The sequence below is a fragment of the Elephas maximus genome, chromosome 4, assembly GCF_024166365.1.
Source record: "Elephas maximus indicus isolate mEleMax1 chromosome 4, mEleMax1 primary haplotype, whole genome shotgun sequence".
Lineage (NCBI taxonomy): Eukaryota > Metazoa > Chordata > Mammalia > Proboscidea > Elephantidae > Elephas > Elephas maximus.
In genome coordinates, this window is record NC_064822.1 from 97,111,704 (window position 1) to 97,400,061 (window position 288,358).

General features: G+C 40.3%; 3 protein-coding genes across 14 annotated transcripts; 1 reads left to right on the top strand and 2 right to left on the bottom strand.

The window, feature by feature from the left end:
• Nucleotides 1–446: 446 nt before the first annotated feature.
• PRICKLE1 (prickle planar cell polarity protein 1) lies at nt 447–117,918 on the bottom strand. Of its 8 annotated transcripts, none has more exons than XM_049882861.1 (8): nt 117,620–117,918; nt 13,242–13,427; nt 11,069–11,182; nt 10,308–10,445; nt 9,484–9,687; nt 7,649–7,835; nt 5,962–6,825; nt 447–3,830 (listed from the first exon to the last, which is right to left on the bottom strand). In XM_049882861.1, exons 2-8 carry the CDS (start codon nt 13,371–13,373, stop codon nt 2,971–2,973), a joined length of 2,499 nt encoding a protein of 832 aa, XP_049738818.1. In that variant the 5' UTR covers nt 13,374–13,427; nt 117,620–117,918; the 3' UTR covers nt 447–2,970. The 8 variants fall into 8 exon arrangements, with proteins under 8 accessions (XP_049738818.1, XP_049738822.1, XP_049738823.1 ...); XM_049882865.1 differs by lacking the exon at nt 117,620–117,918 and adding an exon at nt 78,992–81,628; XM_049882866.1 differs by lacking the exon at nt 117,620–117,918 and adding an exon at nt 23,524–23,570.
• LOC126076293 (basic salivary proline-rich protein 4-like) lies at nt 22,044–23,011 on the top strand. Its single transcript, XM_049884852.1, has 2 exons — nt 22,044–22,408; nt 22,504–23,011. Exons 1-2 carry the CDS (start codon nt 22,044–22,046, stop codon nt 23,009–23,011), a joined length of 873 nt encoding a protein of 290 aa, XP_049740809.1.
• On the bottom strand, nt 107,372–111,265 carry LOC126075322 (probable serine/threonine-protein kinase kinX). Of its 5 annotated transcripts, none has more exons than XM_049882872.1 (2): nt 109,120–111,265; nt 107,372–108,930 (listed from the first exon to the last, which is right to left on the bottom strand). In XM_049882872.1, exons 1-2 carry the CDS (start codon nt 109,231–109,233, stop codon nt 108,400–108,402), a joined length of 645 nt encoding a protein of 214 aa, XP_049738829.1. In that variant the 5' UTR covers nt 109,234–111,265; the 3' UTR covers nt 107,372–108,399. The 5 variants fall into 5 exon arrangements, with proteins under 5 accessions (XP_049738829.1, XP_049738827.1, XP_049738828.1 ...); XM_049882870.1 differs by having other exon boundaries at nt 107,372–109,056; XM_049882871.1 differs by having other exon boundaries at nt 109,057–111,265.
• Nucleotides 117,919–288,358: the final 170,440 nt, after the last annotated feature.

Genomic DNA, 288,358 nt, shown 5'->3' on the forward strand with positions numbered 1-288,358 from the left:
TTCTAAATGGCTGCCTACTATTTGCAGCATAGGTTCTGAAAGGGTCTTCAAAAGCAAGAAGTTTGCTAACACATTATGTGGAGTTGTGATGGTGCCAACACTCATACATCGTTAGTGTAAGTGTAAAGCAGCAGAATTTCTTTTGGAGGAAAACTGGCAACATCCATCACAGTTTAAATGCATAACCTTTGTCCTTGCAATTCTGCTGCTAAAAATTTAGGTGCATATGCGCCAGCGTAGGGTAAGGATAAGGGGATTCAAGTCACACTAGGGGACTGGTTAAATAAATGATGATATATCCAAATAGTGGGGTATTATGCAGTCAATGAAAGAATGAGGTAGACCGATAGGTAATCACGTGGTGTATCTATATATAAAGTCAAAACAAGTCACAGTGCATACAGTTTGCTAACCACTTCTAAGAGAGACATTTATATAAATATACTTTCAACATCTCATGCGATGATACACTAAAAAATGGATAACTGTAGGTCTGAGGAAGGGAACTGGAGGATTGGGAATTAAAGAGTGGAAAGGAGACGCTTCACCGCTTACCTTTTGTCTTGTTTGAACTTTTTACCATGTGCTTCATTACCAATGTTTTTTAAATGCACCAGACCAGAACACGATGATGTAATTATTGAGTACAGAGCTTTTCCACTATTGGTGCATTTTAGACAGGGTCTGTCTAGCCCAGATACAAAGCCTTACTCTTACCTGGTGCTGGGGAGGGGAGGGGTGCTGAACTACTGGTTTCCCTATTGAATTGATGGAATTGATGTCCTTCCACCTCAAGGCCTAGCAGGTTTTCCCTGACTCCAGTAAGTAAGAACAAATTTGCTCAGTTGCAAGTCCTATAGGAAACTGTGGGTGATACAATCGGTTGACATGCTCGGCTGCTAACCAAAAGTTTGACAGTCAAGTCTACCCAGAGGAACCTCCAAAGGAAGGCCTGGTGGACTGCTCCTGAAAACTCAGCCACTGAAAACCCTATGGAGCACAGTTCTACTGTGACACACACTGGGGTTGCCATGAGTTGGAACTGACTCGATAGCAACTGGTTTGGTTATTTTTGGTTTTCAAGTTTTCGGTTTTTGTTTTTCAAGTTCTACTTAAGGAGCCCTGGTGGCGCAGTGGTTAAGCGCTTGCCTGCTATCTAAAAGGTTGGCAGTTCGAGCCCACCAGCTCCTCCACGGGTGAAAGATGTGGCAGTCTGCTTCCATAAAGATTACAGCCTTGGAAACCCCAGGGGGCAGTTCCACTCTGCCTTATAAGATCACTATGAGTCAGAACTGACGCCAGAGCAGTGGGTTCAGTTTTTGGGCTTTATGTCCTACCTAGTAGTTGGGATGACTGGACACACAGGAGTCAAATGGTGTTTGGTTAATGACAGAAAGACTGCAAAATAAATCATGCATGAACAGATGAGCAAAATGGAAGTTATCTGGACACATTTGCAAAGATTTGTATTCAGAAATGTAGTTTGTTATTTATTAAGCATTTATTAAATACCTCCCTAAAGGTCCTGAGATGCCGCTAGGACCTTTAGTTAGAACTGAAACATATGTGCAAGAATGGCACATATCAAAATATAAACTCATTAGTTCAAATCCAACATAATTTTCCCTTGAACTAGAACCTCATACTTAACTTGAATAGCAGTGGCACACCATCCTCTAATTTAAAGATTTTAAAAGAAAAACATAACCAGAAGAGTCAGTTTTCAGAATTGCTGTTAAAGGCCAACAAATTAGCTAGAAGGGAGGGATAAAAAAGAATAACCTCTCCTCACATAATACATCTACAAAGTCATCTGCTACAAATAGCAGGTCCTTGTAGTTTTGGTCTCTTCCCTCACCCCAGGAGATAATCACCACCTTGCGGAAAGTGAAAGGCACCCCTCACTCCCAAAGGGGAGGGGGAGCTACTCTCCCAAACAGCTTCTACTTGTTTTACCATATATTCCAGGGGTATGTGTGGGTTTTTTTGTTTTTACATTTATACAGTTTACATTGCTTGACCCATAAATAACACTCGTAAGATTAATAGGGCCATAGGTTTTAAAGAGTATTTACATAGCCCCACCATGCATACAGAGCCTTTTTAATATTGGGGAAAAAAAAAAAACCAAACAAACCTGAACTTTCCATCACTAGGCAATATAAATTTGACCGTCTAAGCTTATAACTCCTGACTAAAATACAAGCCATCATTTCATCCATAAATGCTGTTTCTGGGTCCCTAACAAATCTAGTACTGCAGTGTAACAAACATCTTGCAATTCAGGGATATAAAAATATCAGCTTTAAAATCTGGACTGTACAATATGTACACTACTATTTGCACCGTTAAATTAGGAATACACTTAAGTCTATGAAATACTACATTATAAATAGCAATGATTTTTTTTTTTTTTAATCTGTAGCTGGAGCTAATACTTCTTAGGGGAGTGTTCCTTAGCTGGCTAATGAGGGCTGAAAGGGGACAAGTTGGCCTCGCACAATACGGCGCACAGTGTTAGCTAGGTCAGTGTAACTATGTGCATGCCTCACAACAAGACAAACTGATCAGGACCCAAGCCAACAGGGCTAACAGGAATGACAAACACTATTGCTTTACAAAGGTGGCCGAAGTTCTCCATCTTCTAAAATCAACATCTCCATCTGTTCACCTTGAGACAGTTTCTTGAATATTCTCTCAGGGATCAGAGACCAAAGCAGCTCTATAAAACTGTAATGTACCCGAGAGGCACAAGATGTCACGTAAACCTGGCAACATCCGAGGAGGATAAGCTGGAGAAATTTCATCTTCCAAATGTTAATCTGACAGTGTAAACAGCAGCTGGGTTCTCATTTACATGGGCAAAGCACTTTCAACTATTTTAGCAACTTTCCTATGGAAGAGAAAAAAGGTACGATGTTCAGATGGTTAATGGCTAAATTTAAACAAATCATCTCCACAGCTACTAGGTTACGAAATAATACAGTTTTTGCCCTTGTGTCCCTTTTTCTTCTTGGATTTAGTTGTCCTCTGACCAAACTGAGGGGTGGGGAGTGCAGAAGTTGGACTAGAAAGGTCATCTGTATAGTAGGCGTATCTCTGTGGCCGTGGCTGAGGGATTGGTTGTCCAAGAAAATAACCTTCTTCTTCTGAGTCGGAAGAGGAGGAGGAAGAACACCAGGAATCATCATCCTCACCATAGAGTCCCAGGAACCGGTTCATTCCCGGGGTCTGTAGTGCGTAGTCGGAAGTGGCATGGGCATACTGCCCATAGAGATCAGCATTCTGTATGTACGCTTGGATCTCCCGGGCACTTTTATTCTGTATGAATTTCTCATAGTTATCTGGGGTGTAAAGCCGCAGCCTGTCCTTAGGGGAGTATTTTCTCTCTGTAACAAGATTCAGAGCGTTGTCAGAGCGAGACTTCCTACTTCTTCTGCGGCGATGATGATGATGAGACCTGGATCCCCTCTCTTCGAAGTGGTAGACCCGTCTCCGAGTCCTTTCACTCATTGGAGGCTGCCGAATTTCAATGTTGTCATAATTTCCATTGTCAATGACGTCATCCGAAAACTTGACCTGCTGTGGTCTGGACTGGGACTTGGATCTTCTGAGCACTGGCAGATGCACTGGTTTCTCTTCAGGCATGATTTTTTCTGGACACAGCTCTGAACTTAGACTCTTCAAGGACTCTGCACTCCTGTGAAGCATGGAGGAGTTCAGAGTTCCCATATTGCTCATTTTTTCACAATCCTCTGCCTCCATTTCCTCAAAGTTTTGCAGAGAATATAATGATGGCCTTGGCTTACTTTCCCCGTCCACTGAAGCCCCTAGAAGAGAAGACGTGGCAAGATGTGAGTCCCAATAATCTTAATAGTCTAACAATTATCATAAACAAGCTACTGAAATCAAATTTTTAATATCTGATTAACACCCTCTGGGGAAACCAACTTGCACATATACTAACTGAGAAGAGTTAAGAATTTTATTATCAATACAAGGGGCACGGTCTCTTGTATAAGCTCAGCTGTTTTGGAGCCAAAGACTAGTTACAGCACATGGCAAGAGCAGCAAAAATTTAAAGCTCTTCATAGAAGCCAATTCATTAGTTTCTTAACCTAAGGTGTAGAAGCTTTGCCCCTCAATCCATTAAAGCCAGATTGCTTCATCTGGGAATCTCTCAAATCCACCCCTTCTTTTGTATCCACATGAATACCATTTATAACGAGGTGTAAGACGGGGAGGACTTGGCCAAATCCAGGGCCAAATCTAGCCTGTAGTCAGTTTTGTAAAAATATTATTGGAACACAGCCATACCCATTTGTTTATGTATTGTGTATTTTTGCCTGCTACAATGGTAGAGTTGAGTAATTGCAACAGAGATTGTATGGCCCACATAGTACTATGTGACCCTTTAAGAGAAGAAGTTTGCCAACCCTTGATCTTCATCCAGTCTTCTCCCCCTTCAATCCATAAAATAATATACCACTACCAGATTAGCCTTATTCTAAATTTTTTTCTCAAAGCTGATATTGCTCTCCTTTGCTTATACCAGGGCCCAGGTAAGGTAAGATATCCCAACAGACTGTAAGACACAATAGGGAGGGCTGTGAAGTACTGTCAGTATTTTCTAAAGGGAGCCTGTTTTTCAGCCTAATATTGTTAAAGAATATCAACCCTAACACTTAAACTTCTACCTAATGATGTCTATTTTTGATATCAGTTGTTAAGACACCTAGCATAGTGTCTGGCACAAAGGAGGTGGTCAGTAACTTAGTTTCACCCACCATTCCTCCTCAAGTTCCCTCTGTTATCTTTGACAAGTCTGTAGAAGCCGGGAGGGTAGCATTATCTTATCCCTCCTTGTAGCTGCAGCACCTGGCACAGGGTCACTTTTGGTAGTGGGCAGCCACTAAGGCCCTTCCTGTCTGTTGTAGTTAACAAAACCTTTATGAAAGGACTGGACGCTGTAAGTTTAACTACAAGACCAGCCAGGTAACAGCAACATTTCTGTACCCAAAGGCTTACTGCAAATATGAGATTTAGGAAAGCTGGGTTCTAGGCCCAATCTTGCCTTTAAAACCTATGTAATGTTGGGCATATTTGACCTCCTGGTAATTCAAGTTTCTTCATCTATGAGATGCAATATATCATTTACTCTATACAGCTGAGGGTTGTTTTAAGGACAAAACGTGGATTTGTCCTTTTGTTTTAAGGACAAAATGTGGATCTGGATGTGTTTTGAAAACATTAGAGTGAAATTATTTTATACTTCAAGTAAAATCTGTGTAGCTATTTTTTAAGCTATCCATGGCCACAGGGCAATTCAGGAAAATGTAAAAATGTTAGGAGCATATAAAGTGTGCAGGCCAATTTCAGTATCTTCAAATTCATATAGCGAAATCCAAAGAGTACAGCATCTGTCAACACAATCCAGCTGCATACTCTATTATTCAAAAACATTAATTAGGGTGTACACATTACCTTCTTGCCCAAGAGACCACTGCACAGGTTAACTTGGTAGTGGTCACAGACTTATGTAAGTTTACTTTATAACCATAAAAATACCGACGCTAGTTAAACATAGCTAAAATGTCTTATTTCTATAATCTGTAGGAGAAAATCTTGGGAATCAGAGAGGCCTGGGTTCAAATCCCTGCTCCACCATTTATTAACTCTGATTTCAATCAAGTTTTTAATCTAATTCTTCCTCTTTAAAACATGGGTAATACCTATCCCAGAGGGTTGTGCTGAAAATGTAGCTTACACATGCCACACACGTATGCACGCATGCATATGTACATATGGGACTGCTGTAGTGTCTGACATTTAACTGCAACTCCTTCCTTCCCTTGGTTTATGGTTTTAAGTAACATTCCCACTGGTGCTGAACTGTAACTTTTTAAGTACACTTTTTAGTGCCTACTCCTTCAAATACCCCCTAGTCCCTAGATTACATACCCGTGATATTAGACAAAGCCAAGGAATCCATAGAATCCCGAACACTTTGTTCTGGTTTCAAGTCTGACAGACACTCCAGGGAATCTTCATACCACTGTGTTTGATCATGATTATATCCCGAAGCCCCATGGTCCAGATCCAGTTCCTGGAGCCTTCTACTGCTTGCAGGGCCTGGGTGGCTGCCATAAGCAGAATCACCCAGTCCATCCTGTGACTGTGCCCAATACATGTCAGACTGGTATTTTTTACTTGCAAGGCTCTGGTTATTTTGCTTTAACTCGGTCTTATTTTTAACCATGTTATCAGATATCCAATGCTCACTGGCTCGAATATCCATCTCATTGGGCTGTTGCTGAAAGAGGCTTTTATCACCAAACTTGAGGAGGAGCTGGGTCATATAATCTTCATGCTCAGCCCATTCTTCAGGGTCTTCTGGGGCTTCATGCTCTACTCTGCCTTTCCAAAATTCTTCATTGACAAAACTTGCTCCTTGCCTGGTAAGACTCAAATCATCCAATTTCCGAGAAAGAGTATCATCTGCATTGCCTGAAAGTCCAGGAAACTTGTAGTTCAGAGCAGGGGACAAGAGCAGAGACTGTCTGCACTGATCTGCTGAGCGACTGCTCTTCCCCATTCGGACACTTCTTCTGGAGTCTCTGGAGCGAGCTGACTGGAATGCAGAGTCGGAGGAATCAGAGGCGTGGACGTCCTCACCAAGGCTGCACGTTTTTGAGCAGTAAATCTGACCTTGTTTCGGAAGGAAGGGACATCCCAACAAAGAGGCTTTACACTGGGCACAAGAAAAGCAGGCTTCTGTCGCGTGCCAGTGCTGCCCATCATAGGTCATCTGGGCGTGATCGACACCTGTTTTGACAAAGGATAGGACAGGTTATATATAGTTCAGCTTGACACGAAGAAGAGAGACACAGACAGGAAATAAGGACTGTGGACATGCAGGAACTCTCTGGGGTGATGAAAATGACTGAATGTTGATGGGGTGTGGGTTATACAGGTACAGTCGACCCTCGTTATTCGCAGGATTCTGTATTTACAAATTTGCCTACTCACTAAAATTTATCTGTGACTCCAAAGTCAACACTCATGGTGCTTTCGCAGTCATTCACAGACATGTGCAGCGCTGTGTGTGTGTTCCCAGCTGAGGTCAAACAAGGCTGGCTCCGTACTCCCTCCTAGGACATGCTGCTGTTAAGTTGGTCCCCAACTCATGGCGACCCCGTGCACAATGGGATTAGACCATGACGATACAGATGGTTTTCACTGGCTGATTTTCAGACGTAGATTGCCAGGCCTTTCTGACTAGCCTGTCTCAGTCTGGACACTCTGCTGAAGCCTGCTCAGCATCAGAGCAATATGAAAGGCTCCACTGACAGACAGGTAGTGGCTATGCTTGAGGTGCACTGGCTAGGAATCAAACCTGGGCCTCCTGCCTGGAAGGTGAGAATTTTAACCATTGTGCCTCCACTGCCCCAGTAGAACAAAACTGCCGCAAATAATGAGAATCGACTATATATCCATTTGTCAAAAACTCACCAAACATTTCAGAAACGTACACCTCAACACTGTACGTAAATTATGCCTCAATAGAAGAATTCAAGAAAAAAAGAGGACGGTGGATGATCAGAGACAGACTAATGGATATGTGACGAGATGGAAAGGCTGCACTCACCAATGTGCTCCCCGCAGGTTTCACAGTATTCTGCATAGAGAGACTCAAAACAGCCACAGCAGAAAGGGCGGCCATCCTTCATGATGTATCTCTGGCCTCCTAGGACCGTTTCACACTCAAGGCAGCAAAAGTGTTTCATGTGCCAGTGGCGGCCCTCAGCTTCTGTGCACTCATCAGCAAAGATGATCTTTAAAAACATGAAAGAAAATCATTTGTGAGCTATTGTTGAAGGCCTGGTAACTGCATGTTTTCTGGGCAACGAACAGACACACTGGATCTTAAAAGAATCACGTCTACAGCTAACTTGGTTTCTTATACAGCCACAAGCTGAAATCTAATTTCATTTTGTTAAAAAACAAGAGCAGAAATTGATAATGTTAAAAAAAAAGAATCTAACTGCCCACTTAAACTTTAAAAAATAAAACATATTTCTACATTGGAGCTAATTCATTTGGTCATATTTTTGACCCCCCAATAGCACTCTGTTGGTACAGTCTGACAAAGAACACTCTGATATGATCTGTGTGTGTTGTAATAGAAAAAAAATGTATAAAAATTGTCTGTGGAGGCAACACAATCACAGCCATATGGATGCCATGTTATGTGACCAGCATTTGTGTGCTTTGTTTGACCTAGTGGCCATCTCTAGTTCAAAGACTTCAAGTTTTTTATATTTTTGGTTTCGAAAAAATTTTGAAACAGCACCTTGTTGAAAAAATATTTAAAAATCAAGAAATCTATTAGTAGAAACTGAAAGTTCACTGCTGCAGATTGAAGACGACTAAGGAGATAAGGGAGAGGGGAGGGGGGAGGGGGAGGGACAGACAGAGACGGGGAGAAGGGGGAGAGGCGGAGAGAGGGGGAGAGAGGAGAGAGAGAGGAGAGAGAGAGGAGAGAGAGAGGGAGACGGGGGGGGGGGGGGGGGGAGAAAGGGAGAGAGAGGGAGGGCCTGGTCGACCTGGAGTCCGCGGAGAGGAGGGAGGATGACGGGGCCGCGGTGGCCGAGGAGGTGGGGGGAAGCAAGAAAAAAAAAAGAGAGAAAAAGGAGCTATGGGGGGAGAACAAACAAACAAAAATCCAACGCCGCCCCGTCGCCGCCGCGCCCGCTCGTCCCCGGTTCCGCGGCCGTGGGGCCCGAGGGTCCGAGACCGGCGGGAGGCGTGGGCCCGAGATAGGACGAATAAATTCAAGGAGGTAGCCTGGACTGGATCTTGGAATAGAGAGAGGTCACTAGTGGAAAATCTAAATAAGTTTATAGTTTAGTTAATGGCATTCTACCAATATTAATGTCTTGGTTTTGATAAATGTACCATCGTTATGTAAGATGTTGACATTAGGGGAAGCTGGGAGAAGAATATACAGGAAATCTCTGTAATCTCTTTGCAACTCTTCTGTAAATCTAAAATTATTTTAAAATAAAAAGCTTAAAGAAAAAAAAAAGTTTCCTTTCACACCACCATCCTGTTCCACAGGCCCTGCGGGTTAACAACTGTTAGCCTAGCATGTGTCTTTCCATCTTTCTTCTGCACTTATATAAATATGGGTACTATGTTGTTTTTCTTTATTTAATAAAAATAAGATCATCTGCTACATATTCTTCTGTAACGTATTTTTCCTTGCAATACATCAAGGATATCAAACTTATCAATGCACAAAGACACTTGCCTTTTATTAGCTAAATATTATTCCATTATATGAATGTACAAGGATTATCTTTAAAATCTACACATAGAGCAAAAACCAGGAGATGTTTATATTTTGCTTAGATATGACCAGTGGAATACTGGCTTGCTGGAAGCTCATTTTTTCCAGTGTTAAGGGATGAACTCTTTTACCTCGTCACATGCTGAGCACCGTGGTTTGAGCAGTTCAGCATGGTGCCTGCCACAGTGAATTTTTCCATCCTGATAAAAATAGATGAGGTCGACCAGCAGCTCATTACACGTGAAGCAGACAAAACAGGATGGGTGCCAGCATACTCCAGGGCCCGCGCGAGAGGCAAACACGGCAATTTCACCTCCATTTATCTTCAACCCACACTAAAAACAAAAGAATTCAAATTGAAAATGATCCTTTTTAAACGTTGGGGTGCTCAGCCTTTCCCACGTTACACAAAACGCCACACTGGACATGAAAGCTTTTGTTTTGTCCCCCTCCTGTTGGTGATTAAATGGCTCTTTAATGCTGCCTTACTGTGGCTCTCAGCTGCAGTGAACATGCTCAGGTATACTATGAGGCTCCACTGTCTCTAAGCGCCATTTAATGGGATTCACATTAACAGTGGTTTTCCGGAGCCGGCCTCCTGTTGGATACATTTCCTACTCAGAGCTGCCAGGAAGGGTCTGAATGTCTTCATTATGTCTCTGCATTTTTTAAAAATCAGGTGTGCCCTAGCACCCCCCTCCCTGCCAGGATCCCACAAAAGGCAGGCCTTTATCCTGTGTTTACCTTATATAAGGCGGAGTGGCTCCCACTGCCATACACTGAGGTGGAGTCAGTTGTTAAGATTAATCCATATGTAATAAACAATAGGCTGTCATTCTTTCTCTCACTTTTTGGAGACTCTTGAGGCCCGTGTCTGTGCCAGCCCTGCCACCTACACTCCCAACTTATTCCATCCAGGCCACTGCCACGGGCTACCGATCCTACAAAGGGTTACCTGCTCACAGACGGCGTGCATAACTGCTCTGGACAAAAGTTTGATCGTTCCTCTTCCGAGGGCTTCTTTCTTCCGCTGTGCGCTGAACACCTGCAGCTCCTTCTTCTCTTCTTCACTCAAAGACTGGCAATACCGCACCTGCACCGAGAGGAAAGCAGAAACACCACACTGGAGTGGCCTTCCTCACCAATTCTTCATTTCCAGAGTTAGATTTCCATGCCATAAAACAGCAAGTTTAGCTGGCCTGCCTCATGAATCCCCAGTTTCAATGTGACACCATGCCTACATCGCTCAGCCTCTCTAGCAAAAGGGAAGTGCAATTGGAAGGAACAATTTTTTTTAATAAATATTTAAACCCATATCGGCAGAGACATTAAAAACCATGTAAAACATTAACCTGTCTACAAAAGGGTTAAACTTGGTAACTGCCACTTGCACTTGAAATTCTACAGGCAGTCACTTCATCCTCAGGCCTCAACTACCATAAAGCATTCACCCTGTGGCAGGGGCAGTGAAATCTCAGGAATTTGTTGGCTCCTGATAATTGGTGGGTGGCTGCAAACACTATAAAAACCGACTTGTGTTAAGTTTATTGCACTAACACCCTCTTCTCTGAAAGAATGGAAAGCTGTATACTCTAGCCAAATTTTAACTGAAGAAAGGCGAGGAGAGCCCTAACCAATGTGGTTAACGAATGGCATCTCAACGCTTATCGTGTATTTTCTCTTTTTTCTAATTTCGCCTCCGTCTTGTTATTTTACCTCATTATCATGCGGTGGCAACTGGTACAAAAGCTGTTTAATCCGATGTTTCTCTCCAGGACTGTTAACATAAGGAACCTTTTCCTCTGGTAAGCAAGCAAAATAAAGCTGGATCTGGGTAAGAGATGTAGAGAGTGACATCAGTGTATGGAAACGGAACACCTTGGCTTATTCAGGCTTTTAAAAAGTGACTTTTCCCTTTAGGTCCAAGGATTTGGCCTCTGACACGATTTGGCCTCTTGTAGCTAATGAGAAGACCAGCTGAGCTAACTCAGCAGAACTGCGAACCTTCAGATAACTAGCACCCAGCTGCTAAATTGCTCTTCAGGAATGTAATTTGTAGTGACAATTAGGGACATCATAAATTATGCACCATAAAATATGCACATTTAATGCTATTACTCCTCAGCCAATCTTCCAAGGGTCAGCCAACAGATCAGCTGAATGTCCTGGGTGAATTCTGCAAATGACCACACAGGCTGGGTCACACCGTCCAAAATCAGCCACTACATAAACACCTTCAATTTGCTCTCTGAATCTTACACGTTACGAAGACAAAAGCTGTTTTGTTAAACTCTGTAAACTCTCCCTTATCAGGTTCTCTCAAGCATCACCTTTCCTTGCTTCTGTTTTCTAAATACCTGGAGTCCGTTCCCAAAGGACACTAGAAAGGAGCCATATGGAGCTGTACTTAGTTCAGCTTGAAAGGAGAACTCAAAAAAATTTTTTTCTTTTCTGTTGTATTTAAAGGAACATCCCTCAATGAGCACTGCAAAGAATATTGCAAGGCTGAGAAAGAAAGAGTGAAAGTGATTCAAGGAAAACTGATAAGAGATTAGGGAATGTGGGGCCTGTCTGCTTCAAGATCTTAGTATCACACAAAACCTACCCACTCTAGAGCTTCAAGAAAAACTTCTCTCTTAGTAAATAGTTTGCCAAAATATTGCTTTTCCAACTGCTGCACCAGGACTCTCTGCCCCCCATTCTGTCAGCTATAGAAACTTTTTGCAGTTATGAACACTTCCTGAATACTGGTTTTTCGTGCACCAGGTACTGTGCTAGGCCCTGGGTGGGTAAGGACACCCTATGCTCAAAGGAGCCTGGGGGGCAATGGCAGTTCAGTAGTAGAATTCACCTTCCACACAGGAGACTCGAGTTTAATTCTTGGCCAAAGCACCTTGAACACAGCCACCACCTGTCTGTCAGTAAAAAAAAAAAAAATTGGAAGCCTGCATATTGCTATGTTGACCAGATTTCAGCAGTGCTTCTAGACTGAGACAGACTAGGAAGAAAGGCCTGGTGATCTACTTCCAAACATCAGCCAGTGAAAACCCTACAGATCACAATGGTCCATTTTACTACCAAGCATGGGAATGGCACCGCACTACACAGCATTTTGTTCTGTTGTGCATGGGTCACCGTGAGCTGGGGACAGACTTGATGGCAGCTAACAACAATTCTCAAAGTAGTTCCCACCAAATGGAAATCATCAGCAAAACTCAGAAGCAACCACACACCCAGTTGTCACCTTTTATTTCAAACCTTGCCTTTGCCCTTGTATAATATCTGGCACCAGCAATTTTAAACAATTTCATCATCATAAGGATTTCTGAAAATAAAAATAGGCATGTAGATATGGTCTCATCTTCCCTAAAATAACAATACAACCAAAACACAAAATTATTTCTCTTTTTCTCAATAAACATTGTGTAGTGACAGTACTCTTCTATATGCAAAGTGATCAAAGGTCAAATTTCTCAGCAGTTAACACTTCAGATTACTTCTTGTAGCTCTGCAGACCTGCTCTTCCAAAGCAAATCCACTCCTGGGAACTGGCATGGAACTTTCCTCTTCCCTTTTTATTACCTTTTTGTTGTTGTTATTGAAGTTTTAAAAAGGTTAAATTCCTCTCACACCCTCCAAAGCTACTCTTCAGAAATACACCTAACAAATGCATGTAGTACTCTGGGTTTTATACATTAGGACAAAGACAGCATCATTATCAGCCTTCTGGCTCCATGAGTGCAAAAGAAATGGAAAGCTTTCATCTAGAAACCAAGTATGACCTTAAAAAGCAAAAAGAGAGTTGCAGTTTGTTCTGTAAATTAAAAAAAAAAAAAAAAATTAAATCATTTAAAAACCAGTAGAAAGCCTAAGGTGATGAGGTCCCTACCTGTTCCGGTCTGAGGCCCGGAGGGACCCAGGCATACTCCTCCAGCGCACAGCCGGAGTCATCATCCGAAGTGGAACTTCTCTGACACCCAAAGGCGAGTTTGCTCATTTTCGGTTCCATCTCCAATGGCATAATAATAAAGTTAAAACGCTAATTCCTCAATCCCAGGACATCAAGCAATGGCTGCTGTAGACAACGTAAGAAAAAAAGAAAGACATTGAAAACCTAAGCTCATTACTCTTTCCCTCCAGTTTTTATTGAGCGCCCATTTACACACAACTGGGGTCACAGTAAGTAACCAAATGACTGGTGTCACCACTCCTTTCCCCCAAGCCCACTGAAACTTAAACTCTAACTTAAACTCTAGGGCTATACAATTAGGAAATGGCATCCTTATCAGCTCAGTGTTCCAGAAAATGCCACCAAATCTAGCTCATGTCCAGGTGCCTTTAGTGGGTGCCTCTCTACACACTATTCATTAGAAACGTTTTCAAGAAAATAGCTTTGTTGACTTTCTAACTTCCCACAAATGAAATCGCTGTGCAGCCCTGAAGTGTAGAAGGAAAAGCACCACTAGCCTTGCCCACTACTCGACCCCATGAAAAATGGCTCCAGACCCCACATACCTAAGTGATTTTCCTGACAAGACAGTGCGGCCGGCACAGGCTGCAGAGTGGTCCACTAGGCCAAACAGCTTAGGCTTCAGACTTCTGATAAAGTTTTGTTAAGACACTAAACTTAGTCGACTCACTAAAACAGAAATTAAGTGTTTTTATGGCATTAAATTCTCAAGTGTTTACTATCTAGGGGCTAAAGTCTGCTAGAAGCTCTAGGTTAAAATAAAATCCAGCTTGGTGACTATCAATGTTTGCATTATAAACAAACATCAGTTGAAAAATTACGCAGTAGCTAAAAAACAAAACAAAAAAACACCATTGCCATCAAGTCCACTCTGACTCGTAGCGACCCTATAGGTATCCTATGCAATACCTGTGATGTGTGAAATACGCTGGCAGTCAGCGAATGGGCAAAGTAAGATGTAAATCCTTCTCTGAACAAAAACCTCCTCAGATCAAGGGGCTACGAGGGCATCAAGACAACATCCCCTGTCTTACCATCCAGGAACTTTGTTTATCTTCCCTCCAGCCCTCTGCCCCTCCTCCCAAGACACTAAGAAGGTAATAAAAAAAAAAAAGGATGCAGAACTTTCAGAACCAGATGTAGCTTTTTATATCTACTCCTTTCCAAAAAAAAGATTTAAAGAAAATCATAAATATCCAACCCAATCATTTTAGAGAAACACGGTTCAGGGAAGTGAACTTGCTTGACGTCACAGAGCTAAGAAACTTTTAATCTAGTCAGACTAGATGCCTGACATGTCAGACTTCCGAAAACACTTCTGCTTTAATAAATTCTCTCACTTGCTTAAATACGGGAGAAAAGAAGTGAAAATCTAAACACTTGCAGGCCAGGACTATGTCATTTTTCAGCGACTTTCTCAATACAACTAGAGTTGTCATCGTTAGGTACTGTCAACTTCAATTTTTAGTAAGAGTTAGGAAATATTAACTATTAAAACCAATGGTTACTGAAATTTATGGTTTATATATGGAAATCAAAGGGCATTAAAAAAAAAAAAGACAAACTTCAAAAATGACGGCCAAACCTCCAATTTCTACAACCTTTACTAGAAGTAGAAGCCACGCCACACAGTAGATATTCCAACTAGTAAATTTAACTTTCATTCACCCTGAACAAAAAGTAAAGATGACCTCATTTCCTTTGCTACCACTAGGAGGTTATGACCTTTTAAACAAGTCATTTTCACACAGGTGCAATTCATTCATGTCTTGACTTAGAAAAAGCTTTCTAAACATAAGCACGTTCCTCAATAAAAAAGGATGTGTTAATCAAAGTCAGAAATTTTCTTGGATCTGGTCTTTCCCTTTGTTTTGAAAAAAACAACTCCCACATGTCAAAGGCAGAGAATTGGAGGTTAAGAATTTAATCAGGAACTCAAAAACCTTCACCAGGAAAACAGGTGCCTTCAGTGCGATTTAACCTGGAACATGAAATAGGACCACTTGTCCCTTGCCAAATCTGGCTGGGGAGGGAGACACCAAGGTATTCACACTCAAGAAACTTACCAAGGACAGAAATATTAAACAGAAACTAAAAACTAAATGTCACAATGTTATAAAAGAAAACATCACAAATTAAAACAAACTACAGATATTCCAAGCCAGCACAAAGCTGCAGATTGCCAAAGACCTGAATTATGTTTCTAGCTGTACTCCTTGATTAGCCTTTTGTGGAAAATGTACAGTAAATTACTACCCTAATCAAGGTAAATCAACTTGCCATGATCCCCCTTCCCCCAATCCTCTGGATGTGCTGGTCCCCTCTCAAACCTACAACTCCCACAAGATCATCCCAGCCTTTCAGCAAACGACACTGAGGACTGATTTTTCCATCTGCTCTTTACATATTGACAGCGTGAAGAGTACAACTGAAGGGGCATTAGTGACAAAGTCATTTTTACCAGGCATGGCTTCCAGTTTCATTTGTTCCCACTCTAACAGCTGATTTACTCTTCTGTATGCAGCCTGGCGCTACCAGTGTTATGGTATTTAATTCCTGTATTAACCAACCGGATGAGGCAGGTATCTCACTTAACAGATGGGGAAACTGAGCCTCAGAGTCATTTATCTGCCTTAGGTCAATTGTCCGAGGTCAATAAGTTGGCAAGAGTGAGACCCTTAAGACCCAAGCTGTCTGATTTCAGTCTGTGATCTTCAACCCCTATAGCACTACACTGCCTCCTAGGGGTGGGACTTGACTGGGCCAATTTTCTTTTCTTTGGTGAACTACCTATGCTACTGTACTGCAGACCTGCAATGACATAAGTGGATGGCACACAGTCCACTCTTCCCACAGGAGGCATTTTAAGTAGAATATACATCTAAAAGGAGCCCTGGTGGTGCAGTGGTTAAAGTGATCAACTGCTAACTGAAAGGTTGGTGGTTTGAAACCACCAGTGTCTCCTGCAGGAGAGAGATACGGTGTTGGCTTCCATAGAGATTTACAGCATTGGAAACCCTATGGGGTCACTATGAGCTGGAATCGACTCGATGGCAGTGGGTTTTGGTTTTCTACATCTAAAACAAGCAAAAAAAAACCATTTATACCAGCCTTCCAACAAACTACACTGAAGTCATGTGTCAGTAGAACTGTGCTCTATAGGGTTTTCTTTTCTTTCTTTTTTTAAGTAATATTTGATTGTATGTTTGGTAAAAGTTTACATAGTGAATTAGGTTCCCATTTGACAATTTCTACACCAATTGTTCAGTGACATTACATTTCTCACAATGTGTCAACATTCTCGTTAATCACATTCTGATTGTTCCATCTCCAGTATCTAGTTTCCCTGCCCCCTTGTTTTCTCATCTTTGCTTTAGAGTAATTGTTGACCTTTTGGTCTCATACAGATGATTTTTTTAATGGAGCCCCATACTCATGCGGGATACCCTTTAATTTTGTGTGCCAATCTTTATTTCACTAAAAGTTGGGATAGTTTCAGAGTTTAAAGAGTATTTCAGGGCAACAGTCTCAGGGAATCCTCCAGTCTCAACTGGTCCAGTAAGTCTGGACTTTTTAAAAATTTGAGTCTGTTCTGCGTTTTTATCCCATTCTATCCAGGTCCATCTACCGTGGCCTTTATCAGAACAATTGGCAGTAGTAGGCAAGCATCATCTAGTTCTTCTGGTCTCAGGGTAGATGAGGCTATGGCTTGTGTAGGCTATCAGCCCTGTAGACTAGTTTCTTCTCTGAGACTTCGATTTCCTCCACAGGGTTTTCAATGGCTGATTTTCTGGAAGTAGACCACAAAGCCTTTCTTTAGAGGTGCCTCTAGGTGGACTAGAGCCTCAAACCTTTCTCATTTGCACCATCCAGGGAATGTCTAGCTTTATGCATCTGAATTACTGCAACATAGTTGCTTTGACAGCACAAAAGGAAGAGAGGACCCTTGCCATTGCTAAGCTTTCAGTCATGAAGAAGGGTCTTCTTAATGACATCTAAATGTGGATATGTTTGGTCCGCCAAAATGCCATCTTTTAGACCAAACATGAGACCATGGGTAATTGAGATCAAATAGAAAAATTCTATTAACTTCATTTTCAGGTGTTGCCTCTTAAGGTTAATCATGTGAAATAGGGACACAAATCAGGTTTACAAATAAGTTGAATTATAATGAATTTCTCCTCCGTCAACGAGAACTAGAAGTCCAAATTCGGGTTATGATACTGAGTGAAATGTATTTTCTTCAGGATGCCTTTTTTTTTTTCCTCTCTTTTGCAGAACTGCCCTTAGATGGACAATAGTTGCCCTGCCCTGTCCAACACTTTTATTTTTTTGGTAAATTTTATTTTGATATAATTTCAAACTTCGGATAAGTTGCCAGAATAGTAAAAGAAACTCCTGCATATATCCATTACTCAGATTCACCAATTGTGGACATTTTGCTCCATTTGCTTTATCCAGGGCTTTGAACCAGTTCATTCTGGTTGGAACCCCAGTGGAAAATTTACATTTCTACCCCAGATAAACTGAACCAGAATCTACAGTTTAAAAAGATCCACAGGTGAATATTACGTACAATAAATTTTAAGAATTAGTGCCCCATGGAGCCTTGGTGGCACAGTGGTTTAGGGCTAAGGCATGTACCAAAAGGTCAGCTGTTTGAATCCAACAGCCGCTCCTTGGAAACCCTATGGGGCAGTTCTATTCTGTTCTGTAAAGTTGCCATGAATTGGAATTGACTCTACCACGACGGCTCTGGTTTTGGTTTGATATGGTCACTGTGAGTCAGAATCCACTTGATGGCACAGGGTAACTGCTCTACTAGTGCTTCTCAGAATTGGTCCCTAAGCAGCATCATTAGCATAGCCTGGGAACTTGTTGGAAATGCAGATTCTCAGCCGGGGTTCAAACAGGAACTAACCGGTTCAAAACCCTGGCTTTACCATATTCTCTCTCACACACACACTTTTGTGAGAACCATTTGAGAGTGAATATTTTTTAAACATTTTCTTACATATCCACAATTAAATGAAACATGACGTCTTTTTAAAAATGTTTATTTAAAAAAACTACATGCATGGCATCATGTTGATGTTGGACAGAAACAGAATAACAAATCAAGATAGCTCAAACCATTGGTATTCTTTATTACTGTCTTAGTCTTGAAATGCTGTAATAAATGGATTGAGCTTAATCCTAAATGAATGACAACTATTCACTGACCAATCCTGTACTAGCCTTGCCCCTGTTAAGGAAATGAATCCGTAGGGCCACATCTCTTCAATGTCTCTTTATTATTACAGATGTAAATAGGTCTCATCTCATGGGGAAAAGAACGTAAAATCGTTTTTATTATGTCAAGGATGAGTTTGTTCATGTTCCAAACACAGAGTCTGACCATTCAGAAAATATGTAGAGATAGCAAAACCTTTAATAACCAACAACACCGTCCAAGGTGGCCCTGTAGTCAAGCAAAGAAAATGGGTATCTAAACTAAATTCTAGAAGGTTGTGAGGTCTTTGTAGATAATATTTTGAAGAGAAGACTAAAAGAGTCAAGAAGAGAAATGAATGACACACAGAAGGGGTTGGACACAAGGAAGGTGAGAATGAGGCCTGAGGTTAGGAAGAGAGAGCTGGGATACTTCTTTCCTAGAAAGACAGGAAACAGGCATGGGGGTATCCTGTTCAAGCCATGCAACCAATACTGGAACAGTTCCCTTTCTCTCCTTTGTCCTTTCTCTCCCCTCTTCCTTCAAAATAGTTAAATAGCTACTTCTTGCCCTGCAAAAAAAAAACAAAAAACCTCAAGAGACGAACAGCTTAGTAGATATATGACTTCTCAATCATCGTATAATTGTCAAGAGAACATCTGACTCAAGGGATAGGGGCAATACATAGGAAATAGAATCTAGTGCTCTCAGCATTCAGTAAACTCAGCCCTTAAGATGTCATACCTTTGACAAGTCACCAAATATCTTGGGACCTAGTTCTTCAAAAGTGACAACTCTATTTACCAAAGATGCTCTAAGGACTGGAAAGAGTTTTAAGGAAGAAAAGAATTATATGACTACAAAGAATTACCCAGTACCATTGGAACGCACCAACTGGCATTCTTACTTCCACTATGGCTACATAGATTTTCTTGAGGTTGACTAGCAAAGTCCAGAGTAGGAACATGTTAATAATAAACAAAAATCGAATGTTGACACCTGGACTTCATCTTCTTTTTGCGTTCAGGAGGGTTCCAGCCTCCTGAAGAGCTGTGTCTTATTCTGCTAAATTGTTGGCTGCCATTTCCAGTTGCCCTGGAGGCAGCTTCTAACCAGTATCTACGTAACATCCCACACCAGCACACATAGACACACACACACAGCATGTATAATGGTCTATGGGGCATGGCAGGGCCTTTCCAATTGCCTTAGGTAGAGTGACAATTGTGAGCACTTTTTTTTAGTAGATGCTTGGCTGTGAGGTGCCACTTGTTACCCAAATTAGAGTACAATCCCATTCATCCAAAACTGAGATGTAATAAGGGGTTCCTCATAAAATTTACTTTCCAATTCACTCACTCCATTCATTCATTCATCCTCATATTTAAAGGTCATTATTGAGCAGTTCTGGGGAATACCAAAAAGAAGATAACTGACAATCCTTAAAAATCCAGAACTTTAAAAATAAACAAAGATACTGTGATAAGAATATTTCCAAAACTGTAATATACGTTTCCTTGCTTTGTTTAATGCTGGTATGTGTGTGAATTTGGAGTTCGTGGGTGGCACAAATGGTTACGTGCTGAACTACTAGCTGAAAGACTGGTGGTTCAGATCCCACCCAGAGGTGTTCAGAACGTAAAAGGAACCAATAGGAAAGAGGAGAACTAAGTCAAAGACATAGTTTTGAGTACTAGAGACTGAAATGTGATTTACCAATGCAGAAATACTATATAGGCAAATCAGAAAGCAAGTGAGGATTTGAGGCATTGGGGAGAATGAGTTCAATCTGACACATAGTGAGGTTATAACTGTATATCAGTTCTGGTAAGGTTCCTATTAATTTATCATTTACTTGGACCAAATCACCAAATCAAATCAGAATCATGCAAATTGAAAAGGGAATAATTAATTTTTGGTGCCTGCTTTTGAACATGAAGTCTAAGACCATATTCCTTATTACAAATGCTTTTCCCAATAAAATTCCAATCCAGCTCCTATGTCGAAATTACCACAGCATTGGAAGATCCCAATGAAAACGCATTTCATGTGTGAAGGGAAGTTAGAAATTCTTGGATCACCAAAAACCAGGAGAGATACAGATTTGTAAACTCAGTTGAGCTAACATCCCCTAGTTGTCCCCTGCTGCTAAGTGCCATCCTGTGGGCCACAAACTGTTTAACAACTTCTTTGTTAACATGCTTGTTAACAAGTGCATAGAGGATGCAGATTACACAGACCCATTCAAAAGCTACTCTAATTCTTCCGGACTAAATGTGCAGATAAATTAAATGTAACCACAAAACAAATTTGGTATTACAGAAACCTGTAACATTTTCTTTCTTTCCAATACACAAAATATACAATTCTTATGGATATACACACTTCCTCATTTATGATGTCCTTAACTTAAATGTTAAATCAAGAGACCTTGTAAAGCCACAGGTATCAAAACTATTACAACCAAGATTTGAATTTCATAGGAAAGAGACACTGAACTGTAGCCTCTTTAAAATTTTCACACCCCCAAAGAGCTCTCAGTACCTACTGTCTGCTAAAGACAAGCCACTGCCAAGAGAGCCCAATTCAATTTCACTTATATTGAAATGAACTATAAAGATAAATGTAAAATAAAAGCATAATAAAGTTATCTACTCAAAGATACTACTTATGAAACATTCCTTTACTGAAAGTACTTCATATTAGCAATTAGTGACATAAGGCCATGTGCCCTTTGGTATTTTCTGCGTTTTCCAGGTAAACCTCCACCAAACTTACATTTACCAACAGCTGAGTGGCCTGTCATGTACCACCCAACTGCCAAGAAGCTATCCATTTATCCAAGAGGAAATGGGGGACTCTGCAGGATTTCAAAACATTCTGATTTCTTGCACAAATACATTCCACGACAGTAAGACAGACAGCTTAACAAAAGCAGGAAACATGATGACAAAGCATGATCCTTTGCCAGAGCGACGCTTTTGGGGTCAGGTTATTTGGCAGTCAGCTGGTATATAAAGACAAAATCCGAACCGCACGCTAAGGCGTGAGGCTCCCCATGGGAGGCACTATTCTAATGAGATCACTATTTCCCATAATGGGGGGTGCAGGTTTTGTTCTCAAAATCGTGTTCCAGTCACTCTCCTATTGATTTTCTGAATTTCTATTTTAAACAGCGGCCCAAGGAAACAGCAGCCAGATTTGACTCCAATGTACACACAGACTCAGGTTTCACCCTGTCACCTGTTGGCTCCTGAACAACACTCCTCTTTGTGAAACTTACAGCACTCATTTGAAACAAGTTTCCAGAGAAAAACACTTCAACAAAGTGTTTGAGAAGTCACAAGACTCGAGTTGTAAAAACAAATTCTACACATAGCCTGGTTTACACTGACGCAGATTAATGTGAAAAATCGAGCTCTTAAAACTGGGGCGGGAGGGACCCGGAGGGGGAGGATGTCGACCTTCTTCGGGAAAGTTCAGGGGGAGAATTCATAAGGCTGCCAAGAATGGCCATTAGAGCTTCACTGGCTCAACTTGCCCCGCATCAGGAATGGACACCTTACAGCAGGCGTCAGCGCCCCCTGCGCCCAGCAAAACATTCCTTCTCTCCGCACCGCAGCGAGGGCTTGGGCCGCGCGGGGGCGCCCCGGGCCGCCGGGCTGCCAGAAGCAGCGGACGGTCCCCTCCGGCGGGCCCCCAGAACAGACTGGCTCCGGCCCACTGCTCTTCCCTTGCACTCTGGCCCCACTACCTCTTCCCTTCCGCTCCGGCCCGGGTTACCAAGGATTGCCCTCGAAGACCCAGCGGCAGGGAGCGAACCCGTCCTTGGCCACGACGCGGGCCCCGCAGTGTCCCGAGAAAAATCCCCCTTGTCCCAGAGATAGGACACTCGCCTTAGAGCCCCCTTACCAACCTCCAGAAGAAAGCTTCGCACTGCCTCTCAGCACAGCGTCACCTCCCTGGTAGGGGACTCGCCCCCGACTCTTGGCGGCGGTTTCAAGCGCGCGCTGGTCCCCACGTCTATCCTCTAACTTCTGGCGAGAAGCCCCCTCCCCACGGGCGCGCGCACAGCCGCAGTCCTTCCGCGTTCAGTCCCCACCGCCCAGCTGCCATCAAGCCCCGGGACCCAGAGCGTGCCTCCTCCACCTGCGGCCGCGGGGAAGAGCACGGCCTGCAGCCTCCGGGTCCCGGCGTCCGCGGCAACCAGGAATCCGCGGAGCCCCTCGGCGCGCGCTCGCTGCCACCAGCTCTGAGACCTGCCGAAGCTGGCGGCCCGGCAGGGGTGCCGGTGGTTTCCTGGAGGAAAAGACTGCTGAGTGCCCTCCAGGTCACCCTCGCCCCCCCCATTTCCGGAAACCCTAGCAGGGCGGGGGCAGAGGGGGCGGGGGCAGCGAACGCAGGGCCCCCACTAAATCGCTGCGGGCGGCGCCCCCCACTGCGCCCGGAGCAGTGCCAAGTCGGCGCGGCGGGCTAGGGGTCGCTATCGCCCCCACCCGCAGTGACGCACTTTCCTTCAGCCCAGTCCTCGTCGAACCTCCTTGCAGTGCAACGCTGTAATTCTCACCCGCAGCAGCCCCCTAACCAGCCCTGGGGGACCAGCAAAAGGTCCTCTAGCTCGCCGGAGACCTTCTGTCCCCTCCGGCGTCGCAGACGCTGCGTCTCCGTTTCAAGTTCCCTCGTCCAGGCCTCCGCATCGCCACAGCCCGGCTCTGCGGCTGTCCTGGATCATCTACCACAGAGAGAAAAAATCCCGTCTCCGTTCAGCGCCGCGAGCCCGCCCGGGGCCGGCGATCTCCAGAAAGTAACCAGAGCCCGCATTTAAAAAGTAACCATTTCGCTTCCTGACCGTCCCACCCTCCATGGAGCCTCGCAGGCCGGCCGCCAGGCTTGCTAGCCCAAGCCAGATGAGCGCTCTGCTCCCGTCCGCACAAGCCTGCCCAGCCTGATCTCGCCGCCGCCCGCTTTCCAGGAACTGTCACTGCTGACCTTGCCACTGGCAGGTCTCCACGAGGTCCCGCGAGCGCGCGCACGTCATTCCTCGAAAAGTTACCCATCCGCCTGGCTAGCCTCGCGACGCGAGCACCTACCTCCGTCTGGCCGCTCCAATCCCGGGAGCCCTACTGAGTGGAGTCGCTGAGATCCAAGTACCCCAGGACGCTTATGTAAACTTCCCCCTTTCGCAGGTGCACGCGCTGGCCACACAGCCCTAGCAGAATATGCAAGGCCGTCTCTTAAAGAATTCATCTCCACTGTGTCCATAACAATGATGTCAGCAAATGGCACATTTAACCAAGTTCTCACTTGGAAGCGCTCATTAGCATATGAATTCTCCCATTAAGACTTTTCTTGCATTTCCCAGTGATTGCTATGCTTAGCTCTGGAGATGTATTTTTATCAGTAAATAACAGCAAAAGAAAAAGAGTCGGGTCACCGGATGTACTTAAGTGCATTAATAAGAGTTGTTAAAAATAAGAAAAACTCACAGAAATTGGAACATAAGGTTTATCGTGAGGGGTTACTGAGACCACTTTGATTTCGGTAAAAACAAATGGCTGGAAGAAACTGGGTACAACTGGGGCTTATAAAGAGAAGAGGAGGGAGAAATCTAGAAGATCAACCATTGGGTAATCTTCACATGATTGACTGAACCCTGCCCTTCCCTTTTGACTGAGAGCAACAGATCACAGTTCACAAGATCGTCTCTGCGGCTTCACCAGGCATATCTTTGGGATTCAAATTAATAAGCCTGGCCTCTAATAGGAAAGAAAGGATTTGGAACTCTGGGTGAAAGAAAATCGGTTGGTGGATCGATTTTGGCCAGGGATTTCTTCAAAGTATTTGGTTTCGTGGGTAAGAAAACCCCAAAATCAAAGCAAGATAACTGCTATCAATTTCTTGCTTTGACAGAAGTTTTTACAAGTAGGTTATGTGAATATCATTATTCAAACACAAGAAAGCACCCACATAAAGGCTAATCGTGTTTCTGAGCTATTTCTAGGTACACTAAGAAACTGAAGCTTGTCATTAGTTGCCTACAGAGAGGATCACTGGTCGATCCCTGATCATTTGCAAATTCTAGTTACCATTCATTGAGTCTGTAGCACCCCCAGGGAAGGGCCCCATGGCAAATATCAAGCTCTTCCTAGAGTTAACAGGCATTATGGAGTTTTATAATAGGTTGCAGTTTCTCTAAGTCTCCAATTACTTCCTTTCCCCTTTGATTATATTTAAAGCAATGTGATTAGAGAGTAGTGATTCTTCAACATTTTCTACACCCAATCCCTTTGTAGATTTACTACTAATCCTCCCAGCCATCTGTCCCTGCCCCCAACTCCTACCTTGTTCTTGGTTTTAGTTGCCATCAAAGTCAATTGCAACTCATGGCCACCCCATGTGTGAAAATAAATAAATAAGAGATATCTTACTTTGATTTGAAGGGGTTTCTCTTACCCACAAGCCCAAAACTGAGGGTAAAAGCCTGACCCAAACTACAAAACTATTGGTTTTTTTTTTTTAACTAGGAAATACTAAGAACTCAGCAACATTGTCAATTTGCCTTTTCCAGCTCAAAAATGGTAGTCAATAACCCATTACCCCATGATTTAATGAAAAAGACTGTGTGCTTCCTTAATTTTAATTTCAAGAGGTCTCATAGCTACTGATCTGTGAAAGGCCAAATTTTCAGGAGTTACTTTTTTTTAATGCTAACTCAATAACCACTGAATACCTTGTCACCATGGAAACTTTATTCACTAAGCAAAACATGTCTTAAAGCTTTTGTAAAATCTCCAATCCTCAGAAGCATTTTCTTTTTTTGCAGGGAGATGGAAACCTCCCTAATCTGCAAATTGTTTATTAAATCATGGAACAAATATTGTTTTATTGTTTTGTGCTAACTCAAAGGTTTGTTTTTGTAATAATTGTAACTAGCTGACTTGAGCCACTTGTTTTTAGAAACAAAATGATCTTCTTGCATACATACAGATTAATTGTTCAAAATAAACCCTATGTTTTGATTTCTTTGTGTTTTAATTATTTTTAACATGTGTCCAGAGTAGAATTGCTCCACAGGGTTTTCAAGGCTGTGACTTTTTAGAAGCATATCCCCAGACCAATCTTCCAAGCCATCTCTGGGTGGATTTGAAGCACCAACCTTTTGGCTAGTATTCATGCACTTAACTGTTTGCACCACCCTAAAAAACCCAAGCTCATTGCCATAGAGTCATTTCGACTCATGGAGAACCCATGTGGTACACAGTAGAACTATACCACGGGGCTTGCTTGGCTGTAATCTTTATGGAAGCTGATCACCAGGCCTTTTCTTCTGTGTTGCCACTGGGTAGGTTAGTAGTCAAGTGCAAACCAGAATCCTCCTTTCCAAGTACCTGATGCACTGGATTTGGAGTTGTTCTGTGCTACCAAGTCAATTCCGAATCATAGTGACCCTATATGACAAAGTAGAGCTTCCTAGACTGTGATCTTTATGGTAGCAGATCACCAGGTCTTTTCTCTTTCGGAGCAACTGGTGGGTTCAGACCATCGACCTTTCCTTTAGCAGCTGAGCACTTAACCACTGCGCCACCAGGGCTCCTGTCTCTTCTGTCAATTGCTAGGTCTGTGCCATAGGGATAAATCACTTCTCTCAGGTATTAGTTTTTTAATCTCTAAAATGCTAGAGTTTGGGCTAAGTCAATTGTTAGAACTTTTAAAGAGAAGGGAACACAATCCATTTCCAACTAAAATAACCAAAAAGCCCATTGCCGTTGAATCAATTCCAACTCATAGCGACTCTATAGGGCAGAGTAGAACTGCCCCATACAGTTTCCAAGGAGGGCCTGGTGGATGTGAACTGCCGAACTTTTGGTTACCATCCGTAGCGCTTACCCACTACGCCACCAGGGTTTCCACCAACTAAAATAGGAATCTCAATATAGAAACAGATGAAAGTGAGGCCACTCTTTTGAAACTCTGGGTTGGCTTCTTCCCAAACCTCTTCCGCAACTACCCTCCCCAGTCTTCCAAAGCAGCCCTCAGGCTCCTCCACCTCAAACTAGCTGGTCCCAGAAGCTCTGCCAGCGTTAATATTTTCTCAGTCTCTTAAAACTTGATAGCTACTTATGACACTAATACCAGCTGTAAAGGTGTTTACAGCTCTGCTGTCTTGAATCTACAGCTCAAGTGAAGTGGGAGGGGGTATACAAGATCAGGTCCTTTCATCTGACACTTGTTCAGGGTTATAACTGCTAGGAAAAACAGCTATCTCTGCCCATCCTACTCCAACTATTCTGAAATAACCTCCTCCCACCCTCCCAGGTCGTTTTGTTACTTTTCATGGGCAGATAATTAAACTAGCATTCAAGTACCCTGACCTTAGGTTCTGCAGCTTTCTCAACTCCTGTACATCTGTGGTTTAATGCAAATATTATGAAGACTTCACTACTGAAAACTGCCAAAATGTTAAGAAATGTCTTCCAATGAACACTGAGAGATTTATATCGTGGAAAGTTATCCAAGATACATTAAAAGTTGCAAAACATAATACACAATGTGATCGCAGTGTTATAACTAATAATAGACAGGTTAGCATATGCATAGCAAAGTTATTTAGAGGACTATAAAGGCCAAACCGTTACTGTAGTTTCTGGAAGAGGGCAATGATGTGAAGCTATCACTTTTTAATTATATATTTATGAAATAAGTATATATATTTTTTCACAGTATTTTTCCTTTTTACAATGATCATGTAAAACTTCTGTAGGCAGAGGAAGAAACAGTTTAAGGAATCATTTAAAAAATATACTACAATATAGGGTCGCTAAGAGTCAGAACCGACCCAACAGCAATGGGTTTGTTTTTTTTTTTTTTTGGTTTTACCACAATATCGATATAAGGAAGAAACATTCGGAAGCAGAAACTTAAGTTTCCAATGTTTAAATATTAGTTGATTTGAGTAATTATATGAAAATATGCTCCCTCTCCCTACTATTTTCCTCCCAATTACAAACTTTTCAAGAGTGGAATCCCTGCTGTGTTTATTTATAATACTTTGGGAAGGGGATATCACCAGTCCCAAATTTCCATAAAGCCAGACATACTGGGGCAGGCGCTGCTTCAATTAATGCTTCATTTATCTATCTACCCATTGATTCACTGATAGACTCTTTGATTGAGTCAAAAGATATTTGTTGAAGGGCAGCACTATTAGACCTAGACCCTCTTCTTAACTGAATGACTTCATATGCTAAACTTCATATTCTATTTATATCTTGATTTATTCCAAAAAGAAGGCATAGGAAAATATACAAGTGGGAAAAATCAATGGTTAGTCTAGTTTTCCTAACTACACAACAAATCATAATACATTGTAATTAGGCTACAGCTTAAAAAAAAACAGCTTAGTTGTGGTTAAAGGTCCAATACAGGACAAAAGGAAATGTTGAGAAATCAATTCTGTTTGGAAGGCGAGGATCTACGAAATGTGAAGATGGTGTAATATTGAGTTGGGCCTTTAAGGATGAAAAGTTGTTGATCAGGGTAACTAATAGGGTGTGAATGGAATGGAATTGAGGTGGGACCTGAGGCCAGAGTCCAGGCTGAGCCAATCAAAGCCTGAGGGCCAAAAGAACAAGGCACTCTTAGTAAACTCATGGCAATCTGATGGGGAACTGATCACAGGAGTTTTGCAGAAGGAAGGGGCCAGAGATCGTGCCAAAAGGTAGGCAGGCCCAGGCTGTGAACAGCTTTGTGTGCCATGATAATGACTGCCAAGTTATTCTAGGGGGTTGGGGAGCCACAGGAACTTAAGCAGAGAAGAGTGATCATATCTGTGACTTAACTGGAGACACGGAGGAGAGGGCAATGCTGGGAAACCCAGTGAGAACTGAAAGTGCCCCAGTCAAGGCCAGCAAGGGCAACTCACTGTGTCTGGAGGCAAATAAATAGGATTTGGATTTGTGGAGGGCTCCAGGTGCGTGAGTGTGTGTGTGTTTGGGTGAGGGGGGTGGGGGCGAAGGAAGGTGGCAGATGGATGCTGACATTCCTAAATAAGTCATCATTCCCACAGTTTACTTGAAGACAACCAACAGCTTGGCCCTGACGTGAGCTCTAACCTGCAACTGCAAGGTAACCTCGAGGATGTACATTACAAAGCTCAGATTGTCTTCCTGCTGATAGTTACTTTTAAAGTATAGTATTTACATACTACAGTGTTAGAGCCCAGGGTCCATCATTAGGAAAGAAACAGGCACATGATTTTCAGGTTGCAAGATTATCTATGCAGAACTACCCAACTAACTTCTGTGGAGATCAAAAGGGCACTGGAAGGTCAGCAGTGTAAGTGGATGCTGGCAAATCCAGCCCTTAGTGCTTTACAGCCAAATAACAGAAACTGCTCCATTTTAAAATGAGAAATTATACAATGTTTACAGTTTAATTTCATGAACTGCATGCTCAAAGCTATTCTGCTAACCTGTGTATTTTCTTAAGCTCTCTACTACTAAGATGGTTGATTTTCCACAAGGGAAAATCTAGGCCAACACAGGCATGGCAGCTTTTAACACTGTTACCGTGCGCTGTAACTAACCAAGGCACTCGTAAGGAGGTGTCAGCAAAGACTTATTTCAAGCAGCCAGAAGCCTCTTGCCAAAAAGAAAAAGGTCAGCAAAGCTTTCCATAACATTCCTTTATCTTATCTAAGATCCCAAATCCCTTTCTGCAACTGTGGGAATTTAAACAAGGTGATTTTGTAGTGGAGGCTGGTTTACAAGCTTTAATTAGATTGTGCCAGGGCCAGGATTTGGAATGAAAATTTTTCTATTGGTCTGGAGTCATACAGTTATAGATGAGTAACTATGTTTTGATCCAACTTACTTTTAACATTTTCTTTATCCTTTTTGCTTGAAATTTTAATCTCAATATTTGTTTGCATTGAATTATAGACGGGCTAAGGGCAGAGGTCTGCTGTGTTTAGAGATGTATGGAAAGTGCTCAGATACACTTGCCTAGTGCATTATGGTTTTCAATAAATATTTGTTGGATGGTGAACTGGAGAGGTGTCTTGTTCACATTTTTATTCTCCACAGAACCTGACCCAGGACCTTACACGTATGAAGTACTTCTATTTATGTCTTGGAGCCCTGGTGGTACAGTGGTTAAGCTAACGAAAAAAGTGAGCAGTTCAAATTCACCAGCCACTCCTCGGAAACCCTACGGGGCACTTCCACTCTGTCCTATAGGGTCGGTATGAGTCGAAATCGACTCGATAGAAATGGGTTTGGTTGGTTTTATTTATACCTCATAAGCTCTGGTAGCACAGGGATTAAGTGCTCTGCTTCAAAAGGTCAGTGGTTTGAATCTACCAACTGCTCTATGGGAGAAAGATGTGGCAATCTGCTTCTGTAAAGATTGACAGCCTTGGAAACTCTATGAGGCAGTTCTATTCTGTCCTACAGGGTCGTTATGAGTCAGAATTGACTTGATGGCAATGGTTTGGTTTTTTTAATTTCAATTTTCAATCCATTGATTTATTTTCTTTTCAGATAAAGAAAAATTTTATTTGGATAAAGAAAAGTGAGTCAACTAATTTGAAGTTCAATTTCCCAGTTTGAAGATTTAAAGGACTCTCATTAAATTTATCATTTAGGTCAATATTTTCTTTTTGGTTTCTAAGATCTGATATGAACTCAAACTACTTGGCTAAATTGAAATCGTTTCAGAAAGCTTGAGTTTCTAAATTATGTACTCCACCCGCCTCCAAACCAACATCCTTCTTTCTCCCCTATTCCCAGTTTTTATGGTACCACTTGTGGAGCCCTGGTGGCGCAGTGGTTAAGAGCTATGGTAAGCTATGGCTGCTAACCAAAAGGTCAGCAGTTCAAATTCACCATCCGCTCCTTGGAAACTCTATGGGGCAGTTCAACTGGACTGCAAAAGGTTCTGGTTTTCACATGTCCAGTAAGCCAGGAGCCTGGTCATTGCACACATCAACTTAACTCTTAAAAACAAAAACAAAAACAAAAAAACCTGTTGCTGTCAACTTGATTCCAACTCATAGCTACTGTACAGGACAGAGTAGAGCTGCCCCATAGGGTTTCCAAGGCTGGAATCTTTATGGAAACAGACTGCCATACACTTTTCCCATGGTGTGCCTGGTAGGTTCAAACTGTCTACCTTTTGGTTAGCAGCCAAGCACTTAACCACTGCACCAGCAGGGCTCCATACTTATTCTTAGCACCCCCCTTTGCCTACTCTCATTCAGTAACTTAACAGATCTGGGTACTTTAAAAATTTCTTAACTCTGTATGCCCTTCTTCTTTTCCCTATGACAGCTGCCCACCCCATCTTTTCCACCCTGGTACATTATAATAGCCTAACTCATTTTCTCAGCTCTTCTCATCTCTACGTCCATTCTCCACTCGGCCCCCACAAATCTATGTTATTTTCCTATTTTAAAAGCCCTCCTTCAAAGTTTTCCCATCACCTCCAAAGCATAAAATTAAGGGTTCTTTGCATGACAAACAGGCCTTACATTTCCAGCCTCCTGTCGATCTCTCTAGCTCTCTCTCCTCACACCTCACTTTTGGCTCTAAAACTGCTGGTGGTTTCCAACCATATCCTGCTGTTTTGTGACTCTGCCTATTTCTGTTGTTTCCTCTACTTGGAATCAACTAGCTACTCACTTTTATTTGCCTAGATTACTCTTACCTTAAGACTTAGTTCAGGATGGGTCCAGGAAATCCCCCCTGAGGGTCCAGGTTAGAACAAGTGCTTCCACATGGTGTCCCTGCTGTTCCAGGCCCCTCCAGTAGTCCCAAGTCTATCACCTTATTCCAGCCAGTCCCTCCTCCAAAATTACTGCTCATTTTCTCTTTCAAGAGAAATTCTATTAACAAGAGTGATATGATTCTCTTCCTATGTATACATACCTGTGGGATAACCCAGAAGCCCAACGTTTCTAGTCAGCATCTGCATCCATAAGGATGGGCGATAGCCATGCTTTATGGTTAATATTAATGTATGGAAGAGATATATTTTTTGAGCAATAGATGTTGTGGTGTTTCTAGCTCCTTCAGAGAGCTTTCCTAGCATCTTCCATTCTCCCTCTGCCAAACCTGGCCCAAATACTTAAGTGTCTCAGTGAAAACATCATGTTGGATTGCTGGATTGACACAGACCATAACAAACATGATACCCCTTCCTGAGCTGTCAAATCCTAATTTTGGGTACATTAATCTCTTGTCTTTATCTGGATTAGATGTTCCTTGAAAGCAGTATCTGTTGGTTCACAGTGCTGAGTGTAAAAAGATGACTTGATGGAGTGGGCTTTGGTAAAATATGAGCTAGTGCCAAAGCCAGGACTACAGGAATGGACTCTTCTCCTGTCAGTTGTGGAAGAGCCAACCCTGAAGTGGCAAGTCATACAGTTGCATATGCAAAGCTGTCTGATTCAACACCCAGTACCCTGCTTCAAATCCAAACCAGTAAGGCATGTTAACAAGGCATTAGCAGCCTGTGATGGACCACACAGGATAATTTTCAAGACACAAAAATAAAAACATAAACTGACAGGAGATCTGTGGCATCAGCCTCAGAGCACATGTGATAGTAAATGGGAAGTTTGGCCAGTCACAGACAAACACAATCCCTAGGCTAAGGGTAGAAGGAGGCTGGTGTAGAAAGAGAAGGAGCCAAGAATTTTCAAAAGAAAAGCTGAGTGTCCCCCAGAGTAGTATGTAAAAGATGATCATGGGGAAGAGGCTTTTTGTTGAGCATTGCAGTGTAATAGGGTTTCTCTTTATATATGGCCTTTCTGGCCCTGAGTTTATAGCTCTGCCAAGGTGATGTATGTCTTAGTCATCTAGTGCTGCTATAACAGAAATATCACAAGTGGATGGCTTTAACAAAGAGAAATTTATTTTCTCACAGACTAGTCGGTTAGAAGTCCAAATTCAGGGTGTCACCTCCAAGAGAAGGCTTTCTCTGTCAGCTCTGGAGGAAAGTCCCTGTCATCAATCTTTCCCTGGACTAGGAGCTTCTCTGCGCAGGAACCCTGGGTCCAAAGGACATGCTCTGCTCTCGGTGCTCCTTTCTTGGTGATATGAGATCCCCCTGTCTCTCTGCTCGCTTCTCTCTTTTATATCTCAAGAGATTGCCTCAAGACACAATTCAATCTTGTAGGTTGAGTCCTGCCTCACTAACACAACCACCGTCCATCCTCCCTCATTAACATCATAGAGGCAGGATTTACAACATACAGGAAAATCACACAATACTGGCAATTATGGCCCAGCCAAATTGATGCACACATTCTTGGCGGGACATAATTCAATCCATGACAATGTGCTAGGACCCAATCTTGCAAAAGGATTGGACAGTTTGCTATGCAAATAAGGTATGCAAAACCCTTATAAGGATTGGATGGTTTATTATGCAAATATGGTGACTGTGGCCTACCTAGGGGATTGGTCAGTTTGTAGTCTTGGTGGGAGGAGTAGGCTTATAAAAGAGCCAATCTCAGAGGTTGAGGGGGGACCTCACTACCATCAAGAAGAACTTGGAGCACAGCACGTCCTTTGGACCTGGGGTCCCTACGTTGAGAATCTTCTAGACCCCAGGTGACAGAGAGAGCTGTAATACCAGAGATAGCATGAGACAGCAAAAGATGGCACAAGATGGCACAAGATAATACAAGCTGTGAGAACCAGGAGATCAGCCTGAGACACCTGCGGTGGGCTTCCCTCCATACTGAGCGAAGCAGCTACATTGGGCTTGCCCACCCACGGAGTAAGACAGCAAAGTGCCTCCAGGCAGACTTGATAGCAGAGTTGGGTACCTTCGGGCACTTGATGGTAGAGTCAAAAGAACTGTAATGCTTTCCTGAGCGGGGCCCAGCAACCGAGTCCAGGCCTGTGCAAGGTCTGGAGGCAGAGGCTCAAGAGTGGCCTGCTGGCTAGCATAGCCGAGAAGGAGCTGAGAGCTGTATTTGTTGAAAGCTGTCCTGATTGATGAATTGTGTCCTTAGTTGTTCCCGTTACTTCCAAGTGGATCCTGATCCCAAGTTGTAGCATGTTACTTCCCTAATAAGCCACATAATAGTGAGTATGGTCTATGAGTTCTGTATGGCCACAACAACAAATTATCAGACCCAGCAGAGAAGTAAAGAGTGCCATGGGGAGGCCGGCTGGTGTCAGAATTGGTAAAAAGTTTAGAGAATGGAGGTATGTCTGAGCTCCACCTCATATGAATCAGCTTTGTGCTGAGGTGTTTCTCATTATCACCCCTGAAGTCAGAAGACTTCTGATGACCCTAACTATCAAGCATGGAAGTGGGGTCTGCATGGATCTGGAGGCCATGAACATCCTTAGCATCCTTTAGGGAGAGGGAGCATGGCCTTACCACAACCTGTTAAATACCTAGTACAGAGCCTTCCTTTCAGTGAATATTCAGTGACTTAAAAACAATGGTGGAAGATAACTGGGAGCTCCTAAAAATCAAACACCTATACTCATCTAAAGACTTCACAAAAAGAGTAAAAAGACCACCTACAGATTGGGAAAGAATTTTCAGCTATGACATCTCTGACCAGTGCCTGATCTCTAAAATCTATACAATTCTGTTAAAACTCAACCACAAAAAGACAAACAACCCAATCAAAAAGTGGGCAAAGGATACAAACACGCACTTCACTAAAGAAGATATTCAGGCGGCTAACAGACACATGAGAAAATGCTCTCGATCATTAGCCATTAGAGAAATGCAAATTAAAACTATGATGAGATTCCATCTCACTCCAACAAGGCTGGCATTAATCCAAAAAACTCAAAATAATAAGTGTTGGAGGGGCTGCGGAGAGATTGGAACTCTTATACACTGCTGGTGGGAATGTAAAAATGGTACAACCACTTTGGAAATCTATCTGGCGTTTTCTTAAAAAGTTAGAAATAGAACTACCATACAACCCAGCAATCCCACTCCTTGGAATATACCCTAGAGAAATAAGAGCCTTTACATGAACAGATACATGCACACCCTTGTTTATTGCAGCACTGTTTACAACAGCAAAAAGCTGGAAGCAACCAAGGTGTCCATCAATAGATGAATGGTTAAATAAATTATGGTACATTCACACAATGGAATACTATGCATCAATAAAGAACAGTGACGAATCTGTGAAACATTTCATAACATGGAGGAACCTGGAAGGCATTATGCTGAATGAAATTAGTCAGATGCGAAAGGACAAATACTGTATAAGACCACTATTATAAGTTCTTGAGAAATAGTGTAAACTGAGAAGAACACATTCTTTTGTGGTTACGAGAGGGGGCAGGGGGAGAGGGTGGGAGAGGGTTATTTACTGATTAGTTAGTAGATAAGAACTACTTTAGGTGAAGGGAAGGACAATACTCAATACAGGGAAGGTCAGCTCAACTGGACTGGACCAAAAGCAAAGAAGTTTCCGGGATAAACTGAATGCTTTGAAGGTCAGCGGAGCAAGGGTGGGGGTTTGGGGACTATGGCTTAAGGGGACATCTAAGTCAATTGGCATAATAAACTCTATTATGATAACATTCTGCATCCTACTTAGAAGTGTGGCGTCTGGGGTCTTATATGCTAACAAGTGGCCATCTAAGATGCATCAATTGGTCTCAACCCATCTGGATCAAAGGAGAATGAAGAACACCAAGGTCACATGATAACTATGAGCCCGAGACAGAAAGGGCCACATGAACTAGAGACTTACATCATCCTGAGACCAGAAGAACTAGATGGTGCCTGGCCACAACTGGTGACTGCCCTGACAGGGAACACAACAGAGATCTCCTGAGGGAGCAGGAGAACAGTGGGATGCAGACCCCAAATTCTCATAAAAAGACCAGACTTAATGGTCTGACCGAGACTAGAGGAATTCCGGCAGTCATGGTCCCCAAACCTTCTGTTGGCCCAGGACAGGAACCATTCCCAAAGACTACTCATCAGACATGGAAGGGACTGGACAATGGGCTGGAGAGAGATGCTGATGAAGAGTGAGCTACTTGTATCAGGTGGACACTTGAGACTGTATTGGCATCTCCTGTCTGGAGGGGAGATGGGAGGGTAGAGAGGGTTAGAAACTGGCAAAAGGGTCACAAAAGGAGACACTGGAAAAAGGGAGCGGGCTGACTCATTAGGGGGAGAGTAAATGGGAGTATGTAGTAAGGTGTATATAAGCTTACATGTGACAGACTGACTTGATTTGTAAACTTTCACTTAAAGCACAATAAAAATTATTAAAAAAAAACAATGGTGGAATCAGTATAGAATGAAGAGTCAGATACGTCTTAGAATCTTGCGTCGTTTTAGACATGTAATGGATGTTACTAATTCTTTGGTGATACATTGAGTAAGAGCAAAATAGAACCAAATGAACATCTCATTATTATCACAGCATCAGTGACTTAAGGAATACATGCATGCTAGGTATTGTGCTAAATCTTGTACATATATTTAAAATTCTGATAACCTCATGATGAGATGCATCTTACTCTCCCTGTTTTACAAATGAGAAAAGTAAGGTAAATTGCTCAAAGTCATCAGCTAGTTAGTTAGTAGAAGAGTCTGAATTCAAAACCTGGTGGGACACCAAAGCCTGTACTCTTCAACCAGAGTTACATATAAATAGCAAGACAATTCTTTGCTTTTCCTTTAGCAGCACCACCAGCAAGTGGGAAGACTAATTCTAGAAGTTTTTAATACCATATGATTTTAGCTAAAAATGAAGCAATTATTGTCAGTCTCACTCAGTGGGGGTCAATAACAATGTATTGGCTGCCTTTGCTGGCTTCTAGGACAAGAGAGTTGTGCAGCTGAAAAGCAAAAACAGAGGGGTCCCCCACATACAAATAAGAACTTGGGCTTTTTTGAAGCTATTTATTATATCATCTTAATTTCTATTGACACAAAATCATTTTATTGTTCAAATACAACAAAACTGGCCTATATTTGAATATCTTTTATATAATAGTTACTCTGTTGCTGATTAGTCATTATGAGTATCAGTGTGTACTAAGCTCTTACTCAAAAAAGGGTATCTCTCACTGATGGATTCAGCAGCCCAACCATCACCTCTTCAATTTAAAGCCAGATTATACTGAACAAAGGGCAGCCCACGAGACTGGCTCAGTTTATGGTTTCTGTGTAACACATTCTACTGAATGCCTCTCACATGACATCCTGAAGGCAAAAGGCACTGAAATAATGTAGCCATTAATAAACTTGTCAGACAAAATTGATTACAGCTCAGCTTACTGGACCATAATACATATATATATTTTTTTTTACTAAGCTCCTTCGGTTCAGTTGCAACAAATGAAAAAAGAAGGCAACAGAATTAATAATGTCTGGCAGCATTTCTGGGCAATTCTACCAACATGTCCCCCAACAAAAATGTCTTGCAGATGAGCTCAAATAATGGGGGACTATTAGGACTCATATTATACCATGCTGACTCGTAAACACAATCTGCTTCCTGCTGAAAAGCAAAATTTTTATTTAACACAAGTTCTACTTCCAATTTAAGACTGCTGACTACATGCTGTGGTTAACATAATAGACTAGGCCTCGTTTCCATTATTAGCCATATCTGAAGTTTTTAGCTTCTCTTTCAATAGATTCCAACATGATTCCAGGAATCTGTCAAATGTTTCTTCTCCTTACCTTGTGGGAAAATCACGTTTAGGAGGAGAAAGCAAATTAGTGAAGACTGAAAGTATCATTTAAAAATTCATTTTATCACATATCATGTTTTAGGATTTGAAGAGTCAAAAGTTTTTCTTGAAATAATCAAATGACATGGTTAGGCAATTCCTTGAAATAGATTCACCACTCAAAAGATAAAAGAGGAAGGCAAATTTCTATACAAGCAACACTTGGGATCATTTTTTTGGCTTCCCAAAAATCTTTAAAATTACATTCCTGACATGCAACCGTCTGATTCCTAAGAATATCTTTCACAAAGTGCAGCATTATTTTTAACAGGCAAATTAAAATCTACTACAGAAAATGCTATCACTGTGTTTCTCATGCCTACTTACGAGAGTTCATAGGGAGAATAAATACAATGATAACATATGTAAATATTTGCTTCCTTGAAAGGCTGTAATGGGAACATCTAGGCATTATGATGCTGATGGGCATAGAAAAACAAATGTAATATGTAGTGGGATTATAAGGGAAAAAAGAATGCAATATGACCACTAGCATGCTATCTGCATCGCAAATTTTCTGTGCATTGTGGGGAAAATATTCACCTTTACCATCAACAGCACTAGGAGAAAGCAGAGTTGTTGGTGGGGCCTCTGCCATGCTACCACTGGAAGCCTGCCAACAAGTATGGCAGCTATGACCCTCATTGGGCAGATTCCTGTTGACGGTTTTTGTTTTGAATAGGTGAGGAACTGACATTTAGATTCTGGAATGCCCTGGGAGTGAGTGGACATTTATAATTTTTTAATGGTTTAGTATTTCAGTTAGTTCCTAAAGAGCACAAATAGGTCTACTTAACAGGGGCACTTAACAATAGGTAAGACTTTTTAAACATTACTTGCTTCTCTGTGGCATAGTGGTTAAGTGCTACAGCTGCTAACCAAAGGGTCTGCAGTTCAAATCCACCAGGTGCTCCTGGGAAACTCTATGGGGCAGTTCTACTCTGTCCTATAGGGTCGCTATGAGTCAGAGTCGACTCGACGGCGCTGGGTTTTTTTGGTGGGCTAGGTACTTGCTTCTCTGCTCCTTCCTACTTCCAACTACCAAGGATCCACATTTTACACTACAATGTATGTTTAAAACAGTGAGGAAAAGGGGCCCTGTCCGGGGTTTTGAACCAGTTTGGTCTGGTTCAAGCCCCCCTCCCACCCCTGCTGAGAATTTGCATTTCTACCCCCCAGATATACTGAACCAGAATCAGTTTAACAAGAGCCCCAGGTGATTCTCATGTGTAATAAATTTTGAGAACCCCTGCTCTACTAGTGGTTCTCAGAACTGGTACCTAACCAGCAGCATCAGCATCACCTGACAACTTGTTAGAAATGCAAATTCTCAGCAAGGGTTTGAACCCAAACAAACTGGTTCGAATCCCTGGCCCAGTTCCAGATGTCTCTTTTTTCTATTTCCCTTGCTGTAAGGTTTCCTTTATAGGGCTTTCAGTTTTAGGTTTCCATAACCTCCTAATGCAAAACAGGCTATAAAGTACAATGAATGTAACAAACCATATCCTGCTTTGCTTTTTCTGAGGAGGAAAAACCTAGCTTACAAGAGAGTATGCAAATTTAACAGTTAACTGAAATTAAAGTCCTGGCCATCTTGTTATATTCTAAAATATCAACCAAAACATATGAGTATGATGAATTCTGCTTTTACTTAAAAGCAAACAGAAGATGATAAGTCCATCGGTAATAGTTTACGAAATTAATTTGACTTATGGGGCAATCTGAATATTTTCACCTATTACCTAAAGGCCAAAGATAAGAGACACAATGAAAAACCTAATTTTATGCATTTCGTTGTGAATCAACACTAGTGCATTCTGAACCCTGGATTAACAATCTCTGTCTTGGCTCCTACGGACTTGCATAAATTATTCAAAAGTTTTATGGCTCAATGCAGCTGTCAAAGGGAAGAGCTTGTTGACAACACTTCACACCTGTTACTTATCTAGTAAAGTCCTGGGCTTAGTTACTCCCACCTGGGAGGAGCATGTCCAGACTTCCCTCACACTCATCATTTTACTCGAGGGGATGGATTCTTTGGAGAGCTGGGTAGTAAAGAAATTAAGATACACTAAAATCCCTGGAATTTTCCGAAAATAGACTATCACAATAAAGTAACCACTGAGAAAAGAGCACAAACCTTATATAAATGTTATAAGAGATCAATGATGTCTTTGTCCATTTTGAGCTCTTTAATGTAATACGCACACAACAATTAAGTAAGATCCACTGGATTCAACATCTGTTTTCAGAAAAGCACCAAAATAAATAATAAAAAAAAAAAAAATAGGTAGATAGAATTTACGAAAGCTAATTTTTTTTTTTTTAATGGTTCTTCTGGGTCTTACAGTCATAGAAAATGTGAATGCATGAAAATCAATATACTTCAGAATATTCCCAGCTGTTGGGGTACTTCTCAGCTATGGGAATCCCTGAGTTACTAACAAACCTTCTTCAATCCCCAACTCAACTCACTTAATAAAGGGATAAGGGCTAGGTCAACCTAGAGGTTCCTACCGAGAAAAACAAACAAACAAAAAAAAACAGTTGCCATGGAATCAATTTTGACTAATGGTAACCCCAAGTGTTTCAAAGTAGAACATAACCGTAGAAATTCCCCTTTGTGGTCCTCCCATCATGAATCTGCATACAATTCAAAAGGGGCTCTGGTTATTTCATTATATGACCAAGGAGATTCTTGGAAAGAAGTTCGAAACAAACACCTATAGTTTAAATTCTGGGTCTGTGGCAAAAAAAAAAAAGGGAAAGAAACAAAAACCTACTTCCTTACAAAAATCATATGTGGACATAGCGATCCTATAGGACAGAGCAGAACTGCCCCATAGGGTTTCCAAGGAGTGGCTGGTATTGGAACTGCTGACCTTTTCGTTAGCCGGGGAATGCTTAACTACTGCGCCACCTGGGATCCAAATAATAATGACAATAGAATATCAACTGTGCTGATGGTTTGGAAAAGGGGGGAAGGGGATGTAAAGAAAACTGGGGCCCTAGGAAAAGTCTAATCATAAAATATGAGCACACTGAAAAAGCAGGGATGTTAAAAGTTGAACACAGATTTCTGAAAACAGGCTGAATAATCTCAAAGGAGCCTCTCCTGGGCATGGTGCCAGGAAAGGAAACTTCTTGTTCAGGGAAATTCAGTGAACAGGGTACAGGGAAAATTGTTCAGTTATAATTCAAGAGACCTTAAGGAGAACTTTCTGACTGAAAACCAAAGGGTCCCCTCTTCACAAAAACCACATTTAGTGAGCAGAGGCCTGAATGGAACTAGGGTGACGCTGAAACCGAGTCAGCAGAGAGGTTGCCTCTCTGTTTTTATGGCATTCAAGCATGGCAGGTATGTTAGGAAGCTACTCTGATGCAAATTGAGCTCTGTTGAAAATACTAAATGAGGCTTGTATTAGTTAGGACCCTATGATTACAGGTAAAAGAAACCAATTGAATTTAAAAGGAAAAGGGTGTGTGTGAGATAATTTATTAGAAGGATAGAGAGGTATCTGATGCAACATAAATGCTGGGCTTTGGAAGTGATTAAATTCAGAAATGGGAAATCCTTAGAAATGTACACAGTGTTCTTCCATTCTTCTGTCTCTGCTTCTAACACTTTATTCTTCTTTCCTTGCAGACAGGATTGTATGGCGTCTCAGTCTATGAGTTAAAAAGTGGCTACCTCACAGTTTTGGGGTTAGAATCCAGCATGGCTCCCAAGAACCCACCCCTTGACCCTGTATGTGGATAGATGGATTTAGCTGTGTGTACGTGTGTTTTGTCGAGTGGAGGCAGGGAATTGTCAGGGAAAGTGGAATTGTTTTGTCCTGCATGGATAGTCCAAAAAAATATCTTTAAGCGCATTAAAAAATTACATTTGTAGAAGAGGCAAACTGAGTTCTTGCTATTACATATTACGGATAAGAATTAGATCGTGTATATTAGTGGTGCTCAAATAGCGGTTGATATTCAGTTGGCTGGAAACATAAGAATCACCTTAGTCAAGGAATCTTTCTTAAGTGAAAGTTAACATCTCTTCTATTATATTGGGTGAAATTATTCTTTTAGTGTAGCTTATGGTGTTGGTTTTAGTCCACAAAACCTTTGAAAACTACAGTTTCCCATAAATGTTTGTAAACCCATTGCTATTGAGCTGATTCCGACTCATAGCGACCCTGTAAGGCAGAGTAAAACTGCCCCATCGGGGTTCTAAGGAGCAGCTGGTGGATTCGAACTACCGATCTTTTGGTTAGCTGCTGAACGCTTAACCGCTGCAGCACCAGGGCACCAAATGTTTGTAGAAGGGGTTAAAAAATATGGAACGAGAAGTTCAGAAGTTAAAACCACTTCGTCTAATACTTAAATTCATTATTTTGGGGACATGCAATGCTTAATTTTAATTATGCACAGTTTCTGCAATTTCAACACATTTTCTCTGCAAAGGCATCATTTTCACGAGGGTTTTGAGGTCAGTCCTGCTCCCACTGATGAAAATTAACTGCTGTCCTGCTGGGTAGGGCTGTTGAAACTTGTAGGCTGCTGGGCAGCTGTTGTCTCCCTGAGTTCTGAGTGTTCATTAGCGTCCCAGCACACAGACGCACTGCAGGCAGATCACATGTCATTTAGGGGGCAGGGGATATTTACTAAAAATACTAAGCAGATCAAGTTGTGCAGACAAGGCAGAAAAACAATGAAACTAGTGACCATTAGAGACAAAAGCTGGGAAGCTGTTTGAGCCCTTTTGAACTAAACATACTCAAGTCACTGAGATTGTACTGTTTTGTCAGAGGACAGAAAAGGTTCCCCCTGTCCCACAACTTGCCATTTGCCCCAGAGTGATAATCAACAGATGATTCAGTCTGTTCACAATGTATCACTTGCTCCTCTCTGCTATCATATGCTTGCTTTCTTCTTTCACCACTTCTGCTGCTCTTCTCTTGCTCAGTCTTCTAATTTGTTTTACTGCATGGGAGACTTTTCCATGAGCTGTTATTATCATATTACTGTGAGGAAGAACTTTACTGGAGAGACTTACCTCCAATCCCCATTGCACCATCACTGAAGCCTGCACTGCACTGAGCAGGCTGCAGAGCCTAAGTGATGCCGACACATCTACAAAGCCAAAGCATCCCTGTTGATTTAATTCAAAGAAATAGAAGATGATCAGGGCTGTAATAGAGTATGCACAAGTTTATCACTGGCTTCAATCACTGTATTGACAGTATTAATTTTTCTTCATTAGCCAGCGAATAAGGTAAGTACATATCTGAGGATACACAGGGGGGTAAGATTATAACTCCTGTTCCTGTTTGATTTTTATCAGGAATCTAAAATGCAATTATGTCAATCTCATTTGAATTAATACATCAATTTGTCATTTTTGAGTTTTACATAGATTAACAGTACAGAAAAGTGTAAGTGAAAATATATCTTAATGATGATTGAGAAGCCTGCTTTTATATTATTTAAAAGATCATGAAAAATTCATAATCTCTCTTTGATAATGGTTATGGTGGAAAATGAGAAGTATGGGGAATGTGACTTTCAGAAGGAGGAGGGAACAGGAAAAGGGAAAGGGGTGGAATGTTGGCTGGAGACGAAGTATTTTATAAAGGATTCTCCATCCTCTTACTGCTTAAGGGCACTATGAACTTTATTATATAGCAATAATTTTAGCACAACATATTTTTCTGTTAGAATATCCCATACCATTACCTTGAACTTTTTTGGCTCAAAACTGAGATATGCCTGAGCATGATGTGTAATATAATTCCTACAAATGAGCTACTGTTCAGAAAAAAAAAAATGTACATGGTAATAAATCTGTAAATCCTTGCTACAGTTTTCAGGATAACCTTTATTGGTCCGGGCTCAACAGTTTTATATATACATATAAAAAAAAAAAACCCAAAAACCAAACCCATTGCCATCGAGTTGAGTCTGACTATACTGACCCTACAGGACAGAGTAGAACTGCCCCACAGGGTTTCCAAGGAGCGCCTGGTGGATTCAAACTGCCAACATTTTGGTTAGCAGCCATACCACTTAACCACTACGCCACAGGATTTCCATATATATATATAGAACACACACACACACGACAAATTAGAAATGTAAAACTCATCAGTGGAAATCATTGATACAGAATTACTTCATGAACAGCTTTATTCTTCAGAGGTGTGTTTAAAGGAAAAACAATATGGAGAGAAATTCTCTTTCAGTCACACATGTAGCAAACATCTAAAACTGCTTGGCTTCAAAGACTGTGTTAGTCTAGGATGGGCAGAGAAAAACCAGAGCAGTGAAAAGGAAAAGATTTGTACAGAGGTGGAGTGGGGTGGGCTTGGGGGCTTCAGGAAATGATGCCATTCTGAGTCCAGGATGGAGGTGAAGCACAGGGCTTGTAACTACTGTTCTGGTTCTGAGAGTAAATATCCTCCTCTCCCTGCCTCAGTTTCTCATCCACAAAGTGGCAGATAATCTCTAAGCCTGTTTGGCTCTGATTTCTTCAGTCTAGAAAACCTAAGAAGAGAGGTCAGCTGTGTACACAGAGGCCACTTTAAACCAAAAGGCTATTTTAGAATTTGTAACTGCACCCCGAGTGGTGAAATAGAAACCACTGCATGTATTCTCTTCGAGAACAACAGCCTGCCTGGTCTGCAAGGCCCTGCTCTCACCACAGAGAGTTGTGGGCCTGAAAGTCTCCGCAGCCACATGAACCCTTTTGTTGCATTGGTGCTTAGACAGTATAAGACTTCAAATGAGAGTTCCAAGACATTTACCCTAAATTTTTAACTCATCTGGAGCTCTTCAGTCTGAAATGGAAAATTCTATTTTAGGAAACTGTCTACAGATGCATTTAGGCTAGCATGAAGGAAAAATTGGAAAGCAAACTCGAACATAAAACATGGAACCTCTCAAAGAACTGCTGAATAAGGGCAATGAAATTTTCCATTTAAAGCACACTCCAAAAGAAAGTTCCAGAGGGCTTTCAGTATCAAAAGGAATGTCCCCCCAGTGCTCGTCACTGCCCCACCATATTCTCTTCACATGGTATCTTAATTGCTTCATGTCTGTGGTCTCTGTTGGAATGGAAGACTTAGGAAGGCAGATAACAAGTCTGTTTTGCTCAGCACTGCACCAGAGAACTAGCCTGGAGAGCTGGATAAAGGTTTGTTGAGTGACTGGAGGATAAATGATGAATGCACTATTTTATGAGAATATTCAAGAAATGGAACACTTAGCGTTTTTGAAATTAACAAAAAGTTTCAATGAGTATAATTCATATTTTCCAACTCCAGAGAGTGAACACTTGAGATTTTAAAAGTTAAAAATGGCTACCATTTATCTCATTTTTCTACGTCCTGTTCTACCACTAGCCTTTACTAAGGAATAAACCAAAAAAGAAACCTGTTGCTTTCGGGTCAATTCTGACTCAAAGGACTCTATAGGACAGAGTAGAACTGCCCTGTAGGGTTTCCGGGCTGTCATCGTTATGGAAGCAGACTGCCATACCTTTATCCTGAAGAGCAGCTAGTGGGTTCCACGCTTCGACCTTTTGATTAGCAGCCAGGCGCTTAACCACTGCGCCACAAGGGCTCCTTTACTAAGGAAAAGCTCATGCCACTTACTGTGAAAAATAATCAAGATCATTTCCAAGATGCAAAGCATGATATTTTCTTGAAAAATCTTTAATTGGGTTTCATTTGTATTTTATTCCTGGTGTAACTAATCTTTTTTTACGAGTAAACAAATGCATTTCTCAAATCAATGCTAATTTCTCGAAGCCCTTCATGAAGATGGGCAAGTGGATGTTTGCATCTTTGTAAGCCGAAGTCCAATGCCCATATTATTACAGAAAAGCCTGAAAAACCTTTATTTACACACCTAGCAATGACACTAACCTGCTCCATTAACGGCTCTAATAAAAAGTTATATGTGATAAAAATGCCAAGGCTTGCTTATCTGACAGGATTCTTCCTAGTTCAAAGGGTCAGTTTCACACCAGGGTCCCGGGCCTTATCAGCTGGCTCTACAGAGCCTTCCTATTGTAAAACAAAGGACTCATCCAACTGGCATGACAATGGTCCAATCACCAGACACTTCAAAAGAAGCAGGCACAGCACTGGGGATGCCCCCAGTTTGCCCCTCACTGGGATGTTTACACACGAGTTCCAACAGCTCATCCTACAACAAAAGCCGGGCAGGATAGTCAGGGGTGTTGCACTGCGGAGTAGTCAAGGACGCTCTGTCCTTACCAATAAAGCTGGGGGGTGAGGTGGGGAGGACTTCAGTTTAAACACCATTTACTCTAAACACTGTATTCTCAGAAAACAGGGTCTCATTATTCTACTAGGGCGAGAAGTCTGCTGCTGGGGAATTGAAGCTGAGCTTCAGGGGCTGCGTCCTTAGCACATAATTAGGGAGAGAGAGGGACAGAGAGCAAGATAACCCAGAGTAATCTCCAGGTGTCCATATGAATTTTGCAGATGTGGATAAAAATAAGAATAAAAGACTCTGACTGGCTTGCAGGATGCAAAGAGAAAGCCTACAGGTATGTGGTGAACAGAAAGAAGTATTTATTGAATTGCCTTGGAGGGTCTGGCCTTGGAGTGGGCTCTGATCTGTTGGTCTTGCTTGTTTAACATACCTGAAAATCAAAAACAAAAACCTACTTGCCCCAATCAAGTTCCACAGGAGAAGGGGTATGACAACCCAATTTATCTATGAAAATGATTGAAAGGCTTACATTTGTGGTTCCCCAGCCCTTTCTACAGGGTCGCTACAGGTCAGAATCGATTCAGCGGCAATGGCTTTGTTTTTTTTTTCCTTGGAGAAGTGTACCAGAGACACGCAAAAATAGTATTATTTCAAAGAAATCCAGGCATCCATATGTTGGAAGCAGGAAGCCAAAAATAGGGAACAGCTCGATCTTTTCTAGATCTAGGAGTAAAGGTTAACCACTAAGGTTTTCTTTATATCTCAAAGCTAGGGCCTGTACTTTGTACATTCTAGGATGGCAAACGTGCTTTAAAAAGCAAGCAAACAACATTCTACTATGAAAGGAAATCCTTTGTACTTGTCAAAGAGCTTGGCCTAAGGATCAACAAGACTGTGAAGTTGGTGAGGCTAGGATCTGTATCTGATTCTCCTTTACACCCTCACTGGTTGTGCTATTCAGTTGGCCTTGCCCTAGTTCTTTTTAGGTTCCTGTCTTTGCTTCAACTTCAATGATGTACTTGACTGCCCAATAGGATGGTCCTATTTCTAAAGCCAAATAAAGAGTTCAAAGTTCCCAGGGAGATGGGCAGATTTGTTTTTGTCAAGAAATAATTTTAACAAGCATTTTAGAGAGCCCAAAGTTCCTGGACAAACAGTAAATGCTTGACTGCTAGCTGAAAGGTTGGAGGTTCCAGTGTACCCAGAGGCACCTTGGAAGAAAGGCCTGGTGATCTCCTTCTAAAAAAATTGTCCATTGAAAACCCTATGGAGCACAGTTCTACCCTATGGAGCCAGAATTGACTCGACAGCAACGAGATGCTTTCCTCATTTTTATGTCTCTCATTCTCTCTTTTCAAAAGCTCTAGTGTGTCTCCTTTTAAAAATTACTATACAATAAAACATGGATACGATCTCATTATATATTGGCAAAGCTATTCAATTTTAGTATATACAGTAGCCCCAAGACTATAACCATTCCCAAACTTATTTGGTGCTTTTCAAAATCCTTTGAAAATAGTAGGAACATAACAGTTCAAGAGGGAAAATACAGGTTTTACGTAAAGGGGGGGAGGGGTGTGGAATCAGAATGGCAATGCTGGAAGCTAGAAGAAGCAATGCCTTCAAAATTCTGAGGAGAAATCCTTTTTGGCTTAGGATTCAGTGGCTCGCCAATGTGTCATCACTGCAATAAAACACTCCAACAGTTGTACAGTAGACAAATACATCCACAAATCAGAAAACATTAATGATCTAACAAAAGCAGTCAGTTGCAGGTTGCAGCGACTGAAACCATGTCTCCTATTCTGGGATTTAAAAAGCTCTTATTTTCTGCATTTCATCTTTTCCTTTGTGTGTGCTTGTGTTCTGGGAAATCATTAAATCCTCCACCAGTTAGTTCTGCTATCTCATGGTCTTTGGTGGAAGAAGAAAGATCATCATCTTTTTTTTCCTGAATCTCTTGTCACTGTTCCCATGAGAAACTGTTATCCAAATATCTTAATTATTGTTAGGAAAGAATGATTTCACTAATTCACACAGACCAACAAACGCCTTGGGAAACTCAAGAGCTGGTGACCTAAAATTAAATCGGAACAAATCATCTATTACATACCGTCAATGGGCTTGTCAAATGTGAAAGATCTACATTAACAAACAAAAACGAGAACAAAATTCATTTGCCCATCCTGGCCTATCCCACATTTTTTTTTTTAATTTACTTTCATCATAATTATACAAGCCTATTTTTTTTTACTGTTTAAAAGTCAAACAGTTCTAAAAGGTTTGTTCTGAAATAGCGGATCCTTGTTATTTCCCCTTTTTCTGCTTACCAAAGGCAAACATGTTCACCTCTGTTAGCTGATTCTGTTGGTATTTACTTCCACCTCTGTAAGTAGCGGAAACCCTGGTGGTGTAGTGGTTAAGTGCTATGGTTGCTAACCAAGAAGTTGGCAGTTTGAATCCACCAGGTGCTCTTTGGAAACCCTATGGGCCAGTTCTACTCTGTCCTATAGGGTCGCTATGAGTTGGAATCGACTTGACAGCAGTGGGTTTGGTTTTTGGTCTCTAGATCCCCCCCAAAAACCCAGTGCGGTCTCTAAATAGCATGCTGATATTACTTTAAAAAAATTTTTTTAAAGACATTCTCTATTAACTTCTACCTGCAGTCTACCCCCTGTACCCTTTCATGGAAGGTAAACTTTTTGAGACTTCTCATATCTGAAAATACCTTTTTCTACCTTTACTCTCAAACAACACATTGGCGAGCCACTGAATCCTAAGCCAAAAAGGATTTCTCCTCAGAATTTTGAAGGCATTGCTTCTTCTAGCTTCCAGCATTGCCATTCTGATTCCACACCCCTCCCCCGCTTTACGTAAAACCTGTATTTTCCCTCTTGAACTGTTATGTTCCTATTATTCTAAAATTTCAGTGATGTACCTTAATGTGAGTCTGTTTTCAAACATGCATGGGGTACCTTCTAGGCCATTTTAACTCAGAAATTCATGTCCTTCAGTTGGGGAAGTTTTTTGAATTATTTCTTCAATGATATTCTTCCCTCCATTTTTTTCTACTATTTAGATATTGGATCTCTGGGGGCTTCCCATTTTCTCATCTTTTTTCTCCATTTTGGCATATCTTTGTGTTTTACTTTACTTTCTAGATTTCCTCTACTGTAGCTCCCAAGACTTCTAGTGAATAATTTACCATTTCTTCTCTTACATTTTTAATTTCTAAGAGCTCTTTTGTCCATGAAGTTTCCTTTTTTATAGCATCCTGTTCTTATTTAATAGGTACACTAACTTCTATCTCAGGCAATATTAATGATATATTTTTTAAAGTTTTATTCTTCCTAGATAGTATCTGTTCTCTGTTCTCTCTTTCTATACTCATTTCATATTAGATACTTTCTTCCAATGCCTGGTGATCCTTGACTATCTGTTCATATTTAAGAGTTAGACACAAAAAAGTCAATTGGAAGCTTCTGTGTTTGGGAAAGCAGAGGGAGAAAAGGGAGCTTTTTGGCTGTTTTCAATCTAGGCTAGGATGATCTGGGTTGGGCAATTTCCTTGATGAACCCCCAAAGTTAGTATTTTTATTTAGCCAGATTCTTCAGAAAAGAGTCTTCCCATCTCCTGCCTAAAGATTCTATACCTTGCTGAACGATCTGGAAGCCATGTTAAGGGTTGTTACCTGATTTCCATGGTTTCAGTTAGGTACCTTTTCCTCAGCTGTGGCTGGCATCTCACAGTCTAAAGACCCTCTGTTTTACTCTCTCCAAAGACTAAACCTTCTTGAGCTTTCTGGAGTTTCGATGGTATAAGCCAGGTTGCCTCCCAACCTTCTCCAGTTCCAAATTATTATCTGCCTCATTGGTCTCCTGAGTCAGCTTCCAGTTATTCTGTTCCCAGCCTCCAAAATATGTTACTTTCTTCATGAGTCTCTCCATCTTCGTGGGTTATCTTTTTTAAGTAATTTATTTACTGTCATTTCAATAAAATTTTGAAAGGGGACAGAGTTAAATGTGTTTATTTAATCTGTCATCTCTAACCAGAAGTTCCTAATTTATTTTTCCCACAGGCTAGTTTTTAAGGTCATCCCCAAATACCAGCACCATTGGCTCCTCCCAGCTCAAGAACCTCCTCCCCAGCCTTTTTTTTTTATCCCCTTCCCCCAAACACACACAAACCTTGAGGTCCTAGTTGGAAGGGATAGAAGAAGAATTTCAATTGATAAAAGGCGAAGTGTGCCATTAAATACTTAACAGGAAGAGTGGTGTATTTTCTTGGTAATCTGAAAGATGTTTTTTCTACACACTAGATAGATATCGTTCTGTACACCACATAGGCATGAATTTCTGGAATTTGAAAGGGGAGTTAAAGGTCTCAATGTCTCTTTTAGACTCAAGAGTTTAAAATTCTAAACATAACAGAATTTAAAACCTAGCCTAATACAATGCCTTCATTCCATTAGCAAGAAGACTAGTTTTACTGTACAGGTTGGCTAAATTAAAAGCATCAAAAGATTTCAAGGACAGGTATCTTGATAATGCTATGATCATCTGCCTGCTAACACGGACAATTTTTTATACCTTGGAGAACTTCTCCTTTTTTCAGCTGAAGTACTTTTCCCTAATAAGTACAAACAATAAATATACAACACACTGAAATCCATATGCCGTGGGTTTATTTATTTATTTATTTAACTTTTATTGAGCATCAAGTGAACGTTTACAAATCAAGTCAGACTGTCACATATAAGTTTATATACACCTTACTCCGTACTCCCACTTGCTCTCCTCCTAATGAGTCAGCCCTTCCAGTCTCTCCTTTCGTGACAATTTTGCCAGCTTCCAACTCTCTCTATCCTCCCACCCCCTCTCCAGACAGGAGATGCCAACACAGTCCCAAGTGTCCACCTGAGGGTTTATTTTTTAATAAAACAAAGTTATTTAAGTTCTGACACTAACAACAGCTGCCAACTTAATTTGAAGTTGTTAAAAAGACTCTGTGGTCCTTGATTTTCCTATAGCTGTCCTTTGCATCTGTATTCCAATTTTAAAATTAAGACACTGTGGCGTTCATCTGTATAAAATTATAATATTTTAATCTCATTTTTTATTTAAAGCTGAATTGTATTCAGTATTGATGTCCAGTTAAACGACCTTGAAATTTATTTGGCAGAATCTACCGATTGAGGATTGAGGCCGGAGCAATACACCTTGTATTTCTCAAAAAACTAGCAATACTATCCCTATAATCTTCTGATAAGCTGTACATTGCACTTATTAATCAAATAATTTTTAAAATGCAAATATTATAACATATAGTGTTAATTTCTGGTGAGTTTTACAAATTATGAGAAGACATAAGAATGAATGGCACTATGGCCTGATGATTGATAATTCTTTGCTTTACTTAGGAGAGTCAGACCAGAAATGTTTCTCTCTTGATACATAACCCTTAAGTAGTAAGCATGACCATATTTAATATTTAGAAATGTCTTGAACATGAGGAATTCTTAGCATTATCCAAGAGACTAAACTGTGCCCTCACTGTGTCGCTCATAGGTATTTATTGAATTTTCAGCTCAAGGTTTAGATACTTACCAAATAGATGAGATAACACAGTCCTTTTCAGCTCAACAGTACTTGATCAACTCTGAGCCCCTCCTCTGATCTTGGAAAATGAATTCTGAACAGTGGTGGTAATGGTAACAAATTGGCATTCCTAGACATTGGTAAAATGCCTTATTCTTTTGATCAACTGGATGAACACTTACAGAAGACTGTACTCCATAAGGAGTCCCTGGGTAGTGCAAAGAGTTAAGGTGCTAGGCTACTAACTGAAAGTTTGGAAGTTTGAGTACACCCAGAGGTGGCACTGAAAACCCTAATGGTTGTGTGCTGTAGAGATGACTCTAACTCACAGCACCCCTATATGACAGAGTAAAACTGCACCTAGATTATTTCATCTAAAATTCTGTTATAAAACATTAACGCTAACGTTAACCGGTTGCCGTCAAGTCAATTCCAACTCATGGTGACCCCATGTGTTACAGAGTACAACAGGGTTTTCTTGGCCGTCATCTTTAAGGAAGCAAATCCCTAGGCCTTCCTCCCACAGGGCTTCTGGTGGGTTCTAACTGCCCTCCTTTCAATTAGCAGCCGAGCTTGTAACCATTGTATCACTCTGACACACATGAGGTTGCCATGAGTTGGAGTCAACTCAACGGCAACTGTTTTTTGTTTTTTGCACTCCACAGTTCTAGACTAATGATGGAGTAGGGTGAGAAAACATCGCCAGAAAAAGTGGGTAAAAAGGGTGGGATGAAGTTGGGTAGTCTGAATACAAAGCAGAACTCTGACATGTGGCTTTGAGTGTTTATATCCAACATTTACTTTATTTAGCAATTCAAATATGTTTTGAAAACATAGGCACATGCTTTCAAAAAAGTATAGAAGGACTGATCTAAAGTAGATTTTTTTCAATCTTTCTTTTACCTGTCATTAACTGTAGCAGTACGGTGTATTTCAATTCCCATCCTTCATCTCCCCACCCTGAAAGCTCTGATTTGGCACGCCCTTTGGTTCCCACTGTTTTATGTAGGGTATCATAGTTCTAATTTGCTTAGGAAAATCCTAGTTTGTGCCCCTTTTCCAGGTAAAATTATTGACAGGACCCTTCTCCACCCTCAAAAGTGTCCAGGTTTGGACAATCATTGTAAAGTCACCATATCTATCATAGATCTGAAGTCATGAAATCTCCACCGGAAAAACAGATGAGTCCCCAGGCAATACACACTGGTGACTAAAACTCTCTCCATGTTTTTCCAACATAACCTAAAATGTGAAAAATAAAGATGTAGGGTCTTGGTAGTCAATGTATTACCAGATGGTGGACTTTGGAGTCAGACAGACCTGAGTCAGAATACTGATTTTCTCTTTTGCTAAGTTTGCAATTTGGGTTTTCATTTCTTTCTCTCCCAGCCTCATTTTCCTCAATGATGCAACTGAAATGTAAAATTTACCTCACTGTGCTGTGATGAGGATTAAATAACATTATGCATGGAAAGTGCTCAGCATATCACAAAGATGCTTTGAACAAGATCAATGCCAAATAGTCTATTATATTGTTTTAATTTGAGGCTTCACTTTCATTTATGTTACATAGATTATCCTAAAAATGCAGATTCAATTCAAAAGGTTTTTAACTTTAAAAGGCTCTTTAATTTAGGCAGAGCATTAAACTGTTGATTGATTTTCACTAGTCAACAATACAGTGAGGTCTTACAAATGCTCCAATCTGAATGCAAGCTTCAAAGAAATTTCAAGATGTGCAAAATTCGAATCAGAAGTGATGTCATGATGTGGTAGTCTGTGTTTACAGCTATTGACAGAGTAATAAATGAGTTAAAGACACACCTTATAATCTATGTAGGTAATTGTATTAATATAAATATCGATTATGTAATTGAAAGTCAAAAGAATGATGGCAAAGAAACTTTAACTCAATTTCAAAATGTTTATGAGTGGAATATAGTTAAAAACCCTAAGAGCAGAAATTAATTGACCAGTTAAAATCCAGAAGAAATGGTCTTCCAATCTGTCACATTTCTCCCAGCATTGAGAATGTCTCATATGAAGATCAGGTCTACCTATATAAACCAGCAATGAAGAGGGAGACAATTAATCTTAACATGACCTATAGTTTGGCTTTAGTTATCTAAATATTTCAAATAAAAACAAAGGTTTTTAGGGCTGCTGTTTTCTACTTTGCTTATGCCATTCATGAAAACCAAAAAACCAAACCCAGTGCTGTTGAGTCGATTCCGACTCATAGCGACCCTATAGGACAGAGTAGAACTGCCCCATAGAGTTTCCAAGGAGCACCTGGCGGATTCAAACTGCCAACCCTTTGGTTAGCAGTCATAGCACTTAACCACTACACCACCAGGGTTTCCTGCCATTCATGATGTGGAATTAAATGACTATAGTCCATTTGCAAACAGGACCAGATCAAAGCAGGGCGAGTTTTACTGATTTTTTTCTCAGATAATTCAGGCTACATTTTAGCCTTGAAATCTACAAGTCTGGTATTGTAAATCTCGTTTCTAAATTGTATCAAAATATAGACCATCAAATTGTCACCAATGTTCCAAGAGAAAGAATATCTGCAACTGTATCTTATTTTAATAAATATAACATATACTCTAAAAATAGGAAAATGAGATCTGCAGATACCCAGCTGTGCTTGGGCACTGGTCATATTAATACTCCTTTCCTTGGCACTCATTGTGGCATTCTGCCACCGGAAACCCACCACTGTATTAAGTAAGTTTTATCGCTCAGTGACTGGAAAAAGTTTTGCTTTTTTCCATTAGCAAATAAATTCTTTCTTTAAAGCAAGAAATTGGCAAAGCTATTTCTAAAGTGAATATGTTACATAAATTTGATCTTAAGGGATCTTCAGTGAACTCTCATGAAGAAAGCAAGCTTTGTGCTACTCCAACCATTTTATCCTTAGCTACTTTCATTATAAAAGACTACTCATGTCCCAGAGCAGTTCGTGTTAGTTGAAAGGTGATTCTAAAAGAAGTTCTTGTGTATTTTTAAAATCCCCTTTAAACTTGAAATAGGCATTTAAAGTTTAACCTAGATGCTCATTTTCTGAGTTTCCCTCTAGCCCAATTTACAGAGGCAACTCTTGGATTTTTGAACAAGACACAGGGGACTAGGTCTTTTCATGGCTACTTAACAAAGAGGCCATCCGGTAAGTATTTCAGCAAACTATTTTTCACACTATTTTGTCTCCAAGCTTGTTGTTTGAAACAACTGGTTTATATTAGCCACTTCTCTTCCATCTTCAAACAAGAAAGAATGGAAAGAAAGGAGACAGGTGGGAGCCATGGATTTTCACATACCCGCATACTCAGTATTTCATATGCTTCAAGGGATGTCCAGTCACAAAGTTGAGCCCTCTTGGTGCATTAAAGAGTAATAATCTGGGATCACATTATGCAGTACAGGTGGAAATACATCTATAAATACAGAACAGATGACTTGGATAAACCTGCAACCTTTATCTATATGCAAAATTATCCCTTCAGACTCTCTTATCCCATATTTAAATGAAATTGAACCTTGTCAAACACAAAGTTTAGGACAGAGATCTTTGATGTCAAACACAGCATACTAAAGCAAGTTTTTAGTAGCTTGGCACTTTGTAAATAACACTTCTCTTCAAAGGACCAAGTACAATACCTGTTCTCAGGTAAATAGTGTTTGGAAACAACTGTGTTGCATTAATTTATAGCCCTACATATTCCCTCCTCTGAAATATATTTTAACATTTTCATTGAATTGACCATGGCTTCATTCAGCTAATCAAAGATACTCCCCATACTTCTGCTAATTTTATTTCCATTGAAATGTCATATACGACCCAAGTAATTTGAAACAGCAAATATGACTACAACACAGCAGCTTTACACAATTGTCTTGTCCATAAGATTTGATTCGGAAAATTAAGGCTATCCTATTCTGAAACAGTGCTTAATATAGAAAAGCAAAGGAAGCCCAAGCACCAGAATTTTTCCCCTACTAATCCAATAGTAAATTTAAGGTTTTCCTGAAATAAAAAATTAAGGACCAAAGTTAAACCATAAAGTAAAAACTGTTAGTAATAATCATTGTTTAAATTTTTAGATTTTTCTTTAAAATCTTCTACACTTCCTGAAAGTATCTACATCTGATCCTTTTTAGAATAGACATTTGCTTGGAAGATAATGAGGCATAGTGGTTAAGAATATGGGTTCTGAAGTCATCTAGCCTCAGTTCATTTGATTGCTTTGCCACTTACTAGCCTTGTCATCTCCCTGTGCCTCTGTTTCCTACTCTTTAAAATGGGGATAATAATAGCATCTACATCATAATGTTTTTGATATGAGTGATAAAACTGGAAATACATATAAAGCATGGTGACTGCTACATAAACCAAAACCAAACCAAACCCATTGCCATCGAGTTGGTTCCAAATCATAGTGATCCTGCTACATCCAAAAACCAAACGCAGTGCCGTCGAGTCAATTCTGACTCATAGCGACCCTACAGGACACAGTAGAACTGCCCCATAGAGTTTCCAAGGAGCAGCCATAGCACTTAACCACTACGCCACCAGGGTTTCCCTGCTTCAGAGTAGATGTTAAATGCAATTATTTTCAATGGACAAAAATCCAATAAAAAGGACAAGGATATGATAAATATCTCTTGCCAAAAGATGATTACAAATATAGGGTATTTTAGCCGTCTTCTGTTCAAAACAGAATTACTGGATCTTAAGTGTTTGCAAACCAAGGAGAGTACTCTAGATTTAAAAATGCCAATGTACATATTGTGAAGCTAAGATGGCCACACCTTAATGAAACATCTGACCCAGATTGAGCTCAGCTGGAAGGATGTGTGGGCAAAAACTCAGGCAAAAAACACTTAAACCATGTTAAGGAGGGATGCATTCGCTGGTATTTCTTGGCACTTTTCTAGATCCCAGAGTGCAAAAGGTAATTTTAAAAAGTTTTGTATTTGAACTGTTCTCAATCTGGTAGGGGAGAGGCAAAATTATAAGCTGATGCAGTGAGTATACAATGGACATACGAATGAAGTTTGAAGAAAGTGCTGAGAATCAGGGGGTGGTCTGGGTGGAATGACAGCAAGAATACCCTGTCTGGGAGAATTAGGGGCAGCTCCACAGAATGTATCTGAACTGGAACTAGAAAGATGAGTAGCAATATATAGGGCAAAAAATTGGTGGAAATATCATTAGGAACAGGGAGGACAAATTCTGGAGCTCTCATGCCTACAGATTAGTGATAGTGACAAGTTTCATGTAGATGAAAAGCATAGAGTGCAAGCAGAAAATAGTGGCTAGAGAGGCCTGGGGGGCAGGCTGGGAACAGCCTGTGAGGGGCTTTGCTGTGAACTCTGGTGAAGAGTAGTGACCCACCGTTATATTTCAGCAGGGCCAACCCATGACCAGAATTGTGTTTTAGAACATTTCGCCATGGTCACTGTGTAGAAAATGGTTCAAAGGAGTGGCTGAGGCAGAAAGACCAATTAGGAAGCTGTTAAATAATTACAGTAGGCTAAATTAAGCATGGCAATGAGGATGAGAGGGAGGGCTTGGATTTCAGGGAGAGTTTCCGGGTAAAATCATTAGCCTATGGTGCTCGAATGGATATCAGAGATGATGGTGAAAATGCCTTGTCAAGGATGATGTGTCCGACGTCAAAACGTGGACTAGCACCGTTTGTACACACTCAGGTAACTGAAGCAGTTCAGAAGGAAAAAAACAAGTCACATGAGGTAGATGGAAAAGGGTAGAATTGAAGGGCGTGTTTCTTACAGATAACTTTCTTTCTCTCATGAGGGAAGTCAAGATGCAACTCAAGATCCATTTATCAGGCAACAAATTTAAGCCCTGCTAGAAGCTCATTTTAGAAGCTCATTTTATAACTAGGACAACTATTCAGACTTTACTGTGAGCCCATGAAGACGTGGCATGTGCCTGACACGTACTGGGCATTTAACCGTTGTTCATTGAATTTGTTAATCAAAAAGCAAATAAAACAGTGGGCTAGGTCTCAAAATTATTTGAATCTTCTGATCCCTTCTGTGCCTTGATTTCTTTATTTATAAAATAGAGATGATACTGTTAAGAGTAAAAGCAAAAATTCTTAAAATAAGACATGAGTAAGAAGTCATGATGTTGGGAAAAATAGGTAACTCTGTGAGATCTGTATCTAATGATAAGTGATCTATTAAAGAGAGGCTACCGACAGGATTTTATATGTAATGTCTGCACTATTCTATGTCTATCTAAAGATTTACCTTTTATCTTGTTTGCAGTAGGATAATTAATAAGATGAAGTGCAAAGCTTCTGCACATTTATGTGTGGGAGCTAAATTTTTACTGAAGTTTTACTGTGGTAAGGAAAAAATTCTGTTTAATGAGGGCTCTTCTTAATTTTGATAAAAATGGAAGATTTGCAAGAAGCCTTCATATTTAAAGGAAATAGAATACTTATAGCCTGGTTTTATAACTGCCCTCAAATCTTATTTCATAGCAAAATATTATTCTTTTAAAAAAATCTTATTTTGAAAAAGTTAAATGTTTGTATTAAAAATTTGAATCATGAGAAATTTTTATGTTTTATCAATCAGGTAGAAACCCTGGTGGCGTAGTGGCTAAGTGCTATGGCTGCTAACCAAAGGGTCGGCAGTTTGAATCCGCCAGGCGCTCCTTGGAAACTCTATGGGGCAGTTTTACTCTGTCCTATAGGGTCGCTATGAGTCAAAACCAACTCAATAGCAACGGGTGTGGTTTTGAGCTTTATCAATCAGGTAGAATTTTATTTAACCAGGAATAGTTGGAGTATATCAGTCAGTGAGACTCCATTTGATATCCTCATAGCAAATACTCAAAAAATATCCATTGAATGTGTGAATAAATCAAGAATATAATTGCATACCTACATGTATGTATAAGCTGTAAGACGAACATGTGATTAAGCTGTGTTATTTCATTTTAAAGGACTGCATTCTTCATTACAATTAGAAAGAAGTCCTTGTAGCATCTCAAATAACTTTTCATGTGAAAACCACCACTAGGAGAAGTCTCTCTGGAAAACAGTTCCACTCTTTCTACCTTTTTTAAAAATGAATGGATGTATCAGATTTAGACTTTTTGCTCAGTGGCATCACACACGGAAACATTTATAAAACTACACTAAAATAAATTGCAGGTTTTAATTTTTGTTGTTGTTTTAATCAGGAAGATACCCAGGCCTTCAAAACTAGGTATTTTATTTTGAATTTTATTTGTAGTCAAAATATTCCTCAGGAAGCATTTTCTGTAGTCTTAATTACTCAATTAAGGAGCCCTGGTGCATTCAGCCGCTAACCAAAAGGACAGCAGTTTGAATCCACCAGGTGCTCCTTGGAAACTATGGGGCAGTTCTACTCTGTCCTATAGGGTTGCTGTGAGTCAGAATTGACTTGACGGCAACTGGTTTGGTTTTATTTTTTGGTGGTACAACAGGAAACCTGGTGGTGCAGTGGTTAAAGCGCTCAGTTGCCAACCGAAAGGTTGCCAGTTCAAATCTACCTGTAGCTCTGAGGGAAAAAGATGTGGCAGTCTGCTTCTGTAAAGATCTACAGCCTTGGAAACCTATGGGGCAGTTCTGTTCTGTCTTATAGGGTTGCTATGAGTCAGAAATGACGTCAGTGGGTTTTTTTGGTTGGTGGCACAACGCTTAAGAGCTCAGCTGCTAACTGAAAGGCTGGCAGTTGGCAATACAAACCTACCAGGTGGCTCCAAAGAAGAAAGACCTGGAAATCTGCTTCTGTAAAGATTACACTAAGAAAACCCTATGGGGCAGTTCTATTCTGTCACACTGGGTCACTACGAGTAGGAATCAACTTGATGAGACCCAACAACAACAATTACATAACTAAATATGTTCCTGTGGACTTTTAGATCACATTATATGACAATCCTGCAGATGGCAAATATTTAATATGGAATTAAACTAAGCAATTAATTATAAATACAAATTAAAAGAAATCTAAATTAATGGCCTTCTATAAAAATTATTTCATACTTCTAACTGACAAAATGGCAGCTGCTTGTCTACTTACACAGGAGACCTAAAAGTCAAGGTAAGGTCCAAGTAATGATGAAGTGTTTGTACTTTGCTATTTGTTTATATGAAGTAAAATATTAATTCTCTTGTTTAAAATGCCACCAAAGGATGAAATGTAATTCTTATAGAAGCTAGGTCATCCCAAATCTACTGCTAGCTATATCTGATCTAGAAAATGAAAAAGACCTAATGCTAGTTCAGTCTGTTGGGCTTTCATACATATTATCTGAAAGGCAGACTCTAAAGTGTATAAAAGGTGGTGCTCTCTCTCTCTCTTTTTTAAAATATCTTTTATTGACTAATGGAGAAACTCGTCTGTGCAATTAGATGGCAAAGATGAAAAAAGTTTAATGCAAATTAGATTGTAAATACCTTTATTTTGTATGATTACCTATCACGGAAGAAAGATGAAGCAAAGCAATTAAATAATAATCCAAAATGTACAGATGGTACAGTCTTACTAACATTATGTTCAAAACCATGCCAAACAAAAAGTCTTTTTTACAGTTCCAAACACTACTTCTACTGAAAATTAGTCTATCTTTCTTCTCGTAAGGAGAAAAATCTAGTTTGGAGCTTGTGCTTAGTGGAGACAGGGATGACTCTTCAAATTCTTTAGATTCAAAGTTAGGAAAAAGGAAAAATTTGCTTAGTTGGATTTAAAATGATAAATTTTTATTTATCCTGCTATTGGTAGACAATTATTTTAAATGAAACACAGTAGACCAGAAACTCTTCATCTCATACTTTAGAAATGCCATAAATCATTCCCCCTAAGTTATATTCATGTATTTATGTTGGCGAAGTGGTTAAGTGCTTGGCTGCTAACCAAAAGATTGGCACTTTGAACCCACCAGCCACTCTGTGGGAGAAAGATGTGGAAGTCTGCTTCCATATAGATTTACAGCCTTGGAAACCTTACGGGGTAGTGCTACTCTGTCCTATAGGGTCACTATGAGTTGGAATCCACTCGATGGCAACGGGTTACTTTATATTCGAGGAGCCCTGCTGATGCAATGATTAACTGCTTGACTGTTAACCAAAAAGGTTGGTGGTTTCAATCCACCCAGACGATCAGCAGGAAAAAGACATGGCCATCTGCTTCCAAAAAGACTATGGCCTAGAAAACCCTATGCTGCAGTTCTATTCTGTCACATGGGGTCACTAGGAGTCAAATTGACTTGACCACTTCTAATAACAACTTATTATATTCAAGTCACTGTTTAGTCCACTAAATCCTTAATAATATTAAATTGCCTAGCTAAACATAAACTCTATTTCTTGAATCAGCAGTTTCTTTAATACTACCCAGGGGATAGGAGAGTGTTCAGCAACTCCTGAAGGTTCCTAACATTTTCCCAAAGAAACTCTGAGATACTAGGGAAAACAGGCTACGTAAGTACAAAACACAAAAATTTCAAGCAATGAAGGAAGTTTTTTTCAGTGTATTTTATTTAATTAATATGATAAGTAAGGCCTCATTTATCTGGAACATGCCCTATCTCTAAATATTCTAAGGCTTTATTTCTATTTACAACAATAAATGCTTCTGAAATAATATTAAATTGTATCTTTAGACAAGTAGGAGATACAATACTCTAAACCTCTGATAAATGATCTTTTAATTTTACAACCTCCTCCTACTGTGGTACGATGCCTTATAATATTACAAAGATAAATCAGAAAGGTTTAAACTATACAATTGTTAATCTTTTCCATTTTATGATTGTCTACAATCAACCAACCTAAAATGTATGTGCTTTATTTGAGAAGGAGGAATAATGCTGAGATGCAGCCCTTAAGGCCGTGTAATTCTCATAAATTGTGAAAACTTAGAGCTGACTTCAAAAACAACTGAGTAGTAGCTAATTTTAATTTATTTTAATATAATTGATACATTGTTTTTGGTTCAATGTAAAATGAGTAATTGGTAATGATAAAATATCTTTCTCTAGAAGGAGAAAGATAGCTAATAATAAGCAAAAGCATTCTTTTTTATTTTTTCATTTATTTAATCACATCATTGCTCAGTTAAAAATTTCCATTCTCCCATCAATTCTGCTTCTAGCAGTAAATCCTAAAGAAACAGATTTGTAAGAAGATTTATGCACAGGGTGTTCAAGAGTTATTTATAATACTAAATAATAAGTGCCTTGAAGATTCGACAAGATGGTATTGGTTAAGAATTAGTTAAAAATTATGTTCATATAATAAAAAATTACGCAGCTATTAAAATCATACTAGAGATCGGCACTATTCACCAGAAACAGAATGCGAGTAGCATACATAATTTTAAATTTTCTAGTAGATACATTAAAAAAGTAAAAAGAAACAGGTAAAATTAATTTCAGTAATATATTCTATTTAACCTAACCTATTTTAACATGCAATCAATATTTAAAAAATCACATAAATATAAAAATTATTTCATTTTTTATATTGTCTTTGAAATCCAAGGTGTTTTTTATGCACATCTCAATACAGACTGAGCATAATCCAAGTGCTCAATAGCCTATGTTGTTAGTGGCTACAGTACAGAGTGTAGCTAAAACAATGTTTAAGTCTAGAAAATCATCGATAATATGTTAAAATTTAAAATCAGATTATGTGACATACATACACTATAATTCTAATTGTATGATAGGGAGAAGAAAAACATAAACCCATTGACTCCAGTCGATTACGACTCACAGTGACCCTATCGGACAGAGTAGAACTGCTCCATAGAGTTTCCAAGGCTGTAAATCTTCATGGAAGCAGACTGCTACGTCTGTCTCCTGCGGAGTGGCTGGTGTGTTCCAACCACCAACCTTTTGGTTAGCGGCCAAGAGCTTAACCACTGTGCCATCAGAGCTCCTCCAAAAAAACACAGAAGGGTGGATGAAATGTTGATAGTGTTAAATTCTGGGTAGTAGGAGTATGTCTCTTTTTCTTATTTTTTTTTTAGTCTTTATTTTTTTTAAATGTTCGAAAATAAGCCTGTATTATTTTAAAGTTAATGTATGACTATGTTATTTAATATTCCCCAATTAGTCTTGATTAGACTTAGGATAACCTCAGACATTCAACTCTTTCTAAGAATTTGATCCCTGAATAGTGACTGCACTGGATTTTGTTCTGTATTTCATAAGAAAAAACCAAACCTATTGCCATCGAGTCACTTTCGACTCACAGCAACCCTGTAGGACAGAGTAGAACTGCCTCACAGGGTTTCCAAGGCTGTAATCTTTACAGAAGCAGACTGCCACATCTTTCTTTCGTGGAGTGGCTAGTGGGTTGAATTGCTGACCTTTCAGTTAGTAGCCAAGGCTTAAACACTGAACCACCAGGGCTCTTGTATTTCATACTAAAAAAATATATATATACCCATTGCAATCGAGTTGATTCCGACTCATAGTGACCTATAGAAACCACAGGGTTTCCAAGGAGCAGCTGGTGGATTTGAACTGCTGACCTTTTGGTTAGCAGCTGAGCTCTTAACCATTGTGCCACCAGGCCTCCATATTTCATACTAGTGAATATTAATTTCGTTGTCCATAGAGAATAATTCACCACTATGAACAAGACATATTTTCAGCATGAGCCCTAACGTTTGCCCCTTAAATGTGGCATGCATAATTATAGTATAAAGACTGTAGGTAAATTATTTCATGGCCTGTTAAATAACCATTTGGTAAGTCTAGACAACGATCATAAATAGTCATTTTTTATGAAGGTTTTCATTCAAAGTACTTATAGAACTGTATAACAAATAGGCCACTTTGTATCCCCTCCTCAAAAAAAGGAGACAGAATACATAAAATAGACAAAGATGCTAAATGTAGACAAAAGCCACTTTAAAAAAGTGAGACTAAATTGAAATGAATTTAACATTCATGGCTGAGGTATTATTTTGCTGACCTACTTCACTGTTGTACCCACCCAACATCACACACACACAAAAGTTCTTAGAACAAAATCAGCGCCACCTCTCCTCTTCAATTTTCTTTCTCACTACTAATCTCCATCACTAGCTCTGCACTGTCTAGCTGCTCTGACATTCCTCATTGGATTCTCAAGAACACTCCTACTGATGACTCTTAAGTAGTCCAGAAAATTAATTTATTTTATTGAGAAATACTTACTGAGCTCCTACTTACTGCATGCCAGGAACTGTGTGGCGTTTTAGGGATAAAGTAAGGTTTACAGTTAGTAAGAGAAACAGACACAAAATACATAAGGTAATTGTATATAGTGATAAGTACAATAAAGGAAGAAAAAAGTGGGCTATGAAAGAGAGCAACAGACCAAGGAGGGTGGAGCGCAAAGAAAGGCCTCTGGATGGACAATGGACAAACTCCACTGACGATGAGATCTGGTGGATGAGAGGTGTGGGAAGAAGAGCCTTCCTGGCCATGTGTATGTACCAGCCCCAGGGAGTTGGGAGCTCAGGTGAATTCAGGAGCTGAAGTCAGTGCTGGCTGGGCTATGCAAAGAAAGCGAGGAATGCTGGATCCATTTCAGCCAGTAGGGGTGCAGATGGGCCATAGACAGTCTGAATGTGAGCCAAGGCTTTTATGATTATTATTAACAACAACAGAAATAGATGAAATGTATTTAGCACTTCCTATTGGCCGGCCATGAGCTTTACACAGAGTAATGGTTCGTTCCTTACAGCAGTCCTTTTAGGTAGGTATCAGTAACCACTTCAGAAGTTAGTCACTTGTCTAAAATGGCAGAGCAGGGATCTGCTAACTCTGGAGTCAGGACTCTTCCCCTCTTGGGTAGACTGCCTCTCCTTTCAAGTTTTATATCCTCATGTCTACTGCCCCCAGAGCTGCGGGGAAAGAATACTTTTTTAAAAGGTGACATTGGAAAAACAAAGAGATTTATGTTCCTAGAAAGATAAATCTACCTTATGGACACTTAACATCAACCTCATTAATGTCTAAAACCATGGAGGAAACACAAACAGGTATAACACACTGTAGTAGTCTTTTAGTGGTATGTAGTAGTTTTTGTACTTCATACTTCGTGGAAACCCTGGTGGTGTAGTGGTTAAGTGCTACAGCTGCTAACCAAAGGGTTGGCAGTTCAAATCCGCCAGGCGCTCCCTTGGAAACTCTACGGGGCAGTTCTACTCTGTCTTATAGGGTTGCTAATCGACTCAATGGCACTGGGTTTGGTTTTTGGTTTCATAGTCTTTGTAGTAGTGTGTCTTTTGTCTTCCTGGCATCTATTTTCCATTCTTCTGGTAAAAATAAATTTTCTTTGAGGAGCTCTCCCTTATTCACTTTGAGTCTATGGTGGAGCACACCCTATCCCTGGCTTTAGGGCTCAGCACATCATCCTTCAAGCCTAAGCAACTGGAACATCCCATCCCCTCCATCAGCGACGGGTTTGGAAACAGCATACAACTGAAGCCAGGCCAATGGGCTCAATCCTGGGACTTTCCTAAACTACTGAGAAAAAGGGGCTTTATTTCCTCTAGGGTTGCTAAACTAGTAGATTGTAAATCTACAGCTGCTGGGGCCCACACTTGCCTCCATGCTGGATTATACTTCGTGTGAATGAAGCCAGAACTGGACAAAGACAGGCCAAGAGACAAAGAGACAGAGTCTATGAATCACTGAGCACAGGTATTCAAACAAGCTAGAGGCAAAATTTACCCCTAGACTTTTCAGTTGAATGAAACAACAAACTCTCTTCTTCAAGGAGCCATTTTCAGTTGGCTCATCCAACCAAAGGAGACCTGGTGTGGATCAGAGCCAGACAGAGTAGACCAGATAGATATGAGGGTCCAGATAAGTAAAGCCAGTATTAGCCAAAATGGCCAAAAGTTGATCAGAAAGATCATAAACTTTATGACCATTGAGAAAACTGTCTGAGAATTTAGGTGGTTAGAGTACAACTGATCCTCTTCCTTAGGGGCAGGGAGTCCTCAAAGCATTTAAACAGCTTTGAAATGAACGTGCAAACAGCCAGCAGTCAATAAAAAGTTATGGGCTGCTTAATGTGTGCCAGATTCTGTGCTAGGTGCAGGGATATGATAATGAACAAGACGTAGTCCCTCTCCTCTTTGGAATGTATCATCTACTCCAGAGAACATGGGGGGAAACACAGGTTAGCACACCTACATCATAATTTACCTACGAACTGAATACTGCATTACGTGCAACTTCTGATTAAAAAGAAAAGTCTTAGTTCTCTGGTCTAGACAGAAATACCTTCCACTGAACAGCATAATGAAAGGCTCAGATGAACAGAAGCCAAAAGATAGAGAAATCTGGAAGATGAAAGACCAGCATCAGTAGTAGCAGTAGTTACAGGCAGAAAGAGTTAGAAACTTTAGAAACTGGAACTGAGGGAGCCTGAAGTGAGCTTTTGTCTATTTCCAGAAATAATGCTGCTAAAAGAAAATCAATTCAGGAAACTGAGGGCAGAACGTAAGAAAGTAGCACCACAAAATAAGGTCACATTTAAAGCTGCCTAAATCGACTCAACAGCACTGGTTTTCTAGCACTGACAATGTCAGCCATGGGAAGCTTGCCTGGACTCTCTTCTCCTGACCACTCACCATATTTCCCAGATCAACTGTGCTTCCAGCACCTTCCCAATGGGATTAGACATTAGCTGCTTTCACAAACTCAGACCCAGTGCCCCAGAGTTGTCCAAGGCCTGACTGGGCTACAATTTCTACATTTTTATGTGGCCCAGTCTTCAGAAATGGGAATTCTTCTTTAGTTCCTGCTACATTGTTTATTTCTCACAGCTTCTCTCACCTGGACCCCTGAATCTCTGTGTGCGTGTGCAGAAGGCCGCTGAGGTTGCCTGAAGCACTTCTGAGCTTAAGCCTGTCCTGTTCTACCTCCTCCCACCTTTTCGCCCACCCTTTCTCTCCTACATAGTCTACATATGTGGGTTTTGTACCCGATTGGCCATGAGGCTCTTTAAGTTTCATGCCCAAGTTTAAATGTAACTGCTGGAAAACTTCATCCATCTTTAGTGAGGGGTGTAGATGATAGATTAGATACAATAGATAGATACATAGATAGATTAGATAGATAGACAGACAGACAGACAGATATGGCCCTGGTGGTGTAGTGATTAAGAGCTACGGTGTGCTACGGCTGCTAACCAAAAGGTCAGCAGTTCAGATCCACTAGCCTTTCCTTGGAAACCATACGGAGCAGTTCTACTCTGTCCTATAGGGTTGCTATATAATTAGTAACGCTCTTCAATTAACGCTTTAGTAAAAGTCTTTGTAATCTACCTGTAAAGTTGTCTTGGTTCTTCGTAATTCTTCTATTTACAAAATCTCGAAATAAATACCCTATTTAGGTGTTGCTAAATTAAAGCATCTCACTCAACACAATTAAGCCTTGATATCATTTCAGTTTTGATATAACTGAGGCCTGAGCTGAAACTCTTCTTGAATGAATATGCCAAAAGCAAAATTAAACATCTCAGTAATATAGATCCAATTAACTGGACTTAAATACTGACTCTATTTGATATGAATGTTCAGTTCATCTGACTGCCATGTTAATTCACTTATTCAGCAAGTACTTAGTGTTTACTCTGTACCAGGTGGTGGTCTAGTTCCTGGGGATATAGTGAAGAACAAGACATTCCCTGAATATCATACATGCTATGCACTAGGAACTAAAAAATTGTCAAACTATCTTCTTTTTTGAGGAGCCACTGCCATGTAAACCCATCTTTTACTCCTTCATGCCTTGATTCCTCTGCCCTTGATTCCTCTTAAAATGGACCTCATTTGTTCAAAGAAGCATCATTCCAACAGAATTAATCATGTAACAATAATACTGAAATAAAAGTATGAGATTCAACCACCATTATACAGATGACAACGCTGAGACAAAAGGAAGTTAGGAATACTTCCCCAAGATCACCCAAAGAGTGTTTATATTGGAACAAGTTTTAAATCTCTTACCTCTCAATCCAGTACTCTTTCTTTTCCTGCACCTTCCGGTATGGTAGCCACTAGCTACATGTTGTAGTAGATATAAATTTAGATTTAAATTAATTTAAACTAAAAATTGATTCAGCTCTTCAGCTGCACCAGTCATATGTCAAGTGCCCAAAAGCCACAAAAGGCTAGTGACTACCATATTGGACCACACAGAAAATAGACTATTTCCATCATTGCAGAAGACTTTATTGGACAGTACTATGAGGTCTAAACTACCCTGCTTGCGTTGTTCTAACTCAGCACTCCCTCACTTCTCTAACTTTAACATTGTAGTATTCACCTGGGAATCTTGTTAAAATGCAGATCTTGATACAGTAGGTCTGGGGAGTGGGGTCTGAGATTCTGCATTTCTCTTAAGCTCCAAGTTGATGCTGATGCTACTGGTCTGAGGACCACAACTGGAGTGTGGAAAATTATGGCTCATTGTGCTTTCTCTCTTCTCTGAACCCCTACTGAAGTTAACATGACAAGGTTTAGTGCTCTAGTAGTTTAATGTATATGATTTTTGTTTGTTCGTTTTTCTTCCCAATTAGATTTTAGGAGCCCCAGTGGTGGAATGCTTAAGCACTCGGTCGCTACCCGAAAGGTATATGGTTTGAACCCACTAGCTGCTCCGTGGGAGAAAAGATCTGGTGATCTGCTCCTGTAAAGACTTACAGACTAGAAAACCCTGTGGAGACAGTTCTACTCTGTAACATGGGTCACCATGAGCTGGAATTTACTCTAAAGCACACAACAGCTAGATTTTATGCTCCTTAAATAGAGCACCACTTCTTTTTTTAAAGGCCTTAAGGTTTTTTTTTTTTTTTAAACTGTGCTTCAGGTTAAACTTTATAGAGCAAATTATTTTCTCATTCAACAATTTATACACAAATTCTTTGGTGACATTGGTTGCAATCCCCACAACGTGTCAACACTCTTCCCTTCTACATCCCAAGTCCCCATTTCCATCCGTCCATTTTTCCTATCTCTTCCTGCCTTCTCATCATTGCTTCTGGAGAGGTGTTACCCTTTTGGTTTCATATACATGATTGAACTAAGAAGCATGTTCCTCTAGTGTGTTACTGTTTGTTTTATAGACATGTCTAATTTTTGGCTGAAGGGGGAACTTTGGGAGTGGCTTCAGTTCTGAGTTAAAAGGGTGTCCTGGGGCCATAGTCTCAGAGGTCCTTTCAGTCTTTGTCAAGTCAATAAGTCTGGTCTGGTCTTTTGTGTGTGTGTGTGTGAATTTGAATTTTGTTCCACATTTTCTCCCACTCTGTCTGGGACCCTCTATTGTGATCTCTGTCAGAATGACTGATGGTGGTGGCTGGGCACCATCTAGTTCTTCTGGGCTCAGGCTGGTAGAGTCTGTGGTGCTTGTGGTCCATTAGTGCTTTGGACTAATCTTTCCCTTGTGTCTTTGGTTTTCTTCACTCTCCTTTGCTCTGGATGTGGTGGGACCAGTAAATGTATCTTAAACAGCCACTCATAAGCTTTTCAGACCCCAAACACTATTCACCAAAGTTGGATACAGAACATTTTCTTTATGAACTTTGCTGTGATAATTGACCTATATGACCCCCACGACTATGGTCTCCAAGCCCTCAGCCTCAGTAATTCAGTCCCTCAGGGTACTGGGATTTGTCTATGAAGCTTCTTTGACTTTGCCATGGGCAAGTTGTGCTGACTTCCCCTGTATTGTACACTGTCTTTCCTTTCACCAAAGGTAATACTTATCTATTATCTAGTTAATTTATTCTTCTTTATACCCCTCATCATGGCTCACACAAAATAGAAATACATATTTATACTATTTTATACTTCTACAAAGTAGAATGTTTTCCTGTCCTTAGGTGCGTTACATTAGGTACAGTATGCTACAATACGCTACAATTTTACACATAAATATGGGTCCTTTTTTTTTTAAAAAGACATTTAGTGTCTTAGATTTTTTTAAAAAAACAAGCCATTTAGGAACTTCGTGATAAATGCAGAAAATACTGAGGTTATCAAAGATTTCATTTTATTTGGATCCGAAATTAATGCCTATGGAAGCAAACCAAAACCCGTTGCTGTCCAGTTGATTCTGACTCCTAGCAACTCATAGAAGCAGCAGTTAAGAAATCAAACGACATATTGCATTGGGCCCATCTGTTGCAAAAGACCTCTTTAAAGTGTTCAAAAGCAAAAATGTCACTTGAGGGCAAAGATGCGCCTGACCCAAGCCATGGCATTTTCAACACCCTCATATGCGTGTGAAAGCTGGACAATGAATAAGGAAGACCGAAGAAGAACTGATGCATTTGAATTATGGTGTTGATGAAGAATACTGAATATTCCATGGACTGCTAGAAGAATGAACAAATCTGTCTTGGAAGAAGTACAGCCAGAATGCTCCTTAGAAGTGAGGATGGCAAGACTTTGTCTCACGTACTTTGGACATGTTATCAGCACAGATCAGTCCCTGGAGCAGAACATCATGGTTGGTAAAGTAGAAGGTCAGCAAAAAAGAGGAAGACCCTCAGTGACATGGACTGACACAGGGCTGCAATAATGGGCTCAAATACAGCAATGATTGTGAGGATGGCGCAAGACCCGGCAGTGTTTGTTCTGTTATACATAGGGTTGCTGTGAGTCAGAGCCAACTCAATGCCACCTGATAACAACAACAACCTGTTAGGGTCTTAGATTTTTAAAAAATAAGATACTATTAACTGTACTATACCATCTCCAAGAAAGGATATGGGAACTAATTTTATTTAATGGCTTTAAAATGAACTGGGAATTTTACTAGAGCACACATACTTAAAATAATTTAAGAAATAGCTGAGAAAGAATATATAATGCATATTTAATAGCTGAGAAATGATAGTTTCCTGAAAATACAAACAATTGAACATGAAAGCTCTGTCTTAAAATTAGGAAATGATTTCAATATTTATAAAAATAATACAATCAGAAATTTTACCCATGTCATTATATTACTGAGCCCTTACATCCTAGCCTGAAAATAGAGAGCAAACTTTGTCAATGGGACAGCTGACAGCTGTTTTGGTATCAACAGGCACTTCTATAATTCTTGTAACAGCTTTCCATCAGCAATTCCCTTTTGCTAGAAAGTTCAGCGATTCGTATTTGTAATCAGTTAATAACTAAGAACTGTGCAGTTGCGTTTAAAAGGTCATTTTTGTATTTTAAAAAGTTATGTTTTTATGTATCAAATTTTTAAAGAAATGAGTCCTTTGCGCCTTCCTAAATGGATTCCTTACAAAGCAACAAGAAAAAAAAATTTTATTAATGCAGGAGACTGGAAGAAATGTCAAGTATGCTAGGGTTCTGGTTTTGATTTTAGACTTCAGAGAAAGTTAAAGAAGCAGTGGAACAGAGCCCTTTAATTACAATCCAATGTCCTACAGAAGAATATTTGATATCTTTTCCAGTTGGCATTCTAGCCAGTGTGAGAAGAAAATCAACTGTGATTAGTACAACATAAAGTCATTCCACCTAGTCAAGTTAATCAGGGATTATATTGTGTGTACTTCACGAGCCTCCCCTGGTTTTGTTTAAGATCTTGTTTGACACACTGAAAGATGGAAATGTTTCAAAAGTTAAATCAATAGTTTTATTTATGCTACATAACCTAAGCCAATAAAACAGTTTGCATTAAGATTCCTCAAACTCTCACTCAACTTTGGGGAGAATAACTCAATGACAGCATTTTTTCCAGGAGAAGAGTAAACGGTTCTGACAGAAAGATGGCAACAGTTGAACAGTTAAGAGCTTGGTCTGGAGTCGCTGCCTGGATACGAATTCTCTGCTCAGCCTCCTCATTATGTTGGCCTTGAGAAAATTAGCTACCTCATGAAGCCTTGGAGCCCTGGTGGTGTAGTGGTTAAGAACTACAGCTGCTAGCCAAAAGGCTGGCAGTTCAAATCCACCAGCCTCCCCTTGGAAACCCTATGGGGCAGCTCTACCCTCTCCTTTAGGGCTGCTATGAGTCAGAATTGACTCTACGGCAACAGGTTTGGCTTTGGTTTTAAGCCTTAGTTTCTTCATCTGTAAAACAGGAATAAGAATAGGGTTGTTGGGCGCATTGGATGCAAGAGGGACCCTATGGCATGTAACATAGTAAACATTTAGCACACAGTAAACTTTAAATGAATGTTAACAATTTTTATTAGATCTGAAAGAGACTTTTCATAGCTCAGTGGCCGTGAAATATTTTCCTCCACCCCCACCCTTAAGACTCCCTATTTTGTGTTTGTATTTTAAAATCTTAAGACATACAAAAATCCCTATGAGAGGAATAAAAGAGGTATATGGGGTTTTGTTTTTTAAAACAGGTATGTAACCTGCTTACCTGGAATTGCTCTGTGTCTCCTATTTGGAGATAAAATGACTCAAAGATTTTGAAGTACTACTCAAGAAATGTATTAATAGCCAAATATAGTCAGTGATAGAAGAAGCATTCTTCTAGAAGAAAATTTTAGTGATGGGACTGCTGGTGTAAGGTCCAGATAGCACAGAATAAAGCAGAAGTTGGAAAAAATATATCTATCTAACTTATATGTGTAGAGAAAAAAGACTGACTTATTCGGGTCACAAAGAGAATTGCTTTTGTTCTTAAGTACCTAGTTTGGTTGATGCCTACACAAGAATCATGCCACCTCCTCTCTTCTCTGACTGAATGCAGGACTGAGGAAGACTCCTTTGCTCCTTAGGGACAAGAGGTAGACGTCCTAGCAACAACCACAAAGTCTGGCCAAGCTCCCGTCATAGTCAGGTGAAAAGGAATCAGATGTATCTGTCAGGTGGGCCTCTCTCTGAAGAGAGTGTTGATGACAGTGCAAGTCAGTAACAAGGAATTCCTACTCCTCTACAGTGACAGGGTGCCGGGAACTTGGGGCCAGAAAGAGAAACAGACTTCAAACATCACATTCAGATAGCACTTTCCAGTTTACCAAGTCATACCAGAACTCACTTGAAACACAATCTTCATGTGGCTGGTATAATTATTTTATCTGACCAAGAAAATGAGGTTCTGAAAGGAAGGTGGCTTGCCCAGGAAATATCAGCACACTAGGAAGTGACAGAGCTAGAAGCCACACACATGTCATTCCAGAGCAGAGTGTGAGAAAAGACTTGTGGAGAGGGAAACACCCAGCACTTGGATGTGACAGTACTAGATTTCACCAAGATATGGCTCTCGTGGCCTTTGGCTTCATTTTCTATGTTGTCAAAGTAAGTGAGGTTATGAAATTAGGGCTTTTGTAACATTTTTGTAGGTAATTTTCATGTTTGTCTTCTACCAGGTTTTCACCAAGTAAAATCCTCCCTGCAACATTCAGAATTTGGGTTGGGAATTTGGTGGAGTTCCCCAGCATTACATTTTACATTTATGGACCTAACTACAGGTCTAGGGCTCTTTCTTTTACATTGTGCCAAGTAAAAACGGAGGGTCTTCTCCATTGCAGGAAGGAAGGTTCCATCAGGAAAAAGACAGAATTCAATGTTTACCCAGAACTCTAAGAACAATGTTAACTGTCTGGTAAAACTAGTTATGTTTTATAAAATTTTATCAAAGTAACATATATGCACATGCTTTTAAAAAAAAAAACCAAACAGTGCTAAAAGGCTTACAACAGACGCAGTAGTCCCCTGGCTAGCTGAGGCAACACCTAGCTCTTGGAGGTATTTCTTCTGGTATTTACCTTCATATTTCTAAATAATATGTAGAAAGTGCAATCATTTGATTTTAAAATTTTAGTCATTGTCTCTGAATTTCTGTCATAGCAGATGAGGGTTAGCTGCTTTTTCTGGAAACCGGTTTCTAGCTACCGCACTGAACTCTGGCAGTGACTGTCACCTAGTTAGCAGGCCCTTGAAATGCGTGTTGAATGTTACTGGATCAATGATACAGATACCCAGTGCATAAAGCCAGCCTGTAACCTTCAGCGTCTCATATTAAGCACACATTAAGGAGAATACAGAATACATAATTTCCCAAAGTCACATACACTAAATTGGTTATTTAGTCTGTTTTTGGAAACACGAAAACCTCATATGTTAAAATTTTTTTAAAGGAGGACTTTCTTGAAACTAATGTGAGTGCCCAAGTGAAAAAATTCCTGCAGCAAAAGAAAAAAAAAAACCAAGTACATTCTTAATCTGCAGTACAGAAAAATCCACTGCCGTCAAGCAAGAGAATTTAAATTTAAGAAAGTAATCTTTCATAAGCGCTGACGAGCAAATCTGTTTAAGAATGTATGAGAAACCCTCCCTCAGAGTCACGGGAGTTCAGAATTCAGGCCTTCACCTTGGAGAATTTCAAAGTTTGATGCCAAACCAAAAAAAGAATGCATAAATTATGAATACTCTGAAACGACTCCCGGCTCATTAACATATCTCAAAACACATTGCTTAAGGGTAAAGTTAATTGAATCACAGTATACGTAAATTTGAAATGGACTGGTAATCAATAACAGACGAACTTATATAGAGACAAAACGGGAGTGGTGGACATAAAGTTACAAGGAAACAGATTTATACAATGGAAGGAACTTTTCACCTGACTTGATGCTGACTATTATGGATTGAACTGTGTCCCCCCAAAATGTGTGTCAACTTGGCTAGGCCATGATTCCCAGTATTGTGTGATTGTCCACCATTTCGTCATCTGATGTGATTTTCCTATGTGTTGTCAATCCTGCCTCTATGATGTTAATGAGGCAGGATTAGAGGTAGTTATATTCATAAGGCAGGACTCAATCTACAAGATTAGGTTGTATTTTGAGGCAATCTCTTCTGAGATATGAAAGAGAGGAGTGAGCCGCGAGAAGTGGAGACCTTAAGCCACCAAGAAACGAGAGCCAGGAAAATAATGCATCCTTTGGACCCAAGGTCCCTGCTCTGAGAAGCTCCTAGACCAGGGAAGATTGATGACAAGGACCTTCTCCCAGAGCCACAAAGAGAGAGAGCCTTCCCTCAGAGCTAGCACCCTGAATTAGGACTTCTAGCCTCCTAGACTGTGAGAGAATAAATTCTCTTTGTTAAAGCCATCCACTTGTTATATTTCTGTTACAGCAGCACTAGCTGACTAAGATACCAACTCTCCATATTATCCAGCTTTTGGGAATATCTAAAGCAAAATAGATGAAAGAATTAAATATTCTCTTATACTTCCCTCTTCCCACCCCCCCCCCCGCAAAAAAAAACAAACCCATTACCATCGAGTCAATTCTGAGTCATAGTGACCCTACAGGACAGAGTAGAACTGTTCCATACAGTTTCCAAGGCTGTAAATCTTTACAGAAGCAGACTGCCCATCTTTCTCATGGAGCAGCTGAGTTCGATCCACCAACCTTTCAGTTACCAGCCTAGCACTTTAATCCCTGAAACACTAGTGCTCCTTCTCTATGCTTGGAGCCCTTAAAGTGGTGAATCTTCCATTTAGTACTTGAGAATTCTCAAGCTGACTTCAATGAACATGAAATTTTCTAACGAGGCCTTAACAGTCTTACATTTACTGGCTGAATTATGTAGTTTTTGGATTTTCCATGTTCTTTTTTTTTGTTGTTGTTTCTTTGCCTGCCTGGTTGTCTGTCTTTGGGCTTTTCATTTGTATTGCATTTCAACTATTTTACAAAACAGGAAAAGAAAGAGAAATTCAGACCAGTCATTTTGATCACTTGTTAATAATTCTGACAAAATATATCCTGAGGTTTTTTTTTTTTTTTTTAATTAGCTATGGGTTCCAGTTATGCATGTATTCTTATTAATAGGAGTAATCTCAAGTAGATTAAAAGTTACTTTTTGTAGATGGAATAATTTTTCTCCCTGTAATGCTGTCTGCCTGTTAAGTCTAGTTCTTATAACACAGAATCTTGGAGTGGGAAGGGCGAGCTAGTTCCAGCCTCCTCCTCAGGCATCTTCCTAGCCAGCACAGATAAGAGGAAGTGATACACGGTCCAAAGAGCCAGGGCTTGGGAGCCAGATAGATTGAATAATATGTTACTCAAAAATTTTGAATTTCAGTTTATTCCTCTGTAAAAGAGGCTAACACCATGCACCCATAAGGTCCCTGGGCAGATTATATGACATAATAGATGCAGAAGAGCCTGCTCCACAAGGCGGTGGATAAAACTCCAGGACTTGATCTGGAGCTGAACCCAGGGGCTCATGTCCCAGCTTTGCCTCTTCACAGCTGTGGGTGGGTTGCTTATCTTCTCTAAGGCTCTGTTTCCCTACCTGTACAACGGGAGAAATAATACACCTAACTCATGATGTTATTTTTAAGGCCTGGGTGGGATAACATGTGTGGTACTCAAATAATGATGTTGTGAGGCACTTTTGGAAGCCCTGGTGGCACAGTGGTTAAGAGCTATGGCTACTAACCAAAAGGTTGGCAGTTTGAATTCACCAGGTGCTCCTTGAAAACCGGGGCAGTTCCACTCTGTCCTATAGGGTGGCTATGAGTCAGAATCGATTCAATGGCAACGAGTTTGGGTTTTTTCTTTTTTTTGAGTCGGTTTCCACTCATAGTGGCCCTATGTACAATAGAACAAAATGATGCCTGGTCCTGCACCATCCTCACAATTGTTGCTATGTTTGAGCTCATTGTTGCAGCCACTGTGTCAATTCATCTCATGGAAAGTCTTCCTCTTTTTCACTATGAGGCCAATTCAGATTAAAAGTTAGAAACTGGATAAACTCATTCCCAAGGCTCTCAGATTAACAATATTATGTATCTAATAAAGGCATCTAGATTTACAACTGATGATGTTAATTTAAAAGAAAAGAAAATCAAAATTACACATTCATTATATAGCCAAGATTACACATTATAGAAAAAACTTGTATCTTTAAACCCCTAATAAATTAACACAGAAATATTTATTACGTGCTTCTTTTTTTCCTAGGCATAAGGGAACATTAGATGAAAAGTGGGACCCAAAAAAGGTAATACAGAGTACTCCCTTGAGATTTCAATCAGAAGGAGTATAAGGCATCCATGTACTGCAGAATAACTAACGACACAAGGTAACATAAACTAAGTGACTAAAAAACAAACAAACAAACCCATTGTTGTCAGAGTCGATTCTGACTCGTGGCGATGCTGTAGGACACAGTAGAACTGTCCCGTAGGGTTTCCAAGGAGCGGCTGGTGGATTTGAACTGCTGACTTTTCAGTTAGCAGCAAGCTCTTAACCACTGAGGAACCAGGGCTCCAAGTGGCAGATACAGGGTATAAAATAACAACAGCTATATGGCACAGTGGTTAAGTGATCATTTGCTAACCAAAAGGTCAGTGGTTTGAACCCACCAGCACTCTGTGGGAGAAAGACGAAGCAGTCTGCTTCTGTAAAGATTACAGCCTTGGAAACCCTATGGGGCAGCTCCACTCTGTCCTATGCGGTTGCTGTGAATCAACTGGACTGCAATGGGTTTGGTTTTTTGGTTTAACAGGAGTTCCGAGGGGCAAGGGTTGGCCTCCCTTCAGGAGATGTGGTCAAAGAATGCAGAAGGTGGGACTTTAGCTGGGCTTTAAAGGTCAGGATTTAGAGAAGAGGAGCTGAAGACAGGTCATTATTTCAGCTGTAAAGAATGCGCTGTCCTAACGCCCATCTCTAATTTAAATTAATGAGAAAAAGATGCAAATCTGCACCTCAGAAGGTTCTGTGATTTGGCACAAAGGGAAGGAAGAAAACTTGTGTGACTTCCAGCTGTCTAGATAAAGGCTGCCTCTCCCCACAGGAAGCTAAAACAATAGCATTCGAGGTCATATTAATTAACAACTTACACCCATCTCAATGGTCATCATTTCCCACTGTTGTCACACGTGTCCATGTCAAGTGGTTGCCACTGAAGTTTGGTCAGGGTATAAAAGAATATCCATCACACAAGTAAGCTACAACAGAATCCACACAAGAGGCAGTTTGTATAAAGACAAAATAGAAAGTTTAAGTAAGAAAAGCCAGGGGGAAACGAAGTTTTAAACAATTATCTGTTGTTAAGCTTATCTTGGCATAGTTTCATGAGTCATATGCAGAGTTCTGAGGTTGGGGTTTATTGCCACTGACAGCCACATCTCTCCTTTTTGCTTCAGGACCATGTAGCCCCCCCTTCCCCACGTCCTCCTCCCTCCATACTGGCCTTCTCCACCCAGATGCCTCAAAGGCACCACTTTGCTCCTCCTGGCACAGTCACTATTCCACAGAATGTGCACCCTGCCTTCCAACAGTTGCCTAAATCAGAAACCTAATGTCACCGTTGACTCTGCCCTCTCTTCCCTAGATTTTGCAATAAATTGCTCACTCATCTTCCAAGTCTGTTCTCACCTCCTCTAATCTATCCATTCTCCAAACTGCAGCCACAAAGAGCATCACCTACAGGATAAAATCTTAACTCCTCTTTAGCAAGGCATAAAGGGGCATCATTATCTGGCCCCAGCCTACCAGTCTGACTTGCATTTCCAACACTCTTCCCTTGAAATTTGCATTCTGACAACATCTAATTACCTAAGAGGTCCCTGGACCTACCCTGCTTTGGGGCCTCCCTGACTTGCACACACTACTTGGGAAACTTTTAGTTACCCTTCCAGCCTCAGCTCAAGCACTCTCTGCTCTGATTCTTTCTACACACCTGCCCATGGGCTGAGATGCTCCTCTGTGATTGTTTATAACATCTGCCTTGGCACTCGCTTTGTAAACTCCTTGAACCGAGGTAAGATTCTTTCACCTTCCTGCCCTCACGCCTAGCACACAGTAGCCCACCCAAACAAAAATTTGTTGAGTAAATGACTAAACTTTAAAATTAATTAGTGAGGAATCAGTGTTAATCAGTTAAAACCAAAACATGTGAAGAAATCCACCACAAAACAGTTTACTTAATATTGTTTTTCCGGGGTGGGGGGGACTTACACAGGGGTATTCTCTATTAGTCTTTTGTCTGAACTACCAACAAAACACCCAGTCTCACATGTGTTGTACAACAGGGAAAGGGTAAAAAAATTTTTTTTTTTTTTAAATAACTCCTATGATACCATATGAATTTCCAAGGTGGTTTTGAACTTTTTTTCAGCTGATATTCAAACTTATCCAGAATATTTTCAATTCCCCCACTACTAAAATGACAAAATGAAAAAAACCCATGAAGAGTTAGAACCAGCAAAGCAACAGGAATTTAGCACTCTGTTAGCTTAGAGAACTCTCAAAATTCATTTTAAAACCTATCACTAAAGTGTGTATGGGGGGGGTATGAAATTGTCTAAAGGGTTCCTCTTTTTTGTATCCCTTGGTAATAAAGGGGGTACATAGACTCATGCCTAAAGAAGTAGGACTGATCTCTAAAATCCTCAAGTTTTGAGTACTTGACTAATTGCAATCATTTACTTTCCTTAAGAATAATCGAAACCATCTGCTTAATGATAAAGCTGAGCTCTGCAATTATTTGAAGAAAAATGTGCCACAGTCAGCAGAAAAGAGCCTTATTGAGGAAGCCTGCTAGACATATGTATTTTTTTCTTCATAATTAAAGCCAATTGCATTCATTAATTTAAAAAAGCTGTTTTGATCAGCAGCCTCTATTTCTTATTTATCAGTACCACCCTTGTTAATACGCACCTAGGCAACCTTCAATTTTAAACTTACAGTAGGTTAAATAACTATAATTGTACAGATGGTTGTGATCACACATCAAAATGCTGAGGCGATCATGAGAAAAAATAAGGATGGAGAAAGAAATGTCTACTATGAACCATGTATCTGCCTGCTGGGTCTGATACCTGTGTGGAAAAAAAAAAAAAAAAGCAGAGTTAATTTCTTTTCCTACCAAACAGGAAGATGGCTTCGAGCACTCCAAACAAACTTCCTTTGAACTGGCCATCTCTCAAAGCTTCTGGTAAAACTAACTGCGGTTCTGCTAGCAGATGTGAGGGGTCCCGGAGAAACAGGCAGGTTTTGTTACCCAGCAGCCTGCAGAACAGAAGGAGCCAACAACCTCTCCTCTGAATGGTTGTAAATATTGATCCACCTGTAAAGAATAAGGGTGCCATGTCTGTATGATGGCAAATAAATAACGGAGAAGGAGAGCAGGGGAAAGAGAAATGCAGACTTTAAGGCCAATAATGCAAAGCCTGGTTTTTTTCTCTGTGTGTGGCCCAAGGGAGCAGGAGATGTTTATTTGGACAGCCTCCACTCTGAAAACAGTCCACTGTCTGCTTCCTGGCAGGCCCTCTGCTACAGCCCAGTTAATTTCATAAGCAGAGACCCTTATGGTTTTCAACCAACTTAATGAAGGGCTTGGAATTTCTTAAGTCAGTTGGTAAGACACAGCTGATTCCTCACACCCTGCACCTTCCAAGAGTCTAGTTCTGTAACGTTTAACTAGTCACTTACTATAGTCCTTAACCTACAGTGTGGCATGGGAGCTAAGAATATGGGTTTAGTAAGTATGACAGATACTGAAATTTACATTAGCCATTCAATACCTATATCCTTTCATGAAAGTTACTTTAATGTAGCTATGTTTTATTTTCTATTTCTGAAAGACTTCGGCAATAGACTCGACGGCACTGGGTTTTTTTTATCATAGAGGTTCTGAGAATTAAATAAGGTAATACATGAAAAGTGCTTAGCACAGGGCCTGGAACAGAGACAGTGTCCTGCAAATGTCAGCTATTTTGTTATTTTTATTCTAGGATAAATTAGCAAGAAAAAGTCCCAGAAATCACCAACAGGGGCGCCACCTCCAGGAAGAATCTATCTACCCTCTCCTTTTGAAAAGGAATCCAGGAAGGAAATAAAAATTGGGCTTAGGAAGCTGTGAGCAGCAGTAGCAACAGTAGTTATCAGGAAGGTACATACAGACCCTGATTTAAATTTGAGAGAAAACAATAATTCTTCTAGTAAACAGGGAAATGGTCTCTTAGAATATGAGTATTTGCATGTCACCTCCCTGGTTCTTTTTTTTTTCCTAAAGAAATGTGTCCATTGTTGTGTGTGGGACAAAGAACTCAATTTGGCCTCTGGTTTCTGAAAATAGCTCTTGGAATTCCTCAGCAATCCAAGGTATCTTTGTTTTTCTAAAACTGTTTTTCTAAAACTGTCAGGCACCATGTCTTAGTTATCTAGTTCTGCTGTAACAGAAATACCACAAGTGGATGGCTTTCAGAAACAGGAATTTATTTTCTCATAGTTTAGGAGGCGAGAAGTCTGGATTCAGGGCAATGGCTCTAGAGGAAGACTTTCTCTCTCGGCTCTGGGGGAATGTCCTTGTCTCTTCAGCTTGTTTCCTTGGAGACCTCCAAGTGGCTTGGCATCAATCTTCCCCATCTCTGCTTTGCTAGTTTGTTTAATCTCCTTTATATCTCAAAAGAGATTGACTCAAAACACACCTACACTAATCTTGTATCATTAACACAACAAAGACTACACATTCCTAAATGGGATTAGAACCATGGGCATAGACAGAGGTTAGGATTTACAACACATATGTTTTCGGGACACAGTTCAGTCCGTAACACAGCACTTAAATGTGTACAAGTGAGTTGAGAGCCCAAGCACCTCACCTGGTGAATTAACTTCAGGAAAAAAGGGAGGGCGTGATTTAATCAGTCATTGACTATGCACTGAGGCCCCAACAGCTATGATAAAGGAATTCAGGTCCTGGAGCTTCCTTCTGAGCTTCTGGATTGATGATGCACGTGAGAGACCAGCACATCTCTGGGGACATGAAGCTCCACGCCGAAAACTTTTCCCAGACCTTGTCTGTGCACTTTTTCCTGTATAACCTTCTATGGTTATCTTATAAGGGTTATAGTGAGTACAGACCTTTCTGTGAGTTCTGTGAATCGTTCTAGTGCATACAGAACCCACTGGGGGCCATGAGGGCCAGCAGGGCCTGGTGTCTGCCTATTTGGCACTTGATTAGAAGGACAGAGTCCTAACTTGTGAAGACTCCAGCCTTGGGCAGCTGGTGGAAAGAAGAGGGCTGTGCAGGAAGTCACTTTTGTAAAGACCTAATTCTAGATGGTTAAAGCCAGAGAGAAAATGCCATGTGGGTGGCTGGTGGCAGAGATGGAGAAGTGAGAAAGCAGGGATGTGAATTATCTAAGCATTTTGGGGGCTGGCTTTGTATCGATTATTGTTAATACAGTAATCAAAAGTCATATGGGCTTTGGAATCAGAGAAGCTGGGTGCCTTTCCAGCACCACCACTTACCAGGGGTGTCACCATGGACAGGTTACTTAACCTTTCTGTGCCTTAGTTTCCTCCTCTGTAAAATACAGATAATATCAGGAAGTCTGAACATGATGGAGTGAGAGGTACCATAGCAGAGTGGTTAAGAGAGTGGGTTCTAAGGTCAGATTGCTTGGGTTTAAACCTGGCTCAACCTCTTATCCCAGGTGGCCTGGGGGCAAGTCACTGAACCTCTTTGCCTCAGTTTCCTCCTTTGAAAAATGAGGATAAATAAGGATAAAAAATGAGGATAAATGATTAAATAAGCTGATATGATAAAAAAAGGCTCTTAGAAATGAATTAATTTAGCTTATTATTGTGAAAATCAAAAGAAATAATGCATATAAGTCTTGCATTATTAGGTGCTCATTACATGATGCCCATCATTCTTACTGTATATCAATTAGAAAGTACAAATGAGCAAAAACGTAGAAAAGGTGAAATAATTTATAATTCCAAAGTGGAAACTTTTAAAATTAAGTAAAGTACTATGACCGTGGCACTGGGTTTTTGACTATGACCATAACCAAAATGGTAACTGGAAAAAAGTACATTTCTAAGAAAGTTATGGAAATATATTTCCCTAATTATCTTTTTAAAAGGTGTCTGGAACAGGACACTGAGTGTTTCAAAGGTGGGAGACGATTTTCTTTTCAGACTCACAATTTCACAAGTTATTCAATAGGGGAACTAGAAACTTCTAACAAAGCTATATGCATCGCATGAGGTGAGGCAAATTCCTACTCAAAAGTGGGAAGTTTCAGGTTTAAAAAGGCTTTTAGCCAAACCCATGAGAAAAAAGGGAGTGAACTTGTTAACGCCAGCAAATCCAAGTTTTATTCATGGTGGAGGTTTTAAAACATAGCACTTTCCCCCTAAAACTGAAGCTGAATTCCCTCCACTAACTCTTTCTGTAAGGTACTTGGCAATTATTAGTATTAATAAGAAAATTCCTGCAGCTTGAACAAAACAAAATGGACACCGTTGAAAAAAACGATTGCCACTGAGTTGATTCCGACTCGTAGCGACCCTATAAGACAGAGCAGAACTGCCCCATAGAGCTTCCAAGGAGCGCATGGTGGATTTGAACTGCCGATCTCCTGGGTAGCAGCAGTAGCACTTAACCACTACACCACCAGGGTTTCCAAAATGGACACAGAACTTTTTTTTTCCTCTTATCTCAAGTGCTTTAATAAGCAGTGCAATACAGACACTCAGAGAAAGTGAGTCAACATTCAGACTCAAATCTAAGGGTTGATTTGAGTGGGTGGCTTTAAAAAATACACACTTCAGATTTTTTAGAATACATAAATTCTATTAGAATATAGAGGAAAATGGAATAGAGTTAGCTCAAACAATTTTTGAGTCCGTGGGTGGAAACCCTGGTGGCATAGTGGTTAAGAGCTACAGCTGCTAACCAAGAGGTCGGCAATTTGAGTCCACCAAGCACTCCTCAGAAACCATATGGGGCAGTTCTACTCTGTCCTATACAGTCACTATGAGTCGGAATCCACTAAATGGCAACGGGTTTGGATTCTGGTTTTAGGTAGTGCAAACAGCTTATGTGCTTAGCTGCTAAAGGTTAGAGCCTCGAATTCATCCAGAGGTGCCCTGGAAGAAAGGTCTGGGGATCTATTTCCTAAAGCTCAGCCACTGCAAACCTTGTAGGCACCGTTCTGCTCTGATGCAGCTCACTAAGTTGTGGCAAATCAACTCAACAGCAACTGGCAGCTGGTAAATAATTTTTGGATTTAAACAGTATTATTGTGTTTATATACGTGGAAAACAACCTTTATTTTTATGTGGGAGTATAAAATCAGGTTAGCAATTTCTTTTTTATTGCTTTTAAATCCCCATCCTTAAAATGTAAAGCCTTTTACAACATGCACTCACCTGAGTACTACATACACATAATTGATTTTTTTTTTTTTTTTAATGAAAGTAGAACAAAGATCATCATTTCCAATGTTGTGTCAAGTTCCAAATGACATAAGAGCTGGGGTTAAAAATTTTCTCATTATGATTTTTTGTGGCTTAGCACAAAATTTTGAAGTATAATAAATGGATATTTTAAAGTTATGAAGTTATAATACATTCTAAATATTTTAACAATAAGAAATAAAGGCGACTCATTTAAGAATGGCTTTTAAAAAACTGTCTCTCTAGAATCCTTCTAGAATGACCATTATTTCTGTACAGCATTTTCTTTATACGATACTTGTTTGCTCAGAATTGGCAATAACCTCACTCCTAACCCCAGTGCATATAAACCATGTATTATTCTAAGTGGCCCAAAGAGCAAAAAGAATTATGCCTTTCACTATTTAATCACTCAATTTGATTTTCTTTATAAATAGCCTGAGGCTAGGTCTGTAATATTATATATCTCTTAATTCCACTTTGAAGGTAAGTGCAAACATTTACCACTCCACCTCAGTTTGTGAATACAATCCATATTCTTTTCTGTGACTCAGACATAAAGCCCTATTGATTATGTTTAAGTGGCCACTTACAAGGTTGCCTTATGCAATTGCATGTTGAATTAACTGAATTCTCTAGCCTTCATGCAGAGACAAAAGCTACAGACAGACTTGATCATAATCCGCCCTCTGCTTAAAAAGCTTCATTGGCTTCCCATGATGGAGAATGAAGCTCCAAATTGTTATGGAGGCCGACAAGACCCTGGGAGAACTGGCTCTTTTCATCTATCCAGCTGTATCTCACGATACACTCGTCTTTGCTATTTCTGGTACTAACCACCTCCGTATCCACAACATCAATAATAATACCAATACAGGCCTAAACATTTTCTATAAAACATTTCATCTAATTCTCACGACAACCCTACAAGGGAGGTACTGGGTGCTCAACTGTTAACCAAAGGTTGGGGGTTCCAGTCCACCCTGAGGTGCCTTGAAAGAAAGATCTTGGTGGATCTACTTCTGAAAGGCCACAGACAATGAAAACCCTATGGAGCATAGTTCTATTCTGACCTACCTGGGTTGCCAGGAGTTAGAAGTGATTTGATGGCAGCTGGTTTATTATTTTCCCCACTTTTCAGAAGAGGATAAATGACTTGACCAAGGTCATCCAGCTAGTAAGTGTTGCATTCAGGATTCAAACATGCAGATGGCCCCAGCCAGGTCTGTTCTTGTGTCTTGACCCTTATTCAGGGACAGGGTCTGGTACAAAGCAGGGCCTCAATAAGTCTCTGTGAAATGACTCAACAACTGAGTTCTATAATTAGCCAAGAAGTCTATACAGTCAATCCCATCCCCTTAATTTTCCAATATATGTAACTGAATTATAAGCCTCAAATAAGGATTGAGATAGATAATGCAGAAGTTCGGATCTGTAAACTCAAATGTACTCCACAATTATATTTATGCTTTCTTCAATGAATGTTTTTGAGCACTTACAATATGCCAGACCAGGCTACAATGAGACACTGCCTTGTCTTCAAAAAGTTTAAGGCTTAGTATAGGATACGGACCAAGGACCACAACATTCATTTATACCAGAGTGTGAATGCTGGGTGCTACTACGGGGCAGGAAGGTATGGGGAGGGTTCAAGACAATGGTTGAATGCTTTTGAAATACACTCAGTTTATTCAACACATATGCGCAATACTTCAACCTTTTTGTGGACTGGCCTGGGAACAGCCTGGGCTGAGGAGCAACTCAAAAAGTATCTGCTAAATGGATGAAAAAAGAGACAAAGGAAAGAAGGAAGTTAACTGTAATTGGTCACATTGTATGAGAAAATGCATTTCAAAATCTAAATAACTTGCCAGCTAGAGATCTCTAGCATGCCACCCCCGTACAATATATGCTTCCCTTAAAATGGGGAAAAAAAAAACCCAATAATTAAAATAGCAAATGGAACTCCAGTTTTTATATCATCCATTTACACACGTCCCTCTTGTCCTTTCTGCAAATGCCCTATTGTTAAAGATGTTCATAGTTGTCGATTTAAGAGTTTGTTAACGAGTTACCAGGACGTGGGTCTATCCTGATGTTACCTGTCATGCACAGTTTGTGGAACACTTGAGTTATTAAAATTCTGAGGTTTCTGGTGGGAGTCATCTTGTTTTCATAAAACCAGCAAATGAAAATTTTAGGTTTCATGACTGTTTTACGTAACCGTGCAAAGTTTTTTTTTCTCTCTCTATATAAATAGGCCCCTCAAACACACACTAAGATATTCATTCCAGAATCATCACAATTTTTTCAATAAAAAAATGAACAGCTTTGACATTTTCAAATAAGAAACTGTCACTTTCAGAATTTGATTAGACTATTCTAATAGCAGCCTGGAGTCATTAAAATTGGCTTTTAGAGAGGCACTTCACAAGCTTAGTAATTGGCATATTGTAGTGATGACAGCCTCGAAATCAGGCTTCCAAGTAAGATAGTGTCTCTAAAGACAGGATAAAGACATGTCACACACGCCACGTATTAGAAATGTGTTTCAATATTGCTTAAGCATACAAGCTCCACATCGTCACACTAAAGTAATGCTATTTTGCTTAAATAAAATGTACCCCCAATCCATCTGAGATTAGTGCATACATATTCTTATGTAAAAATGTAAGAGATATTTTGTGAAATACTTATGCCCCTTAATTCGAAATTTACACACACACAAAGCATTTCATAATTCTTCTCCTTGTCCATTATTGCCACTAAGGATGAAAAAGGGTAGGAACAACCAATAATTGGTTCATGGTTTACTAGAGAAATACCAAGTTAATTAAAACAAAAAAAAGGCACGATGTTTCCTAAGATTTATTACCATTTTATTGAAGGGCAAACTTTCTTTAAAATTCCATATGTGAAATAGCCTTAGGAAAATTCCGATGCTGCTGTGGAAAATGCAGTGAATGAAGGTGTCCAACAGGATGCTGCTTGTCTGGGTCCTGCAGCTGGCTTCACCCTGGGCCGCAGATGCCAGCTGTGAACGGGTGCTGGACCACGGGCTGGCATGAATGCACATTGCTAAAAAGAAACACTTCATTTCAAAAGTCTTTTTCCAGAAAGTAAGAAAGTGATCTTTCTTGGCTTTGATGAACTTATTATCTTTTAAAATGTAGCCCTGGTGGCACAGCTGGTTAAGCTATCAGCTGCTAACCAAAAGGTCGGTGGTTCGAACCCACCCAGTGGCTCCATGGGAGAAAGATGTGGCAGTCTGCTTCTGTAAAGATTACAGCCTTGGAAACCCTATGAAGGCAGTTCTACCCTGTCCTACAGGGTCACTATGAGACAATTCAACTAGACGGTAATAGGTTTGGTTTTTTTTTTTTTTTAATCTTTTAAAGAACATTTTCTCATCGAGAAGTTAAAGCTGAGATATATGGTGGTGGTGGTTGTTAGCTGCCTTACAGTCAGCCCCTAACTCATGGTGACCCCAGGCACAACAGAATGAAATGCTGCTCAGTCCTGCGTCATCCCCATGGTTGGTTGGGGATAGGATCGCTGTGATCCATAGGAATTTGATTTTTGGAAGTAGATTGCCAGGCCTTTCTTCCTGCTCGGTCTTAGTCTGGAAGCTCCACTGGAACCTGTTCAGCATGATAGCAACACACAAACCACACTGACAGACAGGTGGTGGCTGTGCATGAGGTACACTGGCAGGGAAGTGAACCTAGGTGTCCCACATGGAAGGTGAGAATTTTACCACTGAACCACAAACGCCTCAACATACATGGTTAATACGGTGTAAACCTCAGCCAAGGAAGGCTACACCCAGAAAGCAGAAGACGTTCTAAAAAGGGCAAGTATATTGAATTAGTTCATTTTGTCAGTCACAAAACTGACATTTAATCAAGTGCATTGAGTTGCACGATTGATTGTATACATTTTTCATCTGCGAGAAGTCCGAGCTCTAAGGCTGCAGTTTAGAGCAGAATTTCTGTAGAAAATTAAGAAACTGAGAGTACTAAAGAGTTTGAACAAGGAGCACTTCTACTTCACAAAAGAAAATCAAAGGGCAATGAATTCAGGCCTCTGTGAGGTTCCAGACGTGCATTAAAACACTGACAAAGAAATCGCTTTTTCTTCTGTGTCACTGCCATCATATCTCGCTTCAAATGTTTCCCGGTGGCTTTTAGAAAACAACACAAACCTATATATTCCATCTGGGCTGTCAAAGATCTTAAAATCTGAAACTTTATTTTGAAGTCAGAATACTTCAATATACCTTCCTAATTCAAATATGCAAAAATAAAACCAATTCAAATAGTTCCACGCTGAGGGAAAATGCCCTGGTCTCTCCTTCCTTAGGTACAGGCAACAATTTTATCCATGTCCCCTAAACATTATTTCACAGTCTTAATGTGCTAACCATTCATCTTATATATTTAGAAAAGAAATAAACAGGAACCAGCTCTTTATACCTAAGGTGGAGAATTAAATTTTCAGATACCACAGGTAAAATGGAAAATCTTTCAATATTTAGATATGCTTAGTCTTTGAAGTCAGTATTCAAACTTACTTACACCTTTTCTAATGTCTGGAACTATTTGTTGGATATGTGAAACGAGTCAGAGAAAGAGAGCAAGAGGGAGAGATTATGTGATCCAAATTTCCAGTAAAGGCAAGCAAGTTTTTTTATTTCTGTATTTTATACTAGCCTAGGCAGTTATTTGCTACCTTGGTCCTTTGCCATGGCTGAAGCCAGCATCCCCGACCCTGGATAGGCCACCACACAGGGCCACCACTGTTCACAAAGGAAGTTAGGCAAAATGGATACACAGCTGCACAAATTATCTCTGATTTTGGAAAAAAATCCCCTTAAACTTAGTATATCCAAAGTGCCACCTTCATGGAAGAAACACAATGCACTACTGGGAGTTCTCATAACTAGCAATAATATTGCTAACTTTCATTAATAATATCATAATTATTAATGGAGTCCTATTCTCAAAAAGAACAAAAAACATCCTACAGGATTTGTGATGCCTGAAATGCTATAAATCTCTGAAGACAGGTTATATCCTTCCCCACTTCCCTGAGGCATTTGTCACATTGCCAGACAAGATTAGAAAGCGATAAGCCTCAGAAACTTTTTGAAGATTATTAGAAAGATCATGTTAGGGAAGTGGCTTAAGGCTTACACTTTATCAAACCAACATCCTTTTCATGTCTACACTAACAAGAAACTGTCATCTGTTGTAACAAGATGGGGACAATTGAGCCTACAATGGGACTATATATTCAGTAACAACCTTTATTCCCTCTTCCTTTTGTGTATATATGTTGTGAGAGGAAGCCATTAAAAAAAAGGATCAAGCAGACATAGGTATTTTTCATTAAGAAAGCGCTTTCCAACCACTCCAGTCACACTTCTCTGACCTTTGTTCTACCAACATTTCCTATTACTCCACCCAAGTTTTTCACCTGAACACTATTTTTTTTTCTGTCCTATTCAACCGACAAATTGTATAACACTCAGTCGTACGATAGCTTACTGACGGGATCCTTTTTCTTCTGTGGATACGTGTTTTCAAATGGTTTATTTACCATAGAAGGTCAACTGCAGTCTACTCAAGAATTAAGTAACTAATTTGGCTTAAGCTTAGACGTCATATTTTTCGAAGCTCCAAAACAGTTCTCAATTGCAGGCTAATAGGTATGCTATGAATTCTCACCAGAGACTTTTCAGAGCGTAAAATGAACTTTATCTTATTTTCCGTATTAGATGTCCTTTTTTTTTTTTTTTTAATTATAACGACTCAAAGTCATCTTTAAGAATGCTGAGACATATTGTGAATTCAAAAGCACTCTGGAAGTTTGTTAGTCACTAAGCTACGGTGAGATAAATTGACCCAGCGTCCAAAACAATGGGCTCAAATACAGCAAAGATCCTGAAGATGGCGCAGGACCGGGCAACAAATATTTAGTTCCATTATACCTAAGGTTGCTATGAGTTGGAGTCGAGAAAGGCAACTAATGAGGACAACAAAGCTACCACCGTATGGATGCTCTGAGGCAAACAGGTGGAAATGTAATGTCTCACCCATTTTTCCAATCAATCAAAAGGCAAAGATAGCTTATCTCATTAATTTTATTAGAAAATTAAAGTATATATGCTAACATGGTACTATAACAAAGGGAAAGATTAGGGAGGAATGGGAAGTCTCACTAGAGACTGTGTAAAAGACGGTGAAATTCAATTTGAGGACGTAAATGATGTTGATAATTTTTTTTTTTTAAAGTCAAACTCAAATTATTTACATATTAGAACCAAAAGAAGTTGAGAAGAGTTGCTGATATACTTCCAATGTACTTGAAATGAGCTGGTAAATGAGTTCACTAACTCCTGTTGTCCCTGTGTGCCCTTGAGTCAACTCTGATTCACAGTGACCCTATAGGACAGAGTAAAACTGCCCCATAGGGTTCCCAAGGAGTGGCTGGTGGATTCGAACTACCAACCTTTTGTTAGCAGACAAGCTCTTAATCACTGTGCCACCAGAGCTCCTCGTAACTACTGTGAACTCTGATATAGAGCTCCTTTAGAAGATACCTTAAAAACAAATGAGAAATGATAAAGTTAGACTAACAGTGAAAGAAATGAGAAATGAATAAATGAATATAAGAAGAAGCCAGGATGTAAGGATTCAATAACAACACACAAGGAAGAACAAAAGCAAGTTAAAAGACCTACAGGCAGATAGATACACAAAGATAAAATTTAAATATCAACTTCATAATGTGGAGAAGAGATGTGAACATTCCCCCTTTATAAAAAGCAGCTTCAACACCCTACATCAGAGAAAAAAAAAAAAGAGAGAGATGTTTATATAAAAGTGGAAGAAACTTTACTGCTAAGATAGCTTGATGGAGATTGCTGCACAGAAACACAGGATCACCAACAGAGGCATAGCTTGCATTCACAATTCCTGATATTATTAAAATTTTAATAGTGTTATCAGGAGAATTTCATGGCTCTGGAAGATAACTAAGTTTCAACCACAAATAGAAACTTACCTCTGGCAAGCAGAGTTCAAGTAAGATGAGTAAGAATGCTGATTTCTTCATTCTCCAATACATAAGTAATGGAGTTTCTGAAAGCCCCCCTGCCTTTCTTGCATTTATTTAAAATACTGAATTACAGAGAACGCCCCCCCACCCCATGACTGTTGAATAATTAAATAGAATACAGATAGGGAAAACATATAGTCTCTCATGCAAACCAGGACACTTTAAGAGTATAAGGAGTGCAATTAATAATTACGTTGGGACAATGAGCATAAACCAGAAAGATTAATATCCTCTGCTGCTAATGGAAAGGTTGGCAGCTTGAGTCCACCCACAGGTGCCTGGGAAGAAAGGCTTGGCAACCTACTTCTGAAAACTCTATGAAGCACAGATCTACTCTGACACACATGGGGTTACCATGAGTTGTCACTGACTCAATGGCAACTGGTTTGGTTATAGTCACCCTGAATATAGAGCAATTTTTAAAGTAAAATAATGTCAAGAAATTTTGATTCATCATGCCATCCTTCTCTCCATTATGAAAAACCTCTCTCCCCAAAACACTACTGAAATCTTTCTTGTGATCACAGTTTAAAATCTAGGAATACTGGCATTTCCCAAACTTCACTGAAATATCCAAAGAAATATCTTTGGATGACTTGCAAGAGGACTTAATTTTTTTTTTTTTTAGGTCAATCTCAGCATCGTTTGGATTCCAAAGTCCTAGTGGAATGTAAGCAAAAGCAAAAGGATAGGTTTACTGTAATGTAAGCAGACAGGGTACAATGCCACTGGTAATAAAGAACAATAATTCAATTATTGCCAAAGAGATTAACCTGCATTTAACTTGCATTTATTTAAATACATTTTTTTTTGGGCAAGAACATAAGCACTAGCAAATTGAAAAATAAAAAATTCTAGAAGAAGTTTACATAGATATCCACATGTTTAAAAATATATTCATAAATATCTGAGTTGGCTTAGTCAAGGACAAATACAAATATTAATACCTATTCCTCATTTATCAACTATTTCATCTGACATTTTACATTTATGACAATAGTAAAAAATCTATTAACTGACTATTTTGCAAATTAATGGGGGGGGGGTGCATGGCGGCAATGGCTGCAGAGTGTCCTCTCCCTTGAGCAGGGCCTCTGGGAAGCTGGGTTGCACTGCCCTGAGCCCTCTGCTTCCCACTGCCAGCAGAGGTACCAGTTCCAGCTGCCACTCAGGGCCAGCTTCCTTGGTGGCCATAGCTTCCAGGCTGACATGCAGACAGCACCAAGCCAGTGGGAACCTGTTGTAGGTTCCCAGCTCCTATGAGACCTGAGGCCCTAAAGCTCAAAATTGCTGTGGGGTGGGAAGGGAGGAAAGAAAGTGGCATTGGAAAGGGTATTTGGAAGGAATGCACATGAGTTTAACGACACCCCAAAGTGAGCTGAACTGGGCCTGAAGCCCCCACCTTGGTGGAGCCATGTGGTGACCAGGCCCCCAGCACCCTCACAGGAAGCTGTGGGCCCTGGTGACTGCCGAGGCCCAGGGAACAGAGCAGGCAGGATCATGGAGCCCTGGAGGCTCCATGGGGGAAGGTCTGACCCAGCACAGGAGGAAGGTGAAGTGGTTAAGCCAGGGGCCCTCCAGTCACACAGCCCTGCTTTATCAGCTTTTTCTCCTTCAAGCCTCTTCCGCAGAAGAATCCAAAAATGGACTCATTACAGTGATGAACATATCAGTGAATCTTAGCTGTTATAACTTCTATGGTCATATTTTCCTAAATAAAAAAAATCAGACAAATGGATGGTCTGAAAACAGGAAAAAAAAAAAAAAATCCTCCATTTTCCCATAACGCTGATTTTCACATAAAGAAAGACCTGGTCTTTGGAACCTAACCATGATGATAAGTGAGGTGTGGGTATATTTTAATTGGCCTGCCCAGATTCCCTAAAATCTAAGTTGCCTGTAGCAATCACCAGAATTCTGGGAACAGCAGCTGTTTTTGTGCTGAGGGAACATTTAATCAGCAGAACAGGGCTGTGGATGATGCCTGAAAGGAGAGAGGAAGAAGGGGAACAGTCACCGTCTCTGAAAGTTCCAAACAGGGGGTTCTTTCCAACTCTTGTCCGTCAGAGGAGTTGGAGAGATGGGGGGTGGGGGGCAGTGGAAGGAAGGAAATGTCTGGGGCCATAGTAAGAACAAAGAGACTTAAAAAATATTTCTACCTAAAAGAGGTTCTGTTTTGGGGAAAAATGAAGTAGAGGAAGGGAAAGAAAGCCCAACTATCCCATCTCGCTCACCCACCCTCAATCAAAATGGTACTTTTTCAAAGGCCATTAAGACAATGATGAACTGGCATTAAATAAAAGAACATGGAATATATGATAGAATCCTTAGCAGACACACGGAAAAGGTAAACACAAGGAGGAGCCTTTTTTTTGGGCTCAGTCCCACAACAAACAAATATCACGTCCTCCTCAGTGGTAAAGCCTGGCCAATCCTGCCATTTTATGCATTTGGTAAGTGCATTTGTTTACATCTGATGTTTTGCTAATTTCTTTTCACATGCCCAGTTTCCCTATTTTTTCTTTTTTAAACTAGTGCTTAACCTCAGCATCCTAGAGGCTAGTGAGAGGAAGGTGCTGGAGAAGAACTGGGCCATCAAGGGAGGCTGAAGAAAGGACTAAAACTATGCTCTGGAAAGCTAGGGCAACTTTTTCTGTACCTGGCAGAGAACATTTATGCAAAATATGTGGGGTACTCTAATCTAGCCTGTGTTCTTTGATGGTTGAAGGCAAAGGAGAGACAGGAGAGAGATGAGTGAAGGGGTGGGTTGGAGCAAGACCACGGATGCTCACGGGGAAACCACATTTTGAACAAAGGAGTGGTATAGTCAGATTTTCATTTTAGGTAGATCATTCTTTAGTGTAGAAGTGACAAGAATGGAAGCCAGAAGCCTGGATGGTAGGCTAGTGCACTGAGATAAAAGACAGATCCTTGGAGAGAGGGGATTGCTCGTTCCAGAAATGTTCAGAAGGTAAATTAGATGGGACTTACAGTTGGATAAATGTGAAAGACAGAAAAAGGAGTAAAGGATAATATACGCCCTTCTAGTTTGGACAACCAGGTGGTTTTTGAAGCTACTAACCTGGAAGGATATAGACGGTAGAGAAGGTTTGAGGACAACTGATGGAAAACCAAGTGGTCTGGAGGAGGAGCTGGTTGCTGTCTCAGCAGGGGGACCCTAAGTGTTTATTTCAAGCAAATTGGGACAGAGAACTGGGCTTGTATAAGAACTGGATTCTAGTCTAGCTACTAACATGTAGTAACTACATGACCCCCAGTGATTCCTTCAACCATTTAGAATCTGCTTCGTCATTTATAAAATGGTACAATAGACACAGGTTTATTATAAGGGTTAAATGAGAATGTGTGTAAAAACATTCTGTTAACTCTGAAACTTTGAGTTTTTCTGCCCTCTGCCCTTCTCTCCCTCCCATTCTTCCTTCCTATTCTTCAACCACTGTGTTCTATTTTGAGCCAGGTACTGGAGATAAGAAGTGGAGAGAGAACTCTCACCGGGCCGACAGTCATCAGGGTCTGGTGTCCCAAGCTTGGTCTTTTCACTTACGAAACACCTGTTTAGTCATTAATTGAAAAAAAAAATTTTTTTTGAGCTCCTATTATAGGCTGGGTTCCAAATACAGAAACACAAGCAAGATATAACTGTTTTCCTCAAGGACCTCAACGTTCAGTGTGCAGAAGATAAAATATAAAGAGATGAATTGTAATACTGTATTGAGCACTATAATGAAGGTACGAGGCTGAGTGATTCTGATGCATCTGCAGGCCACTCTAGCCATTTTACTCTAATTTCCATATGAGGGGCAAAAAATTGTTATTACTATTTTTAATAACTATTTACAATGAAATTAAACTGACTCCATGGGGGATCAACATACCTTAACAAACTGTCCAGCAGGTTTAGCCCCTGTACCCTTCTCTAAAGCCTTTCATATTAAGTATACAGAGCTTGTCAATCAAAATTCTACTGCATACTAAAAATTCCTTGATGAACACAATCAACTGATCAATAGATAACTACTGAGTTCACACTCTGTGCCAGGCATTCCATTAAGGCCAGGATGCATTTTTAATAACCTCTAATGTCCCCCAAAGTCTATAATGTCCCCTTCTGAATGGAACTGCACTTTGCAAGCTTCCTTTATCAAGTGACCAGGGTACCATGTGGTATAGAGTCTTTCAGTCTTGATAGATGATTGTTCCTGGGTTATTTCCCAAATGGAATCAAGCTTTTGGTATGATGTTGTTATTGTATTTTAATAATAGCTTTGTAAGAAGTTTTTTTGTTTTAAATAGTTCAATTTTTTTCTTCAAATCACACTTTTCTTCACCTTATAGTGGAGCACTAATCCTCAAGTGATATCAATGTCCAAAACAGAAGGTAAGAAGTATAAGGGTTACCATCTTTAGATATATTTTAACATTAACTTTACATTTTAAAATGCTGACAGTGAATTTCTTTTTAGTCTTTAAAAACTATTTTTAAAGGGATAAGTATTTCTCTTTCAACACACACACACACACACACACACACACACTGATGAGGAACAGGACATAGAGAAACTAACCTTTACAAACCTTCATCTCTAACTTTGCAACCTAATATTTATAGTTTCTGATAATACGTGACTTATACATCTTTGGTGTTTAATGAAAATGATCAATATGGATGGAATCTGCTCTAATAAGTACCTGACTTGGAGTTGAAACTACAGGAAAGAAATTAAACATGTAAATCATTCACGAGATCTGTAGACAGTTTGCTAACATGCACAGCATCATTTTCTCTATACTGTGAAAATGGGGCACACTTTTTGCATTATTTCTAAATGACAAATATCCCACAGTGTAAATACTAACTGTGCTATATGAATGAGCACACAAAGTAAGATGGCATATACGACTGATAGAAAAAAGACAGTAAGTAACATTTTCAAGAAGCTCACCAGACATTAGGAAGGCAATTCTATGCTCATAATACAGAAGAAATATATTTAATTAAGAACACAAATAAGCAGAAAGGAAAAAATCCATAATGCCATCTCCCAGAGACCAACACAGACACACAAACACACGAGTACATGTTGTTCTCCCCCAAAGTGATCACATACTTCTTACCACTTCATAGTCTGCTTTTTTTCCACTCAAACAAACCCTGAATATCTTTCCGTTCTATTTTATATCTACATCTTGATTTTTAACAGCTGCCTAATTTTCCACCCTATGGGCATACCATAATTTTTTTTTTCTCGTTTTTAAAGACTAAAAAGAAGCTCTCTATCAGCATTTTAAAAAATAAAGTTAAAATGGGCATTAAGCTTGGCAATTAAATCAATGGGCCCTTAAAGTATACATGAAATTGTTTTCAATTTCAAAAATAAAATTCTATACCATGACATTAAATTTCAAAACACCCTCAGATGTACATTTTTTATGAAGCAGAGTTCAAGTTCAAGTTCTTTTGGAATAGAAGTGATTGCTTTTAGATGATGCTTTTTTTTTTTTTTTTTGGAAGACAGAGGAAGGTCATTTGAAGTTTGTCTAAGACTGCCATCTAGTGCCTCCTTTCTTCTTGTTGGATGCAGGAGGCTTTCTGTGAACAAGCCAGTTTAAGGCTATTCTACACTTTCTGGACTTGTTAACTCAGGCTTTAGGTAACTCAGCTTACACATCACAGTACCAGCTGTGATGATTGAGGACATTGATTATGCTGTTCAGCAGGCTTAGAGATAAAACGAAGCAAAGACTTGAAGTAATGTAAAAAGCAGTCATTTATCATTCTTTGTGACCTATGCAATTAAATATGACCCTCAAAACAAGACAAATTAACTCTTTTGTGGTGACCTAATCCCTGGAACAGATGGATCGATAATGGGAACATATCACTTCACCAAGTTTCATGTTTAAGATGAGCAGCGTGGTATTGGAAATTCTGCTCAGGGTGGTACAGCTGAAAGATTATGTCATTAGCTAAACAGCACATATTCTGAAGTCAGAGAGCCACAGACGGCACTTGCTATAGATTAGATAGTCATTGTGTGACCCAAGGCATTCTTTTGTGAATCAATGTGAATCGATGTCCCAGTGTGGTGCTGGATGGCACTGCGCTAATTGACAAGCAACTTTGCGAAGGAGGGAGGCAAAGTAGGCTTCAGCCTTATGAGCTCATTATCCAGTTCCAACTGGAACAGAGCCAAGACACCTGGGTGGTTATGTCCACCTACCCGAATTCCCCTGGAAGTTTCAACTGGATACAGTTCCCTTCCTGGAGTCATAAATTATTTAAAGTTTTACTATGCGCTGTTAAACAATTGTCAGATTCCACGCTTTAGTGGCTGCCTTCCAAATAGGGTATGAAGTGATTTTGTGATAAAATTCATAGGAGTCCTAAAGTAGAAAGAAGCTGTTCTGGTTTTAGATAACATTCCATCTGGCAGTTCAAGTGATCAAGACATTTGTTTGACTTCAACAGCTCACAGAATTATCATTAGGGAATTCTGAATGGCACTCATATTTCTCTTTCTAGAAAACATCTAGTTTATTCATAAGTAAGTCCTCTAAGAAAGTTCTTTCATATTTATCTCAATGTATTTCCAAATCCAAACGGGCATCTGAAGTAACAAATTCCATATTTATTAGGTTTTTGGAAATTACTATACAAACTTTAACTTACATAATCAAAATAAAGAAGAAAACATTTAGTCTTATTTTAAAGCAATTATTTTGGTATATTCAGGAGACATTTTCACAGTAAGTCAGTTTAATATACAATAGTTTGTATGAATTTCACCTTGACCCCAAAAGTTGTAGCAAATACAAAATTAATTTTCCAGGCTTTATCACATAAATCTCCTCAAATTCCCTGTTAAATTCTACCTTCATCTGGCCACTGAGAAATGTAATAAAATGTAGCCTATTCAAACTGTGAAAGGTGGGGAACGTAATGAAGAGGTAACATTTCATACTTGTCAACATTATAAAAGAGAAAATACAAATATTCTAGGATTCTTTCTATTATACATTGGGTATGAGTTTCAGAGTAAGAAAAAAAAGAAGACAAGTAAAGGGTCTTATGAAGAGATATTTTAGGAATAAAGAGATATTTTAGGAACAAAATTACAGGCCATTTCCTTCTCTAAGAGAATTAATTAAGAAAAAAAAAAAGGAAAGATCCATGTAGCTTACACAGTTGATTAAAAATAAAATCCCTGAAACCAGCCTAGGAGGGTGAAAACAACCAGCACAAATTCAGGCTGCACCTAAAGCTGGTGTGGGGACCCAAGGCCCTGGAGCCCCAGGCCTTGTGCACAGAAACAAGCAGGGATTCTGATGGCTTTCAGATTCTGCTCGTGAGTTGGGACCTTGCACTTGTTTTGATGGGGGCAAGAGTAAGAACACTGAACGAGAATTCGGGAAATCTAGGTCTTCGGGTACTGTTGGTGACACTTCCACAGCCTCCCGACAGCTACTTGCCTTCACTGAGTGTCGGCGCACTCAGTTTTAATTGAAGCCAATCATCTTTATATTCCCATCTCAGGGGCAATGTATGCTGCGTTCTCTAGTCCACTGCACAGGAAAATCCAGAAGGATGGAGGTCATGGGTTGTCGATCTGGGTCTCTCGCTCTCCTTCTACCCACCACCCCTTTCTTATGATGTATATAACTGAGTCTGTATAATGCCATCTAATAAGCATTTGCTGAATGAAGAAAGGAATAAATGAATAACATAACTTTTAAGTGCAAACTATTTGGACAGGTTTTACATTACAAACCAAAACCCATTGCCGTAGTGTCGATTCTGACTCATAGCGACCCTACAGGACAGAGTAGAACTACCCGATAGGGTTTCCAAGAAGCAGCTGGTGGATTCGAACTACCAACCTTTTGGTTAGTAGCCAAGCTCTTAACCACTGCGCCATCAGGGCTCCTTCACATTACAATTAACCTTAAATATATATAAACATTTTCAAATTAAAAAAATTTTTTTTCTATGTCCTAATGATCTTCATCTATACTTTGGAACATTTAAACATAGAAATGCTGTTAAAAACACATCATTAATAGATCTGCTTATAGTACAAATTTTGTGAAAAATTGAGGAAGGGGCAAAGAATAAATGCATACCTATTCCTAATCTAATCACCAAGAAAAGCACTATCATTTTGGAAACACAAAAACGTGCATAGAATTAGCAGGCCACCCATGCAGGGCATCCAAACCAAAGCACCTTGGGTTTTCATAGATACAGGATAGAGTTCTTAGTTTCTTATATGCTTAGAGAAAGATATTTTATCAGCTAATCCAGGGAGTCCCTCAGGCATTGGAGGATTGTTTCACTTCAAACAAATTTAGAGGCTTCTGATTGCTAATTGGAATGTACTCACTTACATTGGGAAATATAACGGCCAAATAAATACAAATACCCTGCCAAGCAGTCTCCTTGAGAAATGAGAGTAGTGACTGAAGGCTGCTTTAAATAATCAGAGTAAAATAACAGAATTCCTTTAATGGGCATTGGGATCAAGCCAGGACCATTACAGGATGTACATACCAACAAACCCAAAAGACAATGATAAGCCCACACGAAGTACTTCTCCCCTGGGTTTCTTAAGAGAAGCACTCTCAAGTTCCTACTCATATTCCTCTTGCTGGGCTCTGTTTATCCATTTTCCTCTTTATAGACTCTCTTTGCCGCCCTGCAATCTGATTATACCATCAGTTCTCTTTACTCATAGGAGTTACGTTGTTGGCTTCTAGAAACAGCAAACACTGCTCCCATAGATTGGGAGACTAAAATATTTTATCCTAAAAAGCAAGGAAGGCAAAGAACAGGCAATGGTTCTTTAAAAATATCACATGTAGTGATGGATGCGTAATCATGGGAGAGATTCTCAAACATACCTGAGGGAGTGATAATATTCTCTAAAATTTAGAACTAAGGAGAAAATGTGTTATTATATCTCTTTCAGCATTTCTTGGAGTCCCTGGGTGATGCAAACGGTTAAGTGCTTGGTTACTAACTGAAAGATTGGAGGTTTGAACCCATCCAGAGGTGCTTCAAAATAAAGACCTGGTGATCTGCTTCCAAAAGAACAAAGCTATTGAAAACCTCATGGCGCACAGTCCTACTCTGAAACCCACGGGGTTGCCATGACTCCGCAGCAACTGTTTTTGCTTTGTTTTGCTTTTCAGCTTTTCTATAGAGTTCTTCTATCTGTGGGTTTCAAACTATGTTCAAGGACACAGGGGGTTGGGCTGGCCCGGGGAGAAAAAAAGGGAGCTGAGAGGGAGAGGCTACAACCGTGAGCTTAGTGTTGCCAGACATAATACAGTTAAATGTGAATTTCGGATAAATGATAATTTCTTAGGGACATGCAATATTTGAGACATACTTACACTAAAAAATTATCCACTGATTATCTGAAATTCAAGTTTAACTGGGCTTTTTTTTTTTTTTTTTGCTAACTCTAGCAGCCATAGAAGGAACTCCCTTCCTGCCTTCCAATCAGAGAAATCTTATTTTATATGATGGTGTTACAGATCATTTTGTGTTTAAGAAGTATTCAGCTATCAAAAAAGTTTGAAAACCACTTTGGTGGATGAATTCAGGGAACACTGTTAACCCCACTGTCTGTGGACTTGCCATCAATAAAGTGAAGTGCATCTGGTTCTTGTGAAAATTAATTAAAGCTTACAAAGCCCTTTGAAATTGGCATGTTCAGTCACATATGCTACAAAATATTTATCACACACCAGACTGCCTGAAAACATGCTGACTGCTCAGTGGACAACTAGACGGCAGAAATCCTAAAAGATGTTAAGTCACAACCTTAATATCAGTGCACGGAGGAACCACATTTCGAAACACAGTAGAACCTCACTATCTGAGAAGCAAGTGCATCTTTGAAAAACAAGCAAACAAATAAAGATGATCCGTTCTTAAAAGTACAGTACTTTATATTGTTGCAGACTGTTTTTAGCTGAATCATCGATTTTTTTAATAGCAGTTCAAGAAATAACAATCAGAAAATAAAGAAAATAATACATCTCCTATTAGCCTATTGTTTGCTACTTTTGCTTCACAAGGTGTTTTTTAAGCTTAGAAAAAGTTTTTATAAAAACAAAACAGAGATACATCAACTCAACAAAACGCATCTGAAGGCTACTTGGTGACATTCAGGCTTCTTTTTTTCAACTATTTAGCTTTCATGGAAAGCAAATGTCATAAAAATGTAACATTCATTATATTATGTTGCTAAACACTTATCGCTGAAATTGAAACCTGGCAGTTAAGCTGAAGAGTAAATAAATTTGGACTGTACCAACATAACAATGGAAAGTGTAAACACCTGGTAGCTTAGCCAGGTAAATGGAAACTTTATGGAGGAAAACAGAACACTCTTATCTGGAAGCTTAAAGCCAACCGCTGGTAAGAAAGGCACAATCACAATTAAATTTGTCAACATTCATATCTTCTTTCTGACTGAAACTGAGTTTCATAAAGGTGGCAATAAGCCCATGACCCAGAGCATAGCTAATCTTTTAGCTAAATATAAAGATTTGCCAATTCACTGAGGTTCATGCTCACCTCACGTTTCTTGCCTTTGCATGTACTTTTCCTTCTGCCTAGAATGCCTCTGTATTCACTCCTGTGGTTTGGCTAACTCTTACTTAGCCGTTAAGATCCAGCTCAAGCATCTCCTCCTCTCTTAAGTCTTTCTTAATAACCTGCACGAACAAATGACTCCCACCTTTGCCTTTCCGCCACTACTGTATCTCTTACACTTCTCTATTCCTGTTTTACTACAACAGGCTACAATTAAGTGGTTAAATACACTTAAAAACAAAGTGTTCTTTAAAGGCAGAAAACACTTTTATTTAATGTTTGTATTCCCAGAGCCTAATGCAGTGCCTGGCAAACCACAGACACTCAATAAAGCTGTGTCGACACGATGCCCGTAAATTGAAAATAAAAATGGAAAAGTTCACCATTAAATGGTTAATTAACGTGTTATTTGTAAGTGCTATTTCTCCTTGCTTTCAGAGAAAAGATAGCAGAGAATATGCAAAATAGATACCATCCCTTTGAAGTGAATCAAGTGGTGAGTAAAAGAGACAAAAGATAAAAGGTGTATCTGTTTAAGAAGCCAGAACAACAGAAACTGCAGCAAACCATTCCTAAACATCTCTGTAAAAGTGTGCCAACCGTGAGCTGGAGAGGTAACCTTCAGACCAAGGGGCATGCTGGACTTTATTTCTCTTCCACCCTCTAACAGTCTGCTGAGAAGGTCCACAAAGGTGTCATTAAGAAATGGAATGTCAACCTGGAGTACTTTCACACAGTCATTACCATCTGATGGCGTTTGATCTTTGAGTCACCGCTGAAATGACCCAGATTCAAACTGGTGATTATTAATGTCACATTTATAAAGTCCTCCCTATTTTTTTTTTATTGCAGCAGCACTTCATAGTCACTTTTGAATCTGCCGGGAGGTGCGCCATGGCTCATGGCTGAGTTCATCTGAACAATTCACAAACTCAGTCTTCTTACATGTAATAAACCAAACCCACTGCCGTCGAGCCGATTTCGACTCATAGCGATACATGTGGTATAATACCTCCTGGTGGGCTGCTTGTAACTTCGGGTTCAGTTTAAGTAGAATGTGAATAAGATCCAAGGTCCTGAGACTGAGCTTAAAAGTTAGTGATGTAATTAATGGTAATGCTACTAAAATGGAATGCCAGGCCAGTAGGTATGGTGACGCTTGTCCACATGCGTTACTTAAGATTAATACAGAGAGTTTCACCACTTACTGCACTATATACACCAGCTTTTCTTTGGTGGCTGAGGAAGATTAGAATATTATCATGGTTTTAAAACTTACTAGGAACGTTAACTATAATTGATGTTGAGTTATTTTCATGTTTCAGCCAGCCCTCTCTATCGTTGCTGTGTCCCACTGAGTTGATTCCAACTCACAGCCATCCTACAGGACAGAGTAGAACTGTCCCATAGGGTCTCCTAGGTTGAAATCTTTACAGGAGCAGATCATCACATCTTTTCTCTCACAGAGTGGTTGGTGGGTTTGAACCACTGATCTTTCTGTTAGCAGCAAAGTGCTTAACCACTGCACTACCAGGACTCCTAAAGCCTCTCTAAACTTTCCAAAATTAATTCCAATTTGATCAATGGACACACACTTTTTAAAGACACATAACATAGTTGTAATCACTGTGAGAATACTAGTTTGAGTTGTACTTTTTAATTTTCCACATTTCCCATGCATGAACAGTACTCACATTTGTAATTTTTAGTACGAACATAGTGTCCCATTGCTATTACTACATCAGATTAATAATTTGTGCTTTTAAATCACTGCTTTTTTTTCAGCTCATCATATAAAACTATAATACAACCTATTAAACCACACTTCTGTTAGGAATGAAAAAACCAAATCCATTGCCACTGAGTCGATTCCAACTCATAGCAACCCTATGGGACAGAGTAGAACTGCCCCATAGGGGTTCCATGGAGTGGCTGTTGGATTCGAATCACTGACCTTTCTGTTAGCAACCAAGCCCTTTAACTACTGCACCACAAGGACTCTTTTGGTAAGAGGAAGTATATATTCTCTTAGGTCTTTAAAACACAGCTATTGTTGGAGTTTGAATCAGCCATTCTAAATAATAAAGAAACTTTAAAATTGCACCTGGCTGATATAAGTAACTTTTGGTTAGTAGATTATTACATAATTCTAATCAGGAGCTCAGGTAATGGTAATAATAATAACACTTATCCCACTTACTCTCTGTGTCAGACATTGTGCTAGGTACCTAACAGAATTCTGTAAGTATTACTACCACATGTTACAAAAGAGGAAACAGGTTCAGACAGTTTACATATGTTGACCACACTCATGCAGCTGTTAAGACAGAGTGGATTTGAACCCTAGCCCTAGCCCTAGCCCATCAGACTCCAACGCTCTTGTGATTTCCCTTACACCAAAGCCGGACAAACCCAAGAAAGTCTGGAAATTATTAATAATGGATATTACAGTTAGATAGGATAGGGTAGATGGACAGGAAACGGAACTATTATATAGTTTCCAAAGCCTGTATGTCAGTTGATTCTGATTCACGATGACCCCATGTGTGTCTGAATAGAACTCTGCTCCATAGGATTTTCAGTGGCTGATTTTTTGGAAATAGATCACCAGGTCTTTCTTTTGAGACAACTCTGGGGACCAGATCCTCCGGTCTTTCGGTTAGCAGTTGAGGGTGTTAACTGTTAGCATCACCCAGAAACTGACTCTCTCTCCCCATCTCTCTCTCTCCTTGAAATTAACCAAGTGCCATCGAGTCGATTCTGACTCCTTGAAATTATGACCTCCAAATCCAGTATTTTAGAATCGAGGAACTTCTGAGCTTAAAAAGCCATCAGAAATCAAAAGTTTAGGCCTCTCATTTTATAGTTGAGGAAACTGAGGCACAGAGTGGATAAGAAGTCCAGAAAATTCAATTCCCCGCTGCCGTCGAGTAGATTCCAACTCAACTTATCCCAAATCACATGCTAGTTAGTAATACGAGAGGCTGTGTAATTTTCTAAAAACATTTAATATAGAACAAACATAAATACAGCAATATTTACAAAACAATAAAACATCATCAAACGTTGAAGTAAGCTACAAATGCTTGCTTACTTTCTCTCTTCTTTTATTCTTTCTAAATATTTGACTGCAAACTATTTAGGAACCAATGGCCAAACCAAAGCTCCTGACTATGGGAAGCCAAGGCTTGAACTAACAGGTAGTTTCTTCATCAGTAAATTGGGGATAACCGTGGTTGGACCTTCCCACAAGGATGCAGTGAAGATAAATGAGATAAACCTGAACGTGCTTTGTGTACTTTGGGGGTATTAGTCTTATTATAGTAAAGAACTCCAGAGTTAAAACGTGATAATTTCTGGACAAATAAGTTGGCTCAGCTCCTTAATAGAAAAGCTGACTCACTGCCAATTTAGCCCTGGAATCTGAGACATTAAAATAATAATTTCAAGGAACTAGGTTTCCTAGCAAGCTGGCTGAAATCACTTAGAGGATTAGCTTTTTACCCCTGGAATTTAAATCAGGGGATTTTGTGAGTGAAAGACAGTCTGTCATCCTTGTTTTAACATACAAGGCAACACCAAAAGCTTGACTGAAGATACTGCCTCCAATTTTTTTTTTTAAGGTTACGGAGTAGCGTGGGTACATTGTGAAGAGGGAAGTCACACAGCCTCGATGTCAGCAAATATTCAATCTTACTTCTGTTAATAACGAGGCTGTTCGCTACATGACTACATTTCTTTGATCACTTTGGGGTGGAGGGAATTGGGGAGAGATATTTGATCAGACTCCTTCTTCATACTCGATCACATTTCTCTGGTTTTGTTCTGATTGGAGGTGGGCAGCTCATAAACTCCAGCTGTAAAAAAAATTCCTACTCTGGAAATTTTAACTCAGATAAAAACAGAATACTGGCTTCTATTAGTCTTTATTTTATATATAAAATTAAAATGGTCCACGGGCTCCTACCCTGTAAAATTAGGGTGGCCATTTGCTAACTTTATAGCTTATTACAAGAATGAGATTATAAGCTTAAAGCTCTCCAACTTTTCAGCACTACGTATTAGACTGGAGGGGTGAGGTTCTGATCTGAAGCACAGCTAGGTCCCTATATTTTTGCAGCCATTCATTCTACAGGTATTTATTAAACACTGGTAGCACGGTGGTTAAGTGGTCGGCTGCTAACCAAAAGGTTGGCGGTTCAAATCCACCAGCCACTCCTTGGAAACCCTATGGGGTAGTTCTACTCTGTCCTGTAAGGTCGCTACAAGTTGGAATTGACTCAATGACAACCGGTTTTGGTTTGGTATGTACATTCAAACTGTGGTGTTGGTGAAGAATATTGAATACACTGTGGACTGCCACAAGAACGAATAAATCAGACTTAGAATAAATACAACCAGAATGCTCCTTAGAAGCAAGGATGGCAAGACTTAGGTAGGTTTACTTTGGACACGTCATCAAGAAAGACCAATCACTAGAAAAAGGTATATAACATGTTGAATAAAGTAGAGGGTCAGCAAAAATGAGGGAAACCCTCAATGAGACAGATTAACACAAGTGCCACAACAATGGACCCAAACATACTAACATTCATGAAGATGGCACAGGACTGTGCAACATTTCATTCTGTTATACATAAGGTCACCATGAATTGGAACCAACTAGAAGCAACTAACAATAACAACAATATATGCCAAGTGGAGCCCCTGCAGTTAATGCACTTGGCTGCCAGCTGACAGGTTGGCAGTTCAAGTCCACCCAGAGGTGCCTCAGAAGAAAAGCCTGGTAATCTACATGTAAAAAATCAGCCATTGAAACTTCTATGGAGCACAGTTCTGTGACACACATGAGGTTGCCACGAGTCCAAATCGACTCAATGGCAACTGTTTTTGTTCTTATGTGCCAAGTACCACTCTAAGAAGAAAGCAGTAGACAAGGGAGCATATAGCCATCTTCATGGAACAGACAGCTATAATAAGGAAATTATCTTTCAAACAGTGATAAGAGCTATGGAGAAAAGTGAAGCAGAGTAACGAAGTTGGGGAGTGCTAGGTGGTGATGGGGGGTTAGGGGTGCTGCTATGTTATACAGGGTGATCAGGAAGTTTTCCTTGATAGCAGGGGACTTCTGAACAGGGACATGAAATGAAGGAGTGAGCCATGATCCCCCCTGAGAAAATGCCTGTGTGTGTCCTTTATTATAAACTTGAAGTCCAGCATAAACAAGATTAGCTGCGAAACCTCAGGGAAGTTAAACCTATAAACATGAAGGTTTTAAACAATACATTGAACCAGCTCTCAATTTACCTCAAAAGATCCTTAAACCCTGTTTAACCACTAAAATGTCCCACAATATCTCTTCACATAATGACTAAAGGGGAGTGTTTTGCAGTTACATTGTACAAACAACCCAAGTAGATAATTCAGGTAAAAATTTCCACTCTGAGGCCCTGATTATTGGACTTGGCAATGTGCATGTAGTTGGAAAAATGAGCTGGGGCTAGCTGATTTTGCTACTGGCCATGTCTGCACAGTAGAGAAGTTCCAAGGGAATTGGGTAGTTTCACAAGTTTTAGAACTGCAAGCCTTGAAGTTCTTCTTTTAATTAAAAGCAAAACAAAACAAAATAAGGCAAAAAATATAAGAACAGCAACATGCAGCAACAAAAACTCAAGTGCATCAGATAACGACTACATTTTTTCTTTTATTTGTGCTATATGGACACAATCATTAGTAACATCGACTGGCTTAAGTTCTTTTAATTTAGTCTATCTTTATAGTAATGGTAATAATAAATAATGATAGGAAATAAGCCAAATTTCAAAGACTAATATAGAAAAAAAACAAAAAGGGTAATAAACTCTTTAATCAATTTCTGCAAAACTATGTAACTGAAAATTTTCCAATGCTACAATGCTTCATAATAAAACTTTCAGATGCATCACAGTTACTATAACCAAAAAAGTAGCACATGTTTATTACATTTTATTGAGGCGCTCTGATTTATTTTATCTAAAACAAAAAAAATGTAAAATTGTGGATATGAGCTTTTGTATAGTATGGATATAGACAGTTTAAAGCATTTTATGTGTTATGAAATACATGCTATGGAGTCATGCCTGTAAAAGGATCAAAATAATTACTGGCTATAAAAGTAATTAAAATTAGCTAGCTTAAAGATTACTTCACTAATCCAAAAAAAAAAAAAAAAAAAAATGGGAGTTGGCATTTCCATCATTGAAAAGGTCCAGAGGGCTTAATGACATAAACTTTATAAAGAAACCTGTATTAGTTAAGATCTATTTAAAATTTTTAATCTTTGCAATTCAAAATATTTAAAAATAAGACTTAAAATTGTAATAAGGTTGTAAATTTGTCCAAAAAGCTTTAAAACCTTTGCGGTGACATGGTTGGGTTATAGTTCTTAAGCTGGCACATATTACCATAGACTGGAGTTTACAAAAAAGTCTGGAAACATAAGAATTGTCGTTGTTGTCATTGTTAGGTGCCATTGACTCAGTTCCGACTCATAGCAACACTGCACAACAGAACGAGACACTGGCCGGTCCTGCGCCATCCTCACAACTGTTGTTATACTTGAGCCCATTGTTGCAGCCACTGTGTCCAATCCATTTCCTTGAGGGTCTTCCTCTTTTTTGCAGACCCTCTACTTTACCAACCATGATGCCCTTCTCCAGGGACTGGTAACATGTCCAAAGTATGTGAGATGTTGTCTCACCATCCTTGCTTCTAAGAAGCATTCTGGTTGTACTTCTTCCAAGGCAGATTTGTTCATCTTTTTGGCAGCCCATGGTACATTCAATATTCTTCACCAACACCACAATTCGAAGGCGTCAATTCTTCTTCGGTCTTCCTTATTCCTTGTCCAGCTTTCACATGCATATGAGGTAACTGAAAATACCAGGGCTTGGGTCAGGCATACCTTAGTCCTCAAGGTGAAATCTTTGCTTTTCAACACTTTAAAGTGATCTTTTGCAGCCAATCTGCCCAATGCAATGTGTCTTTTGATTTCTTGGCTGCTGCTTCCACGGGTATTGACTGTGGATCCCAGTAAAATGAGATCCTTGACAACCTCACTCTTTTCTCAGTTCAAAATGATGTTGCTTATTAGTCTGGTTGTGAGGATTTTTGTTTTCTTTACGTTGAGGTGTAATCCATACTGAAGGCCGTGCGTGGTCTTTGATCTTCATCAGTAAGTGCTTCAAGTCCTCTTCACTTTCAGCAAGCAAGGTTGTGTTATCTGCATATCGCAGGTTGTTAAGGAGTCTTCCTCCAATCCTGATGCCCTGTTCTTCTTCATACAGTCCACATTCTCAGATTATTTGTTTGCCATACAGATTAAATAGGTATGGTGAAACGATACAACCCTGACAAACACCTTTTCCAACTTTAAACCATGCAGTGTCCCCTTGTTCTGTTTGAATGTGTGCCTGGTATTCTGTCAATTCCAGAGCCTTGTTCTTCACCGATGCCTTCAGTGCACCTTGGACTTCTTCCTTCAGTACCATTGGTTCCTGATCATACGTCACCTCCTGAAATGGCTGAACATTGACCAATTCCTTCAGTACCATTGGTTCCTGGTCATATGTTACCTCCTGAAATGGCTGAACATTGACCAATTCCTTCAGTATCATTGGTTCCTGGTCATATGTTACCTCCTGAAATGGCTGAACATTGACCAATTCCTTCAGTATCATTGGTTCCTGATCATACGTCACCTCCTGAAATGGCTGAACATTGACCAATTCCTTCAGTACCATTGGTTCCTGATCATACATCACCTCCTGAAATGGCTGAACATTGACCAATTCCTTCAGTACCATTGGTTCCTGGTCATATGTTACCTCCTGAAATGGCTGAACATTGACCAATTCGTTCAGTACCATTGGTTCCTGGTCATATGTTACCTCCTGAAATGGCTGAACATTGACCAATTCCTTCAGTATCATTGGTTCCTGGTCATATGTTACCTCCTGAAATGGCTGAACATTGACCAATTCCTTCAGTATCATTGGTTCCTGGTCATACGTCACCTCCTGAAATGGCTGAACATTGACCAATTCCTTCAGTATCATTGGTTCCTGGTCATATGTTACCTCCTGAAATGGCTGAACATTGACCAATACAATACTGTGTATTCCTTCCATCTTCTTTTGATGTTTCCTGCATCATTTAATATTTTCCCTGTAGAATCATTCAGTATTGCAACTCGAGGCTTGAAGGAGAATTATGCATGTTTATATAGTTTTTCAGGTAAACAAATGGGCCCACTGCTTTAAATTTGGAGGTACTTTACCCGAAAGGTGCTTGGAGGTTGCCAAGAAACAAATTGAGCATATCATTTGAAAATGTGGCTAACATTACATTTTCAAAAAAGTTCCCTGATTTTTGGGTTTGTCGTGTTTGCCCAAGAAGCCCTAGTGATACAGTGGTTAAAGCACTCATCTGCTAACCAAAGGGTCTGAGGTTCCAACCCACCAGGCATTCCACGGGAGAAAGATGTGGCAGTCTGCTTCCCTAAAGATTTACAGCCTTGGAAGCCCCTATGGGGCAGTTCTACTCTATCATACAGGGTCGCTGTGAGTCGGAATCGATTCAATAGCAGTGGGTTTGGTTTTTTGGGTATAACCACACCTGGCATCAGAATGGAGCCCTAGTGGCATAGTGGTTAAGAATTTGGCTGCTAACCAAAAAGTTGGCAGTTCAAATCCACCAGCTGCTCCTTGGAAACCCATAGGGGCAGTTCTACTTTTTCTTATAGGGTTGCTATGAGTTGGAATCAACTTGACGGCAATGGGTTTGGTTTGCTTTCAGGTTTGGCATCAGAATTACCTGAGAAACTTTTCAAGATAAATGTGCAAGACCCCACCCAAAGCTTACTGCATTAAAATCTGTGCATTTGTATTTTGAAAAAGCTCCATCGGTGTCTATGATCCAAACCTTTGGTTAACGTACACTGATTTAACCTAATTCCTTTGCTTTATGGATAAGGAAACTGAGGCCCAGAGAGGCTGAGAGACTGATTCAAAATGTTCAGTCTAAGTTTTCCGATTTTCAGAAAAAGACTGTAGAAAAACTGTCTTCTTCTACACTATTGTGCTGTATCACTCCACTACTGTTTATTCTTGAATTTCAACTCAAAAAGAAACAGGGTAAATGGACATGTACTTGGCCAAAGATAACTGGACCAAAGTAAAAAAGCTAGTGACTACAGGCAGCACAAACATAAAAATAACAACAACAACAAAAAAAGACCCATGCGTCTACCACATTAGCCTGGTTACTTCCTGCTTAAACAGCCAACAAGTCAAGTTAGTTTCAAATATTCCCACACAAATATCATTATTCCTATCAGTTTCCAGTTACAGCCCTGAAATGGATAATAATTTTGGTGTCTGTGGGTAAGGAAGGGAGAAGAAGAGAGTGATTTTTCTGGTTTTTTCCTTAAAATTCAGAAGGTTTAAAAAAAACAATGTTTCCAGTACCTCAATATGGAGAAAAGCCTGGTCTGCTTTTAACACGTTTGGCAGTACTTGAGAACATGTTTTTGGCTATTAGCCTGCCAAGCTGTTTAAGCTTATAGAAAGCCCACAAAGGGAACTTATATGATTAAGTTAGCTAAACACAAACATCTTCTCTGTATACTTTATTTCCTCCCTTCGCATTCACAAAGACATAGAACTTTAAAGAATTTCAGAACCAGGCAAAGGGGGGCAAGTTATTTATCACTTCAGCTACTTTCCCAAGGCTTGTATAAATAAGAACTGAGGCACCTCAATGAATTTATTCATATGATCCTTGCCATGAACAAAGCTAAGCATCAGAAAGCAGTTCAAAATTCCTATGAAGCACATGTATTTTCTTACAAGAAACATCTGGGATTCTCTAATGCAACCTCAGCCCTAGCTTTATCTTTCTAAAAATTATGTAACATGCGTCTACTTCAAGCACTGAACATACTTAAATTACATAGTCACAGAAGAATTTAAAATGTCATGTCTTTTTGACACACATTATAAAAAGCATTTCAACACTAGAGCACTCAGCAGTCTTCGTACACAAAAATCTAACAGTTCCCTAAACTGTTCGGAAGAAATATTTTAAAGCAAAACAAAATACCACAGTATCTAGCCCCTTTTCAGATCATAGTAAGGAACTTAGATTACCCATGCATGTAAATAACAGTTAAAAATAACAATTGCACTTATCAAGTTATGAGTTTCTTCAAAAGGTTATCATATTATTTGCTTGTCAGTGAAATAAAAGAAATAAAAAAAAAAGGCCCTCGGTGAAACTGTAACATGGTATAAATCAATGTACTATTATTAGACTGAAAGAATATAGTGTATGTTTGTGTGTGTGTGTGTGTGTGTGTGCGTGCGCACGTGTGCACAGAGAAGACGGCATTTTAACTAGGGCAGAGGAGCTGGCCAATATAGAAAAGGGTTTTAATAGGCTTTCTATTTCAACCACAGTTCCTGTGGGTTTTTTCTCTACAGCAATGGGCTGGGTGGGACGAGTGTCTGGCAGGCTGGGGTGCTCAGCTGGTAAAGCGACATAAACCTCACTTTCTAAGAAGGTTTGCTTAATTGAAAGACAGTTTCCAAGGATAAAGGGGATGAAAACGGAAGCTCTCACCATGGATTGGTGGGCACTTCTTCCTAGTATAGTGCTATATTAAACCTAACCCTACGCCTCCTAGATTTGCTCAAAAGCCTCAGTTAGTGGCAGTACTTTGGATTCAGGCAGTAACTTAACCTCCAGGATCTGAATGATGTCTACCGGTCTGGGTTAATTTCAGCTGTCTCTACAGGGGCTACATGAAACATGGCATTTACAAATTTGGATTATACAGAACTATTTATTACATGATGGAAGATTTCCAGAAATGCCTGAAGAGATGTTGGCATTTATGCAACTCAACTACTGTTCAACCCAAAGAAGCACTGTACTCTATAGGATGTTTTGGCCAGGATTGAAAGAGCCTATGTGAAAACACTTTAATTAGGACCATCTTAGCACCTCATCTATTGGATACCCTCTAGCTCCTGGTGGGCCAATAAGCCATCCTGGAAACAGAACTCCCAGGCCTATTCCCACTGTATTCGCTCCAAGTCCTGATAGTGTATATTTTCTTATTTCAGATTTAAGAAGTCAAATATATCTGGTAGCTATTAAAAAGATTTAAACTACCACAGTTGTAAAAGGTTTCACTGTTCAGTAGTTTCAAACCCACAAGGGGGGGCAGGTCTAGAGGGTTTGGTCATTGCCCCAAGTAGAATGGTGAAATTATTTCCTGGGCTCCCTCCCACCCCCCAGTTTTAAGACTATTCTTATTGACCTCTTTCTACCCTTTTAATGTGTTTTTAACACATTTTAATGGACCCCCCCAACATGAAATAGATGAATTTGAAGGAAAGACAGTGTATCAAACAACTGCCAGTGGCCTGCAAAGATAAATGTAGTGACAGATTCCTAAAGGTGGGGAAGAAAACTTGAAAACCTTGTTGTTTTGTGCCACCGAGTCGATTCCAACTCTTGTCAACCCTACAGGACGGAGTAGGACTGCCCCATAGGGTTTCCTAGACTGAAATCTTTATAGAAGCAGATTGCCAGGTCTTTTCTGCTATCAGATAACCTTTTCCCCTTTCTTCTTCAGGGAAATCCAAACTGCTATATACTTTTTTTTTTTAATTCCTTTATTGAAAAGTCTGCAGTCCGAGCTGAAAGCAAAGGGCCGTCATAGAAAACTTAATCTAATAATGTATCATATTAAGCGGTGGCTACTTTAAAAAAAAAAAAAAAAAACTTTATATTAGACTTTCAATTTTTTTGGAAAGGCAACAAAAAGGGGAAAAAGGTGGTTATAAAAACATCACAGGAAACCAAATAGCCTTTATTTAAATTAAAAGCAATCACAGCCTGATTCTTGGAACACACTTGGAAATGCTTTTTGGGCATGCAGCTGCTACACGCCGCCCATATTGTGTGTAATTGGAAACATTTCAAACAGAATTGTTACCAAAGTCAGAGACCATAATTGCAAGCTGTGGGATCTGTGCCCCAAGATAAAAGAAGGGCAGCTGAGTGAGAGTGTACTACATGGAAAAGTGTACTTACGGTCTGTATTTGACTGCAATATTTTCACTGTATTATTGACAACTCTTTCTTTCCAGAGACTCGGTGAGGAAAGACGGCAATACAGAGACACATACACAAAGCAAAAGCTGGTGGATGCTATCAATCAACACTTGGGGCAAAAGTCTTAGAAAGGAGGACATGGCTTCAGTACCAGAACAACTGAAATAACACAGCCCTAACTTTTTTTTTTTCCTTCTTTTTTTGAAGTGTAATCCACTAGAAATGAAAGGCATGTGCCCCAAGAGTTTATCCCAAATCTACCAGTGAGAGAAATACAACTGCGGTTTAATTGGTCAGTTGTTTTTTAAGATTACTCAGAACCCAACTTAAGGAGGGGGGGAGAAAAACTTGTAAAGGTAAATGACAGCTGCTTGCTAGTTTATAGCTCTAAGTTTTAAAATGTTTACATTGGCTTCTGCCTTCCTAATGTTTTTATTTCAAAATTTAAAATCTCTCTTTATAGGAAAATGAACTTGGAAAGGTCTACGTAATCGGTTCAGGCTGGGCAACTGTCTTAGAGAGCCCCTTCAAAAGTGACCCAAATGCATTTAGAGTTTAGTCTAAATAAACACACAAAACAGAGACACAGGAAGAGTTATTGCATTTCCCTTGAGCAGCTTGATCTCCCCGAGTAACTGGAAATCATCTTTGCCAGTGGACCACAGCTCAGGAACGGTTCCTGGAAAAATCATGTCATTTCGGCACAGAGGAAAGTGATCCAATTATTCTTTCATATCTCTATGCCAGAAGTGTCATGACATCAGTGTGCTCCAACTTGTAAAGCCTGTCTCTTCCTGCCATCTCTCCTTCAGGAGAGAGGAGAAGGGGGAAACAAAGGCCTATGCAAGGCCCTGTGCAGTTTCCAGGCAGGCCTTTTCCACTGCTCCAGTATGTTCACCAATACACATGTATTACTAACCTCCTGACTTCAGTTCTGCACAGTCATAAACAAGACGGTGTAGTTACTGGGGGAGCTGAGGCGCTACACTCGTGTGTGCACAGACATGGAGAAGTCCAGAAGCTGGGGGGCGCTGCAGTTTCCTCGATGCCATCTTGGTCCGTTGGCATTCTATTCTGGAGCGCTGGCTCCATGTGGTGCCTGAGGTTTCGAGGAACTGGAACAAGTGTGGAACTTGGCACTGGCGTTATTTTACTTTCCTCTCCCAACTCATTGGCTCACGCCAACCTTCCAAAGCTATTACGGAAATATGTTACAGTATACAATACGTGACCAGAAGAAAAGGAAGTTATGGGCCCTTAAAACACCAAGCAACTAGCCAACAGACCAACCAGGAAACAGGACTCATTCACTTTCTTAACTCCTCTTTATTATGGAATAATTACACACAGATTTAAGCAATTTGAATATTTCCACACTAATAAGAGTTAAACAATTGATATTGTTTTACATAAAATGGGAAGAAACAGAGTTATTTCTCCAAGGGGGAGAAGTCTATCCTGGTCAAGTGACATCCTGAACATTTCTATGCATGGATGAGAATAGACTTTTTAAATAATGTCCCTTCTTTAAAGGGAAAACTGATTCTTTATAAATTACTTGAACTAGGAAATTAACTGCAGTAACTAGAATACCAGTAATGATAATCACTTCAGAAAATCACTTTCCATAATGTTAAACAACTCAAAATATAGGTATAGACCATTAAAAGGGTTATTTGGTTACTGGAAAATGTTTTTTTTTTTTAATTTTAAAATTTTTGTTCCATTTCATAAGTATTACGAACAGTCATTTAACTCTCTGCATTTTCTTGTCAAGTAATTATAAAAGGTTTTACAGAAATTACCTTATGATGTTACTTTTTAAATGTATATTTCAGTTTACTTTTTAAAATCCTTAATGAAAGAAACTCCTGATTTTAAGTTTTTTTTCCCCTTTCAGAGTTATCACTGGATAGAATATTAGGAGCAACCACGCTTTTACCCACATCTGACTCTAAACTTAATAAAAATAGTTCAGCTATTAACACCATAAGGGCTCCCCCTTCCAGCTGATATCAGATTGTATTTGGGTGACCTAAGCTGACTCATTGCAACCCCCTTTATTACAGAGACAAATGGTAGCTCCATAGATCTTGATTATAAAAACATGATAAACTTTTTAAGCTGCACTGGTATTGCTGGCAGAACTGACTGAATCTGTCAACTTTAGTAAAATATATCACTTTTCTTTTTTAAAAACCTATGAACCAACAGGTTTAAAAATAAAGATTTACTCAGTGATAAATCACCAATTAATACCAAATTAAGGATGGGAAAACTAATTTACTAAACCCATTCACTCACTTCAATATATCTACCTCTATGTACCATCCAGTTTTTTTCTTTTTTGAGGTTTATTCACAAGAAGAAGTCACTATGTTAGTCCCAAGTTATTAAACTTAGTGATTTTTTAGTTCATCAGCAAGTGTGCTAACCTTTAACTGCAGGTAATATCCATTTATTTCTAGCACCTTTTAGTTTTAATATGTAGAGCATATGCACTGTTAACCTTTAAATCCTTTGTATAAACATTTCTGGAAGAGCTTGTAGAATATCTCCTGTGTTTCCTAACTCGCCGCTTGATGGCATTTAGAAACCCTCTGGTACCAGCAGAGTGCTGTATTTTGCTTTCTTCAGGCTCCAGCTGGGCTACAATGACAGATTCCTGTTCCAGGCCAAGCCCAACCATCTAGGCTGGGACCACATTGGAAGCAAACTGAACTGGGCCCCACCAGACAGCAAGATAAATGGCTGCTGTTTAAGTTTAAAATCCCCTGGTGGGAGTAAATATTGTTCAAGAGAAAAAAGCCTTGACAAATATTGCGTCATCCTTTCAGAGCTGTCTTGATTAAAGCAGAATCTTTGGATTAAGTTGGTGCTCAACTCGCGATGTATCTATCTTGCTGTCATGGGATTTTTTTTTTTTTTTTTTTCCCTTACTAGGGTCTGAAAGCAGACATGTTGTTGGGGATGGCCAAACAAGGCTGCCGCCTCCCAAGGGGCTCAAGTCCACTCCTGATAATAGAAGGCGGCTGAACACTGACACTTCACTGAGGATAATGGAGACAGCAAAGGCTTAGTGGGAAAAGGCCAGTTGTCACCTAAGTGACAAGCAACAGCTGAGCTCACACATCTGGAGCCTGACTAGGGCAAACATTCAGCAGCCCTCACCCTGCTACACCTTGGGCCCATCTGCAGGGGCAGATGGACGTTCCCTTTGCTCCAAAAGTACACTTAAAAAAATCTGATGGTGAACCATGTCCATTACATAACATCAGTGGCAGACACAGCCCTCTGAAGTCCTGCCTAAAATATGGCAGCAGATAAAACTGTACACATGCAGAGATACAACTGCATTAAGTATAATCTGTCCTTCATAGAATCCACTCTAAGAAGCTCATATATATGCATGCTTTTTATAGCACAGATGCATGTGAACTCCTCAGGAAAGACAAGATCTTTCCGCGTTCTTTTCCTTTAGGCCGGTTCCCATAGTGTGTTCCTTATCTTTTTCATGGCTGCAGTTCTGCTTCTAAAAATCAGCAACCAAACGTGTCTGCCTTGTGATTCTGAATTCTCCTTAGGCAAGCTGGAACTCAGCGTGGTGCCGGCCGCCCTCTGCCGCCCCTCCTACCCCCTTCTTCAGCCCCCTGAAGACAATCTGTGGACAATTTTCCTAAAGTCCCCAAAATAACACGGCTCTGCCAATAATTACTGGCGATGCCGTTTGTTTTCTTAGAGGGCAAAGAAAATATAACAGCTTTCTGCTGCATCCTGAGTCCCGGTCCTACTAATTATTAACATGCCTAGTTTTTTTTTTAACTTTTTCTGCCTACAGGGAAGAAGACGCTCCCATTCTTTTCCATGTACGTGCTTCATTCAGAAAACAGCAGTGCCAAGAGGGGAGAAAAAGCCGATGCAGAACGCCTGCAGAAAAGCAACGGGCCCTCTGTCCAGAGCGTTAGGATGGAGTCAGGATCCTCCCTCTGGACGCCAGTAGGTGACAGGCGATCCTAAGCGGCGAAGACAGGCTAACGTACCCTCACCTCCTCGCGCCCCGCATCGCCCCCAACTCTCGGGCCACCGAACGGGCTTTCACGCAGGAGAGAATCAGGGACGAGTTGGATGTGATGCAGCACAGAGGAGCCATGCGAGCAGCCTATGTGAAGCCCTCTTGGTGCTGCAGCGCAGTATCTGCCTGTCTACACTGCCCAATAAAGCGATTATGTCCTTCTCCCTTATTTTCTGCTACAATGACCCAGTCTGGAGAGGTGTCACAGGCCCACCGGGTGACACCGAGGAGCCCCGGCCCTTCCCCTGCGGCGCTCAAACCCCACCGCCTTGCCCGCAGCCCACTCTGCAGAGTCCTCTCGGAGCCGAGCTGCCACTCACCCCGGGCGAGGAAGGGAGAACTCCGCTGGACGGTCCTCCTGCGCGGCGGCGGGTCTGCGAAACTGCTGTCGCGGCGTCAGAGGTGGGCGAAGGTGGGCAGAGCGCGACCCATGGAGAGCCCAGAAAGTCGCGGTGCCGCTTTGCGGCGCGTTGCCGGCGCCTTTCGGGGAAGTCAGCGCAGGCGCCGAGAGGCTGGCATGTCTTGGGGCGCGCTGTCGGGCGGCTGCAGCCGCGGGAGCCGGCGCTCGCAGCGGGCTGCAGGCTGAGTGCGCTCGGGCTCAGAGCCCCGCGCCGCGGCGCCGCCGTGCACCCCGCCCTCGGCCGCCGAGGCGAGGCGGGAGCGAAAACGCGGAGCGCGGACGCCGGGCCGCGGGATCGAGGCCAACGCCGCCGCCCACGCGCGCCCCAGCTCGGCCCCGAAAAGCGAGGTCGGTGGAGGATGCGGACGGCACACAGCCGCGGGGCGGCTGCAGGACGTGCTTGCAGGCGGCGAGCTGTGCAGGGGTCCCGAGCGCAGTCGGCGGGACTGGGCTGGAGGCGGGTTATGTGCTAGTCGAAGTTCACCCAGGCGCGACCCAGGTTCTCAAGTGCAGCTCCGTCGTCGCCTCTGCCCCGCCTCCTTTTTAAACCAATACTGATGGATTGAAGGGAAGGCAGAAGTGGTAAAAAAGAGAAGCCCAATTTCCTCTGATCAAACGTTTCGGGGGTTGCCTATTTGGGTTCCTTTTCCTTTGGGGGGTGTGTGGGGGTGTGTGTTGGGGGAGGCTTAATTAAAATCTTAGATTTCTTCCTGCTTGCCTCGCCCGGCTGGAGACTCACCTTGGATTCAGTCCTATCTAGCGTAATCCCACGAACTGGTCTCCACTTGAGAGCAAAGGCGTGATTATTTCAGGGCAAAAAAAAAAAAAATTTCAGGGCAAGAAACCAAAAATTCAGCCTCTACTTCACGTCCCTCGATGGCTATGGGCATCTCAAAGAAAACCTCGAAGTGTGGGGAGTACACAAGACAACCTCAGCCCACCCTAATGTCCAGGCCTGATCCAAGTTAGAATGTCACACTTAAAGCCGTGTTAAAAGTATTAATTTAACCATTAAAAATCATGATCATTTTTCATTGTCAAACTACTCTCCATGTTTTCACTCCTCCCAAGTCTCCAGGGCCGGCCTTCAGGACTATTTGCCCAAGTTAAACCTGCTGAGCTCCTTGAAAATTCTGCCCTGACGTTTCTGTGGCCTTAGAACCCTAGGAACCCGCCCCCTTCCGGTCCAGTGGAGTATCCCCCTTCCCTTTGAGTGAAGTATCACCCCGTGTGAGTACTATTCCCAAGATGTTGCAGAGGCCAGATCCAGACGGTAATCCCAATTTGGCAGCGGGCTGCTTTGACCTCTCACCCCTTCCCCAACCTCCTAAGATGCTGTATTATCTTCCAGGAAGATGATACAGGAGCGGGGTGATGATTTGTGCAGTTTTTGTCTCTTTAAGAAAAATCAAAACGGCCTGTTTCAGAATTTCTCAGAGCACCAAGACTCATCAGTTTTCCCTGGGAGCCCAGCAAGGGAATACTCAGCAGAAATGGAGCTGATGAAAGAAATAACATCTGAAGGCAAAAGGAGGAGAAAACGGTCCAAATCTGGGGAAATGTTTGGCTTAGGCCCTGTGTTCTGGACTTCCAAGTCTGACTCACATCTCCCTGAACTATAGAAACTCTCTCTGCTCCAGTTGTATCAGCTGAGTTATATGATCCTCTCAGCACAGATCACTCAGCAAAGAAGGCTGTTGCTTTCTAAATAACTGCATTTGCAGGTGAAGTTTGTAACTGTTGGGAATCTGAGGAGTAACAACCTGCGCTGCTTGCTCCTTAGCATCTCATTGGAGCTGGCCTTTTAAGTGTGACTGTTAATTTTGCCAGGGTTACAAATGCTTCTAGTAAGCTATAAACTTTTAGCTTCTCTCTAACCTTCAGAAGTCCAAGAAAAATGACAAAATGATTTACTTTACCCACAGAGGGTAGTGAAAATTCGTACTTTTAAGGGCAAACAGTCCCCTCTCTTTGTTAACACCCTTGAGTGCCTGTCTATTGTCTCAATCCAGACCTTCAAATGAAAGCAGTTTCCCAACAAGCTGCATGACAAGTGGAAGAGAATCAATGGAGGATGGAGTGGAACAGGTTCTCAATTAACTCTTACAGCAGTATCTTCATGAGAACGTCCTTTTCAGTGAGCCACTAGGCATTTATAGTGTGACTCAGCTGGGCAGGGCTGGATGTGGAGAAGCTCAGGGGGGAGATATTTATAGAGTCTGCACACAGCTCTCCTTATTAATGAGGAAAATGCAACTTTCTTACAGTAGGAAGTAAATCTGATATCAGAGGACTTATAGCTCCTTGGTGATTTCACAATGGTTTTATTGAGCATCTGAAAATAAGCAGTGGAAACCCTATGGATCACAACAATCAGATCTGCAACTGATCATGGGGATGGTACAGGGCTAGGTGCATGGGGTCTTCTGTTGTGCATGGGGTCTTCAAGAGTCGGACCAACTCAAGAGCAGCTAAAAACAATAGCAACAATGATAAATTGGCACTGTGGGGAATACACAGTTATTCCTCCAGGAGGCTTATTACCTCTTTGGAAGTGTGCCCGGGCAGCATCAATGCAAATGTGAACCACTGGTCTTTAACAAGGACTCTGATAAAATTTCTTTGGGTGGTACATGTGATGGTTTGAGATCAGAATCATCTGAATTCAAATCTTAGCCCGCCGTTTACCAGATACAGTCTAGAGTAGTGTAGTTACCCTCTTTTTTGTTTAGTTTCTTCTTCGTAAATGAGGATAATAATATCCCCCTCTGAGAGCTGTTGGGAGGACTGAATGTTAGGTGTGCAGAAAAGACCCAATTGGTGGAAACTTTGGGGCCTGCTTGTGAAATGCCAGTGTATAACGCATCCTCTCACTGCCACCCTTTCTCTGCACCAGCCTACGTGCAAAATCCTCTGAGTTATGAAACAACTAATTAATGTGGGGGAAAAGAAATCCTTTGGTGTGCACTATAGGTTTGCTTCTGTTTTTTTTGCACTATTAGTGTTATTTTTTTTTGTTTTTATAAGTCAGCATGGCACCATATTTTTCATAAATAAACCAATTCACTTTGGGAATGTCCACATTTATTTAAAACCCTGGATAACAAATGTACCCTTTTCTTTTAATGCTACCCAGCCAAGTGCCTCAAGTCTTCTTCACTTTCAGCAAGCAAGGTTGTGTCATTTGCATAACACAGGTTGTTAATGAGTCTTCCTCCAATCTTGATGCCCCATTCTTCTTCATATAGTCCAGCTTCTCGGATTATTTGCTCAGCATACAGATTGAATAGGTATGGTGAAAGAATACAACCCTGATGCACACCTTTCCTGACTTTAAACCAATCAGTATCCCCTTGTTCTGTCCGAACAACTGCCTCTTGATCTATGTAAAGGCTCCTCATGAGCACAATTAAGTGTTCTGGAATTCCCATTCTTGCAGTGTTATCCATAGTTTGTTATGATCCACACAGTCAAATGCCTTTGCATAATCAATAAAACACAGGTAAACATCCTTCTGGTATTCTCTGCTTTCAGCCAGGATCCATCTGTCATCAGCAATGATATCCCTGGTTCCATGTCCTCTTCTGAAACTGGCCTGTTGCTGTTGATATACTGCTGCAGCTGTTTTTGAATGATCTTCAGCAGAATTTTGCTTGCGTGTGATATTAATGATATTGTTCTATAATTTCCACATTCGGTTCGATCACCTTTCTTGGGAATAGACATAAATATGGATCTCTTCCAATCAGTTGGCCAGGAAGTTGTCTTCCATATTTCTTGGCATAGACGAGTGAGCACCTCCAGCGCTGCATCTGTTTGTTGAAACATCTCAATTGATATGAAGATCAAAGACCACAGCCTTCAGTATGGATTACACCTCAACATAAAGAAAACAAAAATCCTCACAGCTGGACCAATGAGCAACATGATGATAAACGGAGAAAAGATTGAAGTTGTCAAGGATTTCATTTTACTTGGATCCACAATCAACAGCCACGGAAGCAGCAGTCAAGAAATCAAAAGATGCATTGCATTGGGCAAATCTCCTGCAAAGGACCTCTTCAAAGTGTTGAAGAGAAAGATGTCACCCTGAAGACTAAGGTGCACCTGACCCAAGCCATGGTATTTTCAATTGCATCATATGCATGTGAAAGCTGGACAATGAATAAGGAAGACCGAAGAAGAGTTGACGCCTTTTAATTGTGGTGTTGGCGAAGAATATTGAATATACCATGGACTGCCAAAAGAATGAACAAATCTGTCTTAGAAGAAGTACAACCAGAATGCTCCTTAGAAGCAAGGTTGGCGAGACTGCGTCTTACATACTTTGGACATGTTGTCAGGAGGGATCAGTCCCTGGAGAAGGACATCATCCTTAGCAGAATAGAGGGTCAGTGGAAAAGAGGAAGACCCTCAATGAGCTGGATTGACACAGTGGCTGCAACAATGAGCTCAAGCATGATTACGATTGTAAGGATGGCACAGGACCAGGCAGTGTTTCATTCTGTGGCGCATAGGGTTGCTATGAGCCGGAACCAACTCGACGGCACCTAATAACAGCAACAACCAGCCAAGTCAGGCTATCAGTGCCTGTTGACTTACTGAATAGGACGTTCAGGTGAAGATGTAGAGTTCATATCAGTTTAGGCCACAAACCTGAGATTTAAAAAAGTGGAAACCTGATGGTGTTGGCAGAACCTGTTTGATTTGCAGGTCTGTTTGATTTCTAGGGTTTGCTTGGTTCTTGTTCCTGTGCCTCTCTCATTCTCCACATCTGGGACTCCTTTCCCTGACCTGCAGACTGAACCCCACCCCAAGTTTCCAAGGCGAATCAATCTAGACCCTGTAATGACTTGCACAGGCTTAGCTCTAAGGCATATTGCCCTGCTAAGCCCTACATAGGCTTCCCAACACTGTCAGGAGATGGTGCAAACTCCTTGGATTAGCTGAAGAGGTCCTTTATATTTGCACTCCGCTTATGTCTGTGTTTTCCTACTGCTCCCCACCCTTGTTTGCTCCAACCATATTAAACCATTCATACTTCTTCAAAAGCATCAAGCTATTTTATGCCTCCATGCTTTCAACATACCTGAAATCCCCCCACTAATCACCATCCTTTTTGTTAACTAACTCCTGCTTATTCTTTTACATTCAACTCAGGCATTACCTTCTTGATAGGGCACTAATGTGACAATTTATTGTTTTATGTGCCCAGCATATATTTCTTTCTTTGTAATGCCCCAAATCTCCTTTGGGGAACCACCTTCCCCTACTTTTAGTGCACGTGGTTTAGTTAGAGACTCATCCTTGGTTTTGGTTTTAGGTTTATGCAACCTGGACTTGCAAAACTAAAGCACTAGATCCCCTTGACCTTAAGATTGGTTCGGGGTGGGGTGGGGGGGGCGGGGCATGTGATCCAGGTCATGTCCTGGGAGTTGCACAGGAACTCTTAGGAATCTTATAACAACAAATTCAACAAGTAAATATTGATCACTTATGTACCTGCCACCCCTTTGCTAGGAATTAAACAGTAAACTTAACAAAGTCTCTACCCCTATGCATCTTATATTCTCACAGGGAGAAGTGGTTCTCTTGTTCTCCAACTTTTTAGCATAAATCTGTGAGGACAAAGGCCTAGGCTCCAGCAGCCATGTTGCCACTGTGTGAACCCTGAGCATGAAGTAAGCATGAAAGAGGACAGAACTGAGAGATGGGAAAATACCAGAATCTGATCCCATGGCATGAGACCCAGGATCTAACCCTACCTGAAAACAAACTACCACTGAACTTTTCAGGTTAAATTAATATTTTCTTGCTGTTTAAGACAATTTGAGGCTCAAGTAACTTGTAGATTAAAAAGCACTAACTGCTTCACCCCTCCACCATTTAGATGTCACTTTTCTCTGTTTAACTTTGTGCTCGTATATAACTTCAATTATTTATTTGATTATTTATACCTGGCCCTTATCCCAAAAAAGTTTTAAGTCCACTTACAACTATACAGTGGTAATATATAACAAGGTATCATAGTTTGAAACTAGGTATAAAAGATAACAGAAATGAGATATTTTGTAAAATTCATCTCATTGAGGGGAACACAATTTACCTTTCAGATTTCTAATAGCTAATGTGACAAGAGTTATATAATTCTTCCCAAAAAATACACAATTAAAAATGTATCTAAGATAAAGCAATCCTACTCTTAGAAGAAATACAACTATTGTTAAATGTAATAGCACAAAGTAGGCCCCCCATGTCCCGGGTTCTCATGAAGAAGCCTTTAGAAAAATGATGAACAACATCCTCAACAATGTCCTGAGAGAGCACACAACACTGTGTTTTTCTGGGGCTGTTTCTCAGAGCATCCCTCAATTCAATGACATTCATTCTTCAGAAGGAGCAATTTGATTCCATTCACTCTGTGACCGGGGCTTCACAGAGTATATGATGATTATAAAAACAAAGTGGAGTAGTCCAACGTGGTCTGTAGCGCATAGCAGGGGAAAGCCACATAGATAGAGGTAGAGTTAGAGAAAGCTTCCTAGAAGAAGTGGTACCTAAAAGATGAATTAACCTAGGGAAGGCTGTGTGTGTGTGTGTGAATGCACGCATGTGCATCCAAGTATTTTAGGAAGAAAGAGTATCATATGTAAAGGCTAGGAAATGAGTGAAAATGTGGTGAATCTGAGGAACAGAAATATGTCCAGCCTGGCTGGAGGATGAGATGCAAGGGAATGAGTCTGCAGAGGTGGGCAGAGACTGGGTCACGCAAGGCTTAAAAACAGGGACAAATCTGGTAGAGGAAGATTGTGAGTTCAATTTTGTATTGTGAGAGAAAGAAAACTTCAAAATACACTAAGAGGAAGAAACCAAAGATATAGGAAGGAGTTCAAGAGAACATGGTGCAGATGAACATAAAAGAAGAGGATATTTCAAGAAGGGAATAGTATCTACCCCTTTCTGATGAGTTTTAGGCTGTTGTTCTTAGATGCAGTAGAGTTGGCTCCCAACTCATGGCTGTTCCACATGCAATGGAATGAAACACCGTCCCAACCAATAGGGCCATTGTGACCCATAGGGTATTCATTGGCTAACCTTTGGAAGTAGACATCCAGAGCAAACTGTGGTCCATGGAGCCCTAAGGGATTTGATGGAGGCCCTCAAAGGACCTGGTGAGTAGGCTCGGGGCATCTAAGGAAGGTCCTGCAGTTTACAGTAGTTCTATAAAGAGGTGTGGATAATCTGCATATTCTTCAGGCAAATCCTCCAAAATACAGTCTCACCAGGTTTTGGGGAGTTTGTCCAGTAGTGAGCTTGAAATTGTAATCCCTGGGTAATACTCAATTCCATATTGCTAATTTAAAAAAGAATGATATATCTTAACAGTCAACTAAGCCAAATTGATCATCTCTTGTGGAAATTGAGCCTACCCAGGATGCACACAGGAATTCAAGGTCATTTCCCCTCTACTTGAAGGTGAGTAGAGGAAAGACATTTGGCAAAGGTCCCAGCAGTCTTTGTAACCTTTGATTTCCTGCCTCCTCCACTAGACTGCCCCTTGACGGCAGCGTGCTGCCTAATTAAATATCATAATTCCAGTGCCTTGCACGGTGACTTGAACAGAATAGCTGCTCAATATATGTTGAATGAACAAATGAACAGTGAACACAGGGACTTCAATGGAGGGCTGGTGGGGAGAAGTGGGTGAGCTGGTGGCGTGGGTGAGCTGGTGGCATGTAGAGCTGGTTAGCCCAAGGCTGAAGGTGATCCAGTCAAGGTTAGTGTGGTCCACAGTTTGAAGGAGCTCAGAGGCAGCCATTTGAGCAGTAGAGAGAGAGCCATAGATGGTGAGGCAGTGGGCTAAATGAAGCAACAATTAGGGATTTAGGAATAGGGTCTAACCTCTTCAGAAAAGTGAGCGCTCGGTTGTCAGAGCTGAGGTTCAAGTCTGTACAAAGTCCTAGTGGAAAATTAGGAAGCAGGGTGAAATCCAACTGTGTCTACATATGATGGGGAACAGCTACTACTTGGAGGAGCCACATAGCAGGTACCCATCTTTGGGGAGGAAGATTAAATCCAGACCTCCACACTTAAAATGGAGGTGTTAAGACTGGAGAATAGATCCGTGTTTTGTTTCTTTTAGTTTCCTGATTCTGGCTTCCTTATTTACACTTCAAACCAGACACTATTGATTTCACATACCTGTGAGTTTGAGAAGGAGAGAGAAAGAAGAAAAAGAAATGTTTTTCTGATCACGGCTAATGTTGCTATTGTTGTTAGTTGCTGTTGAGTCAATTCCGACCCATGGCAAGCCCATGTGTGCAGAGTAGATCTGCTCCATAGGGTTTTCCTGGTTGTAACCTTTTGGAAGCAGATTTCTAGGACTGTCTTCCCAGGTGCCTCTTGGTGAGTTCCAACTGCTAGCCTTTCAACTAACAGTCAAGCACTCAACTGCTGGTGCCACCTAGGGACTCCACGTGGCAGCCAGTAACCTTATCTATTTTGTTTCAGATCTTTTTTGTGCGATGTAGAGAACCCCTAAGACTAATTCTTTCATTTCGGCAGCTTATAAAGTCTTTAGAGAGTAACATGGTGGCTTCTAATGTACTTTCTGGCAATTTTCTGGGTTAAATGATGCTTTATTTTCTCTTTTTTCATCCAGAAGGAACTGTGGAACTTGTAATTGAGTTACTGAAAAAAGACTAAAATCTATCCTTCGCCTCACAAACTCTAGATCTCACATTTTACTACATATCCTCTCCTTTCTATAAAAAGTAGCAACTGCTGCTTCAAAATGTTGCTTGCTCTGCTACTTTTGGCCCCATGCTTGAAGATGTCCTATAGATAGCCACAGTGTTCCATAAATATCTTCAAGTATGACCTGCGATGTCTGAATTAGCTTTTTCCCCTCCCTAGCACTGTTGCTGGGGTAGAAGTTCCCAGATGCCTGAGCTTAAATAATTGTACAGCTCCTAATCACACTCCCTCTCCCACCCCAACTCCCACCCTGAGTCCAGAATTTGTGGGGCATTAAAACAAAACAAAACTCCAATCACCATAAGAAGAAAAAAAAATTACATGGTCAATAGTGTACTTATGGGTGATAAGTAAAAAGCCAAAACAAAACAAAAAAATATTTCACATAGAGATTGCTAGATTTACAGTCCATTGTATTCTGGAGTTTAAGATGGAGAGGGGAAAACTGTGGGATGATGGCTATGTGCCATTTCATGAGCAGAAAAGAAAGAAAAACAAAAGGATGCTGTTGGTATTGCTCATCGACTCTGAAAATCTAGGTAGGGCAGTCAAGTAATAGGAAAGGATTAGGAACCACTCTTGTTCTTGAGCCCCTGGGAACTGGCTTCCAGGCCAGCACCTTGCCACCAGGATGTGGTTTCCCAGTGAGCAAAAGCCATTGACTGGCCCAGAAATTAGCCTTTTATGTTACTGGGCTGACCATGTGACTAGAATACACTCTCTTCTACATTATTGTCCTAAAGCATTAATGAAATAATGTGTCACTCATGATGTGATTGAGTGAAATGGATAAAGGAAATTAGTTTATGAAATCCATTAGGTTAAAAGGCAAATGGGAGACTGAAACAATAATCAAATGGTAATATTTTAATTTTCAGGATTAGTTATGTGACAGGGAATTTCTCTTTTAATTTGGCTTTCTGCATTGCAATATAATGAAGTTTAAGGAGGCTTATAGTGAAATGGAGGAAATTAGGGTAACCCTCAAATCAACACACTTAATCCTTCCTTTTTATAGAGTTTCCGGGTTACAACGCACTCTTGCTAAAAAGTACTTTTTAAACCACTAAAGCAGAGTAATTCAATATGAGAATAAGATCTATCACCATACTTCATTAAAAGAAAAAAAAAAAAAAAACAGAAATAAGGAGCTAAAAATGGAGCCAAATAATCGGGAATAAATTTTCCCTAAATGAATGACCAGAGAGGGTGAGATTCCAGCCCCGTGCTTTTGCCTGGCACTTGAGCTTCTATGTTTGGAAACTGAATGAAATTGCGTCTAACCTGAAATTGGAATTTGCTTGTAAGCAGCAATAGTCCTCTTACTCTCTGGTTGAATAGGTTAAAATAGGCAGGCAATCCTGTCAGCAGCACCTTAGAGAAATGTGAATAAAGTAGGATGTTTATATCTTTGCTGGTAGATTCTCTCTGCAAGAATCAGGAAAGGTGTGTGGGTGACAAGTGTAAGAAGGAAAAGGAGGAGAAAGGAGGGGCAGCTCTCAAAACACAGCCAACGGAAATGCAGTTCTTGTCACAACTACTGTGGGAATATGTTGATACTATTTTTTCCCCACAATTGAGGTGAATGCTGCTGCCGGAGAGAGCTCTTTGCAGGGGCAAAGTTGTTGAAAATAGATTTAAGTCATGTGAATGTTCATAGCATAAATGCCCATGAGTGGACTCAGCACCTGGCACTTGGTAAGCTGTTGTTCTTATTATTACTTTTTATTAGGGTCTTGGATAATACCTGAGGATTGCATTTTATTTTCTTCTTACTTTCTTGGTTAGCTGCTGAAACTGGCATAACATGCCTCCCAGAAAATAATTCAAGTTTTTTTTCACTGATTTATGAGATTAATCAGGATGGGGAAGCTTCTGTATTATTGTCAGTATTTCAGAGGTTCATTTACTCCTTCTTCTGCTACGAGTGAGGTTTCCCGACATATCAGCTATGTGATTTCTACGTTTTGATCATCTCTACCCCTCACTTGATGCTTTGCACATCTGGCATATTTTTTAATATCTTAAAGCTCTGGTTAGATTGTTGGCCCTTTGAGACCAGGAACCATTTCTGAGATTTCTTTATATTACTCACATATCACTACATACTTGGTACTCTGTCTGCAAGGAGTCCCTGGGTGGTATAAATAGTTAAGCGTTTGACTACTAGCTGAAAGGCTGGTGGTTTGAACCCACCCAGAGGCACCTTGGAAGACAGATCTAGCAATCTGCTGCTGAAAGGTCACAGCCACAAAAATCCTATGGAGCAGTTCTACTCTGCACACGTAGTGTCACCATAAGTCAGAATCAACTGGATGGCAACTGACAAGTATGTCTACACACAATCCGAATGCAGTAAATATTGCTTGCATGCTCTTATGTTTATTAAATATGTAATTCCACATCCTCAATATGCTTTTACACAGAATCATAGTGTTTAGATCTAGATGAGCCATGGGAGACTTAGGTTCAAACCTCTCATTTTATAGAGGAGGAAACTGAGAAGAAAGAGAGAAAATATGCTCACAGTCACATGGCACAGTGAGGATTAGAACTTCTAGTTTTTTCTTCTGTCCCTTCACAGTTGGAGAAACTAGTGTCATTAAGTAAAACTTCAAGACACTAGAGACTAGGTGGTAAAATGATTTAGTGCCATATCATGGGCTGGTAAGTGACGGTTCTCCAGTTTTGTGTATAATAACTATGATATAAGTATAACCCTAGTTGTTCTGCGTGTCACTCAGTACTGAAGGTTAATAGGAAAGCTTCTCTGCTTTTATGCAGGGCAAGGAAACTATTCCATTAAGCAGTAGCTCCCAGGCATGCCTAGATATAAGGGGGCAAAGGCGGCAAAGAGTGTGCCTGTTCACTTTCTTACCCAGAGTCTCTACTGTATGGTTTTATGCAGAGGTTCTTTTCAAGCAGCTATTTCAGGGCCGCTAGCGGGGGAAACATTCTTTCCTTTGACCACAATCCAAAAGGGAGCACACAGGAGGAGTTTTTTCTGTTCGCATCCCAAATGATGGCCCCTTCCTTGATACAGTAGCTACAACAATGGGCTCAAACACAGCAACAATTGTGAAGATGGCACAGCACCAGCCAATGTTTTGTTCTGTTGTACATAAGGTCACTATGAGTCACAGCTGACTCAACGGCACCTAACAACAACAGTGTATACTGAATACAATGCTAGGTAGACAAATCAAGAGACAAATGCTAAACAGACAACTGCCTTGCTCTTGAGGAGCTCACAGATTTATTAGGGAGACAAATGTCATTAAATATTCACCCTACAGTGAGATAAATGCTGAAAAGGGCATCTCCAAAGTGTTGATGGGAGCACAGAGGAAACAGCAACTAATGCCATCTGTGAGGCCAGGCAAGTCTTTCTGAGGATGTGACATTGAGCCTTTACGGGAAGAGTTATTGGGGGAGGATGCTCTTGGTGGAAGGACAACCTAGGCAGATGTCTGGGTGCACGTGTAGTATGTGCAGACAGATGAAGACAAGAGAGGAGATGCCATGTTTAAGAACCCAGAAGTAGTTTGATATGGTTAGAGGTGCGTGGAGAGGAGCTAACAGCAGAGGGGGGAAAGTACAACTCTAAAGGACACTGGATGCTGTGGTAAGGCATTTGTATTTTGGCTTATGGTGATGGGGAGGAAGGAACCAGCAGAGCAGAAACTGACTATGCTAATGTCCTTTTTCTCAAGTAACCAAGTTGCTGAATATAAATAGCACTGCTGAAGTAAAGAAGTATATCTAGGCTCATTTCATTTTTCTGTAAAGACGAAAATTAGTTCTTGGAGATCCCTTTTACTTTTTGCAATTGTTAAGCCTCTCCAAATTAATTAAAAAAATTTTTTTTTCCAAGTGGTATACAATTGTACTTTCCTAAATCAAACCTTATTTCCCATTTAGTCAAAATGAATTTTCAATGTTAGCAGAAAGAGCAAGGGACTGGGGATTATGGAGATCCTAGTCCTGGGTCCAGGTCTGCCATTAACAGGATATGATAAGTGTCCTCTCTGGCCTTGTCTTCCTCATTCATCAGGTGAGAAGATGTGAAACTTTCCAAAGATCATTCAGCAGTAGGGTTGAGATATGTGACCTAATGGTTGTGTGTTTGTGTGTATAGATACGCGTCACTTAACGTCCATTCGGGCAACATTCTATGCTGGTCCCCTAAGGTTATCCCGGTCAGAGAAAGGGATATAGTGGACATCCTTTGCTAAGTAGGGAGATCGATCTGTCTCCCACTAGCTCTCCGGACCCTCCTCTGCCCCAGAGAGCGGCAGCGAGGCGAGAGGGTCCCCACGTCCATCCACAGCTACCTGTCCCACCACGCTCGTCTCTGGCAGGGACAGCGCAGATGCCTCCGGAGGTGCCTAGGGGGATATCCCGGTATGCCGCTGTGCCACTTAGCCTGAGTGCCTTGTATGTGACTCCTGGGCCAAGGCCGTGGCTCCTCCCGCGATGGCGGCTCTGGAGTGGTCCAAGCTGAGGCGGTGGGGCTGGAAGAGTACAAAGCCCGTTAGCCGAGATCCGAAGGCCGGCAGGGAGGAAAGAAGGATAAGGGAGCTGGCAGCATGGCAAGGCTGGGAGGCCGCCAGCTGGAAGCCGGACAGGGCTTCTCCGGTGGGCGGGCTCTGAGCTTGGCTCTCAGAGCCCGGGTGGAGGCCATGCAGGACGAGCAGCAGCTGAGTGAAAGTTTTCCAGCAGTCCCTTGCTGAAGCGCCTTGGGTCTCGGCCTGACCGGTGACCACCCTGCACGCCTCTCTCCTGAATGTAATACGCTGTTCGCACAACGTCCAAATCACATAACGTCCTAAACATATTGTGGACGTTAAGGGACATACCCGTATTTACATCCAACCTAATTCCAAAAAGGATATGAGGCAATTTACGATAAAAGGCATGATACAATGCTAGCCTAGATTAGAAGACAGAGGCCAAGTAGTAAAATGTGGAGAGGGATGACATAGGGATGGTAACTTTAATTTTGACAAGAAATAAAGCAAAGCAAAGCAACATAGAGATTCTTACCAAAAAATGGGAAACACATAATATCAGAATAAAGAATAGTCTTTCAAGTTACCATCATACCATCTTAGTTAAATTTTATTAATTTTTGCATAAAACCAATAAACCAAGCCCTTTGCTGTCGTGTTGATTCCAACTGTAGACACTGAATAGGTCACAGTAGAACTGCCCCATAGGGTATCCAAGGAGCAGTGAGTGGATTCAAATTGTCAATCTTTTGGTTAGCAACTGAGCTCTTAACCACTGCACCATCACGGTTCCAGTTTTTTGGATACCTGTTACACATTGCCATCAAGTCGATCCACCTCATAGTGACCCTACAGGACAGAGTAGAACTGACCCATAGGGTTTCCAAGGAGCGATTGGTAGATTTGAACTGCTGACCTTTTGGCTAGCAGCTAAGCTCTTAACCACTACACCACCCGGGCTCCAAAGTTTTGGATAGGTAATATATATAGATAATACATGTGGCTCTATGGGAGAAAGACCTGGCAATCTGCTCTCCTAATGATTAGAGCCTAGAAAACCCTATGGTACACTTCTACTCTGTTAATCATGGAGTGCCTCTGAGTCAAAATTGACAAGATGGTACCTAACAACCAGAAAGACAATAGATCCTTAAGTTTCAAAATTGAAAAGGTAAAATATGTAACAATGAAAAGTAAGTTTCCCTCTTACCCCTTCTCCTAGCCACCTGGTCTTCTCCGCAGGCACTACACTTATAGCTAAGACAAAATAGAAGAAATATAACAAATGCAAAGCCCTCCAGGATCAAGGATTTATCATAAGAGAAAGGAAATTTATCAAAAGGATACTTACATGAAGTCTACTGAGTAAAATAATGAACAATAAACCCAGTCGTATCTATAGGCATTCAAGAGCAAGTTTCAGAGTCTGCTCTGCATCCATTTTGGTCTTTTCTTTCTTTCCTGTCTTTTTAGTGACCTTTTGTTTCTTCATGTATGATGTCCTTGATGTGATTTCACAACTCATCTGGTCTTTGGTCATTAGTGTTCAATGCATCAAATCTATTCTTGAGATGTCTCTAAATACAGGTGAGACATACTCAGGGTCATACTTTGGCTCTCACAGACTTGTATTAATTTTCTTCAGCTTCAGCTTGAACTTACATATGAGCAAATGATGGTCTGTTCCACAGTTAGCACCTTGCTTTGTTCTGACTGATGATATTGAGCTTCTCCGTTGTCTCTTTCCACTGACGTGGTCGATTTGATTCCTGTGTGTTCCATCTGAAGAGGCCCATGTGTATGGTCACCATTTATGTTGTTGAAAAAGGTATTTGCAATGAATAAGTCATTGGTCTTGCAGAATTCTATCGCGCGATCTCTGGCGTCATTTCTACCACGAAGGCCACATTTTTCGACAACTGATCCTTCTTTGTTTCCAACTTTTGCATTCCAATCACTAGTGATTATGAATGCATCTTGACTGGATGTTTGATCAATTTCAGACTGTAGAATTTAGTGAAAAATCTTTAATTTCATCTTTGGCATTAGTGGTTGGTGCATAAATTTCAGTAATAATTGTATTAACTGGTCTTCCTTGTAGGCATATGGATATTATCCTACCACTGACAGCGGTGTCCTTCAGGACAGATCTCGAAATGTTATTTTTGATGATGAATGAGACCTCATTCCTCTTTAATTTCTCATTCCTGGCATAGCATGATTGTTTGATTCAAAATGGCCAATACCCATCCATTTCAACTCATTAATGCCTAGGATATTGATCTTTATGCATTCCATTTCATTTTTGATGACTTCCAATATTCCTAGATTCATATTTCATATATTACATATTCTGATTGTAAATCCATGTTTGCAGCTGTTTCTTCTCTTTTTGAGTCATGTGGCATCAGTAAATGAAGGTCCCAAAAGCTTGACTCTATCCATGTAATGAAGGTTGACTCTACTTTGAGGATGCTGCTCTTTCCCAGTCGTATTTTGAGTGCCTTCCAAATTGAGGGGCTCATCTTCCAGCACTGTATCAGGCGACACTCCATTGCTATTCATAAGGCTTTCACTGGCCAATTTTTTCAGAAGTAGGCTGTCAAGTTCTTCTTTCTAGTCTGTCTTAGTCTGAAAGCTCCACTGAAACCTGTCCACCATGGGTGAACCTGCTGGTATTTGAAATACTGGTGGCATAGCTTCCAGCATCACAGCAACATGCAAGCTACCACAGTATTACAAATTGACAGACTCAGGAACTTGCTCTTGAATGTAGAGCAGCTAAAGTGAATGGAAGAAATGATGAAGTAAAACAGCTGAACAGAAGATTTCAAGGGCAGCTCAAAAAGACAAAGTAAAGTATTATAATGAAATATGAAAAGACCTGGAGTTAGAAAACCAAAAGGGAAGAGCATGCTCAGCATTTCTCAAGCTGAAAGGATGCAAGAAAAAACTGGAGCCTTGACTTACAATGTTGAAGAATTCTATGGGCAGAATATTGAATGATGCAGGAAGCATCAAAAGAAGGTGGAAGGAATACACAGAATCACTGTATCAAAAAGAATTGGTCAGTGTTCTACCATGTCAGGAGGTAGCATATAATCAAGAACGAATGGTATTAAGGAAAAAGTCCAAGCTGCACTGAAGGCATTGGCCAAAATCAAAGCTCCAGGAATTGCAGAATACTAATTGAGATGTTTCAACAAACAGATGCAGTGGTGGCGGTGTTCACCTTGTCTATGCCAAGAAATTTGGAAGACATCTTCTCGGCCAACCAACTGGGAGAGATCCGTATTCATGCTCATTACAAAGAAAGTTGATCCAACAGAATATGGGAATTATCATCAATATCACTAATATCACACACAAGTAAAATTTTGCTGAAGATCATTCAAAAGCGGTTGTAACAGTACATCGACAGGGAACTGCTAGAAATTCAAGCCAGATTCAGAGAAGGATGTGGAACAACGGATATCACTGTTGACGTCAGATGGATCTTGGCTGAAAGCCGAGAATACCAGAGAGATGTTTAACTATGTTTTATTGATTATGCAAAAGCATTGGACTGTGTGGATCATAACAAATTATGGATAACGTGAAGAACTGGAATTCCAGAACACTTAATTGTGCTCATGCAGAACCTGTACATGAGCAAGAGGCAGAACCTGTACATGAGCAAGAGGCAGTTGTTTGAACAGAACAAGGGGATACCGTGTGGTTTAAAATCAGGAAAGGTGTGCATCAGGGTTGTATCCTTTCACCATACTTATTCAATCTGCATGCTGAGAAATAATCAAAGAAACTGGACTATATGAAGAAGAATGGTGCATCAAGACTGAATAAAGACTCATTAACAACCTGCAATATGCATGACACAACTTTGCCAGCTGAAACTGAAGAGGACTTGAAGCACTTACTGACGAAGATCAAAGACTACAGCCTTCAGTATGGATTACACTTCAACATAAAAAAAACAAAAATCCTCACAACTGAATCAATAAGCAACATTACGAAAAACAGAAAAGATTGAGGTTTTCAAGGATTTTGTTTTACTTGGATCGGCAATCAATGCCCATGGAAGTAGCACTCAAGAAATCTAACGATGTATTGCATTGGGCAAATCTGCTGCAGAAGACCTCTTTACAGTGTTAAAAAGCAATGATGTCACTTTGAGCACTAAGGTGGGCCTGACCCAAGATGTGGTATGTTCAATCACCTAATAAGCATGTGAAAGCTGGTCAATGAATAAGGAAGATCATAGAAGGATTGATGCCTTTGAATTATGGTGTTGGTGAAGAATATTGAATATACCATGGACTGCCAGAAAACAAAAAAAACTAAACTCATTGCTGCAGAGTTGATTCCAACTGACAGTGACCTTACAGGACAGAGCAGAACTTCCCCAGAGGTTTTCCAAGGAGTGGCTGGTGGATTCGAACTTCCAGCCTTTTGGTTAGCAGCCAATCTCTTAACCAATGCGCCTGGAGGTACAGCTAGAATACTCCTTGGAAAAGAGGATGGCAAGACTTTATCTCATGTATTTTAGACGTGTTATCTTGAGGGTCCAGTCCCTTGAGAGGGACTCCTGCTTGGGTAGAGGGTCATCGAAAAAGAGAAAGAACCTTGAGGAGATGGATTAACACAGTGGCTGCAACGATGAACTCCAGCATAGCAATGGTTGTGAGGATGGTGCAGGACCAGGCGGTGTTGTTTTCTGTTGCACATAGGGTCTCTATGAGTTGGAACCTACTCGACGGCACTTAACAACAACATCTATGGGCAATTCCAGCTCGTTTCTGAGCTCTTCATGTATTTTAGAATTAGAAGATATACTTAGCTGAAATTTAAAAATTCCACTGCATTCAAAGAAGCAGAGAACAGATTTTGGCCTGAGGTATTTTGAGGGAGGAGGTTATCCCAAATCCCATTCCCTAAAGGAAACTTAATTTAACTGCTGAGTTATATTTAATTTTCAATAGGTCTGCAACCTGATATGTCTTCCAAGAAAATTGAGTCTCGAAATGAAGCCCTGGACAACTGAATGGGGAAATCTTTCAGATAAAATTGTTTAGTTTTATCTTCTGTATTTGAAGGTGCATCTGGCAAAGGAATGGAGTTTGATTTGACATAATTACTATTTAGCTGTTCTTCTAGGCAGTCAACAGGTCCTACTGCTTTTAGAGGCCACTCCTGGAATGTGAAAACAGTACCGTGTAATCAACACAAAAAGGATCGTTATCTTCTGTTGGCCAAAGTAGGTGACTTGGATTTGGAGCTGGTATCACATAGTCCAGATACAAGTTAAAATAATAAAAAATTAGGATTGATTCCTATATGTGCCACTAAAAACAATGCTATGGATACTCAGAAACTAAATTTCGCCCACTCAGTCTTAGAATAGTCATAAAATAAAAGCTGTAATGTTTGTTGCAGTCGAGTCGGTTCTGACTCATGATGATTCCATGTACACATAATCAAATGTTGCCTGGTCCTATGCCATGTTCATGATCGCTAGTATGCTGGAGTCCAATGTTGCAGCCTTTGTGTATTCTGAAGGACTTCCAACCTAGGGGGCTCATCTTCCACCACTATAGCCGAAAACATTCTGTAGTATTCCGTAGGGTTTTCATTGGCGAATTTTTGTAAGTAAATTGCCAGGTCTTCCTTCTTAGTCTGTGCTGGTCTGGAAGCTCCACTGAAACCTGCCCATTATGGGTGACCCTGCTGGTATTTGAAATACCAGTGGCCTAGCTTCCAGTATTATAATAACATGGAAGCCATCACAGTACGGCAAACTGACAGATGGGTGGTGGAAAAATTGTAAAAGAGTTTTAAAAGCCTTGGATCAATGCACATCATGCAATTTGGCCATAAATCATTGCCTGTAGTGTGAAGGACTGACACCAGATCAATAATTGTCAGAAAAATTAAAATTTTCATTAAGTGAAACAGAAAGCAATGGTTGAGCGGTTAAACCCAAACCAGCCTGCTCTCCAGGGGGCAGATAATAGACTGAGAGACTCAAGCCTGTCATTTGTTGAGGAGAGAGCTGTTGGCATAGAATTCTGAGGGAATGAGAGAAAACAAACTGGGTATATCTTATTTTTGTTTTTAATGGTCTTTGGACCCATCCACTTAATGGAGATACAGATTTCTACAAAAACCAGGGGCTATCAATTACTGAAGAAGCCCTGGTGGTGCAGTGGTTAAGTGCTCAGCTGCTAACCAAAAGGTTGATGGTTCCAAGCCACCGCGCTTTGGGAGATATGTGGCCTACAGCCCAGTTCTACTTTGTCTATAGGGTCACTGTATGAGTCGGAATAGATTCCACAGCAAATTTTTTTTGTTTGTTTTGTTTGCTTGCTTTTTTACGGGTCAATTACAGTCGAGGTTAAAGACCCTTGGTGACAGATAGTCTTTTTTGGGGTCCTTTTTTAGTTTAAGACACCCCTTAGTGGGTGTTCTGGAGTCTGCAAAACTAGAGGTCATGTCCCAGGGCTGAAATAGCATAGTTCAGCACTGATGAGGATCTGAGAGTCACAATTCCTGCCCCTGCAGCCCTGTGGGGAACAAAGCCCCAGCCACAGAGAGGGCAAAACCTCCCCATAGGTCTACAGGAGCCCCCTCTCTCTTTTCCCTTTTACATGTGAACTCAACGTGTCTCTCTCTAAGGTACACTAAAAGTGCTTTCTTGCTAATCTGCCAGTCTTTTCTTGGGTCCCTGGCAGTTCCTTTCCAGATTCAGGGCGGAAAAAAAGGGCAAGATTCCACACTGCACCAGAAAGCTCTGTTTCCACGTTTACCTGGTCTGTGGTTCATAGTGACACCAGCTCTTGAGTCTGCCCTGGTCTTAACCCAACTTTCAGCCACATAGCTAATGATCTGTAAACAAATAAACAGCTGCTTACAGGGATCCGTATATTCAAATGAGCTGAACCTTTTGTGAAGCAAAGCATCTTTTTTTGTGTGCGTGTGTGATGCAGAAGCCCTTCCCTAATTTATCTGTTTTGTAGATTAGTGCACTATAGGACTCTACAGCCATAAATATAACGTTAGTAGTTATAGTCACAGAAGAATGCTGATGAGATTTCCAGTTAAGTTCAGATAAAATGGGGTCCGATTTCCTTAGCATTGCAGGATTCCGTTAAATTAACATGTCCCATTCTAACCACCTATTCATTACTTCTGTTCCAGATTAAAGACCAGTGTTTTAATTGTTTTAACTAGCAAGGAGCAGATGCTCCTCTTTTCAGTCAGAGAAACACACATTCTGCCTGCTCCTCTCGTGGCCTCTGAGAGATGGGCGATATCCTTGGCGAAGAGAGCACTGAACTTGGCAACAGGGGCTGCTGGGAGGAGGCGCCCAGGGGCTGCTGGGAGGAGGCACGGGAAGGCAGCCAGGCAGGGCGGAAGTGTAAATGCTGGAGTGTAGTCTGTATGTGTCCTAGACTTCTGGGAATGCAATATATGGTTGGAATGCCTTATCTTTGTTAGTAAAAGTGAAATTCCATAAAGAAAAATATTATATGAATAAACAAGGCAGTAGGCCAGTCTGAAAAAGTAGTCTTCTGTAAGCTCTATTTTTTATTGTTTCTCTTGTACTTGAAAGAATACGTGTTTATTATAAAAACTTTTTAAATATAGAAAAGCACAAAGAAAATATATTCTTCTTGTCTTTTTTCTGGTTATATATATATCTCACACTGGATAAGTGAAACTTGCATTTCACTTAATATGTAGTGAACAGATATGTTCCCATATCATTTAATATTATCGTACAACCATCCTTTTATGACTATATGGTATCATTTGTTGGGTATTAACATTTTAAAATGTTTTCTAAAGATTCGATAGTAGTGATGAGCATTTTTTAGCTAACTCTTTGTGTTCATCCTTTATTTTCTTAGGATAAATTTGTAAAAGGATTTCTCTTTTCTAAAGCTACATTTATTCAAGAAAAGGCAAAAGGGTAAACTAAGACCCCACTGTTTGCCACATAGTAATATTGGAGGCAGTATAGTGTTGCATTTAAAAAGCATGGCTTCTGCAGCCAGACTGCCCCCATTTAAATCCCAGCTCTTCCACTTTGTTTCCTCGTCTATAAAATGGGGATAATAATGGTACCTATATTGTAGGAGGAAACCCTGGTGGTCTAGTGGTTAAGGGCTGTGGCTGCTAACCAAGAGGTCGGCAATTCGAATCCATCAGGCGCTCCTTGGAAACACTATGGGGCTACTCTGTCCTGTAAGGTCGCTATGAGTCGGAATTGACTCGATGGCAAAGGGTTATATTGTTGGGTAGTTGGGTGATTTAAATGCCTTAATACAGAATCGTGTACCTGAGCTATTATTGTATTTTCTTCATTTAGTTTCATCAATGGCTCAGTTAGGTGGGAATTATTATGGTCGAATTACAGAAGAGGAAGCAGATGCCCAGAAGCACAAAGTAACTTGTCCAAAGTGGCAAAATCCAGATTCTGTATGTCTGGCTCCAAAATTTAATCTTTCCCTTCTTATACTATAATTATTAATTTAATCCAGGTAGGAATCCAAAATGAAAATAGTATTTTTCAGTCTTACTTCAGAGCTTGGCATAAGTGCCACATCACAGAGAAGGGTAACTACCTATCACATCAGTCCAAGTATTTCCTTCTTGGTACTTATCATAACTCTAATTATATTTTAAATTCGTAGTCTAGTTTACTGTCTGTCTTTCCCACTAGAGTGTATGCTCTATGAGGGAAGAGCTGTGTCTTTTCAATGATTTAGCACCAAGTCTGGCACCTAGAGAGCTTTCAATAAATATTTGTTGAATAAATAAATCTTATAATTTAGTCATGTATCTGGCCTAAATGACCAGATTATTGCCAAATATGTGTTCTTGCTTTTGCCGTAAAGATTATCTACATATATCAATTAGCCTGGATAATTGTCAACTTTTTTTCACTTTTTGCTAAAATCACCTATGATTTTTAAATTGAAAAAGCAGTGAAACAATAAACACATTAATAAAACCTTAAGCTAGTTAGGGCTATAAAAGAATTTGTGATTGGCATTGGCAAACCCGAAGTCTTACGCTCTTACAGCTAATACTTTTGAGGACTGTTCTTCACACTGGTTTAAAAAAAAAAAAAAAAAAAAATTCCTAGTTAAAATCTCATCTCTTAAAACGCAGTGCTGTATTTGCCAAGCACAGGCTGTGTATTCAGGCAGAATAATTTTGACTGGGTTTTTTGACTGATCCATCGAAGCAACTGGTTAATTCTGTAGAAAATAATAAGTGAAATCGTGCTTCAGTCCCATTGCTTTGTATGTTTTGTCGTGTTGTCTTTTTGTCCTCTATCATTTTAAGAGTTTCCACTTATCCTTCAAGTCTCCACTGAAAATCAATTCTCTCTAAAGCCTTCTCTCCTCCCCTCGGAGGGAATCAAGCTCTGTTCATTGTGCTTACATGGCACCTTGTGCATAATATGATTATGGCTCTGAGGACATCACATTGCCCTTATTTTCATCTGTTTTCATTTAGGCTGAGTTTCTTGAGGCCAGCGATCAGGGTTATGTGGTATTCCTATTGCCTAGATCATTACATACCACATTGTAGGTTCTTAGTAAAAGTCTGCTGAGCGAGTGAATGAACTATTTGTGTGAGTTTGTCTGCTTAGATTTTGTTAAGTAAGCAACAAGGAATCAAGGAAGAATTTTTTGCAGGATCAATTTATGCTTTAGGAAGACATGTTCGATGGGATTTACTCTACCAGAGGCTTGGTGTTCAGGCTTTTAGGCACATGCTTAATTGCTAATCCTTACTCTTTCTTTCTTATAAATTTCATTTGCTGGAATTTCTTTTTCATTTTTGGGTGCTTCCGTAGCCTGATCCATCATTCTGAAGATTGTAATTTACCTTTTTTGCACAATAAGGAGTTATATGTTGGGTGATATTTTATTTTGATATTCCGTACTTCCATTATCAGGAAATAAGTCATCTTTTTCAACACCTCAGCCATTTGACTGTGGAAAGTGGGTGGGAAAACACTGTGCCACACCCTGCTCAGCAGAGTTAGGAACTATCAGGCATGATTTCAAGTTTCACAGGGGATTCCAGTCAGCCAGTGCATATTATTTCTATCATTGGTTTTCCTCTACCCACTGAAAGCCCCTTAAGACTAGGGGCTATGTCTTATTCATCTTTGCATCTTCAGTGTCTGGCACGGTACCTGGAACAAAATAGGTACTGAAAAAATAAAAAGGTATTTGATAAATTCGTGACAGACTGACTGACTGAAGGAATGAGGTTTCTCAGATAAAGAGCACCTTTGGATTTCAGTAACACTGGGTACCCTCCAAAAGAGTGAAGGTGACAGAAGCTAAAATTTTTGAGGTATTTAATAAGGCTATATAGCTGGCACTCCCTTTGGAGATAAATAGTCCTAGAGTCTTTGGAAAAGAAGTCAGGTTAGCTCATGAAGCTCATCTTCCTTGCAGGGAGTTTACAGGTCTTACAGCATGTTTTTCATTACTGAGTTGACTGACGATGTTGTTTGTAGTCTTTCCCTTTGGAGTTAAAGTAGCAACATCATTCTTTTATTTTAAATGAGCTAATGTTTGCCCTGTTCCCATCAATTCTCCTTCCTGCCTCTCCTCCTCTCAAATAACACTTGCTGTGAAATTTATGGCTCTAAGCAGGGTAGAAGAGAGGGAGAGAGGTTCTGTTGCTACTGCCATATTTCTCGTGGAGGATGAGTGTTACCCTGGGGCAGATGGAAAAAAGGTGACACATCAACATTCCTGAGCCCCGGGAGTGGGCTGCAGTTTACATGGGAGATCTGGTAGACGTGACCAAAGGTGAGCTCTTAATGCTGTTTGCTGGTTTCTGACTTCTCGTTAAATGTCTCTGATTTTAGACCCTAGAATTCTAAAGTCAAACTATGTATAATATACATTAAGTGTACATTATTAGATTTCATGACGTCTAAGAGACATTCTAAGGCCATTCATATCTTTAAGAAAAAGTTCTACCTTCAGGCCCTGCCCTGTTTCACAACTGTGCTCAGGCCTTCGGGTTTAAGCCTTCGATGGTCTCATAGGTAATGTTAATATGAGGCTACAGCCTTGTGTTGTATGTTATGTGTTCTTCACTTTTGCAAAGACACTTCATTTTTTCAACATCCCGTTTATATTTAAGAGACACCATTGCCATGGTGATATATAACAGACACGCAGGAACTTTACAACACCCAGGGTGCTGGGTTCTGGGTCTGGGAGCTGTTAAGTAGACGGAGCTGTCTTTACTGAGAGCCTGGTTTTAAATTTTTCTTTGCCTTAGGCTGGGGGAACTACAGCCAAAGAAATAGATTGAGGTAGAGCTGACTTTGCTTATGACAGGCTTTCTGGCTGCCCGAAGGAGAAGTTCTCCCTCCTTTGGTCTCTGGTGATAGTAGAGTGGAGCCATTTGCCATACCTCAGTCAAATCTTTTCTTCTCAAATTGTCACCCTGTACCCCTACGCTCCTCCTCACTGACCCAAATTCTTACACAAAAAGAAATTTACCAGAGAGTTTAAGACATTTTGCCCCACAGGGTTTTCAATGGCTGATTTTTTAGAAGTAGATCACCAGGCCTTTCTTTTGAGGTTGGGTGGACTTCAACCTCCAAACTTTCAGTTAGCAGTAGAGTACATTAACTGTTCACACCAGCCAGGGACTCCATCTGCTCTGATGCACTTGGGTTGTCATAAGTTGGAGTCAATCTGACAGCAACTGGTTTTCCCAGTTCTGAAGTTTTACCCTGTGTAGACGGTAATTGGTGTAGTGGTTAAGAGCTGCTAATCAAAAGGTTGGCAGTACAAATTCACCAAGTGCTCCTTGGAAGCTCTACGGGGTGGTTCTACTCTGTCCTATAGGGTTGCTATGAGTTGGAATCGACTTGACGGCAATGGGTTTGGTTTTTTTTAAAACTGGAATTCACTGGGATCATTTTCCTTTGCACTAGGATTTCTGAGAAGAGATCAAAAGTACTTCCTTATATGTCACCAAAGTCAGACATTTCATCCTTCTATTATATTGGGATTCTATGTAGCTGACGCTAATTTAAGCCTTGTTTGTCTTATGTGGGTATTTGTTCTGATGGCTGAAGTAATTCTGGTTTTCCTTTTCTTGTCATCCCCAGCCTCATTTCCTGGTTAGCATTCCTGGTTCAGTTGCTGAATAGCCATTGTCCTGTGTCTGCCCAGTCTCCATTTACTCACCCCTTTTAAATGGTAGAAGCCCTGATGGTGCAGTGGTTAAGAGCTCAGCTGCTAACCAAAAGGTTAGCAGTTCGAATCTACCAGCTACTCCTTGGAAATGCTGTGGGGCAGTTCCACCTTATCCTATAGGGTCGCTACGAGTTGGAATCAACTCGATAGCAATGGATTTAGTTTTCTCTTTTTTAATTGTGGTCCTAGTGGCTATATTTGAATATGACTCCCCCTGGCCACAGCTGATTAGGTCAAGAGTGTGCAACTGGGCCAGTTAGAATCCTTTTCATGGAATTGTGAGGAGTCTATCTAACAGACAAACTTTAATATTTGAACTGGAGAACTATGGGTGGCCATGTTATATTCACCATGTAGACAGAGCGTTACCAAGTTTTACTAGGAAGGGTGAATCGCAAGAACAGGTAGAAAAAATCTTGACCCCTTTTTAGTTCCTGTACTAGTCTTTCTGAGGCTTGGTGGACACATCCCTGTCCTTGGGTTGTGTGAGTCTGTATTTTTATGATAAATCTCCCCAGTTTTTCTTTTTTTTCTGAACAAATATGAGGTTTTCTTCTGATGCTTCTAATCAAAGGAACCTTAACTGGTCCACATTTACTGAGTCAGTATTTCAGTTGGCACTGACACCATTCCAAGAAGCAGATAAAAAAAGAGAGAGGGGATGTAAACAAACAGTTCATCATCAAGCTGGGAAACGGGAGGTTTTCTTCCTTTTTTCATTCACAATCGTAGACTCACTACTTGAGGGGAACTTTGTGGTGATGAAGAGGTGAGATATAGCAGCTGAGGACAATGAATAACAAGGAGCACGATGTAGCCAGAGTCAGGGGAGAAATATGTTTTTGAAAGACAGAATCAAAGTTTGAAGTTTCACATAATATGGAATGTGCGCCAGTAGAAAGATTCTTGTCCTCTCCGGCAGATAAAATGTTGAGTCTTTGATCCCCCCAGAGGACACATTCTATTGGTAGGAGCCAGGAATTGTTCTTGAGAGTCCCGTTAGGAGGTTTTGAAATTTGCATATAATCATCTTGTTTACGTACTGGGGGCATTAAGAGGGTCTTGAAAGTTGTTTTGATAATCATCACACCTTTTTCCACTTCTGACATGGAAAATTCATGTCCTATTTATGATGTGTCTAACTCAAGGATGATGATTATTCAAACACAAATACTCCTGTATTTTCATGACTAGAAAATAACTTTCTGCCCCTCAGAGCCAAGTTATGGAAAAGTCAGCATTGTCTGTTTTTCATAAAGTACATTCCTTCTCTGCCCTGTGCCAAAATTCTGTCTCAGTTGAAAATAAAGTGGAAAAATCTTCATTGTGGTTGATGTATAGCTTTTTATGAGAAGGCATATATTATGATTCAAACTTTGTCCTTTGACCTTCGGTTTTGATTTCAGGTTGCGTGAGTGAATATTTAAAAGTTAAGGCGAGTATTTAGAATATGGACGCAAATGAGAACTGTGAATTTTTTTGACATTTAAATATTTAAAAAATTAACAAGGGACTTAAAAATATTCCATAGACTAGTTTTTTATTTTCAAGTGGGAAGAGTAAGTCAAGAAACTGTTACATATTATACTATGCAGAGGTACACTTTTTCTCCCCAACTAACTCCATTAAAAATGTTGCTTCCCACAAATTTCTCTTGGCAAAACTTTATTTCAGATCTAGAATCTAAACATAATGTCCACAGCGCTGAAATACATTTTTTTTCCTCCCTGTCACTAATCTAGACTATTTTACTTTATCCTCTGTGTTCGCTAGATGGATTTGAGTAGACCATCTCCTGTTTTTATTTTCCTTCCCAACCTGAAATGAGCAAGCGTTTCATGGATTTTTCCTTCTCACTTTGGTTTCCCCTTGTTACACATTTTGCCAGATGGCTGAATTTCATTTAGAGAAGAATTTTCCATAATAACATCACTTGGTATTCATGGCCAATGATCCCACTCCCCACTGCCATCTGCAGGAACCATGGAATGGAGTGAAGTGGCAAATGAGTCAGGCCTGGCAGAGGCCGGAGGAGGAGGAGGTGGAGGAGGAAGAAAGATACAGCAAGCAAAGGGAGGCTTGGATTGCCAAAGATTTGAAGGGAAAGCCTATGATAGCAAGTGCTGAGTGATATGTGTGTGTGTGTGAGAGAGAGCAAGAGAGACAGCGGGAAAGAAAGAGGGAGAGCGAGAGAGCCAGAGCACCACACACACACACCCGGCAGAGGCTGTGTATGTACGTATTTGGGAGCATGTAGCTAGAAGGCATCTGGACAGATGTGGAGCATGTGTGGCAAAACTTTGAACAGAGGAGGGGAGAACTGGGGGGAGAGAGGAACATCGCTGAACTGCAAAAAGCGATGAGGTTAGGATTCTGGTTGTAGAAGTAAGAGTTTGGTGATGGAAATGGCATAAAGAAGATAGGGGAAAATCACATCATGCAATTAGCTATGTTTGCCCACATTTAGTTATTATAGTAGAAAAATAAGAAGTGGATCTCTACCTAGTGCCTGGGTTTGTAATATTCAAGAAATTCGTGACTCCCAAGAATCTACAGGCAGAATAACCATCGCATGAAATCTAAACAAGGGGGCTTACTTTGGGAATCAAAACCTTCTCTCCTCCTGGTACAAAGCTGTTAACTTGGAAATATGGTATTCATTTAGACTGAGGTTCATGAGAACTAACTTTTGGACACAGTGACTTTCAGCAACTTATATAACCTCTCTAAGCTTTAATTTCCTTAAGTAAAAAATGAAGCAGTTAGACTAGATAAATGGTCTCTAAGCAGCTCTCCACAATTCTTTCTAGAAGGTGCCTCCCTCTCACTCCCAGAGTTCAAGCAGAGTTGTTAGGGGTTCTTCTGCTTACATGTTAGTCTTTGAAAAACACATTCTGCTGATGAAAAGGAAAAAAAAAAATGTTGGAACCACTGGATTGAACTCTAAGTTCCTTCTAGCTCTAAAAGCCCGTTATCCTAAACATACATGAAGAGGACTTGAAGCACGTACTGATGAAGATCAAAGACCACAGCCTTCAGTATGGGTTACACCTCAACACAAAGAATGAAAAATCCACATGACTGGACCAATAAGCCGCATCATGATAAACAGAGAAAAGATTGAAGTTGTCAAGGATTTCATTTTACTTGGATCCACAATCAACACCCATGAAAGCAGCAGTCAAGAAATCAAAAGACGCATTGTACTGGGCGAATCTGCTACAAAAGACCTCTTTAAAGTGTTAAAAAGCAAAGAAGTTGCCTTGAAGACTAAGGTGCGCCTGACCCATGCCATGGTATTTTCAATCACCTCATATGCTTGCGAAAGCTGGACAATGAATAAGGAAGACGGAGAAGGATTGATGCCTTTGAATTATGCTGTTGGCGAAGAATATCGAATATACCATGGACTGCCAGAAAAACAAATAAATCTGTCGTGGAAGAAGTACAGTCAGAACATTCCTTAGAAGTGAGGATGACAAGACTTTGTCTCAGGTACTTTGGCCATGTTATCGGGAAGGACCATTCCTCAAGAAGGACATCATGCTTGGTAAAATAGAGGATCAGTGAAAAAGAGAAAGACCCTCAATGAGATGGGTTGACACAGTGGCTGCAACAATAGGCTTAAATATAACAACGATGGTGAGGATGGTGCAGGAACTGACTCAAGGGTGCCTAACAACAACAAATATATACATATATATATATTTCGGGGTTGGCATGGATACATATATATTTTTTTGGGGGGGGGTTGGCATGACTCAGTCAATCTATAAGTATTTCCTGAGCATCTACTATGCACCAGGCATGGTTTTAGGCACTGAGAATAAAGCAGCAAAGAAGACAAAGTCCTTTTCTTCACTGAGCTTGCATTCTAGTTGAGGTAGCGATTGCAGGTAGTGATTAGTGTATTAAAACAGGGGGAGGAGCCCTGGTGGCGCAGTGGTTAAACGCTGGGCTGCTAACCAAAAGGTTAGCAGTTTGAACCCACCAGCTGCTCCATTGGAGAAAGATGTGGCAGTCTGCTTTTGTAAAGATTACAGCCTTGGAAGCCCTATGAGGCAGTTCTACTCTGTTCTATAGGATTGCTATGAGTCAGAATGGACTCAGTGGCAATGGTTTGTTTTTCTAAGGACATAGAGAGCGATGGGGCTTTCCCTGCAGAGTGACATTTGAGCAGACACTTGAACGAAGTGAAGGATAGAGATTACAAAGATCTAGGAAAGAGCATTCCAGGCAGAGGGAGCAGCCAGGGTAAGACCTTGAGGCAAATGTGAGGCTGTGGAGTTAACTACTTGAACCGATTTTTGTCTCTAGCCTTCACGCTCCCCTAAAAAAGGAAACACTTGATTTTGCCGATTAAATGTAACTCAGTCTCTTCTGGTTCCGTAATGCCTTGTCTTAGTGGGTTCCTCCCTGTCCGAGTCAGGGGGCTCCTTCCAGCTCATCTTCACAGCATGGTACTTGGCTCCAGCTGAACCCAGTGCGAGCATCTAATTCTGGTGAAGGCTCTTGCCTGGCCCTATCCCTGGGTGTTGGCCTCTATCCTTGCTGCATCTACTGAGGTTAGTGCAACCTGCCTTGATGAGTTTTTTTTTTTTTTTTTTTAATTAATAGACTATTTTTTCGAACACCTTTTGGTTTGCAGAAGAATTGAACAGGAGGAACAGAAAATTCTCCCTCTCCCCTTGCCTGCAGCTTCCTCTATTATTAACACCTTGCATTGGTGTGGTACATTTGTTATAATTGATGAACAAATATTGATACATTATTATTAAGTCCAGAGTTTACATTAGGGTTCACTCTGTGTATTGTACAGTTTTATGGGTTTCAACAAACACATAATGTAAGGTGTCCAACATTATAGCATCATACGGAATAGTTTCATTGCCCTAAAGATCTCCAGTCCTCCACCTGGTCATTTCTCTCTTCTCTGAGTCCCCTCCCCAAACCCTTGGTGACACTTTTTTTTCCTTCTCATTTAAATCTGCCTGATGTATTGGTCACCAATGCTGATGTCCATGGCCATTACCATTGCCTCTGGTTCCCAGGACCTCATACTTAGCATGCTGGGACTCTGTGTTTATACCTCAGGCCTCTAATGGTCCTCTCGAAACTTCTTGGGCATGGAACCTGAGGGGTTTTTTTTATTCCATGCTGAAACGGGTATGAAAGGTGTTAAGAGGCCAGACTCTTGGGTCACAGAGCTAGGGTTTGCTTTCTGGTTTTGTTGAGCTGACTGACCAGAGCCACTTTGTGTTTTTCTCCCTCTTTTCTTTGCTTCAGTTGTTCAATCTATAAAATGGTGATGATCATGATAGTATCTTACGTGGATATTGTGAGGTATAAATAAATTAATACATGTAAAATGCTTTAAAAAGTGGATTATTGTTCTGTGCCCTCAAGTTGATTCCAACTCATTTGTGACCTTATAAGACAGAATAGAATTGCCTAACAGGGTTTCCTAGGCTGTGTAATCATTATGGAAGTAGATTGCCAGGTCTTTTCTCCTGCTGAGTGACTGGTGGGTGCTAATTGCTGACCTTTCTGTTAGCAGCAAAGCACTTAAACATTGTGCCACCAGTGATATACGGTAAATACCAAATGAGTTTTTGCCCTATAATAAGACCCTGGGACCCTGCTGTCCCTTGGCCCCTTGCCCAGCATTGCTGCTTCACCTGTTCTGTAGCCAACAGAGGCCCCCTCTTCTCTGAGTGGCTCACATTCCCCTAGACTAGGTGTAGGAAGTGAGGCATTAGCCACTATGATCTAGACCTCTTCCAACTTACCTGAATGGGACCCTTGTTTGAAATTTAACATCTGACCACAGATCGTTTGTACTTTATGAAGCTTTATCACATGCATTATCATATTGGATCTCACTATAACGTTGTAAAGTCGGCTCTATGAACATTTGTGTATAAGCCCACAAGTCAGGATATCAGACAGATGAACTGGCTAAGTCCAAATATAGGAATAACCTGCTTCATTTTCTTCAAAGACCGTGTACAGTTAGGATGCAGTAAATTTAGATAGAATTTAGATAGAATACTTAATTACTCAAAAGTAATTTTTTGAACACTTTTAATTTATGACATAATTTTTGAGGCAGATAAAGTTCTGTGTTTTATTGTGTGAGAATTTCTTGGCTCAGCCTTTAAAGACCGGTGACTGAGTTTTGTTGAATGTGAAATCTTCTAGTACTTTGGAGAGTAGGGCTTTGGCTTGGAAAGGGTAGCCGGCTTTAGGCAGCCTCAGTGGAAATGCGAGTTGGGCGAGATCCTGGCTTGTCCCCCTGGAGATGCTCTTGCAGCATCTCTGTATGTACCTGTTATTTATACATTTCTCTAACCCGTTTGCTACTCCCCATCATGGTTAGCAGTTATGTCCCCTACAGTATCCAGGCCTACATTGCGGTAATGAAGCCTGAGGTCCTGCTGAGGGGCTTCCATCTAAAGCCCCCATTAAATCATGTAAAGAATTTCAAAGCTGAATCCTTTTTTTGCTCTTTTTGCTTGCCAGGTGCATTCCTGCCTGTGTATTAAGGGAATTTGGATGGTCATTTTAAGAAAGTTACCAAGAATAAAACAAACATTCCAATTTCCATGGTGTTATTAAAGAATTACAGCACCATTTAACAAGCTGTATAATTTCAGTCTTCATTTTTAATTTGTATCATTGTCTTGTAGCAGTAAGCTCTGCTTTTCATGACACTTTGCTTTACAAGAAACCTCTGTGGAGTCTTTACTAGGAGTCTGTTGTACTCAGTTTAAAAAGAAATGCAATTTTATGGTTAAAATTTTTTTTTTTTTAATGCTCAGAAGTCTGAAAGAAACATTGTTTTTAAAGAGCACTGCACAGAACAGAACTAACTTAATTACCACCTTGAGGTGTCAACAATTAGGGAAACTGAGGAAGTCACAACTTCCAAGACGAGAGGAACTTTTCAGATAAAAAGAAAGTGTTTTAAAAGGTACCTTGTCTCTTTGGTAAGTGCCAGTTTGCCAAATACTGTTTAATTTTCTGTCAAAGTTAGAATGCACTCAAAAAATTTGTCAAGCCAACTAAACTTGTCTGACAGAAAAAAAAGAATTTTTTTTTTTTTGTGAATGCCTCTGAAATAGGTAATATTGAAGTTGTTTTAAGTCACACAGTGGAGAAGTTGGATTTTAGCCTTTTTACTTACTGTTATAGTTAAGTGACCAAGAGCAAATTCTTTTAAGAGAGGTTGAAAATTTTTAGTCACCTTTCAAAACATAGAAACCAAAATATACTTCTTGATTGACATTTTTTGTGTGTCTTCACCTTGAGTTAAAACCAAAAAACCAAACCCATTGCTGTCAAGTCAATTCTGACTCATAGCAATCCTATAGGACAGAGTAGAACTGCCCCCTAGAGTTTCCAAGGAGCGCCTGGTGGATTCGAACTGCTGACCTTTTGGTTAGCAGCTGTAGCACTCAACCACTATGCCACCAGGGTTTCCTGACCTTAGGTTAGGTTAGCAGCTATAAAACCAAAAAAATCCATTGCTGTCAAGTCAATTCCGACTCAGCGATCTTATAGGACAGGGTAGAACTGCCCCATAGGGTTTCCAAGGCTGTAAATCTTTATGGAAGCAGACTGCCACATCTTTCTCCCACAGAGTGGCTGGTAGGTTCCAACTGCTGACTTTTTGGTTAGCAGCTGAGTGCTTAACCACTGTGCCAGAGCTATAGTCTTCCTAAAAAGATCTGGTCTCACCATTTTCAGGCTTCTATTTCTAAGGAATAATCAATCCATCAAATACATTTTCTTGTTTTTTTTTAGTTCCACACCAATGTTTTCCTTTGTTTGCAGTTTTACGTGTCCCTGTGTCTACCCTACTCTATTAAAATTATGGTAACTGTTTCTTGGAGTCCCTGGGTGGTGTAAATGGTTAACACACTTGGCTGCTAACCTAAAGGTTGGAGGTTTGAGTCCACCTAGAAGTGCCTAGGAAGAAAGACCTACTTTCAGACAATTAGATGATGAAAACCCTATAAAGTACAATTCTACTCTGAAACATGTGAGACCACCATGAATTGGAATCAATTTGATGGTAACTTTTTTTTTTTTTTTAACTTTCTCTTGGACTCCCAGCCCATCTTGCAGACTTCTTTTTCTACTGCCCAGGAGCAGCTTTGTATTCTGAAATCTAATGATAAAGTTTATTCAAAAAAGGTTTTTTAAACAACTATTTATTAAAGGCTACTATGTGCTAGGCTCTGTGCTCAAACCCGTTGCCGTGGAGTCGATTCCGACTCATAGCGACCCTATAGGACAGAGTAGAACTGCCCTATAGAGTTTCCAAGGAGCGCCTGGCAGATTTGAACTGCCAACCTTTAGGTTAGCAGCTGTAGCACTTAACCACTACACCACCAGGGTTTCCCAAAGGTTGTCTTGTCAGGAGTGGGATTCGAACACACGCCTCCAGGGGAGGCTGGGACCTGAACGCAGCAGCTTAGACTGCTCAGCCATCCTGACAGCGGCTGGCTCTGTGCTAGGGCCACATAAAACCCATTGTCTTTGAGTTGATTCCAACTCATACTGACCCTAAATGACGGAATAGAACTGCCCTGTAGGGTTTCCAAAGAGCCGCCGGTGAATTTGAATGGTCGACCTTTGGGTTAGCAGCTGAGCTCTTAACCACTGCACCACCATGGCACCAGGGGCACATTAAAAACAAAACAAAAACAAAAACCTGTTGCCATCAAGTCAATTCTGACTCATAGCAACCTTATAGGACAGAGTAGAACTGCCCTATAGAGCTTCCAAGGAGCACTTGGTGGATTCAAACTGCTGACCTTTTGGTTAGCAGCCATAGCTCTTAACCGCTATGCCACCAGGGTTTCCTTCAATAAGCTAATGAACCAAATGGAGAATAATCCTTGCCCTCATGGAGCTTTCCTACATTCAAGGGGAAGGGAGTGAGTGTCAGCTTCTTACTATACAATGTAAGTTGTCCCACCTTAAGTCTTCCCTAGCTTTCTTTTTCCAAGATATGTACCCGTACAGATCAAATACACCCACAGAGACTGGGGTAGAATTGTTACTAAGAGAAAATAGCATTTGCTTTGCTAAGGCATTAGTAACTCAGAGCCAAGAGCTCTTCCTGCTGTAGATATCTTGGTCTGGTTATCAAGATTATATGAGGAGAAGCTGAAACAGCTTTCCAGAGCCATGTTCATTTCTCTGCCCTGAGGGTCTTGTTTTAAATCCCAAAAGGTGAAAACAAAAATGATTAATGGAATGAAGGACTGATTTATGAGAAAAGATCTTAGAAGATAAATATGTATGGGTTGACTTCAGAAGACTCAGCAAAGTTCCCGGTGATATAAATAGTGAGGAAAGGCTAGCATGATGGTAAAGCTAAAGCAAAGATATATAGTAGGACCAGTTGCCTTTAAGTAGATTCTGATTCATACAGAGACTCCATGTGTGTCAGAGTAGAACCGTGCTCCACAGAGTTTTCAGTGGTTGATTTTTCAGTCCCTGGGTGGTGAACTGGAGCCCTGGTGGCATATTGGTTAAGATCTTGGCTGCTAACAAGAGGTCAGCAGTTTGAATCCACCAGCCACTCCTTGGAAACCCTACGAGGTGGCTCTACTCTGTCCTGTGGGGTCACTATGAGTCAGAATCGACTTGATGGCAATGGGCCTTTTTTTTTTTCAGTTTGGGTGGTGAAAATGGTTAAGCGCTCAACTGCTAACCAAAAGATTGGTGATTTGAATGCACCCAGAGGCTTCTCAGAAGAAAGGCCTGGGGATTTGGTTCCGAAAGTCCACAGCCATAAATGCCGTATGGTGTGCAACATATGGGGCCACCATGAGTTGGAATTGACTCAATGGTAACTGGTTACCCTGTGATCGGCACTGTTAAGTACTTTACATAAATAATCTTATTTAATATCGATGCCTTTGAATTATGGTGTTGGCAAAGAATATTGAATATATCGTGGGCTGCCAGAAGAATGAACAAACCTGTCTTGAAAGATGTACTACCAGAATGCTCCTTAGAAGCAAGAATGGTAAGGCTTTTTATCATGTGCTTTGGACATGTTATCAGAAAGGACCAGTCCTTGGAGAAGGATATCAGGCTTGGTAAAATAGGGGGTCAGTGAAAAAAGAGGAAGACCCTCAATGAGATGAATCGACACAGTGGCTGCTACAATGGGCTCAAATATAGCAACGACTGTCAGGAGGGTGCAGCACCGGTAGTGTTTTGCTCTGTTGTACACAGAGTTGCTGTGCGTCCAAACCTAACAACAACAATATTTACACAAAGATTCATTTAACAAGTATTTATTGAGTGCCTACTATGTGCCAGGCACTATTCTAGCTTCTGAAGATAAAGTGAAAAAAGGAAAAGACAAAAAATTCCTGCCCTCATGGAGCTTCCATTTGGTAGGGTAAGCCAGAAAACACAAAAAATAAATAAGTGGTGTATGTTATTGTGTCAGGTGGCATTAACTGCTATAGAGGTACTATTACTGACACTGTTTGCAAAGTAATTTCACAAGCACCCTTAATTCATTCAACAATATTTACTAGTATGTACCAACCATTGTACTCACAACAACTGTACAGTTTTGTGATTATTTTATAAATATATTAAGATGGAGATACTGAGACTCAGAGCAGTTAAGTTATTTTTCCTAGATAATACAATTGGTAAATTCCACAGCCAGGATATTTTCAGTTTTTGGGTATATTTTTCTTTCTGATGCAGTAACTGTAACTTTAAAATTTGGGCCTTAAAGCAAAAATTTCTGTAAAAGCATCCTTTTTTTTTTTCTTTCACCCTTTTTCTTACTATTTATCTGAAAAAATAACTACATTTCTAGGTAAATGGATTTTTGCCTTCAGGGGCTCTTTGCCATGTGCATTGCTGGGGTAATAGTTTGACTTCAATTACATGAGTTCAGATAGCCTCAAAATTCATTATGACTGGCAAAAGAATTAAAAAAAATTTGTATTTATAAACTTTCCCTTTAGATGACTTTAAAGAAATTCATTTATGATAGTGCTCTGCCCCCCATCATATCTTTCACTTAATTTTATCCTTTTAATTTCCTCTGGTCAAATGCATTTCAAAGTTAGGCCCTTTGACTCTTATAAACTGTATTTGGAGGGTCTCTCAAACCTCAGTGAGGCTTTTCTGGGTTCTTAGAATCCTGTAGCTCTCTGAATTCATCCTTTACATGGGAAAGCAAGAGTGATTCTTAGAAATAACCTGAGTTGACATCTATTGCTGTTGTTTTACAACAGGTTCCCAAAGTAGGCAGTTTTAACAAATTTAGTTCAGTTGTGAAAAAGTCAGCACAGAATTGCAGATTGTAGAGTTGCAGGCCGGGCAAATCAGGCTACTTTTCCTGAATGTTTACATACCATTCTGGGATTTTTCCTTAGCTGTGTTTTTAACACTCTCCTCTCTCCGTTTAGTTTTGCCTCAGGATAGGTTGACCTTCAGTAAAAAGTTTTAAATTGATTTTAAACAAAAATGAATGCAATAATTGTGGCATGAAGAAAGACAACACATTACAGTGGACAGAGCACAACTTTTTTTTTCATAATTAAGTGACTTGGGTTATTAATAATCTTTTAAAAAATACAAAAATCATAATCTTCAAAAAGATACAAAAACAACTTTCAATGTAGTGATTATCACTGTTAGCATTTTGGTATACTCAAACCTCCTAGTCATGTTTTCTGCCTACAAAAAATGAGATCATGCATTATGAACTTATTTTTCTATGTCATTTCTAGTTTCCTTGTCTCCATGATTTTTAACACTCTTTAGTAGACTGATGTATTATGATTTATCCAACCATTTGTCTACTATTAACTATGTTATTGCCCAACATTTGCCTCCAAAATTTAAGGAAGCCAAGAGGCCAAAGAAAGAGCTGGGCAACTCCAGTGGCAGCAAAGGAGCTTTATTAGCTAGACTTACATATGAGGCAGTGGCCCCCAGGGCAAGAGGGCCAAAGCAGATCTCTGCACCTAGCAGTGGGGGTGGTGGTGGTGGGGACGGTGGTTTTATAGTGGTCAAGAACAAAAGTGGCTCCATGCCAGGGAGTTACATAAGACTGCCTCAGCAAGATCAGATAACAGGGGCTTGGAAAAGAGCAGTGAACTAACAGAAACAGCAGTAAACTAATGGAAAGCATGAGGGCAGCCATGTTCAGTCCTACAAAGCTTGTTTTCCCCCTTTCTAGTTTTTCTGTCTTATTAACAGTGCTTCAGTGAATACCCTTAAAGTAAATTATTTGAACATATCTGTGATTTGTTCCTAAAATGTGTTCATAGAAGTGAAATTATTGGGTCAAAAGGTGCATGGATTGAATTGTGTCCCTTCAAAATATTTCTTGGAATACTAACCTGTGTACCTGTAAGTATGACCCTGTTTGGAAATAGCGATTTCATTTGTTGTGTTTGTTATGTTAATAAGGTCATACCAGCACAGTCATTTCTGAGTTATAAAAAGAGCACATGGACATAGAGATACACAGAGAGAAAACAGATGCTGAAGAACTCCATGGATTGCTAGGAAGTGTCAGCTGACACCACAAACTAGGAAAGAGGCTTATAGAAGGAGTCACCATGGCTGAGACATGGATTTGGACTTTCAGTCTTTAAAGCTGTGAGATAATAAGTTTCTGTTCTTTAAAGTCACTCACGGCATTTCTGTTACAGCAGCACTAGGAAACTAAGACAAAGGATATGTCAGTTTTAAAGGCTTTTGATGGTTTTGTCAAGTCGTCTTCAAAATTTGGTAGTTCCACTAGCAGTTCTTGGTGAGCTGAAAGATTGGATAAGAAACTGAAATATAGAAAGTACACTACATAATTTGAAAGGGTAAATTTCAGATAGTCTCAACCACTAAGTACACTCTGCCCATTCATTTTTTTGGATTTTCTATTTGATAACCACCCCAAAGAAAGGAATACAGAAGACGATTAAAATTGAGAGCATCTGTAGAGTGTGCTGAATCGTAAATCAGGAAATCTGGCGTCTCTTCCTGGTGTTGGTACTCGTTTGATCTGTGTGACCCTGAGCCAGCAAGTTATCCTATCTGGACCCTCAATTCTTTGTTTGTAGGCTGGCCATGTCTTGGTGTATAAGCCTAAGAATTAATAGCATCTTCTTTTTACTCTCAATGTGGGCATTAATGTACATGCTCACCCAATTTATCTATTATGTGTGAGGTGTTTTAACTATTAAGATGGACTTCTGTTGTTTTGCCTGCCCAGCCTCTTTTCTTTCTTACTTTCTATTGTAGAACTACTCTTTTCCCATCATCAGTCTTACTCCATCCCCAGGCACAAATCAACTGTGGCCAATTAGAATACCACATCCCCTTGGCCTTGGAGATGGATCTAAAAATGGGCATTTGACCCAGGTTAGGCTCCTGTGAAATATTTCCCTGGATTTCTGCTTGGATTAGTGGTGTGTTGGCTTGTATTTGCCCACAGGAGCCAATTGTTAAATTTCCAGGAATTTTGTGAACCAGCTGTTAAATACAGTCATTACTACAAATTAGATTGTAAAATCTTACAATTAAATAAATTATACTAAAAACAAAGGTAATAAATTCTCAAAATTCATAACTTTCTAATTATTTTATGCTCTTGAGTTTATTTATATCTGTTATTGTACATCTCACATACTTTAGGCATGTTATCAGGAGAAACCAGTCCCTCAAGAAGGACATCATGGTTGGTAAAGTAGAACCTGTTGCTGTTGAATTGATTCTGACTCATAGAGACCATATAGTAAAGTAGAGGGTCAGCAAAAAAGAGGAAGACCGTTAATAAGATGGATTGACACAGTGGCTGCAACAATGGGCTGAAACATAGCAACTATTGTGAGGATGGTACAGGACCGGTCACTTTTACTCTGTTGTACATAGGGTCGCTATGAGTTGGAACTGACTTGATGGCACCTAACAATAACAACATATCTATTTGGTGGAAATACTATATAAAAGACTACTACGTGCCTTTTCCCAACTCCATTTTTATGTGCCTTTTCCCAACTCCATGGTTAGTGTTGTCAAGTTGTTGGGTTGAAATTGGCTATGGTGGGAATAGTTGCAGTATGGAAATTGGCAAATGCTAAAAACCAGATCCAGCTCCTTCCCGCTCCCTCCCCCCCCACCCCAGGAAGCCAGTTAGAATTTTATCATCACCCTGCTGGTTAGAACTATTGGGAAAAGGGCTTTCCCTTTTACTGTATTGCTGTGCTAGAAGAATATAATACTGGAGTGGCAAGGAAAGCATTTTGGTCATTTGGGGAGAGCTTGCCCAAGAATAATGCCAACAAAGTAGAACGCAGAGCAGAGGGGTGGATAGAGACATGATTCTTAATATCATGTGAGCATTGGGCATCTTAGTTGGGTGAGAAATTGGCTTAAGGCACAATTAGAATTAGGTTTCTAAGGCTTATGTATAAAAGTCTTTCGATAATACAGATTGTTTTTTTAGGTGCTGTTGAGTCAATTTTGACTAATAGTGACCGCATGTGACAGAGTAGAACTGCCCCATAGGGTTTTCTAGGCTATAATCTTTATGGAAGCAGGTTGCCAGTTCCTTCTCCTGTGGAACAACTGAGTGGGCTCAAACAGCCAGCCAACCTTTTAGAAAGCAGCTGAGCACTTAGCAGTTACATCAACAGTGCTCCTATTAAGAGCCTTTAGAGCTCTGCTAATATATGAATCTGAAATTATATAAAAAGGAGGGACTCCTTAGGTAAATATTTGAGTCCCCAGAGTTAATGTCTTTGAAAATAAGTCAAATAAAAGATATACCCTAGTGAACTTATACAGAGCCCTGGTGGTGCATTGGTTAAGAACTGCTGCTGCTAACCAAAAGGTTGGCAGTTGGAATCTACCAGCCGCTCCTTGGAAACCCTATGGGGCAGTTTTACTCTGTACTACAGGGTCACTACAAGTCGGAACTGATTTGACAGCAACAGGTTTGGTTTGGTTAGTGAACTTACCCATTTTATCCTTACTCAAACATTTGATCTTGTCTAACATTAGCATAGGACTCAGAGGTTGGTGGTTTGAACTCACCCAGTGGTGTTGTGGAAGAAGGACCTGGAGATCTGCTTCCTTAAACTACAGCCAAGAAAACTCTATGGAGCTCGGTTCTACTCTGTAACACATGAGGTTGCTATGAGTTGGAGTCCATTTGACAGCAATGAGTTAACATTAGCATTAATGTTTTATGAATGAATTTTAAACCACAGGATAGATGAAATAATCTTATGTGAATAATTTCAGTTTCATTTTATAGTATCTCTCCCCTTTTCAAATGAATCTTTGTGTTCCTTTTAAGTTGATACATGTTAAGAGGCTTTAAGAAACCTACTTTTAATCATTCTCAGACAATGAGTACTACCTATATTTGATCATAGCACTATCTCTAGAAACCCTGTTAGAATGTAGTTACTCTGCATTTTAAAAACACTACATTTCTCCCTTTGAAATATTGATTTCATTTTACCTAAGTGCTGCCTGCCATTATGTACCCTGAGGTGCTAATTTTTAATTAGTGAATGAGCCTGGAGTAGGTCCTACTTAGGTATTAGGAATACTCTCCAGTTTGACACTGCTCAAGTGTATATTTAACATCTTATTCCTAGCTCACTATAGCTATGACCCATTTCACGTATTGTTGATTCAAAAGAATCAAAATCCCATTGGTGTGCTTATTTGCTGGTACCTGACTGCTGATAACTCAGAGGTATTAGTGGCTCATAGTCAGTGTTCACAAAATCTTGAGACCAAACAAGATAATTTGCCAAGGGATAAGCGCTCAACTACTAGCCAAAAGGTTAGCAGTTTGAACTCACCCAGAGGCACCTCTGAAGAGAGGCCTGGTGATCTGCTTCCAAAAGGTTACAGCCTTGGAAACCCTATGAAGCACAGTACTATTCTGCACACATAGGGTCGCCGTGAGTTGGAATTGACTTGACAGCAACTAACAACAATAAAGATGGTTTAAATTTACCATCTCCTGCCCCCAAAGTGATGTTCTCTTCTTTCTCTGGCTTTAAAAAGATGTTGGAGAAAAGTCTGTTTTGACTTGGGTGATTGTCATGGATTGAATTGTATCCCCCAAAGATATTTGTCAGCTTGGCCAGGTCATAATTGCTTTATATGATTGTCTGATTGTCTGCCATTTTATCTTCTGATGGGATTTCCCTATATGTTGTAAATCCTATCACTACGATGTAATAAGATGGATTAGTGGCAATTATACTGATGAGGTCTACAAGATTAGGTAGTGTCTTAAGCCAATCTCTAGAGATATAAAACAGAGAAGTGACGGAGAGACACAGGGACCTCACACCACCAAGAAAGCAGTGTTGGGAGCAGAGTGTGTCCTTTGGAGCTAAGATTCCTGCACTGAGACGCTCCCAGACCGAAGGAAGACTGATGCATCACAAGGATCTTCCTCCAGAGCTTACAGAGAGAGACAGCCTTCCCCTGGAGCTGATGCCCTCAATTTGGACTTGTAGCCTAACTGACTGTGAGGGAATAAACTTTTCTTTGTTAAAGCCATCCGCTTGTATTTCTGTTATAGCAGCACTAGATGACTAAGACAATGATCATATTTTAAAAATAAACAAACTAAAGAACAAATTAACTAAACAGTTAATACTGGTAGTATTAACTCTACTAGATTATTTCTTTGGAAACCCTGGTGGCATAGTGGTTAAGAGTTTGGCTGCTAACCAACAGGTTGGCAGTTTGAATCTACCAGGTGCTCCTTGGAAACTCTATGTGGCAGTTCTGCTCTGTTCTATAGGGTTGCTGTGAGTTGGAATCGACTCCACCGCAACGGGCAAGGGGGTAGATTATTTCTTGACACCAGAACCTTTGGAGTCTCATTGTCAGCAGCTGGGTGCTCCTCTCATTCCTATTGCTAGCTTTTCCCTTTTTCATTAAAGAGGTCTCATAGTGAAAACAAATAAGTATTTAAATTAATACAAATAATAACTGTGATGTATTGGAGCAAAACCAATGAGCCCTTCTTTTGGACTAACCTTGAGTTAATTCCCTACACCAGTATTTGCATTTCCCGCCATGTGTTCTGAGGAGCCTTAATTAGGGTAACATTCCAGGTTAGTGTTTCTCAAAGTGCATATCACCTGCATCTGAACCACCTTGGGTATGTGTTACAAAACAGACTCCAGAACTGCTTTGGACTCAGATTCTCTGGGAGTGGGGCTTGGGAACATACATTTTTAACCTCAGGGTGATTCATATATCTTTTGGATGGAGAAAAAGGACATTTCACAGTATAATAAGTTTCTGAATTACTTCCTTGAATATTTACAAAACAAATTAACACATTAAAGAACTTGAGAAGTTCTATAGCCAAAATCAACTCTATGGCACCTAGCAATAAAAGCAACAGTAGCAGAGCGACCTGTTTAATCTTTTTAGCTCAGGATTTCCTTGCATTATTTGATTACAGAACTCTTTTTTTTGGAGTGGGAAAATATCTATTATTTGACCAAGTACTCTTGGGAAAGTTTAACCAATAGCAGTATAATTGTAGATTGTTGTAGTTGCTTGTGAGTTTGATACTAGTGAGTAAATGTAGTGTCTTGCTATGAGCAATAGACTTGAGTGTGAATCCTTTATTTTGTACTGTTGATTCAGTTGCCTAGTGGTCATGTTCTCTCTTAGTCCAAAAGGATCTGGGATCAAAGAGTGATTCAGTACAAACCCGGAACTCTTGCTAGAAAAATAGTTTAAACAATGAGCCCTCCTGATACTGTTGTCTCTTATGGAGAGCAATTTATTAATCCTTAGGCAAAGTACTTTGTTCAGGAATTCTGCATCCACACTCTTAACTCCCCAGAGAGGAGCTCTGGTTACCATATTATAATGGAAGATATGGAGAGAGGAGCAAGAACTGTTCCAGTAATGCCGATCAAGTTGAACAATGGAAAAAGAAGTAAACACATCTAAACAAGGAATTGGGTAGAAGTGAAATAATTCTTCACCCTATAGCAGAAAGGGTGAAAGGCGGCCCCAGTCTTCCTTCCCAGCCTTCCACCTACTAGGCACAAACAACCCAGAGCTGGGAGAGGTGGGGAGAGTGAAGAAATGATAATTAAGGGCCTTTGAATTTTGAGGCTGTCAGTAAATCCTTCTCTCTGAGGTGGCATTTCCTTTTGCTTGGCTCTAGAACTGGAGGTGACAAAATGGGTCCAGAGTAAAGGAAGTAGGGAGCAAATTACCTGGAGGGAGAGAGATCAGGAGACCTTTGGGTTTCCTTTCAGATTGCCTGGGTGAGTTCGCCAGGTCCGGGGTTCCTTCAGTTCCCTGACAACAGTGGGTGTTTCATACCCCCATGCTTTTGCATATATTGCCCTCTTTGTCTCAAACGCCCTTGCCTTGCCCTCTTGCACTGTGTGCCCACAGAACTTTACTGACTCTGCTTGTTTATTCATATATAATGCTATACAGTTAGACTGGGAGCTCTTCAAGAGCAGGGACATAGTCTTATTTATCTTGAATACCCAGTGCCAGGCTCTGTAGCTAGCATAAAACAGCTGCTGAGTGTTTACTTGTGGTGGCAAAGGAGGCCAGACACCTCAACAGCATGTACCTAAATAATCTTGGTAACACCTGCCTAGAAGGCCCTGGGTGCAGAATTTTAGAACGGGGGGCCTCTTCGTTTTACAAATAGGAAAGTGATAGTTCACAGAAGAAGCAAGTGAAACTCAAGCCTCCTAGCTCCCAGCCCAATGTTCTTTTCATTACCCCAAGGTAATTCATGTAATTAAAAAAGTCTTTACACTGCCCAACATTGCCGTGACCCTTTCTGAGTTATGTTACAAACAAGCATTATGTTATTAATATTTGCATCAGTGAAAAATGCAGAGTATTCGAGCTAGGAAGTGATTTAAGGAGGATGTTCTGCCTCCAAATAGCATTGGTTCCATTTCTTCTTTCACTCCTTGAATTTTTGCATCCCATTGTGCTTCTTCCTGACTTTTGGCTTAGCTTGGAAGTTTACAGTTAAGCATTGCTGGGTGAGAAGCTATTCTCCAGGTACTCTCGACTTTATTGGAAAGAGAAGGCCTCATAAATCACATGAGGGAACTGGGGCCTTTGGGATTGCTTAGTTGCCAAGTGAATTCTGATTGATTGCTTTGGAAAATACGTACATTTTCCAGGAGCTTATCTGAAATAAAATAAAGATTCATACTTTATCAGACTGAGCTTCCTCTCCACCCAGTCTCAACCATAGTCTGATCATTTTACTACAGTGGAAGGGCAATTAAATGAGCAGTGTAAGCATTTGAAGTTTAGTCAAAAACTTGGACATGAGAGCACAGATGTTATTCCGAATACAGAAAGCTTGAAACAAGAAGTTGTCCCCAGCAAAACACAAAATCAGAACCAGATTTAGGTCTTATGGGTCATGTTGGATTAATCAAACTTATTCCTAAAAATGACTGGGATATCAGTGTAGAGGAATTTTGAGGGGAGATGACGATAGCAGATAAAGTTACCACTTCCATATCGGGAAGGGGTGTGGGTTAGGGGCTCAGGGGAACCGAAGTTGAATATGTCCAAGAATAGTGGAATTAAGTGAGAGGAAAACATTTGGATCTTAATCTTTTTTAGGTGTTGAAAATCTCTGAAAGCTGTGAACTTTCTCCCCAGAAAAATTAATAGAGACACAAAAGCATTTAGGCTATTTCAGGGGGTTTACAGACCCCTTTATTTCGTGGTTAACCCAAACATTTCTGGTTTCCTTATGTGGCCGAACTGCCTGGCTGGCCCCTGGAATTTCCAACCCCATTAACACACACACCACAGGGTCAGGTCTGAGCAAATGGAAAGGACGGAACATCTGCTGCAAGGCTGATTCAATTTTACTCAGGGCGAACAGAAGTAGCATTAATCCCCCACAGATTTCCTTTACTTTGTTGTGTGGTGGGATCATCTGGGGGAGATTTTAAATTCTCTCAGTGTTTCTTTATACGTTCGTTTATTGTACATCTGAAAGGAGAATTCAAAATTTTAATTGGACTCATTTGGTAATTTCATTTTGTGGTAGGTTAGATTTGGGTTTGGCTCCCTACCTGTTTACCGGATGATCACAATTCACATCTGTGGCAGAATCGGCTTGATCCTGGAGACAGACAGGTCAAGAGATTTTCTAGTCTTCAGTCATTACCACCTCATCTGCATTCATCACCACACAACTAAGGAAGGCTTCTTTTTGCATCGTTAGCCTAGCAAACACGGCGATGCATTCCTTACAGACATGGGAAAGGCGGGCAGATAATCACTGTTTACAACGTTCCTTGTTTATCTAGGAATCTACCATCCCTAGGAGGTTGATTTATAATCCCATGCTAAATCTGTCATCCATACTTTATGTAATAATAATAATAATAATAATGATAATGATGATCATTTATACTTATATAGCCACTTTCATCTAGGGAATCTCAAAGCTTTACAAACACTAATTAATTCTCCTGGTGTCCCTTTGAACTAAGTGAGGCCCCATTTTACGGGTGAGGCAATTGAGGCACAGAACGGACAAGTGGCTTTTTCAAGGCCATTGGGTAGCTAGATGACAGAGCTCAGAAGCCTAGAGAGCTCTCTATTTCCAGTTCTCCAGAGCCAGCTATATCTTGTAGGTGTGAGAGTGGGAAGGACCACACTGGAATGAGGGCCTTGACCTTCGGGTCTCAGTTACCCAGAACCCAGGAGGGCATAGAAATACAGGGAGATAAAACAAACGCTTTTCCATCCCCACCACACAACATATATACCCTATGAAAGGTTATTTTTGAGGTCTTAGCGGTAGACATGGGACTAAAATTGGCCGTCATGTATCTCTGGATAGGAAAGAGAGGAAAGAACTTGGCTGGAGAATTTCTTTTCTGGAGATGCTGTCGAGAAGCATAGGCCCACTCTGGGCCAAATCAGAGCAATAGCAGTTTTTGACTTGCTCTATTCTGCTGCATTGTATGTACTATCTGATACGAACCTAACAAGGATGAAGTGATTGAAAAGGTTCAATTTGCAATTTGCAAGGGACCTAATGGAAAGTAGCTTCTCACTATTTATAGACTTTCCAGTTTTAGAGAATTCTTAAAACTGCCCAAAATGAGTTGTGCTGAGTTCTAAGAAATGTGTTGTTCTATATCAGGGTTTCTCAAACTTTAACTTGTAGATGAATCACAAAACGCAAATTCTGGCTCTGTAATTTTGGATTGCGGCCAAAGATTTTTTTAAACAAAACAGCTTCATACAGAGACATTCACACAAAATGAATGTTACAAAGATTTTTAAAACAATTTTAGCTTTCAAATAATGCTGACACTAATGGTCTCTGTTCTGTGCTCTGAGTAGCAAGATTCTATGCAATTGTTTGTCATTCTGATAACCCTATTCTGTCCACATACTATCCTGGGGGAAACTTTGGTCAATGAGCAAGAACTTTGGGTTTAGAGGAGCAAGACCTGGGTTTGAAAAACTGATCCTGCTACTTATTAACTGAGAAATTTGGGACACCAAACCTCTCTGAGCCTGTTTTCATATCTTTAGATGGAGGTCATTAATCCCTCTGTCACAGAGTTGTTATGAAGATGAATAGAATAACACAGTTGAAAGAGCCTGGCACATACTAGAACTCCACAAATGTTCATTCATTTCCCTGGGGTCTGTGGTTCATCCTGTTTGGCTGTCTTCCTTAACTTTATAGTTTCCCCTCTATATCGGCCATAATCATCAGCTATGCTTTATCTATCTTGCCTTTTTCATATAACTTTACCTCTATCTTCCCTTTCTCTTCTGTATGTACAAGCCAGCATCAGTTTTTCAATTACCAAAATGCTTTTCTTGAGTTGATTTCCTTTTGATTAACTATTATAAACTTGTCTATATCTTCCTGGGCTAAAATTTAATCTAGGTTATACAATGGCAGTGTGAATATATGTTATTCATTTAGCAAACAAATATTTCTTAAGCACCTCCTATGCTAGGCCCTGGAAACTCTGGTGGTATAGTAGTTAAGAGTTCACTGCTAACCAAAAAGTTGGCAGGTTGAATCCACCAGGTGCTCCTTGGAAACCCTATGGGGCAGTTCTACTCTGTCCTATAGGGTTGTTATGAGTTGAAATCTACTCGATGGTGATGGGTTTGGTTTTGGTTTTATGCTAGGCCCCTGGGTATACCACTAGAATAAAATAGACGTCTTACTTCTCCCTCTCTCTCTCTCTCTGCTAGTCTCATTTTCTTCTCTCCTTATTACCCATACTAATCCTTTGATTCTTTTCCTTCTGAATCTACCACACTGGCTTGAAGCTTCTTTCATGAAAATCTTTGTAACATTTGCTTTGTGTAAATGCCTCTTTGTGAACTGTTTTGCTTAAAAAAAAAAAAAAGCAAGATTGAAAGTTATGCATAGTATGTGTAGGAGAAAAGTCTTGAACAACACATACCGATTGTTAACACTGGACCTGGTGAAAGGGAACTTTCACTTTTTTCTTTATGTGCTTTAACATTTTTGGAAAAAAATTCCTCTTTACAATCAGCAAGTTATATTCCATAACATAGGAAAAGTAAAGAAGAAAAAAAAAGTAAAACCTGTAGATTAATGAACAACTGAAGGATAGATGAAGAAAAATGAGAATGAAACTTAGAATCTTAGACTTGCCCACATTCTCACCTGTAGTTTTATGTCTCAATTGTTTGGTCTGTTTTATTCAGGTTTCAAGTCACTGGTGTGGAACTCCATCTTCCTGGGATTACAAAGTGTCAGGAACACTGTTGGCATGAAAGCAATACTAACAGTAAAGCAACAGGAGGCATTTTTACAAGAGACAGCACTACTCAGATGGATTTTGATAAGGTTGGTATGTACCCCAAGAGGTCATAATTGACCACATCAAAGAAGGAGTGGCTTCTTAAGCAAATGCACTCTATCTTGCCATCTGCAAAAAATGTACCAAACGCTCTTACTTTGTTGAAAAACATCTGCAGTTTTGGAAGCAAGTCTTCATAGCTTTGGACTGATGAACATGATTGAAGAAATATTTTTATTACTTACACATTTGACCTCCCAGTCTTCACTTGGCACCTTGCTGCTCTTGTGTCCTTCTAGCTTATACACATCATCTACAATTTGCATAAACGGGAAAGTATTGGGTCATAGCTTAATTGGGAACAGAGAAGAGTTATCTGATAAAAGCTGAGAAGGAAGAATTTAATATTCCTAGCTCATGGTCAATTTTCATGTTTACCAGGTGATATACTGGGATGAGAAGTTGTATGAGAATTGAAGGAGGTAGGCTAAACTTTTATTAGAATTTAGCTAAGACTCAACCTGACATCTCATCAGAATTGCATGGGCAGATTTTTCCAGATAGCTTGATTCAATTGTCCAAACTTTGGAATAAATAAAAACAACTAAACCAAACTACCCCACATGTCTGCCAGTTTGTCGTACTGTGGTGGCTTGAATGTTGCTGTGATTCTGGAAACTATGCCACCAGTATTTCAAATACCAAGAGGGTCAGCCATGGTGGACAGGTTTCAGCAGAGCTTCTAGACTAAGAGACTAGGAAGGAGGACTTGGTGGTCTACTCCTGAAAAAATTGGCCAATGAAAACCTTATGAAGAGCAGCAGAACATTGTCTGGTATTGTGCTGGAAGGTGAGCCCTTCAGGTTGGAAGGCACTCAAAAAGATGACTGAGGAAGAGCTGTCACCTCAAAGTAGAGTTGACCTTAATGATGTAGATGGAGTCAAGATTTTGGGACCTTCATTTGCTGAGGTGGCATGACTTAAAATGAGAAGACACAGCTACAAACATCCATTTACAATCAGAATATGTAATATACAAAATATGAATCTAGGAAAGTTGGAAGTCATCTGAAATGGAATGCGTAATGATCGCTATCCTAGGCATTAATGAGTTGAAGTGGACTGGTATTGGCCATTTGAATTGCACAATCATATGGTCTACTATGCCAAGAATGACAAATTGAAAAGGAATGGTGTCATTCATTGCCAAAAAGAACATTTCAAGATCTATCCTGAAGTACAATGCTATCAGTGATAAGATAATATTCATACACCTACGAAGAAGATGAGTTAATACAACTATTACTCACATTTACACACCAACCACTAATGCCAAAGATGAGAAAATTGAAGACTTTTACCAACTTCTACAGTCTGAAATTGATTAAACGTGCAATGAAGATGCACTGAAAATTACTGGAGATTCGAAAGGGAAAGTTGGAAACAAAAAAGGAGGATCAGTAGTTGGAAAATATGACCTTGGTTATAGAAATGCTGCCGGAGATAGCATGATAGAATTTTGCAAGACGAACACCTTTTTCATTGCAAATACCTTTATGAACAACATGAATGGCGAGTACACATGTGGACCTCACCAGATGGAATACACAGGAATCAAATCAACCAAACCTGTGGAAAGAGATGATGGAGGAGGTCAGCCTCATCAGTTAGAATAAGGCCAGCGGCGGACTGCAGAACAGGCCATCATTTGCTCATATGCAAGTTCAAGTTGAAGCTGAAGAAAATCAGAACAAGTCTGTAAGAGCCAAAGTATGACCTTGAGTATATCCCACCTGAATTTAGAGACCATCTCAAGAATAGAATTGATGCATTGAATGTTAATTACCAAAGACAAAATGAGTTGTGGAATGACATAAGTACATCATATATAAAGAAAGCAAAAGGTCATTAAAAAGATAGGAAAGAAAGAAAAGACCAAAATGGAGGTCAGAAGAGATTCTGAAACTTGCTCTTGAATGTAGAGTAGCTACAGCAAATGGAAGAAATGATTAAGTAAAACAGCTAAATAGAGGATTTGAAAGGGTGCTCGGGAAGACAAAGTAAAGTATTATAATGAAATGAGTAAAGACCTGGGGTTAGAAAACCAAAAGGGAAGTACATGCCTGGCATTTTTCAAGCTGAAAGAACTGAAGAAAAAATTCAAGCCTCCAGTTGCAACATTGAAGGATTTTACAGGGCAAATATTGAATGATGCAGGAAGCATCCAAAGAAGATGAAAGGAATAAATAGAGTTAGTATTCCAAAAAGAATTGGTCGATTTTCAGCCATTTCAGGAGGTAGCATATGGTCAAGAACTGATGGTACTGAAGGAAGAAGTCCAAGCTGCACTGAAGGGAATTGCGAAAAACAAGGCTCCAGGAATTGACAGAATACCAGTACCTCCAGAAATTTGGAATTTAAATATAAGAAATTTAAGTCCCAAAAGAGAGGGATTCTGTTGTCACCTCTGATAAATGCCTGACATTTCCCAAAAGATCAGGAACAGAATGCCCTTAGAACATGTCCTTAAGAGAGACCACAATTCACTATGGGTGCGTCATGATCACAAAATTCCATCGTTCCTTCAGGAAACCTACACATTTCAGGGTTATACCTGGTGTCTTTGAATTTTTGAATAGGTACCATGAAGAAGAGGATGGATGTTATTGTGTACTATTTCCAAGGGTCAACTAGACCAGTGGGTAGAAATTAAGGAAGGCAGATTCAGATTTAATACAAGGTTATATTTTCTACTAGTAAGAATTACCTTAAAGCAGGCTGTCATGTTATAGAGTCTCCCGGTCATTGGGAGTATCTAGTCAAAGGCTAATTGCCTTCTTCCAGAGATGGAGTTTAATGAATTCCTATCATAGGTGGAAAATTGAACTAAATCTCCTTTCCAACTAGGAGACTATCTGGTAAGTTAAATATAGCTTCTCTAGAGTGCAGAAATGTATTTGTATTGAGGTAGTCCCTAAACCATTTGACCTTTTCTATCTTGACACCTGCTGGCCAACTCATGACTGATCAGAGATCATGATGATGTGATTGAAGCTTCTAAGCAGGAAGATCTTTTGGACAGAATTGAAAAGACAAAGTGATGAAAAAAATAAGTCTGATAACATATGCTATTACACGTTTATAAGTGAATGAAACGATCAATTTAAAGAGAATTTTAACAATTTTATTTTACAATTCTAAAATGGAATATTATATACCCATAAAGACACTGCTTGCTGGAAGTGAAAAGGACTTGAACCACTTACTGATGAAGATCAAAGACCACAGCCTTCAGTATGAATTACACCTCAACATAAAGAAAACAAAAATCCTCACAACTGGACCAAGAAGCAACATCGTGATAAACAGAGAAAAGATTGAAGTTGTCAAGGATCTCATTTTACCTGGATCCACAATCAATACCCATAGAAGCAGCAGTCAAGAAATCAAAAGATGCATTGTATTGGGTAAATCTGCTGCAAAGGACCTCTTCAAAGTGTTGAAGAGCAAAGATGTCATCCTAAAGACTAAGGTGAGCCTGACCCAAGCCATGGTATTTTCAAATGCATCACGTGCACGTGAAAGCTGGACAATGAATAAGGAAGAGAGAAGAAGAATTGACGCCTTTGAATTGTGGTGTTGGCAAAGAATATTGAATATACCATGGACTGCCAAAAGAACGAACAAATCTGTCTTGAAAGAAGTACAACCAGAATGCTCCTTAGAAGCAAGGATGGGGAGACTGCGTCTTACATACTTTGGGCATGTTTTCAGGAGGGATCAGTCCCTAGAGAAGGACATCATGCTTGGTAAAGTACAGGGTCAGAGGAAAAGAGAAAGACCCTCAACGAGATGGATTGACACAGCGGCTGCAATAATGGGCTCAAGCGTAACAATGATTATGAGGATGGCACAGGACCAGGCAGTCTTTCGTTCTGTGGTACATAGGGTCACTATGAGTTGGAAATGGCTCGACGGCACCTAACAACAACAACATAAAAACACTGATACAGAAAATACATAATGGTGTGGGAAAATATTCATACAAAGCATAAAGATAAACAAATTATAAAACTAACATGTGGAAAAGCAGGTATTTATGTTTTTAAAAATAGACTGGTTAAAGGAGCTTTTTAGTTTTATAAGGAAAAAAATCAAAAGACTGGGAGAATATATCCCAAAAAGTTAATAGTGCCTATTGCAGAATAGTAAAATTATAGGTGACTTTTGTTTCCATGTTCAATGTTTTCCAAAGTTTCTAAAATGAACACATATTACTTTAGTGTATTGTCATGAATTGAACTGTGTCCCCCCAAAAATGTGTATCAATTTGGTTAGGCCATAATTCCCAGTATTTTGTGGTTGTCCTCCATTTTGTGATTGTAATTTTATGTTGAGAGGATTAGGGTGAAATTGTAACACCACCCTGACTTAGGTTACCTCCCTGATCCAAAGTAAAGAGAGTTTCCCTAGGGTGTGGCCTACACCACCTTTTCTCTCTCAAGAGATAAAAGGAAAGGGAAGCAATCAGAGAGTTGGGGACATCATACCACGAAGAAAGCAGCACTTGGAGCAGAGCGCATCCTTTGGACCTGGGATCCCTGTGCCTGAGAAGCTCCTCTGTCAGGGGAGGATTGAGGACAAGGAATCTTTCCCCAGAGCCAACAGAGAGAAAGCTGTCCCTTGGAGCTGACACCCTGAATTTGAACTTTAACCTACTAGACTGTGAGACAATGAACTTCTCTTTGTTAAAGCCATCCACTTGTGGTATTTCTGTTATAGCAGCACTAGATGACTCAGACATGTATACTGTTTTTTTTTTATTGCTGCTGTAATAAATTACCACAAATTTAGTGACTTAAAAAACACATGTTTATTATGTTATGGCTCTGTAGGTTAGGAGTCTGACGTGAGTTTCACTGGGCTAAAGTCAAGGTGTCGGCAAGACCATGTTTCTTTCTGGAGGCTGTAGGGGTTAATCCATTTCCTCGCCATTTCCATCTTTTAGAAGCTGCCTATATTTTTTGACTTGTGGACTCCTCCCTCCATCTTCAAAGCCAACAATGTTGTATCTCTTTGACCATTCTTCCATAGTCACATTTTCCTCTTACTGGTTTCAACTGGAAAAGGCTCTCTGCTTTTGAGGATTCTCATGATTAGACTGTATTTACCTTGATAATCTAGGATAATCTCCCTATCTCAAGGTCCTTACTTTATTTTTATGTAAATAACATGCACCTTCTATGTTATTAACATATTCACAGGTTCTGGAGCTTAGGACATGGACTTTTTTGGTGGGGGAGAGGGGGCACTATTCTCCCTACCATGTGTGGACAGGAAAACAAAACATTTTATAAAAATGTATTGAATCCCAACTGAACTCAGAATGTACTTTCCATCAGAAATAATGTCAGGTATGGAGGCCTTGTTCCCAGACTAGACATCAGAGCCTCTGTCATTCGCAACAGAAGAGAGTTTCCTCCTTCAGGTACTGCCCGTATAAGAGCACTAGTGGGACTATTTGACAAAAACACCTGAAAGACAATGTTTCTTTAGGAAATGTGTTCGGAGTAACCAAGTGGGATGCTAGAAACAGTCCCTTTCCTTGTCTCCTCAGCCTTTAAAAAAAAATCCCCTTCTTTTCTCTTCTCCTTATTCTTGCCTCTCTCCCTTTCCCTCATGTGTTTGGGAATTATGAGTTTACAAACATGTATTTAGGACTAAGTTAAAAGCCACAGGTGGTAACCCCCATGGCCTGTGGCATGGGCTCAAGCAGGGTGCAGTCTGGGTGATGAGGGACAGCTGAGGTACTCCATGAACTTGACAGCTGTGGGGATCCAAAGTCTCCTTCTGGTGTAAATCTCTGGGGAATATCCTGGGAGACTCCTGGGTATCTCCCTTTTAGTTTTTCCGAGGCTCAAACTATTGGCTCACGTATTTCTCCTTTAGCTTCTTCCACCAGTGTCAATGAAGGCTTCCTTACCTGCTCACAGTGGAACAAAATACTGTTGTTCATCCAAGCCAAAGCCCTTCTGGAGTTTTCTAAGGGCCTTTGTTTCTGGCTAGTTGGGAAAAAAGCCCTCTCTCCTGCTTTCTTCTATTTATTTTTATTCATATTCTGTAGCAATCATACACAGGTACTGATGGGGGAGAGTTGTGCAGAAAGGACCACCTCAGAAGGTGAGGAATGGAGAAAGGGGCCACAAAAGACTCTCCAGTGGGACCAAGTAGCAGCAGGTCTGGGAGGAGGTGAGGGGGAGGGAGGAGATGGTCTGCTTTTCCTGATACAGAGTGGGTTTGCTTCCAGCCCGGAGACCTACAGTCCCAGGTGTGGATCCAAATCAATGGAGCAAGGTGGTCTTCTCACAGTGTTCAAAAAGTGGAGAATATATTGTTTTCTCACATTCTGAGCTTGTTCTGTAGCTAGTCGAGGATGTGTCTGGAGAAGGCTTTATATGGACAAGGCTCAAGTTTTCCTCTTTTTAGGTTTTTTTTTTTAGGGGAATATTTCTCCTGAGTAAGACCTTGGGCTCACTTCCTAATGCTGCTGCTGCTGATGATGATAAAAAATTGAAAATTATTGAAAGTAAGATACACTGAATAAAGCATTTAAGTCATGAAAGGCGCTTAGTTTGGGATTGTGATTAAGCCCTCACCTTCCTGAATAACACACTTGGAATAAAACCTAGAGCCCTTATCTCTTAACTTTCTCTCCTTCTACTCTCTCTTTTGCTTGTCACATCACATCCTAGCCCCGCTGGTTTTCTTTCCACCACGAAAATACAGCAAACTTTTTTGTCCTGGGCCTTTGTGCTCTGTACTTTCTGGTTGGAATTCTCTGTTCTGGGGCTCAATTCAAATATCCCCTCCTAAAAAAGGTCAACCCCACTCATCCTAATTAAAGTCAGGGGTTCCGACCCTCAAAGTCAACCTCTAGCACATTAGCCTGTTTGATGTTTTCCACAGCCTCTAACAGCCCTGATGTTATTTATTTGACTAAGTGGTTATTTTCTCTTCTTTGATCCCTCTAGACTGTAAGCTCCTTGAGGGCAGCCTGTAGTTTCTTTCCACTAAATAAGCTTTGATAAAGGAAATAGTTCTAGTCCTCTTGAAGGCACTTGTGCACAAGATCCATGATTTTTTTTGTATCTACTGGGGGCACTCAGAGATTATTCTGTCTTTCCTTATTGTTCCAAGTTCAGTTTTTTTCACCCCAATCATTTGATTGTTATAGGAGGCTTGGCTTCTCTCCAGTATGTTCTGTGGATGCTGGCTCCCTGGTTTACTTATTAGCAACAGTGGCTGTATATTAACTGCAACGCCTCTACCCTTTACAACTTTAACGTGCTCTCTTGAGTTTTTTGTATCTTTTAATGGCCAGTTGAATCAGCACTCTGTATATCAGGGTACCGGCAGGAGTGTTACTCTCTGCTTGGAGTCAGAATTGAAAATAGATTTCTTCTCTGGGCGACATATGAATGCCATGAGTTCTCCCATGCATCCCTTTTGACACCCCCCCGGCAACAGTAGTTATTAAAAAAAAAAAAAAAACCCATTGCCACTGAGTTGGTTCCGACTCTTAGACCCTATAGGGCAGAGTAGCAGTGGATTCCAACTGCCAACCTTTTGGTTAGTAGCCAAACTCTTAACCACCGTGCCACCGAGGCTTCAGTTATTATTAGGGACATTATTATTTGAACATTATTTTGCCCATTGTGATAAGGACTGGAGTCTGTGGATGGTGAAATGGTTAATGTGCTCAACTGCTAACTGAAAAGTTGGAAGCTCAAGTCCTCACAGAGGTGCCTCAGAAGAAAGGCCTGGCTATCTGTTTCTGAAAATCAGCCATTGAAAACCCTATGGAGCACAGTTCTACTCTGACACACATGGAGTTGCCATGCGTTGGAGTCAACTTCACGGCAACTGGTACCAGTATGGTGACGACTCCATATCCACAAGGAAATAATGGAAATGGTAAAACTTCCATTTATCATGTAACTAACCTCAATTTTGCCAGTTATTTACCAGTCAGAATAGCTATTCTCACAACTCTATGTGGAAATACAGTCTTTGAAGATGCTTGGTGTTTCACAATTTTGTTCCTGGTATGGGTAAACAGAAATGTGAGAGCTACCAGATGAAACAAAGAACTGTGATTATTTTATTTATGGGGAGAGAAAAGCTGACTGAAAAGGACAGATCAACATGCTAATGTTTCAGGAGAGATCTTCCTAAAAATGAATGCAATTCCATAAGAAATCCAACAGTGTTTAACTTAGGTAATATTATTTCTGTCTCACAAAAACTAAAGAACTCAACTACATGATATGTCACTTTTTGCATTTAATAATGTCATAGGTCTTTTCAACTCCTGAAACAGGACAGAAAATACAAAAATGGATATTTTTTTTTTTAAAAAAGAAAGCTGAAGAAAAGACAAGGGACAAAATGTTGACTATATAAACAAAAGTACAAAACGACAACCCACAAAAACCCACTGCTATTGAGTCGACTCTGACTCGTAATGACTCTATAGGGCTTCCAAGGCTGTAAATCTGTACAGAAGCAGACTACCACATCTTTCTCCCATTGAGCGGCTGGTGGGTTTGAACTGCCGACCTTTTGGTTAGCAGCCGAGCACTTTAACTACAATGCTAACAGGGCTCCAAAATGACAGCAGCGTAAACAGAACTCACCACACACTGAGGGTACCATTTGTTTGTTAGGATTTTCCTGGGATTATTGTTGCTTTCAAACTATGGAGTGAACTACTAGCTCTGGTTCAGATGACTCACAGTTCCAAACTGCTGATTGTCATTTTTTCTTAGTAGATAAAGAGGCACTTCCTTTACTGATTTTCAGCTACTAAGGCTGGTTAGTGAGCACCAGAAAACCAGGTCAATGTGAACACACTGAATGATGAAAGATTTACGCTGTAATGGCACAAAAGCAAACCCCAGTTTTGGATTTTGGTCTAACGGCAAAATTTAACATTGAGGTACTGATTAAAGCAAAACCTCCCTGTTTCAAGAGGTTTATTCATTTTTTTTTTTTTTTAAAGCCTGTTAGTAACTGAATGAGTTTACAGTTCTGAATAACTGTATGTATGGACTACCGTAAACAACCTTAACAGCCGTTCTAAATGAGTTCTTTATATTCAGGCTCTAGAAACTTGTAATTACATTTGAAGCAGGACATATGATACCAGAAGATATAAAACTATTTAGCCCAACTGCCACTTGAATTCAGTGAAGGCAGCCCAGCAAGTTTGGTGGAACACATGAGAAAATAGCTGCAATTAATCATCTCTTAAAGCTAAGCTGAAGAAAATTTTGCCTTAAAAACAAATAGATTTACTCTTTTTTCATTAGTCCTGGAGTTTTAAAATAAATTGTGATGGAGCTGCATTTTCGGCAGCAATTGATCTTTTCTGTCTTACATTTTTCATTTTACTTCACCACGTTAGGTAATTACAGGCATAAACACTGTCATAGCATTTCAGCTTGAAGAGTTGAGGCCAGAGAAGAAATGTCCAAAACAACAACAACAAAAAAAACCAAACCTTGATTCTCAACAACCATGAAATCAGTTGTGAGGCCACTGAAGGGATTTTGCCCCATCTTGAGCTATTTCTCCCCTTCATATGCTAGGGAAAGCTGTACATGCCCAAGGAAATGGCTGGACATTTGAATATGAACAATCTTTAAATAAATAGGCCATGTTTTCAATAGACTTTTTACAAAATTTTATTTATTTTTTTGTTGTTCACAATATACACAGCAAAACATACATGAACAGTCTCTATGTGTACAATTCAGTGACACTGATTAAGTTCTTTGAGTTGTGAAACCATTTTCAACCCTCCATTTCTGAGCTGTTCTTCCCCCATTAACATAAACTCACTGCCCGCTAAGTTTCCTATCTAATCTTTCGAGTTGCTGTTGTCAATTTGATCACAGATAGATCTTAAAAGAGCATGATGCTCAAGGCAGACATTCTTTACTAGTTAAGCTAAACTATTATTTGGTTTTAAAAAGACTTCAGTGGATATTTTTGGTTTAAGGTTTAAAGATTATCTCGGGGCAATAGTTTCAAGGGTTTATCCAGCCTCCATGGCTCTAGAGAGTCTGGAGTCTCAATACAATTTGTTAACAAAAATATTACAAATTTGAAACAATACCATTTCCAGATAGATTGAACAAAATCTAGAAGTTTACTAAGAATTTTACCAATCCATAAACATTTTATCGATTTTCTTTTCTTCCCATCATTCATTTATTATTAAAAAGAACTACTGACCCTCACTGTTCTACAGCTAATGACAATGAGCACCAGGAGTCTGAAGATTGTTATTAATATTTGGGAAGTCATATTCAATTTATCTTAACATTTTTGTAATTATCTTTTATTCCTGCAGATTAGAATTAGGTCCAGCCTAATTTCTTTTCTGGTCTTGGCTCTCTTGGGCCATGCTAATTATAATTGAAGTCAAGTCGCCCTTGCAAGCCTAGGACACTGAATGGCTTGAATTAGAGGTGGAAAGCCATGCAGAGGAGAGAAAGAACCAGGCAGAACCAATATGTGGGTGGCGTTGTCATTGCAAACCACAGCACATGCTGTCCAAATGGGACATGGCCATACAATCAGACCATTCACCGTTCTCCAGCCAAACTTCTCGTTTGTTGTTTCTGATGTTTGCATGTGCCTTCTCTGTCTTCTCCAATTTCAGCCTGATGAACTTTTCTTTAAGACCCAGCTCAAGTCATCTTTCTTTATTAAAACTTCTTTAATCTACCTGCCTCGTCCAGAGCTCCAGAGGTGATCTCTTCTTTTTATGTTCCAATATGTTTTTACTTCTCTTTTGATACACATCTAGAAGGGTGTATGGTAGCTATTTTAACCCTTGTATCTAGGACGGCTATAGTAAAACACCACAAAGTGGGCAGCTTTAAAGAACGGAAATTTATTGTTTCATGGCTCTGGAACCTAGAAGTTCAAATTAGGTACCAGCCATGTTAATTCTTCCTGAGGGTTCTGAGAGATGAAGAATTCCATGACTCTCTCCTAGCTTCTAGTGGCTGCTGCAAACTTTGGTGTTCCTCTGCTTCTTACAGCTGCATCTCCTTCATTGTTACATGACATCTGTCTTCCCCTTGTGTTTGCTTCTGTTTCCATGGCTGTTGTCCTCTTTTATAAGACACCACTCAGAAAGGATTAGGGTTAGAACCCACTCTGCTCCGGTGTACCCTCACTTAACTGATGACAAAAGAAAAACCTTATTTCCAAACAAGGTTACATTCACAGGTAAAAAAAAAAAAAGGGATTAGGAATTCAATCCATAATATATTCCCACGAGATTGTAAATTCTTTGAAAATAATATTGCTTCTTATTTTCTTAGTAGCCTCTGGAGAATTTTGTCTTCTGTCTTCTACACAGAAGGTGCCTTATGAATATATCTTGAAAGAACACAGGGAGGAATTAGATGCAATATTGGTGATAGGCATCTGGCGCGTGAGTTTTATTTTTGCTTTTATTTTCTCAACCATCTCCACAAATGACAATAAGTGAATGTTCGCATCAATACAACATTTACAGTCAAAAAGTCCTGAATTAAAGTGAAAAAACTGAGGCTAGAATTTAGCTCCTTATGTTGTATTTGTGGCACTAATTTTCCTAGTGGCAGTTTGGGAAGTCACCAACACAGACATAACGTCATTGTAAGCCAGGAGGCCAAGCATAGCTGTGGGAAAGAAAGCCTAAGTTCAAAAGGAAATATCCAAAATAATAGAATGGAGGGCCTAGAAAATCACCACCGTGAATGCCTTTTTTGTGGTCTTATTTTCCCCAAGGTTGCTCTGGTATGAAAGTCCTTTTTTAAGGAGATAACATAAAAAGAAATTAGTGGTGGCCAAAAAAAAAAAAAAAAAGTTCACCCTTTTAATGGCCTCATATGTACTTTGGCTATTTCAATGTAATGTTTATCTAATAAATAGCATTTCAGTGTTAAACAGTAGAGCTGTGTCTGAGATTCTGTGCCAAAAGGCTAGACCTCCTTCAGGTCTTGCCATGATCTTACTGCTGAAAAAAGTTCTGTTTTAATAAAAAGAGATACTATGTGACTGGAGCCAGTACGAGCAACATCTGCTTAACATTTTCATGCTTCTGGGTAGTGTATATGTCTTCAAAAAGAGTTCCAAGTTCTTGTGCGTGTGTGTGTGTGTACGTGTGTGCATGTGTACATGAAAAGAAACGCAACTTCAGTAAAAACCAATAGTACTTCATAATATAAAAGGACCCTGGCAATATTTTTCTGAGACGTAATTCTGTTTAGGATAAATACTTCCTGTGCTAAACTTTCGGAGAGAAAGATGTCTGTGATGTGTATTGGTATCTGTATAACAACTGACTTAATGTTTTGATGCCAATGTAAAAAAGGACTAATGTATGGTTGTGAAGTTTAAAATATATACCAATTCCAGAACAGAGGAAATGAAGCCTATGTCCAATTACGCACCTCAACCCTTAAATGGTCACCACATTTAGATAGTATTTAAGTCATTTTTGAAATGAATTCCAGGTATGTAGTCTCCAAACCTTGCTGTTCGCCGGTGGAGTGTAATGTTTCTTAAGGAGAATAAGATGCATTTTCAACATGGCAGAGTGAATGTGGACGGGGTTAAGTGGAGACCGAGATTGAGGAGAAATAAAATGCAGTACATTAAAAATTGTCTCAATTATACAGAGAAATATATTGCCTTATTTACTTAATGTGGATTTGTTTTATATTGCCTTATTTATGAATGTGGATTTGTTTTATGGACCAAGGAGTTCCAGACTGGAAAATGGGAAAGAGAAACTTGGAGGGAGAGTTGGTTAAAGTGTTAAAATCACCAGTATGAACTCCTAAGAAATACTTGCATATTCATTCATACATCCATTCATTAAAAAAACTATTAAGCACCCTTTTGGGGGCATAAGATGTGGGGCACTCGTGGCACAGTGGTTAAGCGTTGGGCTGCTAATGAAAGGTTGGCAGTTTGAATCCACCAGCTGCTCTTTGGAAACCCTATGGGGCAGTTCTACTCTGTCCTATAAGGTCGCTATGAGTTGGAATCAACTCGACAACAAGGGTATTTTTTTTTGAGGTGGGGGGCGGGAGGGGGTGGAGGCATAGGAAGTATCCCTGAAATGAAATAAATAGATCTTGTACCTGAAGAACTTGGAATTGTTGTTGCTGTTAGACAATATTCTTTTGCTATCCATAACGTTTTCATTGGCTATATATATACACACGTGTGTTTGTGTGTGTGTATGTGTATGTGTGTACTTGGAAGTAGATTGCTCGGTTCTTCTTCCTAGCCTGTCTTAGTCTGGAAGCTCCATTGAAACCTGTCCACCATGGGTGACCCTGCTGGTATTTGAGATACCAGTGTCATAGCTTCCAGCAACACAGCAACACATAAGCCACCACATTAGGACAAACTTAAAATTAGGTTTAAATTATAGAACTGATAAAGTAGTCCACACGTATTGCAGCTGGGTCTTATTTTGTTGTTGATTGGCACAGACCTGGTATTCATGTGTTTATGGGAAATGAATTGTGTTGTCATGGCTGCTTTGCTTCTTACTAGGGGCTCTTCTCACTGGTGTTTGTGGCCTTTGTGGCCTCCACTAATTTCCCCAGGTCTCCCTTACTTGGGAGCCTTCCCTGTTCCAGCCCTCTCTTCCCAGTCCTGCCTGTGTGCCGTTTTCCCAGAATTCATTGAGTCAGCTTCATCCAAGGAACCTTTTTATTGCTAAAGTGTTAATGGGTTCTTTCAGTTAACATATTTATATTGGAACAGCGCAATGAAGACACCTACTTTAAGCATGAGGGAATGTTCTGTTGGTAACAATTTTAAGAGTTATGGCAGCCTAAAGTGGGCGGTGTTGAGGAGTCATTGAAATCTCTTTAAATAAGACGCACACTCCATAGCTTCTCTCTATACCTGGAAAAAGGCCACTGACCTTCAACCTGGTTGCAGGAGCAGCTGGAGAGTCTGCAGGTTGTTCCAGGATATATTGACTGTTACAGTTCAATTTCCCTCACTTGACTGCTGCTCCTTAGAAGTGGAGGGATGAATCTTAGAAAATCTTCACCTGTTATCTCTTCTAATATTATTTTTCTGCTATTTCCACTCTTCCTTGTGTGAAGTGTGTCTTTCTTTTTCAAATTGACAAAGACTAAAGTTGACCTTTTTTGGTGTGCTGTTCTATGAGTTTTGATATTTGTTTGTATAGTTTTGGTAATCATCATTACAATCAAAATAGAGACTAATTGCATCACCCTTAAAAATTCCCCCATGTTATCCCTTTGTGGTCTGTCCTCTCCCCTCACACCTAAAGCCTGGCAAACATTGATCTGTTCTCTGTCCCTGTAGTTTTATCTTTTTGAGAATATTATATAAAGGGAATTATACAGTATGTAACTTTTTGAGACTGGCTTCATTCTATCAGCATAATACCTTTGAGATTCATCTAAGTTGTGTGTATCAGTAGTTTGTTCCTTTTTATTGCTGAGTAGTATTCCACTGAATGATGTTTGTCTATTGACTTGTTGAAGGACAGTTTTGTTGAAGGACATTTAGATTGTCTCCCAGTTTTAGCAATTACAAATAGAGATGAGCAGGTTTTTGTGTGAGTATAAGTTTTCATTTCTCTAGGGTAAATACCTAGGAGTGAGGTGGCTAAGTCATGTGGTAAATGTATCAGCAAACACAAAATAAAAATAATTGTAAGAAATGACCAAACTATTTTCCAGAATAGCATCACTCCAGAATAAGTGTTGCTATACAAATGGCTCTTCTGGTGCCTCTGAGTTCAACCTATCCAAAAAGCAAAAGGAAGGAGTAATCTTTCCTCAAAGAAGAAGCCATCAATAGTCTTATTCAATGTTTATTTCTACCCACTGTGTGAGAATTCACCTTGGGGAAGGCAAGGACCTTTTATCTTTCCATAGCGAAGTGGGCTGGCTTTGTGTTGAGCCTGTGTTTCTTAGATGTATCTTAGGTTGCCTGGGTCCACAGAATTAAGCAAAGCTCAAAGTGACAGCAACAGAAGACTGTCAAGCTTTCTGCCTAAGCCTAAAGGAAGAAAATAAGCCAGAGGTTCTATATAACATTTGGTTCTACATAACATTAAGCATTCGGCAGGAAAAATCCCTGAATCACTGTATCATCAGTATCATTAAAATGCAAGCAGATAAAGTGTGACAATCCTATAACACCTCTGCTGTTGGCTGTCTTCTCTCTTGATTGGTCTGAGTGCCTGATACAATTCCTTCAACTCCAGACTGCTGGGAATTCAACTTAGCTAGCATCAAACCAAGCCTTTAATGGAATCCATCAGCAATTGCACACAGCAAGAGGTTAGGCAATTCTTAGGAAAAGCTTCCACTAATCACAGAAAAAGCGGCACTTTCTTTGTATTTTAATACATCCTTTATTCTATGTTAAATCCACTGAAATGAATCAGAGATAGTTGTATAAAGGATGTATATACATTTCAGTTAATTTTTGTAATATTTTTGAAAAGTTTACTTGTCTGATTTAAATTCTATAATACTGCAAATTTAAATCACTCCTAGCCCAACTATAAAATAGAAAAATTGATATATGTATAAAGAAAATCATGGATCAAGGATCATATTAGATAAACCTATAATTATAAGAAGAATTATGGTGGATGATAAGTAGCAATTGGAGAACCTCAAACGGCTTTCTGGCTTGTTTTGGATGACTAACCAAAAGTTTCACTTCTCAGGCAGTGTGTCTCTGGAGCTTGGAAAAACTGGACTGGAACTCTTATGAGCAGGTGTTTCTAACTTCTGGTTTGATGATCGACACTGCCAGAACAGTTTCTCTCGGGATGTTTAGCCCTTCTTATAGCCCCTTCCAGAAATCAGAAGTTTCAAGATCCTAGTTAAAAACAAACAAACGATATAATGGCCACTTTTATTTATTTATTTATATGGCTGAGTGAAATCTTGCTAGTCCCTTTCCCTCCTGTAAGATGCGGGAACTGACCCACACCTGGCTGACTGTTCACAACCTCAGGCTAACTTTACCGAAGCTTCTTCCCACTTGCTCCCTACCTTTGCTTTCACCTTTCTCTTTTCTAAGAAGGAACAAAAGCTAATCTTTTTATTCTTTATTCGGAAATTGCCTACAGTGAAGCAGTACGTGGGTAATTGTGGTCTCCTTAGTTTGAAATACCCTTTCCCTTCTCTGAAGGCCTTGTATCCCGAGACCTTTGACTATCACTCCTGTGATATTTAACCTTCATTGACTTGCATTTTAATTAGATGTGCCCTTGCCTTTTTCCTCTGATAGACCAAGTTCATTGTGGGCAAGGAGACGCTCACCCAGTTCTTGCATCTTCCTCAGTATCTAGCGCTGCCTTATTATGAGCAGACTTTCAGGAAGTATTTGTTGAAAGATTAAATTCACTCACTCACTCATTCGTTCATTTATTCAACAAAGACTTAGTGAGCACCTACTATGTGCCAGGTTCTATTCCGTAGTGAAACATGCAGGTAAGACCCCTTCCCTCAAGGAACTTACTTCCTGGTGAGTGAGAAAGTCTGAGCTATCTTGACTTGCATACATTCCACATTAACAGGATTATTTTGTCCCAGGAGATTTAGTTTCATGTGCTATTTCAGTCATATGGATGTAACTGGGGAGTGGGAAAGGGTAAAGCGTATACAGAAACCCTGGTAGTGTAGTGGTTAAGTGCTACGGCTGTTAAGCAAAAGGTCTGCAGTTTGAATCCACAGGCTCTCTTTGGAAACTCTATGGGGCAGATCTACTCTGTCCTTTAGGGTTGCTATGAGTTGGAATCGACTTGACAGCACTGGGTTTGGTTTTTGGTTTTTAAAGGGTATAAAGAGTCCCTGTGTGGTGCAAGAGGTTAACGTGCCCGGCTGCTAACCTAAAGGTTGAAGGTTCAACCCACCCCACCCAGAGGCGCCTTGGAAGAAAGCCTTGGTGATCTACTTTTGAAAAATCAGCCATTGAAAACCCTATGGAGCACAGTTCTATTCAAACAAAGATGGAGTCACCATGATTTGGAATAGATTCCACAGCAACTCAACTTTTTTTTTTTTAAAGTATACATTGCCCCCTATTTACCATATACCTATCATTCTAAATAAAACAGCACCTGGTGGCACAATTGTTAAGCACCCGGTTGATAACCAAAAGGTTGGTGGTTTGAACCCACCAGCAACTCTAAGGGAGAAAAGACATGGCAATCTGCACTGGTAAAGATTACATCCTAGAAAACACTATGGGGGCAGTTCTATTCTGTCCTGTAGGGTCACTATGAGTTGGAAACAACTCAACAGCACACAATAACACAACAACAATGACAACATTACAGCATTCTACCCAAGAACCACATGTAGCTTTACTTGAATAATTTTGTAGCTTTTATACTACTTCAGGTCTCTGTGACTTCTTAAATATCCAGAATTGATGTGGATTACTCATTGAAATTTGAAATGGTAATTTTTAGTCACTATTTTTTTAAAAAAAAAAAATAGGAATGAGAAATGAAAATGATTGCTTCAAGATTCTGCAAGATGTTTTGCTATAATTACATACCAAGTTTAATAATGGTCGAGTCTGACACGTACATTCCAGCATTCTGGTGGAATTAATTGAGGGAAAATATTTGTGGATCTTTTCCCTCTTTTCCTCTCTCTATATTTATAATTCAAATGAATGAAAGGAGCCTGATTGCTAACCGGGGAGAGTTCACTAGGTTGCCCTTTTTTTGGTTAAAGATGCATAGCCGCAAATTACTGTTACTTGTTACCTGTCTCCACCTTTGGGAACATTACCTGGTAATCAAGTTGTACTAACAGACGCTATTTTTATATTACGTCACAGGGCATATGCATAGAAGTTTTTCACATCTGACTCTACATAACAGAAGGCGTTAGAACTAGCTGCAAATGAATCTTTTTGTTTAACCAATTCCTAAAGAACTCATCTTTAAATGTACCGGCTGTCTTGTGTAGTTGAACCATTTTGATTCTTACAGGTCACCCTGTGTCCCACTTACCACATAAATAGCAGTGTGATGGCCTGGAAGAGTTCGATTTCGTATTTTCCATACATGCCTTTTTTTCTGTGTAAAAGCATTAAGGAATTCTGACATAATGATAAGCTGCTATTTAAAGTCCTCACTTGTGAGATCGGAATGCAGTGCATTCAGAAGAAATTTACAAGCTATGCGTTCATGCTAAGTTAAAGCCAACAACACTGATCCTTGGCTAAAGACAAGAAACAATTTGCACTTAAAATATCTATGACCTTGATTACATTGACTGTGGAGGTGATTAACACAGAAATTCGATAATACCTTTAAGATTCTTATATAGTCTTATAGGAAACAAAATATCTTGGTGATACTAAAAACACTTAATTGCTATCCAGATGTTTTGTTTTTGTAATGCCAAACATCTGGATGTTAGGAAACATTTGGATAATTGAGTGCATTTTTAAAGTTTTTTTTTAAGTATGAGTTTATGCTTTCCATCATGTGGTCATAGCTGCATAGTCAACATTAGAACCTGGCTATTTTATAGCCACGTCTATCTATTCATTATACTATGGTGGCTTGCATGTTGCTGTGATGCCAGGAGCTATGCGAACGGTATTTCAAATACCAGCAGGGTCACCCATGGTGGACAGGTTTCAGTGGAGCTTCCAGACTAAGACAGACTATGAAGAAGAAGGACCTTGCATTCTACTTCTGAAAAAAATTGGCCAGTGAAAACATTATGAAGAGCAGCGGAACACTGTCTGATATAGTGCCAGAAGATGAGCCTCTCAGATTGGAAGGTACTCAAAATACGACTGGGGAAGATTTGACCTTGATGGCATGGCTGGAGTGAAACTTTCAGGACCTTTGTTTGCTGATGTGGTATGACTTAATATGAGAAGAAACAGCTGCAAACATCCATTAATAATTAGAATGTGGAATGTATGGTATATGAATCAAAGAAAATTGGACGTTGTCAAAAATGAAATGGAGTGGTTGGAGATTAATATCCTAGGCATTAGCTGAAATGTACTGGAATTGGCCATTTTAAATCAGAATATGGACTACTATGCTGGGAACGACAAACTGAAGAGGAACAACATCATATTCACCATCAAAAAGAGCATTTCGATATCTGTCCTGAAATACGATGTGACAGGATAATGTCCATACACCTATAAGGAAGACCAGTTAGTATGACTATTATTTGGATTTATGCACCAACCACAATCAAGTTGCAATATTGAAGGATTCTACAGAGAAAATATTAAACGATGCAGGAAACATCAAAAGAAGATGGGAGGAACACACAGAATCACTATACCGAAAAGAATTGGTTGCCCTCAACCATTTCAGGGGGTAGCAGATGATCAGGAACCGAAGGTATGGAAGAGAGAGGTTCAAGCTGCACTGAAGGCAATGGGGAAAAACAAGGTTTCAGGAATTGATGGAATACCAATTGAGATGTTTCAACAAATGGATTCAGTGCTGGAAGTGCTCACTTGTCTATGCCAAGAAACTTGGAAGACAGCTACCTGGCCAACTGACTGGAAGAGATCTGTATTAATGCCTATCCAAAGAAAGCTGATCCAACTGAATGTGGAAATTATCAAACAGTATCATTAATACTACACACAAGTAAAATTTTACTGAAGATCATTCAAAAATGGCTGCAGCAGTACATTGACAGGGAATTGCCAGAAATTCAAACTGGATTCAGAAGAAATTCAAACTGGAACCAGGGATATCATTGCTGATGTCAGATAAATCCTGGCTGAAAGTAGAGGATCCCAGAAAGATGTTTACCTGTGTTTTATTAACTATACACGGGCATTTGACTGTGTGGATCATAACACATTATGGATAACATTGCAAAGAATGGGAATTCCAGAATGTTTAATTGTGCTCATGAGGAACCTGTACATATATCAACAGGCAGCTGTTCTAACAGAACAAGGGGATACTTAATGGTTTAAAGTCAGGAAAGGTATGCATCAGGGTTGTATCCTTTCACCATACTTATTCAATCTGTATAATGAACAAATAATCTGAGAAGCTGGACCATATGAAGAAGAATGGGGCATCGGAATTGGAGGAAGACTCATCAACAACCTCCGTTATGAAGATGACACAATCTTGCTTGCTGAAGGTGAAGAGGACTTGAAGTACTTACTGTTGAAGATCCAAGACTACAGCCTTCAGTATGGATTACACCTCAACATAAAGAAAACAAAAATCCTTACAACTGGACCAACAAGCAACATCATGATAAATGGAGAAAAGATTGAAGTTGTCAAGGATTTCATTTCACTTGGATCCACAATCAACACCCAAGGAAGCAGCGGTCAGGATATCAAATAACGCATTGCATTGGGCAAATCTGGAAAAGATCTCTTTAAAGTGTTAAAAAGCAAAGTCACCTTGAAAACTAAGGTATGCCTGACCCAAGCCATGATATTTTCAATCACCTCATAGGCATGCAAAAACTGGACAATGAATAAGGAAGACAGAAGAAGAAATTGATGCCTTTGAATTATGGCGTTGGTGAGGAATATTGAATATAAAATAGACTGCCAGAAGAACAAACAAATCTATCTTGGAAGAAGTACAGCCAGAATGCTCCTTAGAAGCAAGGATGGCAAGACACTTTGGACATGTTATCAGGAGGGATCAGTCCCTGGAGAAGGACATCATACTTGGTAAAATAGAGGGTCAGGGAAAAAGAGGAAGACTGTCAATGAGATGGATTAACACAGTGGCTGCAACAATGGATTCAAGCATAACAACGATAGTGAGGATGGTACAGGACCAGGCAGTCTTTCGTTCTGTTGTACATAGGGTCGCTATGAGTTGGGAACCGACTTGACAGGACCTAACAACAACATAGAGAAAAATAAAATATCTTCATTCTGTATGTTAATGACTTAGATATTTTTTTCCTAAACTTGTTTAATCTAGATAAAAAGTAACACAAATTAACAAAAGCCTCCCAAAGTTCTTATATCTGTTATTTATTTATTCAGCATACATTTAGAAAACATACTACATGCAAAGCACGTTGCTATGTACAGAAGATACAAAAAGAAAAAAGGGAAGGAAAGGGGAATAATACTTCCTAAAGATACACAATTTCCCAGGCACCAGGTACAGATTTTGTATTTGTAGAGCTGTTTAAAGACATGGTTACAAACTTCAACAAAGTTTGCAATCTAGTAAAGAGGATATGATAGTAACTATAACCACGATCCAAGATGGAATGCAAAGCCGTTCGGCAAGCAAAGCACAAACTGCATTGTATGTGGCATCAGAGAGATCACTTTCAACTGGGGAGGTGAAGAAATCCTGCTCTTTGGAAAACACGCAGGATTTCGATAGGAGGAGATGGGTTGTGGTGGGTAGAAGTAGAGGAATCTGCAGGTAGATGTGTGGTGTAAAATGCATGAATATGAAAGCAGTGGACAATGTTAGAGCAAAAAGGCACATAGGGTCTATCGGTGCCTTTCAACCATGTCAGACCAAAGAATCCCTGTGGATGTATCTGTGAAAAAAATATAGACTGCTTGACTCTATCCAGAACTATTTATTCAGAATCTTTGGTGTATATTTTTGGGATGTATATTTTTGAACGTATGTGTATGTGTGTATACATACGTATATATACCAAAAAAAACCAAAAAACCAAACTGTTGCCATCAAGCTGATTCCAACTCATAGTGGCCCTATAGGACAGAGTAGAACTGCCCCATAGACTTTCCAAGGAGCACCTGGAGGATTTGAACTGCCGACCTTTAGGTTAGCAGCTGTAGCACTTAACCACTACGCCACCAGAGTTATATATACATATATATGTTATATATATATATATTCACACATGCATTCTTCCAGTGATTCTCAACATCAGGTGAATTTGGGAAACATTGAAATGTGAGAGAATTGAAAAATTGAAAAACAAGGCCTTGCATTTGGATTTTGTTTTATTTAGAAGGCAATAAGTTCTGGGTTTTAAGTTATAAGTAAGAATTCTCACCTCTCTGGCCGATAAAAAAAATATTTCCAAACTCTCTTTGGCTATATCACTTTGACCCTTAAATCACAATCTTTAGACATTTGGGAACTCAGGCTGATGAGGTCGATGTGACCCAAGGCCCACATCCCTCTGTTGAGCAGCTGTCGCCCTGGAAAGTATAGCTCAGCCCACCCTAAGCTAAGGAGTCAGCTGTTGTCCTCAGCACTTCACTGAATTGGGCTATGATCTTGGGGGCATAAGAAATAGTTCTCTAAAGACAATTAAAAATAGGTTTATATTGCTTATTTCTCTATGGTTGCCCCACTGAAGGAGCTGGGACATGTATCTCATGGACCAAAACCAAAAAACCAAACCCAGTGTCGTCGAGTCGATTCCGACTCATAGCGGCCCTATAGGACAGAGTAGAACTGCCCCATAGAGTTTCCAAGGAGCGCCTGGCAGATTCGAACTGCCGTCCCTTTGGTTAGCAACCGTAGCACTTAACCACTACGCCCCCAGGGTTTCCATCTCATGGACAGGCAATGCAAATCTGACTTGGTCTAGTCAGTCTAATGATCTAAGAAGCAAATGCTATGAGCTGATGGGGAAGTTGTACATAAAATGGAAAGTTTGGTACTGGATTCAAACCTTCTTATTTTTATGAGTGGATTCTCTGTTGTCTGTCATGATGCTAATGTTATGCTTATTAATGTGATGCTAATTAGTATGATGCTTTCATTTTATACAGCAGAGGGCTATAGGGCACGATGGCATTTTGAATGCCTGAGGAGAGGACCTTCTCTTCACTTTGCCCTCTTTGTCTTTTCCCATGCCTTTTCCATCTTATCATTCGAGCCTCAGGTCTTGTTTCCTAAACACATCTCTTCTAGGCTCTACCATGTAGAACTGTCTCCTTGATGTCTTCCCTTTAGCGCTCTGCTCTCTTTAGCTGCCTGCTTTTCCCCTTTCTGCTGCTTCCCATCCCTTCTTCATCTGAATTCACTCTCAGACTCAGTGCAAGGTCATGATCACTTCTCTCTCTTCCAACCTCTCTACTTTTTATTCTTGTCCATGAACTCTACCTGTCTACTTCTAGCTTCCCCTTCTTTGGTTCCTTGTCCCTTCCTCTTGCTTCTGCCACACTTTGTGTCCTGTGGTCTAGTCACACTCTTCCCTTGCCCATCTTCCTTGCAATATCTTTGCTCTGCCTCTCCCCATCCTCTTCTTTGGCTGCATCACAAAATTCTGTTCAGAGACAAGGTGTAAGAGTGGTTAGGAACAGAAGAAGGGCAATAGTTAAAATCACGGGTTCTTGAGCTCTACTGCCTAACTTTAAATCCAGACTGAGTTATCTACAGCAAGTTAACGTCTCTCTGTGCCTCATTCTCACCTCGTAGTACGCAACTCGTAGGGCTATTGTGAGAATTAAATAAATTCATATATGTAACGCATTTAGGACAGGGCTGGCACATGAACGCCACGTATGTGTTCAATGTTTTTCTCTGTGTCTTTTCTCCTGACCTTTAACTACTGCTTTTTTCCTTTACACTGAATACGTCTCTGCACATTTCTCATATTAAAACATTTGTATATTATATAAAAACATATTACCTTTTAATTTCAGATAGGAAAATTTAATGTTTGATTTCTATAGTATTTTTGTGCGTGTGTGTGTGTATTTGTAAAAGAGTATAAAATAAAGATTGTGAAGTCCCGTTTTCCCTGACATGTCTGCTCAAATAAATGACCTATCCGTTTTGGGGAGCATAAACTCAGGAGCTACACTGTGGGTTGATTCAAGTGATTCCTCCTTGCTAATACACATGGAGAAACGGCAAGCTGTAACCAGTGGTGTATCTAGGGTGTTGCACTGGCCCTGGGCACATGGCACCCCTGAGCAGCTTCTATTAACCCAGTATGGCCCAACATCCTTCCTCAAGCATGGTAATGTGTTAATTAAAAGATTAAGGAGCTTGACTTGTATTTTTGAGCTGATATTGTGGTAAAGTTATCTATAGGAGGGGTGTCAGACCCCAGACTCCTTTTTAACTCAGAACTGAGGTCACTCCCATAGTTCACCCTTCAGCCAAAGGTTACACTGATCTATAAAACAAACAGAGCTCTGGTGCTGCTGTGGTTAAGAGCTCAGCTGCTGACCAAAGGTTGGCAGTTCGAATCCACCAGCCACTCCTTGGACATGCTATGGGGAAGTTCTACTCTGTTCTATAGGGTTGCTATGAGTTGGAATCAACTCGACGGCAACGGGTTTGGGTTTTTTAAATTTATTTTTGACAAAACAAACAATAACACATGTGAACATGTGAGGAATGTGCTTGTTAGCTCAATCACGTAAATGAGACCAAATGAGCAACACCTGCTCCAAAGCAAAGACGAAACATCAGGAAGGTACAGGAAAACGGGACAAATGGAAAGGGGAACTCAGGGTAGAGAAGGAAAGGGTGCTGACGCACTCTGAGAATTCCAGCCAATTTCACAAAACAATTTGTGATAAATTGTTGAGTGAGAAACTAATTTGCTCCGTAAACTTTCACCTAAAGCACACACACAAACACACACACACACAAATAGACAAGAAAAAAAAAAAAGAGGGGTGTCAGATGTTTGTACAGAGGCACAATTTCAGTGCCTGCCGTAGGCGCCATTTTCCATAGGTACACTGCTGGCCTTACCGGGTTAACAGAAGCTGCTCAGTGGTGCCAGGCACCCAGGGTTGGTGCAATGCCTGCCATACCTGCCATACCCTAGTGCCTCTGGCTCCTGTTTAAGTTTTTCTGATGTGTTTCTAGCTATATTCACTGGCCTGCACCTGACAGTTTGTGTAATGCTCACGGGCTAGAAAATTACAGAAATTAAGGGAGAAGAGATAGAAAGAAGAAACTAGAAAGAAGGCATTGTACAATTTGCTAAAAGATGCGAACCAGCACCTTATTTAAAAAAAAAAGGAAATGGATTTCCAGGTGGGAAATGGATCCATCATCCTAGAGAACAAAAGTCCTAAAAGTTTCCATGCATCAGATTCACCTTTCTGGCAAGTTCAGAGTTGCATTTTAAACAAATTCCCAGGTGATGCTCATGCTGTGGTCCAGGGACCACGCTATGAAAAACACTGCTATAGACATTTCTTCTTATCCTTTTCCTTCACAACACTCTGTTCTTTGCTTTTTATTTATTAAAAAGAATAGCATTCCCCTTAACAATAGTTTTTGCTTCTTCTTTCTCTAAAATAATTTGGTGTTTCATAGGAGTTTTGCCATTTATTATCTATTATTTCTATTTGTAAAGTTGCCCTTTATCACTCGCAATGAATTCTTTCCTTTTCCTCCTACCCCCATCTCTACCTTATCCTGTATCAGTTACTGGCAGACCCTAACCCCTGTTTCTCAGTTGCTTATCCTGCCTGAATGGCCAATACATACTGGAATAGGGACTGTCCCCTGGGTCAGGGTATGGAAAAAAAGGACCTTGGGGTTGGGTTAAACCAAGAGGGATGTTACCATGAGAGTTTTCTGGGAGTGTGCTGAGCCCAGAAAAAGAGAGGAAAACAACAGGGCCAAAAGCTCAAATGCTGGTGACAAACTTGAGGATGTATCAAGATGAATGTTAGCTCAAGTCTCTAATACTAAACCCGTTGTCATCGAGTTGATTCCAACTCATAGCAACCCTATAGGACTGGGTAGAACTGCCCCATAGTGTTTCCATGGAGCAGCTGGTGGATTTGAACTATTGACTTTTTGGTTAGCAGCTGAGCTCTTAACCACTGCACCACCAGGGCTTTGAAGTCTCTAATAGACATGTTATTTTTGCCTTCCTAGCACCCCTTCCCTCTTTTTAGACACAGTATCTGGCTTTTCCTTTGAGGAACTGTTTCTTTCATACTTTGCAGGACTGGTGATTTGGGGCCCCACCTCTCCTACCTCAGATGAGGGCCCTAGGCTTCTCAGAGTAGCTCATAAACCCTGGTCAGGGTGGCCTGTCACTGGGTGGACATGTGGCCCCAGCTGGTCTCTTCTGAGTCCTTCTTTGAAGCTTAATATGGAAGGGAAGAGAGGATTACTCTCCTTTGGAAAGCGTGGGAGCTAAGATCATGCATTGGTGGAGACGATATAGAATTCCATTTGGAGAGACCATGCTTGAAAATGAAGCCAAACTTAAGGAAAGCAGCACACACACACACACAGACACACACACACAGAGAGAGAGAGAGAGAGAGAAAATTCTGTTATTTGAATCTCTAATTCTAGCTGTGCCCTAAGCCAAATTGCTATTGGAGTTTCATTATGTGAGCCAATTAAGACTTTCTTGCTAAAACTAGACAAATTGGGTTTCTGTCATTTGCAATAGGAAAAAAAAAAAATCCTAAAAGACTTAGATGGTATTGTTTTGGTCTACCAAACATCTATATCATCCCTCTTAGCACCTTGGTTTTTCTTTTGGAACCTCCCCTCACCTCTCCAGTCTTGAGTCTATGAATGGTGATGCTTGGCTTGGCCAAGGTGAAGCCTATCTTCCTGACTCCGGTGATGGGTTCAGGGATGGGCATAAGGCATAATCTAAGTCAAAGAGACTCAATTCTGAAAAATTTATAGGAACTATCAGAAATGAAAATCTTGCTTTTGTCTGGAATTGCTGTGGTGGAGTATATCAGCCTGGAGCTGTTTGGGCCATTATGTGAGAAGGGCCTGTCTGAAAACAAAGCCGACAGAGAGAATTCGAATATAGAGAGATCAAGCCTGATGACATCAAGGTTCAGAACAGCTGAGGTTAAGGGGTTCAGGAAGCTTAAAAAACACATTAAAGAGAATTGTTAATCAGCTGCAGAGCACACATGTTTAGAATCTCACTCAATCACGGTCAACTTAAGCAGATTTCTCAAATTGGCTTTCTGTTCCAAAAGATTTTAGTTGCAGTGTTAGTTAAAAGAGAAGTTATTTCTGCCATTTGCTCCACTATATAAAAGGATTAAGACCATTCTTGTAAAAAATTATGACAAAGTCAGAATATCAGAGCTGAAAGGGATCTTAGAGATTATCTAGACTGGTGGTTTCCAAACTGTGAGCCATATAGCTTCCACAAGTGGTCTTTAAATACATATGTGTCACAAACCTTTGTTCTGTAGATAAAAAAAAAAAAAAGTATCTGGTGCACATAAATATAATTTTTCAAATGTACGTAGATGCCACTATGATTAACTTTATTAAAATTCATTTAAAGTCTAGACTGAAAGCATGTTGTTGTTGTTAGGTGCCGTTGAGTCGATTCCGACTCACAGCGACCTTACAGGACAGAGCAGAACTGCCCCAAAGGGTTTCCAAGGAGCAATTGGTGGATTTGAAGTTAAAAAATTTTCAAATAACTGAAAAGATTTAAAAAAAACATTTCCCTGGACTAAAATGTCAATTTGTATTAACTGAAGAAACTAAGAGATTACATGACTCTTCTAAATGCCTGTAGTGATTCTGTGATAATTTTGTCTCTGTGCATGGTATTTAAAGGTAGCTACGTTTTAAGTCCATGGTATTGGGTAAGTCCATGGTATCTAAGTGGTAGTGGGAGAAGAGATGAAGTGTCTTGTTGACCTGTTATATCCTCCCCGCCCCTCACTCAGTCCAGAATTCTTCCCATTGTCTGATAGGTCATATGGGGTCCGGCCTATGTGTTTCTTTTCCCCATCATTTTGTATCCCTTCCTCCTTGCTCTCTGTACTGCTGTCACACAAAAATGGTTTCTCCTGAGGTTTTGGAAAGGCTCCACTTTCTCTTACCGCGGGATCTCGGCACATGTGGTTCCCTTTGTCTGGAATGCTCTTCACCCTTTTCCTTTAACCAGTTGTCGTGGAGTTGATTCTGACTCATGGCTACCCCGTGTGTGAGACAGAGTAGAACTGTGCTCCACAGGGTTTTCAATGGCTGAAATCTTTCAGGAAGAGATCACCAGGTCTTTCTTCCTAGGTGCCTCTTGGTGGACTTGAGCCTCCAACCTTTTGTTAACAGCTCAGCACATTACCTGTTTGTATTACCCCCTTCCTTTACTTAATTCTTCTTTCTTCATTTCTCAGTTCAAATATCACTGCCTCAAAACTTGCCCCAGTCTCAGTCCCAGCCAAGTCCCTTTGTTCTGTCTCTTCACTGGAACAGCACTGCTTTCCTTCCAGGCACTTCTCTCAGGGGTAACTTCCTTTGTGCTGTGGCTTAACCAGGCCTGTCTTCCCCACAAGGATGTAAGTGCCCCTAGAGCTGGGACTGGGTCTGTTGTGTGCACTGTTGTCTTCTGGGGTCTGACACCATGCCTGGCACTTAATAAAATGTGTTGAACAAGTGAAGCAGCTGCTAAGGTGCCTTGAATTCTTACCATCTATGTTCCTCTACCTCTATTATGCCACTGTTCACATTGTGTTATGTCCAATTCTTACTTTTCTGTGTCCGCAACTCGTTTTGGAACTCTTCAAGGGCAGAGGCTATATTGCATTTATCTTTATATCACCAATGTATGTATTTATTTTTATCCAAAATGTGAATAGAAGGCACACCTGCAAGTATGTGACTTAACAAGAAAACTATGTCCTATATACAGCCGTGTTCTAAAAATAACCCAGCACATGCTGTAGTATAATCTGACTCAGATGCTTTGTATTGTAGAATTTCAGGAGCATGCCTGTCTTTATACACTAGTTAAAACCCCCGAATTCAGTTGGCCTTTAAAATGTACAAGTAAGCAACTGCTAAGATGACTATATTACCCATGATTTCATTAGAAGCAAAGGCTCCTTAAGCCTTATGCATTTTGTTCCTTTACAAAGATGCCCTTCTCTACCTAACCTTAAGTGAAAGCTAAGGGATGGAAGGACACGTGGCCAGGGAAGACCACCCAAGAATAACGCCACATTTACTGCAGTGCAGACTTTTGGAGCACATCCCTTGGATCTGCTACTAACTAGCTGTATGACCTTAGCTGGTTACTATATCTGTCTCAGCTTTGTTTTCTTTATCAGCAAACTGGAGAGAAGAGTAATACCTGCCCCAGAAGTCTGTGAGAAACATAGGTGAGACCATGTCCATAAAGTGTTCTCTGCATAGGGCCAGAAGGAGTGTTTGAGATAATTACTCCTTCTCCTCCTCCAGTGGGAGGGGGATGGATGGGTAGAGGTGTTGGAGCCTGAGTGGGACAAACATCCTGGATTGGGACAACTCTGCGTCTTCTTTCTTTGCGTCAGAAAGGGTGGTGAATCCGCCCAGTGGCTCCAGGGAAGAAAGGCCTGGCAAGCTACTTCCATAAGATCACAGCTATTGAAAGTCCTATAGAGTGCAGTTCTATTCTGAAACACGTAGATTGCCAAGAGTTGGAATCGATTAGATGGAAATGAGTTTGTTTGGTTTTAAGAAGGTCCAGGTGAATAGACAACAACTCTGCCCAAGCTATTATCAACAACTTGTTCTTTTGGGGTGTGGGATGGGGGTGCGAGTGGCCTTGAAGTGAAAGATGAGAAAATTGACTGACATTTGGGTGCAACAGTATGTTTGTTCAAATCAGAATAGAATATCAAAAGGCCTCTGGGCGGGAGAACACAACACATCTATTTAAAATATGGTTTCATACAGATCCTATGACAACAGATTAAGTGGCTCAGAGCTTCCTGGCAGCTGTGGATTCTGTTGGTATTTTTACTGTAGATTTTAAGTGGAGATGGACTTTGTGATGTTTTCTTTGCACGATGCCTCACTTACAGGCTCACTTCCTCTGAAAGCTGAGGTTTACTTATTGCCTTTTTAAATGGTGAAGATTCAGATTAGATAATGAAGTGAAAGAATACGGAAAGCTATAAAGCACAACACGAACGTAAAGAATAATTATTAAAGCATTCTAACTCCACCTAACTTTCTCCGTCAGTTTCTTCTAATTCATTCTCCAGACTTGTGCCAGAGGGTGATGACCAGAACACAATCTAGTCATGTCCTCTTCTTGCTTATAGTATTTCTGGCCTAGATAGTAACAGCACTGATTGCTTTTTTAAAGAAAATTCTTAAGTTTTTTTAAAAAAGTGGTTAAAAAAAATCAAATGATACAGAAAAGCAGCAGTTCTTTTCCTTCCTGTATGCTTTCCCCGATTCTGCTCCTTAGAGGAAACCATTTTAAGCTCTTTCAGCTCGTTAGTTTCTTTTGGTAATCGGGTTTATAACCATGTAAATAACATGCTTATAATAAAACCAAAAAACCAAACCCAGGTCCGTCGAGTCGATTCCAACTCATAGCGACCCTATAGGACAGAGCTGAACTGCCCCATAGAGTTTCCAAGGAGTGTCTGGCGGATTCGAACTGCCCACCCGTTGGTTAGCAGCCGTAGCACTTAACCGCTAAGCCACCGGGGTTTCCATGCTTGTAATACTATTTATCAATTTAAGGCTTTATGTTGACATTCAGGATACACACAAACACACATACACATGTATATGGGATTATTCATTTTTTTCCTGAGCTATTTGAGAGTAGGTTGCACATATCATGCCCGTTACTCCTAATACCTCAGTGTGTATTTCTTAAAAACAGAAAGTTCTCTTATATTATTATAGTACAGTTATCAAATCTAGAAAATTTTATGTTGGTCTAATACCAATGTCTAGTCTACAGTCCATATGCCATTTTTTCAAATATATCAATAATATTCTTCATAGAATCTTTTTTTGCCCCTCCAGTACAGTGAAACTGGTGAGTCAAGGGATACTTTCCTCAGTGGAATAAAAAATAAAAGTGTAAGCACATTGCCTAAACTTACAGAGATAACCAACAGAGGTCATGTTTCTTTCGTCTGTTAATTTAGAATAGTTTCTCAGCTTTTTTTCATCTTTCATGATACCTTTTTTTTTTTAACTTTTTAGGCTTACAAGGCACTTATTTTATAGACTGTTCCTTAATTTGGGTTTTATGACGCTTTCTCATCATTAGGTTCAGAGCGAACAGTTCCAGCTGGAATACCACAGAGGGGAGGCTGTACCCTTCTCCAGGGACCACATCCAGAGGCATATAATGTTGATTTTAATCACTGGCTCAGGGTTATCAGTCAGTTTCTCCACTATCTGTATAGTTACTATTTCTTTTCCCCTTGCAGCTAATCAGTAAACTCTGAGAAGACACTTTAAGGACTCCTCATCAAAATTTCTCTCCTAGATTGTGCATCCATTGATAATTTTTGCTTAAAATCTTTACTATGATAGTTACAAAAATGGTGATTTTTCCATGTTCACCATGCTCTCCACTTTTCTGACATGGTGCCATAAAGAAGAACTCTCCTACGCTTCTGTCCTCCCTCCTTCTCCTTTCTCCTCCCTCCCCCTTCTTTTCCTCTTCCCTTCCCCATCCTTCCCTCTCCCCTTCTTCTTGTCTGTCTCTCATTAGTGAATGGGTTATAATCCTTATTGTTCTTACTTATTTTGATGTTTGAATTGCCCCAGATTTGGTCAGTAGAAGTCCTTTCCAGTTGGCTCGTGTATATTTGTGACATGCCTCCATTGACCATCATTTTTAAAACACTTCCTTACTTTTTGGCACAAAAAGATGTTCCAGGCTCATCTTGTTACCATTCTGCCCCAACCTTGGAATCAGCCATTTCTTCAAGGAGTTCTGATTCTTTTTAGAGGGAAATGGTGTTCAGAAACTAAGATGGGAGAGGGGGACAGGTACTGTTATTGCTACTGTGATATCATTGTTCTGGATCTTTTCTGGAGACAGAGCTAGGAAATGTATATATATATATATATACACACACACATATATATATGGCGTGAATGCAAATGTATCCAACTCCAGTCCAACCTTCAGCCTTCTTCCTTGCCTTCCCCCCATTTACATAGTGCTTTTTGATCTTTTTCTTTTCAGATGAGAATTTAGTCTACTCACATAGCCCACCCCATCATCTCCCTTCTTCTTATCCTTTCAATAAAGTTTTGCCACTATTTTTAGTTCCTCTTTTTGTTATCTTTGTAACTTTAGGCAATGTACTTACATTTTCATTTCTTCTTCTACTAACTAAGGAAAATATCCCTTGACTCACCACTTTCACTGTCTAAGATGAGTATATTAACAGCTCTCCTTTCTCTTAAATCTCTTCTCCTACCTCTAAATTTCTCTCATCTCTACTTTGCTTTTTCTAGTGTCAAAGTTTGCAATATTTATGTCTTGATCTGTAACCATAATTAAGTCTCCCATGATCTGTCTATGGGCTAATTTCAGAAGGCGAAAATAAGCAGATACCGAAGGATTTACATTATTGTGACCAAAAAATGGCACAAAGTTCCTACACATTCTAGTTAGTATGTTCCCTTCACTAGTCATACAAAATGTAAAAGTCCTCTTATCCTTCTGGACATCTTGGGTGGTCGTACGTTTTTAAAGCACGTAGGCAAAGTGAACTTTCAAACAGAGGTTTTTGTGGCTCCTTGCATGTATATGTTGTTCACTTCAGAACAAAGGGTTGTACTACAGTTACATTCTTTTTGTCCAGCTTTTTGTTTTTCTTGGAGTTTCTAATGGTTTCTATCCTTTCTTGTACTGTATGTCTTTATCAAAAAATTATTTTAAAAAACTATGTCATAACCACCTTATAGCAAGTTTGGAAAATACCAAGAAAGGAAAATATACCTTTGCCTTTATGACCCTAATGGTACCAGAATTTACTTAACCATTTACATATTGTTGGCTGTATCCCAAATTATATAATTATTCCCTTAATTTCGGGACATTTAAATTGTTTCCATTTCTTGTTTCTATAAATAATATTGTGGAAAACGTCTATTTCCATATATTAAAAAAAATTATTTCCTTAGGATTTATTATTCAGATGGCCAAGTTTGGGCCAAATGGTACAAATGCTTTTATGGAGAATCATAATACTTATCACTTTCAACAATGATTTTAGCATAAACAATGCTGCCAGAAATGTATGAGAGTATAGTTTTTACCTTACCCTCGCCACTCTTTTTTAGTTTGGGCTAAATAATATTTCATTGCTGTTTTGAATTCTAGGCCTTTTTAATTTTAATTGCACAGAAATTTATCTGCTTAAGTATTATTCTTGGTGGGAACTTACTGAGACAGACAATTTAAAACTCTACTTTTAACTTAGATTTCTTTTAAGGTTCAAAATACCAAAGCTCAATTACATCCCAACTGGTAATTATCACATTGCCAGATATGATGAGTTCTAGCATCATTTTCTCCTCATTTTATGATTTCTACCTTGCTTCAGTTCCTGTGGGTTGTTGCTATAGTACACGGTGTGGTGAATCACCTGCCATCCTGTGCTGGCCAAGAAAATAACTCCTCTCTCTGCAGTTGTCTGGCATGTCTCGACTGAATACACAGTGAAGCTTAGAAGTGTTTCAAAGGTTTCTTTTTCCAAAATTTGGTAGGAAAAAAAAAAAAAACAACTATTAGCTCATTGCATATGCTGGCATAAAATGATTCACTTGTTGTTAATGCCTTTAGGTTCCTTTGATTGAAGAGTGTGCATGAGGGAGTGGAAAACACTCTAATTTACATGCAATAAAGACTTGATATTTTTTCCTCTTTGAACACTAGAGAAGATTTATAGTTTGGTAAATGGAGATTCCAAACTGACTCTCAGGCATTTACCTGCATTGATGCCAGCTTTTGCAGGTGAACTGTAAATTCTGTTCTCAGACCATTTGTTATGGATTGAATTGTGTCCCCAGAAAGTATTTGTTAATAATTTTTAACCTCCATGCCTGGGGTTATAATCCCATTTGAAAATGGGTTGTCTTTTTATATTAATAAGGCAGGATTAATATAGGTTGGAAACCCTGGTGGAGTAGTGGTTAAGTGCTACAGCTGCTAACCAAAGGGTCAGCAGTTCAAATCCGCCAGGTGCTCCTTGGAAACTCTATGGGGCAGTTCTAATGGGTTTGGTTTTAGTATAGGTTGTATCTTGAATCCATCTCTTTTGAGATATAAAAGAGATTAAACAAGCAAGCTAAGAAGCAGAGATGGGGGAAGAGAGATGCCAAGCCATGTGAAGATTGCCTAAGTGCAGAAGCTGAAAGGAGCTTGCTTCCTCAGAGCCAACAGAGAGAGAAAGCCTTCCCCTAAAGCTGGTACCCTGAATTCAGACTTCTAGCCTCCTATTATTTTCTCCTGTGAGAAAATGAATTTTGTTAAAGCCACCCACTTGTGGTATTTCTGTTATAGCAGCACTAGATAACTAAGACACCGTTGTTTCAAGCCATTTTTCACCAAGGCAAAAAAAAAAAAAAGTATTGAACCAGACGGTTGCACAGATGGCTAATCAAATTGATCCACCTACCTTAAAGGATCATTGTGTAACAGGGTGGAAAAACAGGAAACTTGATTTAGGCACCATTTTGATCAGAGACTGAAACCAAATGACGTGAGGGCTCAGGCCATTATGACATCCTGCATGCAGTAATTGCATTCATCCTTTGTGAGTTCATCTCAGAGCCGAGCAGAAGCTCTGCTGACTTCAGCTCAGCCACGCTTCTGACAAACACAATTGCTTTTCGTAGTATCAACATATGATGTGCTTCGCAATAAAGTTTGCCCAGAGAAACGTTACAAATGCAATGCTTTTATTTTGACAATTTTCTATTCAACTTTAGGATAGGGAGAATATACATTGTCTTCTCATGGGATTTATATAGAATCTGTCATAGAGTCATAAAAAATGAGCCCGAATTTTATAGTTGCTCATCCCTATCCCATTCCTAGCTCCTTCTCAGTTTCTCAAAACCCTCATCTACCCACATACTGGCTCACCCACCCAGTCTCAGAAACCGCATGACCTCTAGTAGAACAAGTGCGCCCTACCCATTAGTGAGAGGGTTTGGAAAACATCTTCCACTGTAAATGTTGCCCCCAAAATATTTGTTTCATGCCATTCTTCACAGAGGCACATAAATGTGCTGATCTAAGGAACCAAACAGCTTCATGGGTGACTAGTCAAATTGATCCACCTGCCTTAATGGATCTTTAATGGATCTTTGTGTAACAGCGTTTTTTTTTTTTTTTAAAAACCCACTCCCCACCCTCCATCCCACTTTGCTCTAAGCTCTGGGGCTGTAGTGCCTGGAGGTCAGCCAAGCCTTTAGGGTTCTCTGATGATGAGGATGTGGCAGCTTCCTGAACCCATCCTCATCTGGGAGGGGCAGGGACTAGGCCTTGGGGGGAGGGTGAGGAGGAGTGGAGAGGAGGTCTACCTGTTTGGTCCCCTTCTGCTAAAATCTTTCTCTTGGTCTGTTATTTTCTTTCTTGTTTTGACTGCTTTGTTCCCCCTACCCCCGCATGTACAGAGTTAGTGTGCCCCCGACCCTATCCTCTATCCTTTAGAATCTCACTGGTGGAGAAGGAGGCCAGCTTTATACCCCACTACATCACCTTATTCCTAATAGTCACTACTCTCCTTGCTGGGCATCTTTTTCGCCTCCCTGGTTTCATATTCATCTGATTTTCATACTTAAAAGATTTGTTCGGCCTGAGACTTCCTTATCTCATACGCCTTGAGATGAAAGTGTGTCTAGAAGTATGGCAGAGCTTGGTCACTTCTCCACAAAAGGGCTACAACTCTGCCATGACAGTGTCCCCTGCTACTGCTTTCTCCCTCATTTGGTCTCTTGTCATCACTTTTGCCAGGTTGGGCAGTCAGTGCTCTGAGGTGGTCAAGTCAACCTACTTTGGGGAAGTATTTTCGACATTTGCCTCAATTGTTTGGATGCTGGGGCATGATGGAACCTTCTATGTAGTCTATGTGTAGGTAAATGACTATAACAAAGAGAGTACAATAAATGATGTGAAAATGCACGTATGCAAAACAAAGCCAATATAAAAGTGAATTATGCTATTTACTTTTCTTAATATGAACAAAATTTTCTGGCAATAGGGAATAGAAACATAAATTTAGTTTTTGGTGATTCATTACTTAATAGGAAATAATTAATTCTGTTTCAACTTTTGTAAGCAAGGTAAAAGCACAATTAATTCATCCATTTAGTCAGCATGTATTATCTGAGCATCATTTATGAGTCAGATTTGCACTAAATCATGGAGATGCAAAGAGGAATAAAACAATTCCCACCTACAGGGATGTAACAGTCTAAAAGAAGAGATAGATGCAAAAACAGGTCATTTGAAACCAATGCCATATGCCTATTAACAAGATACACACAGGGGTTTAAGGGAATATGAATAAATGAATAATCGAATGACTGAGTGAATCTATCCATTTTTTCCTTCAATGTAATGGAAAGAAAGTTCAATTCTAAGTTTGCTACTTATTGGATGTGGTGAATATAAAATGTATCAACAAATTCTTTAACATTTCTCTCATCAAGAGATGGGATTTACATTCTATTTCAACCGTTTTGTCCAATAGAGTATGGCAGAAATGCTGCTATGTGACTTTCAAAGCTAGGACATAAAAGGTGATGCAGATTCTATCTTGCTTGCTGGAACACTCACACTGGTGCTCCAAGCCACCATGCTGTGAGGATGCCCAAGTTAGTCCATGTGAAGAGACTACAAGCAGAATCCCTGAGATTACGTGAAAAGAGAGGGAGAGATACCTGGCTAACCCCCAATTGCTCTAACACTCCCTCCCCTATGTTCCTACTCTATCTACTATCTGAGTGCAACCTCATGAGAAACCCCAAGCCAGAGCTACCTAGGGGAGTCTTTCCCAGATTTCTGACCCATGGAAACCATGAGAGATAATCAAGTGTTTGTTATTGTTTTGAGACACTAACTATTGGGGAGATTTGTCACACATTAGTAGATAAATGGAACAGATTTTGTTAATTTGTACTGAGATGCTGCTAAAACCTGAAGTGTGTGGGATTAGCTTTGAGTCTGGGCAGCAGACAGATGTTAGGAGGGCCTTGAAGAGACTGTTAGCAGAAGACTGCTGGGCCTTGATGAATCTATTGTGAGGGCTCAAAGGAAAGCAAGGAAAATTTTGTTGAAAACTGGAAAAAAGGAAGCCTTTGTTAGGTGATGGTTTAGCAAAACTGTCACCTGTGGTCATATGGAAAAGAGAAAATGTACTGGATGAACTGGTGGGTCTGGTTAAGAAAATTTACAGTCAGAATGTTGAAAAGGCCAACTAGTTTCTTTTAGACTTGCGTAATAAAAATGCACATAGAAGAGTAATCCAAAAATGCAACTGTTCAATTTTCAAAATTAATAAGACATACAGATGCTAGGCTTTTTGGGTTAGAAAATAAAACTGTTTCTCATTCTAAATGAATGATTTCTTTTATAAGAATCAGCACAAAGCTGGTTCCTATGAAAATGTCTCAAATGTTCAACTTTTCCAAACCGCTGTAACATTCCATCACCTCTAACATCAACTAGTCCTCCTGCCCTCAGTACTCTTCCTCCCATCTTTGGATTCTGTAATCACTGCAACGTCTCTCAGAATTCACAAGCCATATCAAGGAAATGGCCCACACAGTTATGGAGGCTGGCAAGTCCCAAATTCATAGGGCAGGTATAGACTTCTCCCAACCCACATGGATGCAGGGGCAACAAACCAAAATCAGCAGTTAAGACCACAGGCTGCTGGCTTGCAAGGCTGCAGAAGCTGGTGAATCAAGTCAGATGACAGGCTGCCAACCCATGGAACTGTGGAGTCCGGTGAATCCCAGAATTGGCAGATCAGACAGTAGGCCTCTGGCTTAAGTCCCAAGAACTGGAGGGTAGAAGATCATGAACCTGACATGGGATCCAGATGCAGAGAGAGAACTCCATTAGGGCATCCACATATATATCTTAGATGCAGGCCACACCCCAGGGAAGGGCATAATCTGAGTAAGGATGGGACTAGAGTCATGCCTTCCTGCAAGGCTGTGACCCAAGATACACCCTACACCAATCCTGCCTCAACAACCTGTAGAGGTCAGGACCCACAACGTATAAAATGGAGGACAGTCACATAGTACTGGGAATCGTGGCCTAGCCAAGTTGACACGTAACCCCAACCCTTACAAGTTCATTATACCTTATTTGCGTAGCCCCACCCAATCATTGTGTGAGTCACAAAGACAATGGCTAGAAGGGCCACATTAAGAACCATGGCTAGAAAAGCCAGGGAGTGGCTTGCCATGCGATAGATTGCTTTTGCGTGGCCTTTCTCACCATGGTCTTGTAATGTCCACCCAAGTGATTGGGTGGAACTGTGCAAATAGGGTAATTGTGGCCCACCAAGGGGAATTGGTCAGTTTTGCCATCCCTCTGGGCTTGAAATGGGCCATCACAGAGGCTGGAAGGAAAAGATCCCACCACCACCAGGGAAGAAGAGCAAGAGTGGAACATGTCCTTTGAACCTGGGATCCGCATGTTGAGAAGTTCCCAGAACCAGGAGATGGAGAGAGAGAGAGAGTGTGTAAGAGAGTGAGCAGTAATACTGAAGATGGCTAGAAGCAGTGGCAGTGCAACGGTGGCAGGAGAGACCAGCAGGAGATTGTGTGGGGGCCTTCCTAGCCCACAGAGCAAGAAAGCTCAGTGCCTTCAGTCTGAGGCATACTGGAGGGCCTCTGGGCACTTATTGGCAGAGCTAAAAGAGCTTTGTAACACTTGCCCGAGTAGGGCAGAGGCCGAGGGCCAGGGAGAGGCTTGCCTGCGAGCACGGCTGGGAAGAGGCTATTCTGATGGAAGAACTCTATCCTGAGTGTTCCTGAACCTGAATTGTAACCTGTTACTTCCCTAATAAACCCCATTATCATGAGTATTGTCTGTAAGTTCTGTGTGGTCATTGCAATGAATTATCAAATCCAGCAGAGAAGTAGAGAGTGCCATGGTAGGTACGGTTGTGTCAGAATTGGTAAAGATGGTGGAGAGAGGGAGCATGTCTGACTTCTGCCTCATAGGAATCAGTCTTGAGCTGCTCGTGACTCTTCTTCCTGCTTGTGAAGTTTGAGGAGGTCCGACAATGCTCCTACACCATTTTGCACATTCCTAGCCTAACCAGATAGCAAAAACCTCTCAAACTGAGAAACAGTTTCAGGACAAAAGTCAAATCTACAGTAGACCTGTAAGATCCTTTGCTAAGACCTCAGAAAGATGGTTTGGTGGTGCCTCGTATATCCTTTCAAACAGACAAAATGCCTTCTAAGGATCTTAAGGGCATACCTCATAGAGCCTTTCTGCTCGGCAACAGGAATTTTAAGAATCTTAAGGAACTTTTCCAGCAGCAACCTCATAGGGAGCCCAAGGTAGAGAAAGTTTACTGCAGAAAATCTGTGTAGCTTTTGTCTAATGGGGTGGATTATACATTAATATACAAATAGTCCAAAGGTTTTTTTTTTTACAGGAATTGTATATGCTTCAATTGAAAAGGGCAGAGACAGAACAAAATGAAAAGAGGACATTGTTCCCTTGAACAGGAAGGAGGCTGAGAAATCTGCTCAGCTTCAAAGAGGTTAGTTTTTATGGAAAAGAAAGGATAACTCAGGAGTGAAACCAAGAGCACAGGGGGCGGAGCCAAGAACCGCAATCATTCCCTGGAATGACCATGTGAGCTTGAAAATATAACCTCTTAAGTTTCCAAATGGAAAATAAACATTCATTTATTTTAAGCAAGGGATTGGCAACATGTGCCCAACTTGATTTCAGAATTGCTATGGATCAGTGACTGCAAAGTGTTTCTGTTTTTCCCTGTTTATGAATGGGAGTGTGTATGACAGTTATCCTATGCTTGTCTCACCATTGTATTATGGGTGTGTGGGGCAGATAACTTTCATTCTAGTTCACAAATCTTCACATTGGGAGGAACTGTACCCAAGGAATTGTACCAAAGAACTATACCAAAAGAGTGTCATCCACACTTGGGTTTGATTTAGATGGTGAGATTTTGAGCCTCAAGCTTGATACCTTAATGGAATGAGACTTTGGGGGTTTTGGGAATTTTGTATATGGAAGAAATGCAAATAATATGTGACCAGAGGGTGAACTGCAGTGATTTTAAAATATGTCTACAAATACTTTGATACTCCTCTTGTCAAGAGGTTGGATCTATGTTTCTTCTTCTTGAAATTAGGTGAGCTTTTGAAACCATTGTGACCAACAGAGTAGAGAAGAGGGATGTGTATAACTTCCAAGGCTAGATCATAAATGACAATGCAACTTCTACCTTGCTTACCGGGACACTCTCAATAGAGCCCTGTGCTGCCATGTAAGTGGTCTGACTGCCTTGAAGTCGCTATGCTGTGAGGAAGCCCAAACTGGCCCACATGGGGTGATCATATAAAGAAGCCCTGAGACAACCTGTAGAGAGAGATGCCTGGCCAGGCTACAGCTGCTCAAGACCTTCCAGTGTTCCTGCTCAGGGGGTAGAGCCAAGAGCCACAGAGAATCATTTCCTGGAATGGCCATGTGAACTTGAAAAATATATAGCCTCTTAAGTTTTCAAATGGGAAAATAAACTTCCCTTTGTTGTAAGCGAGGAATTCGCAACAGTCTGACTGCATGAGAGATCACAAACTACAACTACCTGGCAAAGTCCTTCTCAAATTCCTGACCCATAGGAACTGTGAGTGATAATAAATATTTTTATTTTAAGCCACTAGATTTTGGCTTATTTGGTAATTTGTTATTTGGTAGGAGATAACCAGAACACTCGCCATGTAAACTTGAAGAACATATAACTCCATAAGCTTCCAAATGGGAAAATAAACATTGATTGATGTAATCATTTACTGTTTACTTTGTGCCAGATACCTTGCAGGCAATTTGTTGAATGACTGAATCAACGAATACCAAAAAAAAAAAAAAAAAAAGACAACAAAACAAGCCCGTTGCTGTTGAGTTGATTCTGACTCATGGGGACCCTATAGGACAGAGTAGAACTGCCCCATAGGGTTTACAAGGAATAATCGGTGAATTCGAACTGCGGATCTTTTGGTTAGCAGCCAAGCCTTTAACCACTATGCCACCAGGGCTCCAGTTTCACCACCCAGGGCCTGAAAAATCAACCATTGAAAACTATGGAACACAGTTCTTCTCTGATACACATGGAGTCTCTACATGAGTCAGAACCTACTTGAAGGTAGATTCGAACTGCTGACCTTTTGGCTAGCACCCGTAGTTCTAGGGCTTAGAATAAATGGATATCCACATTTTAAAGGTGAGAAAACTGAGCCATAGAGAGATTAAGTAATTTGGCCAAGATCACGAGGCAAGTGAAAATCATACCAGGGCTTGAAACACTCCCAAACCCTTTCATTAAAGTTCCATGCATTCATACAATTATTGTATTGTGTGTCCACTATGTGCCAGGCACTGTACTAGGCAACGAAGCTATAATGATGAACAAAACAGCCATGGTTTCTGCCCCAATAGACCTTACATTCTAATGGCAAACTGACAATAAATTAAAAATAATTAAATAATTCGATAAATATGGAGAAGAAATATTAGAGTGCTGGTATAGATTATGACAGGAAATGCTTACTTTAGAGAAGGCTTTCTGGAAAGTTCTCCCCAAGGAGGAGACATTTGAGCTGGAACTTGAAGGTCAAGAAGTAGTCAGCTATTCGAGGAGAGGGCACTTAGCATTTCAGAAAGAATTAGATGATATACCGTGTAAAGGTTTTCATTCAGTACCGAGGTGTGTTGGTTCCCTTCCTAGAGCCTCAGATGAATAGGACTGACAGTGAGAAAGCTTTGTATAAGCACCTTGACAGTGAATGCCCCCTGAATTTTTCACTGTTTTGCCTTGCTTGCCTCACTCTAGTCTTGACTCTGCTTGTGGGTCTACACATTAGGTCTGGGTCGCATCACTGCTTATCAAGTTCAAGACACTGCTAACGATTTTGTAAATAAAAGAATTGACAACACAGACACACATACCTAGGAAAAAGTTAAAGGACTGCTACAAATTATAAGCTTTTAAAATATTCACATAATGAATGGGAATTTTATGATAGTAACAAGGGAACTGGCTCTTAGATTGAGGCACAGAACCAACTAAGATACAAGCTGGTGTGCAGCTTCCCTGCACTCATAATTTTTTAGTACCTGTTGGGGGATATGAACTAAACAGCTCCAAATGGGCAACGGGTGGCGATATCATCTGAGAGAGAGAAAAAAAGCAGTGTTCAGCCAATGATCTCAACGAGAAAATGTGAGTGCTGTTTCAGCAGGGAAACTCTGGAGAAAATTCCATATTCACTAAGTCCTCTTCTGTAACATAAATATTTGTTTTGGTCAAATTCTTAGAAACTCTCTTAGAGACTTGATGAGTATGTATTACTGCACTTCAGTTCAGAATGTATCATGGCCAAGTTGAACCGGGAATCCCCCTTCATTAGTGGAATCATTTCCCCCTTGCAGATTCTAAATCATTCCAGTGACACAGAGACATTAGCTGAGGTGAAACTATGTGACTTGCAGACATGCCAGGGGAGGTGCTGCCAAGCAACAGACCCGAAACAAATTCTGTCCCTCATTTTATGTTTTATCTTCCAAGTCTCCCTTTGTAATAAGCAGTTTTTCTTACCCTACCAGTGTTCATTTCTCCATGTTCACTTTCTTTGAAAGGTTATTTTTCCAGAGTAAAATGTGCTTCAAGGTCATTGCTAATTTTTCACATTTATTACTGTTTGGCTATGGATGCGTTTTTACTCTGATCATGTATGCCTTTTTTTTTCTTCTTTCTTTAAGAACTGTATGTTTATAATTTTAATTTTTTTACTTCCTCTTACAGGCATGACTGTAGCCTAGCCAGCCCCTGTACTCAGAGGCGACTGAGGAAAGCATGGATTGTATTCATCTGAAAAGCTAGGCCAGCACAGGTTTCTTGAGTAGCTCAGTAGATCAGGCACTGCCTCCCAGAGCTTTGTGCGATCCTGGAAGAACTCACAAACTAGAGTAATTACCTATTTACATAACCTTACACAGTCATATAAAGAGGTAATTACAACACAAGGTCATAAATATAAAAAAAAGTATGTATAGAATCTGTGCTTGGGGTGGGTTGCTGTGGGTGATGTTGAATTTTTTTTTTAATATTTTATTGTGTTTTAGGTGAAAGTGTACACAGCAAATTAAATTCTCATTTAACAATTTTTATACAAATTGTTTCATGATATTGGTTACAATTTTCACAATGTGTCAGCATTCTCATTATTTCCATTCTGTTTGCTCTATTTCTATTTATCTAGCTTCCCTGCCCCTCCTTGCCTTCTCGTCTTTGCTTTTAGGTAGATATTAACCTTTTGATCTGGTATAGTTAATTGTTTAAGGGAGCACATTTCTCACAGGTGGTATTGTTTATTTTATAAACCGATCTATTATTTGGTTGAAAGGTGACCTCTGGGAATGACTTCAGTTCCTAGTTAAAAGGCTATCTCAGGGCAATAGTCTCTGGGGTTCCTCTAGTCTCTATCAGAGTTTGAGTTTTGTTTTACATTTTTCTCCGATTCTATCTGGGACCTTCTATTGTGTCCCTGGTCAGAATGGTCAGTACTGGTAGCGAGGCACCATCTAGTTCTTCTGGTCTCAGGTTAGAAGAGGCCATGGTTCATATGGGCTTTTAGTCCTGCGAAATAGTTTCTTCTATGAGTCATGGGTTTCCTTCATTCTCTTTTGCTCCAGACAGGAAGACACCAACAGTTGTATCTTAGGTGGCCTCTCACAAGCTTTCCAGGCCCCAGACACTACTCACCAAACTAGAATGTAGAACATTATCTTTGTGACCTATGTTATGCCAGTTGACTGAGTTGTCCCACCAGACTGTGGTCTCAAGCCCTTTAACCCAGTAAACAAATCCCATGAGGTGTTTGGATATGTCTAGGTTGTTGTTCCTGTTAGGTGCTGTCGAGTCTGTTCCAACTCATAGCAACCCTATGTACAATCGAACAAAACATTGCCTGGTCTTGTGCCATCCTCATAACAGTTGTTATGCTTAAGTCCATTGTTACAGCTGCTGTGTCAATTCATCTCATTCAGGGTCTTCCTCTTTTTCACGAACCCTCCGCTTTACCAAGCATGATGTCCTTCTCTAGGGACTGATCCCTCCTGACAACGTGTCCAAAGTATGAGAGATGTAGTCTTGCCATCCTTGCTTCTAAGGAACATTCTGGTTGTACTTCTTACAAGACAGATTTGTTCATTATATTTTAGCAGTCCATGGGCTATTCAATATTCTTCACCAATACCACAATTCAAAGGCATCAATCCTTCTTCGGTCTTCCTTATTCATCGTCTAGCTTTCAAGTGAATATGAGGCAATTGAAAACACCATGGCTTGGGTCAGGTGCACCTTAGTCTTTAAGGTGATATCTTTGCTTTTCGACACTTTAAAAAAGTCTTTTGCAGCACATTTATCCTATGTAATATGTTGTTTGATTTCTTGTCTGCCGCTTCCATGGGGAAAACCCTGGTGGCATAGTGGTTAAGTGCTACGGCTGCTAACCAAAGCGTTGGCAGTTCGAATCCCTCAGGCGCTCCTTGGAAACTCTATGGGGCAATTCTACTCTGTCTTACAGGGTCGCTATGAGTCAGAATCGACACAATGGCACTGGGTTTGGTTTTGGTTGGGCTTCCATGGGTGTTGACTGTGGATCCAAGTAAAATAGAAATCTTTCACAACTTTAATCTTTTCTTTGTTTATCATGATGTTGCATATTGGTCCAGTTGGAGGATTTTTGTTTTCTTTATGTTAAGGCGTAATCCATACTGAAGGCTGTGATCTTTGATCTTCATCAATAAATGTCAGCTTGTTGTACTGTGGGGGCTTGTGTGTTGCTATGATGTTGGAAGATATGACACTGGTATTCAATTACCGGCCGGGTCACCCATGGCAGACAGGTTTCAGCTGAGCTTCTGTACTGAGACAGAATAGGAAGAAGAACCCAGTGGCCTACTTCAGAAAAGAATTAGCCAGTGAAAACCTTATGGATAGCAGCGGGACATTGGTTATATGTAGGAGGTCTCCATAATGTTGAATATTTTTTGAAGGACAATTTGCAGTTCACTAAGTGGACCATGAAGGGCAGTACTGGGTCAATGGTAGAATTTTTGTCTTCCATGCAGAAGACCTAGCCAGTGCACCTCAAGTGCAGCTGCTACCTGTCTATTAGTGAAGGTTTGCATGTTACTATGATCCTGAACAGGTTTCAGCAGAGCTTTCAGACTAAGACAGACTAGGAAGAAAGGCCTGGCTATGTGCTTCTGAAAATCAGCCAATGAAAACCCTATGGATCACAATGGATTCTATTATTTATGGGGTCCCCATGAGTCAGGTACCCACTCAATGCAGCAAAGAACAATAAGAAATGGCCAATTAGGGCATTCCAGAGGAGATTTACCAGCTCATTAGTTTTTTCTTCCTTCCTTTCTTCCTCTTTCTTCCCTTCCTCCCTCCCCCCTTTCTTTCTCTCTCTTTTTCCTTCCTTCCTTTCTTCCTCCTCTCTTCTCCCTCCCTTACTCCCTCCTTCTCTTTCATACTTTCTTTCATCAAACCTTTATCAAGCACCTATTACTATCTAAAAATATGCTAGGTAGTGGCAATACAAAGCGAATAAGAGGGTCCCTGCCCTTTTTTTTTTTTTTTTGCCCTTAAGGAGCTCACATAGATACGTTAACAAAATAATGCTGAAATACTTCAAGTGCTATGATGGAAGTAGATACATGGCACAATAGGGCACAAGGGGAGAGCCTGTTTCTCCTGGGGGAAGTGTCAGAAAAAGTTTCATAGAGAGGGTAATGTTAGATCAGAATTTTAAAAGACCAGTGGATGTTTACCAGGCTTATATGAGAGAAGCTGAGAGGGAGAAAGGATATTCCAGGTAGAGTATGCACAAAGGCAGGGAGGCTTGAAACAGCCTAGCACATTAGATGGAATTACAAGCAATTCAGCCTGGTTGGAGCTTTAGTGCACGTGGTGGGGCACAGGGAATAAAAAGCCTGGAGGGTCATACCCACACTAGCGGAAAGGTAAGACCCAGTGAGGTACAGGCAACCACAAGTAGTTTGGCCTGTCTGAGTATCAGAAGAGGAAGAAACTAGAGAGGCAGGGAAGAGTCAGAACAGGAAGAGTCTTGAATGCTGGTCTAAAACTAATGGAGTCTTTTTCTGTCGGTGATATGGAACCACTGGTGGATTAAAATTAAAAAAAAATTTTTTTATTCATAAAAGAATTACATGCAGTAAAATTGGCTCTTCTTGGTGTATAGTTTTATGAGTTTTGACAAATGCATACAGGTATGTGATAACCCTCAGAAACAAATATGGAACAGTTCTATCACCCCAAAAGATTCCCTATGTGACCGTGGCCTCAGGGCACATCTAGCTCAATTGGCATAACATAGCTTATAAAGAAAATATTCTACATTCTACTTTGGTGAGTAGAGTCTGGGGTCTTAAAAGCCTGTGAACAGCCATTTAAATATTCCACTGGTCTTGCCCCGTTGGGAGCAAGGGAGAGTGAAGAAAACTAAAGACACAAGGGAAAAACTAGTTTAAAGGACTGATGAACCACAACTACCACAACCTCCACCAGACTGAGTCCAGTACAAGGAAATGGTGCCCGGCTCCCACCATTGACTACTCTGACAGGGATCATAATAGAAGGTTCTGAACAGAACTGGAAAAAATGTAGAACGAAATTCTAACTCACAAAAAAAAAGACCAGACGTACTGGCCTGACAGAGACTGGAGAAATCCTGAGGTATGGCCCCTGGACACTGTTTTAGCTCAGTAATGAAGTCACTCCTGAGATTTACCCTTAGCCAAAGATTAGACAGGCCCATAAAACAAAACAAGGCTAAAGGGGCACACTAGCCCAGGGACTAGAAGGCAGGAGTAGACAGGAAAGCTGGTAATAGGGAACCCCAGGTGGAGAAGGGAGTGTTGACATGTCATGGGATTGTTAACCAATGTCGCAAAACAAAATGTGTACTGTTTAATGAGAAGCTAGTTTGTTCTGTAAACCTTGATCTAAAGTACAATATACGAGAATTTGAATTCTCATAAAAAGACCAGACTTAATGGTCTGACTGAGACTAGAAGGACCCTGGAGGTCATGGTCCCCAGACCCTCTCTGTTAGCCCATGACAGGAACCATTCCCAAAGCCAACTCTTCAGACAGGGATTGGACTGGACTATAAGACAGAAAATGATACTGACGAGGAGTGAGCTTCTTGGATCAAGTAGACACGTGAGACTATGTGGGCAGCTCCCGTCTGGAGGGAAGATAAGAAGGCAGAGGGGGACAGGAGCTGTCTGAATGGACATGGAAATAGAGGGTGGAGAGAAGGAGTGTGCTGTCTCATTAGGGAGAACAACCTGGAGTATATAGCAAGGTGTATATAAATTTTTGTATGGGAGACTGACTTGATTTATAAACTTTCACTTAAAGCACAATAAAAATAATAAAAAAGTGCAATATAAAAAAAAGAAAAATACTAAAAAAAAAAAAAAAAAGGTTTTCCTCATGCTGTGCATTTGGAGTCAACCTCCCCCCCCATCTCAGGCAGGCCCTGATCCTGTTTTCTGTTCTTCTAATTTTGTCTTTTGCAGAATGTCATATAAATGAAATCATATATTAAGGAAAATGAAACCATATAATACATAACCTTTTGAGTCTGGCTCCTTTCACTTAGCATAATACATTACAGAGTCATCCATTTGGTGCATGATCAGAAATCTGTCCCTTTTATTACTGAGTAGCAGTCCATTATATGGATGTACCACAGTTTTGTTTTTTTATCCATTCAACAGTTGGAGGACATTTGGATTACTTTCACCTTTTGGTGATTATGAATAAAGCTGCTACGAACATTCAGGCATAGATTTTTTTATGAACATAAGTTTTCTTTTCTCTTGGATAAATACCTAGGAATGGAATTGATGGGTCAAACGAAGAATGTATATTTAACTTTATAAGAAACTGTCAAACCATTTCCCAAAGTGCCTGCACCCTTTTGCATTCCAACAGGCAGTGTATGAGAGTTCCAGTTGCTCTGCATCCCTGTCAGCACTTGGCATTGTCAGTTCTTTTCTGTTTTTGTTTCTGTTTTTTAAATTTTGGCTATTCTCATAAGTACCTCATGGTATTTTACTGTTGTTTTATTTTGTATTTCCCAAATGATTAATGATGTTGAACGTTTCTTCATGTGCTTTTTTAATCCATGTGTCTTCTTTGGTGAACTGTGTCCTAAAATCTAATTTTATTATGTTGCTTGTTTTCTTATTATTAAGTTTTGAGAGTTCTTTATATATTTTAGATATACATCTTTTACCATATAGGTGCTTTACAAATATTTTCTCCCAGTCTTTAGTTCGTCTTTTTACTCTTTTGACAGTATCTTTGGAAGAATAGAAGTTTTTCATTTTGATGAGCCAACTTTATCTTTTTTTTTCTTTTTATGAATCCTACTTTTGGAGTATTTTCTAAGAAATATTGCCCTAAGCAAGGCTACAAAGAGTATCTCTTACATTTTACTCTAGAAATTTTATAGTTTAGGTTTTACATTTAGGTCTATGATCCATTTTGTGTTAATTTTTGTATAAGGTTTGATGTATCAGTCAAGCTTACCTTCTTTTCATTCACGGTTGCATATTAGAAAGCTCACTTTGGCAACAATATGGAGAATGGATTGGAGGGACAAGAAAAAGCCTAGGAAGAATGTTTTCTAATAAATTTACCTCTTATTCTAGGAAGTTGTGCATAACAAGTAGTACATGAGAAAGCAATTGAAACACAGTTATTGCAAACATGCATCAATCAATTAAATTGATTTGAACAACCCGAGTGGTAAAGTATTTAAAAAAAAAAAATCCCTATCAGCATATTGAATGTTTGAAACTTAGTGATTTGGCCATATAGACACAGTTTGAACCCTTACTTCAAGCTGGCATTTCCCCCCTTCTTTCTCACACTAAATGTAAGGAATTTAAAAGGAAGAATGTTTCCACTTTTATGTTCGATGCTTGTATTTCTGAGTGAGAGGATTAGTAGTTTATTTTCTAATACTCTGTGTGGTGGCACTGTGTTAAGACATGGTGGATTTACTCTGACTAATAAATAAAAAATCTTGTTTTAAGAAAATCCAGGTGTTCGCTTATGAAAAATCAAATCCTAAAGAATAGTTGTCATTTACTCTGAAGACAGAAAAAAAAAATATTTATACATACACACACAAGGAAATGGAACTACTTCTTTTGCCCATTCAAAAGCTTCATTCTCAGTAAAGAAATTAAGTCTATGCTTTCCTTGAATTCCATTTAAATTGATTTAGAAGCTGTTATGGATTGAATTGTGTCCATTCAAAACTTGTATTGAAGTCCTAACCCCTGACCTGATTGGAAATAGAGATTTTCTTTTATGTTAATGAGGTTATACCAGAGAAGGGTGGTTATCCTTAGCCTAATCACTTCTAAGTGGTGTCTTATAAAAAGAGCAGAATACATGCACACATGCACGGGGAAGATAGAAGCTGTCAGAACTCGTCTACAAGCAGAGAAATGCCAAGGATTGACGGCTGTCAGCAGAAACTAGGAAAGAAACTCACAGAAATAATTGACATTACCGAGACCTTGATCTGGACTTTCTTAGCCTCCAAAACTGTGAGAAAATTAAATTCTGTTCTTTAAAGCCATCACTTGTGATAACTTTTGTTATGACAGCACTAGGTAACTAAGACAGAAGCTGTCAAGTAGACAGTAAAGTTAGAGATAAGGACTTGGGCTGTGAATCCAACCGCTCAGGTTCAGATCCCACTTTCCTTAACTGTGTGACATTGGGAAAGGTACTTAAACGCTGAGATCTCATTTCCTTCTCTGAAAAGTGTGAATGATAATGACACTGCTTAAATATAGGATTCCTGTGGAAATTAATTGAAATAATGCCTTAAAATGCTTAACCCAAACTGGTATTTAATATTTTCTTAATAAATATGAGCTATTATAAATATTGGAGCCCTGGTGGTGCAGTTGTTAAAAGCTAGGCTGCTACCTAAAAGGTTGGCAGTTCAAATCTGCTCCTTGGAAACCCTACGGGACAGTTCTACTCTGTCCTATAGGGTTGCTATGAGTCGGAATCAACTCAACGGCAACGGGTTTGGTCTTTTTTTTTTTTTTGGTATTATAAATATTAACAATTTTAAGAGCCTACTTTAAGAAGTAGTACTGTACATTGTGCAGGGATATAATGATGAAATAGTACATAACTTCCTTCCTCAGGGAATTTGCAATTTGGAATCTATTTGGGGAGGCAAACGTAAAGAACTTCTACCTAAAATTCAACCAGAATGAAATAAGTGCTGTATTATACTTACAAGACAGGGCTGGAGTGATTAATGAGCCCTAGGTAAAGTAGAGAACCCTTCAGCATAGGGTAGCATTTTGGAGAATGGGTGGGTGTGTGTGCGCAATAAATGAAGAAGCAGAGAGAATGGCCCAGCCATGGGGCTCGAAAGGGTTTGGGGAAAGATTCTCTTGAGCTCGAGATTGGGAAGGGTAGGGGTTAGTGGTAAAAGATGTGATGGGAAGGGCAAGTAAAGAATAGATCATAAAGGACCCAGGATGCCAAGATGAGAGGTTGGTCTGCTTACCCACAATATGTTATAACCTTTCCATATCAGTGTTCTGAAAAAGCTAGCCTGGAAGAGAACTTATGAAAAGTTTTATGTCCCTTCTTTTGGGAAAAAAACAAAAAAACCTCAACCCTTGTAAATCATTAATGGCCTGTTTTAAAAAGGAGATTACAGTCCTGGGAGTTACCATTTTTCTATTCTGCAGAAAAATAAAAAGGAACATATTGAATTATGTGGAATATGAATTGGCCTCTGTGCTCCAGTACCTATCTGGGACAGATTTATAAACAATGCAGTGATATAAATAACCATTGTTCAGCCCTTTTAATGTTAAAGAACTTTTAAGGGCAAAGAAAGGATACTGAAAGAAAGGGTTTGAGGGCATAATAATTGTAGTCTAGAAATCTAAAAGTTATTCTTCTGCTCTTCGGTGCTCATTTATGTCTAACCAGTACTTGAAGATTTTTAGTTTTCTGCCTACTCTGCCAATTCTTAGAATATTCATGCAATTGGGAATTTACTTCCTCATTTATTAGTCTCTAAACACATTCTAGTTTTCAAACACATTTAAAAAGTAGCACTGAGAGCTGAAGTTATTTGATCACCTTTCATTATGCAGTATCATTGAGGTAGAACTGATATTCAGAGAATTAATTTCAAAGAAAGGTTTAATTAGTTCTAAAAATGACACATGATTACCTTCATCAAAAGCTTAATCTGATGTCTTCTAGAATAATACCAGGGAGTAGGGTTGGGAAGCAATGATAAGAAATTGTTTCCCATTCTACACTAAGTAAGCAAAACACTAATTAACAGTCTGCCAATGAAGGAAACCCTGGTGGCGTACTGGCTAATTGCTACGGCTGCTAACCAAAATGTTGGCAGTTCGAATCCACCAGGCACTCTTTGAAAACTCTATGGGGCAGTTCCATTCTGCCCTGTAGGGTCACTATGAGTCGAAATCAGCTTGACGGCAATAGGTTAATGAAGGAAAAATTGTCCAAAGAATTAAACATGAAAACGAAATCTTTGTCTCAGTATTCGAAGATTGTGAATTCTGTTAGAGAAGTTTACATGTATCTGACCTGGGAATTCTTTCTTTTTTTTTAATTGTGCTTTAAGTGAAAGTTTACAGGTCAAGTTAGTTTCTCATACAAAAATTTACACACACGTTGTTATGTGATCTGAGCTGTTCTCCCTATAATGTGACAGCACACTCCTTTCCACCTCCGATTTCCTGTGTCGGTTCAACCAACTCCCGTCCCTTTCTGCTTTCTCACCTCGCCTCTGGACAGGAGTTGCCCATTTAGTCTCAGGTACCTACTTGAGCTAAGAAGCACACTCTTCACGAGTATCATTTTATGTCTTACAGGCTAGTCTAATCTTTGTCTGAAGAGTTGGCTTCCGGAATGGTTTTAGTTTGGGGCTAACAGAGAGTCTGGGGGCCATGTTTTCCAGGGTCTCTCCAGTCTCAGTCAGACCATTAAGTCTGGTCTTTTTACTAGAATTTGATTTCTGTACCCCACTTTTCTCTTGCTCCGTCAGGGACTCTCTGTTTTGTTCCTTGTCAGGGCGGTCCCTGGTGGTAGCCAGGCACCATCTAGCTCTTCTGGTTTCAGGCTGATGGAGTCTCTGGTTTATGTGTCCCTTTCTGCATCTTCAGCTAATATTTTCCTTGTGTCTTTGGCGTTCTTCATTCTTCCTTGCTCCAGGTGGGCTGGGACCAATTGATGTGTCTTAGATGGCCACTCACTAGCTTTTAAGACCCCAGATCGCACTCACCAAAGTGGGATGCAGAACATTTTCTTAATAAACTTTGTTGTGCCAATTGACCTAGATATCCCCTGAAACCATGGTCCCCAGATCCCTGCCCCTGCTACTCTGTCCCTTGAAGTGTTTGGTTGTATTCAGGAAACTTCTTAGCTTTTAGTTTAGTCCAGTTACATTGACTTCCCGTGTGTTGCATGTTGTCCTTCGTTTCACCTAAAATAATTCTTGTCTACTATCTAGTTAGCGAATACCCCTCTCCCTACCTCCCCACCCTCATAACCGTCAAAGAATGTTTCCTTCTGTGTTTAAACCTTTTCTTGAGTTCTTATAATAGTGGTCTCATACAGTATTTGTCTTTTTGTGACTGACTAATTCACTCAGAGTAATGCCTTCAGATTCACCCATGTTATGAGATGTTTTGCGGATTCATCATTGTTCTTTATCGATGGGTAGTATTCAATTGTGTGAGTATACCATAATTTGTTTATCTGTTTGTCCGTTGACGGGCAGCTAGGTTTTTCCATCTTTTTGCTATTGTGAACAATGCTGCAATGAACGTGGGTGTGCATATATCCATTCCTGTGAGGGCTTTTCTCTAGGATATATTCCAAGGAGTGGGATTGCTGGATCATATGGTAGTTCTATTTCTAGCTTTTCAAGGAAGTGCCAAATCAATTTCCAAAGTGCTTGTACCATTTTACATTCTCACCAGCAGTGTATAAGTATTCCAGTCTCTCCACACAACCTCTCCAACATTTATTATTTTGTCTTTTTTGGATTAATGCGAGGCTTGTTGGAGTGAGATGGTATCTCATTGTAGTTTTGATTTGCATTTCTTTAATGGCTAATGATTGTGAGCATTTCCTCATGTATCTGTTAGCTACCTGAATGTCTTCTTTAGTGAAGTGCCTGTTCATATACTTTGCCCATTTTTTAATTGGGTTACTTATCTTTTTTGTTGTTGAGGTTTTGCTGTATTTTGTAGATTTTAGAGATTAGACGCTGATCAGATTTGTCATAGCCAAATTTTATTTCCCAGTCTGTAGGTTGTCTTTTTACTCTTTTGGTGAAGTCTTTTGATGCGCATAAGTGTTTGATTTTTAGAAGCTCCTAGTTATCCAGTTCCTCTTCTGGTGTTTGTGCATTGTTAATAACAGTTTGTATTCAGTTTGTGCCATGTATTAGGGCTCCTAGCATTGTCTCTATTTTTTCTCCCATGACCTTTATGGTTTTATATTTAGGTCTCTGATCCATTTTGAGTTAGTTTTTGTGCATGGTGTGAGGTAGGGGCCTTGTTTCCTTTTTTTGCAGATGGTTATCCAGTTATGCCAGCACCATTTGTTAAAGAGACTGTCTTTTCCCCGTTTAATGATCTTTGGGCCCTTGTCAAATATTAGCTGCTCATAGGTGGATGAATTTGTGCCTGGATTCTCAATTCTGTTCCATTGGTCTATGTATCTGTTGTTGTACCAGTACCAGGCTGTTTGGACTACCAGGGCAGTATAACAGGTTCTAAAATCAGGTAGTATGAGGCCTCTGAACTCTGAACTGGAAAATCTTTGAATTGCTCATGCCTCCTTCAAGTTGTTATTGAAAAGAGAAATAGAAATAAAAACTCCTATCCTCAAAAGCATTTAGAGCAAAGTTGGAGCCATTCAAAGTTTTGTCTTTAGCCTTGACCTCCCCTTTCCATTTTGAGAGTCAGCATTGGCTTTCAGAGTTTTCTACTGTGGCATTCTTCTGGCTTACCCTCCAAAGAGTTTTCCTTGTTTCATCAGAACTAACCTAGCTAGTGTTGCAATTCCTTAGGGCCCTGACAAATAACTGGCAGTTCCGATAAAATAATTTTAGGGTCCAGTGTTTATTCATTTGGTGTTTATTGATTGCTTTTTATATATATATTTTTTTATATATTATATATACACATTGTGGAACCCTCGTGGTGCAGTGGTTAAGAGCTCATGCTGCTAACCAAAAGGTTGGCAGTTTGAATCAGCGGCTCCTTGGAAACCCTGAGACAGTTCTTCTCTGTCCTATAAAGTAGCTATGAGCTGGAATCGACTTGATGGCAACAGGTATATATGTATTATAGGATCTCTGGTAGTGCAGTAGTTATGTGCTCAACTAGTAACCTAAAGCTTGGTGGTTCAAACCCACCAGTTGTTCCGCAGGAGAAAGATATGGCAGTCAGCTTCCGTAAAGATTAGAGCTTTGGGAAGCCTATGGGGCAGTTCTGTCCTGTCCTATAGGGCCACTATGAGTTAGAATTGACTCAATGGCAATTAAAAAAAAAATTTTTTTTCATCACCTGCTGGATAACAATATCATACCTATACTAGAAAATAATATAGTATGAATAATAATGATTATATTATATAATGATATAATAATAATGAAGCATGAAAATAATATAGGATTTAGAGATCAAGGTTCTGAGTTCAAATTCTGGCTCTACTAAACTCTGCCAAGTGACTCTGCTAAACTCTTTTAACTTCTCTGAACTCCTGTTCTCTCATCTGTACAATGGTGTGAGAATAATTTCCACCACACAGTGTTATTGTAAATACCAAGGAAAGTATTCACATGAAGGGGATGTACAAACTATAGAGTGCTATTTGAATGTTAATTTTTCTAAATGAGCAAATCCTGCTGAAAAACAAACCAAATCCATTGTGGTCAAGTCTATTCCTACTCATAGAGACCCTGCAGGGACCACTTCATCACTGCACAGAGTACTCCTTTCCTGGTAAACATTTCAGGCATGTAGGCAAGCAGAAGTAGAATATTCTTTGGTACATGTGGCAGATGGTATTTTCTCAAAATGGCTGCAGTGGCATCACCCATCCCATGTGCTCTTCTTGCAATCTCATCTTACTGTCTGACTTCTGAAGGCTAGCTTGTACAATCCTGTGCTCTTCCATCTTGCTCTCTTGGGGCACTTATACTTGGACCCTAGCCTTAAGGCTGTGAGATATCCCCTATTATTCCACATAGAGAGGCCACAAGTAGGTGGCCACAAGTAGGTGAGAGCCCAGATGAAGCCCTAGCTGACAGCCAGCATCAACCACCAGTGAGTGAAAACTCCTCTAGATGATTCCAGCGTTCAGCCTTCGCGTCTCCCCAGCTAAGGCCACAGATGATGTGGAGCAGAGACACGCCATCCCCACTGTGCTCTGTCCAAATTCTTAACCTACCAGAGTCTGCGAACATATAAAATAATTGTTTTATGCCACCAAGTTTTAGGGGGAGGTTTATTACATGTGAATAGCTAACCAGAACAGGATATGAGCATTCATCTACTCTACACCTATTCTTAACATTTTAATAAGGTTACAAAGAAGATTGGGACAATGTTATTTCTATTATTTCAATACTTTTACATTGTGATGGAGAGCAGTATTTATTGCTTAATGGAACTTCAGAGGTGAACAAAGATTTAAAAATATTGCAAGTTTATACTTTTTTCACAAGTAGGAGCAAACATAATGACGGTTATTGTCATAATCACACCATGTTGTCTCCCCAGCCTAAGAGTAGAGAGACAGGCTGTATTCCTGTTTGTTTCCACTGTTTCAAGGAATGAGCAGTGAGCCCCTGCATTCCCCCAAATGTCTTTGGAGTGGAATCCCATGTGAACTATCTTCTATGCTGTTTCACAGAAACAACATTCAATCTCTCAGTCTCTTAGAACCAGCGGCAGGCAGAGAGCAGCTGCTCTGTGGATAATTTAGGAAGAGAATAGAGGAAGTAATTTCTCCTCTTTGTAGCTCTATATGATACTTTGGGTTATTGGCTTTTCCTGAACACAGATGTTTTAACTCTAGTTCATCTCCTCATCTGCTCAAGAAGATTGTAAGCTCTTTTTCTTCTTTTTTTTAAACCTCTGGGCCTTTGCTCAAATGATTTACTCTATCCAGAATGGCTGTCTTCATTTCCTAGTCTTCCAAGTCTAGTACGAATTTCACCTTCCGGCACTCGGTTTGGTTTTTCTTTTTTTTTTTATGAAAGTGTCATGAGTTAAAAGCAGCATTTACAACTTCTTAGCACTTCACTGGCACCTCTCAAGATTCTTCACACTGCCAATGCCTGGTTCCCTGATTAGACAGTGCTGCCGTTCCTGGCATGGTCACCATCTTGTTCTTCTTCATGACCCCTTCTGTGCTTTCTCAGGAAATGCTTGTTGAATTCCATAAGGCAGTCTGATGTAGTGCTAATATTGTGTAATCAGAGGCAAGACACTTGGCTCCCATCTCAGGTCTGTACCAGGTTTGGCAGATCTGACCCTGGAAATGGTCTGTGACCCTATTAGATTCTTCATGTTTCCAGGCCTCAATTTGCCTACCTGTAAAAGTTTAGAGTATGTCAGTGGTTCTCATCAGGTGTGCTTTTTAAAATATCACTGGTTCCCAGAGGGTCCGGCACTTCCTTGGTTGAGAACTGCTGAACTACACAACTTATAAGATGCTTTCCAGCTCCAGAAATATATGTGGGGTATTTGATATTGCTGTGGCCTGTGGAGTTGGGTGGAAGAAAGTGAGAAGTTTGGAATTAAAGGTTAGAACTTCAGAGACATAGCAGAACATAGTTGTTATATCTATCTGAATAATAATAGCTAACATTTACCAAGCCAGGCAATCTGCCAAGGGCTAGAGATGCATTATCTCATTTAATCCTCACAATGCCCTTATGGGGAAGATATTATTATTATTCCAATTTTATAGGTAAAGAAACTAAGGCTTAGTGAGGTAACGTAATGAACCCCAGTTGCTGAACTAGGCTACTAAGCACTGGAACTGAGTTTCAAATCCAGGCTTTCTGGCCCTAGAATCTGTATTCCCAACCACTGCCTGAGCTGCCTCTCTTAGGTTTTGCTTTTGTTGTGGGAAGCTGGTCATATGATTAATAAAAAGTATTGACTTAATCAGTCTGCAGTTTGCCTCTATGTTCCATATAATATTTGGTTACCAGCACCTAGCAAGTGTTGTATGTACTCATAATTATAATAATTTTTATGGAGACAGGGTATGGGGACATGGTTTGGCCATTTAATTTTTGAAAATGGCAGCATCCAATACTGGATTCATGTGATGACAGCTTCATTCTATTCTATCATATGTACTGGGGCAGACGTTATTTTATGAAACACATTTACTTTCTGAAGGAAATGCCTGGAGTTAGCTTTACCAGATCACCAAAGACCAGGAAATGTAGCAGGTCTTCTAGAAACTTACCCAGAGTTCTCATTAGTGGAGAGGGAAATGATATTCTGTAATGCATAGATAGAACAATGATAACCCACTTCCATTTGCAAAACGTTTCACTCTACCGAGTGATTATGTAATTAGTATTTACTGCATCCCAGATACTGCTCATGTTTCTATATGTAAACAACTCCCAGATCTACCCTTTTACCCCCAACTTCCCTATCACCGCATAATTTCTAACTGCATCTGTAATGCCTCTGCCTGGTTAAATGGCTTTTGGCTCCTGCTGAGCATGACTGATGGACTTATTTTCCCCTTAGGCTCTTCTATAGCCCAATTTCCTAGTCTTTGTTGGTACAACTCCTTTGTCCCATACACATTTTATCTTAAGGTTAAGTCTGCTCTCATTCATTTGTGCTCTATCTTCCAATGGTTGCCCAATTGGGTGACTTTTGGCTCCATGACATAATGAATGTTATGATTAAAATGGAGATAATGACCATATTTGCATTGCCTATGTTTTTGGTCTTGGTTATTATATAGGGTTGATGTACTAGGACTGGAGAGAAATGAAAGAAAGTATGTGAAAGTAATTTGAACACTGTAAATCCTTGAGCACATGTTAATGACATGCCATGACTCTTTCTTCCTGTCTCCTTCCCTCCCTCCCTTTCTCGCTCCCTTCTTTCCATTCATTTACTCTGCATCAAATATTCAACTATTTGTTGAGAACTGAACTAGTGATGGGGATACTAAGACCAATAGAGAGAGTTTCTGTCCTTACAGGGCTCATAGTTTTGTGATAGGAGACAGACACATGCATAGCTCAGTGTGAGATGTGCTATGGTAGAGGCTGGTATGGAAGCAACTAACCTAGACCTAAGGGCTCAGGAAAATCTTTCTAGATGCTGTAGCAAATAATAAATAATCAAGTGAATAAATATTAGCAACAACAACAACCACCAATTACAGAGTACTTGCCATGTCTGACATATGTTATGGTCATCACAACCCTATGAGGTAGGTACTATTATTATTTTGTAGAGGAGGAAACTGAGGCACAGGGTAACTAAATAACTTGCCCAAAGTAACACAACTAGTAAGTGGTGGAGTCAAGCTCCAAATCCAGGCTGCCTCACTCCAGACCTGATTTCATAACTATTATTCACTTCACAATGTGGGATGGGTAGTCCAGGCATATGTGAGAGAAAGCTTGTTACCCTGGGGGATTACAAGTATTTCAACAGGGGTTGGGAAAAGCACTGCGAGTGACACAGAGGTAGGGCAGGATAGAACCTGGTGGACTTTGATGTTCTACTAAGAAGCTTTTATATTATGTACCCAGTGGGAAGATAGTTCAGGTTTTTCTCAGGGCAGCTTTTTATGAAGATCACTGTGGCACAGATGGATAATGGGTTGGTGGGGCGACACTGGACACAAGGAGGGCAGTAAGGAAATGCTGGCAGCTGGGCTTAAGGTATTGGCATTGGGGCTGGACAAAAAGGCATGGACATGTGAGGTATTAAAAAGTTAGACAGACTGGGTGGTGGTGAAGGAAAAGTCAGAATCAAGAATGATTTGTAGACTCTAGTTTAACCAGATGGGAACCATTCTCAGAAATGGATGATACAATAGCAAGTTTGAGAGAAAGATGAAGAAATTTTAATATATGGAATGCGAGGTGCCTTTGCCATGAGCAACCAGGCTGTGGAATATACAGTCTGAATCTCTGAGGAGAGACCTGGGATGGAGAGAGAAACTTGGGAATTATCAGGATAAGGATGGTAACAGAAGTCATGCGAATGGATGAAATTTCCAAAGAAAAGTGTGTAGACTGGGAAGAGGTGAGAGCCAAGGACAGACTCAGGGAAGCACCTACCCTAGGAGTGAGGGCAAGAAAAGAATGAGGAGGTGCAGAGGAGCAGGAGGAAATGGGAGGGCAGTGCAGTTAGACATGTAAGTGGACGATCTCATCCAGAAAGGAGAGCTGGCATGCATTAAATGGGTAAGAAAGGACAAGGAAGCTAAGAACTGAAAGTATCCACTGGGTTTATCTATAAAAAGATAAGAGTGATTTCAAGGGTTGCTCCGAATGAAAGGTTGCAGAGGGTTGAGATATGAATGGAAGGTGCGAAGGTAGAGGTAATACATTAAAACAAACAATAACAACAATAGCAACAACAAAAACTTTTTTCTGGACTTTGGCTTTGACAGACAAGAAAGACCATAAGAGGTGGAGGGGGCTAGTTTTCTTCCTTCCCTCCCTTCCTTCTTTCCTTCCGTTCTTACTTTCTTCCTTACTTCTCTCCCTCCCTAATACCTTGCTCTCTTTCTTTCTTTTTACTGTATGGTGGGGACATGTGAGCAAGTGTTTAGTGCTAGGGAAAAGAGCCCCTAGAAAGGGAGGGGTTAAAAAAAAAAAAAAAAAAGGAGAGGGATGATAACGGCATGACGTTCCTGAGAAGGCTGAGGGAATGCGGTTCTGAGGTTGGGGGAGAGAATGGGTTTCAGAGATGAGAATGCCTTCTTTTTCTGGATAGGGAACCTCAGCCTTGTTATGGGCTGCTTCCCCTTCTTGCCACCTTCTGCTTTGGGTTGTTAGTCAAACAATTTTTCACCATCTACCCATCCCAAAAGTACTGATCAAGTATCTACTTTGTGGTAGGTACTCTTCTAAGTGCTAGAGACACATTGGTGCTCAAAACAGACAAAAATCCCAGTTTATATTCTGGTGGGAGGACATAATAAAATAACTATGTAAATCCATAGCTTGTCAGAAAATGATAAAAGCGAAGGAGAAAATAAAGCAGAGAATGGGGAAGGAGAGTTCTGGAAGGAGTGAAGGGCCTCACTGAGAAAGTGAGATTTGAGCAAAGACACTAAGAGGAGGCAAGAGAGAGTTATGTGGATGTTTGGAGGAAGAATAATCCAGGAAGAGGCAATGGCAACTGCACAGACCCTGAGGCAGGAGCAGGCCCGGCATCTCTGAAGAACGGAGTGGGCCAGCCGTGGATGAGGTCAGAGAAGTAATGGTTGGGTGGGGTGGCATTTAAGGACTTGGTTTTTTTTTTTTGGATCATTTTAAGAACTTTGGTTTTATTCTGAGCAAGATGGGAAACCACTGGAAGGCTTTGAACAGAGGACTGACGTAATTTTTTCTCATGTTTTAAAAGGATTGCTTGGACTGTTAGGTTGAGGATAAACCAGGGGAAGGAGGGTGGCTAGGGACAAGTGTGGAAGGAGGAAGATCACTTAGGTGATTATGGCAATAATCCAGGGGAGGCATGCTGGTGACTGGAAAGAGCTGCATCAGGGCAGATGGTGAGAAGCGGCCGGACTCTGGAAACATTTTGAAGGTTGAGCCAGAAGAATTTGCTGACAGATTACAACTGAGTCAAGGGAGACACCAAGATTTTTGTCCTGAACAACTGAAGAACCTCTTATCTGTTCCCTAAAGAAAAGAACCTGGTTTCAGTTTTCTTGGTATGTTTTCATAGCTCCAAGTTAAGTTTTGGATGAATTTCAGGCTTTCTGTAAAAGCTGTTTGAATTTAATCGAAGGGTTTACAGCCCTCTAAACAGCCTTGTGGGATGATTAAGTAGCTAATTCAAACCAAAACCAAACCCGTTGTGAATCATAGTGACCCTATAGGACAGAGTAGAACTGCCCCATAAGGTTTCCAAGGCTGTAATCTTCATGGGGAAACCCTGGTGGCATAGCGGTTAAGTGCTACAGCTGCTAACCAAGAGGTTGGCAGTTTGAATCCACCAGGTGCAGTTCGAATCCACCAATCTTAATGGAAGCAGAGTGCCACCTCTCTCTCCTATGGAGCGGCTGGTGGGTTTGAACCCCCAGTCTTTAGGTTAGCAGTCCAATGCTTAACCACTGTGCCACCAGGGATCCTTTAAGTAGCTAATTATACTTTTCCTCTAACCTCAATGCTAAATATCTCAAAGAAGCATCTATTTTATGGCAGCACATGGAACCCATGTGGTGTGATCATGGAACTGGTAGGGTTTGCATGGAAGCTTAGGTGGAAGAGAGAGGAGTGGAGTTGGCCTGAGTGGGCATCATATTGGAAACCTAGGGCAATTGAGGCTATAAGCGTTGCCCTCTAACATCTTGGTAGTAGTTTATTGATGTTGCTAATTGCTGGGCTGCCTCACTCTTCCCTGTTCATCTTTCATCCCTTATAAAATCCCTATAGCTAGTTTCCCATATTAAATTCCTATTATTAAAACCTGGTATGGGCTATTTTCTGGGATGGACCCTGACTGAGACATCTATTTATTATAAAATTTGGAAAAAGAAGAATTTTCTGGAAACTGCAAAAGAAGAATATAAAGTCACCACTGATACCACTATCTAAAGATAACTATGGTTAACATTTAGATATACCATGAAATCTGTGAGAGCAGGAACTCGACAGCATTGCCTTATTTTTCTAGGTCTCGCAAGTTTTCAGCCTTTGACAGGGTGCAGTCTTACCACTTTCTATCAGTGGAAAATATTGGAGTTTTCATCTCTGCCAGGTTCTGCCTTACGCAGGTTTTACTGTATATCCCTCCAGTTGATTTTCATATTCATATGTATATTTTTTTCTTTCACAATTTTGGAACCATACTGTACTCTCTTTTGTAATCTTTTTTTTTTTTTTCCCACTTATTATACTGGAAAAAAAAATCTCTGTCATTAACTATTCTTAGATAACATGATTTTTAAAAAGACATTTGTGTGACCTCAAATGGATGTACTAGAATTTATTTAACCAGTCCACCACCATTGGTTATTGAGATTGTTTCCAATATTTTGCTATTATAACAATACTATATGCTAATTTGGGGGTATATTTCTGATTGTTTCTTAGGATAGCTTTCAAAATGTAGCTTCCTTGAGGGGAGGGGAAGGGTTTTATCTGGTTTGTCCGCTGACGAATCCTCAGTGCCCAAAACAATGCCTGGTCCATAGTGGGTGTTCCTGGTGAAGACTGAAGTGGGTGACTGTGACAAGGGATATGTACAGTCTAGAGACTTTTTACATGTTAACATGCCTCCCTTTTACAGGCCAGGGCTGATTCATCACACAGAAAGCAGTCTGCTCAGAACTGGCCGGCTGCTTGCCATAACGTACAGGATGGAGCTCCAGGCTACCACAGCTGCTAGGGTTCATCCCGTTGGTGGAATTTGCCTTGTTGCAACCGAGAGCCAGCTGGACCGAGAGTGAAGGCCAGGGCCACGTGGATTCCTGTGAAGTCCACTCCTGCTCCCCCGGGGACATCCGCTGGCTGCTGTACTGAAGCTGTTGTAACCATGCCGTGCCAAAGCTCAGGCCTCTCCCAGCTGGACGAGGCTATAGGGGAGGGCCCTTCTGGTCCCAGATCTTTCTAATGGAGTTTTCAGGCCCCTCAATGCTGAACCCTTGAAAATGGAATTTTTTTTTAAACCGAGCCTTTCAACTAAATTTGCAAACAATACACTATTTTAAGGGCTAAACCAGGTCTCAAAGAAAAGCTTGACCACCAAGTAGATGTTAAGGGAAGTGAAGTACTTACAGGAGGCTAGAAACTGATGTCTCAACTTTGTCTTTGGCTTGCTTAAGTCCAAATAAATGACTGTGTGTCTCAAGCTAAATAACAATAACATACTAATAAAACAAAAACCACAAAAGACAAAGTAGAATGTGGAGGACAAGCAGATTTTATGCCAGGAATTAAACTGAAGGGTTAGGATGTATCTGCACATTTCTCGTTCTGAACACCCTGGTCACCATTAACAAATAGAAATGATTTAGGGTCCTAATAGAATTCAATAATTATTTATTGATCATATATTATGTACTCGATGTCAGAAGCTGCCTCTAGGAAGTTTCACCTTAAGAAGGGGGGTAAAGCAGGTTCAAATTCACATCTCAGTAGACAATAGAGAACTTGGTTAGGAATCCAGGGTCAGGCTGCCTGAGTTTTAATCCTGGATCCCCCACTTACTAGCTGTACGATTTTGGGGAAGTTGCTGGTTCTCTCTTGGCTTCAGTTTTCTAGCCTGTAAATAGGGGGTAATAACCCATGGGATGTTGGGAGAATTCAATAAGTTAGTGTAAGTAATATATATATATATATTTTTAAGTAATATACTTAAACACTGCCTGGGACATGAACCCTCAACTTTGCTGCTCTGTAACTTTTCTCCAGTGCAAGGTTCTTCTCCTGGGTATGGTGGATGTGGTGGGGGTAACCAGGGCCTTGTTGCCCAGTCATTTATTGGAGTTTGTCTCCTGTATCTGCAAGGACTTTCTACTTTCCACCCTTTTGTGGCTGCTGACCTTGTTCTTGGAATTCAGGGCCTTTGATCAGTCGCTGGCCCGTCTCTCAGCTGGGAGGTGATACAACACTAGGCTATGTGGTATGGGAGACAGGGCACTAATAGTCTAGAGATTTTTTACATGTTGACATGCCTCCCTTTTCACCTGACAAGCTGGTTCTGTGAGTGTCTGAGACATCTGGCCCAGCAAGAATTGCCTTAAGAGTGCCAGCATGTGTACGGGGGCTACCAGAGACATGTCCTTAGGATCAGTGAAAGGAGCCCTTGACCTGAGAAGACCCTTACCCAGTGGACAGTTTGCTGAACAAGGACTATGGACACCCAGATTCAGAGCTTTTTGGACACTATACCCTGAGAGATAGTTAGCTTCTGCTGCAATGTTTTATTCATTTGTTCATTCAATCACTCATTGGACTAGGCCAGTCATGGGGGCTTCACTACTTTGTTCCACTCTCAGACAGCACCAAATTGAATGAAAATCCACCCCTGCACTTTCCAGCTGGTAGTTCTTATCTGGAAACCCTGGTGGCATAGTGGTTAAGTGCTACAGCTGCTAACCAAGAGGTCAGTGGTTCAAATCCACCAGGCGCTCCTTGGAAACTCTATGGGGCAGTTCTACTCTGTCCTATAGGGTCGCTATGAGTCGGAATCGACTCGACAGCAGTGGGTTTGGTTTGGTCTGAGTTCTGATTCTGGTTTTGCAAAATAATAATAGTAACTCATATCTTTATCACATGCAAAAATATAAGTGTCTCAAGTCACTATTTTATGTTTTTGATGGCATATATTATCTTCTTAAATCTACTTTTCAGACTCATTGTTCCAGATCTAGGTCATTCAACACATGTGGCATGATTTCCACACTCTGCCATTCCGATTGCTTTTACTTAGGGGGGAATCTCTGTCTGGGAATCTCCTTCCTGAAATGCAGCACAAAGATTTAGTTGCAACAGTCCAGATGTAGAAAAGAGTCTCTTTGATATTCTTTATCTACTAATAAAGCCTAAGACTGTTTAGCTTTTAGAGGAAAATCTAAAGGAAAAATTTCTAATGAATCATTATCCACCCAGCTTTTTACCCACTGTACAGTTATGCAATTGGCTTTATGAACCTACATGCAACAATTTACATAAATTTATTTTAAATAACTTCAGCTCATCTATTCCCTGGTGTAATTCTGATTTTACCAACTAGAGGTACTTCTGCATCTGTAATTTTTGTAAGCACATTACTGAACAACAAAAGGCAATGACCACACACTCCAGCACCCCCTATGAATTTAGTACTGAGGAAAGTATCAGTCTAATAATCAACACTCTTTGGCTTTGGATTCAACCATTTGACTCATCTTTCGAATCATAGTCTGGAGTCAGATTATCCAAGTTTGAGTATATTTGATGGTATATGTTATCTTCCTTAATCTTTTCCTTTCAGACTCATTTGTTCCAGACTCAGGTCATTCAACATATGTGGCGAGATTTCCATGCTCTTTACCATTCTAATTGCTTTCCTTGAGGAGAATCTCAGTACGGGAACCTTCTTCTTAAATTGAAGCACAAAAATTTAGTCCCAACACTCCTCGTTTATTATAAGTGAACACTCTTCAGTTATTAACAGGGTGACAGCTATGTAACTTCTCTGAACCTCAGTTTCATCATCTGTAAAATGGAGAAGTATCTACCTACTACAGTTGAAGTGAGGGGTAAATGAGATAAATTGTGTAAAGGTTTTATCACAATGCCAAGTAAGTGGCAAGCATGTAACAAATGTCAGTTATTTAATATGTCATTTCATTTCTCCATCTTGTCCAGTAAATATCAGAAAGACTGTAAAAAGTTGATGTGAAATTTCATTTGCCTATCTACAGTATTTTCGTATCTTTGCTCTCCTGTGGGCTTTCCCATTTTTGAATAATTCTTAAGGATTACTTGGCAATGATCTTAAAATGAGTCTAGAGACTCATTCAAAGTAACAACTGAAAGCAATTCTGATTTCTAGGGTTGGGAAGATTTTAGGGAGTTTAGCCTAATGACAAGTACAAAGAATGCCACTCATGTGGGTGCTGGGGAAGGGGAAAGTAAATCTGACTTCACAGCAGCTGAGAGTCAAACCTGGGAGTTAGAGAATAGTTGTGTATGTGTATGTATTTGTGTGTGTGTTTTAATTAGGTATGTGGTAGGCAGAAATGGAAGACTATACAGGACAATTTTATTGGATTGATTACAGAACATTTTGCATGGCACAAGGGTTACCACTCAGTCAGGTGGTGGATTGTTTTCTTCACCTTGAAATAGTCAATCTAATAGCATCATAATGACTACGAGGTTCTGGGTTCACACTCCACTGGCTCCACCATTTACTAGATTGGACAAGGTCACAACTGAGACCTTGAGCTCAGTCTCAGTTTGCTCATCTTTTAAATGATGTTAAAGATATAGGGTTATTTGAGGATTGTAGGAGAAAGTGCTTCTCAAGTGCTTAACATGGTTCTTAGTCCATAGTATCACCAGGTGCTGCCAAGTTGATTCCTGCTTGTGGTGACTCCATGTGTTGCAGAATAGAACCGCTCCATAGGATTTTCACGGCTGGGGCTTTTCGGAAGCAAATCTCCTGGCCTTTCTTCTCAGGTGCCTCTGAGTGGGTTTGAAAGGCCATCTTTTTTTGGGGGGGGGGAGGTAATATTTTGTTGTGTTTTAAACGAAAGTTTAGACAGTAATTAGGTTCCCCTTTAGCAAATTTTAAAAACTTTTTGGAAACTCTGGTGGTGTAGTGGTTAAGCACTATGGCTGCCAACCAAAAGGAAGACAGTTCAAATCCACCAGGTGCTCCTTGGAAACTCTGTGGGGCAGTTCTACTCTGTCCTATAGGGTTGTTATGAGTCAGAATCTACTCAACGGTGATGTTTTTTTTTTTAAAACAATTTTTATACAAATTGTCCTGTGCCATTGGTTATAAATTTACATTGGTTACAATGTGTCAGCATTCTCATTATTTCTATTCTGCTTATTCTGTTTCCATTGATCTAGCTTCCCTTCCCCTCCTTGCCCTCTCATCTTTGCTTTTGGGTAAATATTGACTGTTTGGTCTCATAATGTTAATTGTTTACAGGAGCACATTATTCATGGGGGATACTGTTTATTTTATAAGCCAATCTATTATTTGGCTGAAAGAGCTTCAAATCCAAGTTCAAAGGTTATCTTGGAGCAATAGTCTCAGGGGTTCTTCTAGTTTCTATCAGTCCAGTAGGTCTGACCTTTTTCAGGAATTTGAGTTTTGTTATCCATATTTCTCCCTTTCTATCAGGGACCTTCTATTGTATCCCTAGTCAGAACCGTAGGTAGTAGTACCCAGGCACCATCTAGTTCTTCTGGTCTCAGGTTAGAGGGGGCTTTGGTTTGTGTGGGCTATTAGTCCCATGGACTAGTTTCTTCTTTGAGCCTTTGATTTTCTTCCTTTTCTTTTGCTCCACATGAGTAGAGATCAATAGTTGTACCCTAGATGGGTGCTTGCAAGCTTTTAGGACCCCCGACCCTACTCACCAGTCTAGGATTGTGAACTATGTTGTTCTTTTTCTCGTTTACTTCTTAGTGTTTTTATTTACCTTGGACAAGTTGTGCTGACTTCACCCATATATTGTCTTGTCTTTCCCATCACCAAAAGTAATAAGTGTCTACTATTTAGAAAGTGCTTTCCCCTCCTTCTTCCTCCCACCTCCCACCAAAGAACTTTGCTTTCTCTGTGTGTATCTATTCTTGATTTTTTATAATAGTGGACCATACAATATTTAACTTTTTGAGGTTGACTTATTTCACTCAACATAATGTTCTCCAGATTCATCCACATTACAAGACGTTTTGAAGACTCCTCATTATTCTATATAGTTGCATAATATTCCATTGTATGTATGTACCCAAATTTGTTTATCCGGTCATCTGTTGATGGGCACTTAGGTTGTTTCCATCTTTTTGCTATTGTGAATAATACAGTAAGGAACATAGGTGTGCATATGTCTATGTCTATTAGTGTCAATGCTCTTGTATGCCAAGGATATACCTAGGAGTTGAATTGCTGAATCATAAATTATTTCTATTTCTAGCTTTTTGAGAAAGTGCCATACTCTTTTCAACAGTGGTTGTATGGTGCCATTTTACAATTCCCCCAGCAGTGTATGGGTTCCAATCATGCCACAATCACACCAGTGTTTGTTATTTTCTTTTTTGATCATAGTGAATGGCCAACCTTTTGGTTAGGAGCTGAGCATTTAACCATTTGTGTCAGTCAGGGACTCCAGTCCATAGTAAGTACTCAATAAATGGTAACCATGATTTGTACTATGATGAGCAAAAAATTCACAAAGGAATTGTCCAAAAAACACCTATCACACAATGTCATTTGACACTGAAAATTATAACCAATGCCTTTTCCAGAGAAGGCAGAATATTTGAATACTTGTTTTTTTTTTTTGGTCAAGGGTATAACACTGTGACTGAGTGACAGAGAGTGTTTTCTGTCACCAGCCAGTAGATTTTCCTTTCACTGGAATTCAGCTTATTAGCTGCATGGATAACCCCTGGAGCCAGGAAAACATGTCCCAAACATGACACTGCCGTCAAGTAGAAGAGACAGATGTTTCTCGGCTTCCCCTCTCTGGGACTTAATAGCTCCTGAAGTTAAGATCTTATTGACTCATTAAACCATGTCTGCTTGGAGGTCAGTGGTGGCAACACTTACATTCACTCTGGCAAGCAGTTTTACAAAGGGAGACATTGCATTTGAGAGAAAGACAGGTGGTACAACACACACGCCTCCCTCAATGGTCATAGCTCCCTGGAGACGAGGGAAAAATATGTGCTTTCTTAAAGGATTAGAAAATGAAACCCTTTACTTTTTTTCTGCGTGACTTATTGGTAGGAGATCTCAAGATTCCATCCCTTGTTCTCTCTCTGCCCTTTGCCTCTTTATTTGCTAAAGAGCAATACCTGGATCCAGCAAGAATGGATCCAAGTATTGCTTGGCGAACACCTTATAGGCTGTGCTGCAGTAGCTGCCACTGGGACAGGAATAAAACCCACGAAGAAAGGAAGGAAAAATGATGCTTTTTATCTCATTCAATGAAACATTTGAGATAATTGGTTTTATTTTTTCCTCTCTCTCTTTCTGAGTCCCACGTATGCAGTGAAGGGAATGGAAATGATCTCATCTGGTATTCTTGACTGAATTACTCCTTACTTAGTTTCATGTGCTTAAATTCTTGCTGGGTCAGGAAGTACCTGACGTGTATGCTAACTCCTCTGGTAGCTCCTCAGGTCACTCCTCTTCTTGTTTGACTGATTCCCTTGGGCTCCAGGCTGTTTATTGGAAAGGTGTGCATGGTTGGGGGCAAGTTGCACTCTCATCATCATTTGAGGACATTTACTGAGCAATTGTCAAGCTGTCCCTAGAGAGGTTCCAATAACATTTTCTTAGAGCTCCAAGGCTGGCTTCTGGTGAGCATACTTTCGTAGGTGTCAGAAATAAGCCGTTTGTTAATCTGTTCTAGAACTTCGTTGAACTTAAGCTTTATGACAATGTGTGCCCATTTCTAATTACCACCTATAATGATTTTTTTGGAACTAGAGACTTCCATTTATTCAAATGAAATACGTGCTCACTCTCTTGGGCTTCTAGTCTATTTTATATGGCTCATTCTATACTTTCTAATAGGAAGAACGTTATCTTTGTTGGACAAATAAGAAATAGGTCTCTTGTTAGTAGTGAAGAGAATAGTCAAAAAGTTAGGGATTTGGTTGGGGTTAGATCTGTGCTATTCAATACTATAGCACTAGTCACATGAGGCTAGGGGCTACCATATTGGATAGAGCAGATATAGAACATTTCCATCATCACAGAAAGTTCTATTGGACAATGCGAGTTTAGGTGGCTGAAAGAGTCAGACTACCCTCAGCTGGCCTGGGGGTCTCCCTTAGTAGAAGCGATGACAGTGCTGTAGAATTCTTCAGTCTCCTATAAAGACAATCTCCACCCTCCTACCCCCACCAACACTCATGGCCTCTCTGTCTTCTCTGCTACCTTGGGAGCCTCAGGACTAATCTCATCATGTCACTTATCACAGGAAGGAAGCTAAGAACTGCCCGGCCATCCTCATTCCCAGACTCTAATCCCCTTATGGCTTTGTACGGCTCCTCCTTAAAGGTGGCCCCCTGGAACTCAAGGTCAATCATCAGCAAAATCCCTTGTGTTTTCAACTTTTCACTGAATGTTCTGTTCACCTTCTTACTCTCCCTGAGACACTGTTTCCTCTGTAGCCCTCTCAAGAGATTTTCTCTCCCATCCTGGGCATACCACTGAGCCTGGAGGTGAGGTAGGTGAATTATTTTACTCCTCGTTTTCACTTCTAGTCAATTCTCCCTCCTTCCTAAAATCATTCAGCTTTGAATCTTACGTTATTAATTCAACAGCATATTAATTTAACTGGATGTAGTAGTTCCCACTCCTTTGCTGCAGTCAACTAGCACACCTTGGATCACTCTGCCTGATTTCTGGTTCACTGTCATTCCCTCATAATGATTTATCTTAATTGTTGACAATTTATATATATATATGTGGGCAATTCTTGACTTCCTCTCCTCCAATTATCTTGTTTTTTGTCCTATCTCAGCCACTCCTTCTTATAGTCAGTCATACCCTAGTAGATTTTCCTCTTACCATTCACTGGAACCTTGCCATAACCCTATTTTTGAACCTTCAACTCTGTGGCCACCATTTTCATCTTCATAGTCCACTTCTTGTAGTCCCCTGACTCCAAAAATACTTCATCAGGATCTTCAATCTGGCATCTCCACTAGTCAAGCACCAAAGGTAACCATTCTAGGTGGATGAATTAAAAAAAAGATGTCCTTTCTACATGATGCAGCCCCATGCCAGGGTTCGTGGCTTGGGGGTACAGATTACATTTCAGCCCCCATTTACCGCTTCAGGTAGGCGCTTTTATGCAGTTCACAAACTTCACAAGTGTGCATGAGGCCTGGCTTTAAACCGTTGATTCAATTACATATTAACTGTTGCCAGCCAACAACCTCATGATCTCATTTCCCTACTCGCCCAGTTTAAATTGCATACTCAGTCCTTATTTTCACCACTTTAAGTACAACTTCAAGTCCCTTGCCTCTCTTTGGCGTCACTATACTCTTTTGGCTAAACTCAAACCCTGGTTAAATCCAACTCATTTCGTCCCAATGCCTATAGCTTCCCTATTGAACATAGCTAAGAGCAAACACATAACCATGCTTCCTGGTCTCACATTAAATTCATAATCATTAACCTCAAGTGGGCTGTAATTCTGCCCATCAATTGTACTGTATTTTCCTAGTGCTTATAATTTTCTATCTTCCTAGGCAATTATTTTATTCTCTGTTCCTTCTATTCCAACCTTTAACACTCCCTCCTTTGCTCAGTTTCAACTAATGACCTCGCTCTCTGTTTCACCAATGAAAATTGAAACCATCAGAAGAGAGTTTCCACAGCTTCTCCCGGCGTAGCTACCCACCCACATGTATCTGCCTCCATAAGCTCTGTCTTCTCTTCTGCTTGCGCTCCTTCCACTTGTGCCCCAGCACTGATTGCTCTTACAAGTCCAAATCAACCTGACGGCAAAAGGTTAGTTGGTTTAGTTACTCAAGAAAATTGTTGCGAGTGTTCCCCATGTTCTCTCCTTTATCATCAAACAATGCCTTTTCTTTGGATGATTCCTATCATAATGTAAACATGTTTTTACTGATTTCACCTCAAACATAGCTTGCTGTAGACCTCTTTTCCTCTTCAGTTTCTGCTCCATTATCCTACTTCCCCCTATTGTTGTTTGTTGCCATCAAGTCAAATGTGCAGAGTAGAACTGTTCCACAGGGCTTTCCAGGTTGTTATCTTTTGAATGCAGATCCCTACACCTTACTTCTGAGGCATCTCTGAGCAGGTTTGAACTGCCAACCTTTTGGGTAGTAGTCCAGCACTTAACGATTTGTGCCACCCAGGGAATCCATAGGGAAAAGAAATCCTTGAACAAGTTGTGTGTACTTGATGTCTCCACGACTCTGACCCGGCTTTCAGTTCCTAACTCCAGCGCTGCTCTTGTTAAGGTCACCAGTGACACTCACATTGCTAAATCCAGTGATCAAACGACCACCTCCTCTTACTTGACCTTTCAGATGCATTTGACTTAGTAGGTCATTCTCTCCTCCTTGGAATGCTCTCTTCACTTATCTTCTAGCACACACACTCGCCTGATTTTCTCCTTGCCTTTCCATGGAGTGACTTCTCTGTCTCCTTTGCTGGTTTTCCCTTATCTCTGACGTCTAACTATTGGGACGCAGCATGGTCAGTCCTTGGTCCTGTTCTTTCTTCTATCTCTCATCCAAGCTTATGGCTTGAAATAATATTTGTATGTTGATGATTCCCTCATGTATATCTTCCCAGACAGTCCTTTGAACTTCAGACTTGTATTCTATACTCCAGCTGTCAGCTCAGCCTCTCCACTTGCATATCAAATAGGCATCACACACTGAACAAGACCAAACTGAGCTCCTGATCTCCACTCCTCCTCCCAAGTAAGCTGCTACCCCTGTGGCCTTCCCTATCTATAAATAGCAATTCTGTTCTGCTAGTTGATCAGCACCCAAACCTTGGAATCATTGATTCATCTCTTTTTCTTGCACCTTCAACAAATCCTACTGACTCTGTCTTTAAAATATGTCCACAATCTGATCACGTCCCACTTCCTTCACTGCTACCACCCTAGAAGAGCCACCACCATCTTTCATAGGATTTTTGTAACAGACTCCTATCTACTTTCCCTGCTTTCACCCTTGTCATGTTTTAGTCTGTTTTCCACATAGCAGCCAGAGTGATCCTTCTAAAACATTAGCCATATTGTGTCATTCTTCTACTAACAATCCAGCAATGCTTTCCTTCTCACCCAGGATAAAAGCTGAAGTCTTAGCCATGACCTACAAGGCCCTGTATGATCTGGGTCCCTGCTACTTCCATGCCTGGTTACTCTCTGGCCTCCTCTCCTACCACTCTTCCTTTCTTTCACTCTGTTTCAGTCATACTGCTTTCTTGAATTTACCTGACAGGTTACTGTCTCAGGGCCTTTGCATTTGCTGTTCCCCATGCCCAGAATGCTCTTCCTCCAGATAGCCACATGGCTCATGTCTTCCTTTAGATCTTCCCTCAAATGTCTCAGTAAAGCCCTTTGCAGACACATGATCTGAACTTTTGTTCCCCTATACACACTTTCTGTCTCCTTCTCTACTTATTTTTCTCCTTAGTACTACTTAGAACTATCTAACATGCATCTATTTATATTATCTTATTTTTTTACTATCCCATAAGAATTTAAGCTCCAGGAGGACAGTGATTTTTTTTTTTTTTTTGCTCACTGCTTCATCTCCAGTGCTGAGGAAAGTGCTGGGCACCTAGCAGGTACTTAGCAAATCTTTGTTGAATGAATAATTTAGGATTAAAATGCATTCTCTTTCTGCCTCTTTTTGTGAGGCATTATAACCAACTGCCTGAGAGCATGGGCTCAAAGCCCTGTCAGTGTTACCCAGGGCAGGTTACTTAACCTGTTTCCTCCTGTGTAAAATGGGATAATAATACTTCCTACTGCACAGAGCTTTTGGGAAGACTAAATGAGACAATATATGTAGAGAAATACATGTAAACAAAATGTAGATTAGATATGTAGAAAGCCCCTGGGAAATGCAAACGGTTTGTGCTCAACAACTAACTTAAAGGTTGGTGGTTCAAACCCACCCAGCGGCACCACAGCGGAAAGGTCTGGCGATCTGCTTCCACAAAGATTAAAGGCAAGAAAATCGTATAGAAGAACTCTACTCTGTAACACAGAGGGCCATTGTAAGTCGGAATCAGCTTGACAGTCACAGGAAGATATACAGAAACAAAATATGTAGGGAAAATGCTTCCTAAGTAATTCTTAATTTTCATCGCTATTGTTGCCCTCTGCTTCCGTTCTGTCACCTTCCTATCTTCTCATTACGCCTTCCTCGTAGGTTCTTTAGAAGTCCAATATAAACCGGTTTATGGGAATCCCAGCTCTGCCTCTCATTAGCTGTCTGATTGAAGGCAATTTACTCAATATTCTGAATCTCATTTCTCTCAGTTTTCAACTAGAGACAATAATGCCTACTTTTCCGAGTTGTGGTGAGGATGACATGATACGTAAAGAATGTTTAGTACATTGCCTGGCACATAGTAAATGCTGGATAAATAATGGCTTTTAAATGTGTTTTGGGGGTGCAGGGTATGGAGGAGGCATTCTGGTAGGGCCAGCATGAGCCAAGCTGTGAGTCAGCCAGGCTCTTCATGTTCAAGTTCTTCTAAAATTGGAACTCATGAGAGAGTAGCCTGTGCAATCATAGTCTTCAGATTCAGTCCTTCCTTTTCCTTACCAAGATCGCACAAAGTTGCTTAGCAGAGACTGTAATTTTTAGAGTCTCTTGAGCTGTGTTTCTTTTTATAATCGCTACCCTCAACAGGCTCAGTCTTTAAACATCCTTTCTAAGTCTGGGAGAACATATATACGTATATATATATTTATGTACAGTTGATCATTATTATTCATCTATATTTGCTGATTTGCCTACTTGCTATAATTTATTTGTAACCCCAAATTGATACCCACAGTGCTTTTGTGGCCACTTGCAGACGTGCACAGAGTGGTGAAAGATTTGAGTTGCCTGATGTGCATATTCTCAGCTGAAGCCAAACAAGGCAATGCTCTGCCTTCTTGTTTCAGCTCCCATACTGCAAACAAGTGTCCTTTCCATGGTCTATTTAATGCCTTTTTTTGTTGTTGTTGCATTTTTTTGCTTTTTATTGGTGATTTCACCATTTTAAATGCCACTAAGTGTAGTGCTGTGATGTGCCTTATGGCGAAAATACTTGTATTCAGGCATGGGTTTTAGTGCTCTTTGCTGTGAGTTCAATCATGATGAATGAAAAATGTGTTAAGTAGGATGTCTTTAAACAAATACACTCATAAAAAAGGGTTACGTATTGATTGGTTTACAAAAATGTTGTGACCAGAGGCTTGGAGGAACCTAATCCTGTAGGAGCAATGGTTCCGTATTAGTGAATTCAGGGTTCATGGCAACTTTATAGAACATAACTACTACAAAAAGTAAGAATTGACTATATATATTTGTTGTTTTTGTGTGGCGTGGAGTTGCTAATGCCTCATAACAACCCTATAGGACAGAGTAGAACCGCCCCATAGGGTTTTCTAGGCTGTAATCTTCATGGGAGGAGATCACCAGGTCTTTTCTCTAGCAGAGTGGCCGGTGGGTTTGAACCACCAATTTGCAGTTAGCAGCCAAATGCTTTAACCATTGGGCCACCAGGGCTCATATATACATGGAAATTCCCTTTTTGTTTTTGTTTAATTCTAAGATGACAGTGTCACTTTCTTTCAGGGTTCCAGTTACTTCCATATCATGAGCCAGTTTTCCTTGTTGGTTGGAATTGCATACAGAGCAGCAGATCCATTTGTTTTTCTCTCTATTTTTTGAGCAGCAATGAGATTGGCATTTTTAAATTACAGGGCAAATACATGAAGTTCTCTAGACTGATTTGTTTCAACGTAATGTTCCCTCAAGCCAGACTTAACCAGCTGTAGTACAACCCTGAGAATACCCAAAAAGCTAATTATTCAATACCACCCACTTTTACCCTTATACATTCCTGGGTATGGTTGCCCAAACTCATCTGGGGTCCTGATTTCAGAGGGAACTCCATGAATGGAAGAATCCCTTAGGGGACAGAAGTGAGAGTTAAATCCTAACCGAAATACATGAGCTCATCTTTTTAGAATCCAGCAGAGCAGAAAGTGGAATTTTGCCAACCCTTCACATTGACCAGGCAAACTTTCAACATTGTCTATTTCCTTTCCTTTACATGGATTAAATATCTTTAGAATAACCTGCTAGAAAACTACAGAGGAGAAAAGACCACCCTCATCCCAGTCATGGTTCAAATTTTAAGTAAGTATGCAAAATGGAGAAAAATGATTAGATACAGAGAAGAAATTTAAATATGAATTTAAATGATTTTTCTCCTAGGTAAAAGGGTTGAGATTGGGTGGCAACATAATTCTTGGAGCTGATAAGACCATTTCCAATTGTCGAATATAACATATTTTATTATATATTATGGGCCATAGTCTGATTCTGTTCTGGAAGGAAGTGAGCATGATTGCTAATTAGCTTGAATTGATTTAATTTATCAAATAAAAACCTCTTCTTCAGTGTTGTGATTACATACAACAATGTCCTCCTACCTCCCGCAGAAATGAAATAAGTACTAATTGAATCGACAGTTGTTCTTGTCAGGAAGTAAGAACTTCTTAACTCCTCCCCCTCAAATCTGTCAATGTGTTTTTATGTAATTCTTAAATATCCATCCTGACTGAATTTCTCCCACATTCATCCAGATTTTGAAAACAATCTAAAAAAAAAAGGATTTTCTAAGTTGTTTTGCAGCATCACTTACGTTTTTAAAGAATGAGCCATCAACACATTTCTCCGTAAAGGCCTCTAGCAGCACCTCTGCCAGTGGGTCACGGGAAGGGCTCCGACGTCTGAAATCAGGACACACTTTTTCTGAGATGCTGAGAATGGAAATGCTGAAGATAGCAATGGTATTGGGAGCTCCCTGTTCAGTCCAAATGGCTTGACCTACAGGGAAACCTGTTTAGTTCTAGTTTCCTGGCTCTAATAGGAGAATGGCCTTTTCTTTTCCTCTTATCAAGATCAAGGTCAACTATAGCTTCAGAGCCCACATAGACTTCTCCATTCTAGGCGCTCCCAAAGTGCTTAGGAATTCCACACTCATTTTAACTCTTAAAGTACCTCACATTGCTCTCTAAGGGCTTACTCTCTTATCTCCCCAACTAGACCGTCTCTTCTTACTTTGAGGAAAGGAACTAAGTCTTATATGTCTTCTCTGGATAGAGTCCCTGTGTGGCACAAATGGTTAAGCTCTAGACTACTAAATTGAAAGTTTGGTCATTCAAATCCAGGGAAAGGTGCCTCAGAAGAAAGGCCTGCTGATCCACTTCTGAAAGGTCACAGCCTTGAAAGCCCTACTGTGCAATACATAGAGTTGCCATGAATTGGAGTCTACTAGAAGGCAACTGGCTTTGTTTGGATAGAGGTGGATACTTTAATGAGAATTTTTCAAAGTGTAGTCCTTAAAATTCTACATCAGAAATATCTGGGGCACCTTGCTAAAAATACAGATTCTTAGGCCTCATCTTACTAATCTAATACTGGCTGTGGTGAGAACCAAGAATATGGATTTTAACAATCTCCACAGGTGAGTCCTGTGCACATTGACCTTGGAGAACACAGGCTCACAGATGCTCAGCAGATATTGGATGACTGTCCTGGACAACTTCTCACTGATACCTCACAGATACCCTTAGTTCGGATCTTCAAGAGCCACTGGGGCTAGCAAGGCTGGGTCTAAGAGTAGAATTTGTTCATGATTTATTTAACAGACATTAACTATGAGCTTACTCTACCAGGTATGGGTATACAACTGGGAATTAGATAGAGTCCCTGCCCTTATGAATCATACAGTCTAGTCATATAATTTGAAGGAACCTGAAAATAGTCCCTTCATCAGCATTTTCTCCTTCTTTTCCCTTTTATTTTCCAGATATTTTATGCAGCTATTCTATTAGCCAGACTCTGTTCTGTGATAAACAACACAGATAAGAATCCCTCCCTCCTCATAAGAGTTTATATTTCAATCAGGAGAAAAAGACAATAAACAAGTAAATAAAAACCCACAAGTTAATTACAGATTGTGACAATTGCTATAAAGTAATTAATGTGTGGAAAGATGGACTTCAAAGGGTGAAGGTTAGGCAAAGCCACTTGACGAAGTGACATTTGAACAGAGAATTGATGGATGAAGGTCTTTGGGTCATGACTGAAACTGGGGCAGATTGATGAGTCATGTGACACACACCTATAAAAAAAATTTTTTTTTTTATGTAGAGGAGTAATAATACTAATAATAGTAACAGCTATTATATTGAGCATTTCCTATGTGACAGACCTTGTGTTAAGCATTTTACATCCTCCGTTGTATTTAATCTTTGCTGAAAACCTAAAAAAAAAGGAGATAGGTATTATTGCTTCCTCTTTCAGATGAGGAAACAGGGAGTTCAGAGCGGTTAAGTCACTTGTTCAGGGTCACACAGCCTGTAAGTGGCAAAGTCTGTACTCTTTGGCATGACGTGATTTCCCTCTTCAGCGGTATAAGGCTGCTGCTGATTGCAGAGGAAACATGAGGAAATACAAAATGCACAGGCCTGCTATGATGACAAGAATGGTTAATATTGAAAAGAATAATAGTAATGATTTAACATTGCTGAGCACCTACTCCCTGCAAGACACTGTGCAAAGTACCTTACTCATTAGCTCATGGGATCCTTGAGATAATCCTATGAGTTACAGATGAGAAAATCAGAGTGTAGGGGGATTAAGGAACTTGGCCAGGGTCACTCAATTGGTAAGTGGTAGAGCTAGTTGACACTCATGTAGTCTGATACTTTACCTGGATCCTGTGCTCTGCTGCTTCCTTGATGAAAGGTGTTAATGTCTATGAAAAGGGCCTCAGACACAGTAAAGCTCTAAATAATCGAACAACCAACCTCCCTCCCTATAATTGCCATAGTTCTTTTTCTTCTGACCTGAACCCTGATGCATGTGTCTTTCTCTTTCTGACTTTTTGGACATTTGCTATAGAATTTCTGGGCTTTTCCTCCCTTATTCCTATTTATGCAAGTCGACAGTTATTGGCAAGTACTTAGGTATGTCACAGGAGAATTTGCCACTTTTTCCTCTCTTTAGAATGCCGTCAGACTCAGCATTAAATCCCCTGCAATCATTAACAATCCAGTATGGGTTTGTCCGTCATCATCTGTCCGTGGGCAGAGGGTTGCTGAAAACAGGATACAGAGAAGCTAAACTGGGATGCTGAAGAGGATGCTGCGTCTGCTTCAGAGGCTGGGGCATGCTCAAGGAGCAAAGGCTTAGCAAGGACTCTGAAAAACCTGTATAGAGATGAAGGTGGAAACTCCTGGGCATTGTGGGAAGGAAAGGGTCCCCTTGAAATAGAAGATGGGTGGAGAACCAAAGCAAACTTCACAATTTTGCCTAGTACAGCCCTTTCTGCTAGTTCATGTTGAATAAACAATGGTATCACCACAACAACACCAGTCTTTATTATACTTCTTTGTATCACAGCAATGAGGCATCAGATGGCAGCGAGTACCATGTTCACAATTCCATGCTGTGCATTTGCTTTTCGATTTTGGTTAAAATCTGAGCCTTGTCCTGTCTCTGGCAAATCAAGTACTCTTAGAGTTGTTGACTTTTGTTTGGGATGTTCTGTGGCTTGGATTGGATTCCATTTGTGGGATGACCTGGCCCCATTCCCTTCACCCTCTGAGTTGATTTGGGTTGGGATTAGTGGGATATGGGGTTCATTCCCTATGATTTTGGGTTGAAGTAGATTGGGCCTGGGGGGAAAACTAGGGCTCATTCCTCATACATCAACCCCAAATTTTCAGGCCTCTAGTTTTTTTTTAGTTCTTAGTACCATGATGGATACCCTGGCGGCAGAGTGGTTAAGAATTTGGCTGCTAAACAAAAGGTCAGCAGTTGGAATCCGCCAGGTGCTCCTTGGATACCCTTTGGGGCAGTTCTACTCTGTCCTATAGGGTCGCAATGAGTCGGATTTGACTTGATGGCAATGGGTTTGGTTTTTGGTTTAGTGCCATGATTTCAACAGCTGCCAAGTGGTCAAACTTTTTGAAATACCTTTTCGTACTTTTACACAGAAAGATGGTGGGATCTTATGTCTTGAAAGAGTAGATTTTAGCTTCACCTTAATGTTAGGCTCTAATGTGAAAAAAAATTTTCACGTCAGTTTCCATTTTTTTTTTCTATCTAGGCTAATCTTATATAATAATTAGCTATCCATGTTATGCACATTAAAAGTGTTAATAGGTTCCTTATCAAAAAGGGATTAAAACTGGGTTTGTATATTATTTCACAGACTAGTTTTATTTATAATAAATTCTTAGTAAAAACTAAGTTATTGGCAAGTACTCAGGTATGTCACAGGAGAATATGCCACTTTTTCCTCTCTTTAGAATGCCGTCAGACTCAGCATTAAATCCCCTGCAATCATTAACAATCCAGTATGGTTTTGTCCGTCATCATCTGTCCGTGGGCAGAGGGTTGCTGAAAACAGGATACAGAGAAGCTAAACTGGGATGCTGAAGAGGATGCTGGGTCTGCTTCAGAGGCTGGGGCTTTTACTAAATTCTTAGTGAAAACTAAGAATATGTTGGGGACAGCTTTAATGTTTGTAGGTTGGAGAGAGCAGTAAATCAGGGATCAGCAGACATGGGTTCTGATTCTTGTTTTGATGCCAAATAGCTGTATGACAGAGTTCATGCTAACTGAAAGGTTAGGGTTCAAGCCCACCCGGAGATGGCTCAAAAGAAAGTTCTGGCAATCTACATTAGAAAAAACAGCCATTGAAAATCCTATGGAGCACACGTCTACTCTAACACACATCAGGTCATCATGAGTTGGGACTGACTCAATGACAACTGGTTAGCCTTGTGACAGGAGGCAAATCCCTTTGCCTCTTCATGCCTTAGCTTCTTCAGTTGCAAAATAAGTTCAGGGCTGACGGGTGGAGAACAGGAGGTCGCACAAGCTGACCCCTGTGGGTCTTCCCTACCATGACTATTTTTGCATGGACGTGAACCTTGACTTCCAGAAACATCCCTTGGTGGCACTTTCAGAAGCAGTGATTTGACTTAATGCTCTTATGTTTTAACATTCTAATGTATGGTTGCTGCTCTTATTTTTATGTCATGATAGTAACCTTTGTGATGAATTCAGATCTAGTCTTCCATTTCAGACTCTGAGAGTTGTTGTGTGATACTTGAGTGAAGAGGTTTCCACTGATTCTTTCAAGTTGGAGCACAATGTCTCCTCCTCTGGTTTCCAAACTGCAACTTTGAAAAGAATCTTTTCTTATTAGCAAAGGCTTTGTTGAAGCTTTAGACAGCAGATATAAAAAATCAACTAGCTTTAAGCACTTGGATTTTTTTCCTTAAAATCTTTTTGGCAAGCTTCAGTGTGCTTGAGTAACAATAATATAAAGGGGTCTACTTTCCACGGTAATAGAGGAGCTGAAGACCAGGCTAACAGGTTTGCCGCTGAGCTAATATAGAATAATCTCTGATAACTATAATTAACTTGTACGCTCCCATCGTAGGTTGACTCACCAGAACACTCACACCCTGCAGGATTGATATTCCTCCTTGAGATGCAAACAGATGCTTCCAACAATTGTCTAGAGCCACAACTCTGCAGCCCCGGCTTTGTGCGCATTTATCCTTGGCAGGAGCATCATCTATTTTAGGAAGGTATTTTGACACTTTACCTCCTGGCTGAGGTGTCTCCAAAAATGCACTCAGTGAACAGGAACAGTCCTCTCCCCCGTGCAGGCGACAGTCAGCCCCAGCATGTTTCGTGGCAGAATCAGCTGGCCCAAGACCAAAGTAGCAAATCAACACTGCGTTTATTCTAGGGCGTGAGGAAAATTCCTTACCATTCACTGATAGCTTTCCTGGGTGTTGTTTCCAGTCCTTTTAGGCAAAAGGGCTAGACAACCATGCCTGGGAATACTCGTTAACATACCGTTTGTTGTGAATGGGCTTCATGTTTGGGCTCCTCTGGGGAGTCCTTGAATGGTGCAAATGGTTGATGCACTGGACTACTAACAGAAAGACTGACTGAGTCTACTCATGGGTGCCTCGGAAGAAAGGCGTGGCTATCTACTTCCAAAAAATCAACAACTGAAAACCCTGTGGAGCACAGTTCTACTCTGACATACATGGAGTTGCCATAAGTTGGAATTGACTTAATGGCAACTAATTTGGGTTTTTTGTTTCTTTGGAGGGACTCTTTAGAAGGAAAATCCTCTTCCTAGTAATCCTGTAGGCTGCCTGGCATCTCAGGGAAAGCTGCTGTTCCTCAGCATGCGTTTAGTAGAGGGTGAGGGAGACAAAAGTGCAAATCATGGTGATGAAGTATTTGATAGGCATTTGGCACACAAATAAATAAGCATAGAAGTAAAAATAAAAGTATAGGTATGAAACAAGGCCGCAACTTATTTTCTAGATCTGCACAAGGTAGAATTGTATCAGAAAAGATAGATCTAATCCAAAGAGGGTAAATTGATGATGTCTGACAAGGAATTTGTAAACGAGGGTTTCTTAATAGAGTGGACTCCAGGGATGAAGCTATGGGCATGCTTTCCTAAGTTATTTTTGGTCTCCTAGAAATGTTTTTTTTTTTTTTAGAAATGCATCTTCTCCATATTCTCAATCCCCAAACTCACAGCACCCAAACCACGTTTCCACTAGTAAGAGAACCCTTGGTTGGTGCTAGTGACATTTACCAAAAACAAAAAGTGCTTTTTCAGAGGAAAAAGAAGAGACATCTCATCTTAATGCTGTTTATAGTGTATATTTAAAAAATTACAGAGTAGCAGCTGTCAAGTTTTCTGATATAAAACAAAGTTTGATTTGTTTTTAGGTATCTTGGGAAAGCCTTAACTTTTTCTCTGTTAAATTTTTCTTCATCTTTTTTTAGGCTCCTGGATCCCCCTCAAGCAGATTCTTGTAAATCAGTCACTGGGGGTGGTAAGGATTCTTAAACTTCTCTAACATTATCCTGTGAGAAGGAGGATCTCATCACAACATGTGTCCCCAGTAAGGAAAGCTATACAAGTTGTTGAGAATAAAGTCTTTGTGATCAATCACCTTGGCAGAAAGCCAGAAACAAATAACTACTAGATGGGTCATGCATTTTTATGGAGTTATCAAATATAACTGATGAGATTTGCTGTGAATCTTTGTTGGTGCCGCCAAGACTGGAGGAGAAAGATATTTTCCTAGGCCTGGAAAGCTTTGACAGCGTGTCTCAAACAACCACATAAAGACCTCCATGTATTTATTGACAACTCAAAGATTCTGAGAGAGATAGTCTGTTCCAAGATTTAGAAAATAACGATTGAGAATCAGGACATTTCCTGAAGTTAAATGACCAGCTGGAAGGAATTCATAATACTAAGTTCAACCAAATGCCATTAACCCATCCGTTCCCTGGAATTGCTCTAGACTGGTTGCTATTTGGAGCCTGGTGGCGAAGTGGTTAAGAGCTCTGCTATTAACCAAAAGTGGGCAGTTCAAATCCACCAGCTGTTCCTTGGAAACCCTATGGGACAGTTCTCCTCTGAACTATAGTGTCGCTGTGAGTCGGAGTCGACTCGATGGCAATAGGTTTGGCTTTTTTTGATTTTAGTTGCTATTTATGCTGCACTCGTGATGCTTCCAAGCCAGGTGAACTATAGAAGGTGAAACAATTGTTTCTGGATAATAAGTTTCGTAATATTATTTTCATGAGTTTGAAAGTTTCATTTAATAGCAAGTATTTTTTTTTTTTTTATCCTTAGCAGGAAGGAGCCATGATGGCACAGTGGTTAAAGCGCTTGGCTGCTAACTGGAAGGTCGGAAACTTGAACCCACCAGCCACTCCGCAGGAGAAAGATGTAACATTCTGCTTCTGTAAAGAGTTACAGCCTTAGAAACCTTATAGGGCAGTTCTGCTCTGTCCTAAAGGATCGCTGTGAGTCGAAATTGACTTGATGGGAGTGGGTTCTCCTTAGCAGGAAAGTATGATACTGTTCTTATCCAAAGCTTCGAGCTGAGGCTGCAAGGACAGTGTGCAGCAGGCGGCAGGGTGGAGACCTGGCATGGGTACTTCAGTGTATTGCTGTGCCAACAATCTCCATCTCTGTGCCATGTGTCCAGGGGTGTTCAACAACCCATAGTCTTGAAAATCACTGCACTGGAACCTATCTTAGGGCAACTTTTTGTAGGTCACATCAAATATGTTTGAGAGGAGGTAAGAAAAGGGATTGAATTAAATCAGGGGAAAAGAGTAGGAAATAACTGCCAGGGAGTCCTCATAAAACTAATGTTATTACTTTCTAGGGTCTTTGTAGTTATACTTCAGAGTCAGGGAGCATCTCAAAAATTTTCCAATTTACATTTTAATCATTAATGATATCTTTTATTTGTTTTTCTCTTTTCAAGTGCAGCATTTTCCAAGTTGAATGAATAAGAATTCTTATTAAGCAGATAAACAGATCAGTAATGTGAAGACAGTACAATTTCTAGATGGGATACTCTGTTGTTACTTTAGTTACAATACTGGCAGTTAAATTGTTTTGATTATTAGTCCACTGCAATATATGGTATAATTTGGATTTTTCTTCATTTACAGAGCTTAAACAAAGCTCATTTAATGATAGCAAAAATTACACTCCAACATTTTTACCTTTAGAAATTCACATTTTAATTTTCTCTGGTTAAATGGGATCTCAAAAAAGAAGTGTATCTGAGCATAAAAAAGAATATTTGGAATACAATTACATTAAAAATATTCTACTTTACATTTATAATACTTCTCAGAATGTAGAATGAATATTTTATGCAGAATCCATTTTTTGACTTGAAGATGGTTTTGCATTTAAAAGTCTCTATTCAAATGTGTTTTCAAAAAGAATGCATTCAACCATCTATTGTTTTCATGTCCAAGCCACTATCAGAAGAAGGGAGTATTCAGTGATATTCCAAGAGCAATTTTCCTTCTGTAGAAAAAAAAAATAATTAGAATCTTTATGTTAATGTGGCATGCTCAGCTGACCTTTGATTCTCCACATGGTTGAATAAACAGACTGCATAAATTTTAGGTTTTCCTATGAAAATGAAAGCATGTCATTCTATCCAGACTTCAAATGTGACAGAATCAAATCGAAATATTATTTATTGACTATCAAGCATATGCTGTGGACTGAGTTTTCATTATCTTTGTTTTCATAGAAAATAACTGAAAGTGTGAGGGGCACCGATAAAGACAGAAATGCTATTTTACATGACATATTGTCTCCTTGTGTGGCCTATTCTGGGTTCTGCTCTCTTGGACCATCCCTCTGAGCTGTGCCCAGCTAGAGGTTCTGTTCTCTGAGTTTTCCATTCTCCCGTTGCTCTGGTGGGATCTTTTGCTCTTGGCATAAGGATAACTGAGCTGAAACATGTCCTCACTGAGAAAATCTGAAAGCTCTAATATTCTGTATGACAAGCCATAAGAAGCCTCCTGCCAATGCCTGTTATGTTGTTGTTGTGTGCCCTCAAGTCGGTTCCGACTCGTAGTGACCCTATAGGACAGGGTAGAACTGCCCCATGGGGTTTCCTAGGCTGTAATCTTTACAGAAGCAGATTGCTGGGTCTTTTCTTCTGTGGAGTGGCTGGTGGGTTTTGAACTACCAACCTTTCACTTAGCAGCTGAGCACCTTACCATTGTGCTACCAGGTCTCCTTCCTGGGTGTTGTACCCAGACCCTTTAGTGTACAGCATGTCAGACTCAAGAGGGGGAGTGTCAACAGGACAAAGGAGCAAAGGAGGCCATACCTACAGTTACAATCTGATCAGAAATTGGTTGGTTTCCAACTTTTCAAGAGGTCACAAAATGCTAAACCCGAGCACCCAAATTTCTTGCTATGTGTTGTATTTAGCCCATTTTGGTCCAGCAAACATTTCTGCACGCTCATTCTATGCCAGGCACCATGCTACAAACCACGTGTGAAGAGAATGCTCCTCTGAGTAAACTTAGGCCATGGAGTTTATTTTTCTTCCTCCAAAATGATTTTAAAATAGCTTAAATCAAGGGTTGAAAACTTAAATGTCTATCCGAACAATATTGTAAATGGATGGAGTGGGGAGCTGGGACAGCCCAGCTAAGGGGCCAGCCAATTCCAGGCAATTGTTGTCATGTAGAAACGTGTATCCTGTTGTTGCCAGATCTACTGATTCAAGTAAAGCAAAAAAAAAAAAAAACCCAAAACCCATACATATCACATATGCCGATTTTTAAATGTTGGCAACTAAATCAAAAAAATTTAAAGCCTGCGGTTGTGAGCTGCATCTGGTTCGCAGGAAGCCCAGTTTGCAACCTACGCTTTTAACTAACTTTTGGATGCGATCACTGCATTTGTAGTTGCCTGTCTTGATATGTGAGACATATTGTCTCTGAGTCCCTGACGTTGGAAGGTTTGCATTGCACATATGGTTTTATAGACATATTGTGGGCAGCCAATGAATACTAATCATTAGCCGCAGTTTTATCACCAGCATTATGCAGGCTGGAGAAAGGCACAGTAGAGCAGTTAGTAGCAAACCGGCAACAATTGTGGAACCTCTCTGGAAAATGATGATCTAGAGTTAGATTTCACTCACATACTTAAAAGGAATTATAAGCAATGAGAGAGAAATATGATTACACACCATGGTCAAAAGGCAGGGCTGTCTTAAATAGTTTTTGAGCTTCTATAGAGCGAAGAACTGACTAGCTTGTACTTCATGAGGCCCTAGTGCAGTCGGATTATACAAATGTATTTTCTGACTGCTTGGTTTCATGGAAACAGTGAAGTGTTTACTCGCGTGATTGGGAACGGCTGCTGCAGCTGCGGCATCTCTATCATACATGATCATAAGCACTTGCTTTCCAGATTTTGTAGCTGTATACTAGGGACAATGTTTAAGAAACTATTCCCAGAAGAGAAGAAAAAAATATATTTTTAATGAAAATAAATTGAGGTTATAAAATGTGCATTACTTGTAACAAATAAAAATCCTTGTGATTAAAATTCACAACCTCAAACTTGCCACCAGGCAACCTAGAATCAGTATTTAGAGCTGGGAGAAATCTTAGGGACCATCTACCTCAACTCAAGTCTTTCACATTTGCAAACTCAGGCGTAGAAAAGTCAAGCGATTGACTCAGTGTCACAGAGCCAGAGAGCAGTAGAATTCAAGTCTCCAGCATTGGGTGTAGGAACCTACGGCATCTATTGATTTAACACTTCTGGTTTCAATTACATGCCAATAATCTAAATTCCATGGCATGTACTATTTATAATTTTGCTCAAGCAGGGACTTGAATGCGTGTGTAGTGATGCTGATACATCGAAATGGGTCACTTCGCTGGCGAATGAGCTTAGCTGACCATTTGGTATCTAATCTCAACCCAGCTGTGTTTTCTGCTCTAACGAGATCACTTGAAGTTTTTGGTTCTATTTTATTGCCTGGCTTATGTAATGAGTTCTCAATAAAATATTTATTAAATGAAAGAGTGAAAGACTCCATTTTATAGAGAAAATTATATGCTGCAGAGTCATTTGCAAGTATGAGCATTCAAAATTTCTCAAGATGTTTGTTATCCTTGGTGAATGTCAAGGGTCAGCTGTAGTTTGTATTAATAGATATGATCCTCAGATAAGAAGGTAGAGTTCCCTTTGGTTTCTCCAAAGGAAATTTGAACCAGGCTCATAATTTTGTGCGGTTAAAAGGTAAGACTGAAATAGAGACTTAAAAATATTGAGTCAAAGTCCTCCAGTTCTAAGATTAGTACCTGAGAGTAAGTTAAGGAACTTTGAAAACTGCATCAGTTCTTTGCAGTCTTCTGTGCCCATTTAGTAAATTATTGCTTTAGGGATAAGAAATGTCGTGCTCAGATTCTGTATGGTGTAATGTGATTAAGACTCCCCCTGTGAATATATTTGTTTTACTCTGGGTAGGGCACTTGGCCTCTTTAGTTCTTGGTTTCCTCATCTGTGAAATTGGCTTAATGACATCTGCTGCTAGAAACGCTTTTTTAGTTCCCAGGGAGGCTCTTGGGAAGCCTGGGTTGGGTACCTCCCAGTGCTGTTTCCCAGGAGCCTCTCCTTCTTCTGCTCACAGCATTGTAGTTTCCTGGTTGCTTGTCTGTGACATTGCACATTGAACTGTTAACTCTGGGATAAGGTGGGGAGAGAGTGGTTTGCTTCTTTTTGTATCCTCAGAATCTACCCCCAACCCCAGCTCCTGGTGTGCACTATTAACTTGGTAAATGTTTGTTGAATGAATGTTTATGAGGAATGTAATGAAAATGTAAGGAATTGTTATAATTTCATCTATGAAGTCTGGTTCTTTAATTTGATGGTACTAGAAATTTCTTGACCTTAGGCATACTCCGACTTCCAGCGTTTAGTTCTGACCTCACCAAACGGAGGAATGAAGAATATTTATAACCCATGTGTAGGGGATTTTGGCACATGATTTGACTGCCTGTATTTTTTTTTTTTTTTATGTTGTTAGATTGTCATTTCCTGAGCAGGGCTTGGGTTAGCATACCCTTAAGAAAATTTGTACTTTCTTGTGCTTTTCTAATGGAATGCAGGGATCTATTTCCTCCTTTACAGTTAAATGATATAGCTATATGATATACAGTAAACTATGTAACTATTGAACAATGTAGCCATTAAGTAATATAGCCATGTAAAGGGCCCAGCACAGTTTTTGGCTCATAGTGAGTGTCAGGAAATGCTGATTTTTCTGCCCCCTTGCAAATCTCCCAAACCCAACGCAGTGTTTGTTACTGGTGACTTTCCTATCAGACTTTCCTTAGAATGTTAATATTTGGAAGACTTCTCTCCATGTAAGTCTTAAGCGAGATTCACCTTGGCCTCACCCTTCTAAATTTTGGGTTGGCTTTAGTCCACCCAATGGTGGATTGAAGGCCACTGATGGATGACCCAGGGAAATGTTGAATGCAGGCCCTCACAGCTGGGCCGAAGTGAGAGGTTTTTGTGTGTCCTTCCCTTTTCTGACAGAGTATGTGAGTTTGTCTTCCAGCCCTTGGCCAGGCTCCCTTGCTGTTCTCTCTTGCCACATTCCTCTACTCCACAAAGAGCCCACCCTTTCTTCCGGCCCAAGAACTTAGCCCTGTTAGCCAAATCAATACTCTCAGCTCAGTGGAGAAAGAAGGGAAGATAATGTGTGTGTGTGACTGTGGGTGTGTGTGTGCATGGTGTACAACAAGGAGGGGGGTTTCATTGAGTTTTATATGGGTCCCATTTTACCTTGTTGCATTATGCTACTGCCCCCACACTGTAACTAAGATATTTTTTTCTCAGGGCCTTTGTCATGCACGAAATAACAAAGATTTTAGGAAATTATAGAACCCAAAATGAGAAAGCCTATGGCTCTGAAATTACATTTAATGCAATAATGCATTTATTTGCTATAATATTTTACTGTTTTGTTTCCCCAGAAGCACAATTTACGATGGTTTTACTACAGGTCGTTTTGGTAAGTGATCTTTTGTTTATGTGTCTTTTAATTACCCAGATCGTTTTTTCCTGGACTTCAGCTCATCTTAAAAATTTCCAGAGGCTGTGCCAGGATAGCTTAGGGTCACCAGGTTTTTCACAAGACAGCCAGAAAACAACTATGTGTTTGTTCTGGGGAATTGCAAAAAAAAAAAAAAAAAATCAAAAGGTGTAAGGGAGTGGACTTAGTACTCACACACTCTTCCTGGGCTCCAAACCCATTGCATGCTCTCTCTTAAGCTGAAACTCAAAGCTATATATGGTATTGGGATAAAATAGCATCATGCCAGAGATAATCATGCTGAAGTCTGTCTTGAGGATTCGACACAAGGAGGCTGACACTTCTTAAAAAAGTCTTGTAATTCTGGAGCACTAGGCATTAGTCTGGGGCTGCTTACAAACCCACTCTACTAAAGACACAGATACTTCTAAGACAAAATGCGTATGTCCTTGGAATTCCTCAAAACTTTTAACTTGAAGCTAATTGCAGGCTTTCCTGTAGGCACAGAATCAATAAATACACACTTTAAAATGAATTTCTATTGTCCATTTATGCCTGTCACATCTGAAAGGCATAATATTTTATGGTCAGCAGAGGTCTAAGGCAAGCACTTTTCATAGTTGCTTCATTATGGTAACACTTGATCTAAAATTCTGCGATATGTGCTCCCAGAAAGATATATAGTGAACACCCATTGTCCTATAAATTTTGGATGATTGAGTCTACTTGCACAACGAGCACATTGTGTAGGTGAGGAAACAACTGTCTAGAGAGCTCAAGTATGTTGCTCAGGATTCTCCAGAGTCCAACTTGCCTTGATCTCTATCCTCTGCTGTTTCTTCCAGCTACAACTCCCAAACTCTGTAAGCTAAACCCTGTCCTGGTCTGTAGGACCAACCTGACTTTAGGCAGAAGGCATTCAAGAATCTCCCCTCTGTAGACAAGGATCAACTTCGGTGCAGGGAAGGACAACACACAATATAGGGGAAGTCAGCATAACTGGACCAAAGCAAAAGCTAAGAAGTTTCCAGGACATATCAAAACATTTTGAGGGACGGAGTAGCTGGGGCTGGAGCCTGGGGACCATAGTTTTGGGGGACATCTAGGTCAACTGGCGTAACAAAGTTTATTAAAAAAATGTTTTGCATCCCACTATGGTGAGTGGCATCTGGGGTCTTCAAAGTTTGTGAGCAGCCATCTAAGATGCATCAGTTGGTCCCATACCACTTGGAGCAAAGGATAATGAAGAAAACCAGAGATACAAGGAAAATATTAGCCTGAGAGACTAATGAACCACATGAACCAGAGATATACCGTGAGCCTGAGCCCAGAAGAACTAGATGATGCCTGGCTACCACCAAGGACCACCTGACAGGGAACAAAACAGAGAGTTGAAGATGGAGCGGGAGAAGAGTATGGAGCAGAACTCAAATTCAAGTAAATAGACCAGTCTTAATGGCCTGACAGAGACTGGAGGAACCCCTGAAACTATGGCCCCCGGATGCTCTGTTAACCCAGAACTGAAACCATTCCCAAAGCCCATGCTTCAGATAAAGATTAGACAGGACTATAAAACAAAAAATAATATACACGAAGAGTGGGATTCTTGGTTTGATCAGGTACATGAGACCAAATGGGCAGCTTATGTCTGGAGGCAGGATGAGAAGGCAGGAAGGGACAGGAACTAGTTGACTGGACAAAGAGAACCTGGGGTGGAATGGGGGAGTATGCTGTCACGTTGTGGGGATTGCAACTAACGTAACAAAATAAGATGTGTGTAAATTTTTTATGAGAAATTAACTTGAGCTGTAAACTTTCACCTAAACCATGATTTAAAAAAAAAAAAAAAGAATCTCTGCCCTGACTCTGTAGGTAAGGTTTCTGCTGGTCTGATTTTGAGTCGGGCACAGGCCTTGTTCTCTGGCTCTGAAAACTGAGCTTCTCATGCTCTTTCCTTCAGTCCATGTATTCCTGTTCTGTCTTGTTCCCATGTGTCTGATTCCTTATCAATGTCACTGTTTTAATTTTCTGTAGTTGCCATAATAACTTGGTGTCTGAAAACAACAGAAATTTATTTTCTCCCAGTTCTGGAGACTAGATATCTGAAATCAAGGTGCATTCCCCCTGGAGATTCAAGGGGAGAATCTGTTCTTCCTCTTGTCCGTCTTCTGATGGCTCCAGGCATTCCCTGACTTGTGGTTGCATCACTCCAATCTTTGCATCCATCTTCACATCACCTTCTCCTCTGTGTGTCTGTCTCAGGTCTCTCTCTCTCTGATAAGGATTTTAATCAGCACTCTTGTTATTGGATTTAGGGTCCACCTGGATAATCTAGGAGAAAGAGAGAGAAAGACACAGAAAGACACTCAAAACGAGTCTGCACACCAACCACATTTCCAAAAGAAATAAAGAGATAAAAAATTAAGTCATACAATTACAAAAGCAACAAGCCGAATGTAAGCTTAGTCCACATGAAATTACCCCATAAAGTAGTCTGAATAAACAGTGACATAAAAATATTTAGAATGTTCAAAGAGACAAATGAAGAATAATTTTCATTAAAAAGGGCAAAAAATTGTGAAATGATACCAAAACCAGGTAAACACACCAAAAAAAAAAAAAAAAAAAAAAATTACAGACCTATATCCCTCATGAACTTAGACGCAAAAATCCTCAACAAAATTCTAGCCAATAGAATTCAACAACATATCAAAAAAATAATTCACCATGACAAAGTGAGATTCATACCAGGTGTGGAGGGACGGTTCAACATTAGAAAAACAATTAATGTTATCCATCATGTAAATAAAAGTCAAGAACCACATGATATTATCAATTGATTCAGAAAAGACATTTGACAAAGTGCAACACCCATTCATAATAAAAACTCTCAGCAAAATAGGAACAGAAGGAAAATTCTGCAACATAATAAAGGGCATTTATATGAAACCAACAGTGAACATCATCCTAAATGGAGAGAGTCTGAAAGCATTCCCCTTGAGACTGGGAACCAAACAAGGATGCCCTTTATCACCACTCTTATTCAACATTGTGCCGGAGGTCCTAGCCAGAGCAATTAGGCTAGATAAAGAAATAAAAGGTGCCCAGGTTGGTAAGGAAGAAGTAAAAGTATCTACATTTGCAGATGACATGATCTTATACACAGAAAACCCTAAGGAATCGTCAAGAAAACTACTGAAACTAATAGAAGAGTTCAATAGAGCATCAGGATGCAAGATAAACATACAAAAATCAGTTGGATTCCTCTACACCAATAAAAAGAACATTGAAGAGGAAATCACCAAATCAATACCATTTACAGTAGCCCCCAAGAATATAAAATACTTAGGAATAAATCTTACCAGAGATTTAAAAGACCTATACAAAGAAAACTACAAGACACTACTGAAAGAAACCAAAAGAGACCTACATAAGTGGAAAAACATACCTTGCTCACGGATAGGAAGACTTAACATTGTAAAAATGTCTATTCTACCAAAAGCCATCTATAGATACAATGGAATTCCGATCCAAATTCCAATGACATTTTTTAATGAGATGGAGAAACAAGTCACCAACTTCATATGGAAGGGAAAGAGGCCATGGATAAGTAAAGCATCACTGAAAAAGAAGAACAAAGTGGGAGGGCTCAGTCTACCTGATTTTAGAACCTATTATACTGCCACAGTAGTCAAAACAGCCTGGCACTGGTACAACAACAGACACATAGACCAATGGAACAGAATAGAGGATCCAGGCATAAATCCATCCACATATGGGCAGCTGATATTTGACAAAGGCCCTAAGTCAGTTAAATGGGAAAAAGGCAGTCTCTTTAACAATTGGTGCTGGCATAACTGGATATACATCTGCAAAAAAAAGAAACAAGACCCATAACTCACACCATGCACAAAAACCAACTCAAAATGGATCAAAGACCTAAATATAAAATCTAAAACGATAAAGATCATGGAAGAAAAAACATGGACAATGCTAGGAGCCCTAACACATGGCATAAACAGTATACAAAACATTATTAAGGATGCAGAAGAGAAACTAGATAACTGGGAGCTCCTAAAAATCAAATACCTATGTTCATTCAAAGACTTCACCAAAAGAGTAAAAGGACTACCTACAGACTGGGAAAAGGTTTTTAGCAATGCATTTCTGATTAGCATCTGATCTCTAAAATCTACATGATACTGCAAAAATTCAACTACAAAAAGACAAATAACCCAATTAAAAATGGGCAAAGGATATGAACAGACACTTCACTAGAGGAGGCATTCAGGTAGCTAACAGATACATGAGGAAATGCTCATGATCATTAGCCATTAGAGAAATGCAAATCAAAACTACAATGAGATTCCATCTCACTCCAACAAGGCTGGCATTAATCCAAAAAACACAAAAGAATACATGCTGGAGAGGTTGTGGAGAGACTGGAACACTCATACATTGCTGGTGGGAATGTAAAACGGTACAACTACTTTGGAAATCGATTTGGTGCTTCCTTAAAAAGCTAGAAACAGAACTACCATACAATCCAGCAATCCCACTCCTCGGAATATATCCTAGAAAAATAAGCCTTTACACAAACAGATATATGCACACCAATGTTCACTGCAGCATAGTTTACAATAGCAAAAAGATGGAAGCAACCAAGGTGCCCATCAACTGCTGGATCGATAAGTAAATTATGGTATATTCACACAATGGAATACTACCCATCAATAAAGAACAGTGAGGAATCCGTGAAACATTTCATAATATGGAGGAATCTGGAAGGCATTATGTTGAGTGAGATTTGTCAGTTACAAAAGGACAAATATTGTATGAGACCGCTATTATAAGAACTCAAAAAATAGTTTAAACAGAGAAGAAAATATTCTTTGATGGTTACTAGAGTGGGGAGAGAGGGAGGGAGGGAGAGGGGTTTTCACTAATTAGATAGTAGATAAGAACTATTTTAGGTGAAGGGAAAGACAACACACAATACGGGAGAGGCCGGCGCAACTGGTCTAAACCAAAAGCATAGAAGTTTCCTGAAGGCTGGTGCAGCAGGGGCAGGGGTTTGGAGACCATGGTTTCAGGGACATCTAAGTCAATTGGCATAAGAAAATCTATTAAGCAAACATTCTGCATCTCACTTTGGACAGTGGCATCTGGGGTCTTAAACACTAGCAAGCAGCCATCTATGAAGCATCAATTGGTCTCAACCCACCTGGAGCAAAGGAGAATGAAGAACACCAAAGACACAAGGTAAATATGAGTCCAAGAGACAGAAAGGGCCACATAAACTAGAGATTACATCTTTTTTTTTTTTTTTTTTTTTACATCATCCTGACACCAGAAGAACTAGATGGTGCCTGGCTACAACCGATGACTACCCTGACAGGGAACACAAGAGAGAACCCCTGAGGGAGCAGGAAAGCAGTGGGATGCAGACCCCAAATTCTTGTAAAAAGTCCAGACTTAATGGTCTGACTGAGACTAGATGGACCCCAGAGGTCATGGTCCCCAGACCTTCTGTTAGCCCAGGACAGAAACCATTCCCAAAGCCAACTCTTCAGACAGGGATTGGACTGGACTATGGGATAGAAAATGATACTGGTGAGGAGTGAGCTTCTTGGATCAAATAGACACATGAGACTATGTGGGCAGCTCCTGTCTGGAGAATAGATGAGAGGGTAGAGGGGAGCAGAAGCTGGCCGAATGGACACAAAAATAGAGAGTGGAGGGAAGGAGTGTGCTGTCTGTCTCATTAGACGGAGGGAAACTAAGAGTATATAGCAAGGTATATATAAGTTTTTGTATGAGAGACTGACTTGGTTTGTGAACTTTCACTTAAAGCACAATAAAAATTAAAAAAATTATGAAATAAAATCTGAAAAAAGTTTAGGAAGGGAAAAAGAACCATTATGAAAAATGGAGAATAGATTAAAAGGCTCCAAAATATGTTTAATAGGAACTCCAATTTAATAGAAGAAAAGGTGGAGAAACAATACTTCAAAAGATTATAGCTAAAATGTGTATGAGAATTGAAGAAAGGAAGGAGTCCTTGGATCAAAATTGCTCCCTGAGTACTAATCATAATAAATAAAAGTAAATTCATAACTACAGAGATGATGGTGAAGATGCAGAATATCAAGGATAAGGAAAAAAATCTTAATAGCTACAATGAGAAAAGATGATCACAAAGGGATGGCCATCAGACTAGCAGCAGACTTCACCCTAGCAACAATAAATGCCAGAAAAGAGAAGGAGCTTCAAAATACTGAGGGGGTCCAGTAAATGCCTACCTGGATTTAAAACCTAGCTATAAGACTGTTAAAAAATAAGGACAAAATACTGGTATTTTCAAAAAAAAATTTACTAAGAATGTTTGCCTCTTTGCTAGAAGAATGTCCTTTGGAAAGAAAATAAAAATTGATCCCCAGAAAGTCAGTGTGAGATAGAAAAAGCAAGTGATCTTAGAATTAATAACATTTATGGTAAATTTAATTAAATATTAATTGAAAAATAATTTTGTGTATCTATTTTTAAATAAAACTAAAATATCAGAACAACAACTTGAAGATATGTGTGTTCAGTGGTAAGACATGATACATTTGAGAAGATTGTGGAAATATGAGTAACTTAAGACTTTGAAAGGAAATTGGTAGTTATGTATATGTGTTAAAAAAATTAAGGGAAACTTCTAAAGAGAGGAAATATATTTCGTAACTTCCAAATTAACAGGAAGAGTAAAAAGGGAATACAGAAAATGCCACCATTCAAATAAATGATAGAAAAGAAGGAAAAAAGAAAAGCAAAGGGATGATAAACATAAAATACAAAATAATATAGTAGGAATAAGTCTAAATATATCATTAATAACATTAAACTCATCTTTTAAAAAAAGATTAGAGAAACAAAATATACCAATATGCTGATTATAAGAAGTACTCCTTAAAAGTAACAAAGAAAGCTTGAAAATAATAGAATGCAAAATGATGAATCATGCAAATAATATTCAAAAGAAAATTGTGTTCTGATATTAACACCAAAACATAAACAAGGGAAAATATAAATAGGAATAAAAGAGGTATCTCTAGGTAGGTTTAACTGCCAACCATTATGGTTAATAGTGAAGCAATTAACTGCACCACCTAGGGACTCCAATACCAAATTATAATGTGGACAGTGCATCAGGAAAATATGGCCATAAACTTTTTTGCACCTATCAACACAGCATCAAATATATAAATAAAACTTGACAGAATTAAAAGAAGAAATTGAAAAATCTATAATCAAAGTGGCAAATTTTAACCAGGCCTTCAAATTGGTTCTTCCTGGTTCGGTCATGACCAAGGAAGTGCAACCAAACAGACCTAAGTTTTTAAAATTTGGGTGAACCAGAACATAACTGTGGAAAAAACTGGAACGGGAAAAATTAGTGGCAGAAACCCTGCTGGAGACTTAATCTCCCTCTTAGAAAACAAGGGCAGCATACACGTGGCCTAGCAACCAAATCTCTTGCCTGTCGGATTTTGAGCTGAGTTGGAAACAGCAGTGCCACGCTCAAAGATTGTGGCTGACTGTGCCACTCTGAATGTGCATCACACTCCATAGTCCTGCCAGTAAACCAATCTCATGCATCAGGCTCCTGAAAGGGCTCACTATACCTCTTCTGAGTCTCTCATTCCAGAGCTTGACTCATAATTTTTCCTGTTCTGGTTATCACGCTGGAACACCTGAATTGTAACAATTTGAGTCTGTTCCAGTGTTGCTTCCTCAGCTGTGACCTAACCAGTTCAGACCAGTTCGAAGCCCTGATTTTAATGCATACCTACTAGAGCTAGAAGACTCAAAATAGATATATAGGATTTAAATGATATTCCGTAACTTGACCCAATACATACCCAAAGCTCAAAAAACATACTTATATCTCTATACCAAAAACCTGGTGGTGTAGTGGTTGAGAGCTATGTCTGCTAACCAAAAGGTCAGCAGTTAAATCCACCAGGCACTCCTTGGAAATCCTATGGGACAGTCCTATTCTGTCCTATAGGGTTGCTATGAGTCGGAATCAACTTGATGGCAGCAGGTTTGGTTTTTGGTTTTATGTCTATATACATACACTCACATATGTTTCTGTATGTATGTATGTATATTTATATTAATCTTGTACCCCACTATATATTATGTGAAAGTCACACAGAACATTCACAAAAATTGACTACTTTCCAAGTTGTAAGTATATCTCAACCATATCATATGGATCAGTTCTCTGACACTATGCAAATTGCATCGGAGGCCAAACCCTGAAGAGATAGCTAAACACTCATGTGTTCGGGAATTTGAAAATACATTCTTAATTCATGCGTCAAAGAGAAAAATAATTGGAAGTGAATGGTAAGGAAAGGACTACACATCAAAAGTTATAGGATGCAGCAAATTAGGTATGTAGTGGTGAATATATATCCTTGAATATTTATTAAACAAATAAGATTTACATTATTAGGTGTTTGTCTCATAAAGTTAGAAGGAGAAAAAAGATATTAATAACATTGCATTTACTGAAAAAAAAAAAAAAAACCAGAACGAAATCTGTTGTACAATACTGTTTTTCTAAATTGAACACATGTGCACAACCTCTACACATTTAAAAAAGATGCATATTCAGGGACGTATCGAGCATATTAAACAAAGAGCCTCTGGGGTAGAGAGGGAGAGGAATGGGACTTGTGAGGGTGGTGAGGGGCCAGCGGAAAGAGACCTGGCAAGGATGGCTGATGACAAACTCTGTACAAAAAATTCTCACAGAGGTTGCCCAAATGGCCAACAAACATATGAAAGCATGCTTAACCTCATTAGTCAGCAGTAGAGTGACCATACATCCCACATTGCCTTCCACAGTCCCAGTTTACCCTGCTTTACTCGCTCTCTGTTTGGATGACGTGTTATATGGTTCTCTGACTCATCAGTATAAATTACAACCACAGTGAGATACCACGGTTGGTGTTAGCTGCTGTCAAGTCAGCCCCCGACTCACGGGGACCTCATACGTAACAGGATTGGACCATTGTGATCCACAGAGTTTCCACTGACTGCTTTTTGGAAGCAGGTCACCAGGCCTTTCTTCCTTGTCCATCTCAGTCTGGAAGCTCTGCGGAAACCTGTTCAACATTATAGAAACACGCAAGCCTTCAATGACAGATGGGTAGTAGCTGTGCATGAGGTACATTGGCTGTGAATCAGACCCAGGTCTCCTGCATGGAAGGTGAGAATTCTACCACTGAACCACCACTGCCCTCTCGAGATACCACTACACGTGGGAATTGAAAAGACTGACGATGCCAAAGGTTGGTGAGGGTGTGGGCCTATAAGAACTCTTATGCTCTGATCAGCAGGAAAGGGACCCACGGCATGGCCATACTGGAGATATTTGGAGAGGTGAAGAGAGGCGACAAGCATTTGATGTTTCTGTATTATGGATTTTTAGATCCTTCCGCATTACATGACATCCTTTCCTAGGGTCTGCATCTCTGTTCAAAGTTATGGGAGCTTTGCCTATGGAGTCTGTGTCTTCAGGCTGGTTCGGCTTATTTTGTAGTTGATGATACCTACCAGCAAGCAATTTAGCTATGGCTAAGAATTAATTCAGAACTGAGTAAAACTTTTGTTCAAACATGATATGTTCCCCGTCCTGTACTTAGAAATAAGCTAAGTTATATAAATGCTGATCCATAAAAAGTGGTAGCAGAAACCTTGTGGGGGCAATCACCCTATATTTTACCTGGCCCCTGAGGCACTTTTCTTCTTCCGAGCAGCAAAAAAGGAAAGGTAACGAACCATGTGAGTCTGTGAAATGTTCTTCTTTGAGATTGGCCCGAATTTCTTCCTGTTTCATTCTTGTTTGTGGCTGTTTGGCCCTCATACAGGAAAAAGAGGGGCTAGGGGTATGAACTATCTTATTTTTTGTACTGACATGAGACACTCCTTTTTCCAAAACCTGAGGGAACCAACTAATTCCCCCAGGCTCAAAACAAAACAAAAACAAACCTCTGTTGTCAGTTTTCTAAACCACCAAAAAAAGTAAATTCCACAAAACGATCTGGATGACTTTCAGGTTCTTTATTCAAAGAGAAATAATTTTTTTTCCTTTTTAAGTTAAATTGCAAGAGCCAAGGTCAAGAAGTCATCTGGGATGTCCAGCTGCCTACACTTTCTTCATTTTGTGGGTCCAAGCGAGACAATTAATGTGACTTCAATTTGTGTGTGTGGTGAAAATGGATTCTTGTCTGACTTCATCACACTCTCATCAGACAGGCACAGGGCCTCAGCTTCTTCTGACCTGTTCCGTTTTTGATTACCTTTGCTTTGATGCATGAGGATTTATTAGCCAGCCAAGAGCTCCCTGGGAACCGCAGCGCTAGGAGCTTTGTGCCAAAATCACAAGGTGCTTTTTCCGTCACACAAGGCTTTTGTTTAAACATTTGTCGAATGAACCAGCCTGTCAAGTCCGATTCTGTGGGAGAACATATCTGTAAGACAAAGCAATGCTGCGGCTACCAGGAGGCCTATGACTCGCATAGTGAATGATTCACTCCTTCGCCTCGTTGGACATGCCAGGTCACCGGTGTTCACAGCAGGAAGCGAGGCGTTATTCATTACCAGGCTTTGGTTGCTGTCTTCTGAGATTTCCCCCCTCCCCCCTTTATTGCCCCTTCAGGTTTTAACAAGACATCACATTCTTTTAAACTTCCCTTGGGTGGCAGAGGTCTCCCCTCCCCCTTTTCTTTTTTCCACTCACAGAAGGTACAATAATCTGTGGAAAGCTGGAGCAGTAGTAAATTGCCACAGTTAACATCAAATTGATGGAGCAGTGATCACATGAAGTTCATAACCACACAATGCAACCTGAGGGTGGAATGCTGTTTCAAACATTTCTAATGACAGGGTTATAAAATCATAAAAACGGAGACCTTTTTTTTATGTCCCAGCAATAAAAAGATTTCATCTGGGTGACCAAAACTATTAACGAGGATGAGCCTGGACATTGGTTTTGGTTGACAGCTCTGACAGTGTGGGACAGTGGCGCCCTGGTCAGAATTTCAGTTCTGGGACAGCCTCGAAGTTAGGATTTTCTCCAACCCTCTTCTTTCTGGGTTTTTAACCTTGGCTGCAAGGATCAAAGAGGAAACGATTGCTTGTCTAGAAAAGCAATGGTGGCAAATTGCTGAGCTGTCTGTTTAGCTCTAACACACAGCATAGTCCATTCACAAAACAGAATGAGGGACAACGTCACACAATTAACAGGCAGCATGAATTTTAACAACCTATGACACTAGACGCTATGTACTGACTTCCAACTGTCTGTCCAGTTGCAGCCAGCAGAAGAAAAAGTGATTAGATGCACGAAAACATTACAATAAAAGGAGTCAGAGAATAATATTTAACCTACCCCTTCACTGCGTTCATATAGAAGGGAAGAGCGGTCCATTCACTTTTTGCTTATTATATTTCTCCCCTCTATTGGATGTAGATGGTATCACTGTCCTAGGGAATAACAAGTTCAGAATGATTTAGTTGCAGGAAAGGAATAAATTGTGACTTGATGGCAAGAGTCATGACATGAAACGAATGACAAAGGCCACTGAGATAACAGTTATGGTCTCCTCCATCCACCGTCAGACGATCTGCTCTCAGCATGTCTTATATTGTACGCACTTGCTGGGGGTTGTGTATATAACTAATATCCTGGGCAGAAGAGTAAATGGACGACTTTGCTTCTTATAGGTAGTCCTAATCCTGTCATTAGTGATGGATTTTATAATTGTTGGAATTGTGGTTTGTGACATAACTATTTAATTTGAGACTGGAAATACCCAAGGGAATAATTGAGCCTGTTGTTGTTAGTTGCTGTCAAGTCAATTCTGACTCATAACAACCCCATGACTTTCAGAGTAGAACTGCTTTATAGGATTTTCTTGGTTATAGTCTTAAGAGAAGCGGATTGCCAAGCCTTTCTTCCATGGTACCACTAGGTGGGTTTGAACTGCCAACCCGTACATTGACAATCGAGTGCAAACTGAAGTGTGTAAGTTCACATAAACCTGTAAAGATAAACCTATATGAAAAAAAAAAATACACAGAATGAAGGGCTTAGGGTTATAAAGCTTGTCCATTTTTTTTCCAGTTGCTGTCAAGCAGATTCCACAGAAACTCACAGGCAACTGGGTAATTCTGACAAACAGCTTTGGTTTGCCTTCAATCACCTCAACAATTCAGAACCTAGCTGGGCTACTTTTGACTGAACATAATTGGGGTGATTTCCTCTGATTGTGTGGACCTGGGCATATAATATATTTCAATTCCTATAAATTAAGGCTGTATGTGTAGGCTAAATATCATAAAGCAGGATATGGTTCCTGGAGGGTGCCAGCACTCACCCACTAATTGACCTACTGAGAACCGGCAGCAACATGCTCTCCAGTTGTGGTCTGGAGATGGAATTAAAATAAATACCAACGCTAGTGTCCTATTTAGATTTTTCCTATTAAAAAACCCATACACAAAGCTGATGAGACCCACATTCGTTGCAAGTTAACATGTGCTGGCTTCTGGCAGTCCAGTTGCCAGCACCACTCAGTAAACAAGGACTCAGGCACTGCCAGGTACTCTGCTGCTGCTGGAAACGCAGGCTTTGAGGGAGGCCAGCAGCAGGGCGGTGTCAGGAGCCTTGGTCCTGGAGGTAGACAAGTCGGATCCCAGGCTTAGCTCTGCTACTCTTCTTTCTTTGACTGCTGGTCACTAACTGAAGCTGGATCACAGTTTTTTCATCCGGAAAATGGAGGAAACCATGTGTAGCTCATAGATGCTTTGAGATACAAGAGAGACTATAGGTGATGTTTCTCCTCATGATCAAGTCATTGACACTGAGGAGAAGACTGTTGCTTGCTGGTCCTTTACTGGGCAGAACCATGGTGGGGATTTGTTTAGGGAAAGGAGCCAGGCAGACTTTGACCAGGGCTATCCTCTCCCCTGGAGATGCTGTTTAGACTCCAAAGAAAAGACCTTCAGGCAGCAAAGAAGCAGTTGTGTCTGATTGAGGGGCCAGTGGATTCCTCTTGGAAATAGACCTTTAATAATGTTTTTAATGACAGTTATCTTCTGATTTGGGGGATGTCTGCATTGAGAGAAATTTGATGCCTCCGGCCTCAGGAAGCAGAATTATCTTTTAATCTCAAGGAATAAGGAGTCTTAGTTCCCAACCACCCAACGAGGCACATCCCATGTATCTTATCTAGACCTCCTGCTACACTGTGTTCAGGTAATCTCACCAAAGGGGGAAATCAAATCAGTTCTGGCTGATTCAAAATGTCCTGGCTGAAAGGCAACCGAGATGTCAGTGGAGATTTCAGGCTCATGGAAAAGTGCTTAGGTGCAGCTTCGTCTGCTTCTTCCATTCTAATCAGAGAGGTCCTCTGAGGGTCCTAAGACAAGAAACCAGGGGCTTAGAGAGCTCCTAAAGAACAACAGGGCCAAAAACTGGATCTGAAGAGCAAAACGCTTAAGCAAGTGCTGTCTGAGGAGTGAAGGTTAAATGACCCCAGGGATGAACCAGCTCGCTCTTAAGCAACTTCCTTGGTTTGGAGCCAGAGGGCCAGATGCCCAGAGCCTGTGAATACACAGGATTTGAGGCAGACTGCTGCACTTCAGAACCTTCTGTGCTTTTTACCTCAGCCTTGGAAGAGTTTTATCCTTTAAAATGTATATTATGAATAACAAACCTGTGACCTGCTGTGTCCTAACCTAGAATCCATGCCACGGAAAAAAGAGACTTGACCAAGTTGTAAAATGCTTTGAGATTAGTCCCATCAGAGAAAGATCTTAAATGGCAAGAATCATAAGAATTTTGATTTTATTTAATCATAGATGCATTTCCTGCTGTAACTTTTAAAAGATGGTCTGCATTTGAAAAGAATTAGGACGACGCTATATCTTTGATCAACTCAACGTCTCTTTAGGGGAAATGATTTTAACACTCTAGTTTTCAAACAGAAATATAAATACGCATTGGCGAACAGTTTTCCAAATTAGGCAGTACAAACTTTGTAATTTCAGGACATCCAAATGAATAGGGGGCCTGTTTGATGCTTAAAAGTGACTCTCTTTGAATTAAATGCAATTGAGTAAGGGGTTTTTGTGTGCCATTATTTTTGACACAACTTGTCATTAGTTTTAACTTTGACCGGGTTGCAATGAGGAATCTGGTTGTGCAAGCTTGCCTATTGTTTATCTACAGCCAGGCTTAATTATTGCTTCCCAGGTCAATCATCACCATTTTAAGTGGGAAGAAATGCCCCTAACCCATGGGATGATTCCCACAGAGTTTATTATATGTAGTTAGACCATGAGGTCAGATGCATAGAAAGAATGATTGGTGTACGGGTGGGGGTAGGGGGTGGGCAGGCAGGATTCAGCAACTTGGAGGAAGATAGAAATACAAAGTTTTTCTCTCTTCTGGAAACACTTTATGGGAGACGGATGAGTTAAAGACTATGTAGGGGTAGACAATCTGATAGAAGAGTGGCCGTTTTTGTCACAGAAATGCCCTTCTTCTCAGTGTCACAATAAGGCTTTTTGAAATTCTCATCATTAAGGAATTCCTTACAGTGGAAGGCACTATTGGCATTACAGGCTGGGTCATTTTTTGTTGTGTGAAATTTCCTAGGTATTATAGGATGTTTAGCATCTCTGAGTCTCTCCCGCCCAGTCATTGTGTCAACAATAATGTCCCCAAAATGTCAAAGAATTACTAAAGACATTAGCCAAGCTAGTAGAGAGCCATGCATGGCCCAGACAGAAAGGCCACAGAGATTTTCTTGGGGAAAGAGAAGAGAGGGAAACTTCAGAGCATGTGGTAGACCAAGTTAAGTCAAGCCGATTCCAACTCATAGTGACCCTACAGGACAGAGTAGAACTGCCTCATAGGGCTTCCAAGGCTGTAAATCTTTAGTGAAGCAAACTACCACATCTTTTTCCTGTGGAGTGGCTGGTGGGTTGGAATAGCCGACCTTTCTGTTAACAGTTGAGTGCTTAACTACTGAGCCACCAGGGCTCCTTTCAAGAGGAGGTACTAAAATTACCTGTGGAGGATCACCAACAACAAACCTCGTCTACTAGGACCTGGCTGTAGTGTGTCCCCAGTTAGGTGGGGAGGGGAGAAGGAAAGAGCATTGTGTCCGCGTTTTGAATCATTATCCAACATAGTCATCGGTACTCTGTGAGTTAGATATAATTATTCAATGTGTACACAAGGAACTTGAGTCCGAGAGAGCTGACTGTGAGTGATAAAGGTGGAATAGAACTCTCAGACCCCTTGATCCCCATTTGTCTCTTTTTTAAAAGTTGAACTCAAAATGAACCTTCCTCTGCAGTCCAAGCTCAATGTTTTTCTGCATCATTGTATATGCAGATAAGAAAGCTAGTGGTTCTGCTGCTGTGACGCCGACACGTATCCTTTACCATGAGCCTGGAAGAACATGGCTACATGGTTTTTATGTTGTGGATCTGTCCATCCAGTGCCAATCAGAGATGCTTGTGCTTAGTGCTTGCAGCTACAATTACTCTAAATGTCTGATAATGTTAGGTCACAATTTATGCTATGTTGACCATAATTTCCTTCTCTGTGCCTAAGGAAACTGAGTTGTAGAGAGAGACTTCATAAGATTTCAATGATACTACTACTGATAGGCTGCAACAAGCATGTTGGGGAAAGTGGCAGAGGCTGACGAGTTATTTGCCAAACCTCTTTCCCTTTCCACCAAGACACACAGCTAGATTACAGTCCCCATCCTTGCTTGCAGTTAAATGGGACCATGAACTGGATTTTGACCAACGGACTGTGACTGGAACTTATGTATATTACTTCTGGGCCTGGCCCATAAAATCCTATTGTGGGATCCTCCGCTTTCCTCCTCCTTGTCTGCTGGCTGGATCTTGGCGTCAGATGGCCTTGGAAATCATATGTTGAACATGGCAGATTCTACACCACCCTAGGAACCTGTGGAACAACCTGTCTGCTTCTCAGCCCCCTGAGAAGAGACTGATTGGATTCTATATATTGGGTTAAACCCACTGGTATGCTATATCCAGCTTGTCCCGGCTGCCACGAGCTGATAAATTTTCAGGAATTTAGTAAGCTAGTTGATACAAAGTTAGTAGCCTGATATCAGGCATGAATGGAGCATTTATAATATAGAAATTGGCAAATGCTACAAATCAGGGCTTTTATTTTGGGGAGCCAGTTTACCAGCACACCATTGGTTAATCCACTCAGAATTTATTTTATACAGGTAGCATAATTAATACATATACTGCTACCTAAAGTGATGTTCTGCCTTAGTAGTCCTAAGATACTTGAAATTCGCTTAGAGGCTGGGTGGCAGGTGGCAAGAGGTGGGCATCAAGGAAACAGGTATCAGATACTGGAAAAATGGAGGCTTGTGTTATGTGGTGACAGAACGTTTCGTAAAACCACTGCCCGTGATAACTTGAAAGGCAGACTAAGTCCTGTGCAGTCTGTACCTCTTGGGGGAAGTGGTTGATAAACAGAATGTTAGTAGTGTGTGTTGTAAGTAGCCCACGTGGCACAATGGTTAAGCACTTGGCTGCTAACTGAAAGGTGGGCGGTTTGAACCCACCAGCTGTTCCGGGGGAGAAAAGACCTGGCGATCTGCTCCTATAAAGGTTATAGCCTAGGAAACCCTTTGAGTTGGAATTGACTTAACGGCATACAGCAACAACAGTAGTGTGTGTTGGTTATTACTGGCTTGTTAAAAAGTATTGGAAAAAAAGAGATGAACCCAGGCTAGCATTAATTTATTTATACATACAAATAATAGAAGAATAGAGCCCGGAAATATGAGGCCTTGTAAAACTGGAAAAGTTTACTACTTTTGCACCCCAAATAGTAGAGAATAATACAGAAAAAGTTTGTGAATGACAAAGGTTTCATTCAAACATGAATCTCTACTTTTTTTTTTTTTAACCATCGTGAACATATTAAGATGTGATATGTTTTAATGCATGTAAATTCTGGGTTTCATTTTGAATCAATCAAAAAGCAAAGCCAGCCTTCTGACTTGCTCCAACTCATAGCACTTACTGTTCCAGTTATTGATTGCTGCATAACAAACCACCCCAAAGTCTAGGTTTAACACAACAGCAGTAGTTTTTTTTTTGCTCACGAATTTATAATTTAGGCAGATCTGGGCAGGGAAGGCTTGTCTCTGCCCTGTTTCATGTCATTTAGGGCGGCTTGACTGGGAGCTGGAGGATCTGCTTCCAAGATGACTCACATGGCTGGCAAGTAGGTACTGGTTGATGGTTGGGAGCTTGGGTGATGCTGAGAGTTGCAGGCCTTGGCTCTTCCCACATGGTCCTCTCCACATGGCTTGGGCTTCCTCACATAATGGTGGCGGGGTTCTAAAAGCAAGTGCCTTAAGTGAGAGCCAGGTGGAAACTTTTTGTCTTATAATCTAGCTTGGAAGTCACATAACATAACCTCCCCCTACTCCATTATCCGAGATAGTCACAAAGGCCTACCCAGACTCAAGAGAGGAGAGAACATAGATTCCACTTTTTGATAGGGGATGGCAAGGTTCTTGTCTCTGGGTAGTGCAAATGGTTAATGTGCTGAGACGCTAACCATAAGGTTCGAGGTTCATGTCCACCCAGATGTGCCTTGGAAGAAAGATTTGGCAATCTATTAAAAAAAAAAAAATCAGCCATTGAAAGCCCGGACCACAGTCCTACTCTGACACACATAACAGGGAGCCAACTCGATGGCAAGTGGTTTGGTTTGGTTTGGCAAGGTGCTAGGCAGAGCACGTGGGGTGGGAAATATGGTTGTCGCTATTTGCCACTTATCCTGCTGGGGAGTGAGAGAATTGCAGCCAAGATCATTTTAGAACCCATCTTCATTAAGTAACCAAGACGAATTTAATATCTTACGGTGATATTTTGAAGTTAGTGCTTAAATTTCTCACTAGTTTAAGACAGCCTAAAACTTGTTATCCAGGCAACAACTAGAACACAATCTATAGGAAAAGGAGTCCTCAAGGGGTGCCAGGAGACATTTAGAGAGAACACAGAGTTGCTATTGGATAAAATAGGTAAGAACTCAGGGCCATTCATTCATCCAACAAGCATTTGTTGAAGGCCTTCTATTCGTCAAGCACTGTTCAAATCACTAGATAAAAACAAATGATTTATTTTTGCTCTCAAGGAACATAAACGTGGCAGTGGTGGGGTGAGGGTTGGAGATGAGTAGAGAGACACTTATCTATCTATCTGTCTGTCTGTCTACCCATTTACCCAATAATAAACATGGGAACAGTGCCTATAGAGCCCTGAGAATGACAAAATATCTCATTCTACTAGGGGAGTTGTGAAAGGTAGAGGAAATCTGACCTGAATCCGCACCTACCAAAGATTGCAAATCAAGTTAATAGCAGAGGCAGAGCCCTGATTCAGCCTCTGACTCAGAGTTCAATGCTCTTTCCTTGACATCATACCACTTTTTGTGTTGAATTGTGTTGTGCAGATTATAAGTGTATTGGAAACTCAACTATTAACAATTTCTTGTGAAATTAAGCTCTTCTCTAAGCCCCAAAGAGATTCAGGCCAAGATCTTAATTAGACATGTTAACAAAGGACAGGGAGAACATGAAAACAGACCATCCTCAGATTATGCAGAAATCTCATTGCATTTGAGAGGTTCAGTTTCCTTTCTGACTAAACTTTCACAAGAGCTGCAAACAAGATACCATAGAGGTTTGTTTTCATTGTGTTGGCTTTCTTTCCCCTTAGCAATATCCTGAGTGAAACAGTAGTAATCATCATAACGGCCAAAAAGTGGACAGAAAGAAAGAAAGGAAGGACACGGATAATCTGCCAGTTCGGAAATTAGGAATTAATTAAATAACTACACGTATTTTTCACAGAACCACATATATTCATGATTCTGAAAACAGTTGACCCTGAGTGTTTTTTCTCCTCAGCTTTCATATGTTTTGTATATTTGGTCCAGCATCTTTCGAGTCTGACAAAGACAAAGAGCAGTGATAACTAACTCCACTTTGACGAATACCTAAGATATTTCTGCTTACCTTAACGGTGTCCAAAAATTTTCCAAATGGAAAACTTTTAAATTAAACTCATTTTAATCTAAGAAGTGGCATGTCACTCATGAAGTGAATTCAAGAGAAAGAGAGAGATGCTGCTAAATGCAACAAATAGTAACTCAGCTTGGCAGTTCTGAAATTGTATGGAATTCCTGACACATGGAGTGGGAGACAAAAAGCTATTAGAAATTGTGGGCTCATTGTGCAGTTTCTTGCATCTGGAAACTTCACTTGATCTAAATTTCCATTTCTCCAAATCTAGCAAATCTGATGAACTGTGTTCTGATCGTAACCATCTCACCTGCTGTATCAAAAGTTACTTGTCCTCACGTTGTGTCCCTTCCTAAGCCTGTGACAGGTAATGGAGATCAGAGCACCATCCCCTCTCAACAATCTTCATGCTATAAATAATGTCACTTTGTGACAAGATGGCTGCTGCTGGCTAGGTGTGAGAAAATGTTAAATTTAATAGAAAACTCTATTTTTAAATGCATTTCACAGTTTATACAGAGTGAGAAATGCTTAATTCTCACCATGTGAACTTCCAGATTGCTATGTTGAGTGGTGCAGATGTAGCTATCTTGAGAACTTTTGAAGTAAAAATTCAGCTTTTACCTCAAAATGCCTTATAATAATAACATACAAGGACCGGTGGCTTGTCTCAGGATCCTAAATAATTTTTCCATATCTTCTGAACCTATGTGTTTAGTGGCATAGCCTACGTAACATCATGCTTGTTTGATTCCAAAAGTCTGCACTGGAGTTTGTGGATAAAAAGTTCTAAACCTATCTGGCAACTTTTAATTCGCAAGGGCTGTTGGAGTCTGAACCTGAATCAGCTGCAGGAAGTGTTTATCTAGTGCTCTAGTGGATTGGAGTTACGTAGATGTTAGTGGACGATGTTTCAAAAAGAATCCTGAAACCCTCGAGAGGTGAATTAATTGATTGGTTCAATGACTTGTTTGCTTTTAGAACAATTCTAAAGTTTCTAATGGCATATGTATTAACTTCCTATTACTGCTGTAGCAAAGTACCACAAAGTCAATAGTTTAAAACAACACAGATTAATTTTTTTACAGGTCTGGAGGTCAGATGTCTAAAATCAAGGTGCTGGCATGTCTGCGTTCCTTCTGGAGGCTCAAGGGAAGAATCTATTTCCTTGCCTTTTCCAGCTTTTAGAGGCCGCCTGCATTCCTTGGCTTATGGCCCCCTTCCTCACATCACTCTGAATTCTGCTTTTATCTTCGTATCACCATCTCTGACTCTGACCATCCTGCCTCTCTCTTATAAATACCTTTGTGATTATATAGGGTCCACACAGATAATCCAAGGAGCCCTGGTGGTTTGAACCCTCCCATTGGCTCTGTGGGAGAAAGACCTGGTGATCTCCTTCTTTAAAGGTTACAGCCAAGAAAACCTTATGGGGAAGTTCTACCATGTCACATGGAGTCAGTACCAGTTGAAAATCGATTTGATAGTACGTAACAACAATGACACGCAGATTATCCAGGATAATCTTCCCATCTCAAAATCTTTAACTTAATCATACCTTTCAAGTCCCTTTTACCATGTAAGGAAACATGGTCCAGGGGTTAGAACATGGACATTTTTGGGAGGCCATTATTCTGTCTACCACAGCATACCAGGCCCTGCAGGATTCCTCCAGCTTCATCTGACCTCACATTTCTCTCTCTTCCTATGAACCAGCTACACTGGATTTAGTTTCTTGGATGTCGCATGCTCTGTCCTGCCCCAGGGCCTTTGCACTTGCTGTTTTCTTGGCCTGGGCGCTTCTTTCTCTCCTATTCCCCTACTTTGCTATTATTCATCCTTTAAATTTCAGTTCAAATGCCATTTCTGTGGGGAAGCCTTCCCTTACCCTCTGCTATACTCTCTATTCACATTGTATAACACTCCTTCTTAGTGCTTATCACTTACTTGTGTGACTATTTGATTGCCTGACTCCTGCACAGGACTCTGTGAGGGCAGAGATCATATTTCTTTTTAGTTAACATTACATTCTCAGTGTCTTGTATAGTGCCTGGTTTATAGAAGATGCCCCACAAGTATTCGTTCAATCAATAAATGATTGAGCGAGTTAAATGAGATACGTCCATGGCATGCATGAAACACTTAGCAGAACGTGCACTGTGCAGTAAACACTACATAAAGTTACCAGAGCGGCCTTTTAAAATGCCAAAAAATCTAAAAATACGTCTCTTTTAAATATAATTTTCTCTTTTAAACCCCCTCAAAAAAATATGCCAAATGGGTCGCCATTGAGTCAATTCTGACTCATAATGACCCTCTTTTACTTTATAATTAATTTTATTTTACTTTACACTTCGCCTGTTGACTTCCTGGACAAACCTGAAAGGTCACTCCCTCTTGTGCCTTGGTTTTCTCAAGAATCAGTAGATAGATAGCAGTAGCTGCCTCGATCAGTCCCTAGGGAAGCATGAACGCTAAATGGATGGTGAGATGTGAATGTGTTTTGAGAGAAATAATTCTTGAACTGAGTACATCTAAGAACATTGGCATTGGGTCACTTCTTTTATTCCTATTCCTTTATTTCTGCAAAGAGATCCCTGTCCTCTCTCAGTCCACCCTAGCCTCAGTGCCTTTGAAGTGGTAGGATGGTAACATCTATTTTTATTTTCTATGTGCCAGGTATTTCACATATATTCTTTCATTTAATTCTTACATCAATCACTTGAGATAGATATTTTGATCCCCATTTAATGGATAATGAAATTGAGGCCCAGAGAAGCTAAGAGATTTGTCCCAGGTAACCTATATAGTAAATGAGGGAGTGCCATTAAATTAAGGTCTCTCCTACCGCAGCTCTTGCGAGAATGGTGAGGAAGAGCACCATCAAACCCCGTGGCTGTGGACCTCCTCGACGGTGGTACAGAAAGAACAGCCTCCTCTGGCTCCACTCTCCTGTGGTGCACCAGTTTCATGGTCACAGAACTTTTGGGGGCGAGGTCACAAAAGCAGAGTCTCTCACCCAGAGTTGACTTCTGTGAGATTTAGGGAGGCTGGAATTGCATGGTCCTGGGCCACTTGATGGTGGTAGGGAACAATGGCCAAACAGATTTGTCCCAAAGATTCCTTTAAAGAAGGGATATGTTCTAAAATTTTACATCCCTTCAAAGACAATTAATGCTAATAGAGATCTTTCTAACTGTATTCATGGTTTAGTGAAGCTTGAGACACTTGGGCTACATCTGGGATAACAAGATTAACAAACCAGATTCTCTCCACAGGCAGGTTCTGTTGAGCATAGATGGCTGGGTCTGTGACAGGAAATTCATGAACTTTTAGCTTTTATATGGAATTTTCACTTCTCTTTATTAAGAAACTCTGCACTTATCAGGGAGCCCTGGTGGTGCAGTGGTTAGGAGACAGGCTGCTAACCAAAAGGTTAGCAGTATGAATTTACCAGTCACTCCTTGGAAACCCCCATGGGGGCAGTTCTATGCTGTTCTATAGGGTTACTAGGAATCAGAATTGACTTGATAGCAAAGGGGTTTTGGGGGTTTATACTGAATAGAATCCTCTCTCAAGATTCTAATTTGTTAATATAAGTATGGGAGGATTAACTCAGGGTTCCATAGTACTGTACATAAAAAGAACTGGACTGGAGTCAGGAGACATGAGTTCTAGATAAATGAAAATATTTAGTAAACTTTTATTCATATTTAGCATTCTGCTAGCTGCAGGGAAAACAATGGTGCCTTCATGGAACTTATAAACTAGTGGGGAAGATGGACGTTAAAATCGATTATACAATCTTGTATAATTAAAGAATTACATAAAGAAAACACAAAATTACCAGAGTGGTAAGGGCTATGGAGAAGTCAACAGTGCTTTGAATAGAGGGATCTGACCTAGTCAGGGAGGGCAGTCAAGGCTTCTGAGCAAGAAGAAGCCTCTGTGTGAGGATATGGGCTGGGGAGATGGCTAGAGTAGTGTTTTAGGAAGTGGGACTAGCATGGCCAAAGGCTAAGTGACAAAAGTACAGTGCTTCCTACTCTTGCCTCTGCCAGTATAACTAGCGTATTGGTCTAGATGACCCTCAGTTCCTTTTACAAATGAACAATGCCTGAGTTATCTACGCTTTTTAACCATGTGTGAGAACATGAGTTTTAATTTTCCTTCTACTACTTCCCAGCTTTAGGAACTTTGTCATCTATAAAATGTGGGTAGTAGTATCTAGTTTACCAACCTTCCAGAGTCTCAACAAAAATGATATGGCTGTGTATATAACTATGAATTTTAGATATTTTTCTTGTTTATGTCCAATTTCAACCTGATTCATCTGAAGGCAGAAGTTTCAGGGCATGAATATTAGGCCAATATGACTTTCTCATGAGGTGGTGAAAGTGGCATAACTTAAACACATGGTTTTTGGGGGAAAAGTTCCTGAATTCTCATGGTGGACAGCTGGCATCACTCAGGAAACTAAGAATAGAGAGTTGTCATCATGTACACATATAATCAAGGGATTTTTAATGTTGGGTTGCATACTAGTTTTCATCTGGCCGTTTTCCACAATATATATTTTTAAATTAATGAAGTTGGAAGTTAATGCTTATTAAAATATTTTATATACAAAAATATGAAAATCTCTTCAAAGGCCTCACCACGGGAAAATGACTCTGCCAGATAAAATGCTTGAATAGATGCTGGATGAGGAAGCTTGAGACCTGCACTCTTGTTCCCTGTCGTAAATGAGGAGGTTGGCATATAAAATATCCAGGGCCTTCAGGCAGCATGACCTTTATGTTTAAAATGTTTACTTGTGCAACAGATTCTCTTTCCTATCTCTCCATCTCCAGTATGTTCCAGCTTTCACCAGCCTGTGAGTACCATTGAGGTTGTATCAATCAGGTATTGGCTCCAAATCCTCACATGCTCACGAAGGAAGACTAGGCTTTTCCTGGGAGTACCCTCTTTAATGATTCCATGGTTCCCCACAGGGTTTCCAAAAATTAATCCTCAGCATCCACACCATAGCAGTGGAGCAGAAACACAGAGTTGCCCCTTGGGGCCCAACCCTGCAACTTCTGCACTTGATGTTTTTGACACAGAAAAGTCATCATTGGTGAACACAGAACCAGGATGAACAAGGCTGTCCCCTGCCTTGGGAAGCACCCAGTGCAGGAATACCTTTACCCTAAGTTAGGTTTCAATAATGCTATGATGCAAGTGATAACATGTGATAGGAAACACAAGGGAAAGGTAACTCCTATTGGGAGCAGTGGAAAGGATACGTGAAGGAATTGGGTATTAAACTGAGTTTTGAAGGATGAACAGGATTTTGACAGGTGTAAATAAAAAGAAAATGTATTTAGGATGCAGAGAACACCTTGGGAAAAGGGCACCAACAGGAAAATAAGGAAAATTTGTGGCAACAGAGGTAAACTAGATTGGTCAAAAGATAAGCTGTGTAGGGAAGTGCAGTGCTGATGGAAAATGTAAAGTGATGGAGAGATATTTGAAAGCCAGACAGGAATTTGGGCTTTATTCTCCATCTGTGTTGTCACTGACAGCATTTTAGCAGAAGAGTGACAGCATAAGATCACTCTTGCTGGGGAATGGACTGACAGGGAGAAGATTTTAGAGCAGTGGTGTCCTATAGAAATACGATGTGAGCTACAAATGCAAGCTACATGTAATTTTGAATTTTCCAGTCACCACATGTATTAGTTTCCTGTTGGTGCTATAACAAATTACCACAAACTTAGGAAAAAAAAAAAAAAAACCCACTGCCATCGAGTCCATTCCGACTCAGCGACCACAAGCTTAGTGGTATAAAAAAACACAAATTTTCCCTGGAGGTCAGAAATATGAAATAAATCTTACAGGACTAAAATCAAGGTGTCAGCAGGGCTGGTTTCTTCTGGAAGATTTAGGGAAGAATATCTTTCCTGCCTTTTCCAGCTTCTAGGAGCCACCCGCATTTCTTGGCTGCAACCCCTTCCTCCATCTTCAAAACCAGCAGTGAATCATCTTCAAATATCTCTCTGTGTTTCCATCACATCATCGTCCTTTTTTAAAGACTTTTGTGATTACCTTGGGCCTGCCCTGATAATCCATGATGATCTCCCCACATCAATATCATTAACTTAACTGCATCTCCTTAGTCCCTTTTACCATGTAAGGCAACATATTCACAGGTTATGGGGACTAGAACATGAACATCTCTGAGGGACCTTTATTCTTTCACCACGGTCTACACTTAGACCCCCAAAGATTCACACTCATCCCACAAGTGAATGCATTGACTACATTCCAACATCCTCATAATCTCATCTCAAAATCCAAAATATCATCTAAATCTCATGGGCTCCAGTGCCCCAAATCTCATCATTTAAATCACCTAAGTCAGGTGTGGGCGAGACTCTGGGTATGACCCATCCTGGAGCAAAATTCTTCTCCATCTGTGGACCTGTGAAATTAGAAAACAAGTTACCTGCTCCTATGATATAGTGGTGTGACAGGCATAGGATAACAGTTATAGACATTGCCATTCAAAAGGAAGAAAATGAAAGGAGAAAAGGAGTTGCCAGTCTCAAGCAATTTCTAAATCCAACTGAACAAACTCCATTAGGTTTCAAGGTCTGGGAATAATCCTCTGTGGTTCTTGGCTCTGCACTCTGAGTCCTCAGCTCTGCCTTCTGAGTCTGTGGCTCCATCCTCTGAATAATTTTTTTCTTTTTCATAACGTGTAGCATATGTTTTCAGTTGTGCAGTTTTATCAGCTTGTTTCCTGTCTGTAGAACTTAGAAGTCCAACAGCCTTCTTTCATTTCCTTCTCTTTCTGTTTCGTTTTTGTCGAAGCTGGCACTGTTTCTGCAGATATAACATTCTCGAAATCCTTGTGGGCCTCTTATGTATGTCTTGGGAATTCACTTCATTAGACAAATGGCCCCTCCAAAGATCTTTCCTAGATAATCTCATTCTATTCTTGACTTCTGCTGATATGTCTGAGGGGATTCGTGAGTCACATGCTTTATCTCTTCAGAGTCCTTGGTATACAGGTAGTTTCTGACTTATGATGCATTTGAGTTATGACAAACTACACTTATGATCCTTTTTTTTTTGAACACCTCATTGTTAGTAATATGTACTACATACAATTTTGCAACACGTAATTCGCTGATGTTATCATTCTCACATGTTTACTCCAGATGTTTATATGTAATATTTCCAACCCCCAAAGACACATAAAGATTGGATTTATAAAGATACTGATAATGAAAGGCAATAATAATAAAAACTAAAAAAAAAAAAAAAAAAAGGGTATTTGACTTATGTCAGAACCGATTCATGACAGAGTTGTAAGAACAGAACCCTGTCATAAGTTGGGGGACTACCTGTAATTGAATATTTTGACCTTTTGATTCTTCCAAAGCATTAGCAAAATGTTGTCCAGTTACATCCTTGGGTTTCTCTCAGAGCACTGTCAGCATTTCCTGACAGTGAATCTCTTAATTTTAGCATTCTCAGGAGGTGCAGTGGTTAAGAGCTACAGCTGCTGACCAAAGGGTTGGCAGTTTGAATCCATCATCTGCTCTTTGGAAACCCTGTGGGGAAGTTCTACTCTCTCCTTTAGTGTTGCTATGAGTTGGAATTGATTCGATAGCAACAGGTTTGGTTTTGGTTTTTTGCTATCTGGATGGGCTGAGAATTTCCCAAATTATTAAGTGCTGGGTCCTTTTACTTAACAGTGCTTCCCTCAATTTATCTTTTTCCCTAATATTAGAGGTATCCTTGAAAAGCCTCTTCATAGGTTTTGAGTACCTCACACCAGATCTGAGGTAATTACTCAGCCTCCCACATGAAGGTGATTTTTAGTCATCAGAGGGAATGAGAGTGGGAGTGGGAAGATGCTTATTTACAAAACTGTTTATCTTTAAAAAAATAACATTATGTCTGTATCTACCGAATGGGTTTGGCATTTGGCAACTACATGGTTAATTTGATGAGTATCGCCAGTGGAAACAGGCATTTCAGTCTCCCTTTCTCTTCAACTCCTGTAGAATTTCTCTCTATAAAGGTCAAATTAATAGAACAATTGCCAAATTTCCTTTCAATATGACTATATTTTAAATGACCTATAATTTATTCTTCTTTTGGACAAATGATCCTAGATCTTGCTTCTAAACTCTTAACCACCATCTCTCTGTCAGCTTTTAGTACTGTGGTGGCTTGCATGTTGCTATGATGCTAGAAGCTATGCCGCTGGTATTTCAAACATCAGCAGGGTCACCCATGGTGAACAGGTTTCAGTGGAGCTTCCAGACTAAGACAGACTAGGAAGAAAGGCCTGGAAATCTACTTCCAAAAATTAGCCAGTGAAAACTTTACGGGTCATAGACAGTGGAGATGATACAGGACCCAGCAATGTTTTGTTCTGTTGTAGATGGGATCATCATGAGTCAAAGGTGACTCGAGGGCAACTAACAACAACAACAACCTCTTAAAGAGGCATTTCTGAGCAATAGTTAAGAGCATGAGTTTGGGAATCAGATTGCCGGGGTTCAGATCCCAGCTCTGCCTCTTACTAGTGTTTTGGCTTTGAGCAGATCACTCAACCTCCTTGTACCACAGTTTCTCACAGAAAAATGAGGATAGTCATAATATCTACCTCTTAGGGTTATTGCCAGGATTAAATCAATATGTGTGTGCATGTTTATATCCACATAGACTTCCTTCCTTTGAATCCTCTCCAAGTGATTTAGGATGTTCTGTCTCTAACAAAATGGAACGACTCTCCTGGAGACCTGACAGTTTATGTGTCCTGTTGCTTAAACCTATGCCATCAGCACCCCCTCCCAAGCCAGCTCTCTGATCAGCGGCCCTGCAGTAAAATGTTTGGAGACATTTGCTTGTATTTCACCTGTAGCATCGTGTTTAGTCACAGACAGATCTAGCAGTCAAACAAAGGCCTCATTGATTAATCCCTGATGTAGCTGACTCTAGCCAGATTAAAAAAAAATTAAAATAGAAAAAAATGAAAAAGAAGAGCAAACATTCCTAAGCCAATATTTATATTGCCAAGTTGTGCAGCTACTTCCTCATTTTGTAACTGCACTAATGCCAAGGTCAAAGGCAAACAGCTTGCAGAATTAGAACAGTTTTGCAAAGCTCAAACAGCATATTACTGACAGACATTTCCTTCTCACTTTTTCTGAAATTCATTTATGTCTTGGTACCAAGTACAAATGAGAAGGGAAATCATCTGAAAACCTTGGAATTTCGTTCTCTGATTTATTTGCACTAAAAAATGACCCTATGGGTAAAAATGGAAAGTTTTATTTTGCCATTTTTTTTTTTATAACAAAGTGTGACAAGAAGATTCAATTGAAAATGTATATGTACAAACACACTTTTAAAAGACTGACCGTTTTTCATTCTAGAGATTTTGTTTTTGTCCACTCACTGCCCAGGAACAGCATGACTGCATTGCTGCAAAATTCTCTAAGGTTAATTATTCTTTATTCTTCTACTGTTTTTATAGACAACCCTGGGAGAATACCGTCTACTTTTAAGATGAGCAAGCATGGTAGTTTCCTGAAAATGATCTCAGGGCTGTTTACTGACACTCTACTTAGAGCTTCCCAGAGCTTTATGGTAACTAAGTGCATGATTGAGACCAATGGTTCACAACTGGGGACAATTTTCTCCCCCAGGGGATGTTTGGCAACATCTGGAGGTATTTTTTGATTGTCACAGCTGGGGAGACGGGTGTTGGTACTGGCATCTAGTAGTTAGAAACCAAGGGTGTTGCTGAACATTTTGCAATGCACACAGGACAGCCCTCCACAACAAAGAATTATCGAGTCCCAAATGTTCATGGTGCCATAGGCTGAGAAGCTCTGCTCTACAGCCTCTAGAATCTAGAGATGGGGTAGGTCTCAAAGCAAGGGTAGAGAGAATAAAGAGGCAAGAGGAGCATGACAGGGGTCTGTTTTATTTTAAAGATTAGCTTTTATGTTTTATATTTCTACGGAATGCTATGGTCATTCCAGGCAGTCATATAACCTGCCATTTTCCTTTTATGGAAGTTCATAATTTGGGTAACTCCTGGGGATCTTGAGATCAACCAGTCCTGTGATCCATATCCGTGTCCAGTTTTTCCTTGGTGATGACAAGAGACACACTGACATAGGAGGAAGTAGACTGGTCCCTAGTGTTTAACTGATTTCAGTTCAAAGAAATGAATCCCAGCTAGGCCCAAAGAAGGTTGTCAGGAAGAGTGGGTGAGTGCTCTGGGGAGAAAGGAATGTTTTTACCGGGCCCTTACCTTATAGAAAGTTCTTTCGTAAGAAATTTAAGATACAAATACAATACAAAAATGACAGACTTTGGAGTCAGCTAAACCTTGCTTATAAGTTTCTGGGTTAAGTGCTAGACTCCTAACTGAATGTTTGGCTGTTCAAACCCACCCGGAGGCACTCAGAAGTAAGACCTAGTGATCTGCTTCTGAAATGTCACAGCCTTGAAAACTGTATGCAGCAGTTCTACTCTGTACATGACTTGACAACAACTGATAACAACAAACCTTGCTTAGGAAAAGCCACAGCTCTCTTAGGTCACATGGGTAAATAACTTGGTCTCTCAGACCCTTGGCATTTTCATTGGTAAAATGGGTGAATAATATGGACCTTGCAGAGTTGTTATAAAGATTAAATAAGAAAATGTATGTAAAATGCCCTGCGTAGTATAGGGCATACAGTAGAATCTCAGTAAATTGTAGTTATTTTAACTTCATAAACTTAGGATCTGAGCTGCAAACTAGGTAATTGATATTATAAGCAAAGGGGAAATTTCTGTTTACATCCTAGGTTAAAAAACAAACAAACAAAAATCAAACCCGTTGCCCTCAAATCGATTCTGACTCATGGTGACCCCATGTGTTACAGAGTAGAAGTGCTTCATAGGGTTTTCCTGAATGTAATCTTTATTTATGGAAGCAGGTCGCCAGGCCTTTCTTCCGTGGTGTGGCTGAGTGGGTTCAAACTGCCAGCCTTTAGGTTGGTAGTGGAATGCAAACTTTGTGCCACCCAGGGATCTTCACTTCCTAGGTAGGGAGCAGTAAAAAGTCTAGAGGCAGGAGCCTTGTTTTATCTCTGCATTGGCTGAAGGCAGCTGATGCTGCTCTATTCCAGGTTCAGTTGACCATGTTAGGTATGCTCACTCCTGTGGTCTAGATTTTTCTCTGCAGAGCTCTAGCTGTGTAAGCTGTGACCGTGATGGGCAGGGCACCACTAAAGGACAGGATGAAGCAGACTCAGGAATCTCGCTTTTGGTCTGTGGTTACTTGATGATTTTCCCAGTTCTTTTGACCTTTCCTCATGACCTGAGAACATCAGGAACTACAAGTCTCTGTAGGCATCAGAAGAGGCGCGCTAGCCTGGATGGTAGGAAGGTAATTAGCCAGAGAACCTAGATTCCAATCATGGTTTTTGCCTCTGAAGTTATATGACCCTACACTCTGTGATGCTTAACCTTTTGTTTACCTCTGACCTCAGACTGGCCATAATGGTTATTAGGAAATTCACCACCATCCACAAAGGAATGTTTGGAAGGTTAATAACATAATTGTGCCTAATCCTGGTGATGAGGAGAGAGTAAATGTCTACCTTTTGGAAATGCATAAGAAACCTTCCAGGTAAATTACATTTCCCTTATTGAACTAAACATATTTTAAAGGGAAACCATATGAAAAGCTTTCAGCGTTAAAAGTTTTTGTTCTCTTCAGTGGCCTGAGAGAGTGCCAGTGCTTCTATGGCAGGGCAAATATATTCTCAGCACAAACTGAACTTGTGCTATTAAAGGACTCAGTTCCCTGCAAGGAAGGCAGCTTATACAATCATCTAGTTAGGTTAATATAAAGAATTTTCCTTGCGGTTTCCGTGGAACTAGTCAGTCTCCAGATGAGGGGAACTCAGCTCTTTCAGCCTTCTGTGTATTTGTCTGTTTGTTCATTTGTTTATTCATTAAATGCATTTATTTGGATTAAAGGCCCCACAGACCACACCCTCCCCCTGAGGCTGCTTTACACCCACCTAGAAACTCTTCTCTGTCTTTAGAAAGGTACTCTTTTAAGTAATTGAAATCTCAGTGATCTGAGATAGAAAATATCACTGACCTGAAGAAGAAAGACAGACTGTAGGGATGGGGCCTGAGTGCGCGGGGGAAAGTGGGAAAACTGGGGTGGTTGGCGGTGTGGGGGAACAAGGTACTTCATGCTCCCCAGTGTCAGCTGTGAATTTGAAGCAAAGAATTCACTCTGCATAAAGAAGAAAACTAATATTTATGAGCGTGGGCTATCTTCCAAATGTGATGTGAGACGTTTCGTATACGTTATCTGGCTTAATGCTTGCATTAGCTTTGGAAGAAGTATTATTGTCACCATTTTTACTGATTATGAAAAAGTGGTCAAGTACCTGCCCGAGGTCACACAGCTTGTAAATGAGAGTCAGGGCCGAAATCCAGATTAGCCTGACTCTCAAGTTGATGCTCTTTTTCAAAAACCAAGATGCTTTCACAAATGGCAAACACCTTTCTCCTTCGTGTTTCTCTTCTTCTAAGTTGCCTTACCCCTTTGTGACTTTTCTCTCTAAGGATTTTGGAAAATTCAGTTTCACTAGGGCATGTGAGCATGTGAAAATGAAGGCAGCAAGCTTTTCGCAAACTTGGTGATATCCATTACTGCAAATAACCATTGTACTCGTAGTTGGTAAAGCACTTAGTATATGAATGCAACCCTATTATTACCTAGTAATAGTGTGTATTATTATAATAACATACAATTATTTAGCTTGGGTGAAATTAGAATGGTGTATATTTAAGCTGTCATCTAGGTTCTATTTTTCTAGACCCCCTGAAAAATACTGTTCCATTTAAATGAACTACTTCATAATCTGAATCTCCTAAGAAGCTGATTTACATCAGTTTTTCACCTTTACTTAGTAACTTTCTGTTCTCTAGTAATATTTACCAATTTGAATTTATTAACACTGAAAATGCATTAATCAAATAGCATATTCTTATGATTCTTGATATGAGAAGTGTCCATAGGAAATATTTGGCCCAATGGCCAAATGCCTGTTTTTTTCTTATTGTGGTAAATATATATGTAACAACACATTTGCCATTTCAACATTTTCGCATGTACAATCAATGACATTAATTATGCTTATTATGTCGTCCAACCATCTCTGTAATTGGTTTCCAAGTTTTTCCGTCACCTCTCACAGAAGCTCAGTGTCCCTTAAACAATGACTCTTCCTTCTCCCTCCCCTCCTGGCCCTGGTAACCACGAATAAAATTTGATCTTTATACACTTGCCTATTCTAGGTATTTCATGTAAGTAGGATCATGCAATATTTGACTTTTTGGGGCTGACCGACTTCACTCAGCATAGTGTGTTTTAGAGAGGAAAAGTTTCTCTGGGGATGGGTCTGCCCCCAGCTCCAGTTGCTGTCTAACAAGCCCCAGAGACCAGCTGCTGACAATCCGAGACCACCAGCTCCACTGAAGTGAGTTCACTAAGTCGCCCTGCTAGGAAGACAATGCGTACTTAGTCAGGGATGATTCTTCAGCTCTTTAAGTAAGTCTTTGACTTTTTTTTTTTTAAAGGTATCTCTCATTTAGAGATGATTGATAAGGAGAGGCGGTTAAAGCCAATTTAGAATATTGATTAGAAGAGATGGTTAAAG

Bases quoted from the DNA above. Each gene is read 5' to 3' on its own strand.
- PRICKLE1 (XM_049882861.1), bottom strand. From the start codon at position 13,373: ATGCCATTGGAGATGGAACCGAAAATGAGCAAACTCGCCTTTGGGTGT. The intron at 7,836-9,483 runs GTAAAAGAGTTC...ATGTTTTTAAAG, and splicing joins GGTGCTCAGCATGTGACGAG to ATCATCTTTGCTGATGAGTG. The intron at 6,826-7,648 runs GTGAGTGCAGCC...TTGTCAAAACAG, and splicing joins AACCTGCGGGGAGCACATTG to GTGTCGATCACGCCCAGATG.
- LOC126076293 (XM_049884852.1), top strand. From the start codon at position 22,044: ATGGCCATTAGAGCTTCACTGGCTCAACTTGCCCCGCATCAGGAATGG. The intron at 22,409-22,503 runs GTCCCAGAGATA...CCTCCCTGGTAG, and splicing joins TCCCGAGAAAAATCCCCCTT to GGGACTCGCCCCCGACTCTT.
- LOC126075322 (XM_049882870.1), bottom strand. From the start codon at position 109,233: ATGGAAGGAATACACAGTATTGTATTGGTCAATGTTCAGCCATTTCAG. The intron at 109,057-109,119 runs GTGACGTATGAC...CCATTTCAGGAG, and splicing joins ATGTTCAGCCATTTCAGGAG to GTAACATATGACCAGGAACC.